General features: G+C 38.9%; 4 protein-coding genes across 9 annotated transcripts in view; 2 read left to right on the top strand and 2 right to left on the bottom strand.

The window, feature by feature from the left end:
* Positions 1 to 58,219, bottom strand: part of rnf111 (ring finger protein 111) — a 148,975-nt gene extending 90,756 nt beyond the window's left edge. For all 4 annotated transcript variants that reach the window (XM_028823841.2, XM_028823843.2, XM_028823842.2 and 1 more), the window contains exons 1-2: positions 57,670 to 58,219; positions 15,873 to 16,779 (exon numbers count right to left, since the gene is read on the bottom strand). In XM_028823841.2, coding sequence (XP_028679674.1) covers positions 15,873 to 16,707 — 835 coding nt within the window. In that variant the 5' untranslated portion in view covers positions 16,708 to 16,779; positions 57,670 to 58,219. The remainder of the gene's footprint in view (positions 1 to 15,872; positions 16,780 to 57,669) is intronic.
* Positions 58,220 to 71,411: 13,192 nt separating this feature from the next.
* On the top strand, positions 71,412 to 120,935 carry sltm (SAFB-like, transcription modulator). The gene is given in 22 exon segments (XM_051920276.1): positions 71,412 to 71,578; positions 79,256 to 79,343; positions 82,645 to 82,706; positions 89,047 to 89,211; positions 89,290 to 89,352; positions 94,181 to 94,208; positions 95,382 to 95,411; positions 95,414 to 95,849; positions 96,495 to 96,538; positions 101,140 to 101,270; positions 102,517 to 102,666; positions 102,760 to 102,863; positions 102,946 to 103,103; positions 106,186 to 106,283; positions 107,070 to 107,123; positions 107,514 to 107,671; positions 109,198 to 109,378; positions 109,461 to 109,585; positions 109,935 to 110,105; positions 114,513 to 114,839; positions 114,943 to 115,120; positions 120,670 to 120,935. Coding segments are annotated over 22 exon segments (3,051 nt in total). The 5' UTR covers positions 71,412 to 71,443; the 3' UTR covers positions 120,835 to 120,935.
* Positions 120,936 to 125,630: 4,695 nt separating this feature from the next.
* On the bottom strand, positions 125,631 to 189,051 carry mindy2 (MINDY lysine 48 deubiquitinase 2). Of its 3 annotated transcripts, none has more exons than XM_051920366.1 (9): positions 188,085 to 189,051; positions 168,356 to 168,413; positions 159,553 to 159,617; positions 155,681 to 155,839; positions 152,621 to 152,723; positions 148,476 to 148,618; positions 136,026 to 136,199; positions 133,913 to 134,062; positions 125,632 to 127,656 (listed from the first exon to the last, which is right to left on the bottom strand). In XM_051920366.1, exons 1-9 carry the CDS (start codon positions 188,856 to 188,858, stop codon positions 127,507 to 127,509), a joined length of 1,776 nt encoding a protein of 591 aa, XP_051776326.1. In that variant the 5' UTR covers positions 188,859 to 189,051; the 3' UTR covers positions 125,632 to 127,506. The 3 variants fall into 3 exon arrangements, with proteins under 3 accessions (XP_051776327.1, XP_051776326.1, XP_028678832.1); XM_028822999.2 differs by having other exon boundaries at positions 125,633 to 127,656; positions 133,913 to 134,089; XM_051920367.1 differs by lacking the exon at positions 133,913 to 134,062 and having other exon boundaries at positions 125,631 to 127,656.
* A 93,350-nt stretch (positions 189,052 to 282,401) lies between these two features.
* Positions 282,402 to 288,358, top strand: part of adam10a (ADAM metallopeptidase domain 10a) — a 126,534-nt gene continuing 120,577 nt past the window's right edge. Inside the window, exon 1 of the mRNA XM_028823876.2 lies at positions 282,402 to 282,579. Coding sequence (XP_028679709.1) covers positions 282,519 to 282,579 — 61 coding nt within the window. The 5' untranslated portion in view covers positions 282,402 to 282,518. The remainder of the gene's footprint in view (positions 282,580 to 288,358) is intronic.

Below are 288,358 nucleotides of genomic sequence, written 5' to 3'. Positions count from 1 at the left end.
ATATGTGCAGGATTGTGAGAATGGTTACAGACAACCCACAGATCACCTCCAAAGACCTGCAAGAACTTCTTGCTGCAGATGGTGTATCTGTACATCGTTCTAAAATTCAGCGCAATTTGCACAAAGAACATCTGTATGGCAGGATGATAAGAAAGAAGCCCTTTCTGCACTCACGCCACAAGCAGAGTCGCTTGTTGTATGCAAATGCTCATTTAGACAAGCCAGATTCATTTTGGAACAAAGTGCTTTGGACTGATGAGACAAAAATTGAGTTATTTGGTCTTAACAAAAAGTGTTTTGCATGGCAGAAGAAGAACACCACATTCCAAGAAAAACACCTGCTACCTACTGTCAAATTTGGTGGAGGTTCCATCATGCTGTGGGGCTGTGTGGCTAGTTCAGGGACTGGGGCCCTTGTTAAAGTCAAGGGTCAGATGAATTCAACCCAATATCAACAAATTCTTCAGGATAATGTTCAAGCATCAGTCACAAAGATACGCAGGGGTTGGATATTCCAACAAGACAATGACCCAAAACACAGTTCAAAATGTACAAAGGCATTCATGCAGAGGGAGAAGTACAATGTTCTGGAATGGCCATCACAGTCCCCTGACTTGAATATCATCGAAAATCTATGGGATGATTTGAAGCAGACTGTCCGTGCTCGGCAGCCATCAAATTGAACTGAACTGGAGAGATTCTGTATGGAACAATGGTCAAAAATACCTCCTTCCAGAATCCAGACACTCATCAAAGGCTATAGGAGGCGTCTAGAGGCTGTTATATTTGCAAATGGAGGCTCAACTAACTATTGATGTAATATCTCTGTTGGGGTGCCCAAATTTATGCACCCGTCTAATTTTGTTATGATGCATATTGCATATTTTCTGTTAATCCAATAAACTTAATGTCACTGCTGAAATACTACTGTTTCCATAAGGCATGTCATTTATTAAAAGGAAGTTGCTACTTTGAAAGCTCAGCCAACGATAAACAATTAAGAGGGGTTCCCAAACTTTTTCATATGACTGTGTATTAAAAAATAAGTTTTCTGATAAGTTTAAAGTTACCTATTTAAATTAACTTTTAAAATTTCTTATATTTTTTAGGTACACCTAGAAAGAGAGTGAGTTAGTGTTCACCCTGCAGTGGACTGAGGCCCAACGCAGGCGTTGTTCCTGCCTTGCACCCTATGCTTAATAGGATAGGCTCCAACTTCCACATGATCCTCCCATTGATAAGTGGGTTAAGAAAATGAACGAACGAATGGATGGATGGATCTGCAGAAGTAAATTTTAATAGCATTTTTAATAGAAATTTATATTTCTAATACACTCAATTCTACCCGATGCTAGTATAACTTCTAGTGGCATGGTAGCAGAGGTTCAGTGCCTCAAGAATCCAGTGTTCTGAATTTCCATGGTCTGGTACTGCCTTTGTACAGTTTCCACATTCTCCCTTTATCTACGTGGGTTCTCAATGTTTCCATTCACTTTGTAAAGTTTAACCCATGGCTCTAAAATGTTCTCAACATGAGTGAGTGCAAGTTATATATAAAAGTGGGTGCTGTAATGGACTGGTGCTTTACCCAGCGTAATAGTGCTGTCACACGTACAGAGTAGTGTGAAATTCTGACAAATATGCAACAAGCCAAAAATGCTGTTGGGATAGGGTCTTTCATCCCTGCAATCCTGAATTCAAAATATTTTTTCATTAGCTAAGTGGCAGGAGATAAAAACCACCTATATAAATGCATGAAAAGGATAATCGTTGAGAAAAAATTATGTATAAACAGTCTATTCAGTGAAATTGCATTACTGACGTGTAAAAAGACTTCTCACAGCTAGCCTGGTGTTAAATATAATCAGAAACAACACAAACCTGTATTGTAATCGATCCTTCTCTTTAAATAGGATGTTCCAAGCTTCTTTGGCTTTGGTTTCCTCAATTTCCTCACAATGCCTGTTGCAAAAGGTTAAAAAACTCAACTGTCCTATTAACAGCATTCATGTAAATAATGAGCTGAGGGCACCTCCGGTTATTATGAAACTGCTACTGGGTCAAGATGCAGAGAAGGTCACTCTCCCTTCAGATCACCATACTCAAAGCACACCTTACCAAGGGTGCAATGTAGGCACAAATGTCTAAATGGCTTATAAAAATGCCCCACTAGATGAGGACATCTGTAGGATAAAGACGTCACACTTCTACCTAAATGTCCCCTTCATCAGCTGAGTCAGGAAGGTAAGGGCAACCTCCCTCAGCGCAGAAAGTGAGGGGATCACGGATAAATAGAAGCAAATTCCAAAAAACTTCAAAATGCTCAAATCCCACTGCATTTTTTTCCCGCCTGCGTTCCAGACACAAGGGCTGCTTTTCCTAAATGTGTCATTTGACTGTCCTGTCACTGCAGCCTCACATTTCCTTTTTCTGCCAATTAGCTGGTCACCTGTATTAAAAGGTGAAAATGAATGAATTTAGTGGGAACATATAGCATTTTAGATTCACTGAACTTAACTCTTGAATTCACTGCTTTGGTTGTGTAATGTTAGTAAAGCAAACCGAACAGAAAGGACCGCATGAAATAAAAATATGAAAGGATAGATATAATGTATATAGCTGGTACAGTAGTCTTTACTGCCAACTTAATGATTTAACTTTCTGGGTTCAAATCTTGCACCAGGTTATGGTCTCTGTGGAGTTTACAAGCTCTATCCATGGGTTGCCTGCAAACAACCCCAAATATATGCAGGTTAGATAAACTGGTGACTCTAGGTTGCCTCAGTCTGAATTTTTTCACAAGTAGGTGGATGTCCCACCTTGCACCTGATGGTGGCAAGGAATGTTCCACTCACTACAATTCTTGACTGGATTAATTAGGCATGTTACTGCTTAAGATTGGCAGTGTTGGCAGGAAACAAGGGCCCTTGGGATCTTGGCTAACGGTGGGGGCCAATATTAGGCAGAGTGACAACTGTTTGGTTGCATCATGGCATCATCAAATGGAAACTTATTCCAAGGAGCTAGGGCATACTCCTTAGATGGTGTGGGTTGCCCTCTCCCTAGCAGTGTGAACAGTATGCGAGGGCTACACACCCAAGGAAGGAGCAGGCTAAAGAAGCTAGTCCACCAGCATCAACAATGACAACAAAAACTCTAATTAACCACCATCAGCATTGGAAGACTCACTAGCCGAAGCTGAGAGCTAGTAAGCATCTTGGACAACCAATATGTCGAACTTGCATGCATACAAGAAACAAAGTGGAAAGGCAAGAGACTTTGGCAATGGCTACAAGCCATTCTACACTGGCCAAATCACAAACTGAAATGGAGACACGATTGCCGTCAGTAAAAAGTGGCAAGACCAAGTGATGGAAATCAATTGAATTTCCGACTGTCTCATGTCAATCAAGATTAACGCTGAATCAACAACCCTGTGCAATGCCTTTTGTTACGCAGATTGCCCCAGATACATACATTTTCATTGGTGGAGATCTGAATGGGCATGTAGGGCAGGAGAGGGATGGTTACAAGTAAGTACACAGTTTTCAAGGCCTGGGCAATCTTAACAATGACAGGTGCAACATCCTGGACTGTGCAGTGGCACACGATTTTGTCGTCCCCAATTTGTTTTGCAAAAAACCACCAATGCACCTTGCCACCTACACCATAAGCGAATGATTCCCACAAATTGACTACTGGTTACTAGAGCAGCATGACCTGAAGTCCCCAATTTGTTTTGCAAAAAACCACCAATGCACCTTGCCACCTACACCATAAGCAAATGATTCCCACAAATTGACTACTGGTTACTAGAGCAGCATGACCTGAAGTGAGTATCAAAAAGCAAAGGTGATCCCATTCACGAAGATCACCCCACAATACCACCTTCTTGTCCTGGATCTTCAACTCAACTTTGCCAAAATTGCAAAAGACCAAAGTAAAAAGAATAGAGTGGCGGAAGCTTCCTGAACACAAAGACCAAATGGCACAAGCCTTAGGTACCCTCAGCATCGATCTTGAACAGCCGGCAGAAGCCCTTTGGAATACCACCTCTGGGAACATCTGTGATGCTCCCTCCAAGATCCTTGGGCAAGCCCAGCAAGCCCCTTGTTGAAAAGGAAATGTTACAGTGTAATGATTTAGTGAAAGCCACAGTCAAGGAGAAGCGGATGGCACAAACACTTCAAAGACAACCATCGGTGATTCAAGACTGCCAAGGCAGCAGCAAAGACACCAGTAACCACAACAAAGGCCTAACATTATCAAGAACTTAATGACCAACTAGACATGCCTGAAGGTATGAACAAGATCTACCACATCACCAAATCTCAACAACTCGCAAGCTAAGACATTGATCGTATGATGAACATCAAAGACGGGAACCAGCAAGTCCTGAGGGACTCATCGGCCATTCTGAAGCAATGGAGTGAACACTTCTCAAAGATCTCAAACAAGGAACACCCGCCCATACCAGCTGCAGAGCCTGTTCACGGAGTACTCCCTTTGATGAAGACATTAGAGGTTAAGGCAGCAATCCAGCAAATGAAAAATGGTAAGACAAGGGGACTCAACAACTTCCCAGCCAAGGCCTGGAAGATGCTGGGATGCGAAGGAGCCAAACTTCTTGTGGCATTATTTAACTGAATCACAGAAGATGGCACAGTACCTCAATCATGGTTGAGCAGTATCAACGTGCCAATCTGGAAATGCAAAGGCAACATCACTGATACTTTGCCACACAATGAAGATCTTTGAGAACATGTGCTTGAGATACGGTGTGATGCCCAACCAATGCGGCTTCATCAAAGACTGTGGAAAAACAGATGCCACTCATGTGACACACCTGTTGCTGGAAAAGCATCAGGAAAAAAAACATGGCACTGCACATGGTGCTCCTGGATCCAGAGAAAGCCTTTGACCGAGTCCCCCATGAGATGATTTGACATGCTCTCCAATTGCATGGCATCCCAGAAGTTTCCGTGCAGTGGGTCCAACCCCTTTATAAGAATCTCACCAGTGTCATGGGCTGCCCAGTCGGAACCTCGTCGCCCTTTGACATCAGCGTTGCCGTCCACCAAGAATCAACCCTATCTCCACTACTATTCATCCTCTATGTGAACACCACCACTGCAGACATCCAAACGGAGATTCCACGGACGCTCCTCTACACTGACGGTATCTTATTAGCAGAGGGGACGCACCAAGGACTGGAAGAGTTCACACAGTGATTGAAAGACCGTCTGAAAGAAAACGGACTTCAGCTCAACATTAAAAAAAAAAAAAAAAAAAAAAAAAAAAAAAGAATACATGGAAAATGACCCACAGATGCCTGGTACCATACATGTTGATGGACAAGACATCAACAAAGTCACCAACTTCAAATTACTCGGCTCTCATCAGACAGCAAGTCCAAGTTGCCCAAGCGAGGGTCAATGCAGCCTGGGTGAAATGGTTCCAGGTCACTGGTATCCTTTGCCATCGTAGAATGCCCAAATAACTCAAGGAGAATATATACAAGTCTGTCGTCCAACCATTTGCCTTTTACAGTACATAGTGATGACCAGCGACAACCAGGCATGACCAAGCACTACATATCTTGGAGATACAGATGCTACACTGGAGCCTAGGCTTGACCCAGTTGGATTGTGTAATGAGCAAAGACTAGGCTTGACCCAGTTGGATTGTGTAATGAGCAAAGAGTGATGGGAATGGTGCCATTCACAGCGAAGATGCGAGAAGCACGCATGTGGTGGTACAGTCACATGAGAAACAACCAGATGGTGGCCAAGAAAGCCCTTCACTTCAACGCTTGTGGCAAAAGACCATGCAGAAGAGCGAAGAAGTAATGGCTGGATCGGCTGAACAATGATATGAAACAAGTCGACACCTCACCTGAAGACCCCTTGAACAGGAAGAAGTAGAGAATGAAATGCCGAAAAGCTGCAACAACACAAGACACAACGCTAGGGACAAGAGTAACTGCTTAAGAGTCACAACATGGTACAGCAATGGCCAATGCCCTCTACAGCTTGGTGGTAGATGTTAAAGAACAGTATTAGTGGCTATAAGAAAACAAAATTTTGAAATCCAGATTCATGGGGGGGTTGCAACAGTGGTCTCCAGTCCATTGTAGAACAACTATATATATATATTTATGCACTCAAACAAGGGGAAAACTTCTAGTATTCTGACTACAACTCTTCCAGCAGTGGGAGAATACATGCACTGACTGGAACAATATGCTGAGCACTAGCAATTTGTAATGGCTGCAGTAAATCCCATACTTCTCCCACTTTCCTTTGCCACCCCCAATATTCTGTAACTCTTTACAAGTGGCTGCTGTTCAACTATTATCTTTTTTTTTTCATGCTGATACTACAACCCTCACTGTATTTTGTTGTTTGTTTTATACCACCTACGTGTTTCCCATGGCTCATGAACAAGTTTCACTGTGCCAAATGCCTTCCCCCAGAGCTAGAAGCAATGCAGTAAATCGACGTCCATGAAAAGAAAACCTAATTTAAAAGGGCCAGTGTGTCATGACCAACCAAAAAAGCCTTTGTTCCTTGGTCCAGTCCCAATCATAGCACAGTAATCTGCCTGAAGTTGCCTGCTCAAGCATATCAGGGAGCCCATGAACATACAGTATATATCACACATATATACACACATACATAAATAGAGTGGTTTCAGAAAGCACAAAGACCCCTTCACTTTTTCAAATTTATGTGGCAGCCCAATTCTAAAATCATTTAACCATTTGTTCCCTCATCAAGCAATACTCAATACCCCCAAAAAAGGCAAAGCAAAAACAGGATTTTATAAATGATTGTAACTTACTTAAAAATAAACAAATGTCATATTGACAAAAGTATTCAGTCCTTTTACACGGTACTTATTTGAACTAACTACTTTGGCAACGATTCCAGTCTGGAGTCTTCTTGGGTATGATGTGACAAGCTTCTCACACCTGGATTTGGGGATTTTCTACCATCGTTCTCTGCATATCCTCTCATGCTCTGCCAGGTTAGATGGAGACCTTCAGGACTCTCCAGAGACGTTCAACTGGGTTCAAGTCGCTGGGCAACTCAAAGACAGAATTGTTCCATTGTCGTCGTATTGCGTTTAGCACCATTGTCCTGCTGAAAGGTGAACCTTCAGCCCAATCCAATGTCCTGAGCACTCTGTTGCAGGTTTTCATTAAGGATATCTCTGTACTTTGCTTTGTTCACACTTCCCTCAAACCTTAGTAGTCTGTAAAACAACACCAAAGTATAATGCTGTCACCACCATGCTCTACTGATGGCATGGTATTATATGGGCGATGAGCAGTGCCTTGTTTTCTCCATACGTGACACTAATCTTGGTTTCATCAGACCAGAGACAATCCGAGTGTCCTTTAAGTGGGACAAGTGGGTTTCAAAGCATCTTTTACCGAGAAGAGACTTTGTCTGGCCACTCTGTTATAAAGCTGCGATCAGTGGAGTGTTGCAGTGATAGTTGTCTATCTCAAAGATTATCTGATCTCCTCACAGGTTCTCTTGATCTAAGCCAGCATGACCATTGGGTTCCTGGTCACCTCTCTTACCAAGGCTCTTCTTCCAAGATTGTTCAGTTTGGCAAGGTGGCCAACTCGTCGTCATTGATCCAAACTTGTTCCATTTAAAATTTATGGAGGCCACTGTGGTTTTGGGAACCTCCAAATGCTTCAGTATTTTTTGTATTGTTCCACAGATCTGTGCCTCAACACAATCCTGTCCCTAAGCTCTGCAAGAAATTCCTTCAACATCACGGCTTGTTTTTTTTGCTCTGTCATGTTCAAACAACTGAATTGACCACAGATGGATTACAATCAAACAAAGTGTAGAAACATCTCAGTGTTTATTAAAAGAATGGTTGAAAACCCTTTGCTAGCAATGACAGCCTGAAGTCTTGAACTCATGGACATCACCAGATGCTGGGTTTCCTCCTTTTTAATGCTCTGCCAGGCCTTTACTGCAGTGGCTTTCAGTTGCTGTTTGTTTGTGGGCCTTTCTGTCTGAAGTTTAGTCTTCAACAAGTGAAATGCATGCTCAATTGATCGGGTGACTGACTTGGCCATTCAAGAATTTTCCACTTCTTTGCTTTAATAAACTCCTGGGTTGCTTTGGCTGTATATTTTGGGTCACTGTCCATCTGTATCATGAAACACAAATGAATGTTTTTCCAGAACTGTGCTGGCTTTTTTAGATGTTCTTTAGCAAAGTCCAATCTAGCCTTTCTATTCTTGAGGCTTATGAGTGGCTTGCACCTTGCAGTGCATCCTCTGTATTTACTTTCATGCAGTCTTCTCTTTATGGTAGACTTGGATATCGATATGCCTACCCCCTGGACAGTGTTGTTCACTTGGTTGGCTGTTGTGAAGGGGTTTCTCTTCACCATGGAAATGATTCTGCGATCATCCACCACTGTTGTCTTCCATGGACGTCCAGGTCTTTTTGCATTGCTGAGTTCACCAGTGCTTGCTTTCTTTCTCAGGATGTACCAAACTGTAGATTTTGTCACTCGTAATATTGGAGCAATTTCTCGGATGGGTTTTTTCTGTTTTCACAGCTTAAGGATGGCTTCTTTCACCTGACATGGAGAGCTCCTTTGACCGCATGTTGTCTGTTCACAGCAAAATCTTCCACATGCAAGCACCACACCTCAAATCAACTCCAGGCCTTTTATCTGCTTAATTGATAATGACAGAATGACGGACTTGCCCACACCTGCCCATGAAATAGCCTTTGAGTCAACTGTCCAATTACTTTTGAGCCCCTGAAATGTTTTGTGTTAAAAAAAATGTTTTAGTTGCCTCACATTTTTATGCAATCGTTTTGTTCACCCCACTGAATTAAAGCTGAAAGTCTGCACTTCAACTGCATCTGAGTTGTTTCATTTAAAATTCATTGTGGAAATATACAGAATCAAAATTAGAAAAAAGTTGTCTCTGTCCAAATATTTATGGACCTAACTGTATATGCATGTATTATTTATACATATGCACAATACATATATACATAAACCTAAATACTGGATTATTGAGACAAAGGATTTATAACATCTGATTGATTACTGAAACATAAAAGTTGACAGCCCAATATGGTTGAAAATCCCACTTACTTATACATCATTCCTTAACAGGAATCACATTAGTTCCTTAATGGAATTAAATGAAATGTACAATTTTCAGAACTTTGTTACTCATTTACTAAGATTCATACTCCAAACACCACAATCCCACTTGTCATTGTTCATCCCACATAAACCTTCATGACATTCAGGGATCTCAAGATACACATCTTTTCACTGTTCTAAACCCAAACACAGAACTCTGCCACCCCTCAGTCATCTATGACAGGGGTCGCCAACTCCAATCCTGGAGGACCACTGTGGCTTCAGGTTTTCATTCTAACCCTTTTCCTAATGAGTGACCTGTTTTTGCTTCTAATTAACTTCTTTTGAACTAATTTTAATCGACTTGCTCCTGAAGACTCAGACCCCCTTAATTGTTTCTTTTTCCTTAAATTAGAGCCAGACAATAATGACATACAAATTGAGCCAAAACAACTGGTGTCCATCATAAAATATCTGAAAATAAAGGAAGACGAAGGTCTCAGGAATGTTGATCTGCTCAGGTCCCCAAAAGATTTTACCAGTGCTCTTAATTTCAGAAATGTCTGTTAAGGCACCACAAGAGCAGCAACAAGCCACGGAATTAAAGAGCACGTTTAATTAACAAGACTCAGCACCTAATTAAGCAACGGGTTGGAGTGAAATTGATTGGAGTTTGAGGCCCTGACTTAATTGGTCTTCTGTTGGCTCACTCACTTCACATTTCATTTCTGTGTGGGTGCCATTTAAGAAAAGAAAATAAAGCAATTCAGTGGAACAATGAAGAAATTCAGGGGAACAAATCTTAGAAAAGCAATTCAATTAAAACTGAAAGTTAATTAGCAGCACAAATTGGGCACTTGTTAAAAAAAGGGCTAGAATGAAAACCTGCAGCCACTGTGGTCCTCCAGGACTGGAGTTGGCACCCCCTGATCTATGAGGCTCCCTAGTCAGGACCTTCAAATTTATATTGAAACTCTATACCCCTCCTATCTACCATATTTGCTCTTTTATGACTGCATTTAAATTATAACTGACCCTATTCTCCCATACCATTCTGAATCTGCTCTGTTGTCATCAATCACCTCTTATAAAAGGCAGATTCCCTTCTACTTATATGCAGAGTCTGTCAAATGAGAGGCACTATATTTTTTCATTCTGCTACAAAAGCATGAGCACAGTGATTTATACTCTGGAATCACTGGTGTTTAATTTCAGGCTGGAAGGAAGTTTCATGCTCTCCTCATAATGGGGTATCGTGAAGTTATTCTAGTTTTCATCACAATCATACAGAACTCTTTACTTTTTGACTCTTAACTGGCCCAGTATAAGTAACTGTAGGTGCATGCAGTGTAATGTACTGATGCCCTGTTCTAACATGATGACAGGCGACAGCTAAGAATGCCCCTGAAATGGACTAAGAAGGCCTGATAATGGATAGATGGATGGATGACGGCTGGGTATTTTCAAGCTCCACCAAGATGGATGTGCTCTGTATTTAAACCATGTTTTGTTCCACATGATCATCTTTATGTGTTCAAAGTGTACTCTTGTGCATTTTCTAAAACTACTTGTGATGTTACACTACAGAACATAAAAATGCAGCAGCTGTGAAAAGTACTGGTAAAGGCACTATAAAACATGGCAGAAGTAAGAACACAAAGACTAAAGCCATGGCAATGCACCTCACGTGTACACACAAATATCTGAGCGGCAGTTTTATGACTAGAAAAGGATAACCAATTTCACAGCCCAGGGGCAGTCAACATGGCGCAGTACGACTACTGCCAATGGCCAATGCAATCTGACCTGTTAGTAATTGGTGTCATACTCCTCACCTCTTCCTTCTTGAGTCTAGCTTTATTTATTTACAACTTGCCAGTCTGGACACCCAAAGCCAAAAACATATTTTTACTATTTACAGCATACTATTAAATTAAAAAATAAATCACTCCTGAGGGCAAGTATAAAAAGGCAGAATAAAATGTAACACTTTATGTATTATAAACCGACATCATGGACACACTAGAAATAGTCAAGTCAGCATAATGAAAATCAGTGAGATAATTGTCATTGGCCACTTTAACCCACAGTGCACAGATACCAGAAATGGCCTATACCAAGTTTTTGTCAGTTTTCATGTAGCACAATGAAGAGATCAATTTAATTAATACTATGCTACAATAGATTCAAAAGGCTTGGGGAGGCAGGCCTGGCCATTAACACAAATACAGTATTAGACTGGCATGTCCACTTCTGATGCCCACAGCAGAAAGCTTGTGTTACTCAGCAACTTTACGGAAAAGTATTTTTAACTTAACTATTTTCTATTTTGATGTCAGCCAAAGGACTCGACTGGTACAGTCTGCACTTTATTATATGTAATCTTTTTTTTTTTTTTTTTTTTTTTTTTAATATCTTAACTGGCACATTTATGCTAAAACTTAAGAGTTGTATGAAAAATGTACAATCCGTAGCTTTTGTATGACAGAACTTGAAGATTAATCTCTTTAACATTGCAGGACTATAGACCCAAGAACATAGGAGGAGTACTGATTGGGGATAAAGATTCAAAAATACATTTGACTCGGAAATTTTTCCTGGAAAGATTTTTTTTTAATGACATGTTTTATCTGTCAGTTAAGTGAGCGCTTGGTGCTACACATTTAACTACTTAGGCATACACAGCTGATAATCACATATAAGCTTTGAATCTGAGTGAAATGTATTAACAGCATAAGAGGTTTTAGGAGTCAAGAAAAGTATGTACAATCGATCAGATTCATGCTGAAAGGGAAGATTTGTAACAGGAAAGCCAAGATGAGGTTGTTTCATAATTCTTAACCACTTAACCAGCCACTAGGCTCAGGTAGCATGACTCAAAACCACTACAGTGAGTGACAAAAGAAAGGCGGCAACTTGGAAGAGAAAGGACAACAGCCACGTGCAAAATCCCCTCCAGATCATGCTTGCAGCCAGAACATGCTGCACAGTGCTGAATCAACATGATACTTTATGCATAAACTACTGAGTCAGAAATAGGGGAGGTGGAGGTGGGAAATAAAAACAGAACAAAAACAACCAAACGCACCAGCTTCCTGTTTTTGAGCAAAAGCAGATCAGAGACCTGGCGAACCAGGGCCAGAGCTCAAATGTCTGCTATTACGTTTTAGAGAGTTTCAAACGGAAACTGCAATGAGTAATAATCACTATAAAAAAAGTGTGGTACCATAAGCATAGGTGCTCCGATACACATTGAAAAATTAATCTTCTGTACTCACTTGTTCATTCATTTCTTTTTCACACTGTCTTACTTAATACAGGATTGTGGAGGGCTGGAGCTCATCAGGAATGAACACACTCAGCAGATCAAATATAAGTAGTGTTCAAAGTTCTTTGTTTATTTTTCTATGGCATAATAACATAAGATACAGGCTTATTTCTTCAGAAGGTTTAATAAGCTTATTATATAGTGCCCTTCATACTTCATATACGTTGTACTAAAGAATACAGATGGGCCAGTGAATAGTGTGCTTTGGTGGGGGATACTCACCATGACCTCACAGGGCAAAGACATAATGAGCAGCTGTAATGAAAATTACCAGGCATACAATGTCATAGAGCATAGTATATACGGTATTAGAGGTTGCCATTTCCTAAAAATATCACATGATCTGAGAACCTCTTTCCTGTTTGTGTCTTCAAAGGTCTAAACAGTGTTGAAAAGTCACTACATTCACTACATTTCAATGCTTATTTGATGTTAAACTTTATTTACAGACGTCTAATGCTACATCCAATGTGCAATTCATCTCTATTAGTTTTTCATAATCTGTTATGGAGCAGCACAGTGGTGCAGTGGATAGTGCTGATGTCTGCAAATCCAGTGTTCTCATCTGAATGCTATGCCCAGTCATTATATGCATGTGCTCTCCGTTACCAATGTTTCTCAATCTTTATGGACCAGTTACCCATTGTTGCCATTTAAACTCATGGACAACCCACTGGCAGCAATTGCAAACCATTCCATTAGTGAAATGAGCACAAACAGTAGAGATGCGTGGGGGTACCTCTTGGTGAAATGGGTGCGAACTGGGTGGAGGGATCCCCCATAGAAAAACAAGCTCACTTGGAAACAAGAAAACATATCATACAGTGCTGATGAACACTAAGTGACCCACTGGCAAACTTACAACAGTAATCTGCAATCCACCGGCAGTAAACCACAAATGAACCCAGTGGTTGAGAAACACTGCCTTCAATGTGGACGCCAAGACTCAAAAGATCAGTATGTGTTACTCCATAGCAGCAGTTAAAGTATGTGTGCCAGTGACCTGCACCAAACCCACAGGCCCTCAACTGCAATGACCTGTACACTTTGACCAACATATGGCCAATTTCATATATGGCTGAATGGCCAATACCAAAATGAAGCTGCAAGTTGGCACATGGCTATATTAATTTTTCCTTTATTCTAATTTTATAGTTCTGTATGACTATCCAAATTTGATTTAATTTGAACAGTATTAAAAAAAATATTGTTTGCACTATTTCCCAAAATAAACTGATATAAAAATGAAGAAAAATATAACTGCCAAATAATTCCAGGGTAGTGGTCATCAAGTGAATAAATGATTAGACCAGAAACAATGATCATCTGGCAGGGGGCACAATGGCAGAGAGAGGGTTACTGCTTTATTGATCCAGCATTTATTCACCCATTTTCTTAACCTGAATATACAGGGCAGGGATGCAGGGCAGCAGGAACCTGACCCAGGATTAAGCAGTTGCAAGGTAGGAACAACACCGGGACAGGGGATGGATCCTGTATCCTGGGTTCAATTCCTGCAATGGGAGTCATTCTCTCACATCCCAAAGAACTGTGTGCGGTGTTAACTGACGCTTCTCAAGTGACCCTGAGTGAATGTGGTGCGTATGTGAGTGAGTGAGCAAGCCCTGAGTTGGGCTGGCATCCTATCCAGGGCATCCTGGCCTTGTACCTCAGAAAACAGGGCTGGGCCTCTTGCCCTCTGTGATGAAGAACTGAATTAAGTGGGTTTTTGACTGAGAGTGCTATGCGTTTATTACTGTGCTGAATATCAAGAGCACTATCTATTAAGATATTGTTAATTGTGCATTAGCCTAACAACAATCCTTGATAAAATGTGATATGCTGTATGTAAGGCACTATATAAAGCAAGAAGTGAACAGATGAGATTTTGTGATTGTTTCTTATGATGTACTGTATAAAAAATATAAATTGAAGTAACTGTCAGCAGTCAGTGAATGATAAACTGTTCTTTTAGTTTCTTCCTGTGGTTTTTGATAACTGCCCATAGTGACACAATGGTTACAACTACAGCCTCACAGCTCCAGCAACGTCAATTCAAATCCATCCAGTCACTTTGGAGTTTTTGCACATTTTCTGTGTCTGCACGAGTTTAACATCAACTACTCCCATTTCCCTAACACACTACAAAGACATTAATGTTAAGGTTAAATGGAGATAGTGTATGGGCGAGTATGGGTGTTTGTGCAAGTGTGTCCTTGTGATGGACTGCCGATACTTGTATGGTTGGTTTCTGTCTTACTCCACTCCAGTTCTCCATGACCCTGAACTGGCACATGTGTTTAAATGATGTTGTTAAGATAAAAAAAAGTTTAGTTTCTTTACCATAATTATATATAGAAGAAGACAGAAATGTAACTGTCAGTCAGTCAGTCATTGTCCAACCCGCTATAACCTAACACAGGGTTACAGGGGTCTGCTGGAGCCAATCCCAGCCAGCACAGGGCACAAGGCATGAACAAATCCCAGGCAGGGCGCCAGCCCACCACAGGACGTACACACACACACACACACACACACACACACACACACACACACACAAACACAAACACAAACACAAACACAAACACAAACACAAACACACACAAAGGGACAATTTAGGATCGCCAATGCACCTAACCTGCATGTCTTTGGACTGTGGGAGGAAACCTGAGCACCCAGAGGAAACCCACACAGACACGGGAAGAACATGCAAACTCCACACAGGGAGGACCCGGGAAGCGAACCCAGGTCTCCTTACTGCAAGGTAGAAGTGCTACCACTGCACCACCCGAAATGTAATTGTCCCTGAGGGAAATCTGACTTTTTACAGAAGCTCTTCAAAAAAATAAAAAGATATAGAAAACAAGTTCAGAAACAAAAAGAAAAACACTGAAGTCTGAAAAATCAGAGTATTTGATAGTGATAATGGAATGCCCAACCATCTGTATGCTCACAGATCATTCTCCTTTTCCACTGAAACATGGTTTTCAGTGGGACTAAATGTCAAGCAAGGACCAAAACTATATACAATACATTACATACTGTAAAAGGGTACATTTTGTTTTGAATTAAATAAACTATACAAACAAACAAAGACATTATGTCAAAAAAATACTACTAATTTCTATCCATCAGTATATTGTTCCACTGGTTTCGTTGCATGAATGGTTCTGTATGAAACTTGCATTGTTTATTAAATTCACTTTCTTATCTCTATTACCAAGAAATATATTATAGAATACAGGACTAACTCCTTCTCCAAAATTACATTTTAACATGTCACCTGTTCAGTTCATATAGCGCCTCAGACTCAAGTAGACCCTTGCCTAGATTACTATGAAAAGTACGGGTGACTAACTGATGAGACAGTAAGTATCAACAGAGTGAACATATTGACCTGTACCTGTGGTAACAGCGGTGATGCTCGGCTGGCTACTGCTGCTCACATCCACATACATCTCCTCTTCACCTTCACTTGAGGACGTGGATGAAGAATCACTGGTGAGTTCATTCTCACTTGAACTGCTTGTGCTTTGCAGCAGTGCATACTTCCGTCTGGCGAACACCTCCCGTTTCTTACGCTGCAGCATCAGCCGCTCCTTTTGTTTTTGAGTCCGCTGAGTGGAGCCTGCAGCTTTTCGAAAACACTTGCGATTTAGAGATTGCCGGTCATGAAGGCAAGGACGCTTCATCAAAACAGCGTCAGTGTCCAGCCGGGGCCACTTGTGTGGCCTGCTTCCTTGTGTCCGCCCTGTGCTGCCCAATTTGGGAGGCACAACAGCAGCCTTGTCCGAATCCTCCTCCTCCTCAGAGGAAATGGTCTCAGAGTCCCCAAAGTGATGGCTGGAAGAGGGGGATGAAATGCAATCACTAAGGGATGACTCATTATCCTCCTCACTCTGTCCATCAAGTCCACTTCTGTCACGAGGCGCAAAGGCTCCATTCTGAATGTCCTTCAGGCTGCACGACTGAGTTTCTGAAGGGCCAGCCTGCTGGCTCTTGCGTTTCTTTCGTGCAGAAATGGCTTTGTCCTGCTCCCGACGACCGCCATTGACGTCCCGTATCTGGCGTTGGCCAGTTTCTGCACACAGAGGTGAAAACTCGCTTCCCACTTTGGTGCCAATCATTTCCACTTCGGCTGGGAAATTCTTGGCTGCCTCCATGGGATCGGGGTTTGCCAGAGCTCCCTTCAGGGTCTCATGTCTACGGGACGCATCAGACGAGATCTCACTCTTCATAGCGGCTCCTGCAGGGTTCAGGGAATTCGTCTACATTCAGAAATCCATTAAGGGCTGGGCTTTGTCTGGATTCTAGAAAGAAAAGAGAACAGATTATATTTTTTAATAAACATTAATATTATAAAACCTGATTAATTCAACTTAAGGAGGCAGATGGCAGGAACCTATCCTAACAAAAGACAAGTAAGCCCGCGATTCGCTAGCGAATCGGAACTCCAAGAATGGCAATCAGTTTCTGTTTCGTCCGATATTTGGATGGATGACATATCATGGAGGGTGGGTGCGTCTGGGGAAATGTCATTTAATTCAATAAGCATATCTGTACTAAAGCGGTTTCGTTTTGTGGAGACGTGATTCTGTTGCCTTTGCTGACACCGACTGCTAGCAGAGTAGAGCACAGCACGTGTAGTTTACAGGTTGTGGTGTTCGTGTGCCAGTCACTGAGTCGGGGAAGCCGCTGGATTTGAGTCTGTGACCGTTATGTGATCTATATTACTGGCACAGTGGATTAGAGCAAGTGTGTTGAACAGGTTGCGTTGTTTGGGTGCCACCTACTGACTATGGGAAGCCACTGCGTTTGACTCTGGGGTGGGCGCTGCTGCGTTTGACACTAGACTCTGGGCCGGGCGCCAAGGCCGCAGTGCGCATGCGCCTTGGTGCGTCCGCCGTGCATAAATTAACTGTGGTTTAGTAAGATAGATTCCATGCAAAACAGCTCTAGAATCAGACAGCAGGCTTATGGTGGCCTCCTACAAACTCTGTGAAGACAGTTAGTGGGCCATACATGTCCTTACATTTTAATCTAGGCCAATGTGACATAAATATCAAATTCAAATTAGCACAATTTAGCTTTCAGAACATTCCATTTCCTTAACATGGTTATACATTAAAAAAAGTCAACTGTGAGCTGCTAGTAAGTAATTTAGTTTCACTTTCCCATCCAATACTCAAGCTGCCCTTTCTCCAGTATTCCTCCTCTTGCATTTTCAATAAACCAATGAAAAACATGTTATATATTTGAATAAATACACCCCTTTCAGGAGTGTTGTGTGTCATATTTTTTGCTTCACTACAATAAACACAACGTCACAGAGCCAGACATACAATAGTCATAAGAGCCGGGCGAAAAATGAAAAACACCACGGAAGTAGTAGATGGAGAAGGATATGAAGTGCACTATGTTAAATGAACAGAGAAAGACAGAGAGGAGCACTATACGAGCAACACAGCACATCCTCAAGTCTGCTTAACCCAATGTTGGGCTGCAGGGGGATGAAGACTATCCTGGTAATACTGAGCATTAGAAAAGAACCAGCCTTAGATTAGATGTCACACAGCTGCAAGACCCTCTTAAACATCCTAAACATTTCTTAAGATGTCAGAGAAAAATCAGAGAACCCCAAAGCTATGTATATGAGATATCCGGTACAAAGAAAAAAAGAATCCCCCCACCCCCCCAATCAGAAGTGAGAGAGGTGGCACTGTCCGCTCATGGTTCAAGTGCTTTCAATGACAGGTTTACATGTCCTCTTCACATTCAAATATGTTTGTTACCACATTCCAAACAAATGTTGCCATGTTGATCAGTGACATTAAACTGCACCAGGTATGTTTGCATGTGAATGGGCTCAATGATCTCACCTAGTGTTGTTCCTTCTGTCAAACCCTGTCTCCATTCTGCGAGAAGCTGGTTCAGAATATGAATGGATGTTCACATAAGATGTATTGTTTCCCTTCTCGGTATCCTCATGTGGTACTTAGTGCCACTACGCGACTGCCAAGTTGTATGCCTACCTATGGAAAAGTCACCTCAGATAACTGACCAATGGGTATAAGGGTTCTTTCATCAGATTGGCCAGCCCAGCATTGACTCAGCTGTACAATGGCCAATAGGGGGGAGGCAGTGAGTTGGCCGCAGTCTCCAGGGTACTCATGTATACCATGCATAGAATTCATACTAAAACATGGCGTACGAAAAAGTGGAAATGTGTGTATGCACAAAAAAATCCAGATGCATTAAACTGTGCATATGCCAAGATCCATGCACTTCCCCTTTGGCCAACTGGGGGGTGGCAGTGAGTAGGCAACGGTCTCCAGGAGCCTCATTGATAACTACATGCATAGAATTCACACTAAAACATGGCGTACAGACAAAAGTGGAAATGTGCGTACGCACAAAAAAAATCCAGATGCATAAATCTGTGCATACGCCAAGTTCCACGCACATCCCCTTTACAAATCCCAATGAACGTAAAATTTAACGCACATGCGCACACACCTACAGCCCAATCCCGACTCCTCTCAGAATTTTGCATATTTAAATTTGCAAATCAACATAAATAACACCTTCCATTCATTGTTTGCTTAAAAAACAATGGAAAAGGCACATGAGTAAAAGAACAATTTCAGCAAATGCGAAGTGGAGGCAAGGAAAAACATACTATTTTTTGGCTTACGCAGTGGTATAAGCAACAAAAGTGTGGTGGAGACACTTGAAAGTTCAAGTTCAGAAAGTCACACAGTGCCAAAAAAGAAAGGTCAGATATCACAGTCGACATGAAAAGACGAGTTGCAGCCCACTGTCTGTTTATTCCGCTTCAGACAATATTACAACAGCTGACCCAGTTGCAATGTTCAGGAAGTGATGATGCTCCTGTGCCCAGCACATCTTTGAGGCGCTGGCTACACAGACAGCTCTGCCTTGGAAACCGCTGGAAAACCATCTGGTTGTGTGCTGACAGACGCTGTTCTGAAGTCACAAAATGCAATAGTGGATGCTGTAAGAGATGTGGCCAATGAACTAAGGAATACAACGGCTGTACTATGTGATATTGATGGCATGAACTAGTTAAAAAATAAATGTTGCATCTGATTACCTGTTTTTACATTCTTCTAATTACATTCAAAGAAAGCCTTAACGCTGTCCGACTTGACTGATCATTTGGTGGGTAAGGGTCGGGTTCATCATAGCGCATCTCTACCGATACATGCTTGCAAACTGTGACACACTTTCTGTGCACTATTGAGCAGACATGAATAGAGTGGAAATGCCTTCTATTTACATAAGCAAATTCATTTTCTGAAGGTGCCTTTATAATGTAGCAATGGCACCGAACACCACAGTGGATTGATTCTCTGCTCTTTATTTTAATGTGACTCGCTACCCTTAAAAATGACTGTTTGCCTTTTGCTGCACTAGTTGGAAAACGTACCAGCAACTGTGCAGAGCTGACATTTTTTATAGGTTTTCTAGCTATATATGATGTAATGCCAGCTCATTTTTTTGGAGATTCATTTCTGGCTGATGTAACTTGTCCAGCACCGTTGCAATACCAATGAACATGCAGTTGACAGCTCCGATTACATTTGGAAAACTGGACATTGCTGAGAATTGTGCTTTTATATTTTCCAGTTCAACCATAATTTAAGAAAACCTTTGTAAAGCTGGTACCATTTCAGCATACAGCTCCAAGAGGATAGCGCTTGGAAATCAAAATCGACTTAGAAGCCAGTAGTCATCATCTGTAAATACATGCTCTCTTGTAAGGCTGGTTTATACTTCATGCCACGCCACGCAACACAAGCATCTGTGGACGCTACTGCTATGCAAGCATTTTATGGTTTATACTTGCGCACGTCTTTTACATAAATCTGGAAGAATCCATCAGGTGGCAGTACGAGATATCATCACAGTGAGAATATGTTCGGCTTCGTTGTGATGTGAATTGCCTGAAACATCCATTAAATTCCGAAGACACCTTGCCACAATATCTCTGAAAAGGATGTTTAATGATTACATCCATCAATCCAGGGATGCGCCCATTCCACCAAGCATCGGACATGAGGCAGAATCAATCCCTGGGCGGAGCATCAGCTCATCGCAAGGTGAACATAAGCACACACATACACTAGCGTCATTTTAGCATCACCAAATCCCCAGACCTTCATGTCTTTGGAAGGAAACCGAAGCACAACGTGGAAACCCATCAGGAAAACATGCAAACTCCAAGCAGGGAACACAAGGGACAGGACTCCCTGCGAGGCAGTAGCGCTACCGCTCTACCATCACAAAGTGTCATTATTATCAGTATTCATTATTTAAATTAAGTCAACAACTTATCTGTAAAATGTAACATATACTTTAACATCATGAAAGTGATATCAAGCATAAATCTAAGGATTCTAAATGTGCAGAGAACTGGAATATCATAAATGTAATGTGTTCTGTGTGGCGACTGCTGCTGTCAGTTCAGGAGGAAGCCCCAGAAGCATGTAGCAATTAACAACTGGGTCGGTTTTAAGATGACGTTTTACGACAGTCTACTTCAATAATGAAATAAACTATGGGATTAAAGTGGATATTTCAGGACTTGAGCCAAAATTTCCACTTTAATCACAAAACACACCTTTTCACTGTGTCCCTAACTTTTTTTTTTCCTCTGTGGCTCAAATACGCTGCCATACATTCTGATGCTGTTGCGAAGGTGCAAAAAAAATAAAAATAAAAACAGCACAGAAGATGGTATGTGAGACTTTTAAAATCTAATCTATCATGCCATTACAATTGGAAATATTCAATGCTTGAATATAAAACCACCATGAATGCATATGTCAGCATTTTGCTTTACCACATCGAACCATTCATCAAACATCAAAGCACGCACATCGATCCCATTATATCCACAAGGCAGATTTCTGTCACATGTAGATAGTAAACAGAGACTCTGATGTCACATTCAGACTTTATCACACTGCACCCCTAGGACTTTTTGCTGGTACTGCAACTCGTACACGCATCGCGTTAATTTCTGAGGACATGCTCAGAGGACACGTCAAACGCTGGTAGTACGTGGCAGCCATGATGCGTGCACGTATACATTCTGAGAGTGAAGTATACACCAGCCCTAATTCTTCCACTTGCAATGTCTTCAAACAACATTAAAGCAGCTATAGTAGCTGGTATAGTTTGGCCATTCCGTGTACCATTATATTATTACAGAATGATTATAATCAAGTGAATTACATTTGTAAACAATATGCAATTTATTGTGGTACTGTGGTATAGCGGGTCCACAGCTCAGATCGAAAAGGCCAGTTTTTAAATAGATAATCGCCGCACTCGCGGCATAAAGAGGGGACAAGGTAGTGTGGCCGGAGCAGTTCCTGGACGCTGCGTGAGGCAGGCGTTTCCTTGCTTATGTGCACAGGTGAGGAATCGTCCGCTAATCATTACACCTGAGCCACGTCCTCATAATATATAGGAGAAGCACGAGGAAGGAGAAAAAAAAAGTGAACAGAGGTCAAGGGAGAAGACGGCAGGAAGCAGAAAGCCGGTGCGTGAGTAAGCATAGGCACGCTCACTGTCGAGAGCAAAAGGCAGCTGGGCAGTGAGCCCTAGCGGGGTGTTTGGCTGGCACCCGGGGGCAGTCAGTAATGGTCGTTCCCGCTGAGCGTTAGTGAAGATCGTGAGTGACTGGAAGGACGATGGCTTGCTGCTTATGGCTGTGGGAGTCTGGGACTTGGGAAGTGAAAGCCCCAGCATGCGCGCTTTGGTCGCTGGGGAGCCCAAGTCATGATCTGGTGGACTGCACCAGAGCCAGGGATTGGAAAGGCAAACAGACCAGCAGAAGGCAGAGAAGGTCAGCTGCAGGTAGGGTGACTCCCCTGGTGCATAGCCTGGATGGGAGAAGCAGGGGAGTCAAACGGGCTTTGTTTGTAAGAGGACTGCTTCCAGCCATTGTTTTAACCCTGTTTTTAACTGGATTTATTTATTGGATTTTAACCTCCACATTTTTCACTTGGTTTTAATGGATTATGTATTCATTGAACTTTATGCACTGCACTTGTTTTTGAACACTTTGTTTTTGGTTTGGATTTAAATAAAAGTACTCTTACACTTTTTTGCACCATCCCCTTGCTCGTTGTTGATGTCTTCACTGTCCAGCTCATCTGGTTACATTACCGACAGTGTCGGGTTCAAGAGCTCCGAAACTGGAGATGGGAACCTGGAGCAGAACCCGCATCGTCACAAGTACATTTGAAAAAAAACACAAATCATAGACGTGAACCTAAAAAAGAAAAGCTGACCACAGAAACAGTAGCACTGCTTGACGCTGGGTGCCGCCAGTTTGTAAAACCGAGCAAAATTGTGCGTACGCAAGGGGGAACCCTGCCGCGAAAATGTGCATGGCTTTACTCCAAGTTTAGTTTTTATACATCTCGAAGTGAGCGTGGAAATGAGCGTATGCAACATTTTTGGGTGTATGTACCATTCAAACATGAGGCCCCAGGACTCAGACTGAGTCTGACTTGTCTGACTTCTTTTCTATAATCTGGTTCTACAATTATCTGTTAGACAGATATAGTATTGTTTTTGATTTATGTTAATAATTTCTACTTTGTTTTTGATGTATTTTAACAAATATATATCCTTATATGTGATAGTGCCGTAATTTAGTGAATTGTATAATCTATTCTTCCATTTTGCCTTGAAAGTTGTCTTGGTGCACTGCACCTGCATTGATAAGGAACACTGTGCAAGAACAAAGCAGTTTGTAGTATTGTATTAAGTGGCCACGATAGATTGGCCATCTAGCTCTGTGAAGATTACTTGTATTCTGTTTTGTGTGTTGTATTTAGTCCACTTCTCTAACACCCAAACATATCCACAACCTCCAACCTACCTAGAATGGGGTCTTTCTCAGAATTGCCTTTCCCAAGATTTGTTCCGTTTTTTTTTTCCTAGTTGTTAAAGTCCATGGAGGTATTCCTTGTGCAAGTTAGGGCTAAACAAGAAATAAATTACTGTTGTTGCTGATAAACTAGTAGGTAATTAAACAGAACCCCTAAATGAAATGCTAATTCAGATCTGCAGATCTTCCCCCTTAGTCATAATCAGCTTTGAGCACTCTGTTCACACTGAAATGTTCATCTACCTCTGACAATTACAGTACTTCCAAACCCCTTTTGGTCATAATCTCAACCGTTAATATTCCTTCATTCCTACTTTTCAGATTGAGGGCAATATATGTGATTATATGATTATATGTGAACTTGCCATTCCTGTTCAAAACTATGACTATTCAACTTTGTCAATAGAGGTTAGGTAAAAATTAACATGATAGAGTCATGCAATATGTTTCATAGCGATATGCAGTCAAAACAGTTGACAGAAGAGCTTTAGAATTTGCAATCATATTTAATCAAACAGAAAGATCTGACCCAGGAACCTCAGCTGAAATTTCACCTCATATTCAGTTTCCCTTAGACTCTTCTTTGCCTCTATCTTGACTGGCTAATGTTCATCTCCACCTGAGCTGCAACAAATCTCTGTGAGGAAAGGCAAAGAAGGCTAATGATTTTAAATTAAGTAAGAGAATGTAAGGCACCATGGGATTCTCCCCATGATTAATTAACAAGGAATTTTCTATTGATATATCACACAAGCTCAAAACATTTGAGCTACGTATGAAAGTTTAATCAATTATTGAGAAAACAGCAGTTAATGGTCTACATGTACCTCAAGGTAATATATATGCGTAACCCAATAAATACTAAAGGCACATCTGTACATATTCAAGCAATATTTTAAATGTGAAACATAGTAATGCTGGACATTGGTTAAATTTAAGTCAAGGGACGGTATGCTCAAACCTTAAAATGCACTATTGAGACCACATCTGGAATATTGTGTGCAGTTCTGGTCAACACGATATAAGAAAGACATAGCAGCACTTGAAGCTGTGCAGAAGTGAGCAACCACATACGAGGGGGGACCCAAAAATAACCGGAAATATTTTTAAAATGTGTTTAATTTAATTTTCTGTACAAACCACAATTAGTCTCCTTCAAAGTACTCTCCATTGGCTGAAATACACTTATCTAACCGTTTGTTCCATTGTTCGAAACATTTTTTAAATTCATCTGAAGTAATGCCCATTAATGCTCTGGTCGTTTCTTGTTTTACCTCTTCAACGTCAGCAAAACGCCTTCCTTTCAAGTCTTTTTTCATCCGAGGGAACAAAAAGAAATCACACAGAGCTAAATCCAGTGAGTAGGGTGGTTGGTTCAGGGTTGTCATACAGTTTCTTGCCAAAAATTGGCAAATGCTGAGAGCAGCATGAGATGGAGAGTTGTCATGATGAAAGAACCAATCGCTCGACTCCCACAAATCAGGGCGTTTCCTTCTCACACTGTTGCGCAACCTACTTTTACAAAAAAATTCACTGAACACAAGCACAACCTTCCAGACTGATGGCACTTGGCAGACTGACTTGTGAGGAGTGTAACTAGATCGCCCTAGCGGCCCAACCACGTACTACAAGTACCAACCTAACAACAACAAAATTCCAGTTATTTTTGGGTCCCCCCTCGTACATCCCATGACTTAAGGACATGTCCTATTCTGACAGACTCACAAGAATTAAAACAGCTTAGTCTCGAGCAGAGGAGAGAGACTGTGGAGACTGTGTGGGGACCTCATCCAGATATTTAAAAACCTCAAAGGCATTAGATCCAGAAACATTCTATTCGGCTTAAGGGTGAATCATGTACTCGAGGACATCAGTGGAAATTAAGGGGTAGTGGCATTTAAAAGTAAAGCCAGAAAGCACTTGCTATGCAAAGAGTTTTGGTACTCCAGAATACATTACCAAGATAAGTAGTTGAAGAAACCTTGACAACCTTTAAGAAGAATATGGATGGCATAGTGGGACAGCTTAGCTATTAGCAAAATAAACGGACTTGATGGACTGAATGGTCGCCTCTCGTTTTTCAGATTTCTTATGTTCTTATGACAGCTTTACTACATATATAACAGCACATCACACAGCTCAAGCATAAGGGGCAGATTATGTGCCAATATACGCGTTATGGACTGTAACTCAATATTCTCAATCTTTATGTGGTGTGGGCCGAGTCACTTGAAGTCAACATCCACTATTAAAAATAGTGAGATGGATTAACCTCCTCAGCATTAGTCCCAAGCAATGTTCCCTCTAAGGAGTAGCATATAGTGAGCAAAAAACATTGTTTATGAGCGACATTTTGTTTAAGCCAAAAATTTATGAGCACCAACTCCGATGGTCGGAGTGAGCGATCGTGCGAGAAGTACGAGCGACGCCGTCGGAATGAGCGATCGTGCGGGAAGTATGAGCGACGCTCTGAATTCGTGTGAGCGATCGCTCACGCGCTCAGCTTAGAGGGAACATTGGTCCCAAGTGTCACTCAGGCAACAGTATAGACACGTCTCACGCAAGACCTGCCTGAGGTTTACTCGGGGTGTAAAAGTGCCAACAGCATTAGTGCCAAGCATTACTCATGCCATAATATAAGCATGTCTTGTGCAAGCATCTGGCCCAAGTGTTACCTGGGAAAAGGTGTAGATGTGTCTTGTCCTAGCCTTATAATGGTGTCTCGTAAGAAACGCCTCTCATCAGCAGTGAAGATGAGGTGAATCTGTCTTCAGGCAGTGAAATTGAAACAGTCAGTTAAACCGAAAGGGATTCCGGGATTCTGAAAGTGACTTTCACGTCACTCATACATATGCAGTGTGCTGTTCTTCTTATTGTTATTATACATTATAATTATTTGTATCATTACTATACTTTCTACACTTCTGACTTCATATGTTTACTGTTTTGCATGATTTACAGCAGAAAGATGAGATTTAATAAAAAATGAATTTTTCAAGCCAAAAAATGCAATCCTTTTTACATGTACTTTTGAGAAAAAATGTAGTGCTACAGAGGCTATGTTGAAGGTTTCTCTGATTTGATTTAACAGATATAGTTATGGTGTTTACTGTAAAAGACATTATGTTAAATAAAAATTGACTTAATGACTGATTGACAAACAGATCGATTAAACCACACTGATTTTTACCTGCTGTTGGAAACGCCTTTGGCATTTCTGTGGTGACATCGGGGGCTGCTGCTAAAAACCTATGAAGATAGACTATATTCGAGTATTGTCTCATACACCAAATTCCATTATATCAAACCACTTGCTCTCTAAGCTAGAGCTTAATGACATCAAGACCATGTGCTTAATGTAAATTAATAACTGGCTACAAAAATTGTCATGAACTCTCTGAAATGGTTAAATGGAAAAATCAAAAAAAAAATTTATAAAAATACTTCCACTGCTCTATCGTTATTCTAAGAAATTGAAAAAAGCCTTTTTCTACTGCAAAGGCAAAGGGTGGCTAAAAAACACACCTTTTCCTGAAAACACTGGTTTCCTGCATATAAAAGTTTGATTTCCTGTCACTTAGTGTTGTAAAGATAATAAAGACTGCTAAACTGTCAAAAATGCATCATAAACTGGTTTAACTGATGCACATGTTATGACTTTCAATTAAATTTAAGTGTATACAGAAAGAGAACTTTATCAGTGAGTGTTATATAGAATCTTTCACAGATTATACTTAGCAGTTTGTATTATATATAAATCAGACTTCATTTTACAAACTGACTTTCTGGTGAATAGCAATAGAAAGTGAACTGTAGAGGCTAAAACACTAGGGTAGAAACCCCCAAGGTCGCAAGATCCATCCTTGCCTTCTAGATTCTTTGTGTTTAGAAATGTAAACATCTTGTAAGTTTCTTGGGATGGTGGTTGCACAATGGCTATAGCTACGGTGACATAGCTCTAGGGTCTTGCATTCAAACAATGGTCTAAGTTTGTTCATCATGTGTGGATTTACTCCAAATGGCCCAAAGATGTGCATGTTCAGTTAGATGGCGATTCTAAAATGACTGTGTATGTGTGAGTGGATCCTATGATGAATAGGTGCCCCATCAAGAGTTGGATCCTGCCTAAGCAGCTTTGCTGTATGGTTAAAGTTGTAATATTTGCTGCACATATGCAACTTGTATACATTTTTCTAATGAAATAAAGCGTTTTTCAACTTTTTGTAAAGCTTATAAATTGTATTAGAGATTAGCTACAAATCAACAGATTGGCCAAGATATAATATTTATTTACATACATTTCCATGTAAAGTTATGTGGCATATTATCACAGTGGTTAGTGGCGCTGACCTCCCTGCAAATATGAATTAAAATTTGGCAAACATGTTACTAGCTGTGTGTGTATGTGTGTGTGTGTGTGTGTGTGTGTGTATGTGTGTGTGTTCAGCCTATCTAAGATGGGCTGAAATCTAAGTGATCAACATAGACCTCAGTGTTAATGTTTGTAGTGCTCCATAGAGTGCAAATGTCTGTGTTTGTGCCACTTGGTATGGGATTCGTAAAAGCAGTGTTAATGTTTGGATGCTCCATCTAATGGAATGACAAATGCAATGCATTTTATTACAAAATAATGTTTGTGATGCGACATTGTTTGGAATAATAGAGAGCTAGCAACTGGACAGACAAAGAGACACTTTATCCTTTTACTAAGATGGATTATGATTTTAAGTACTAAGGATACATGAAAGCCACTGCTTGAGACCCACAAGGCATCATAACTAAGAAATACATTTGAAATCAATAGACACAATACACGCACCTTTACATAAGCTGAAACTGGTTAAGAGAAGGGGCTTCAAAGAACTGTCCGGCCTGATCAGTTTTCTCTTAACTGAAAGTATGACCTTTTACTTTTAACTGCTAACAACTATCCTCTTTCTGTCAGGCTTAGAAGACTGCTCTAAAGTCAAGACAAAGGGATGCTATCTGATCACATCAATGATGCAATTTTTAATTTCATCCCAGATGTTCACTCACTTCAAAATGGATGCACCTTAAGCCTCATGAATTATGAATGCCGCCATCTGTTAGTGTGATTGTCTTTTCACTCATCCTTAAATCAGTTGAATTAGCAGGGACTCCTCAGGCACTTCATCCACAATGAAATGTTTTGTTAGAGCAGTGCAATGCTTGCATGTGGCCCCCAGAATATCATATTTCTAGGTTTCAGAGCACCCATTTAGCTGTGTCTTTTAGCAGCTGGCTAACATTGAGACACCAACATTATCTGATTTCTCCTCTCCCTGCTCACCAATGAGACTGAGGCATATATGATGGTACTCATTTTGAATGGTTGCTCTTATAGTTGAAGATACCACGGTAACAGTCCTGTGCTTCTAACACATTACCCTGGAAACTGAAACCTGGGTATTGTTTGCATTTCTAGAAGGTTCTTGTGAGATCTGACAGTGGGTAGGAGTACTGGCATGTGTCCAGAGTACAATGAAATTCTTACATCCGTATTTGAATGCTGCCTATCATAAGAATGTAGTGAATTAAAGATTACCACACACACTATGAGTCTATCAGTTTCATAAGGCAATATTCACCATAAGCACAATCAATATATTTTTTTAAATTATACAACCTGAAATGGGATACAAGCTTTAAAAAAAAAAAAAAAAAAAAAAAAAAAGATGATGAATGGTTTTCATAAAAGTCCTACTGGATCTATCAATGTTGCACATCACCCATCTCTGTTCAGAAATTCAATCAGAGAAACACCTCTCCTCAGCTTATCCACCCGGAGACAGGCATAGCAGGGCTCAAACTCAAGACCTCTGGATTAAGGAGCAGCCTCTATGCTACTGTACAAAAAATGATTTTACTTTAGTGCCACTGGATAAGGGATTACAGGTTTGCAGCCAACCTCTCCATGTGAGGAAGTGAGAGAGTCGGGTTGATCATTTTCTTGCCAGTGACAGCACGGACTAGGACCAAATGGGCTAAGGAGCTGGGCTGTAAAGCAGAAGGGCACAGGTTCAATCGACACTTTAAATGAATCATTATAGTAATTAAATATATGTGTAATAGTAAGCTTGAGTTCTGAACATATGGGGATGATGTTTGCTCTAGAAGAGCAGTACAATAATATCCATCCATCCATCATCAAATCCACCTAATCCACTTAAAAGTAACTTGTCCCAAAACTTACAATGGCATGAACAGACAGAAGACAGGGAGCAATTTCAACACAGGGTACACTCATGCAAACAAGCACAATCAGTTTGGAGCCACCAAATAACCAAATAGGAATGTCTTTGAAATGAGTAAGGAAAGATAACCTAGAACAAAAACCAACATTGACAGATGGAGAATATAGGGTCATTGTTGTTATGTGCACCAAGTAAAGCATGTGCTAATCAACATGCAACATGCTGCTACTCTCCAGCCTCATGGAGAATATGCAATTTCAAAACTTAATGTGTACATTTTATACAGGAGGAGCATGACCTCGGACCCGAAACCATAACTCTGTGCACTGCGAGTCTAATCTCAGTACCATCATATTATGTTATTACATCTCTCTATTATAAAAAAAAAAAAAAAACTTGGAAGGGAGACTAGACGTGATCTTCACGGGAGACAATTTGATGTCCCGCGAGACAAGGCAGTGAGACAACATTTAAAACAAGTTCACGGACATCTAAAAGACCTCAGTATGTGCGTCTCTGGAACTGCAGGTCTGACATTGTGGTCAGCAGCACAGAAGCGCCGCAGGGGTCTGTGCTTTCTCCGGTCCTGTTCAGCCTATATACATCGGACTAACAATACAACTCGGAGTCCTGCCACGTGCAAAAGTTCGCTGAAGACACTGCTATCGTGGGCTGCATCAGGAGTGGGCAGGAGGAGGAGTATAGGAACCTAATCAAGGACTTTGTTAAATGGTGCGACTCAAACCACCTACAACGGAACACCAGTAAAACCAAAGAGCTGGTGTTGGATTTTAGGAGGCCCAGGCCCCACACGGGCCCGTGATTATCAGAGGTGACTGTGTGCAGAGAGTGCAGACCTATAAATACCTGGGAGTGCAACTGGATGATAAATTGGACTGGACTGCCAATATTGATGCTCTGTGCAGGAGAGGACAGGGCCGACTATACTTCCTTAGAAGGCTGGCATCTTTCAACATCTGCAATAAGATGCTGCAGATGTTCTATCAGACGGTTGTGGCGAGCACCCTCTTCTACATGGTGGAGTGCTGGGGAGGCAGCATAAAGAACAGGGACGCCTCACGCCTGGACAAACTGGTGAGGAAGGAAGGCTCTATTGTAGGCACGGAGCTGGACAGTTTGACATCTGTGGCGGAACGACGGGAACTGAGCAGGCTCCTGTCAATCATGGAGAATCCATTGCATCCACTGAACAATATCATCTGTAGACAGAGAAGCAGCTTCAGCGACAGACTGCTGTCACTGTCCTGCTCCACTGACAGAATGAGATAATTCCTGCCCCACACTATGCAACTCTTCAATTCCACCAGTTGGTATGGTAAATGGTAAAATTATACAAAGTTATTGACTGTTATACCTGCCTCACACTCTCCACCTTGCAATTTTTAACTTGCACTGTGTTTTTATCACTCTTTAATTTATATTGTTTTTATCAGTATGCTGCTGCTGGAGTATGTGAATTTCCCCTTGGGGATTAATAAAGTCTCTATCTATCTATCTATCTATCTAACCTAGCAGTTGTTGGAATTCTTTTGGCAGACACGCTTCATGTGCTCCCACCTCTTAAAACAACGACAAGCAACAAGCAGAACACACAGCTCGCCAGCAACAGCAAGCCAGCACATGATCCGCCTGCTACTCCTTAGCATTCGTTTAGCCAAACCCCAAACCCCTTCATGACGTGAGTGGCAGAGACGCAAAGTGGCAAAAGGACAGCTGCTGTACAGGCTTTTAAATGATCGACGTGCATCTTGACAAGCAGAATACGCAGTTCAGCAGCAGCAACAAGCCAGCAGATGATCCAACCGCTTCTCCTTAGCATGCGTTCAGTCGCCCCCCTTCACAACACGAGCAGCGTTATACGTCCTGCGAGAAAGAGATTTAACCATGCCCGGGGCCAGAAATAAAGGACAAGTACAGTATTGTTTTTACAAAAGTTTTAAAGTAAAAGTGAAAACAATGCATATGTAACAATTCCCATGAAAATAATCTCTTTAAATTATATATCCGGTAAACCAAACCCGATGGGTGGGCAAGCGATGAGAGCAGGGGGTGGAGCCCCCTAGTAACATAAAAGTAAAGAGTAACCTACTTTAGTTTGCAGAGCATTGTAGATGGTGCAAATGAGTGTAAATTGCAGTCACAGAAATCCTGAAATCTATACTAATAAAAGGCAAAGCCCTCACTGACTGACTCACTCACTCACTCATCACTAATTCTCCAACTTCCCGTGTAGGTAGAAGGCTGAAATTTGGCAGGCTCATTCCTTACAGCTTACTTACAAAAATTAGGCAGGTTTCATTTCAAAATTCTACGCGTAATGGTCATAACTGGAACCTGTTTTTTGTCCATATACTCTAATGGAGGAGGCGGAGTCACGTATCGCGTCATCACGCCTCCTACGTAATCACGTGAACTAAAAACAAGGAAGAGATTTACAGCACGAGTCAAACGCGGGAACGAAGGTAAATGACGTTCATTTTTGAGTGTCTTTTAATACTGTGTAAGCATACATATTAACACATGTGCAATTAAACGTGTGCATTTACGGGGTGATTTCTCAGGCTTAAAAGTTCGCCTTTTATCAAACGCGGGAACAAAGGTAAATAACATTAATTGTTGAGTGTCTTTTAATACTGTGTAAGTATACATATTAACACATGTGCAATTAAACGTGTGCATTTACGGGGTGATTTCTCAGGCTTAAAAGCTTGCCTTTTATTAAAGAGGTAAATGCAAACTGTTTTCATTCTGAAGGGCACAAACCACATTAGATTTCATGCTCATGAGTAAACTCAGCACACAGCTTGGTCATATTACAACCGGTTCATTTTCCTCAGTTTAAAAAGGTTTACTTTTCTTCTTAATAAAATTTTTAAAGCAGTACTTCTCCGCTGCGAAGCGCGGGTATTTTTCTAGTTCTACAGTATAAAAACTAAAAGCACAGCTTCTGCTAGTGTTTTGTTAACTCAGGCAATGTCTTGTTCACTATAACTTCTCCAATATTAAAAGCAGTTTAACTTTCCAAAAATGTTTAGAGCTACTAGAAGTGAAGAATGCTTTAAGATTTTGATAGACATAAGAAAGAACAAAAACAGTACTAATTTAATTTGGCCACATCATTCAGTATTTTGCAAAACAGTCTCAGTCTCTTTAAGCATTACAACAATCTAGACGAGAATATGCCATTCAACCCAACAAAGCTTCCGGTCCAATCCACTTAATTCTACCAAAATAACATCAAGTTTAGTTTTGAAAGTCCCCAAAGCTCTACCGTCTACCACACTACTTGGTGACTTATTCCATGTGTCTATGATTCTGTGTACGAGGATCAAACCTCCTAACGTTTGTGTGTAATTTATCCTTAACAAGTTTCCAACTGTGTCCCCATGTTCATGATGCGCTCATTTTAAATTAACAGTCTAAATTCCCTTTATAGTTTTAAACACTTCATTCATGTCTCCTCTTAATCTCCTTTTGCTTAAATTGTAAAGGCTTGGCTCTTTTTAATCTTTCCTCATAACTCATCTCCTGTAGCTCTGAAATCAGCCTAGTCACTCTCCTCTGGACGTTTTCTAGCACTGCTATGTCATTTTTGTAGCCTGGAGACCAAAACTATACTCCAGATGAGGCCTCACCAGTGCGTTATAAAGTTTCAGCATAACCACCTTGGACTTGTACTCCACACATCAAGGCACTATATAACCTGACATTCTGTTAACCTTCTTAATGGTTTCTGAACACCATCTGGCAGTTGATAGTGTCAAGTCCACTACAGCATCTAAATCCTTCTCATAAGGATTACTTTCGATTTTCAGACCTCCCATTGTGAATTCAAGCCTAACATTTTTACTTCCTATATGTAACACTTTACATTTACTTAGATTAAATTTTATCTGCCACAAATCTGCCCAAGCCTGTATGCTGTCCAAGTCCACCTGTAAAAATTCAGACTTAACCAGCTTGTTATTTATATTCCTATTGAACTCTTTTATATATATACTAGTCAATTAGCCCGTTACAATAACGGGCGCTAGAACAGTAGTGCATAAACATTAGTAGGAACAGTCTATATTAAATGGCAAGGGACTTTGACCTAATTCTTTTTGTTGGTCGTATTTTTCTTTCTTTCAGCCTTTCTTTTGTTGATGTTTACTTGCTGAGCTGACCGTTCTTCGTGGGCTGCCGCCGTGTATTGTGTGTCTTTTCTGTGACAGTAATACTGTCTTGTACGGCTCTATTCAATAAGGGCGCGTAGATAATTTAGTTCAAATGGCTCTGGAATATGTGAAGAGCAACAGGTGCAGATCTTTATTTACGCGCGCCTTTATTCGCTGCGCCCAATTGAGGTCATTCTTTTGAGGCTCGCCTTTTTGTGCGCGCCCTTATTGAAGGATACCTGTGCGCGCCCTTATTGAAGGATACCGTCTTGTACGTCCACTGACTTGTACGTCCATAATATACGTCCGTAATATACCTTTAATTTTCTCTGGCGGTAATATAGGCGTGTGCGTCGGTAATATGCCTTTAATCTCCTCTGACAGTAATACTGGCTTGTATGTGGCTGTAATATGCGACACTGTATTGTGTACCTTTAATTTCCTCTCGCAGTAATACTGGTTTGTATTTCCGTAAAACGCCTCTAACTTTCTCCGACAGTAATATCGCACATAGCACCGTGCCCCACGCATGCGCACTTCACCAGAAGACACCTATCCTGTGTTTCAGCCATATTCTGCACCCATCTACACACCCTGAACTTCCACTTCTTTGACTTTGGTGTCCAACCTCTCATGTGGCCACCTTATTAAATTACAGTCAAGATAAATAATATAATATGCACTATTGTGGTCATACCCTTTTCGTACTTCCTAATAGAATTCCAGCATGCTGGTAAAACACAACCCACCTTCATCTATACCCATGCTGACTGTTCAGTTAAACTGCTGTTCTAATCATATGTTGCTCAATCTTTCTTTAATAATTCCTTACATTAATTTACTCATGATGCATGCTAAGCTTACTGGCCTATAGTTTCCTGGATCTGCCTGGTCACCCTTTTTGATATAATGGGATAATATTTGCCATTTCCCAATCCTTCAGAATGTCCCCAGTGTGCAGTAACTCCTTAAAAATGTATCTGAAAGATGTTATATACATACTCGCTAACCTCCTCAAGAACTTGAGCCAAATGCCTGACCCAGTTTTGCACACATCTACACACAACACCCTCTTCGTTTTGGGCTCTTCAGTAGTCAATAAGTGGCCTACATATAATCGTGCACTTTGGGGTAGTACTCATTAGAGAAAGGCACCATATAAAACTAAATTACGACCAATTCAGTTCTCACCACTGATCCCAAGAGGGCTGCTTTCTTTATTAATATGCAATACATAACCTACTTTTGGTAGATTCACTGGTATGGCTGTCAAGGGCTACGATAATCATGATGACCATCTAGTGCACTAACCCTTTGTCTTTTTCCTTGTCTATTTCCTGCACTAGTATATGAACCTTGTAATGAACCGTCAAAGTGTATGGTGGTACTCTAAGGAGTATCACTGGGTTCCCATCACAACCACTGACATTCAACAGAATGCCACCGACACTGAAGAGGAGAAAGAAAAAAAAAATCGCTAAGGGCCTCAACACTTTCCATGTTGCATCCTCACATGGAGAGGTTGGCCACATAACTGCATCCTCCGAGTCAGTTAACAGCAGTTTATCCAGTTGAACTAGAAGAGAACTCCCCTCATCCAAGTGAGAAAGCAGGCTTCAGAGTACCACTGCCAACTGCAGGGATATCATATGATGTGGCAGGCTCGCTCCCTCTCTCCTTTCAGCCCCATTAAGACATTTACCTCTCCAAGATGAGCCCCCTCAGAATCTCCAAGTCATTTACAACCCTGCTTGCTTGTGTCAGAAGATGAATTCGCTTTGTTCTGCAACTGTGTAAGTTTTTGCTTACCGGCTCTAATGATCCAAGTGTGCAGCCTGCCTCTCTTTGGGAGGACTTGAAACAGAAAAGCCTAGGGCCTTGAGCAGCTTCTCATCAGTGACAACAGCACAGAATGCACAGCCAGACTATGTTTTAACTTTTTCCCAAAGGGTTAGGGTAACCCAAGTTTACTTTTTGGGATCTGTCAAAAACAGCTTATTATTTTCCTCTCTTCCATGCCATTTAGTCATACATTTTGCCTGTGATAACTGATAGTGGAGTTACCAGAGACTCATTTCCTCCTGAAATGTTGTTAAAGGAATACCCAACCCAAAAATGATAATTGTTTTATGACAGAAAAAAATGTATCATGCAATAGAATGTAACAGTGACCCATGTTATACAATGACAATGTGAAAAGTGTCCATGGAATTACACATATGTCTATTATCCAGTTGTATGCTCAAAATGTTAACAGTGTCACACAAGCATGTTTAGAGACCCACCAAAGAGCACAAGTAACCCGAACAATCCCACTGCTGAACAGAGGGGGGCACTGCCGCTACCTGTATCTCTGGTTTCCTTCACAGTGTCAACTTGTCACCAGGAGATGACTCCTAGTCATGCCTTCTCTGGGCACTACAAACCGTGCCCCTTCTGCAGCCAGAGGAATATAAGCGGGTGCCTGACTAAGGAGGTCGTCCTTTGACTTGCCGCAGATCACAGAGACGGAGAGCTCATATCCAACATCAATTCGATATTTGAAGAACATGTTAAGGTTTATTGAGTTAATAGCTTATGTGTCCTCTGGGACTGATTTTTTCTTTGAATTTTATATTTTGCCATTAAAAGCATACAAAAGATTTACGAAGCTACACCATTCTTCGCTTTACAACAGTTACTTCTGGAAAAAGCAGCATACCTCGTGCACGGAAAAGGGCATTACCATAATGCTATACCTTTGAAACGAACATCTCCCCCTCACTCAGTGGTCAAGAGTTCTGTCTCGGCCATCACTATAAACTACATATAAAAAATTATTTTATTTTTGGGAAGAGTATTCCTTTAGGGATTTTTTCCTTCCTCTCATGACCCAGCCATATATTATTAGAAATGGAAATTTTTATTAGCACTGTTTTGTCACCCTGAGTTCAAATCCCATCCGTGTTAATCATCTGTGTGGAGTTTGCACATTCTCCCATTGTCTATGTGAAATCTTCCCCAAGTACTGCAGGTTACCTCACATATCTGAAACACATGTACATCTGGGTTACTGTCGATTCCAATTAGCCATGTGTGAGCACAAGCCCCAATTTCCAAACTCAATATTAATGGAGATGTGCCAATATTTTTTTGCATCAACTTGTGAGGGAAAAAAATAACAAGACTTTACAGACAGTAAACCAACAACAATGCATACATATAACTGATATGTAGTTGAAGGTTTGCAAGCACCTCCATCTATAATAAAGATGGAGAGGTTGCTAATACCTTCCAAACTGCCCAGCACCAAATGTATTAGACAAACATTACAATAATTTTGGCAAGAATGGGTCATTCAGCCCAGTAAACTTGCCTTCACCATTCACCTTTTGTTTTTTTCAAAATACCATTGAAGGTCCTCAATGTACTACCTTAACAAACCCCATCACACATGAAGACACTATTTATGATGCATTTTTCAATTTTGCATTTAGAATTTCAAGCATATATCATACATCAATTAATGGTTTATTGATATAATTTATGGTTAGTATTGGAAATTAAATGTGTATACATTTCAAGTGCTTGTTCGCATTTGAGCACACTTCATTTACAGAAGCATTTTCTGGAGATGGTTTACTTAACAATATTTCAGTAAAAACACGTGTTTGGACCATTATGAGCATACAACTGGACAACTTGACACGAGGATTCTGCAGCATGACTAATGAGAGGTTTTTTTTTTGTTTTTTTTTAAAAAGGACTTTTTGATACAGTTTGCTGACATCCAGCTTTGGACAACATAGATGCCTATTATATCAAAATTTGTTATCTTAGTTCTGCATAAAAACACAAAATTAATTTTCCTCTCAGCCATCACCACAAACCAGATGGGGTAAGTAATAATTTATAAAATATAACTTTTGGGTGGCAAATTCCTTTAAGTTTGGAGCAATATGGCACCACAGATGTTACAACTGGCATTTCACAGATCCAGACTCCAAGAATAGAATAGTGGCCCAATCGTTGTCTGCTTGGAGTGAACACGGTCTTTCCATATGTGCATGGGATTTTCCCTACCTTATTCAATTATCCCCGATACCCTGTAGACATTTGTGTTAGGTTTAATAATAACTCTAAGCTAGTCATGTATGAAATTGTCAGGTGTCACTAGGCCTTTTGAAATGCAGCTGCCTTGTCCAGGGTTGAAGTCTACTTTAATCCTTATGCTGATGGGACAGGCTTTCACCCCTGCCACTGTGAACTAGGATTAACTGGTTTGATAATAGGTGGCAGGCTGGTACTTTTCTCTTCCACTTCATTCACTTTTGTTGTACTAAGTTCACATAGGAAAGGGGCAAAAAAAAAAAAAAAAGTAGGACAGCTCAGCATTATCCCACAGCTGGGGATGCCTTAGAATCACCAAGAAAGTACAGATGGTGACAATTCTCATTACCAAGATGGATTTGCCTTACTGTAACTCATCTGTCTTCTCAACTTCTTCATCTTTGCATACATCCACTAAGTGAACCTCCAAATAAACTTCCAAATGAAGTCTAAAATGAGCTCAAAAGATTAATAATGCAAATTACATGGACCACAAAAGTTACTCACACCCCCTTTTCTCTTTATTAACAAAGTGCATCAAGATTCTACGTTGCAGACTTCCTTGAGTCTTCCAGTTTCTCCATTACAGTGTCATGGGGGCCTAAACTCATTCTTGCAGTACTGGTAACCCAAGCTGGATGGAAAGTGAATCCATCAAAAGGCATACATACTCATACTGACCCATGTGAGACCATTCCATACAGACACAAGGAGAACATACAAACTCCACACAAAAATTGAAAGTGCAAGAAACCAGTGATTTTTAAATCAACTTATAAACCGTTTATTCCATCTCACAGGGAGCTGAAGTATCAGGCAACAACATGTACTCACAGTCATATTGGGCAAACGTAGAAAGGCTAATCAAATTTATGTGAATGTGTGAAGGAATTGGAGAACGCCCACACAGACAGGAGGTGAGTAGACCTTAATTGAAACAACTCGAGCTCAACTTCATGCACAAAACAAACTACTGTGCCACTGTCCCACCCACCATTTTTAAATCTGTCCGTAAAATGCTATTAAATGCGCAGCAGCACAACAAATATTTAAACTGCTTTTATGCTGTGAAAGTAAAATTAAATTATAATTTCAAAAGATCCTGTGAAAATGTGAAAACAAATGTACACAAAAACAGGCCCTACAAAAGATTGCAATCCCATCGGTACCCGACTAGTCCCCAGTGCTGCCCCAATAGGCTTCAGCACCCTACAACCCTGACTTGAAATAATTGGGTTTAAAAATCTTAACATTATTCTCATTTGCACCATATAATTTGTGGATGGATCCAGTCCAGTGTGCACTGCAAGATTTAAAAAAAAAAAAAACAAAAAAAAAAAACTCTTAAATAGATGGACACTTCAAAATGACTACCAAAAGTGCACCATAGTAATGCCAACCAATTTGGCAAATTATCTCAGCCATTGCGAGCATAGTTGGATAGCACAGAATGGCGACTTCATCCACATGGAGGAGGAGGAGGATGGGAGCAACTTGAACAAGACAAAAAGTGACTGCATCTACGTCAGATTACACTTTAAGTACACATGAGCAAAGCCTCACTTAAATATGTACGACCCTGACAAATGCATGACTAAAGCTGAATTATGACTGGATAAACATTGAACTGGCTGCAATACGCTTGACAAGAAACTCCAATGTTTGTGCAATGTTGTGAAAAGGAACTCCCCTCCTGACAAGCCTCAAGATACACCAGTCAAGAGGTGTCCAGCAGAAGCAGTGTAGATCAGTGTTTCTCAAATGGACGGCTCGCAACAAAAAAATTTTATTTGAAAATTCTAGGAGCTGAAAGTGATGAGTCTTGAAGGATATGGAGTTTATCCCAGCTAGTATAAGACACAAGAAAGAAACAAACCTGAAAGGGTGCCAGTCCATCACAGGAACACACACACTAGGGCCAATTTACCTAACCTGCATGTCTTTGGACAGTGGGTGGAAACCCATGCAGACATTGTGAGAACATGCGAGTTAATACCATGTCAAATCATCACCCTTTTAGACCTCACCATCACAGATTTTAACAAAACTTGGTATGCTGATTTGGTCTTACGAGTAGCCCAAAAAACTGAATTTGCATGTGTCTTGGATCAATATTAAGGGAAATTTAGGCTAACAGAGTTGAACTTATTTTATTATGACTTTGACAAGCTTTACCTCCCTAAATAAAAGTTGCACAGAAATGGTTCCCATATTGTTTTAAAGTTCATTTCCTATACTCTATATTTTGTGTGAACAATATGCTATCCCCAAAATTAAAAAAATTACCACGTTATGAGTGCTTATAATATTAAAAATTGAATAACGAAAAAACCTGTATTTTTTTTTTTTTTTTTTTTTTTTTTTTTTAACTACAGCTAGCTTATAATGTCATGAACATCTCCAGAAAATTGGGTCACTGGTTTTTGAGTCGTTGCTGAGATAACATTACTTATCTGAAGTGTGCATCAAAACCACAATTCCTTACAATGTTGTTGAATTGCAGTTAGTGATCTATGAATGGTACAGGGTTATTAGGGGTCATGACAACTAAAACTAAAGCCAGAACTTGCAGTGAAAATATAATTTTAATTGAAACAAAAATAAAAATTACAGTTAAAAATGAATAAGAAAATAATGCCTTGAGCATGGGAAATATACTATATAAATAAATTGTTTATTATTAAAGTAACTAAAAACAAAATAGAATTACAGTAATCCCTCCTCCATCGCGGGGGTTGCGTTCCAGAGCCACCCGCGAAATAGGAAAATCCGCGAAGTAGAAACCATATGTTTATATGGTTATTTTTAGAATGTCATGCTTGGGTCACAGATTTGCGCAGAAACACAGGAGGTTGTAGAGAGACAGGAACGTTATTCAAACACTGCAAACAAACATTTGTCTCTTTTTCAAAAGTTTAAACTGTGCTCCATGACAAGACAGAGATGACAGTTCTGTCTCACAATTAAAAGAATGCAAATATATCTTCCTTTTCAAAGGAGTGCAAAGCAAGCAGTCAAAAAAAAAATCAATACGGCTTTTTGGCTTTTAAGTATGCGAAGCACCGCCGGTACAAAGCTGTTGAAGGCGGCAGCTCACACCCCCTCTGTCAGGAGCAGAGAGAGAGAGAGAGAGAGAGATAGAGAGAGATAGAGAGAGACAGATAAAAAAAATCAATACGTGCCCTTTGAGCTTTTAAGTATGCGAAGCTCCGTGCAGCATGGCCTTCAGGAAGCAGCTGCACACAGCCCCCCTGCTCACACCCCCCTACGTCAGCGCAAGAGAGAGAGAGAGAGAAAGTAAGCTGGATAGCTTCTCAGCCATCTGCCAATAGCGTCCCTTGTATGAAATCAACTGGGCAAACCAACTGAGGAAGCATGTACCAGAAATTAAAAGACCTATTGTCCGCAGAAACCCGCGAAGCAGCGAAAAATCCGCGATATATATTTAAATATGCTTACATATAAAATCCGCGATGGAGTGAAGCCGCGAAAGGCGAAGCGCGATATAGCGAGGGATCACTGTAATGGTAAAATCTGGTTAGTTTTAGTGTTTCTCTTCAGTTCACACTTAAGACTTCTTGAGAGACACTGGTCCACTAAAAAGGCCCTTGTATTAAATAAATCTATTTGAGATCATGCACTCCTTCATTGTATGTTTTCAGAAAATATAGATCAGGCCTTTCCTCATAAACCTGAAAAATTAACAAAAAAATTAAACTGAAACGAGATGGGCCCTAAGAGCACTAGTGTATTGCTGACATTTCACCTATTGCACGGCTGCGCTCAGGTCCTAAATTGGGATCCTGAGGCGGTTTGTCGTGTGGTGGGTGCGGCAAAAAAATTCAACTTCTGATTAATGCAGGGCAGAGTACTCCTCATTGGAATAGGCCTTTTTCACTGCAGCCATTTTGACATGAAATAGTATGGCAAGCACTGGTGTCACTAATGACATTAATGAAGCTTCTGTTCAATTTCAGTGTAGCATAATTGAAACCTTAGTTAATGTCATTACTTACACCTGTCCTTGCCATACTATTTCATATGAAAACAGCTGCTACAAAAAAGGTCCATTAGTGATATGAAATTATGTGACGCCACCTATAAGTAATGATAGCTCAGCAACAACTCAAATCACAAAGACCAAGTTTTCTGGAGATCTGACATGATATTAAACACTAGCTTTAGTAATAAAAAAACTGACCAATTTTAAAATAGCTTTTTTCACTATTCAATTTCTAATATTATAATCACTCACAACATAGTAATTTTTCATTTCGAGGATAGCACAGTATTTAAGCAAAATAGAGAATTGGTAAAGAGCTTTAAAACAATATGAGAACCATTTCTGTGAAAGTTAGATTTAGGGAGATACAGCCAGTCAAAGTCATAAAGGGAAAAATTCAAACTTTGTTACCTTAAGTTTGACTTAATATTGATCCAAGACACATGCAATTTCAGTTCTGTGGGTTACGGATATGACCAGATTAGCATGTGAAGTTTTATAAAAACTGCGACGATGAGGTGCCAAAGTGTGATGATTTCACATGGAATTACCGATGCAAACTCCATACAGGGATGACCTGGGACATGAATGCTGGTAATCCTAACTGTGAGGCAGCAACCCTACCACTGCTGCACCATGCCACCCTCCTTCCCAAGTCAGTTGGCAGAATTGTGGCTTCTCTCCATTTCCATTTCCTTAGATTCTGATATCATAAACACATTCATTTATACGTTTTCCAAGATTATGCAAAGCACTAGCTTGATAGCTTTAACACACTAGCATATAGACGATATTTTTTTAATGATACTTCACAAATTTTGTGTATGTATACTGGATGCATTATGTCTACATTCCTGGGTTTTTGCACTTACTGTATGTAACAGTTTGCACAAGGACATTATTTCCTATGTTACTGCTGAGGCAAGCAACTTTCCCCTTGGGGATTAATACAGAGCCATCTATCTAGGAGTATAGAATATTTACTGTGCCTACCATCTGATGTGACTGTTCACCAATCAAATTATGCATGAAAGATATTATACTATTAGATCTATTATGTGCTGCGTCACTGATGTTTAAGAAAGCACCTTGAGATGTGGGACACCAGGAGCTGCCTCCCTGTGCTGCACTCAGATTCCTCACTGTGCAGGGCTGACTGCTCCAGGCCATGTTGTGAAAAATCTCACCTGCTCTGCCCCCTTGGGATCAGGACTAGAGTTTCACAAACTGCGAGTCCCTTGAGTTTGTTCTGCCAAAGATCTGCCAGAGATAGAGACCCACAGAGACTCTTCTGGGGGAAGAAGAAAAAAAAAAAAAAAGGAACCTCTGCACCACTGAAAAGGCAGTGATGACAGACAGTGGTAAAAGGGCTTTATTAATGAGAATCCACAGCAAGAAGTGACACCTCCCCCAATTCTCTCACACACACACACACACACCTCTGAGACACATGGGGATAAGCACACATAAGCACACCTCAATAAAACTGTCACAAGCGGAAGGAAAAAAATAAATAAATAAACCAACATTGACCTGTAAGAGATAAGCACTTTGCACAGGAAGGACTTCTGCCCTAGAAGAATGGAAATGAGCTGCAATGAAAGACCGAAACTAAAGTTTGCCTTTGGTGATCTTGTGCAAAGTCTCATCTGGGGCAAAAATGACACTCCAGTCTTCAGCAATGCAACTTAAGAAAAGCATACCTCCAAGAGTATTATGGGAACAACCTTCAAAGTCACACTAACGTCACCAGATGACACACAGATTGCAAAACTGGTCAGTGTAAAAAAAAAAAAAAAAAAAAAAACGTAGTCACAAGGACTGAAGTTGAGAAAACGTCTTTTCCAATCTTGACGAATATTGCCCAGGTCTATCAATCATTTGACACCACAACCTTCCGCTACCTTCAACATTTCCAACATCACTTCAGTTAGGCCTGCTGCTTAACCTGTCTTTATCTGCTTAAGAGCTTTTGCAACCTCCACTTTTGAAAATGTACAGTTCGGTCCTTTCATTTCCTTAAAATGAACATCATTACCCTAATCATTCTACTCATTTAGAGACTTCTTTCAAATAATCCTTAACTCTGTTACTATCAATCATGATGTTCCCTTCGGTATTTTTCAAGCAGTTCACACCTACTACTTCCTGCATTTCTTTCACCATCTGCTTCACAATCCTAAACACATTTCTCTTTCCTTCCTCATTCTACAGCTCACTTGCATACTGCCGTCTCTTATACTTTCGCACTCCTAAATGTTTTCTACCATTTTGCTTTCTTATACTTCTTTTATCTTCTTTCATACTTGCATCTCCATCTCCACAGCCTCATGTCCTGGTGGTCCCTTTGTCCAACCACAGAGTTCTTCAGTTGTTTTTAGTCTGACACCCTTTATTGCTTCCCACTCCCCCATGATGATTCTGACACAAGACTCATTCTTGCTACCAGTCAGTCAGTCAGTCATTTTCCAACCCGCTATATCCTAACACTGGGTCACAGGGGTCTGCTGGAGCCAGTCCCAGCCAACACATTGCACAAGGCAGGAACAAACCCCAGGCAGGGCGCCAGCTCACTACAGGGTCTTGCTACCAGAAATTTTAGCAAATTCACTTCTCACACACTCCTTGTTCAACTATATTGATTTATGTATTTTTACAATATGAGCACAACTGGGTGACTCACTCTGGCTCAAGCATTAAATCATTCATGGGGATTAAACATATTATTATAGTTGTATATGGTCTTTCTATCCATTTTCTCATCCTGCTTAATCCAAAGCAGTATCATGGGGAAGGTGGAGCTTATTCCAGCAAGCATGGGACAAAATGCAGGAGCATGGGGGGGCAACATTCAAACCCCAGATGCGGAAGACCCAGGATGTGAACCATGGTACTTGTTGCAAGACATCAGTGCTACTACTGCACCATTGTGCTGCCCTCATTTTTTATATGGTGTCTCTGCCAACTGTATTCCACCCCAGGTGTTCTACAGGTATTAGAAAAGTCATTTCCATTTTGCTACCTTCTAAAAATTGGCAGTTAAAATGGCTCCATAAGGGTCACAAAATGTTTGAAACTGAACATTAAATTTTGTAGTTTATAGTCTACACATTAAAACGGTCACACGTGTTAAACTAGTGTAGTAAATGACACTTGAACAGATGACGTACTAACACATGCAAGTTGTGCAAGTTTTAATGGCTCTGTAGTGAATGTGAACTTTGTTATTAAATTTTCCAAGCATTCTTTATTTTTCCCGCCAACTGAATCAATATCCATCCATCCATTTTCCAACCCGCTGAATCCGCTGTATCAATATAAAACAATGTATTTTGATATTCATTTAATCAAGGTCATTTGTTCATTTTTCAACCACACATGCCAAAATATTCCCATGTCACCATCAAAGTGGGTACATTCACAGGCCCCATAATGTACTTTTCACAAATGAAAAAATGTTGAACCCTAACTCTCTCGCTCATATTCTGCTTTACTGTATATAAGGGTACCTTCAAAGCCTCCTCAAAAATGCCAAAAAAGACTACTTCATGCAGCAAAAAATAATACAGTGGTGTGAAAAACTATTTGCCCCCTTCCTGATTTCTTATTCTTTTGCATGTTTGTCACACAAAATGTTTCTGATCATCAAACACATTTAACCATTAGTCAAATATAACACAAGTAAACACAAAATGCAGTTTGTAAATGGTGGTTTTTATTATTTAGGGAGAAAAAAAAATCCAAACCTACATGGCCCTGTGTGAAAAAGTAATTGCCCCCTTGTTAAAAAAATAACCTAACTGTGGTGTATCACACCTGAGTTCAATTTCCGTAGCCACCCCCAGGCCTGATTACTGCCACACCTGTTTCAATCAAGAAATCACTTAAATAGGAGCTGCCTGACACAGAGAAGTAGACCAAAAGCACCTCAAAAGCTAGACATCATGCCAAGATCCAAAGAAATTCAGGAACAAATGAGAACAGAAGTAATTGAGATCTATCAGTCTGGTAAAGGTTATAAAGCCATTTCTAAAGCTTTGGGACTCCAGCGAACCACAGTGAGAGCCATTATCCACAAATGGCAAAAACATGGAACAGTGGTGAACCTTCCCAGGAGTGGCCGGCCGACCAAAATTACCCCAAGAGCGCAGAGATGACTCATCCGAGAGGTCACAAAAGACCCCAGGACAACGTCTAAAGAACTGCAGGCCTCACTTGCCTCAATTAAGGTCAGTGTTCACGACTCCACCATAAGAAAGAGACTGGGCAAAAACGGCCTGCATGGCAGTTTTCCAAGACGCAAACCACTGTTAAGCAAAAAGAACATTAGGGCTCATCTCAATTTTGCTAAGAAACATCTCAATGATTGCCAAGACTTTTGGGAAAATACCTTGTGGACTGATGAGTCAAAAGTTGAACTTTTTGGAAGGCAAATGTCCCGTTACATCTGGCGTAAAAGGAACACAGCATTTCAGAAAAAGAACATCATACCAACAGTAAAATATGGTGGTGGTAGTGTGATGGTCTGGGGTTGTTTTGCTGCTTCAGGACCTGGAACGCTTGCTGTGATAGATGGAACCATGAATTCTACTGTCTATCAAAAAATCCTGAAGGAGAATGTCCGGCCATCTGTTCGTCAACTCAAGCTGAAGCGATCTTGGATGCTGCAACAGGACAATGACCCAAAACACACCAGCAAATCCACCTCTGAATGGCTGAAGAAAAACAAAATGAAGACTTTGGAGTGGCCTAGTCAAAATCCTGACCTGAATCCAATTGAGATGCTATGGCATGACCTTAAAAAGGCAGTTCATGCTAGAAAACCCTCAAATAAAGCTGAATTACAACAATTTTGCAAAGATGAGTGGGCCAAAATTCCTCCAGAGCGCTGTAATAGACTCATTGCAAGTTATCGCAAACGCTTGATTGCAGTTATTGCTGCTAAGGGTGGCCCAACCAGTTATTAGGTTCAGGGGGCAATTACTTTTTCACACAGGGCCATGTAGGTTTGGATTTTTTTTTTCTCCCTAAATAATAAAAACCACCATTTACAAACTGCATTTTGTGTTTACTTGTGTTATATTTGACTAATGGTTAAATGTGTTTGATGATCAGAAACATTTTGTGTGACAAACATGCAAAAGAATAAGAAATCAGGAAGGGGGCAAATAGTTTTTCACACCACTGTAATTTAGAAAAATACCATGATATAGAATTTTGTTCATACCGCCCAGCACTACTATCTATATCTATCTATATATACACCTATATATATCTATATCTATATGTATACTAGCCAACGGCGTATGCTACGGCGGTGTAAGAATAGGAACGGAAAATGGTGAGAAACGAATTAAGAAATCAAGAATAAAGAAATATTTCTTGAAAGATACAGTGTGCATGTAGAATTTCCAGCCAAGCAGGATTACATGTGAAAGTGATAAATAAATCAGGCGTTCTGAATTTACGTACTATGGTCACGGCATCCTGATAGTTTTGTTGCATGTATCTAGGACTTCCTAGAAATGTGGACGGTAATATGATCATTTTGCCTACACGTACGTTGTTATTTTCAGCATTTGCTTGCAATGCGTCTAATAGTTCCATGTGCAGATCTTGTTGATATAATCCGAGATAGCTGAGACGCGCGCCCTCTGTTTTAACATACGCATCTATGACGTACTGTTGGAATAGTTTGCCGCTGGAGTGCAAAATACTAAATGTATTCCTCATTGCTAATCTGTACGTGTAAAATTGGCATTGAGTAGGCCTTATTCGCTTGGCTGTTCTTTTATCGGGAACATGTTGTAAATCTTTGTGCTAGCCAATGTCTCCGTAAGGGAATAAAAGTGGGTAAACCATAGGATCGCAATTCATATTGAGTGTGGAAATCTGTTTACAGGAGTTGCCTATGGGATAGATGCAAATGTCCCTTTCGGCAGGCGTTTCGCCATCTTCTCCGACGAAAATCGCTGCAACATCGGTGTGACATGTCGGGGCATTGTATCGTTGTAAATCCTGCCTGGGGTTTTCCTTGAAAACCATTCGTACAGATGCTGTTGGATTGGACTGAGCGATTTAATGCATGTGTTTGTACAATTTAGCAAAGCAGTTGATGGTTCTGAGCATGAAATCTAGCTGGAGAAGTACATTTTCGCTGCATGCAGAGTTTGCTTTATTTTGTAAGCGTACTTCAGTAACGATACTTTTTAGCTTCTGATGTTTGCTGTGTAAGAAGCTGTTGTAAAGACACAGGTGGCTCCCGCAAAGGTGGTAAAGCTACTTTACCGTTGTGGCAGCACCTTGAGTACTTGTTGGATGTATTACGCTCAGCAGGCCAGTATAGTACATGACATGGAAGAGGATAAATAGGAATCGAGAAATGCCGTGTCGGCTGCGTGTGGGAAGGACTGGTTTTGAAGAGGAGTTGCAGGTATCGTGGGGAAGGTTTTGGATGAGGACGAATAGGAATCGAGAAATGCCGTGTATAGAAATATATATCTCCATTATAAAAAAAAATCCTGGAGAGAAACAGTAAGGCGTCAAGACGTGATCTTCACGTTAAGATCACGGAAGACAGTTAAAAGACCCGCGAGGACCTTAAACATGAGACATTGTGCCCAGAGATTGACCCAGGACCGTCTTGTGATGACGTAGAACATGAGATTCTTGCAAGACACGCCTTACTTACAACCAATATCAAATAAGACAACGGGGCAGCAAAACATTCAGTTTTGTGAAGGATTTGAGCACACACAGATCCAGGGTCTCGGTGCATGTAAAGCATAAGAACAATACGTTATAAATGAAACGTCGACGACTAAGCGAAGAAGAAAGCAGCGTGGAGAAAAGAGAGCAAAAAAGAGAAAATAATCTAGGTGCAAATTCAGAAAATAAGGAGCAAGCCCGTAACAAATGGAATTGAAACAAAGCACGTCCAGTCAGGCTCAGAATTAAAAGACAGAGTAAAAGACAAAGTAGAACTATATAAACACGTTCACAAACGGCACTATACACATGCAGAGCAGATTATGAAAGCAGTGGATTTCGAAAGGCTCAAATGTGGAGAAAGTTAAAGAATATGAAAGTAGGAAAATTAGAAAGTATAAAAAAAGAAAGTAAAGATTGCAGTAGCGAAAACACGAAAATTACTCAAAAAAGGGAAAATAATTACCACGGACTAGGTGTCACTGAAAAAAAAAAAAAGCAGGACAAAGCGAGGTCAGAAATAAAAGACAGTAGAAAACAAAGTAAAACGTCACAAAGAGGTTACAAAACAAATGGGCCAAACACATGCAGAGCAGGTTAGAGATAATGAAAACTGGAATTCAAAAGACTCAAAAAAAAACACAGGCGCGAAACACATGCAAAGCAAGATACAGAATATGAAAGCAGAAAAAAATGACTGTCAAAAAAAGAAAGTAAACATTGCATTAGCACAAAAAAAGAGAAATTATTCCTCGGAGAAATAACTAAAAGGCGAATAGAGATCGAATATATGGACATAGGTGATATGTCAGAAGTATGCAAATATTGTAAGGCTTTGAAGTTTAAGTCAGAGAATTTCAAAAACGTGTTTTACCTCACATGAATTTATTGGTTACTTTGCAAAAAAAATTACTAACTGCTGATGATGTGGATCGCTTTGTCTGTGCTGAAATTCCAAACAGAGAAACCTATCCTGAATTATGGTACAAAGTCATTAAACACACTTCTCACTGACCTCATTTAAAAGATTCACCATATTGGGACTCGAAAGATTCCAAATATTGTTTTTACATAAGTTCTGAAATAAAAGTGAAACTAATGACATAGCAACAATTCAAAGAAAAAAAAAATCTTAAAAGTGTGTATCCGGAAAACCAAACATGGGGGTTGGTGAGCAAAGCTTATATCTTATATTTTGTCTCACTAGACCAAAATATCTTTTTCTCATGTCCTCCAAGCAGACTGTCATATGCCTCTTACTCAAGAGTGGTCTCCATCTAACTATTACACCATAAATGCTTCATTAATGGAGAACTGTCAAGATGGCCATTCTTCTGAAAGGTTCTTCAATCTCAACAGAGGACATCTGAAGCTCTGCTAAAGTGACTATTTGGTTTACATTCCTAACCAAGGCTCTTCTTGCCCAGTTACTCAGTTTGGCCAGAGAGCCAACTCTAGGAAGAGTTGCAAAATTGTTTCATTTCACAAGTATTGAGGCCACTGTGCTCCTGGGAACACTCAAATCAATAAGCTTTTAAACCCTTGTCCTGATCTACATCTCTACAGTGTGATTGTTTAGGTCTACAGAGAGTTTCTTGGACTTCATGTACAGTTTTGTGTCTTGACATGCAAAGTGAATTGTGGGACCTTATAGAAACAATTGTATGCCTTTCTAAATGACTTCCAGTCAATTGAATTTGCCACATGAGGACTCCAATCAAGTTCTAGACACATCTCTTATATAATTAAAGCAAACAGGATACACCTGAGCACAATTTAGAGTGCCACAGCAAATGGACAGAATGCTTACAGAAATGAGATTTGTAAGAAATCTGCAAACCTTCTGAAAACAAGTTTTCACTTTGTCATCATGGATCATTCAGTGTAGATTAATGGCAAAAATGGCAAATTTATCCATATAAAATTAAATCTACAACACAATAAAGTGTTCAAAAAGTGAAGGGGTTTGGATACTTTCCAAAATGAACTGCATATATACACATACCACATATAGACACACACATATATACTGTAGATATCTACTGTAAATGACATATTAGGACACCCTTGCTATGAATCAAATGAATGTGATGGGGCTGTAACTTGTTCCTTTGTGTTCACTATCTTGGCAAGATGACAAAGAAGGCCATTCCCCCAATATCTTCCACTATGCTAATTTCTACACCCCACCTGAAAACAATCTTTAATTGCTATAAATTATCAGAAACTTCTATTCATCAATAAATCCAATTAATCCTGTTCACAGTTAAAGCCTAGCCTATCCCATAATCGGCAGGTACAAATCATTAAAACAGTAAGCAAAAAAATGAAAAATACAAAACTAAAAGGTAACTATAGTGCCTAGTAGGGCCAAAGGACATTTCCAGGTGTAGAGTGTGCACCATCACCTATTTGCATCTATCTTCAGCAAATGAAAACATGCTGGACTGAAGCTCAATTACTGTTCCATACTGTAATTCTCATATTTTTTTCTGTATTATTTCAATTACTAGGGGGCTTTGCCCCCTGCTCACTTCACTCACCAACCCCCTGGCCAGCGCTAAGGGCTAGCCTCTTTGCAGTTCTGCTGCTCGCACATGGGGATGTGAATGTACAATTTAAACAGATTTTAAATTTCATGTGAAGTGTACATTTGCATCTACGTGACGTATAACTGCCAGTGATTGCATTTTGTTTCTTTATCTCTATTAAATAAAAACTTTTTAGAATGTTTGGCTCGGAGATTTGTTATTTATCTTTGCAAAAGCTATTCTAACTGGGAAACTTAATGTTTTAATACGAATGGCAAATCAAGATCTCCTTTGGAGTCTAATGTTATCCGCGGGAGATGTACTACATTACCTTTCTTGGATACATCCCACAGTAATTTGTGCAGTGGAAGACCAGATGGATGTTAACGTTTGTAGATGTTCTTCAGGATATTGTAAATTGTTGTTTTCATCTTCCGCATGATCACTACCAACTGTTTCAGCATAGTCTATTGATACGTGTTTAACCATTTTGCGGTGTTACCAATCGACATTTTTGGCATAAATTAGTTTGACTTCCTCGTTTCTTCTGTTGATAACACTCTATGACGAAATTCTTCAAAAAGATTTGGACATAATACGTCTTCTTTAATTGGGAAATTAAAGTGAGGAAAACGTTAAAATTTATAAGAGCCGAGAGCGCAGGAAGTGTGTCTGACAAAAGCATTCACAAGACTGAGGGGCGATAGGACTATTGTCTTGTTTGAAAATGGTTGTAAGTAGGGCATGACTTGAAAGAATCTAATGGCAAACGTCACCGTCTCACTTCATTCCAAAAAGTCTCTTCAAAAAAAAAAAAAAAATCACATCTCGTTGCAGGATAGAAAGTTTTGTCTCCTAAGATTTTTTAATTATACATTTGCAGTGGTACCAGCCCCTAATTTTTTGAGATAAAGTCAATCAAATGAATGTATATTTTTTATGATACTCTACACTGAGCATACAGTGATGTAACATACCCACAACTTTAACAAAAATTAAAAAATGAGCAAAGATTAAAATACAAAAATGGGTGAAATTCAGAGGAAAAACACAGCAATTTCCAATCGAACTGCTTCAAATATCCCATTTACCTTGAACATTATCAACCCACTTACTCATATATTTAGGGAATTGCTAGTAAATTTCTGTGTCAAGGATTTCAGTGAAAAAAGGTAGACATCTGATATCTCATAAAACCTGACCAAGAGTCGGTATGACACTACATTCACATGCTACATGAGTTTTGGGACTTGTCATGTCACATCCAACCACTTTGCTCTGTTCACGTGTCATTTACAGGATTTGCTACACAATTTGTAGAAACATCAATTAAGGATTTCCTCAGTTTATGAAAATAAAAAGTAAAGGAAATTAATGAAGCAAGTATTATGTCATTCCAAATACAAGATGACTGCCAAACTTCATGTAATGAAGTTATTTCCAAATTTGCTCAATAACGTTTACATGAACTAGTGTTCACATTAAAATTCCAACTGGAATTTCATTCCCCATGGGAATGCATGATTTCTAGGATTGTATTGCCTCTGCTTACATATGAGTAATGGTTGACAACTGCTAAGTCAAGAACATAAATCATTTTGACAACCTTCTTAAGGTGTACTGATGTCAATGCATGTGAAGAAAACTGAGGAAACCCAGGGAAGAAGTACATAATCTTAAAACAAGCTTATTAATTTTAACAAATAAAAGTAATTTTTGCTTTGTGTCCAACCCCACCATAACCTATTGTCTATGGGGGAGGAGCAAAAGCATTAGATTCATCAAAAATTTCAATCTCCGGTTTTCTACAGATCTCGACATTTTAGGATATCCTAATACCGAAAACAACGATATCTTGATGATGATGTGTGTGTCACAGTTTTGTGAGGACGGTCTAAAGCTAAAACGGATGGAAGGAAAAATGTCAAACTCAAAACTTAAGCGTGTTCATAGATGACGGTGTGCTAATTAGTTTTTGAGCCAAATTGTGCAAGAGAAGGAGGCTCTCTAGAGGAACCCTTAAATATCGTAATTCTACAAGTAATTATTAATTCTTCTCATAAAGTACTATTGTAATGACCTATTTTATGATCAGAAAGATCAGCATCACAATGGTAAATAATTGCTGAAATTTTTATAGAACAGTTTGGGTAATTTGGTTCCTATGCAAGGCCTATTGACGCTCATGTCTGAATTTGTTTCTTTTGTTTTGCAAGGGTAGCTATTAGAAAAATTAATGTCACTCCAATCTGTGCAAAAAAAGCAATCTGAAAAAAATCATTTAAATGGTCAAACTAGGAATTTTAAGAGTTCTGTTAATAAAGGCAATGTACATTAAAACAACTTTTGGAAATTTTGGTGAGAACAGGCCATTTAACCCAATAAGCTTCAATTTTTTTTTTAATCAAAGTAATAACAAAACATATGATGGCTCCCAAGGTTCTGCTCTCTACTGCACCACTTAGTCCGTGTGTCTGTAGTTTTTACACTGAAGAAAGGCTTTGTAACTTATGGTGAAATTTGCCCTTAACAAGTTTCCATCTGTGTTCTTATAGAAAAATGTATTTTTAAGTAACAGTTGGGATCCAACCTACTAATTCCCTTTGTAACTTTAAACACTTCAGTCATTACACCTCTCAGATCTCCATTTGCTTAAGCTGAAAAGGTTCCACTCCTTCAATCTTACATCATAGCTCATACCCCTTAGTCTCAGAACCAACATAGCTGCTCTTCTCTGGACTTGCGCTGCTATGTCTTTTTGTAATATGGATACCAAAACTGAACACAGTACTCCAGATGAGGCCTCACTATAACGTTCAATTGAACCTCTCTTGACTTGTATATTGGGGGTGCTACGTAACCTAACAACCCATTAGCTTCCTTAATCACTTCTGTACACTGAATTATAGACAGGAACAATTCAACATCTCTTAACTTGTCTTGTAAGGAATACTTTCAAATTCAGTTTCAAATGTTTCATTTTGTATTCAAATATAACATTTTTACTTCCTATACACTAGGGTGTTGTACTGTGCTAGCCATTATGGACTTACTGAGATTCAAGAAGGGGCCCGAGTTGCTTTGAAAGCTTGCATATTGTAATCTTTTTAGTTAGCCAATAAAAGGCATCATTTTGCTTGACTTCCCATATGTAATATTTTACATTTATTCACACTAATCCTCATCCTTCTCAAATCTGTCCACACCTTTATTCTACCCAGGTCCTTCTGTAATGATTCAGTTTATTCTATAATATTTGCCATTCTAACTAGTTTGACATCATCTGCAAACTTAACCAGTTATATACACACACATACACATACACACACATTTAGTAGAGATTTGGTCCCAGCCCTAGTCCCCAAGGCTAACCATTGTTAATGTCATCCATTTCTAAAAAAATTTCTCTTACCATAAGTACTTGTTTCCAGCATTTGTACCCATCTTCAAAATGGTACTTGAATCTCCACTTCTCTTAGTATGGTCTCTAGCCTCTCATGTGGGACCTTACGAAATGTTTTCTGAAAATCAAACTACCATGTGCACCTCTCAGATTGCATGCTTTTGGTGCTTCCACATAGAATTCCATTACATTACTCAAATGCAACCTTTCGGTCTAAACCAATGTTAAACTGATCATGATATATAATGCACAATCATTTTCATAGCAATTACTTCCATTACTTTACTGATGATGCCTGGTGGACTTATTGGATTCTTGGTACTTGGATTAGCCCAATCTCCCTTTTTATATAATAGAATAAAATTTGCTTGCTTCCAGTCCTTAGTAATCTCTTCAGTGTGCAGCGATTTCCACAAAAGTATGCATTGAGGATTTAAATACCATATGTAGACACTAAGGCCAAAGCGCAAGGATAAATGTGATCTGGGCGCAGCAACTTGTTAGACTGCAGCCTGTTCATTCGAAGTAGCAATTCTTCATCAACAATTTTCTAAATTACTATGAACCTTCTTGACAGTCTTTGTTACTTTACAGAGGTCGTCTACTTTACTCACACGTGCAAAGATGCAGCACTGGTACATGATAGTGAAAGTTCAGAAAAGGGAGCTTACTCTGAACATTGCCATGTTATGTGATTTAAAGATCATCACCCTGGACACTGTTGACCTTTCACCATGAGCACATTCAATGTTTTTTTAAATTGTACATCCTGAAATGGAAAATGAGCTTTCAAAAAAAATTACAAATGGATTTAACTACAAAGCCTATTGATCTGCCAATGTCATATAGCACCCTTCATCATAAGGATAACCAACGCACTCCTCCACACTTGACAAACATGGTTCAGAAAACTGTCTGATGGGATCCATTGCTAACAGTATGGTTGCACAATTGGCAAGCACTGATCCAGTGTCCCTGCCTGTCATTGTCTATATAGAATTTCCATGTTCTCCCTATGTTTGTAATGAGATTTTTCCTCCAACATCCCCAAAGACATGCATTAAAGTTTGAGTGGTGATTCTCTATTGCTCCACGAAAGTGTGTTTATCTTGAGACCAGTGCTGTCACAATAGGCCTCTTGGCACAACTAAATTATTTAAGTAGGTTTAAGAATGTTATATTCCTGTCATTCTGTATAATTTAGATGGGGATCATCACAGTGATCACTGCTGAACCACTCATTTCATAGAACACCATTCTCCAAAAGAACAGTATGACCCCATAATGGAAAAAGCTGTTTTATAAATAGAGCTGGATCTAGTTTACTGTGAACAGTATCAAAATATTTATTTCATGCAAGTCTTGGACAGATCTCTCATTGTTAGTGTGACGTTTCACATGGCACCCTTCACCGTGAGCACAGTCAATGTATTAAATATATTACCTGTACTAGAAAAACAACAAGTATAGAAATTGAGCAGATTTAACTACCAACATTATCAGTTAATATATTTTAATTCTCATGCCAAGAACGACTAGCCTCTCCATTTCACACTGCTCCTTTCACTCCTACCATAATTCAGGCCCTAATGGGGCTACAACCTTGATATTGGTTGTAATTAAAAGCATATGACCACATATGTTTTGGAAATTAAAATTTTTGATAATAAAACACAAATTTAGTTTGTATTTTATATAAGAACTTTAGGTTTGCATGTTTCAGCAGTAGAATCAAAAAATTGATTTACACTGGCCACTTTGACAAGCCCTGTATAAAGCAAACAGAATGCTTGTATTAAAATGTGTTACTTGCATATTGCAAATGTACCAAAGAACAGTCAGTACATTTTAAAAGATGATGTTCCAGGTCCAAAAAGGCACTTACAGAAAATGGAAAGATAAGAAAAAGTTAGTACCCACTGCAAAATCCGTTATTTTACTTAGAACTTGGCACCATAAGCAATATTGATCTATCGGTTTCATATAGTATGTTTCACTATGTCCATAATTAATTTATTTCATGGTATACAGCATTACTACTGGGAAAAAATACATAAAAACAATAGATGGATGGTTTTAACCACCAATACTGTTGAATAATATAGATTATACAGGGAAAATCACACTAAGCCTCACTGATCCACCTCTTTCATGTAGCATCTTTCACTGGGGATACACCATGTACAAGAAAATAAAAATCAAGAAAATTGATTTTACCGCAAGCCCCAACAATTGACTTATTTTATATATGGCTTATCGCAGGACTGCAATCAATTTCATATACAATATTTCCTATAAAGACAATTATGTACATTATCATTATAGCACCTGTACAGTTTCAAAGATGGACGGATAGATATTTACCACCAGTAATAAGTAGCGATCAGAAAGTGACTTAAACTGATGGCTTTCCACCTGCCCGATATGAAGGTGGCCAACTAAAATAGCGAAGATTCCTCTAATATGTGGTACTGACTTATTTCCTGTTAAATACATATATAACTACAATAATTTTTTTACTACGAAAAAGGTTTACTTTGCAAAAACAGACGGCGTAATGAAGTTAGGAGGCCCATGTCAAAAAAGGTTGGCTGCTAATCTGGAGGGCTGGCCGAGCAGGATTGCATTTATACACGCGGTTCGTGTTTTTTGTTTTTTTGACGCAGCCCACAGTTATTCACGGAGACTTATTCACCGGACAGACTTAGATGCTCACTATTGAATAGACACATACCCGAAAACAAACGTTCGATCCGGCCCTTGGAGAGCTAATCCAGCCAAGACCCGGAATGGGTTGTCATCGGCCGGGTGGGGTGGATGTGACCTACGTACTTTTTGATAAAATTGACTAAAGGGAACCCAGAGCAGCGAGCAGGCCTGCTTGTTTAGTTGGTGCTTAGCAGTTGGCCTATTGCACCGTCGACACGCCACCATTCTGCCGCACAAACACACAATACTCCGGCGGCCCGGCCCCCCCCGCCTTCCCGACTCTTTCCCCAGTCCCTCCTGTTTCCCGTAATTCCAACGCACTGATCGGCACTTGTGCGCTGATCTGCGCGAACACACAACGATCAGCCCCGGTAAACAGGCCGGCCTCCTAAAAATGAGGTGAGGCCGGACCGCCATAAAAACGGTGCACTTACCTCCACTATAAACTGGCGAGGGGGCCTCCTGAGCACAGCGCTGCCTTGATCGTCCAGCTGAACCGTGCCGACTGGAAGGTTACGGTGAAACGAGGGCTAATCACTGGAAGTAATCTCACAAAAAGGCAGTAAGAAGGTAGGATCGGACATCAGCGGCACCAGGGTCTTTTTAAGTGTTAACCCCGGCCCAGCGATCCCGAAACCCTCCAGGAACGGGAGTCGCGAAAAGATCCCGTGTAGAGAGGTGGATCGGATGGCTGGTGACTGGGGAACAGACTTGCGAAATCCACCGCCCGCCCCCTCCACTAAATAAACCTCCCGGGCGCTGCTGGCGGAGGGGGAGGGAAAGGCTTTCAATTTTAGTGGCGTTATTCCGATTAAGAGGCCCGATGTTGTCCGCTCCGCCTAGAGCGAAGCCGATCACTGTTGTTTACGCGGCCTGTTTGCGTCTTCTTGTCCGACCTGCAAGCTCCGCGACTCTCCGGGAGACTAGCTCTGTTTAGAAGAGGGCTTTTTTTCAGCACGACACTTTCCCACATCGACGGAGGGGGTTGGCGGCTTCGGCTGTACAGCGGTAATTAAGAGAGCGCGGAGTTAGAGTGACCACTAGCGACCGTGGGATTGAAGTGCACGTTTTCATTTCGGCCGTTTCCGTAAAGTCGCTCATGAAGAGTTTCGACAAAATGAAACCCAATCACCGCCGACTTCAGGCTCGCGGCCTCGGAGTGCAGCTCAGTGTTTCTTTATAATAAGTAGACGGTACTTCTGACTCCACGGATTAATCTCGCCTCCTGTGATCGATCGGAGTCCGGTCCACGTTTGTATCCTGTAATATATCGAAGTTACATTTAAAGTTATTTGTGTTTTACAAACCACCCTTATTCTAGACGTCTTACGCAAAATTATAATAATAATTATTATTTGTAGCAGATTTCATACACTGTAACTCAGAATATCCAATGCAATTAACAAAAGAAAATAAAGATAAAGCCAAGTACTTGAAACAAATAGGTAACAACAAGAATGCATACATAAATAGAAAGAGGAACATAAGTGAAATAATATTTGAAGTAATTTAAAATTTGTTAAACCCATTAACGATTCATTCTATACAAGTTGTTTCATTATGCACATAACACAGTAATCTATTTGTTAGTTTACAATGTGTCATAGCCATTATTTTTTATTTTAAAATAGTTATGGCCGAATGGTATCAGATGAGAGGTAAAGTAAAAATAGAGAAAAGTCATGTATTATACAGAAATACATTTGACTGTTAGAAAGTATGATGTTAGTAAGCAATCAAGAGCAGAATTTAAAGGAGGGCACAAAAAATGTTCTATTACAATTAGCCCCAAGGCTCAATAAAAACCAGAATTCAAGCAAAACCAAAGTTACTTGATACTGCAGGTGATCCCCAAAAATGGTTTCACAAAGCCTCAGCAGTATCAATAGTGTCTACTTCAAGAGATACCTGAATATCTGGTGTCAGATATGAAAGGCACTATACTAGACAGGTAGTTCCACATGCTCTTTGATCTATCAGAGTGCTGTCCACATCTGTTCCCTTTAATATGCCGAATGTGCATTGAAAGGTAGTATTATCTAACAAGACACCCTTATTCTAGACAACTTACACAAAATAATGTTACTAATTACTATTTATAGAATATTACACACATTGAATGTAGCTCAGGATATACAGTATAATTTACAATAAGAAGAATATACAGATAACCAGACACTGTTAGCATATTAGTAACAACAATAATACATACATAAATAGTAAAAAAAATTAATTCAGGTTTAGAGTAATTTAAAATTTCTTAAAACCATTACCGATTTATTCTGTAAATCGTGTTATATCAAGCATCACAGTCATACTTACTTTTTTATTTTAAAACAGCAATGCTCAGATGGTAACAGATGAAAAAACAAATGAGAAAAAACCTGTATTAACCATAAATAAATTTGATTTGTTAGAAAGTATAGCATTAATAAGCAATCAAGAGCAAAGTTTAAAGTAGAGCACCAGAGGTGTTCTCTTACAGTTAGGCCCAAGGCTGAATGAGAACCAGAATTTAAATAAAACCAAAGTTACTTGACATTATAGAAGATCCGCAAAAAGAAACTGCATTTGCAAAGCCTCAGCAGCACCAAAAATGTGTCAATACCTCAACATCTGCAGTCAGATATGAAAGGCACTCTAGGTAGATGGGTCTTTGCGTTAAATTGTCTATTGCTTGTTATGTGCTGTATTTTATAATTTTATACTATAGCTCACCTGGATTTGTACAGATCCTCTTTGCAACTTCTCTGTAAAATCTGTCAATTATACTTCTAAGATGTGTAATTGAAACTGCTTTGTGTTCATATCTAAAATTGTACTTTTTAGTTGTTCAGATTTGATGCTGTGTTGCAATGTTGTCAGCCAATTAAAGCCTGATATTGTTGAATACTGTGAATGGTGTTACATGAAATAAAGCTATTTACACATGTCTCATCTCATTCTTAAACCTGTTTAATCTACTTTAGGGTCTTGGGGGGTGAGGGAGCATTAGAACATTACAACACAAGTGCAGTTTTGACAGGAAGGTTTTTCTTCATGCAAACTACCATAGACACATGGAGTAGATTACTAAGTTGTGTGGTGGAAAGTAGAGCTTTAGGAGCCTTCATACTGCATGTTGACTTGATGTTATTCTGGACAATCTAGATAAACAGGATGGACAGGCTCATTGGACTGAATGGCCTGTTCTCATCATAACTTTTCAAATATTCTTGATTGCTTCTGTGTACTTTCTGGATCACATAATCTATTCTGACAGCACTTTGCACAAGTCTGGAAATAGCCCTTAAGACGATGCCATTGAAGGATGTACACCCCCACATACAAACAGACCCACTATGGAATCATCAATAATCCTAACTGCACATCTTTGAAAATGTGGAACATGGAGAGAACATGCAAACTCCACATAAACAACATGCAGGCATGCACAAAAAAGTCACAAAATCCAAAAAGAAACATGAAAACATAATTCACAATGTACATACAAACATACACACACATCAACACATTTTAAATTAGCTTCATAAACCACCTAAAAAAGTTGAGTATATTACAGAAAAGACAGCTGACAACCATGAAAAACAAATAAGCTTCTAATCTCTAGAGATTTCATCTGCTCTTGACCAGCTAGTCATCAATCATAAAATGTACTATGGTGCAGCCTACTGATACTAAGCAGATCTTAGGTAAATTAATAATATTAATAATAATAATAATAATGCATTTTATTTATATAGCACTTTTCCTGTGCTCAAGGTGCTTCACAGAGTCTCAGAAAGATTAGCAGGGTATCTGTAACATTGGCTACAAATATTTTCTGCATAGAACACTAAAACAAATAAATACAGGATATACAAAGCATTAGACAGAATGAAAGACAATAAAGCAGAGTAAAATACTAAATTCAATACCAAAAGAAAAGCCTGAATAAATAACAATTTGTGATATAACACACTGAGAGTTATCCTGAGCAACCGGGCAGAATGGTAAAGTGAAAGAAGGGGCGGAGTGTTAGGTTAAGTTAAAAGCCTTTCTGAACAGATGAGTCATAAGTTGTTTTTTTAAAACAATGAACCAAGTCTGTTGGTCTAATTAATTTCAGGAGGTTATTCCAAACTCTGGGCACTATAGTGCTGGAGGCACTGTCACCCACAGAGTGCAGATATAAAATGCTTTTTATAGATAGATAAATAAAGATAGATAAATAGATAAATGGCTGAAAGTGAAAACCATTTTACACTGTATATAACAGAGAGATAGACATGTAGTAGGTACTAATTAGCTCATGTTAGACTAATGTTTATTACCTAAAGATTTCCAGAAGCAAAAAGCCCAGCTTTGATGTTTGAAGTTTGTTCTACTATTGGCTGAAAGTTGCTAGGTGTGTCTGAAATTAAAAGTAAACATTCCTGTGTTATTAAAGGGCAGCTTAAGGGAATGAATCAGTTGTTCATCAGGTTTGTCTTTAGCTTTAGCCTCAGTGATTATATGAAGCTCTTCTAAGCCCCATTTTGTACTACTCAAGCTAAAACTGAGCTACAACTGCTGTGTGGAGGTCTGGTAAGATTTTTTTTCTGTTATTGTTTTAAGAAGTGAGATATCATATTAGAGGCATGCATACATCATTTTTTATTTGTGACCCTTTAAACATGATCCAAACTATAAATACCTGGGGTCCTCCTGAACAGTAGAATGGGGCTAGACTAGACCTGCTCTAAATAAAGACAGAGCAGATTGTTTTTTCTGAGGAGAGTGGAGTGTCAGTTTTAGTGTTTGTGACTAGTTTACGTTTTCTAGTAATAGTGAATAGTGTTGTTTTCTATGTTGTTGTCTTTTTAAAGTACTTAAGATTATGCTAGTTGTTGTTATATGTACGTTTGTGCTCTGTCTGCTGCTGTTACCCTTTAATTTCCTTTGGGATTAATAACAGACAGAGCAGATTGTTTTTTCTGAGGAGAGTGGAGTGTCAGTTTTAGTGTTTGTGACTAGTTTATGTTTTCTAGTAATAGTGAATAGTGTTGTTTTCTATGTTGTTGTCTTTTTAAAGTACTTAAGATTATGCTAGTTGTTATATGTACGTTTGTGCTCTGTCTGCTGCTGTTACCCTTTAATTTCCTTCGGGATTAATAACGTCTCTACTATCTATCTATAATACATTTATTTATTTATATAGCACATTTCCCATGTCTATCTATCTATCTATCTATCTATCTATCTATCTATCTATCTATCTATCTATCTATCTATCTATCTATCTATCTATCTATAGCATCTTTCATATCCATCTATCAAATCACAAGTGTCAATCCTTTCTTTGTGATGCGTGAATGAGTGTGAATGATTCCATTAAATTGAACAAATATGGAAACTGTTGTACTATTCAATTGTAATTTGTAAAAAAAAAACAGAAAAGGATACATGTACATTATTCATTCAGAGCACTAGCTACTCTTGGATAGCTTGTGAGCTTTAGGCCTGAAAAGGCATTATAAATATTTTGTTCACCTGTTCTTTGCAGTCTTCGTACTCCCCGAGTAGCCCACTGAGAATGAATTCCACAGGAAATGCACACTATGTAGAAATGTAAAAAGAACTGAACTGCATCTGTATTTACAATGGAGGGGTTCAAGATATAATTAATGAATAGTGACTGACAAGCCATGTCTGTCAAAATAATCATATGGTCTTATACAGTATTGTGTTTACTTGTGCAGGCTCCAACACTCCTGTGTGTATGTAGCATCAAGCGAATCACATTAGTCCTCCAATGGTACAGTTGTAGAAGTATAGATGTAAATGCTCTGAAAGTGAAATGTACCTTGTAGGGTGCATTCACAATGTGAAGGTGCCATAAGATATAGCATTTGTTTTCCCTTCACTCCATAACACACTCTGAGAAAGTTATTCCTTCTACCCATTGCTCATTATAGAAACAATGCAACAAGTACACTGAACTTTTAAAGTGGTGTTTACAATGGAAAAAAATTATATGAAAAATGGATGTTTGCTTAATTAATTAACTTTGGTGTTACACACAACATAGGCCAAACAGCATATAGCATACAGTTAATAACATGATAACAACAGAACCCTTAAGTAATGAGTTACTTTTATTTCTACAAGCTTCAGTTATAGAAAACAAGGGGGCTCCGCCCCCTGCTCGCTTCGCTCGCCTACCCCCGGCGTTGGGTATCCTGAAATACATTAGTTGAGCTCGTTCGTTTTGGAGCCGTGCCCGCTTTGCCCGCGGCATTTCAGACGCGCATTGTAGGCGCCTGCGTTCATTGAGTTTATCCAGGCGGGCTCGTGTTTGTATATCCGTCAGTCGAGCTCGTTCGTTTTGAACCCGTGCCTGCTTTGCCTCCGCGGTTTCAGATGCGCGTTGTAGGCGCCTGCGTTCATTGATCTTATCCAGGTGGGCTCGTGTTTGTATCGTTGAGCTGTATTGTGTTTGAATTTGGTGTAAAGCGTTCAGCGGTTTGTACAATCCCAAGCATGTGATGCCTGCGCCTTCACTCCGCAGTAGTGCCACACACAATATGGTGCTGACGCCTGCGCCTTCCGTACTATGTCGGGTTTCACTATGCTGTGTAGGCGCCTTTGCCTTTCGTACTTTCCTGCGCCTTCCGACACGTGATGTAGGCGCCTGCATCCTCCGTACTATGTCGGGTTTGCCTCTGCTGTGTGGTGTGGACGTTTAGGGTTCCTTATTCTCTGGGCTTGTTGTTTTATTTCTTATTTCTGTTAGTTGAGCTCTTTCGGTGTTGGCGGTGTATAGCGCGTTGTAGGGGCCTGTGCTTTCCGTACCATCTCGGGTTTGATTATGCTGTGTGTTGTGGACTTTTGTGGACTCTGTAGTGTCGTTACCGCTTTCCGTACTATCTCGGGTTTGATTTGTGAGCCTTTGTGGACTCCGTAGTCTGTCCCGTTTCACTCTGGGGCGGGGCGCTGACTCCTCTTGTTTGTGTGGCTGTGTCGTTCATAGTCTCTCCCATTTCACTCTGGGGCGGGGGGCTAATTCCTCGTTTTTGTGTACCTGCGTCCATATCCGGTTTACCATTCTCGGTTAGGAATATGGATCACACAAGATCTATGTCATGGGCTTCTCTGGAGCTCTGGTAGTGTTCCACCTCCCCATATTCCTTTGTCAACTGTAAAAGCTCTGATGAGGCTGCAGGGCAAAGATCAAAGGGCACTCAAAAATACAAAAATAGCATTTTTTTCTTAATCCAGAGAATTATTGTCTTTTATTGATCACTATGGATAACTTGTATTTGCCTGATTTAGCAGTGAGAAGCATTGCCCAACCAATGAACAGAAAACACACACTGCAATAAGGTAAAGAAAGAAAGGGTGCCAGTGTATTAGTGTGTGAGAGACTGTGGGCGTACTTGACAGAGACTTTGTACATGCATGTTAAGAATTTCCAGCCTAAACTCAACAATACCTTCAGGGTTTGTTCTAAATAGTCGCCACTTGTGCTAAATGGTGTTTCAAGACCAAGTATGTTAGGTGGGAGTAGCATGAGGCTGAACCCAAATATATTAACAACATTCCTTGAATTACAGGTCCTCTACAATTGCCAATGTAGGAAGCTATGGCCCATTAAGGGCTAGTAAATTTTATCAGTGTATAGGCTACACTAGAAAGGGAAATTTTCATTGAGGGAGAGGTTTGAATAGGCCAGGTGGAACCAGTAATATTCCCACCAGAAAAGTCAGCACATCTGACATGGTCTACTGGGGAAAGATGGAGTTTTATGACCTGTAAATGAAACCAGTGTGTCCAACAAGTAAAACTGGGATCAGAGTACAAAGGTCTCAGGGATAGTAGGAGTGAACTATTATTCTGATATAGCCTAGGTTAGATTTAGCAAACACTGCCTGCTTTTAGCATACAGAATTAAGTGGTGTGCAGGGGGGAAGACTTACTAACAGGAAGACTGGCCATAGGTGGAAATGATGACAGAGAGATAGATGAGTGATGAGAGAATGCTGTGTAGTGTCTGGGAAACCCTTTGAACAGTTATGGCATATCATTGGCAAGTCAGGTCCAGGAGACCTGTAGGTTTTTGTTGGACCTGTTTCACCTCAGTTCTATGTTTCACTCCGAAAACAATGCACTTTTAGAGATGGATATCTCAATTCAGATTGTCGAATGGGTCATAGCCTGTCCTGGCAGCATCAAATGTAAGGCAGGAACCAACCCTGAATGGTATACATTCATACTTCTTCATACCGGGCAAGTTCAGAGTTGCCCATTGACCTAATCAAGCTATTGTTAACATATGCAACATGCAAGCACCGTACTAATATTGGTTATCCAGGGATGGGAACCCTATATTCTAGTTGTGGGAGGTTACAGACTAACTACTGCACCACCCAAAACTAATTTTCACAAATATCAAAATATTACAGATTCTTGGAAAATTAAACCAGGAAATGACATAAAATTGTGGCATCTTTCCTATATGATGCTCTGATTTTATAAAGAAGAATAGCCTCACCAATGAAGCATAGCACTATGTTATCAAAAAGTGCCAGAAAAAATAAATAAATAGAAAAGATGACAGACAGGCAAGGATTCTAGAAAATATAACACAGCATTAGAGTCTTCGGAGTAGCAGGAATCAGTTTCAGCTCACTTACTGTAGACTTGCACAAGAAAAACTATATTTAGAAAAAGGAATACATGTTTTGTTTCATATAACAACTTAATCTTGACCAAGTCACTCAACCTACCTGGACTCACACTGTAAAAAAAGGAAAAACTGCTAACAGTTTTATTAAATCTCAATGACCCTACATGTTTTAGGGTGATGTTTCATTATAGAAAGGCACCAATGTTTTTAACAATTAGGGCACAAGAAGGCTAACTTACTTGGTTATTGTTATGCAATGACTCGGAGGTGACTTCAGTGCCTTAGCCACTCATCCACATCAGATGGTTGGATGCTGGATATGACAACCGTCAAACACAAGGCTGCTCTTGGCAGGCTTGTCTGCCTGATGGGGTATTTTTCTACTCATTTAATTAAGATTAATAAAACTACCAATCTAGATAAATTTGGCACCAATCTATTGCTTGTTTGTTGTCTGTGAATGTCTTGTTACAAGGGACAGTGATAGCTGTGCTTGGCATGTTTAAAAAAAATCTAAGAGTAGAGCTCGGCAAGTCAGAAACATGCAGAGACATGGTTACACAAGAGGAATGTGTGTAGTTTAGAAGGGTCAAAGCAGGAATGGAGGTCATTAAATTAGGGCAAGGAGTCAAAGCATAAGGGAAAGTAAAACCATGGACAAGTAGAGAAAAACACAAGAAGAAAAATATGATTGGAGAGATCAGAAACTGAGAAATTCTTATAACTGGGAACTTAGGAACCAACCTATCAACGTGACCAAGCTTAATAGTGGAGAGGCTGTATGTCAATGATCCATATACGCCATCACCATGCAACAGGAGGAGGCACTGCCTGCAAAAAATGGCCAGAGGCAGCATGGAGATCCACTTCAGTTCAGTTCAATCTATTAACTATGTACCTTAGAGTAAAGTAAAAACATTTATTGCTAATCCTACTGTCTTGGAAACATGCAACGATCATGCAACTGATGATTGAATAAAAACTCAGACACAAGTTACTAAATAGATACATTTATAATTATGATAAACTATATAAAAAAGCCAAAGTACCCAGCATTACCAGTATGAATAAAAGGGGAAAAACTTACTTTTGAAAATTCAGCATTGCAAAACACAATCCATGATGACAATAAAAGACATTAGACAAACACTGCAATCTAGCAAGGCAACAACATTTTTATTTCTAAAGCATTTTTTCATACAATAAATGTAGCTCAAAGTGCCTTACAGAATATAAAAGAAGAATTAGAAGAGAAAAACAAAACAGCAAGTTAGAAATGGAAATTTATATATAACTGAATAAATAGTATATAAAAATAATTTATAAAGAATCAAATGTGCAAGTAGTAGAATCCTAATTTGAAAATAGTTTTTTTAAGTCCATTAAGGTAGGTCTGATACTATGATAGGATGGCCAGGGAGGACAAAAAAATACAAAACAAAACAAAAAAACTCCATGGGTGAGATACTGGAGAAAAAAATAAATAAATTGGGGATTCCAGGCCAAAAGACCACCCAGCCCCCACTGGGGATTCTACCTAACATAAAAGTGCTAAAGTCAGTCTTATTTTTTAGTCATCATATTAGTCAGTTCGATGCAGTTGGTCTTGTAGACAGAATATCCACTTTCATTCCATCACAAGTAGCTGGATAGTACAGTGATCAGGTGGTGGTAGCATAAAACGCCACCACAGGGAAACTGGAAAAGAAAACAGAGAAAAGTAGGGATTAATGATGATAGCACATCCATGAAGTATATGATATTGCAATGCATATACAATCTATTAGAAGTAGAATAGAAATTCATTTTAAAAAGAGCCATTCTGAAAAAGTGGGTTAATAGTTTTTTAAATTGATCAATAGTATTAGCCTGGTGTATCTCTATCAGTAAAGTATTCCAAATTTTAGGTGCATAATAGCAAAAGGCCTACTAACCACTTTTTTGTGCTTAGTTCTCAGTATAATAAGCAAACAAATGTTAGAGAATCTGAGGTTACGACTGGGAATGTAAGTGGACAGGCACTCCAAAATATACAAGGGAGCAAGATTATTCAGAACTTTATATACCATTAGCAGTATTTTAAAATCTATTCTAAAGGACACAGGTAACCAATGTAATGATGCACAGATTTTCTTTTGCTGGTTAAGATTCTAGCTGCTGCATTTTGAACTAACTGCAACTGAGTGATGCCTTTCTTAGGCAGTCCTGTTAGGAGAGCATTAAAGTAATCGAATTGACTAAAAACAAAAGCATTCATAATTTATCAGTGTCTTGCGGTGTTATAAGAGGTCTTTTGCAATATTTCTTAAATGAAAAAATGTAGTTGTAGTAATATTGTTAATGTGTTATTTAAAGTTTAGATCACAGTCCATGATCACACCTACGTTCCAATACTTCCTCCTTGACCTTCAGTGCCAAGAGGTCAAGTTTATTTCTATGATCTTCACTATTTACATTTTTCCCCACAACTAAAATTTCTGACTTTTGACAATGAAACTGTTATCCAGATTAGCTGAGAAGAAAACAGTGTATGCATCTGTGGCATTTGAGATTGCTCTTTGGTCAATGCATATGTGTATAGATAGATAGAATTCTACAGACAACACCCCATAATGACAACGTGAAAAAAGTTTACTTGAGATTTTTGCAAATTTATCTATACTAATAAAAGGCAAAGCCCTCACTGACTCACTCATCACTAAATCTCAACTTCCCGTGTAGGTAGAAGGCTGAAATTTGGCAGGCTAATTCCTTACAGCTTACTTACAAATGTTAAGCAGGTTTCATTTCGAAATTCTACGCATAACGGTTGACAACGTCCGCCATGTTAAACTTTCTTATTTATGGCCCCATCTTCACGAAATTTGGTAGGCGGCTTCCCTGCGCTAACCAAAGCCGATGTACATACTTATTTCGGTGGTATGATGCCACTGTTGGCCGCCATATTGAACTTTCCAACGGTCTTTGTTACTTATGGGCCCATCTTCAAGAAATTTGATACGCTGGTTCCCAATGCTAACTGAATTCTACTTACGTACATATATACGTCCATAGCCTGCAGCTCAGTCGCCGTGTGAGGTGGCATTGGGTCCCCCATCCCCACGCCTCCCACATAGTTGGCTGCCTGCCTATATAAGGCCGTCCGTCGCTCCGGTCTCTTCATTCCCTTCCTTGCTTCGCCACAGTATTGACGTCTCCCTGCTGATAACTGCAGCCTTTTTATTTAATCCAAGGCTTCTCCACTGTTTTATTGTTCGTTTATTATGATTATAGTTATTGTGTAGGTATTTTAGACTTAGTTTACATTGTTCAGGTACCCATTTCCTTTATCGTTCCAACTGTACCCCCATTAACATGTCTATCGATGTGATCACCATCGATCAAAGAACTGTCACTTACTGAGTGGTTTCCATGCCCGGAGATGGCGACTGCCTTTTCCATTCTCTGTGTTACATATTGCACGGCCATATCAGGCTCACTCTTGATATCCGGAGGAACATTGTGTCTTATGTATTGAATGACTGGGCAGGTTTCAAGGTGTGGACTGATGAACTGATGACTGTACAGGAGATAATTATACTACACAGGAGCACTATTTTTCACTTTTTCTGAAATGCTGTGTTCCTTTTACGCCAGATGTAACAGGACATTTGCCTTCCAAAAAGTTCAACTTTTGTCTCATCAGTCCACAAGGTATTTTCCCAAAAGTCTTGGCAATCATTGAGATGTTTCTTAGCAAAATTGAGACGAGCCCTAATGTTCTTTTTGCTTAACAGTGGTTTGCGTCTTGGAAATCTGCCATGCAGGCCGTTTTTGCCCAGTCTCTTTCTTATGGTGGAGTCGTGAACACTGACCTTAATTGAGGCAAGTGAGGCCTGCAGTTCTTTAGACGTTGTCCTGGGGTCTTTTGTGACCTCTCGGATGAGTCGTCTCTGCGCTCTTGGGGTAATTTTGGTCGGCCGGCCACTCCTGGGAAGGTTCACCACTGTTCCATGTTTTTGCCATTTGTGGATAATGGCTCTCACTGTGGTTCGCTGGAGTCCCAAAGCTTTAGAAACGGCTTTATAACCTTTACCAGACTGATAGATCTCAATTACTTCTGTTCTCATTTGTTCCTGAATTTCTTTGGATCTTGGCATGATGTCTAGCTTTTGAGGTGCTTTTGGTCTACTTCTCTGTGTCAGGCAGCTCCTATTTAAGTGATTTCTTGATTGAAACAGGTGTGGCAGTAATCAGGCCTGGGGGGTGGCTACGGAAATTGAACTCAGGTGTGATACACCACAGTTAGGTTATTTTTTAACAAGGGGGCAATTACTTTTTCACACAGGGCCATGTAGGTTTGGATTTTTTTTCTCCCTAAATAATAAACACCATCATTTAAAAACTGCATTTTGTGTTTACTTGTGTTATATTTGACTAATGGTTAAATGTGTTTGATGATCAGAAACATTTTGTGTGACAAACATGCAAAAGAATAAGAAATCAGGAAGGGGGCAAATAGTTTTTCACACCACTGTATGTACATGCGATTTCTGTTTTTTTATTTTTAATAAATTTGCAAAAACCTCAAGTAAACTTTGGAATAAGGCTGTAACATAACAAAATGTGGAAAAAGTGATGCGTTCTAGCTTACATTCTAATTTTATTTTAATGTTAGAATAACAATATCTATCCATTCTTCTATTTTCTGAAACTGCTTTATCAGGGCATGTTCACGAGACAGCTGGGGACAATAATCGGGCAAAAACAATGCCTGGACAGAATTCGAAAATATAGCAAAATAATATTGTACAATGCAAGAATGGAATAGTGTTTTTTTAGCAAGACACTATGACAAATATAGGATTTTTTGTATTCAAGGGCTTAAAAATTCGTCGTAAATTGTCAGTGTTCATCAATTAACCATCAGGACCTTCAGTGTTTCGTGAAAACATTTCTTTTTCAAGTGTAGGTATTATTGAAGAGTATTACCTTGAAAATTTGTTTAAATTTTAAAATAGAAGCAATAAATCTGGGCATCGTGTTTAAATGCCGTCTCTGCCAAAAATGCGTCATTTAAATGACTGATGACCCTGAACTGGATTAAACGTGTTCTGTTATGGAAGAATTAATTAATACCAATATCCTTCTCAGAACCTCGCAATTGCTATACTGGGATTCATAACGGTTTCAAATTAATGCTGTAATAATTTTAAAAAGGCAGAAGAATTATTCACGGTAGTCTGAAAATCTTTACAACAGATATAAACGGTCTGAATAGTCCGAATGATTTTATTAATGTAATCTTAAAGTCTACTTCTCAATTTTTGAGAAACGGTCGTGTAAAATAATGGACCATAAATTATAATTATTTTATTTCAAAATAAGACTCTCGGTGAGTTAGCGGCAGGAGAGAGAGTAGAGACATTGACGTACAAACGTTTTGGGCGTGGCCAGCTAGAAAAGTGATTGACGTACTCCTGCACGGTGACGTCAAATTCTCGTGCGCGTCTCTGCATCCGGGAACCTCTGTAGTTCCATTAATACAACCAGCTTGGGAGCTGATCGCCTCTCATTGGAAAATGGCGTCGGCGGCTGTTGTTACTGAGACCAAGAAGATAACTGACTTACGCGTTATTGACCTGAAAACTGAGTTGAAACGGCGCAATCTCGATGTTAATGGGGTCAAGAATGTTTTAATTACAAGGCTAAAGCAGGTACTGGTATATCTAGGATTCCACCTTGGAAATTCATACAGCAGCAAACATTTTTTTAAGGGGGAGGGGAAGAGGCCTTTTCAGTTATGTACATCCAGGTGTTTTATTTTGTGTTTGTGGTCACATTCTTTGCTAATTAATTGTTTAGCTTATTGATGTGCTTTGTAAGACTATGATACCGAGAGTCCAGTTGAGGCTGAAAAAGAAATGTTAAGATGCGAGGTTGACCCAGTTTACCTGCGCATTGTTGGCAGTACCAGGGGGCGGGGATATTTGAGGCTGCTTTGGTTGTGGAGCTTTTTCGTGCTCCAAGCTTGCCCATTTCTCTGTTTTCTTTGGGTATGTGAAGCACTTTAATATAAATTCTTTTAATCTAACAATTATTTGACTTTCTTGATGGGCGGATGAGTGGGAATTGGAAATGTTACTTCGCAGTTTCAATTCAGAGATGTGATCGTTTCTTTTTCAGTTTCTTTTTTAAGTCATCTAAAAGTTGCGACGCACTTGTATAAGCGGTATGCATTGATATTAACACAAGTAATTAAGTATTCTGCATCTGGTGGCGTGATCTCGAGAGATTTGCCCATTGCGAGTCCATTCAATAGTTTTTTACGTCAGACTTCATGCTTTATGCAACGCTGTGAGGGAGAGTGTCGTACAACTGTTTCTCTGGCGTGGATTTTCACGTAGTTGTATGTCAGAAATTGACAGATGAACATAGAACACCGTGGGAACAGCTTTGATCCCAAACGTGTAAGAAAGGGTGACCAGTTAAAATTTTGAAGACGGCTCGCAGTCTAAAAGAAGAGCGGGCACGTATTATAAATTAAGAAATGAAAGTAACCAATGTTAATACAAAATGGGTTATTGACCTTGAAGTTTTTAATTCAAGCACTTTCAAAGTTGAGAAAGTTATGACCAAATTCTGTGAGTCATATTTTTCTCGCTACGGTCGTACAAGGTGTCCGTTTGCTTAAGAACTGTACCCGTACTGGGTGGGGTGTCAGTTTGTTTTAGGACAAGAGTTCACAAGGCTATCTTATGGCATGTCAAATCAACTTGCTAACATGTTTTAGACATGGGGGGATACACAGATTATCCTCGGAAGTTCCACAAGTGCTCTCTCCACACTAAAGCAACCCAACCAGCAATTGAAACCAGAGTCCGCCACAGAGCAGAGAAATAGTACTAACTTGCTCAAAAATCTGTGATTCAGTTTGGTCCTAAAAGCATTCATCAGTTTTCGCAAATTTGGGAACGTTCTTTTGCAGTAACTTCACCATGATTTAGGAAGGTCCGTGAGCTGTCCTAACTCGCTAGTAGTTACCAGAATATGGTATTTAGACAGAGATCAGCACGGTCATCCCGGGAAGATTGGTATTTTTTGACAACGCTGGACAACAAGTTCTTTAAAAGATTTTGATTTGACAGTGATGGAGAATAAATACGTCACAAATTTTGTACAATACGTTATCACTCCTTGTACATGGAGAAGCTATGTTCTGTCTGTCGAAATGAAAGTGTAACTTGTAAAGTACAGCTTTGCAATAGCAATAATTTGTGTATAGGAAAGCTGAGCATTTCAAGAATTTTGTACGAAGCTTTAAATGCCCTTACAAAGCGTGAGGTAATACAATACAATGTATATAATTTTCCACTACTACACGAGGTATTTTTAAATCAAGCTTGATTAATGAAAATTGCAATATGCATTAAGATAGTTGCCTTAATTGTGGAAGGATACACATTTGTGGATCACATCTTGTATTACAGTATTGTCCCATATGTGGTTGTGGGTACAAAGTATATTGTAGTAACCCACATTATTACCCTAAAGATAAGCAGGGCTGAATGGATGATTGATATCAAAATGTCACACAGGCACCCAGCGCTTTGCATTATGTGAACCCCTGGAATATTCCTGTTAGGTTTTTAAAAGCATGGGAAGGTTCAAGTAGGCATGCAGAGACTCTAGGGGGTATTGCATAAATCAAGCCTTGCAGAAGATAAGGGTGGAATTGCGGAGAGCGGCATGGCACTTTGAAAGTAAATTAGGAAGCTGCAAGGGTGGCTTCAGAAACTGCACAATGATAACTGTGGCTAGTTTCAGTAAAATCGTTTCTTTACCAGGTGTTTTTTCTTGGCATTGCAGCGGGAAGGAGATCCATCCATCTATTTTGTAAACCTGCTTTTTCCCGAGCAGCATGATGGAAGCTGGAGACTATACCAACAAGCATTGAGTGCAAGGAAGTAACAATCCCTGGAGCACTTAATGTTAAATGTGCCTGTTTTTGGGCTTTAACTTGGTGCGTGTTTCTCTTGTCTTTTACAATATTATTCACAATGTTCAAAAGAGGCAACAATATCATGCATCTAGGCACAGCGTCCTACATTACTGGTTTTTCTCCTATTTTATCTTTGTGGTGTAGCCTCCATGTTGGTTTCAGAAAAGTACAAAACATCTCCAGTATTCATGTATGGCAAGGAGATTCATGAAGTCACAAAGTCCTTCATTCTCAGATGTGGCCTCCAATTTCTCACTGAGACTGTCCGTAGGATGCTTCATAAATACTTAACCTACTGTGGGGAGGACGACTTCTTATCCTAGTGTGACTTTTAGTGCAGTTCCTTGGAGTATGTGAGATTCTTGATAAATATAGGCCCAGGTCTAATTGCTGATATGATATATCTAGCAGTTTGCTGTAGCACCCCTCTCTTGGACTGCCAGAGTCTTTAGAAACTGGCAGTGTTAAAGATTACACGAGTCTGCAGCACATGTGTAAGACTGAGTATATGGGAACAAATGTTGAATATGACCTTTCAAAAGATGTAGCCTAAAAAGTAATGTATATAAAATGGCTTTTGAACAAATTTAAATATTTTGCTTACATGCATTCACTGCAGTATATTGGGAGTAAATCTTGAATTTTGTGGTAGTGGGTTGAAAACAGTCAAAGCTGAATGAATTTCCTAAGACTAGTATGTTGCATTTGAAATGTGGGCATTGCATAGTCGGTTCCACTACTACTTCAACTAATGGCTGCAAGAAGTTTATACCGACTAACTCTGTAGATGCTAAAATGGAATATCTTGTTAGAACTTTTACTCTGAAAGAAGATCATTACAACATGCTCTTTAAACAGTACACCAATTTCACATTTTAAAAATGTTTTAAGTGAAGCTAACATTTTGTTTTTTCTTGGACAATTGCCACATGTGCTTTCTCAGGGGAAGCTTGTTTTGAATTTTTGCTGCAGACTTGTGTGAATTGTTATGATAGAACTTATTTATATTGTCTTAAACTAGGATGGCTCTATAGTTTATTGGTGTAGTGTTGGTTCTGTGTTGAGGTTGGGCATAGATTGAGTTATTAGTTGTGATGGTCACTGTATGGATTTGTTGTTCCCCTGTTTCCATCCTCCCTTTCTGAGTTTTGTTCGTGCTCTAAGTTGACCTTCCATTGTCCAAAGATGTACAACTAAGCTAAGTGTATTGAGTTGTCTTCCGTGTGTATCCCGTATATGTCCAGAGATGGAATGGCATCTAGTTTCTTTTTCCTCCCTCCCACAAAATGAAATTCAGTAAGATCCAACTGCATTGAGTTGCATGTTTTATTTGATGCAGCTATGTAGTATAATGTTATGTCTCCTTTTGGCTTTCGTAACAATATGAATTTGTCTGGGCATGGATTCTTCAAGATACTGACGTGTTTAGGAATGTTTTGCCATGTGGAAACAATTGGAGTGGCTTTAAATTGGCCATCTGCATAATCTTGCTGTGAACAGCCCTTTCTATCTCATACCAAAGGTAAATGATATGGATAAGGTCTGAGAACTAAAGCACTGAATACTCTCAGTCCTGTTCTTGGAACCATTTTGTGACAATATACGCCTTGGACATTGATACTTGGTGCATTATAATGCTGCATCAGTGTGTGGATAGATTATAGCCATGTAAGGATGAATTTAGTTAGAAGTGATAATCTGAATGGCAAGTCCTATCTAGCATTTTTTTAGTGGGAGCCCTAATGTGTATTTTATACCATCACTTTGCTGCCACTGGCCTGTACTGCTGACACCAAACAAAATGTCTCCATTTATTCATGTAACGTGCACATTCCCAGGGCTTGAAATGTGTATTGGATATGTACAAATCTGCACCAAAGTTAGTAATTTTCGCGAATTCTAATTTTTATTGCATACATTTTCTACGTACGTGTTTGGTAACACTTCCTTAATTGTTGCAAGTATAGTCAATATCTCTTCGTAAAATCACTCTTGCATTCTTATGCCAAATATATTACTTACAAATTGATTTATTCTTGCCTTAAGTTTTGTTAAGGGTTTGTGTGTATATTTAGCAATTGGCTGTTTAGAGGAGTTGCAAAAGTGTGCAGGTGGAGTTGAGCACACTGGACTTGTGGTGCTTTTTGTATAAATTTCCCTTTATAATTTGAACCATCTGACTGGATTAGTTTTACACCTTGAGGTCGGGTAAAGTAATTATTACTGGAGAACCTCTAACTTTAGTCTTGGTCAAATCACTCGCATAACAGATTGTGATCTGTCAATTTACACAGGACTAATTTATTCTAAGGTTATCTTGTGTAAAAAGTCCCTTAAAGTCTCCATAATTTTTACTGAGACATGAACGCACAGTCCTTGAAAGTTACTGACATGATCATTTTAAATTGGAGTAAAAAGTACAGGGGTCCTTTGGTACCTCACCCCCACCTCCTGGTGTACCACTAATTCCATCCCAAATAGGGTTACAACTAGGATGAGTGATATGTAAAATTATGTGGTTGATCATTGTTCCCTTAAACATCAATTGATGATGGTATTGGGAGAAGGGGCTATCATTTTTGAGGCTGAAAAAACATTTTCACTGAAAAGGCCCAAATTAGCTTTTATTGCAGTTGTTGACTTTTTTTCTTCTGTTCAACTAAATTAGCTATTTTTAAGTAGCTGGCTAGTGAAGGCAAGTTCTGAGGCATTGTGTTCATCTTGCCTATATATTCAAGTGTTCATGCTCAAGCAAATATTTGCTCATTGTCTCAAAGCAAAATTGTGGGTCAAGGAAACTAGGCTTGTTTTCACCCACAGAGTCGCTTGTCACTGGTAGTTTTTGCTTTTTGCACCATTCTCTGCAAAGCCACAAAAGAGTGGTATGTGAAAATCACATAACTGCCCTGTTTCAGAAGTGCTTGAACCAAAGCAGTGTTCGCTATCCTGCTACATTCAGTGTCACAAAGATAACAAATTTTGCTCATTCCGTAACTTTATAAAACGCCAACTGATGCTAGTAATGCTGGTCTGGCAAATTTATACCACACATGATGAAGGTGGTATTGTACCTAATAAACTAGCAACTTGGCATATGTTTTACCTGGAAAATTTTATCCACTCATGAATGTGTGTTAAGGATTGTAATGTAATAACATACTTAAGTGAGTTCTGAATAAGACCAATGCAAGTCTAATCCAAATTTCATTTATCAGAACTCAAATACTGGTTTGTCTTTAAGACAATTCAGTGCTTTTCAATGAACACTAATGGTTCATATATTTTATAATATATAATTATAAAAAAAAAAATAAGACTGGTGCATTTATGTACAAGAAAGGCAGCACCATGCTACCAAGTTGCAAGCCATGCTTTGCATTCGGTGTGATATTTAACTGTGCCTCTATATAGCCATATTAACAAGTCTGATGTTTCCTAAAGTGTTTTGTTAGTTTTGATGGAAAGTAATCGCATAGGTCATAAAATACTATAAAGCTGACCTCTTATTCATACATACATACATATGTATGATGGCTTTGAGATTATATGTTATGATTGCACTGCTATGTTGTTTGATTTTGATTGGGCGTTTCATGTGTATTTCCTCTCCAAACATTTAAACCCCTTAAAGTGGTGGCAGATTTTTTTCTCTTTCCACCATTTGGCTTTTCTTATAGGTATGTACATTTAAGCACACTTTTTAGCTATGTCTTGGTTTTGTGTAAAACTAATGTTCTGCCATGACAAAGAAACCTTTTTTTAAATTAAGGCAGACCATAAAAAATGGGAAGTATTCCCAAAATAGGATTGTTGAATAATTTTTGGTGCTACATATACTTTACATCATACTAAAATAAAATGTACAACAGCAAAAGGATGGCACTAACTTTTTTTTTTTTTTTTCTGAATAACTTATTGAATATTATTCGGTGCCAGTAATTAAAGGCTTGCACTGCATTTTCTTATGGTGGGTGTATTTAGACACACCTGATGTGATGATCAGAAAGTATTCATCTTGATCTATTAAAAGAGCAGTAAAATTTACTTCTGTGTAATCTCAACGAGTGCTCATACACTTAAGTTCACAAAGTTTTTCTTATGCAACCATTTTTGTAGAGGGTTTATGTCTTCTTTGCTGGCTTAGTATGTCTCATGCAGTAGGCACTCGGATAGGGGTACCCATCAGAATGGGTGGGTGAGGTGTTTAATCCACACCTTTGCAAAGCAGACTTTTTAATCTATGCATTATACATTTTGGTTGATGGTATTCTGTCTTGCTTTTCCCTAAATGATCAGACCCACGTCACACCAACACAGTACGGATCAGGTATGTGGATATGGTCATTCCTGTGGACTTGATATGTATAATGCCTGTTTTGCAATGAATCACTTGATCTTTTCAAAAGAACCCAGGAATATTAGAATTCTGTATTTTCATTTAAAATCTGCACACACACTGTTGTATATTTTTAATGTTGCATGTAATTTTAAACCATGCCTTGTAATTCTTAAAATATGAAAGTTCATACCCATCGTTCTAGCTTGTTGGAGACTTGTTCACACTGTAAACTTTTAATATGTATAAATAAAAACATACTCAATATTGTCTCTGCAATACATATGTGCATTTTCTTTTTTTGTCATTTTTTTTTTTCTCCTAACACTGCACAACAGGAAATTAAATATTAAGCTTAAATCTTAGACCAGACAGGAAAATGGTACCCTGTAAGAAAATTTATGAACTGCAGTGTTCACAATAAAATTTAGGACTGAAAATTCAAAGTAATATCAAAAATTAAAATAGTTTCTATAGGGTCACAAACAGAGCTTACAATATAAAGAGGGGGTATTGAAATTTGTTGCTGACCTAGCCAGAATTGTGTTTTAGTGATCAAACCCTACTTTATCAGGTTAACATTATAGAAATGAAGATGAACGGAAAATGTTCAGAGAGTCCCAAATTATTGGTAATTAATCCAAACTTCGGCTGCTTAAAGATGCAACACCAAGGGATTTTCAGGTTGTATTTTTAAAACCCCTTGCTTGATGAAAACCAGTAGGTACACATTCTGTCAATTATACAGTCTTGTCTCACAGCCTGATTGGGCATGCCGTAGCGGACTTTCACAAGGCCACTTAAATTTGGAATCCCATACTAATACAACTCTTGGGATAAACACAGGACAGTGTGCTGCTTGATAATTATAACCTTGTTTTATGATTTTTGGATTTTTGCAGCTGTGATTATTGGATATTTGAATAGTTTCGTTTTTTTTTTTTCTCTAAACTAGGTTGTTTTATGAATGAATGTTAAATCTGTAATTTCTACTGGAGGCATCTTTAGTCTTGTTCTCGTCGTACTTTTAATAGGAAAAAAAATTCTGTGTTTTAGGCGATTGAAGAGGAAGGTGGTGATGCTGAAAACATAGAAATTACAGTATCTGCAGAGACTCCAACCAAGAAAGTTCTCAAATCTAAAGGTAAATGTGAAGTTTTTTTTTTTTTTTTTTTTCAGGCTGTTTAAACAAAAGCATTGTTTTAAGTTCTCTCTATATATAAAAGAAAATCCTGGAATGGAAAGCAAATGCAAGGCTACGATACGTGACAATCTCGAAAGACATTTTAAAGACCCGCGAGATCAAGGAGACTTGCCACAGTGTGTCTCGGGGGGGGGGGGGACCGTAAATATGAGACATGGTGCCAAGAGATTGTCCCAGGGCCATAGCAAAAAGGACAGCGGCTGTACAGGCTTTAAAAAGATCGAAGGGCAGCGCAACAGCAGCTACCCCAAACGAACGCGAGCAGCGTTATACATCCTGCAAGAAAGAATTCAACCACGCCTGGGGCCAGAAATAAGACGGGTATTGCTTTTACAACGTCATGCGAGACCAGGCAGTGAGCCATCATTTAAAACCAGTCAGCAGACTTCCAAGCTAGCAGTTGTTGGATTGCTTTTGGCAGGCAAGCATCATGTGCTCCGAGCTCTTAAAACGACATGCGACAGGCAGAAGAGGCAGCAAAAAGACCGCAAATGATCCAAAGTCATATCCTTAGCGTACGTTCAGCCGCAACACGTAACCACGCGTGGGGCAGGAAATAAAGAAACAAGTATTGTTTTTACAAAAGTTTTTTTTTTTTTTAAAGTAAAAGTGAAAATAATGCATATGTAACAATTCACAAGAAAATAACAATCTCTTTTAAATTGTAGATTGCCTGCCTAAGGTAAAGTCATCCCCGATGAATGGGGACATGGGAATGAGGGGGTCCTTTCATCGGATTAGTGCTATTTCAGATGTGGAATGGCAAAATGGGGGAGGCAGCTTGTTGAATGAGGTCTCCAGGACTTGAAACAAATCCAAATCATATTATGTGATATCATCTAATGTGAAATTCTACTCTGTACTTCTAGAATTTTTATTTTTATACTGTATTGATTTATTCTGTTCTATGTATTGTACTGTATTGTATTGACCCCCTTCATTTTGACACCCATTGCACACCCAACCTACCTGGAAGAGGGTCTCTTTGAACTGCCTTTCCCTAGGTTTCTTCCATTTTTTCCCTGCAAGGTGTTGTTTTTTTTTGGGGGGGGGGGGGGGGGGGGGTTTTTTCTGCTCTTCTTTCAGGGTCAAGGCTGGGTGGCTGTCAAGAGGCAGGGCCTGTTAAAGACCATTGCGGCACTTGTGTGATTTTGGGCTATACAAAAAATAAATTCTATTATATATCTGGTAAACCAAACACGGGTTGGCGAGCGAAGCGAGCAGGGGGCGGAGCCCCCTAGTCTTTATCAAAATCTGGATTCAGTAAAGGGATTTCTGAGGTTTCTTGTGGTCCTGCTGTAATAAAACAGCAATAAGGCATCTCTTACTGAGCATCCCCATTTAAATTTAACAGTGGCAACCAGTGTAGTGTTTTGGTTTTGGTTTTTTTAAACTTGATGCGTGTAAATGCCCTGCCAAAAGTATAAACTTGTCTATGACTGAATTTGCTTTTCAAACCATTAGTATGGTAACAAAATATATTCTCTCGATATATATCTATAATTTTAAAAAAATTGTCTGCCTGTTTTAGCATCTCATGAAAACCACCACACTTCTTTCGACCGAATTTTAAAATTTGTTTAAATAGGTAGAAAAATGAACTGAGATCTTCAGTTAGAAAAAAAAAAAAAAAAAAACTCTTTCAAAATAAGTAATAGTTGATTTATGACAAAGGTAGCATTCAATTTTTGTCAAGTGCAAGTGACCCTTTTGTATGGAAATCCCATAATTTAGCTGGAGTAACGTCTTTTCAGATCGGAGTGGTAGTGGACAGACGCTTCAGAGGCAACTGCCAGGATTGTTGCTCATGGAGGAGGAAGTTTTTTTTTTTTTTGTTTGTTTTTCAGCAATCGTATAATATGTCAAGACAGTGCTGCTTTCGTCAATAACATTTCAGTAGTATTGAACAATGATTGTTACTGTACTATGAATTGTTCCTTGCTGCAGAATTGTTTCTCTAAATCTTAATTTTACAGTAAAAATTGGCAAGCTTTGAGGTTAGAATCCCTCGGTACTAAGTAAGACAGAAAAAGTACATGTCTTTGATTTTACACATTTACCCTGCATTTTGTCACTCTTTTGGGCAAAACTGGGTGGAGCACCTAGTTATGTAATCTATTTGTAATAATCCCTTTTGCTAATGCAGATGTTTCTATGGGAATCAATTGAAAATTGCAGGCTAACTGCCGAGTTTGTTTCAATGACTGTTTCTTTATACAGTAATCCCTCACCTATCGCGGTGGTTACGTTCCAGAGCCCCCCCGCGATAGGTGAAAATCCGCGAAGTAGCAACCTATATTTTATTATTTATACATATTTTAATGCTTTATAAACCCTTCCCACACTTATAAACCTTTCTCACTCTCTTGTGAACCTTTCCCACGCTCTTATAAACGCTTCCTATGCTCTTAAACACTTTCTACATTCTTAAACACCTCAGACCAACACTGCACGCAGCGATCAGACGTCAATGTGTCTGCACTCGCTTTGTGAAGGGGGGCAGCTGAACTCACGCTGAGCAGAAATGGACTTTGTGCTGCTTCTGCCAAAATGCCTGCTTGTCGCTCGTGTGGGTGTGTGAGAGCTGAACGCACCTTTGCTTCAGTCCCCGGAAGCGCCGTACGCTCCTGCCACTTCGCATTGTCAAGGGGGTGGGGAGCTGAATGAACGCTAAGGAGAAGTGGACTTTGTGCTGGCTTTGTGCTGCTTGTCGCTCTGCGTGTCAATAATTTAAAAGCCTCTACATCACCAATTTTCCTGTCTCACTGTCTTGCGTGAAGTTAAAATGTTTTATAATAGTGAGATGTTACTCATATCCGTAGCCCGACATCCACATATATGTGTTAACAAAGTGTGTTTTATAAGTTTACATGTGTTTAAAGCATGTGGGATGGGTATTTTAAGGCTTAAACTATAAAAATGTTTATTTATATGGTCTTTCTATATTGCGGATTTTCTTCTGTTGCTGATGGCTCTGGAACATAACTTCCGCGATAGGCGGGCAATCACTTGTATTTAAAAACCCGCGAAGTCGTGAATCCGCGAAAGTGAACCGCGAAGTAGCGAGGGATTACTGTTTTTTTTTTTTAATTTTGAATCCTGCACTGTCCGCATGGCAGTGGATCATAACATTTTAAAGTACATTTTAGATTGCTTTGCTTAGCTTTACCACAAGAAAGCTGGACACTGTAGGAATTGACTTTGAGGACAATTGGGCTAATTTGTATAAACTGTTTTATAGGTAGGAAATCTGATGCTGCTGATGATGGCGATGCAACAATGGAGGAAGAATCCTCAAGCAAGGTAGGCATGTTGAAAGTGTGGTGTGTTAAGGATTGACTTTTATGCTATAGTGTACGTGCCGTCCTTTGTACACTTTGATTAACAAAAATTGGGAATAGTGTGTGTATGTATTTTTGAAAAAAATTGCTGAAATGTACTAACTCCAGTTTTAGTATATGCTTCTTAGCCTAGCTTTCATATTAGAAGTTACTATTCTGAAATAATTGGTAATTATAGTATTGAAAATAGCATGTGTATCCACTGAATGAGGGTGCTAGCTTATCCAAATATGTTAGAGGTATATCAGGGCGGAATCCTGTGAGATCCATCATTTAAAGTTGGGGCATGGGATTTTATTTAATTTTCTTGTGGCAAAACTGCAGTCTTTGAGAAATGTGAAAACGTTGTCTGTAGTGTGCAGTAAATTTAAACTTCATATACTGGGTTTAAAAAAAAAAAAAAAAAAAAGCACTCCGTTTCATGATGCTGGCTTTATGGTTACTTGAGTCTGTAGAGTTTGAGTTTCATTATATGCTGCTTGAAGCACACTTTGAACTATCATTAAATTTTTGCAGGTGTTTTTCCCTCCTCCAGGCCAACTACAATTCCTTTGATTCCAATGCTTACTTTGCTGCTCCATTTATTTTTCTAAACTAAATGGGTTAAGGTACAATCCAGTTGAAGGGTTAACACCTAGGGGTTTTGGGCTAAACTAAGCCAAAAAAAAAATCATGTTACTGTCTGCAACCCCTGCCTACCCCCCGGTGTTCCTACACCAGCACTGAATATCTGTGGTATTTGCACCTGAGCTGAGATTGCACAGAAGCTATTCACTTCTGAGCCCACCTTTTGAATTTTCAGTGAGCAAAGTAGAAGAGAAAAGGTCAATCAGCTTTTTTTGTTTAGAACATGCACGGAAGATGACAATACTTTTCAATGGATGACAGCACAATTTTTGTGCAAAAAACCCATAGCATCACAATTTCTCTAAGAATTTCTTTGGCTATAGACTGTTTGAGGCTGCCTAACAATAAAACAAATACAAACTGTTGGTGATTAATAAAATCACATGTTAACAATTCTCACCTAGCTGGGTGTACACGCAGGAATATCAATCTTATTATTAAAAATTAAAGTGAGTCACATTTTTGTCACTACGACAATGCCCTCTAATGCGTTAAATGCATATTAAATTGGCATTGATATTCCAAGTGGAGTGAGGTGCACATGTTTAGAGTGATTACATTAGCTAATTTGCACACTGAATCGGGGGTGACACACCACACCATTTTTACGGTGATCATGAATATAAATGACACTCATCTGCAAGTTATGCAAAGCTGAAACAGTTTGTTCAAAATGAAACAATGTCATCAGTGTCACAGTTCTCTAGACCCATATAAGTTGTTTGTGCCAACATCGTTAACTTTATGGTCTTTTGATAAATGTGTAGTTTATGTTCTGTGCATCCTTCTGCTGTGCCATCTTCCGAAATTAAGATAGAAATAAAAACTAATTATGCCTCAGCCTGCATTAATTTTTTGTTATGGTCACAGTAGGCATTCTCTGTATGGCATTGCCACCACCCACAATGAATGAGACCAGTTACAACATATTCACAATTTGAATAAAGCTCCATGTGGATGTAATGCCCTTGCGCTCTGCAGCAAATTGGTAGTATTAGACAAGGTGTTTGTTGGAAAGTCATGGTTTAATGTTTGTGTTCTTGTTGCATTTGCCAGGAACAAGTTTGCAGTTATTTTAAGCTTAAGACTCATTTTATGTGTTCACAGGTGAAGCTTGAGACCTTGCTAGGTTTAGATGTGCTTACTAATTTAATTGGCTACTCAGTTAATACACTGTGGTTATGTTCTGGTATGTGATGTGATAGTCTGGGGTCTGAGTAGGGTTTGCTCCGCATGAACTGTTGAAAAATTGGATTAATAAGGAAACGAGTTAAAAGGCAATGTTTCAATGTCATTTAATTTAGGTGCCTTTTTAGTAAGCATCAAGCATAATAGCGTGTTTATACAGCAAAACAAAGTTCACTGACAGTTTTGAAATCAAATCTGGGTCATTAATGGTACCCATATCCTGTGCAGTTTGATAATGCTAACAATTTGCGATATAGAACTTCTAAAATGACTACAGTGTATTAGGAAAATCTGTTAAAATGTAGAACAGAGCAGCAAAATCAGTGTAAATCTTGACACCTCCTAGTTTGTGGATGAGATTTAATGGTCATAATGAACTATTTAGTTTACATTCTAAATGTATCAAGGACAGATTTTTTTCATCGTCCCCATAAACCGTTGCATCAGTATGATCTGGAATGCAGACTTGGATGTGGAAACACTCTTGTGCATGTTTTCCTTTTCTCATTGTATGCTGTGCATCAATTTTTTTGGAGATGTATCTCATCATTTTTTTTTTTGTCAACACTATTAGTGGAAAGTTGGTTATGAGCAGATCAGCAGGCAGTTTCAGAAGAGGAAAATGATTGTAAGCTGGGCATTATAACCTGGGAAGGTCAGAGTACAGTTATTTTATAGTCAAAATGGAACATTTTGAGAGCTTCCAAAAACGTGTTTGGGTTTGTAGTATTAAGTGTTACTGCACAGCTGTAGAATGGAAGGGACATCTGTTGAACAATCTTAAAGTACCATATTCGGTTTCCCCACTCACGTGCCACCAGAAATCTACTTGGAAGTATTGTTTTTATTCTAGAGTAAGTGGTATTGGACCTACTCCCACCAAAAGTACATCTTTATGTAATGTTTAATTCATCTTTGTGGTCCCCTTGACAGTTAGCATCTTGCCTGTTGGGTAATTACCTCATGATACCACCTTTAACAGAATACTCAATCTCATGATTCTTAAACCCTTTCATAGTTTTAAAAAACAGATTGACTGTCTGTTTTGAACATAGTGACTTTTTTAATTCCTCCACCGTATGTGACGATGTGGGTTCTGCTCCCGTCTCCGTTTTGGGAGCTCTTGACCCCAACACCATCGGTAATGTAACCGGATGAGCTGGACAGTGAAGACATCATGAAGCAAGGGGTTTGTGCAAAAAGCTGCAAAGTGCTTTTATTAAAACAATCCAACAAGACAGTGTCCAAATAAATAGTGCAGTGCAATCCAAATGTCATTAAATAAATAAATCCAAATAAAAAGCTAAAAATCCCAGCCATTTAAAACAAGGCTAAAACGAGATTAAAATCTTGCTGACAACATTGGAGTCACACCAGCCATAGTCTGCTCCTTCCCAGTCTCTCCAGCTCACCCAAAGTATATTCAGCAGGAAAGACTTCAGCCACCGCGGTCCTCATTCTACCGACCCCAGTCATGGCTGCCTCCACTGGCGTCTGCCTGATTGCTCAGGGTCGGTTGTCCTCCCGCTGTCGTCCTTGTCGTCCCTTGGATCCCTAGGGTGGACTTTTCCGATTGTAATCCTGTCCCACAAGTGTTGGTCACTCGCTCCATCTGGGACCCCTGACCACGCTGACTTCTCTTTCATAGCAGGCTGGCTCGTCTACTCTTTTCCCAATACTGCGCTCACTCTCTGCCTCTTCCTTTTCTTTTACCATTTTTCCACTACCGCCTCACACTTCACGTATTTATGATAGGTACGTGGCTCAGGTGTGCCTAATAGCATCTCCCGGATTAAATTACGGATGCAGACAATTCCTCATCTGTACACATAAGCGAGGAAACGCCCGCCTCGTGTAGCGTCCAGGAACCGCTCTGGACACACTACCATGCCCCTTCTTTAAGCCATGAGTGCTGTGATTATTTATGTAAAAACTGGGCTTTTCTTCAGAGCCATGGACCCGCTATACCACACCATACAGTACAAAAAAAGCTGTCACTATTTACAAAGTAGTGTATAACTTCAATCCAGATATGGGTCTTGTTAAGGGATGTGGCTATAGTGTTTGTGGGCAACTTTTTAATTTGCACCCTTTTACTTTGGAAAAACAAGATTTTATCATTTCATAGTTTAATTTTCTTAAACAATCCATCTGCTACACCATTCAAATGACGCTTTACTATTTTTTAATATGAGAAGCTATTCATGATTAAGTAATACAGAGGAGCTTTGTGTGCTGCATTCTGTACGAAACAAACTGCAATTTCCTATAACATACTCTAAATTTATGTTTAAGTGGCACATTTGATGATCACTATATTGAAGCAATGAAAAGGCTAAATTTGATGCATATTAATTGCAATAATTGTTAAATTTAAATCAAATGTGGTGCACTCAAGCCTGGTTGATTCACTGCGAGCATGAAATCTTATTTCAAATTGCTTATCACTTTGAGCTGTGCTGTTCTCAAGCTCCAGTTTTTTCTGATTATTAATAGCCAAAGTTCATCTCCACCGGATGTGCCTCTTCAGTGTGCAGTAACTGTATGTGAACGTGCCTCAAACCTCTCCCAGTTTCCACACTGAAACAGTCATATGGCGGTTGCTAATCAACCTTGTGCATATGCATTACTGATGCTGCAGCTCTTCATCCAGCCATCATGTTTGGATGAGCAAGTCCTCTGCTGATACTACTTTGCCCCATAGTAAACTAATCCTAGGTTAACCTACCAAGCTACAACAATTGTCCATCTCATCTTGGCCTCTCAGATGGCTTGTACAATATGGAATGTCTCTGCTTAAGGTTAACAGAAGAAACTTCATTCTTGCTAGGTGCGTTTTTAATTCAGTGTGAGTGCAATCGGTTCCTCCAATTACATTAGGAAAATATTAACACTGTTGCAAATTGCCTTTTTATTTTGGCCTGTGTGTTCTTACCATCCAGAACCTGAGTATAGTGCTTCATCAGTTGCTTTATGGCTTCCAGCACAGTAGGCATGACTGAGCTGGAGCATGGGTGAGATACTGACATGTTGGCCAGTTCATTTGGTAAGTGCCTTTTACCTGATAACTGTTTTTGAAACCTGGATAGGAACAGTTATAGCCCAATTTTACAGTCTGCTTTTAATGCTGTGCCCAACTCAGCAAATTGTTCTTACAAATGGCTGTTGGTGCCTCAAATTTTATAAGTCAGTCATCATGGTCAAATAAAATCCTGCTGGTCCATAAAAGCTTTTTCCCTTTGTTTGACTATTTGCAGCCTTCAAGCAGTGCCAGGCAAGCCATGTTGTTTCAAATCATTGGGTAATACATGTGCTAACAATTTTCAGTATGCAGGGAGTGAATCACACCTGTGTTTCTACTGCATTTTGATCTAATCCTGAGAAGTGACAACAGGTAGGCAATATAGGCAAATATGCAGTATTGGTCCCCTTAAAAATGAACTAAAATTCTATAGATATTCATTTTTGATTCACGTTTAAACACATTAAAATAAGTAAAATTAATTTTTTAATTTTATGTTGGACTTCTCACTCTTGGTCATTAAGTTTCTAATACAATCTAATGTATTGCATGTTAATCTACATGTACCTTATGGCAATGGATTTTTTGAAGAGCACAGTAAAGGTGTTTTAAAGATGGAGCCTTCTAATCTCGCATGCTGAATGACCACTCTAATACAAACAAGCTACTCACAGATAACCTGCATTTAAATATAGCTCAGTATGAGCCCATCGGAGATGTGTACCATGACTTGCTGTTCCCAGTCTTCCTGTCAGGATTGCTAAGAAATGTAACTCCTCTCCACTTTTTTTTTTTAAGAGGTTTATTCCCTCTCTGGCTGTAATAGATTAGATGTTCATATAAAATTATATGCCTATAGACGATTTAAACTTTTGTCAAACAAAACTGGATGTAATTAGTGGAGAACTAAATCTTAATTTTTTTAAATCTTACAAAAGTATTCATTTTTAATAATCTTAATACATAATTCGCCTGCCTCCTCACTCACTCACGTCCGTCCGAAGCTGAATGCGCAGTCGCCTTCTGCGCAGCTGCCCGAAAAACCTTGAGACTGACATCCAACCCCAACAACGGCCGCAAAAATTCAAAGAGAAAGGCGACTTCGATTTAAATCTCTAGAGGCCTGAAAGGCGATTTCGACTACAGCTTGAGGTCAAATTACGCATTCATTCAATACATATCAGTTTTGTGGCGCTTATACTTATTACTATTCCATATTGTACTGGAACATTCATCATTCAATATTATACTATAGGCCTGGAAAATTCATCAACTAACAGTACAAGCCTGTACAGTAATGAGTAAAGCGGACTACAATCATTACAAAACAACTTCTTCGTTACTTATTTGTTCTTCATACACTGCTGACACAAACTCATGCCCGTTTCATCTTGCGTTGTTGAAACGGGCTTTGTCTAGTGAACCAGATAAAATGCCCAAATTTTCTTTTCATTTGTGTAAGCAGGAAGCTGAAAGTCTAGATCAGGATGATAGTGAGGATGCAAAAGACATAGAAGATGAAAGAGACAGTGAAGAGGAAAATGTTAATTCTTCAAATGAGCTACTTGAAACAGAAATGGATGCTGAAGCTTCTAGATCGGCCACAGAGATGGAAGATTTTGTAGTTCAGGTACATTTTCAATCTTCATTTTATCGTGTAACCCATTTAAACACATCTGTTTTGAAAGTTATTTTAATTCTCATTTAGGAAGTGGATAAAGAAGAGTCTAAGCAAATTCATCTGGATGAAGAAGACGTCTTCATTAGAGATGTAAGTTAATGATTTTGGTTAAAAAAAACTCGAGCAATTTTCAAGCCAGATATTTTGCCAAACATTTGTTTGACCTAAACTCTTACCTGCCATTAGAATTCTCTGCTATTTTGTTGTTTTTTTCTTTGCTTAGAGCAATGTGGTTTCAGTCTTGATGTTTGGGTGAGACCTTGGGAGTGAAAAATGGGCAGTATTCGCATTAGCCAATGCAAACCATTAAACTACTATAAATGCATGTAGATACCCATGAAGTTATCACTTTTTTTTTACAAAGTTTATTTTTTTTTATTAAACAAATTTCTTAAAGAATTGTGCTTCGTATGGTGCAAATTTTTTTGGAATTTGGCCTTACTAAACACTAAGGGCTTGCTCTCCATCTTAAAATATTAGATTGACACAACCATTTAACACTGATCATTTCCATGCTTTTAAGTTTGTATTTTGCAATAAGCAAAACCCATTTCAATTAGAAATACAGTTGGCTTAATATTAGCAAAAATAACAAGCATTGTCATTAACATTTAACACTCCACCCCTTATCCAGTTCAAAGATCTTTGTATACAAAAGTTCATTAAAAGATAGAGCAGGGCAATTAATCAAAACAGACATTCAGAACCTCTAATCAGCATTTTATATATATAAAATATTATAAACTCTCTTCGAGTTGGGCAGCTGATTGCTACTACACAACATGTTCAACAATACGATCAGCTGGGGACCAATCTGCTGATGTGGATACATCACTTTCATTTTTCGATCTCCAGATTACTTGCATCAAAATCGGAGTGTGATAAGTCCGTCTGATTCAGCAATAATAGGCAAAATGTTGTGTCTGGAGTATTTTGCTTTGCACATTCACTTCACTCTCTCCCAAGATCCGCCTTTAGCTTTGGTGGTAGCCGCCAAAAAAAATATTCAGCCCTGACACAACTAAATTGTGTTAATACTTACCCAGTGTGTGTTTCATGTACTGTCCCCTTAAAAACGTACTACCACGTTTTATCACGTGACTCCACCCCATCCAGTGACAGGGAAGCAACATTGAGGAGGACTTCAACACCAAGCAACTCTTATCAAAGAAAAATATGGTGTCCATCATTTGGACACATTTTGGTTTCAGTGTAGATGGCAAAGTTCAAAAACGATAAATATAAACACTGCAGAAAACGGATTCAGCGATCTAAGGTAAGTGTTTTTGAGCATGACATTTTACATACTTCCTTACAAGAATGGCAAATCATTATTTTCTTTTGGTTTTATTTGAAACAATGTTTGTTTACAAGAGATTCAAGTTATTTTATACTTTTCACGTGGCAATGTTTAAAATATAATTTGTTTGCAAGAAATGCAGTCTGTGCATTCTACTTTTTGGGGAACTTGCTTTTTACATTAAAACTAAAAAGTGACCTTTTTCATAAGACGTTTCAAGTGATGTGTGCTTTGCTTTCAATTCTTCAAAATATTCAGTAATTAACCATCAATCGATGTGTTTCCTTCATTTTAAAAATCGCAAATGTGCATTTTTTTTTATTTTTTTATTTTTTTTTAAATATAGTTGAGCATATTTACAGTTCAAGCTTTGTCAGTGAAATGAGGGCAAAAACAATCAAACATCAAAAAAATTGTTCATTAATTGTAATCAAGATAAAATGTTCAATCAATCATGATATTAGAGCTCATTGTCCAGCCCTATCACAAGTGAGCTTCTCTTGTATACTACAGCCTCAAAAGAAAACGTCTCAAGACTGATTCCTTTTTTAAACATTTTTAGAATAACAATGAGTAATTGCCAAATTATGAGAATCTTTTCAGCTTTCTTTGTATTTTTTCTACTCTTAAATCAAGACCTTACTTTTTTGATTAAGTTAGAGGGTTAAGAATTGAGCAAGATAAGTTACTGTTGCCACAAACTATGTATTCTTCATGCCTCTCATTTATGTAAAATTTGGGCATTGTTAGTCTTTGTGTTTAATAAATAGTGCAGATCATTTAAACTGTCTTAAAGCAGTGATTGTCTTCTGTTAGATGCTTGGCACCTTTTTTTTTAAAGAAAAAGGGAAAATGTCCAGCAATTATGAGAATAACTGTATACACACTAAACACTTAAAATAAAAACCCTCTCCAAGCAGAGGTAAATTTATTATTTTTTTTATTATTAAACTTTCTTCATGCTAGTTTAGTTGATTTGTCTTCAAATTGCATTAGTTCATTTGGTGACCAGTGTTCTTATTCCTAACTAAATGAACTTTTGAACCGTGTTTTATTTTCGTTGATTCAACCTCCCATTTCTTATCAAATTAGATTTGTCTTCCACACTCTTAAGCATTCTTGTTTTACTCCACCTTATGCTATAACTCAAGATTCCTTTGTTTCTACTTTTAGTTATACTTCCTACAAAGGTAGTTTAAACTCCTTATTGTACCGAAGCTATTTCCGAATGGTAGTTACTTTGTGATCCTAAATTGTGATTAAACAGACTTAACAATCCTCAATTCACAACAGCATTCACAACAGCAAGCTGATTTATAATTACTGATGGAATTTTGCCAGTGGACAGTTATGTACGAACAAAAATGCATTTTATTTGTTCCTTAACTCATTTTTCCCCCAATTCCAAAAAAGCGCACACAGCAATGGTTTTTCACACAGAAATCAATATAAAACTTAGTTGCTGTGGCTGCCAGTTTGTCAGGAATTTGCATTAGGCTGGCTGCTAGGCTGTCTTCACGTGATGGGGTCGGCAGCAGCATTCACAATGCGTTGCAATCTGGTTTGTACCTCTTGTCATTGTAAGTTGTGGTCTTTGCCGTAGGTGTGTCAGCACAACTCTCCAGCACCACAATCTGCTTGGGACTGGTCAGTTGATGCAGGTACCTCACATTAGTTTTCGATCACTTGTATCAAAATCGGAGTCCAATAAGTCGGTCCAATTCAGTGATAATATGCTGAACGTCATCCTCGGAATATTTTGCTTTACACATTTGCTTTGATCTCTTGCCAGCTGTCGCTGCCATTTTTGACGGTGTTTGCTCCTCGCTACTCATACAAGCCAATAAAGCTAACTTTTTACTTGCAAAGAGTCCAACTAAAACTTAATAATGGAATTTGTTACTGTTTACAGTTGATTACTTCTGTCATCCCTTCCTTTTGAGAAAAGTAGACAGCTGTCCGGAAAGTGTTAAAGAATCGGGACAAAAAAAAAAAAACATTTTGCTGGTAGTCTTTGAGAACTCAACGCATTCAACCAACACTTCAGCAATGTTGGAAGAGTGAATTTTACAGGTTTGATAGTCTCATGTACTTGTTGCAGTGAACAAAATTGATACGTAAGGTACTGCCCAGCGCTAATTAGCCAGCACTAGTTAAATTTGATGAATAGACCTAGTAATTTCAGTTCAGGTGTGCATGTACCTGCTTGAACTCGTATTGTTGTATGGTACCTATTCTGAAAGTGTATTGATTCATCTCCTGGTCTGTTTTGTCCTTTTAATGTTTGTTAAAAATGTTGATCCATAATTACATATGCTGATAAAAGGAGAAATTGCGTTTTGCACACTGCTTCATGGGGTGGGGGGGAACGGGGACTTATAGATGAAGCCTAATATTTGCTTTGAAATGCAACAGGACAGAACAGTGATCACTAAAAGTGTATGATTTAATGATTTATCCTTGAACATGACACCTTGTACTCAATAACTTGTAATCTCAGTTCAGAGTTGCCCTTACACTCCATTTCCATAAACATGCAGTTTGTGAAGTGCTTAATATTCAACATTTCGCAGCATGTTACTTGAATATTTTAAGTGTCTTCAGGTGGCATTTTAGTCATTAAAAATGACCATTCCAGCTTGTGTGTCTCGTTGTTGAGAAGGTTGTGTATTTTTGGGAAGGTTTAAGGTGCGAGCTCAATGTCACTTACCTGTGGATTGCTCACTAACACACGGTGACGTTTGAGAAGTATATAGAAATAGGCCCACTTTGCTGGCAAGTGGGGGCATTGAAGTATTTGTACATTCGGAGTGGATAAGAAGATTTGAATAGTTAAGTGTAGATCGATCCCCTTTTTGGGTGTGGGTGGTTTTTGTGGTGATGCATGATTGTTTTTCTTATGGGGACTTATGGTGGCTGTTGCCCTTTTGTGGCTGGGTTCTGCATTTGTCTTCTGTGCTACCAGGATCGGCTCTGCTCCAAAGTGATCCTGAATTAGGTCAAGTGGGTTTAAAAATGTTTGTCTTTTTAGTAGTTTATAATTTAGCCATTTAAGAAACTCCATATACAATGAATGAAGGTTTTTTTGAGGACAAGTTTACATATTATACCTGTAAAAATGTATACCTTGATTCAAACCTTATATTCTTCCAAATACATTCCTTGTCTTGTCTGACATGGTACCCAAAAGCATGTAATGCACAATAACAATAGTCTGTGTCATGTACCTATCTTTTGAAATGTGTTTAATTTTGTTTGACATAATTATCTTCAATTTGCACTGGACAGAATGCAGCCTTGTAATTGTATACATCAGTTTAATTGCTTTATTTTGTTTTCATACTGACTATCTGCTAGGTTTTTTTTTTTTTTTTTTTTATATTCTTTGTAAGGTTAATATCTGTTCTGGTATTACACTTAAACAATATACCATGCATAAAATGACTTTCAGTGAAGAATTAAAGGCTGTTGTGGCTGTGGTTTGCTGAGATTAAGGTTTCAAGTGTATCTAAACATGGCTAATGGCAAAACTATATGCTGTTGTAACAATCTAGATTGTAAATTGATAAATTAGATGACCAATTTAAAAAATTTTTTTTTGGTTTTCATGTTCTTTAGGAAGCAGAGGATGAAGACAATGAAAAAGGTATGTTTTCATGTCTGCATTTTTCTCCTCCCACAACTATACATTTTCCAGGTAATTGGAATGCAAGTTGGACATCCATAAATTAACTAGTCTTTATTTAATGTTAAATTTCTATGCCCCAGTCCTTCCCCTTCCCTTTTCAGTTTTTTGTTCTGTAAACCTTTATCACTAAGGTTACATATGAGCAATATGCTGGAACCTACAGAAACCTTTCGTCTTGGGAAACCAGGAATAAAAATGGTCTTATTTCACTGCATAATTTTCAAGTTGAAGACTGAGGTGTGTTTGACCCTGTGGAATCAACACAATCAGGATTGACTGCTGTGGCTTACACACCCTGAAAACTGGATGACTGACACTGAAACTCCACTGAGTTTGTTGCTTCAGACTCTACTGAATTGCCTGAGGAAATATATTGGAGCATGCTTTACTGGAATGGGAAGAATTTTGCCAGAAAGGATAAACCTCACCAGCGATATCTTTATCTGAGGCAACTACTTGTGACTGCTGGGATTATGGATTTAATGAAACTTTGAATGGATTTCCAGACAATGGAGTGGAATAATTACTACAATTCTCTTCAAAGCTGGACTCAATTGGGGACACTAACTATTTTTGTGTGGTTGGTAATCTGGTATTTGGTACCTGACCTGAAGATTTTTTTTTGATTTTTTTTTTTCCCTGTGAAATTTTTTTTTTGGTAGAAAACTGAGTGAGACTGATACTGAAAGAAGAGAAGGTTTCTCGGCTCTGATTCCACATTGTTGTAATGTGATTGTGGACAGATGCAGTCTTGGATGCAGGCTCTGAAGAATTAACAGAATGTCACCCATCAGGGTTATTTTTCAGCTTTACTGGAGGCGACCTCCTGCTTTTGGAGTTGGACTGTCCATGATGGCAGAACTTGGAGCTGCGTGTGCCCTTGAGTTTGAGTGGTTACAGATGATGGAAAGTGTATATGTATGTTAAAGAAATACCATGAAGATTGTATTGCATCCTACCCGTTCAATGAGGATTGTGTGTTTTTGTATTGTTCACCTTTTGGTTTTCTAACCTTCAATGAGAGCTGATACTAAACCTGCTTTCTATTCTACTTTCTCTAGGTTCACTTAGCTCATAACTGTAATGTTAAACCTGTGTTTTGCCATGTTTTATCCTTGTTAAATCCCTCAGATGTAACAGATACTGATGAAGGTACTCGTGAAATTCTAAACATCTCGCTTCAGAGGAAAGCCTTGCAGAGGCTGAACAAGCTGCTCAGGATGACAGAGAAATTGCAGTTTCAGCAAAAGAAGCAGAGGATGATAACATATCCATCACAATCCAGGCAGAAGATGCCATCACTTTGGAATTTGATGGTGATGACCTCCTGGATACAGGTAAAAATGTGAAACTTCCAGATTCGGAGGCAAGGAAGTCCCATGATGAACCAGAGGCCTCCTCCCAGATGTGCCAGGACAAAGGCAAGGATATAGATGTGAAAGAGAACCATAAAGATGGTAAGAAGGAAGACGGAATGAAGGCTGAGCCTGCCAAGAAGGAAACCAGAGAGAGCTCAAAGAAAGCTGAAACGGGAGATAAAGAAAAGGATTCTGTGAAGAAAGGCCCCTCCTCTAGTGGGGCATCAGGTCAAGCAAAGAGGTTTGTTTTTCTATGTCAGTTGTTTACGATACAGAGTTCCAGCATTCGTGGGTAGCATCAAGACTTTTTTTTTTTTTTTTTTTTTTTCTTTTTTAATTGTTCCTAACAATCCTGCATTTGTTTAATCCTGGCTTTTATTTTTATTTTTTTATTTTTGGTTGAACGTCCTAAAAGTAATTTAAGGCATAAACAACAACCACAGACCAGCCTTGATTTACTGTCAAGTTGTGATCACTTATTGCCTGCCTTATTTTTTTATTTTTTTTTTTTTTGCCCCTACTGTCCCCCCCCCTCCCCCCCCCCAATATTTAATAAGATTTTTAAAATACATACAAGAAACATGCACTGAATGGCATAAACGTATGAAAATGAAGTCCCACTCCTGAATGCTGGAGAAGATTGCCCTATAACCACAGAATAGAATTGGCAGAAAATCAGTCTTCAGTCGTCCTCGGGGGAAAAGAGATGAAACAAAACCATATGGACCACTATTGTTCAAATTCAAGCCATGCCTGCCATTAATTTTGTACAGTACTGAAACACATTTTAATGAGTATTTTATTTATACTAACTAGCTACTGTTTCTAAATGGGTGCATTCCTCCTTTTCATTTCTTTCCTTTTGCAATTTTTTTGCATTTTCTAGTTCTTCAAAAGATAAAGATGGAAAAACCTCTAAGGATGAAAAAGGTATGCTAGTGAATGTTTGGATTAAAAATGTATTGTCAAATGTGAAGCTTTTTAAATCCATCTCAACACATTTTCCTGTTTAGAAAATCAAACACCTAAGACTCCACTCAAAGTGGAGCTTAAGCACATTTTTTGGCAGTTAATGTAAAAAGCTATGTGTGTGCGTCCCAAAAGTCTCTAAATTCCCAGACAAGCATAATGTAAAACACTAGCTGTGTAAGCCTGTGCTTTAAAAGGCCCGGGCATTCTAAAAAACATAATTGTCGGGGGTGGGGGGGGAAGAAAAATTGAAATGCGGAGTCAGCGGTTTTGTTTAGCAGATTCTTTCTTTTTCCTCCTCCTCTTCGGAGGTTTCATTTTGCCGATGTGCTCACCTCGCTTGTATGTTTGTCTTTCGTCGGCGGTTTCACTTCAGCAACATAGTCGCTTTCTTTCAGTTTCATGCTATAGCCGCGTACTTTTTTTTCCTTCAGACTACTTGGTGCCCTTTGCCGGCTCTTTGAGCTTCATGCTGTAGCCTCCCACTTCTGGCCAGACAGTGATTTTATTAATGTGCTCATTTGTAAATAAAAGGTCAAGATAATCTTTTTTTTTTTTTTTTTTTTTTTTTTTTTTTTTTTTTAAACCCTGTTTATTTTAATCGCATTATCAAATGGCTGTAGTATGAGAAAGTGTCCAAGACTGTACCCACCCACAAACTTTATAATGTAGTTAGTACAGTATATTTACTTTTGATACTGCAACTAATGGTGTATGCAATTTCTAGTTAATCCTTCTACATAATGAAGGTGTCCTTGTAATGCATTATAATTAACTGGAAAGTCCTATACAGTGAACAGAACAGTGGTGTAGGCACAGAGAATAGTATTACCTTACTGGGTTTGACCTCCCTATAGGATACTTCCTCTGTGCTGTTAATATTTTTTCAGTGCTCCACTGAATTTCTTCTGGGGGTTAGGATTGTGCTGATGTAGAGTTGTGTCCAAATGTATGTGCTCTTCCCTGACCTGGCAGCCTGAGCAATGTCGACTCACTTGATAGTGTGAGGAAAAACCAAGATACCCAGAGAGAAGTACCTCCTTGTATCCACCCTTCATGTAGTGTCCAGGCTGGTATTTGGACCCAAGACTCACTTGCATGATAATTGAGCACTCTTTAGATTACCAGCTCTGTGTGTTGTCCTGTAATTGCAAATATAAAAGTGTGTATATAAAATCGCACATAAAGGACAAAATATGCAAAAGATTTAATAGCAATTTTTTTTATTATTTTTATTGTAATCATTCCATACAAATAGATCAATTTATAACAAAACAAAATTGAAGACCAGTCAAACCCCACCCCTGAGAAGGAGAGCTTAGCCAAAGGAGAATTGCTTAGGGCTTTTTAATAAGGCAACAATAAACAAAAGAAAGGGAGAAATATATATAAGTAAATAAGAAATGGAGAAGGGAATTAAATGCGGTAATAGTTATTTCTCTTATTCTAAAATATTGATCCTGCCAGGTTTTGAAAAAATTTGTACAGATCCTCTGAGAATTTGATTTTTTCCAATTTCAAATAATATAAAACATCGGTTTCCCACTGACTTATCAGAGGAGAGTTAGGATTCTTCCAATTTAACAGAATAAGTCTGCGTGCCAAAAGTGTAGTGAATGCAATCACCGTTTGCTTGTCCTTCTCCACTTCAAGTCCGTCTGGAAAAACACCGAACACAGCTGTTAATAGGTTAGGAGGAATTGTGATACCAAGGCTGTCCGAGAGGCACTTAAAAATTTTTGGTCCAAAATGATGTTAATTTGGTGCAGGTCCAGAACATGTGACCCAGTGAGGCAGGAGCTTGGTTGCAGGATTTGCAGGTTGGATTTTGCCCTGGAAACATTTTGGACAGTTTTAAGTGAGACAGATGAGCTCGATTTATATAATTTTTAGTTGAATGATTCTATGCTTTGTGCATATGGAGCTCGAGTGAATTCTCTGCTTTGCTACCTTCCACTCCTTTTCTGATATATTGATCAAGAGATCTTCTTCCCAATGCCCTCTTGGATCTTTGAAAGGTAGGGATTCTAGTAGGATTTTATATAATATGGAAATGTTGTTTAATTCCTCGAAATTGAGCAGTATTTTTTTCCAGCATTGTGGAGGGTACAAGGTGAGGAAAATCGGGCAGTTTCTGTTTAACAAAATTTCTAATTTGAAGATAGTGAAAGAAATGTGTAGCTGGGAGGTTGAATTTTGAACGTAATTGTTCAAAAGATGCAAATATGTTGTCTATATAAAGATCTCTGAGCATTTTAATCCCAAAACTTTTCCAGGTATTAAAAACGGTTTGCAAGGGTTGAAACAGGTGGTTCTCTTGCAGAGGTGCCGCGGATAAAAGATTTTCCATCTTAAAATGCTTTCTAAGTTGGTTCCATATTCTGAGTGAGTAAAGCACAATTGGGTTATTGGTATATTTGTGATAACTTGCATTTATTGGAGAGCATAGCAGGGAGTATAAAGAAGTACTACACGATTTTACTTCTATTGCGGACCAAGCCTGTGTATGTTCATATATTTGTGTCCAGGTTTTTATGGCTTGTATGTTTGCTGCCCAGTAATAAAACTGAAAATTTTAAGGTAGTAAAAATAAAAAAACAAATCCTACTTTAATTACTTCCACACTCACGTCTATAACTATAATTAAGACAAACATATAATGTCCAAGTAAAGAAAAGGATGTATAATTATAATACCAGTCTCTTTAAAAGTGGATCCGAAAGCAGATGATAGGTCCTTCCCATGCCTTGACAGAATACGGCTCCTTATTAACTTTCAAAAGAGTGTTGGAAACAGCTTCTTTTAGTTCCTTTTCAGCTTCTTCCTCGCTTGATAAAATATAATATTGATCTTGAGCTTCCACTGTCAGTTTGGCGGGATACAAGAGGCTGTATTTGATATTGGCTTTCTGTAGCAACTTTTTTAATGTTAAAGTAGGTTGCGCGTTTTGCAGCTGTTAATGGTGAGAAGTCGGGGAAAATACGAGTAAGATTATTTTCAAATATAATCTCTTGCTTGTGTCTGAGAAGTGCCATCACATCAAGCTTACATCGTAGTCGCTCGAAGCGGACAATAAAAGACCTAGGTTTAAAGGTGCTTGATCTGTATGTGTGATAAGCAGCTGCTATCTCAATGTCGAGTTTAAAGTCGCCTCCAATTATTTGAAATTCACTGGGTTTGAGCTTTCTCGTTTCTCGGGTATGCCCTCAATTCTTATATTGTTTCTTCTGTACCCATCTTCCAGGGCTGCAAGTCTGTCTCAGAGGTTTTTGCATTCGGAATTCACAGCTGTAGCTTTTTCATCGGCGTTAGACGCCAATTGTTCCGCTGTTTCAACTCGAGCCGTGAATGCCTGCTTACCGTCATCCAGCTGGTCTGTAACGTCATTAATCTGGTCGGCAAGCATTTTCGGTTTGGATCTATTTTCTTTGTGTTCCTCGAATTTCTCCAACATGCCTTTTAAAGTTCACGTCAAAACGTTTAAATAGATGCGTTTCCCGGTCTTTGCCTTGGCGGCAGCCAGTGTAGGAATAATCTTTCAGTTTGGACAGTTCACTTCGGATTTCGTGCTCCGCGAGTGGAAATGCAGCTCCTGTTACAGCAGGTGCTGTGGGCTTGCGATGAGTAGATGAGAGCACATCCTGCAGGGCCTTTTCTAGTCTCTGATAATCCTCAGAAATCGGCGATCCATCAGGACCTGTATCACTTGCACCTTCGCTCCCATTTTCACTCTCGACTGGAGATGATACAATGGAGCGGGGTCCTAGGAAATCTGCGCATTTGTCTGCCTGTTCCAGGTCAGTCTCAGAGAGGTCATACCTTGCACTCGGGCCGGATGTCTGTCCAGACTTTGAAGCAGCTTTGTTTCTTTTCTGGTTCTTTCTGACTTCTTGTTACTCATGCTTGTATATTGTAGTGGAAGTTCCTTGGTCGGGTTAAATACAGAATACCTCTAAATCTGAAATACGTGGGAAAATAAAGCCGCTGCTAGCGGAGCTCTGCTTCAGATGTCCGTCTCCTATAGCAATTTTTAAAGGTGAAACCTGTATGAAACAATATTGCCTCATCTTGCCTTTGAGGATATCCGATTACACAACAAAGAATTGCTTGGGATGGCTGATTACGCATCTACTTCATGACATGAAGTTGAATGATCATACTTTGTAGCTCTTGTTATAATTCTTGTTGTTTTGTCAATTACCTGTAGCGCAGCATGTGCATGATTCAAGCAACCTTAAATCATCAAACTAGCCATATCTGCCTGACACACATATAATTTGACGTTTTGTGCATCCTAATGATATGCCTTAATTATGCAATATTTCTTACCCAGAGAGAGCAGGCTTTAACAAAGCTTATAAATATGACAAGTTAGTTTAGTTTGGTTACATGTGTCATCTCAGATTTTAAAAAAATATTTTAAATTATTTAGTAGTATTGGAAGCTCTAGATTGGTGACTTAGTGTGTTTTTTCAACAAGTACTAATTTAGGTATGACTTTGTGAATATATTATGTGTAACTTTCTCAATTTCCTGTCTCCCAATGTTTACGCCTTGTTTAGGTGGTAGTGCCAGTGGCACTGGAGGAAGCAGCAGTGGTTTCAGTAGCTCATCTCGCAACTTGTGGGTGAGTGGGCTTTCCTCCAATACCAAAGCGGCAGATTTAAAAAATCTCTTTGGAAAATATGGTAAGGTAAGTGTGTTGCAGTTATAGCTTCATTCATTACAAACTCCTATTAAAAATTCATGACCCCATCTTCATGTATGCAGCAGCAGTTATTCTAGCTAATGTACTTCAATGACCTTGATATTTAATGCCTAACTATACTGGTAAATGTGACACTTGCAGTTGTGGTTTTCTCATGTACTTGATCTCAACTAAGTTCACACATGAATGTACTTTAATGTTTTAAGTTGTGATTAGGTTTGGTGCATAAAACAATCGGACAAGGCTGCATACATTTCATCAAGAATGATGCCCTTATTGGTGTCCTATTTTCGAGAGAGGCATACTACAAGAAGTGTAGTTCATTTAGAGTTTTTTCAAAAACATTGTTACATGCTGTGTGTGTGGTGTGGGTTTTTTTTGTGTTTGTTTTTTTTGTTTGTTTTTTTTTTTTAATTCATATATTATCCTGTTATGTAATCCTGGCCTCACAAAGCATCATAGGTGTTTTTTTTCAGCACCCTAAACTTGGCCAAGGAGAATTTCCATGAAATTAGATGAACAGGGTCAATGGCAGACCTGACACATTTGCTGCAAAAAAAATGCTTTGGCAAATTTGTCCAATCACACTATTTGTACCCTATAGGTACTTATTTGAAATTAAAACATTTTCTTCAATTTCTGAAAACTTATTAAATTGGTTCTCATCTTTTCACTAGAATCTATGCAAATAGTTTCAAAAACTGAGCATTTTCTCAAGTATTTTCATAAAACATTGTATTAGTTTTAGGCTACTTTGGTATACAATCTAGATTTTCCTAGTTTCTGGTTTTAATATTGTATATTGATCAAAAACAATGTTTTGGTGACTCAGATCTTCAGCTCAGAGTGGTGTACATTCTAAGCTTAGCAAGTTTTCATCTGCCTTCCTGCTTAAAATGAAATGCTCTTGGCCACCTGTTGACATGGAATACATCATTTTAAAGGGAATCCTAAAGGAACTACTATGCACTGTTTTTAGCCGCCAGTGTGCAAGTCTGCCAAGACTTAGTTTCTGCATTTCTGTTTCTGGGGAAATAAAAATACCTTTTAAATCCATTGGCAACAATTTACATCCTATCATAATAGAAATGATTGATTTCTACAGCCATACTCCTTTCTGATCTTGGGTCAGTTTCTTTAACACAGGTTTTAGATCGAGAACCCTTTGTTCATTTTGTTTTGATTTGATTTGTGAGGAAAAATACCAAGAGTAATGTGTGTTTATTTCTAGGTCCTTAGTGCTAAAGTTGTGACGAATGCACGGAGCCCTGGTGCAAAGTGCTATGGTATTGTTACTGTTTCTTCAAGCACAGAAGCGTCCCGGTGCATTTCTCACATTCATCGTACCGAACTGCATGGTCAGCAGATTTCAGTAGAAAAGGTAATAGATGTAAAGTGTTTTATTGTGTAAAAATAATTAAAACCCTGTAATCTGAAAAGTTTAACAACCTGCTTTAAACTTACTATTTTGTAGGTTAAAAGTGATCCATTTAAAAAAGATTCCACTAAAAAGGATGGAGAGGAGAAAAGTTCTAGCAAATCTGAAAAGAGGCAGTCTACAAGTGGAAAAACAGGAAAGTATGTAGTTCAGATGATATTAATATTTTTCAGTTACTGCCTATAAATGAACTTTAAAAAAATAATAAATTTTTTTTTAAAGGACCCAGGGGTCTAAGAAAGAGGAGAAAAAATCTGATAAATCTGGTGATAAAGAGAGCAAAGAAGGTGGCAAAAAACAGGATGTAAAGGATGAAAAAGCAGAAAACACTTCTGGTTCTGCTCTAGAAACCTCCAAGAAAGAGGATAAAAAGCGTGGTAGTTGTGTTTTGTAATTTTTAATTTTTTTTTTTTTTAATTTGTGATTTATGCATGTCTTTTAAAAAAAAAAAAAACAAAAAACTAAGCAATGACTAATTTCAGCTATTGCATAATTTTTCATGTAATTTAAATAACATTGTTTTTATATTTCCACACACATTAATCAAAAGAGAATTGATCTTTAAAAGTGGTAATGTAACTAGAAATCAGAATTTTAAGTTCTTGCACTACAGAATAAATTCACTATCTACATTGTTTAAATTTAAGAAAAATGCAACAAAAATGCATTATCCTAGGATCAGAGCATCCTGTCTTGAAATAAAGCCAAAATTTAAAAGCAAGACATTGCCTGTCTTGATGCTAATTCCAGGCTAGTGAATGTCATCATTTAGACTGAAACAACTATTACGCAGGTATATAAGTGCCTACCATGCCTTTCTCAGAAAAGGAAATATTTTGTATGTCATGTATGTGTGGCTTTATAGTGAAAAAAATAGTTATACTAGCACCTTGTGTTTTAACACTAGAATTACCAGAGTCGTAGATCCAGCCCACCTTAAAACCGTTCTCACCTCTCCGGCAGCGTCTTTTTTTTGTCTTCTAACTGTGCCGATTTTTAAGAGCAGCAAGCAGCCGGCTATTCCATCCCCCACCGTCGCAGAACGTTCAAGTTTTCCCAGCTCATGCCTCGTTTATCTGGGAGTGACTGAACTGCTGGAGTTTTAGAGTAGAAATAATAGATCGTTATTTGGAACACATGCATTTCATGTGTGTTCCGTTTCTACAGTAATCTGTGCAAACACATTGTTAAAACCAGAAACTTTTTCATATTTTAGTAATAAATGTTGCAAAATGTAGGCATAAACTATAGAATGTGTGAAGCCTGAAGTCCAAAGATCAAAAACGCTTTCACAAAAGGTTCAAGAACCATACAACACCTTCCGTGGTGTAACGTTAAGATTTGGTGACTCTGAGCGCAGCAACCCTACCGTGCCTCAGCAGGTTCGATTCCCAGCAAGGGAGAAAGTGTGTTTTCTTTTTAACCTCAAACGGACAAAATTTATAAATTGTTATGCACTGTAAATCGTTAAGTTTAAAATGTTGATTGCAGTTATTTCTGTTGATTAATTCATGCTTTTTACTTAGTCAGAACAGGAGCTTATTCAGCTCCTGATCTGACTCTAACAGTGGCAGTATAAATTCACACCTGATAAGATGCTGTACGTTTACAAAATAATAATGCAGAATAGCACGTCTTTATGTGAAAACAGCAGTGTCGGATGGGGAGTGTCTGATTTCATATAGCGCTGAAGTTACTGCTCTTTACTATGCTTTTCTCTGCATGTCCTGGAGTACAGAAGAAACAGCGGTAGTATGTATTGTGATACACTGCAGAGCTATAGCGCGTCTTTGTGTGAAAACAGCGGTGTCGGATGGGGAGGGGAAGGGTCCTGAACGTGACTGAGAGAATGAAGTTTAAAAAAAAATAAAAATAAAAAAAGACAAAGCTAACCTTTACAACTATCATAAATTACACCAGCTGTTTGACTGAAATCAAGCGCATGTTTTTATTCTAAAATAGTAAGAATAAGTGCAGTTCACTTCTCAAAAGGAAGTCGTTCAGGATTGCACTCGTAATCTTCTGATTCCCAGTCAGCAGCTGATACTGTTGCGCCACCGCGGCAGTCATAATGTGTCAATGTCGCATGCTAAGGCAACTTTTTTCCCTGCAGTTATATTTTTGAATAAAAGCGCATTTGTTCTGTTTGTACCTTTTGTGAAAGCGTTTTTTATATTTGGACTTCAGGCTTCATACATTATATAGTTTATGCCTACATTTTGTCATTTACTACTAGAATATGAAAAACATTTGTTTTAAAAATGTGTTTACACAGATTACTGTAGAAATGGAACACGCATGAAATGTGTGTGTTCCAAATAACGATCTATTTCCACTCTAAAACTCCACTTCAATCCCAGATAGTCAAGGCATGAGAAAGCTGGGAGAAGTTCGTGCACGTTTGAAGTCGGTGGGAGGATGGAATAGCCGGCTGCTTGCAGCTTGTCTTTATCTGCATATTTAGAAGACAAAAGACACTGGCAGTGAGCCACGAATGGATTTAAGGTGGAACGGATCTACGAGTTTTTTCGTAGGCTCTGGCAATTCTAGTGTTAAGGCCACATTTGTCAGACAAAAGTATGGAATTTTGGTTTTGTCTTTTTACCATTGAGAATTTTTCACTTAAATTTTTACCTCCGAGATGATGATTAAAGAACTGGCTTCTCATTTTTATAGCTTGTTTGTGTACAAAAAGACTTCAAAATGTGTGCATTTAACTTTCCATGCAAATGTCTATATGTATAAAACAAAAGTTGACCTGGGAACATGTACATACGCATAGGTCAGTGTTGCCATAAATTGCAATTTCAGAGAAACTGGGAAGTGTTGATTCCCTTAATTTGGGAAATGCAGCCAAACCAGGAAAATGACGACTAATGCATAATTGATATCACTGGGCCATTATGTGCATTCACATGACAAACGCTACACCTCAAAAGTGCTAAATGACTTAGACTATTTTAGTTGCTCTTCAGACAGGGCCAATGCTGTACATAAAGCACTTTTGTGTTTCACCAGTTTATATTGAATACCTGTGATCACGTCTCTGGGGAATGTCGGGCTATCCCAGCCCAGTTCATCTCCATCGTGCCTGCTGTCCTGGAAGCAGTTAACCATCCAGTGACACTACATCAAGTTTTCGATTGGTGTGGGTGTACATACATAAAATGTTTTGCTAACTTAAAGGCAGTTGGCAGGTGTGTCCAGTTCTAATGTATCGGAGCAATCGACTGCCTTCATGTTTCAATAAGGGCATCTAGTGAGAGTGAAGCCACTTTTGTTAACTGTGCAGTTTCATTCCATTAATGCACAAGTCATCTGTGATGCCAAGATGTGAGAAACGGGCATATAAAATTTTTTGGCATATACATTTTCCTGTGTGTGTGTGTGGTTTTGGCTTTTGCCTGGATGTTTTTTCCACACACATCCATGAAAGCCTAAATGAACTGCATATTTTTACAGGTGCTAAGAGCCCTATCAAAATGACAAGTAGTCAAAGTAAAGGAGACCCTGCTTTTAATAAAATGAAGCCAATGTTGAGAAAAGGGAGACTTGATAAGGTAAGTTGTTTGTTTATATATTTAACAATATTACATCATGGCTGCTTGAGTAATAAAGCTTAGATGTTCTAGAGTGCCAGTGGTTTTTTTTTTTTTTTTCCCGTTAGTAAACCTTTTCAAAGGTTTGCTGATGCACAATTTAGTGGTGACACATTTTAATTTTAGAAATTGATAAGTTGGTTTAGTTCTTAATGAAACATGGTCCTTCATTGCGGCTAACTTTTTAGCTTAGAAATTGAAGCGTATTTCGATATTTGCACTATAATCAAACAATGTGACAGAGCAGCCAAGAGGTAAATCTACTTAGTGCCCAGGTATTGCTCCTAGAAGTAGGCAGCATGTGGGTTCATTAGTACGTTGTTGCATTCCATAGGTAAACATTAGGATTTTTTTTTTTTTATAAAAACTCCCAACTATTTGTCTGCTGGGATGGATTGTATTATATAATATCTATATCTCTCACTTTCACTACACCTCAAATCACTTAGTTGGAATTTTAAATGCAAACCTTGGAGACCTTTGTTAATGTTGTCTTCCTCACAAGGGCTATTCCTTGAGGGAAATCTCGATCTAAAATTTTAAATTGAGTATACTTTGTATATATATGACTAAGCATTAGTGGTTAGCCCAGTTATCTACTATGGTCTGTTGGTCAGTTTGGTATGTTTTAAAATATTTTGCATGATCTAATTTGGTTTATCACTGTTTCCATTTGATTTTTAGATGTTTATTGACAGTGTATTTAATGTGTTTTTATAGCGGAGTGTTTCCTTGCACTTTTTTTAGGTTTTCTCCTATGCTATGGCTCGGCGTCCCAGAGGATTTCTTCCACCTGAGGAGGTTGGTTGGATATTCTTTCTCTTACAGGACCTTAGGCTTTGACAGACATCCTAAATTGAAACCTGCTGTTCATAGCTTTAACCACCCCATACTATTATTAAACATTAGTTTTTTTTCACCTTTCATTTTTTTATATAGGTTACTTTGAAGAATAATGCAAGTTGCATAACAATTACTAAAATGTTAACATAAATAGAACTTAGCTTTTGTAATTGAATCGTTAGAAAGTTTACCAGGGCTGGCATCAGAAATCTAAAACCGTTAACCAAATAATTATTAAAATATGATTAATTTATTTTCTTATGAGAGAAACAAGGTTTAATTTTTATGTAAGCCCTTTTCTGGTTTAAATGAAGCACATTTTCAATTTTCCTTCAAAACGTTTTCCAGATTAACGCCCTAAGAAGCAAAGGTAAATTCTTCCCAAACAAGGATAACTTTAGGCCTGGAAGAAGAGACATTGTATCATTTGAAAAAATGAAGGAACAAAGAATGCGAGAGAGACTAATTCGCCTGGAAAGAATTCGTCGGGCCATGGAATTGCGACGGTAAACAAAAAACAAAAATTGGGCTGAATAACCTCTAAAAGCATATTTAATGTTTTTGATACATTGGGAGTTGTCTGGTACAAGTGTTTTCTTTATAGGTTTGGCCTTCATAGGCAACTGTTTATTTGCCACCACAATCCTCCGCTGTTGAACAAAGGACCCCTGAATCAGCAGTTTTTTGCCACCGGTAACTCTAGCAGTGCTACATTACTTCAATCTTGGTTATCCCTATAAATATTCGTGAAACATTGAGAACGTAGGGCTGCAGTTGTGCATGTATAGTGTTATCTTTGTTCACAAATGAGATTTATTTTCCTGGGGAATACATTAATATAATCTGCATACTGATGAGATCTGTTGAAGCTGTTAGGGCAAATTTAGCTGCATTGCACAAATATGGTTGGTTTGTCTTTGAGAACAAAGAATGACAGAAGCCTATAGAATATAAAGAAGGAACCTATAGAACTGTTTAAATATACAAGTGGTCATGATCCACATCTGCTTTTAATAAGTAAACTGCAAATGTTTTAAATGAGATGACTTCACAGGAATTTTATTTAATTGTAGAGGAAGGAAGGGAATTGTCTCTTTATTTTTATATCCGTTACATTAGTCAGCTTGGCCCTGACAGTTAGAAAAAGCATTTTGATTAGGTGCTTCAAAAACAAACCTTAATCCCATCTGTGGAATTCTTTCTCCTTGTATGTTATCGAATTGTCCAATAAGAAATGTCCAACCACACTTTTTGTATTGTTAAACTGGTATAGTTCAAGTACTGATCCCCATCCGTGTATAATCCTGTTGTAGGGTCTGGGTTAACCAAGTGTTTTTTTCCCCAGGAAATGTTGAATAGAACTAGCCTTGACAGCCAGTATGGAAGTAGCATTAAGACTAATATAAATTACACATTAATCATTTAACTGGATTAAGTTTACCAATGTCACACCAAATTGGAGCAATTATTGAAGAGAATATATTGAGTGAACTGATGGGTCACACTTAAATGTACAGATTTATGTTTTTGTCTCTCTCATACACTGTAGTGGTCCCAAGTGCTAAAACATGGCAGTCTCAAGTATTCTGCCAGAGCACTAATTGTTTTCTGTATCACTGCTGGCTTAGTGAGAAACCTTTTTAGAGACCGTTTTTAATGTCACAGATCATTTATCAGGATTTGAGGATACGTTCCTCCAGGTTTTAGTCCTGGTTCCTAAAACAGATTTCCCATCCCCCTTAAATATACTTTCCACAAACAGATTGACCCTGCCCCTTTGCCACCAACCATCTTGGTCTTTCCTGTATTTACTGACTGGCTTTTTTTTTTTTTGTGTGTGTGTAATGTTACTGAACCCTTTTATGTACAGTATATTCATTGATAAAATATTTTAAGTATTTAAAATTGCATACTACCATTTTGCCCATTTACCTGCAGATTTTTGAAGTTTTGTTTAAATGGATGCCTCAGTTAAACTAAACTTTGCACTGTGCTTGAGGAGTAAGTTTTAGGCCTTTATTTTTCTTTCCAGTCGACGTGAAATAGCAGAAAGAGAACGCAGAGAAAGGGAGAAGATCCGCCTTCTCCGGGAAAGGGAAGAAAGGGAACGACTGCAGCGAGAACGGGAGAGGCTGGAGATTGAAAGACAGAAGTTGGAAAGGGAGCGACTCGAGCGTGAGAGGCTGGAACGTGAAAGGATACGAATTGAACAGGTATCGTGTATAATTAGACTGAGTGCTAGAGTTCTTACCTCCGAAGCAACAATGTACTAGACAGTCTTTCATCCGATCTTAGGAGCGTCGTAAAGAAGCAGAGCGTATAGCTCGAGAGCGTGAAGAATTGAGACGTCAACAAGAACAACTTCGTTATGAACAGGAGAAGAGAAGTTCTCTGAAAAGAACTCGTGATGTAGACCACAGGTGTGTTGACTCAAGTGTGGAAATTTGTTTAATCTGTGGTACAGGATTATGATTCAAATCAATTCAGGTGCAGTGTCCTTCTATGATATTGTTAAATTCTGTAATTTTACAATAGTCATAGAACATGCTGATTGGCAGTCTTGCATTCTGTCTTATCCTTCTGAGCCATTTATTAGTTTAGCTGTCATCTGTGTCCACTTGACACAGTTACACTCTCAGTATTACAAGAAATAGTTCATGGTTTAAGTTAAATCTTGAAAGTGTGTTTCTTTTGGAGGCTGTCAATGTGTTTTGAAAGCAACCCCACCCCCCCCAGCCAAAGAAATGAGTGTGTGTTTTGAATTTTTAGGAGGGATGACTCTTACTGGAATGGAAACAAAAAAATTCAAACTGACACAGATTCCCGTTTGGGTCATGGTTCTGATTTTAATCGACAGCAAAACCGGTTCAATGATTTCAATCACAGAGAGAGAAGCAGATATCCTGAGAACTCCTCAGTGCAGCCATCTACTTTTGAGAGGTAGGTTCAGTGTTTAATGTTAACCTGTGTGCCTTTTAAACGTGTGTTTTTTTTTTTGGTTTTTTTTTTATTTGGCCAAGCAAAAACTTTTTTTTATCCAAGGCAACTTGCTTAATCAAGTAAATATAATCTGAGCTGTAAAGTGCTACAGAACAGGGTAACAAACCGGATTATTGCAAGCGAAGATAATACAAGCTAGTTACAGTTTGTAACTAGTATCAATTAGGCAGAAAATCGCCAGAAAGTGTTCAAATGCTTCTTAAATGCATTGAGGGAGTCAGACGTTTGAATGGAGGTGAGCAGCTCATTCCACCAGCCAACTACACATGAGTCGTGAATGAAATATGGCATCAGCAGTCATATGTGATAGAGAAATATCATAGGACCTCATGAGTGTCTCCATGTATATATTTGTAGTTGACCTGTTCACTATTCTGTAAGCATGGATTTGAACTTAATACATTCCTTTACAGGGAGCCAGTGTAGCCAAGACTTGACATGCAATTAATAGGTCTTTTTAAAATAAATTTATTAACTGGCAGTGGAACAAATGTAAAATGAGCCAAGATGGGGACCTCCAAATCTAACCAATTTCTTAATTAGAATTCAGTTCATGCTAGTGAAACCAGTTTAATTCTATAGTTTGATGGTGCTTGTGTTCTGTCACACCAGACATATTTTAAAAACTTTTTTGAGGGTACAATCAAAGTGTGTTGGAAACAAAATAGATATTTCTCGGGCTTTCACCTAATGGATATACAGGGGCAAATCATGACAAGCTAGCTTGTCATATTGCTTCACTTTGCACATCCTTTTTTTGTTTTATTGCTACTTAAGTAAAAAAAAAAACAATTGAGTTAATTCTTAAGTCAATTAAAATTAAATTGTGTTCAGTATTAATAGTAATTGGCTAGTAATTAAAATATCCAAACAAAAACCTATGTCCACTGTGGCCTTCCAGAGTCTTGTTTGACACCCCTGCTTTAAGTGGCCCTATCCACTTGGTGGAGCAATGTACGATTGGTGTGAGAATTTTAATTTTCCCCTTCAGTATTGCTAATTGACAATGTTGGCATGAGACATCAACATTTTTCTTTTAATTTAAAATTTGATCACTGGGTATCTTAATAGCCATGCACTTCAAAGGTATGAAAGTACTTCATTTTTATATACAAAACTACAGTTATGGCTATAAGAAGAAATCACCCTTGTCAGTTTGACTATTTTTATGAGGTTAAATATTTTGCTTTATTATGCTAAGTTATTTGTCAACTAAATAAAGTAGTAAAACTTGCATAGTCACTTGCATGTAGGCATGGACTTTAATTATTTTGACTCCATGTGATGCTTGATATTTGTCTGTTCTCAAAACATCTTAATGTATATACATGCCTATATTACTGATCTTCAATCTTTCAGTCTAAATCCTGGTATTTTTTTTTCCCCATATGAAATTTCAGCAAAAGAAACAGCTTGGATGGGAGGGCATGTTTTCTCTGGAGAAAACCAAAGCATTTGCAAAAACCCTGTATGTTCTAAACACTTCCTCTTTTGCTGTGTTTTTTTTTTTATAAAAATGCTTTGCTAGAGGTCCATTTGAGGCTAGATTTCAGTAAAGAATCAATGTTTGTAATCTGTTACTTTGAAATAGTTTAAAACAATACCCTACATGGTTGTTTGGAATTTCTCATTTTAAACCTTCTGCGAATGGCTGTGTTATGACCACCAGTTAAAATATTCATTCATGTTGAGCAATGTTGAAATTGCATAAAGTAGCACTCCGTGCACCTATTTTACTGATCACCATTTTTTTCCTTTATGAAAAGGAGTAACTTTGACCCCTTGTATCTCGTTGGGAGGTGAACTCCTTAGGTCCGTTGATGCGCCATGCACAACTTGCAGTTTCTTCAGATTGCTTCTGGTGAAGACACGGCTTATCATAAGTGTAATCTTTTTTGCACAAAAAATGGTCTGAAAGTGACTCTTAAAGTTTTTAGGTTTAGAGGGCCACAAATAGGGGGAATCCCCAAAAAGCGTAACATCTTGCATAACTGGACACCAAGAAGTGTCTAAATGATACATTTGCTGGGGTTTTCCTCATACAGCTGAGTTGGGATGTGCCGGAGAAAAAAAAATGAAGTGATTTCAAGCAGTCCTAAGTATTTGTTACTAACGCACAAATTTAGACCATGCATATGGAGAATGGACAACTAGTTGTGCTCATTGAACAATCATTCAATGGTCACTGAGCCCTTGTGTTGGTTCTGTTCCGTTTTAAAATAAATAAAATAAATGCATAAAGCTGGCAAAAATCTGGCACACCCACCGCATTGAACCCCCCATGTCAGAAGTTGCAAGATTGCTACTTTACGGTTTGTATGTCTGATAAAAACTTGTGTTTTCGTAGCCAATCTGTATACATTCAGGATACAAGTGCTTAATATAAACCTGATACTTGCATCATTGATCATTTGAAGCATGTGACTAAACATATCGTATGTCGCAGATTATGGATATTGTCAATTGAAACAACAACAACATTTATTTATATAGCACATTTTCATACAAAAAGTAGCTCAAAGTGCTTTACATAATGAAGAGAAGAAAAAATAAAAGACAAATAAGAAATTAAAATAAGACAACATTAGTTAACATAGAAAGGAGTAAGGTCCGATGGCCAGGGTGGACAGAAAAAACAAAAAAAAAAAAAAAACTCCAGAAGGCTGGAGAGAAAACTAAAATCTGTAGGGGTTCCAGGCCACGAGACCGCCCAGTCCCCTCTGGGCATTCTACCTAACATAAATGAAATAGTCCTCTTTGTAGTTCGGGTTTTTCACGGAGTCGCTTGATGCTGATGGTCATACAGACTTCTGGCTTTTAAATCCATCCATCATTGTTGGAACATCATGGTGCTTTGGGTAGATGGTGGTGGCGCACGCACCCACCAACAGGACACCGGAAAAGGGAAACAGAAGAGAGAGTAGGGGTTAGTACAGATTTTGAATGAATAGTTATTGTAATGAATTGGATATACAGAGTATCAGGATTAAATTACAGTGAAGTTATGAGAAGGCCATGTTAAAATAATGTGTGTTCAGCAGTTTTTTAAAGTGCTCCACTGTATTAGCCTGGCAAATTCCTACTGGCAGGCTATTCCAGATTTTAGGTGCATAACGGCAGAAGGCCGCCTCACCACTTTAAGTTTTGCTCTTGGAATTCTAAGGAGACACTCAGTTGAGGATCTGAGGTTACGATTTGGAATATAAGGTGTCAGACATTCTGATATATAAGCCGGGGCGAGATTATTTAAAGCTTTATAAACCATAAGCAGAATTTTAAAGTCAATTCTGATGACACAGGTAACCAGTGCAATGACATCAAAACTGGAGAAATGTGTTCGGATTTTCTTTTCTGGTAAGGATTCTAGCAGCTGCATTCTGCACTAGTTGCAAACGATTGATGTCTTTTTTGGGTAGTCCTGAGAGGAGTGCGTTACAGTAATCTAGCCGACTGAAAACAAATGCATGAACTAATTTCTCTGCATCTTTCGATGATATGAGGTCTAACTTTTGCTATGTTTCTTAGGTGAAAAAATGCTGTCCTAGTGATCTGATTAATATACGATTTAAAATTCAGATTACAATCAACGGTTACCCCTAAGCTTTTTACCTCCGATTTGACTTTTAATCCTAATGCATCCAGTTTATTTCTAATAGCCTCATTGTATCCATTATTGCCAATCACTAAGATTTCGTTTTTTTCTTTATTTAATTTGAGAAAGTTACTATTCATCCATTCTGAGATACAGGTTAGACATTGTGTTAGTGAATCAAGAGATTTGGGGTCATCAGGTGCTATTGATAAATACAGCTGTGTGTCATCAGCATAGCTGTGGTAGCTCACGTTGTGCCCTGAGATAATCTGACCTAATGGAAGCATGTAGATAGAGAAGAGCAGCGGACGCAGGATAGAGCCTTGTGGAACACCATATAGAATATCACGTGTCTTTGAGTTATAATTACCACAACTAACAAAGAATTTTCTCCCTGCCAGGTAGGATTCAAACCAATTTAAGACACTGCCAGAGAGGCCCACCCATTGACCTAAGGCAATTCTTAAGAATATTATGATCAATGGTGTCAAATGCGGCACTCAGATCTAAGAGGATGAGAACAGACAAAGCTCCCTATCCACTTTTTAGCATGTTGTAGTTGAGGTGCTGTTGGAAACTAATTTCAGCCAAACATCCTCAACACCCTTGAATATCCCGGAGTTCTTTTTGCATTCTAAATGGGTTGGCTAAATGTTAATGAGAATGAAGGCATGACTCAATCCATTGGGAGAATTCATTTAAGTTTAACTTACTTTAAATATTACCCTAAGTACTGTGAAATGCATTTGTTACAGGCGGGATCGTTTTGAAAATGAGGCGGATTCAAAGAAGACTCGGCCAGCGCGAAGAGAAGGTTCTGGATTTGAAAGATACCCAAAAAATTACGACAATACCAGGAGAGCTGAGCAGCCACACACAGAGCTGAGAGATAATGAACGCAGAGAGATGAGAGACCGGGATGAAAGGAGAGCAGTACCCATACCAGAGAGACCATCGGGCAACCGAGGTCATCCTACAGAAAGGGGGCGTGTGGATGAGATGCCTCATAGTAGACCCAGTAGAGATTCTGGTCCAGGAGGCTGGAAAAATGAAACTGGAATTGGCAGTGACAAAGACCTTAGGTAAGTTGGTGGTGGTTTTTTTTTTTTTTTTTCCTCCATGATTACATTTAAGCCCAAAAATGATACGGTCATTACAATATATAACTTGTTTATGCGTTTTTAGAGGTGCTGTTCGGATGCGCCCAGAAAGGTCAGGAAGAGATGGTCCTGGATCTAGTATAAGAACAGTGCCTCCATCTAGCCGGGGAAGGTCCAGCTATGGTAGCCGTGAAGATGGAAGAGCCATGATGATGGAGAGAGTAAACAGTGGAGCTTCGTCTTTTAGGCACCCTCATCAAAAGGTAAATGGGCTGATTTGCTTTTACGGTTTACCTCAATACATTTTTTTTTTTTTTTAACATCTGCATAATCAAATTTCAAAAGTGAAATAATGAAATGGCTTTCTAAAAACGTAGTGGCAAATTGACAGAATGTAGAGTTTTACCCTTTAAATGAGTAGAGCTGTGGCATGGGATGTATACAACCCTAACTTTAACAGCTTCTTCCCAAATCTTTTTTGCTTTGTATTCATTAGTAAGGTTTATTTTTGAGATGTTGAAGCCCAATTACTGAAATATTATGCTAGTTTGTGCAGAGAAGGATTGATTTTTTTTTTTTTTTAATTCAAACTGCAAATGGATTTTATAAAGGAAGTTTTTGTTCTTTACAAACCCCTTAAAATATCTGCACAGAGCTCGGAAACCTGAAAATGGTGTGGGGCTAGTGTTGGTTCAGTACCAATATTTGGACTTTGGTACTGATGTCAGCTGCACCGTTACCAGAATGATACCAAAGCAAATATTAGATAATTCCCTACCAGTCCACACATGTGCCACTCTGCTCTGCTGCTTTCCGCGTGTCAGCATGAGGAACGAGGGGCAGAGGGTGTTAATCAGTGTGTTAATATAAACCTAAAATACTTTAAAGAATGGGGGTGTGGGAGTCCCCCTCAATGTAATATTCTGCATCAGAAATCAGAGTTGTGGGGGTGTAAAGGGGGAGGGGGGTAGAGAATGTCCATCCCTTAGAGTTCTGATTACACTGATAAACGACATGGTGCCTGTAAGTAACCATTTACTTCTGGTACTGCACTTGACTTTTAATGCTGATATACAGTTAGGTCCATAAATATTTGGACATTGACATTTTTTCTAATTTTGGTTCTGTACATTACCACAATGAATTTTAAATGAAACAACTCAGATGCAGTTGAAGTGCAGACTTTCAGCTTTAATTCAGTGGGGTGAACAAAACGATTGTATAAAAATGTGAGGCAACTAAAGCATTTTTAACACAATCCCTTCATTTCAGGGGCTCAAAAGTAATTGGACAAATTAAATAACTGAAAATCAAATGTTCATTTCTAATACTTGGTTGAAAACTCTTTGCTGGCAATGACAGCCTGAAGTCTTGAACTCATGGACATCACCAGATGCTGGGTTTCCTCCTTTTTAATGCTCTGCCAGGCCTTTACTGCAGCGGCTTTCAGTGTTTGTTTGTGGGCCTTTCTGTCTGAAGTTTAGTCTTCAACAAGTGAAATGCCTGCTCAATTGGGTTAAGATCAGGTGACTGACTTGGCCATTCAAGAATTTTCCACTTCTTTGTGGAATCTTTCTTTAATAAACTCCTGGGTTGCTTTGGCTGTATGTTTTGGGTCATTGTCCATCTGTATCATGAAACGCCGCCCAATCAATTTGACTGCATTTAGCTGGATTTGAACAGACAGTATGTCTCTGAACACCTCAGAATTCATTCGGCTGCTTCTGTCCTGTGTCACATCATCAATAAACATTGTCCCAGTGCCACTGGCAGCCATGCACGCCCAAGCCATCACACTGCTTCCACCGTGTTTTACAGATGATGTGGTATGCTTTGGATAATGAGCTGTTCCACGCCTTCTCCATACTTTTTTCTTGCCATCATTCTGGTAGAGGTTGATCTTGGTTTCATCTGTCCAAAGAATGTTTTTCCAGAACTGTGCTGGCTTTTTTAGATGTTCTTTAGCAAAGTCTAATCTAGCCTTTCTATTGTTGAGGCTTATGAGTGGCTTGCACCTTGCAGTGCACCCTCTGTATTTACTTTCATGCAGTCTTCTCTTTATGGTAGACTTGGATATCGATACGCCGACCCCCTGGAGAGTGTTGTTCACTTGCTTGGCCGTTGTGAAGGGGTTTCTCTTCACCATGGAAATGATTCTGCGATCATCCACCACTGTTGTCTTCCATGGACGTCCAGGTCTTTTTGCGTTGCTGAGTTCACCAGTGCTTGCTTTCTTTCTTGGGATGTACCAAACTGTAGATTTTGCCACTCGTAATGTAGCAATTTCTCGGATGGTTTTTTCTGTTTTTGCAGCATAAGGATGGCTTCTTTCACCTGCATGGAGAGCTCCTTTGACCACATGTTGTCTGTTCACAGAAAAATCTTCCACATGCAAGCACCACACCTCAAATCAACTCCAGGCCTTTTATCTGCGTAATTGATAATGACATAACGACAGACTTGACCACACCTGCCCATGAAATAGTCTTTGAGTCAATTGTCCAATTATTTTTGAGCCTCTGAAATGAAGGGATTGTGTTCAATAAATGCTTTAGTTGCCTCACATTTTTATGCAATTGTTTTGTTCACCCCACTGAATTAAAGCTGAAAGTCTGCACTTCAACTGCATCTGAGTTGTTTCATTTAAAATGTATTGTGGTAAAGTACAGAACCAAAATTAGAAACGTTGTCTGTCCAGATATTTATGGACCTAACTGTGGTATTGTTTTTTGGTACCTTTTTCAGTGAACCACATAGAATATCATATATAATATCCTCTTTAGTAAAACCCCTGTGTGCGTCTTCTGGTGAAGTGCGCATGTGCGGGGCACGGTGCGATGCTTCAGTACAGATGCTTCAAAGGCCACCTGATGCGTGTCACAAGACAGAGTGCGGGACCTATAAAATATCGTGCGGTCGATCCAGTCGGATTTCGGTAAATGAGGTAAAACATAAAACACGAAAAATCCAATCGGGTACTGAGACGCGGAGACCAGCTTCCCCAAAGAGGAGATTAGTGTTTGTTTGTGCAAGTGTTCACTCTGAGGATGTCAGATTTGCGTTTAAGAAGCTTGGCCCGGTAAAGTGTAAAGTGTCAGTCGTTGAAGGGGTTTTCCTAAATATACGAATTTTCATGATATTACAATACGATGACTTTTAAAAGTGGATTTTTCGCGCACATTACATCATTTGCTGGGAGAATCTGCTGATTGCCCACTGTTGTGACAGAAAATTAAATGCATATTACAGACAGCAAAGCCAGTATTACTGTCAGTGAAAATTACAGGCATTTTACGGAAAAAATCTAATGAGGTAAAAGGTCTCTTGCCACTTTATAAACATTAGTAGGAACAGTCTATATTATTGATTACTGTTCTAGCGCCCGTTATTGTAACGGGCTTAATGTCTAGTATAATGGAGAGAGAGAGAGAGAGAGAGACCTCCACAATTATTGGCGCCCCTGTTTAAGATGTGTTCTTAGGCTTCTAATGAATTTTTTTTTTCCCAAAAAATATATAGGCTCACAACACAAAAAAGAAAAATCCAGTTTTTAATTGAAGTTCATTACTTCATTGGTGGAAAAAAATCTGACATTAAGAAATGAATTTACATGAAACCATGTATGACACAATTATTGGCACCCCTAATAAATCCTATAAAATAAATGTAATTGAAGCATTTTTGTAATTTCTATTTTAGTTTTTAAAGTTGTAAAATCAGAGTAAATTGGAACTTTTAATTAGTAATTAATGACTTCCTGTGTCCCTGGGGTATAAATATGATGCGACAGAGTCCTGTTGCTCTTAGCTACTCGTCAACATGGGAAAGACAAGAGAACGTGGTGTTCAAGTAAGGCAGATGTGAATGGCTACAAGAAAACGGCTACTCGCCTAAAGCTGCCCGTATTTACAGTCGGAGGAATGAAGTGTAAAACGACAGGAACAGTGACAAACAAGGCTGGATGAGGACCACCACGCAGAGCGAGGAGGATGGTAAGAGAAGTAAAACATTCTCCAAAGCTCACTGTTAGAGAGCTGCACCAAAGAGTGGTATCTTGGGGGTCCCAAAGTCTCCATGACAACCACAAGATGCGATCTCCATGCCAACAAGCTGTTTGGGAGACATGTAAGGAAAAAGCCTTTTCTCGCCTACAATCAAACGTAAACTGGAGTTTGCTAAGCGGTACTGGAGCTTCAACTGGGACCGTGTACTTTGGTCAGATGAGACTAAAATTGAGCTTTTTGGCAACAAACATTCTAAGTGGGTCTAGCGTGAATCCAAGAATGAGTATGTGGAAAAGTACCTCATGCCCACTGTAAAGTATGGTGAAGGGTCTGTGGTGCTGTGGGGCTGTTTCTCTTCCAAAGACCCTGGGAACCTTGTTAGGGTGTATGGCATCATGAACTCCTTGAGATATCAGGACATTTTAAATCAAAGTCTGGTGGCTTCTGCCAGAAAGCTGAAGAGGGTCGTCATTGGGTCTTCCAGCAGGAGAACAACCCTAAACATCTGGCAAAATCTACACAAAAATGGCTCAGCAGACACAAAATCCAGCTTATCCCATGGCCATCTCAGTCCCCCGACCTCAACCCCATTGAAAACCTGAGGGGTGAGCTGAAGAGGAGAGTGCATAAGAGAGGACCCAGGACTCGAGAAAGATTGTGCAAAGAGGAATGGTCAAAAATCCCTGTCTCTGTATTCTCCAACCTTGTGAAATGTTACAGGAGAAGATTAAGTGCTGTCTTGTTGGCAAAAAGGGGGTTGTACAAAATAAACAGCAGGGCTGCCAATAATTGTGGAGGGGCATTTTGAATGTTGTAAGGATACAGGTATTTGGGATGAAGTCCTAATATGACCACCTTAAACCATGGGGTAACGAGGGCCAGAGCCTGTCCTGGCGGCACTGACCACAGGTGGAAATACGTCCCGAGTGCCAGTCCATTGCAAGTCGTTCTCGTTCACTGCCACGTGTGTACTTAATAATAATAATAATAATTACATTTTATTTATATAGCGCCTTTCCCATGCTCAAGGCACTTACAGAATATAATAAAGAACGGCAGTGTATACAGTATATAGCATTGTACAAACCAGATAAATATATAAAGAAGATTAAGACAGTGAATTCTGAAAAAAAAGAAACAGACAACACAATTGACGGTCTCGCGCACACACACACACACACACACACACAGGGCACATGAGCATCTTGACAGAGAAGTAAACTGAGAGAAGGGTAATAAAGTCAAATAGAGATAAGAGCCTTCCTGAACAGATGAGTTTTGAGTTGTTTTTTAAAAGAATTCATGGAGTCAGCTGACCTGATTAATTTCGGTAGATCATTCCAGAGTCTGGGCGCTATACAGCTGAAGGCCCTGTCACCCATGGAGTGTAGATTAGTGAGGGGTACAACAAGATTGCCAGAATCAGAGGACCTTAGTGGGTGGACGGGCACATAGTGATGGAGAAGGTCACTGATGTAGTTTGACGTGAGGTTATTTAAGGCTTTGTAAGTTATAAGTAGGATTTTATGTTCTTACACAGTCATGTTTGAGGAAGACCCTTCCAATCTCCCCCCACAGGATTAAAACCTAGGATTATTGGCTTTATGAGGAAGTTGCCACCATAGTGTGGATTTAATGAACGGGTTTAATGTTTCTGCTTATGAAGAGTCACTTGATAATTGATGGGATGACTGCCTGCACTGATGCTGTCTGTTAAAAATACAGTGGTGTTTGAATTGTCACTAATGAGTTTACTTCCCATCTCTCTCTCATGCTTCTTGATGGACTCCACTATTTGTTTAATAAAGAATTTTACTGAAGGTAGGCAAGTTATAGTTGAACGCCACAGTCGTGATCAAGCTCCAAGGAAGGATTGGCACGGGCCGTCGTCTCAAGGGAGCAGCTATCATGACTCGAGGAGGATCAGTGATGGTCGAGGCAACATGATGTCCCAGCAGCATTCAAGGTACTAGAGCTACGAAGAGTGGGATTTCAAACATTTGGACTTGTATACTTGGCACAGGTGTGTGTTTTGTTTCGATGTAAAAAAGTTTTTTTTTTTTTTTGTTTTTTTTTAATACAAAAATTTTCAGCATTTTTCCCAAGATGCCAGTTACTTGGAATTGGTATCGGCAGTAAATTATACTTTTTTTTTTTTTTTTTTTTTTCCCTCCCAATCATTTGAAGCTCGGATAAGTTAAGAGTTGTTTTTTAAATACTTGAGCATTGTTTTTGCTCCAGTTCTTCTTTAAAGGACTCGGGTCCACAGTAGACATGTTTTCTATTGTATATGAATCATGTTACTTGGATACTTGGACTTTTTTTGTGGTATCCTCACATTAAAAAAGTTGTTTTAAACCTGCTTTGAATATTTGTGGAGCGTGTCCTCTTTATTCACATTCTTTGCCGTGCCTGTTTTTGTTGCCAGATCGGCTGCAGGGGGCTCCATTGTAGCCATGCACATGGAAACTGGTACCCCTTTCTTTGTGCTGCACGGTCTGTGCTGTCTAATGTACAGTATGTCTGCTTACAGTATGGGTTAGATTAAAATAATGTAAACCTAATGAGGATGCTGTTCCTTTCTTATGCCATTGTTTTCTTGCTTTTGTATTCACTTGTATACTTTGACACAGTGTACATAGTGTAGTGCTCTTTTTTTATTTCTATATTGAGAAGAAACAATACTGGAACAACAATATGGGTTATTATTGTTAATGTGTTCGAGGTGAAAATATGAATGTGAGGTGAATTACAGATCAGTATTTGCTTTAATTTCTGTCCTAGTTAATTCCCTAGTTTTTCATCTTGTATTGTGGTTTTTCTTTTGATGCCAACTCCAGTGACTTCAACCAACCCTGCAACTCAGAGCTTTTGTGCGTGTGTTACAGAAACATCTGAGCAGTTCGAATCATCGGAGTTATTTACCCAAGTAATCCTGCTCAACTAAACACAACAAATGTCATTGGGAGATGTAAAAACTGATGTATAAATGGGGAAACCAAGGGTTGGTTTAAAAGCTAAACTTTGTCCATAGCTTCCTCAGAATCGACAATTCAAAGTTGGTAGCCCCCTTCTTCTGTACATTGGAGTAGCATACAGTAGTAAATGTTAGTGACAACAACGATATGAACTGTAGCACTAAACTGGGTGCTCACCTGTATGTAGTAAAGCTCTTCCAAACTTAAATAAAGCTCCGAGCTGCACCCATTGGCTTTGAGATGGCTTCTCTTATCTGGCCACTTTTTCTTTTCTAGAAAATGTTATTTTTTTCGGAGTTCACGAATCCACGAATGTTCTGGCTTGGATTAATTTTACATTGCAAATGTGGTAAGCAAGCCTGCCTTCCATGCCAGTTTGGACTGATCTTTGCATTGGCTGGCATAGAACACCCTCTGGATGAAACTGTGACTGGGATAGCATCATGGAGAGTTGGTGTGTTGTGGTCAGACTGGTCTTGAGGTGTTACTAGTCTGTTGGATCGATTGCCCCACCAAGACTGATTCTGTAGTCCTCCAGTGCACAGTAATTTAGAAGAAAGTGTGTTTTATCAATAACAGTAATTACCCTGTTAAAGCCCACTGGCCACATGTGAACCACATGGTCACTTTCACTTCTGCCTGTTGGACGAGTAACTGCAGAATACCAACACCTCTCTCATACTTTAGCTTTTTAAGAATCCTCCATCTGCTGGTTGCAGTTCAAGTCCACCTCATGTGGTTTGTACTGCATGGCCGTAGGACATCCTGTGATCTGTTGAACTTTTAACCACCTCACCAGCTTGATGAAGTCAAAAGCATGAAGGAGTGTTCCATATGTGCAGACTTCACAAACTTCCCACACCTCCCCTCTTTGAAGTTCATGTAATCCAAGTGGGAGGTTTGGCTCCCATGATTCGTGAGAACATTCAATGTATGAATGGTGGAAGAAAATGAGCTGCGTGTAGTCTTGTTATACTTTTGCCTTGAGTTCCACAGTGCTTTACACATTAAAGTGAATGAAAACGGACTAATCCTGGAAAAACTAAAACAGGCCTCTGGACCCCAAAGCTTAACCTACAAATGAAACGCCAGGCCCACTGTGTTGCAGTAATATTTATTTATTTTTTATTGTACAAAATTAGGTTCTACAAAGGCTGGAAAAACGGGACTGCAGAACGTGACAATGCCTAAATGAGTTTTCTGAAATGGATGACACAAATACACAACTGAAAGAACAGATGTAGACATTTTAGTCAGTTTTTAACTTTTCTAAGGCTTAACAGTGCAGTGCATTAAGAGTGCCATTCAGGTCCAACTGTGGCCAGGAGGAAGCTGCTGCTTCAAACCCACTGCATTGCAGTCTCTACCAGAGGCACAGTTTTATTATTCAGAACAAAGTCTTTAACAACAGGAGAGGCTTTGGAATGTGAACACTAAAAATGAGAGCCCAGAAAGCAGTTGTGGTGGCGGTCAGGAGTGCTCCTGCATTTCACCCTGCACCCCATAAACAACTCCAGCACTAAAGCAAACTGAACAGAACCCTGTGACCTGACAGTGCGATGGTGGCGTATTGCTCGCTAGGCACACGGCACTCGTCTACAGTGCAATTCAATCACAGGCCCTACTTAAGCTGCTTATGGTTTTGTATTTTATTTTTTTGCTTTTTCCATCACTTCAGTTTCCAGCACTCACTTCTTCCCCAGAGGCCTATGAGTGGCAGTTTTAAAAGTACAGATTGTCATGGGCTGATGATGATGATGTTGATTAAAGATCAGCAATTAAGGTTTATCATAAACCGATGGCAACAAGTGCATAATGAATAAGAAGTTTTAGGATACATAAATGAATTGCATCATCTTGGCATTACTGAGCAGATCAAGGAGCCTTACACTGACACCCTTACAAACACAAACTGTAGTTAAAATAAATCTGCTCACTTTATCACTGGAGAGAGGATCAGAAAAGGCCCTTCTGATTTAATGATCCAGTGTGCAGACTCGCTACTGAACTAAGAACAAGGTAGCAGTGCCCAGGTTAGTTAATGATATCTATAACCTGCACTTTGTCCTACAAACGTGGTATTTCATACAAAAAAAAAAACAAACTGCTGAACACGTTTTAAGAAATTTTAATTTGGAGCAATGAAAACCTGAAAAAGAACCAACTGCTTTACTCCAAGTGCATTAGAGAGGTATGTCCATGGTGTCCTGCTCAGTGGGGAAAAAGGCCTTTTCCAAAGCCCACCGTGTCATCCGGTCTTAACTAAGAGCCCAAAGCCAGCCTATGCCCGTTTACCCATTCTTGTGTCTACATGTTGTGGGGCAGTCTTGGTTTGTACCTGCTGTGAGATTTCCTAGACTGGTAAGTAATCTCTTACTTCACCTATTTGTTAAAATGCCCCCAGTGTTTTGGGTCTCAAAAATAAGAAAAGCAGCCACCAGTGGCCTAACCAAAACGGCATATCTGGTGGTATGAGAACACAATACCAGAGCCATCCTATGTACACCAAAATCAAAATATATACGCAAGTAAATGAGCACCACACTGGGCACTTTAAGGCTGGAGTCCCATTCCACGACTCCTACTTAGAGAGCAAGTCACACTTGATGACTGCAGTTGCTGATCCCATCACCCGAGTACGTCATGACATACTTGATTAGAGATTGTGAGGGATTACAAATTAGACAACTCTCTCAAGTTTATGGCACAGTATCGTACTTCCCAAGTACTGCGAGTTACCTCAGCTGGTGCTGTACAAAAAGCTTTCTACGGCACAGTCGGCCACAATCTCAAGCCTTTTTCCATTCTGTTGTGGAGCATCAGACAGACGAGCCTCACTTCTGAGCCGCATCATAGATGGTGTACTTCAGGACGAGCGTTCACTAGTTGTCAGCTCTCACATACACACAAGCCTGTCCACATGATCTGGGGGCAAGTCGGAGACTGGTTGGACTAAGCCAATGGGGATAGCAGAATACAGGACTGTCTTTGTTGCACTAAAATTATATAAAGTCTGTGACTAAAAATCAGGTAATGTGACTTGGCCTTAAGAAGCAAAATCGGCAACGAGTCAACATCCACCCGACGTGTGCTGCTCAAGGCTGACTTGTGACCATGCTATAAAGACGAGCTTTAGCACTCCCAGTCAGTGACTCCCAGACTCGCTCCTGGGGACCCCCTGTGGCTGCAGGTTTTTTTCCAATCAGATTCCTAATCGGTGACAACACCTGATAACGCTGAGCTCATTTAATTCGCTGTTTTTTGTTTTTTTTCTCTCATTTTATCTTTCCAAAAAGTACAGCAGCATGATTTTTACATTTGTAAGACATTTAGAAATATTTTTGCTTTTGCTATAGATTTAAATGCTCAACTCCCTTTTGTTGATTTCATTCTATTTTGCCCTTTCTCTGTCCATTTTTTCCTCCTTCATTGTCATTAATAAGATATAATTACAAATGAGCAGAGCAGACACGCTGGCACACAACACGCAATAATCAAAGGCTGCAACTACTTTAGCATCAGCCCCACTCCGTAGTAAATAATGGATTCATTAAACAATTAGAATATCTGGAAAAGTAGAATGAAAATCAAGATGAAAAAACTGCTTCGTACATTTTAAAATAGTTTTTTTACCAAACTTAGTTTTCTAATTTCTATATTGTTCCCAAAACACAGAACATGGGGGGAATAACAGTTCACCTAATGAGCCCAGGAGTTCAATAAAAAAGACACTGATTGGAACAAAAACCTGCAGCCACAGGGGGTCCCCCAGGCCCGAGTTTGGGAAGCACGGCTCCAAGTGATGTAAATTTGTGTTTTGCTCAAACCTACAAAGCACTCCCTGAATGCGGTCTCCTCACCCTTGTAAGTGGGTAGACCAGCTAAGGCAGCCTGCTATTGTCCTCAGGATACTAACAGCACACCAGGTTGTGTGAATTTTGGAGCAAAATGTCTAAACAGCCAAACCACCCTAACCCTGGGACAAGGCCCATGGCCACTTTGCAGCTCAACATAGAATTGGGATGTTAATACAACTATGCACACAGGTAAAGAAGCTCCAAGTTAATGCTTGGATAGCTCATTGGAGCAAAGATGACAATCGATGAATGGGTAGCAGAGTTGTGAGGAGGGCGATGGGATTTTAAAGGATGATGCTACAGTCTTGCAATGCTGGTTGTTGGTCCTCAGAATTCAATGCATTAGTGAACAGGAGTTGTGTACAAACCGAATGAAAGAACCACGACTACATTAATGGCAAAAGTGGGCAGTGCTGTCGCCTCAAAGGCCAACCAAGTTAAGCTTTGAAATTTGGAAATGTAACATCTGTTAAATGAAACCCAAAAAGATGTTTTGAGTGTGTCACCTCACGAGAGCTGCAGCAGACAACTGTAGGTGAGACCAACACAAGCCAGAGAAGGGCACTTGGCCACTCACTTGGGAACTGACATCTTAAGCTGTTCTTCTACACTGTTCAAGGCAGAGCTGACACCAAAATCATTCACGGCCAAGAAACTTCACACAACAGGTCCTGCTTTGCCTGTGTCTTGTACTAAATACACACTACAGTAACAGCAACGGGGAGCTGAGGGGGCCTGACAAGGGATGGCTATTGTTGAAGCTGCATTGGGACTTGACACAAAAAGCATGTTGGTAATGTGCGTTACATACATTTATTCTGTGCTGGGATGGCTGGATGCTACCTCAGTAACAAAACTTCCATCATTCTTCAGTCAGTCATCTGATTAAGTCGGCACACAAAGACACGACTACAGGCATACCCGGCGTCTGCCCTAAGAGAGATGCAATCCGAGCCAATTAGTGCTCAGCCAGTTTCCAATATGGGCTTTGCTTTTTGTCAGCAACAAGTGTGCAAATCTGAAACCTCTTTTATCCTAAAGAGTGTTAAAAAGGCTTTCAGATTCATGTCATTTTATTAAAACAAAACAAGACCCAAAAAAAATGGTAGCTTCTCAGGTTAAGCTTTCCACATCTTGTAAACCTTAAATATAGAACAGCATGTAAACCAGTTCTCTAAATAATACATGATGCACCGCCACACCGCAGAAAGGGTGCTATGTCAAAGGTGCAACACCATCACATCACAGAAGGGGGCACCGTGTCACAAATATAGCACCCTCACTTGGTGTTGAAGGGGGTGTCACTCTTCATGTGATGGGACTCTTCTGTAGGTGCATGGCTCCCACCACTAGTTCTCGAAACGAATGGCCCCTTAAACGAAATGTGTCAGTATGGTAGTGTTGATTTTCTTTTATAATGCTGCAAAATTAAAAAGAAGGCATTTCTACATGTAAATACATATCTCTATATATAAAACAGCTTAATAACTGAATAAAAAAGACCTGTTTTTTTCTTAAGTAACAATGTTGCTATTACAAGGTGCAAACCCTTTTGAATTTCATTTTTTTTGCTACAAAATACAATAACAGCTCTATGTACCCTAGAATGTTCATCACAAATATAATGCACTGTGCAAACATGTAACAAGGTTTGGCCGACTGCATCAAAATTGTTACCCTTTATGTCCATCAGAGTAAATTAAATTAAAAAAGAAAAGTAGAAACCAAAATGCTTGGGAAATCAGGCACAGACGGCATGTTTCAGTTGTTTTCATTTTCCAGAGATGCGTCAAACAAAACCTGTCCACTTTTACAAAAGGACACATCGCTCTTTTTCCTTCTCTTTTGCCTCCTTCTTCGGTTTACGTTCACTGCTTCCTGATGGCTTCCCTGGACTGTTGGCTGCAGTGGCACTTGGAGCTACTGTGCCTCCTGGTGCTGGCTGCTGTCCCTGTTGCATCTACAGGGGGAAATTAGAGGAAATCATAGTTTGTACAAAGTGTGATCATAATCCACGTTATTAAAGGCATCTGGGGTGAAGAATTAAAAATTTCTCCAATAAACTGCATCATAGAGGCAGATGGAAAAACACATCAATGTCTCAAAGAGACTGAGCAAGGCCTCTGGCGTCAGCATTTCAAATTTCAGTTAAGCACAAAGTGTTATACATGTTTGAATAAATTGTATGCTTAAGCTACACAAGACACTGTGTAATAAAACTCTGTGCTGAAACCAACAACATTGTGATGATCATGGAATAATGGCCAAAAATCATGCACAGGGTAATGTTAGTTTTCTTGTGAGGGACTCCTTGGGAGGAAACTGGTGCCACTTTGACAAAGACCACCTTAAAGATCTGCAAGGCTACTGAATGGACAGTGTGGTGTCACACTTGGGTCACAGAACTGCGCAGAAACACAGGAGATTGTAGAGACAGGAACTTTATTCAAATACTTCAAACAAACATGTCTGTCTCAGAAGTAAAACAAGCTCAGTATGTAGTTCTCGATTAAAGAATAGACAAACATCATAGGGGAGCACAACGGGAGCGGGACCTGCAACAGGAGCAGAGGATGCCTGGGGGAGACAGAAACAAAGCAATCAGCCAAAAGGACAGGTGGTGTTCAGGCTCTTAAGTACAGTAATCCCTCGCTATATTGCACTTCCAACTTTCACGGCTTCACTCTATCGCGGATTTTATATGTGAGCATATTTAAATATCGCAGATTTTTCGGTGGTTCGTGGGTTTCAGTGGACAATGGGTCTTTTAATTTCTGGTACATGCTTCCTCAGTTGGTTTGCCCAGTTGATTTCATACAAGGGACGCTATTGGCAGATGGCTGAGAAGCTACCCAACCACAGCGCGTATTGCGTATTAAATAAAACTCCTCAAATATATTGTGAGCACGGGGGCTGTTCGTACCCCTAGAGGATACGGCCGCTCCTCAAAAAATGCTGAAAGACTACCTTCACATTGCTCCCATCCTTGCTGGGCTTACTTGTGGCTGCTTTGTCAAGTGATATGCTTCCCGCATGGTGCTTCGCATGCTTAAAAGCCCAAACAGCACCTATTGATTTTTGATTGTTTGCTTTTCTCTGTCTCTCTCTTGCTCTGACGTTCTCTGCTCCTGACGGAGGGGGTGTGAGCAGGGTGGCTGTTCGCACCCCTAGAGGATACGGACGCTCGTCTAAAAAAATGCTGAAAAACTACCTTCACATTGCTCCCTTCCTTGCAGCTGCTTTGTCAAGTGACATACTTCCCGCACGGTGCTTCGCATACTTAAAAGCTCGAACGGCACGTATCGGTTTTTGATTGTTTGCTTTTTTCTATCTCTCTCTCTCTGTGATGTTCTCTGCTCCTGACGCGCACTCCTTTGAAGCAGAAGATATGTTTGCATTCTTTTAATTGTGAGACGGAACTGTCATCTCTGTCTTGTCATGGAGCACAGTTTAAACTTTTGAAAAAGAGACAAATGTTTGTTTGCAGTGTTTGAATAAAGTTCCTGTCTCTCTACAACCTCCTGTGTTTCTGTGCAAATCTGTGACCCAAGCATGACAATATAAAAATAACCATATAAACATATGGTTTCTACTTCGCAGATTTTCACCTTTCGCCGGGGGTTCTGGAACGCAACCCCCGCGATTCAGGAGGGATTACTGTAAACAGAGCTGCCGCAAGTAAGGGAGCAACATGAAGGTAGTCTATCAGCGTTTTTAAGAGGTTTTTTTTTTTTAGGAGCATCCGCGTCTTCTAGGGGTGCAATCAGCTGCTCACAGTGGATAAAGGAGATGCAAATGAAACTTTGAATTAAAAAATAATAATCATTATATATGCTTGAGGAAACAAAATGGATGCCCACACTCCATAGGGAAAATTATGGAGAGGATATCTCTTCCCAATTTCATGGTAGTGCCAGTTATGGGGATTATGGCGATAATCCCTTGTACAGAAAAAATCTTCATCAGAATACTGTGAAATTACTCTGTGCTTTGGAATGGGCAAGTCAAAATCCTGATCCTAACCCAGCTGAAATGTTATGGAAGTACTTGCAACAAGTGATCATGAAAATATCGAATACTTGAAGCAGGTCTATTAACAAAAAACAAAAAAAAAATGTAGTCTCTAGCCTGACATGTGGGACTGTTCAAAAGAACCTGAAATATTTTGTTGAAGTCAGTGCTGCAAAACAAAAGGTTTTGCCTGTTATGAATCCAGTCAGTCTTTTTAATAATGCCAGTGAATATTAGATATTGTATGATCGCACCATGAAAACAAAAAAAAAAAAAGTATGTGTTGTTTAATTAATCTTTTTTCTATTAGGACACAGATGAAGGTCATACCACACATTTAGCTAAGTTCCGTTTAATAGCCTATGATGGTGTGATAAAAGGGTCCTTGGCACTGGGAGCAAATAAATAAAATAAAATAAAATAAAAATGGTGCGGCTCAGGCTCCATGGGTGTAGGAGCTGATCATACTTGCATGAGAGCACTGTTGGTTACAGTTGTCTCAATGACTTTCCACGGGACAGGATTAGAATGCCACACCCAGGGAGGTACGGGTGAGAGAGCCTGAGCAAGGAAAGAGATAGAAGAAAGAAATTTGTGAAAGGAGTAGAAAATAAGACAGAATTAGGGACAGCACAATGGTTCGCAGGCATCTGGCCATTAGTGACCCAGTGAGGAAGTATGTAATTGGCATTTCAGGGATGGATCATGCGATGCCAATCAGTTTGGAGGTAGCAGGGCAAATCGGGAAGTTCCTCCGATGGATCCGACAGATGCCAGGAAAGTGTGGAAGAAAACTGGAGGGCTGGCAGGACATGTTACAGTCGACGCTGGAGGAGTCAGTTGGTAAAAGAGCTGGATGGTGTCTCTGCTGGGGGAGATGGAGAGTGGAAGACGTGCTGGGCATGGGGGGTGGGTGGGGGGAGAGAAAAAATGGAACCCAATATCTTCATGGCTTTATTTTTTTTTTTATTCATGGATTTATTTATTAATTGATTCTTAATTAAAATGAATGAGCACTTGTATTTTATGTATTTATTAGATTACTAGCTAATACCTGCGGCTTTGCTCACAAAGATCTCTTTTAATAAATTGGAGGATATAAAAATATGGACACAATTTTATTTCGGTTTTTGATAATGTACCAAGTGTGCACTGTATACAAAAAATACACAAAAGATGTGAATATGCTGAGCAAAGAACTACAGTACTTCTCTGTATACAGTTAGGTCCATAAATATTTGGACAGAGACAACTTTTTTCTAATTTTGGTTCTGTACATTACCACAATGAATTTTAAATGAAACAACTCCGATGCAGTTGAAGTGCAGACTTTCAGCTTTAATTCAGTGGGGTGAACAAAACGATTGCATAAAAATGTGAGGCAACTAAAGTATTTTTAACACAATCCCTTCATTTCAGGGGCTCAAAAGTAATTGGACAATTGACTCCAAGGCTATTTCATGGGCAGGTGTGGGCAAGTCCGTCGTTATGTCATTATCAATTAAGCAGATAAAAGGCCTGGAGTTGATTTGAGGTGTGGTGCTTGCATGAGGAAGATTTTGCTGTGAACAGACAACATGCGGTCAAAGGAGCTCTCCATGCAGGTGAAAGAAGCCATCCTTAAGCTGCGAAAACAGAAAAAAACATCCGAGAAATTGCTACAATATTACGAGTGGCAAAATCTACAGTATGGTACATCCTGAGAAAGAAAGCAAGCACTGGTGAACTCAGCAACGCAAAAAGACCTGGACGTCCACGGAAGACAACAGTGGTGGATGATCGCAGAATCATTTCCATGGTGAAGAGAAACACCTTCACAATAGCCAACCAAGTGAACAACACTCTCCAGGGGGTCGGCATATCGATATCCAAGTCTACCATAAAGAGAAGACTGCATGAAAGTAAATACAGAGGGTGCACTGCAAGGTGCAAGCCACTCATAAGCCTCAAGAATAGAAAGGCTAGATTGGACTTTGCTAAAGAACATCTAAAAAAGCCAGCACAGTTCTGGAAAAACATTCTTTGGACAGATGAAACCAAGATCAACCTCTACCAGAATAATGGCAAGAAAAAAAGTATGGAGAAGGCGTGGAACAGCTCATTATGCAAAGCATACCACATCATCTGTAAAACACGGTGGAGGCAGTGTGATGGCTTGGGCGTGCATGGCTGCCAGTGGCACTGGGACACTAGTGTTTATTGATGATGTGACACAGGACAGAAGCAGCAGAATGAATTCTGAGGTGTTCAGAGACATACTGTCTGCTCAAATCCAGCTAAATGCAGTCAAATTGATTCATGATACAGATGGACAACGACCCAAAACATATAGCCAAAGCAACCCAGGAGTTTATTAAAGCAAAGAAGTGGAAAATTCTTGAATGGCCAAGTCAGTCACCTGATCTTAACCCAATTGAGCAGGCATTTCACTTGTTGAAGACTAAACTTCAGACAGAAAGGCCCACAAGCAACTGAAAGCTGCTGCAGTAAAGGCCTGGCAGAGCATTAAAAAGGAGGAAACCCAGCATCTGGTGATGTCCATGAGTTCAAGACTTCAGGCTGTCATTGCCAGCAAAGGGTTTTCAACCAAGTATTAGAAATGAACATTTTATTTCCAGTTATCTAATCTGTCCAATTACTTTTGAGCCCCTGAAATGAAGGGATTGTTTTAAAAAAAATGCTTTAGTTGCCTCACATTTTTATGCAATCGTTTTGTTCACCCCACTGAATTAAAGCTGAAAGTCTGCACTTCAACTGCATCGGAGTTGTTTCATTTAAAATTCATTGTGGTAATGTACAGAACTAAAATTAGAAAAAAGTTGTCTCTGTCCAAATATTTATGGACCTAACTGTACAACATTAGATGTAACACCTCTAGGTTTCAGAATGAATGAGGAACAAGGTGAGCTCACTCTTGAGCACCCCACATAAAATTGGCCATGAGAAAAACAATCATCCCTCAAATCCACTCCCACCTCATTTAGAGACTGACCTTGGGATTTATTGATAGTCATTGCAAAATACACTTTAATTGGAAATTGCAGGTGTTTGAATTGAAAAAGAAAGTCAGATAGTGTAAGAGGAATATGCGGTACAAAGACCCTGACCAGAGCTAGTAAAGATACATGCTTCAATAACATTTTTGTGTAAAGCTTTTATTTGCAGTCTTTTGCTACTGCACAGTTTAGGAGGATTAAAATTTCTCAAAAGCGTAACTGTTGCTCCCATCTTCAAAATAAGTTTGTGCAGAGGAATGCCTGGAGGATAGAGAAAGAACTCTGCTGGATAGTCCAGAGCCTCGTCAACCTCTAATACTGAGTCACTTGAGTCATGTCTTCTCATGTGTATTTAGCTTTGCTAAAAGACAGTTATTGACTGTAGCTTTGTCATTTTTAAGCGTTAATATAGCTTATTCCCTTAGCCGACATACAGGTTTAGAAAATACGTTTTCTATACCAGGATAGACCTTGTCCATTAATATCTGTATCGTCTATTATAGTACATAAATTGTCCGTGATCTTTATTTTTCCTTCTTTCTCCTCTATTCTGCTGTCTCCTAATTTCAATAATAGATGTAAAAACTCTTATGCTTTCAAGTCACCCATCAAATGCACTCTCATATTATACATATATATATATATATATATATATATATATATATATATATATATATATATATATATATATATATATATATATATATACACATATATATATATACATATATATATATACATATATATATATATTTTAAGTCCCTGTATTTTTAGCTACATATAGGACAGGTAGTTTCACCCCTTCTAGGTAAGAGTTTCACAAAATCTGTTCTCTCACCTAGACCCTAAAACAAACCTCCATGCCAAATGTAAAAATTCTAGGACTTGGGGTTTAGAAGATCTAGTGATGAATCAGTCAGTGAGTTTTCGCTTTTATATACCGTATATATTTATTGAAGCACTGAACTTTTTGCATTTTAGGAGTTTTTTTTTTTTTTATAAATAAAAATACAACCCACTTTGCACCATACTCTTGGTTAGCTACGGGTCCTCACTGCACTGGCTCATCCCGGTCACGACTATCAGTGGTCATGGGTTCAAGTGTGACAAGAATGCTAGAAGCAACTTTGATCATCAAATGGCTCCTAAAGCTGTAGTTCATGTTGATACAGAGGACCTATAGAAGAGTTAAAAGCATCAGTATCTGACCTGTGCTTGTGCCGCAGCTGCTTGCTCCTGCTCCTGGTAGAACTGAGAAGCTCGCCGGTCTTCTTCTTCTTGCAGTTTCTTAGCCAATTCCAAGTCACTAATTCCTTCTGGAATCTGTTCCCAATTAAGTTCCTGGCTCTGCTGCTCTTGCTGGAGTGAAAGAGCAATCAAATAGTCCTTTGCAAGGACAAAACAAAGAAAAATAAAAGTTATGGATGATTAAAAAAAAAAAAAAAAAAAGACCATTCAGAGGTTTTAGGTAAAATGTTCCAGAAATTGGGCATAATTAGTAAATGGTACCTTAAATAGGTGTTTTCCCCCTCTTCAAACCCTATGAAAGAAAGGGAGTCTGAAAAATAGGCAGTAGAAAGCTGCCGTAATGGACGGAGTGGAAAATGTATTTAAAAAAGGGCTTTCTCTGGCTCATAATTAAATACCTGGGCTACTCTTCAGAACAGGAAGGTAATGTCATCTATCAAAGTACATGCCTTTTGATGGCTATGAACTGATAAAAAGGGGGATAACTGAATGTCAGAACCAATTTGCTGGAGGAGAACACAAAATTAAATGTTCTAATGATTCTGTTCAGCATGCTAATTAATGTTCCCTTACTTACATGAATGCTTATGTAATCGTAGATAATGTGGATGCTTTATTTTAACAGTATTTTGATTTGAAACAATCCACTTTATGCAAGTACATGCATTATTTGACTTCTCAACATGAAAATAGAATCAACCCTTTATCCCATATATAAAAATCTTCATTTTCAAGAACATGCTCATAATAATTCAATCTGTTGTGAACTTAAATCTACTGAAAAACAGCACTATAACTTTAGAAAGAGGAGTTCTGAGCATCACATTGTAAAACTTCAGGTAGGCAGGGTGATATGCTAAGGTGTTGGAAACTAGAGCGCTGGATAGACAGATACATATATTTAACTTTTTACAGAAGCTCAAGAAATATCTTTGAAGAATATGTACGATTGTATCTTCCACTCCCATGTTTGTGTAACAGGCAAAATGCAGTGGGTCCAAGAGGTCTTTCAAAAGAGGACTAGTATAGGAACTGGAACAATACAAGATGTTGTCCAGAACTGCGCGACTTACTGGAGCTTTGGTGAAGGACTGAGCAGGTATCAGAGAATACCATAAAGTTGGTCAGGTCAGCACAGGTCTTGAGTACTCAAGGTCTAAATCCACCCAGTCTTGCAGCTTTTCTTGTATGTAGTCTTATTACTGTCTCCTCACTTGGTCATCAGTTAGGGAGACAGCTTATGCGGATGGTCAGAGCTGAACTCATCACTGGCCATAGCAGTTGAAAGGTAAGAGTAAAATATACGCACAGGAAGATGGTGCAGTAAAGCTAGTGTGGGGGAAATGGCCATAAAAAAATCTGTTCAGGGCATTAGCTTTTTCCACATTTCCTTCTAGCACCAGCTAAGCTGTGGATTGCTCGGGCCCAGTAATTCCATCCAGTCCATTCCAAACATCTTTCATGTTATTCTTAGTGAGTGTGTTTTCTATTTTAGCCCTGTAAATTCCTTCCTTTTACTCAGCTTTTTCCTCAGCACCCTGTATGCCCTTCAGAGTGTCTTTGTCACCAGATATGGGTTTGTTCATTCTCTACCAGCAACTCCTTGAGAAACCTTGAACAAGGTACTTCACCTACATGTCAGCAATTACTGGAAATATGTAAGCAATGCTAATGAAGGCTTGGACTTAAATTCCAATACAGTGCAAAATATGCATTTGTTATACACTCCAGCTTGAATAAATCTAATATTCAAGTTCAAAGCTAATGTTACTGTATTTTATATATCATTACTACTTGAATTTGCTCAAATGCAATTTGTTCATTTGGAAATAACTGTCAAAGTATCTGGTTAAAATATCATTTGACAGCAAGCTATGTTAACCTGTGCAGTAGATTAAGTCACAAATGTCAAATGTGAACAAGACATTTGGATGGGAAAATACAGTACAATTGTATGTTATTAGGAAATGAATATACCCATTTTACAAATATAACCTAGTCACACACTGAGGAATCTTGATGTAAAATGACACATGTTAACTTTATAAAGGAATAAACGAGACAAATCTCATACCTGATCTATCTGGTCTTGTTGACCTTTGTACACTGTCTCAGGATCTGATGGTGGACGCAAGTGAAATTCAGAGTCACAAAAGTTCCCATCTCCATCCACATTGTGTAAACTCTCCCAAACTACTTTTTCCTCTGTCAAAAACCCCTGGTCGGTGACCAGCAGATAAAGCTGTCCCTTAAATAAAAGAAGTGAAAAGGACACTAAGCGTCGTTCTGAGGGATGATTCCCAATTATTCACCATTAAAATCTGTCACTCTACCCACCAGGGCCATGCAAGAGGAAAGAGACCTCTAAAGATGTATGCATATTTTACAACAGTAACCAGTCCAGAGCACACCTGGTTCCTCAAACAATTAAGACAGCTGTAATTAATACAATTCACTGCCCCTTACAATAAATAAGCAAATCAATCAGTTATAATGGCTCTGCTAATTTTATTGAGATTGTACACAATTATAATATAAAGATTTTAGTAGGACTGCACCAGTACCATTTTTGACAGACCATACAAATGCCAAAAAGTTAACAATACAAACCAATACAGAGTAACAATAATTTTATTAAAAAGTAAATAATGAAGGACAATTTCTAACAGAAATAAGAAAATAACTTCTAAAATCTGTGTTTATTTAATTACTTAAGAATGAATATGTTAACTAAAATGTATTAATTAACAGTAACTCATGTAAATCTGGGCTTAAATTTAATATTTGATGGAGGTGACAAGATTCCCTTCCATGTTACAACAACAAGTTATGGGACCATAAATTACATAGTGTGGATTTTTAGGAAGAATGATATAGGATTATAACAGAACACTTAATTTATCTTAACATTTGCATCCACTAAATGTATTTATTGACACTTTCTTTAAAAGTAAATTATGCTTAATCAATGGTATGAAATTAGAATCTAAACATAATATAAATGCCACATAAACCTGTAAGCACAAAACAATATTCAGAAGGCTTTCATTCACAAAAGCTCTTTAAATCTACATAATGTATCATGATTTTTAAAATCAAATTTGCCAAGATGCATCTTCAACAGGAACCTAAGATTCACTGTTGAGAGATTATGGTTGCTTTTCTAATTTCCAGTAACAGTTAATAACATTTACTGAAGAGTAACATTTCATGAAAATTGGCCTCTGCCCAATTCCGGTGAACTCTGACATTGTTGTTTTACACCCAAGTCAATTCACATACATTAGGTGATCAGACATTTTCCTACTGCTCATGTTTTCAAACTCATCCAGAATTAACAACAACACATGACTGACTTAAATTGTTTTGCCACCTCATCCACCAATATATACTCAAGAAACTAGTTATAGTTGCTGATTTTCTCAAAATGTTGTTAATTTGTTTTAGTCCTTTGACCAACATACAGCTTCAACAATGAGGCAATAAAATCTACCAAGCAAACAAAAATTTCTTGGATGCACTTTAACTCAACAAGGTCAAAGTGGAACGAGGCCTAACCAGGTCATCTTTAAAAAGAGTAATTCAATTCAAAACCTATGTCATAGCAAGGCCACATTCATTAGCCTTTTTATGTGCATTCAAAATGCCTTAAATGTCACCAGAGCAGGTATGTCATGCACCAGTATTGCCTGACTGTATGAATTAAGCTGCTCCACTGTATCCTCAGGTTTCAGCAGACCAACAGGATAAAGGACTATCCATGAGTTAATTGCTCTCAAGTGACGACACCAGAGTAAAACTGACATATCAGACTGGCTCAGATATTAATTTAATATTATTAAAATATATGCTTATGTGATTGTCCTGCTTGAATTGTATTTTGGTTGTAGTCTACTCTCATTATAAACTCAATTAGTTTGTCAGTTTATTTTTAAGAGTAAGGTTGGGTGTGAGGCTAAGTTACTGCTAATGCACCAGAAACCAACAGACCAATGGACCAATCTGCCCTAGCTTTTCATTTCAAAGCTAAGCCAATTGTGTGCCTTATCATTAGGTTGGGTTTGAAGCATTAGGATTGTAGTACTAGGGTGCTGTACCATGTTAGCCATTATGAATGTAGAGAAAAGCCAAGCAAAATGACACCTTTTATTGGATAACTAAAAAGATTACAATTGCCTGAAAAAGGGGCCTGAGTTGCTTCGAAAGCTTGCATATTGTAATCTTTTTAAGTTAGCCAATAAAAGGTGTCATTTTGCTTGGCTTTTCTCTACAAGCATTAGGATTGAAATTTTATTTTATAATTTGTGTCAGCACTTCAAACAAGACATATGTAGAACTGTCACTTGGCTTGAAATGCGACTTGATTTTAGTTGCTATACTTGTAAACACATTACATTCAGAGGATGAATATGAAATCTGTTTTCTTATTTTGGTTCGAAGTTTAAGAGCGAAATAGAGGACACCTCAATCATTTGTGAGTGGGTGAGTCATTAAAGCATGCTGAAAAGACTGGAAAAAACTTGAAACTAAGTACAGAGATTTGAATCTTGTAATATAATTTTGAATATTCAAACATGATCTGGTTGTAATAGCAGCCGCAGGAAATAAGAATCCTTTAATAAACCAATCAAACTAGTATTTAGGCTGTTAGTGTGTAACAAGCTGGCACAAGCTTCCTGTGCTGCCAGTGAAAACCAATTGCCTTTGTAGTCATCAATTAAGTCTTTCCAACAATCAGCACTTTTTCCTCATTATTGTACTTCCATCTAGTCCTTCCATACTTAATGATAAACCTGTTAGCTACCTCAAATGCTGCCATATTTATATTTCATAATATACTATGCTAATATCACATAACAATTTATTATTATTATTTTTTTAAGCATTTGAACTTAGGGATTGATTACTCATTTTGAATGGATTATTTTCCTAATACAAGTACTGCACGGTAGTATTAGTGTTCCTCTAATTTGGTCTGATTTTTAAATAAATATATAGAGCCTGACTAATGATTGTACTGTACCATTTACCATTAATGTCATGCCAGATAGAAAAGGCAAACAGTTTTGAATATCCATCCATCCATTTTCCAACCCGCTGAATCCGAACACAGGGTCACGGGGGTCTGCTGGAGCCAATCCCAGCCAACACAGGGCACAAGGCAGGGCACCAATCCCAGGCAGGGTGCCAACCCACCGCAGGACACACACAAACACACCCACACACCAAGCACACACTAGGGCCAATTTAGAATCGCCAATCCACCTAACCTGCATGTCTTTGGACCGTGGGAGGAAACCGGAGCGCCCGGAGGAAACCCACGCAGACACGGGGAGAACATGCAAACTCCACGCAGGGAGGACCTGGGAAGCGAGTTTCATTGCATACTGGTATAATGCATTTCTAAATGCTTTTCAGACGTAAGATAATTTTTATTTATTTTTTTTTAAACAAAAAACAAATGTCTTACTGATTAAATTAATTAACACAGATGCAAATCTTATCCATCAAAATGCTTGCCAAAGATACGCTATTTAAATACGTTTGACTGCAGATGTTCACCAACAAAGTTCAGCTTTGTTCTTTTAAAGTGGTTGGCTCACTTAGTACTCACAGTTCATATACAAGTCCATACATAAGACACTAATACACCAACACAAAGTCACATTGATCATTTCCTGTTGCATGCAAGTTGTGTGTTTTATATTTAAATGTGTATGGTATGTTCTTAGCATGCTAAAAGAACTGTTTTCTCAAAATCCATACCAGAAGAGTAATTTAATTCGGCATGCCAGATCAACTAGAATATCTCCCACTAGCAGCGCCAGAAACAGAGGCAACCTAACTTGAATTAATATTCTATTACAATCAACATAGAATTCAAAATAAAGAGGCTACTAAAATGTTAAGAATCAATTATAAAAGTTTAATTCATTTTAAACTTTAATTTTAAATACTGTAAATGTTGATAAGAATTTGAAACATCTTAAAAAGTGATAAAAGTTTAGATGTTGGGAGTTTTAAGAAGAAACGGGGTAAAAATATGTATTCAGCTAATACAGTAAGAAGTACAGTAGATGGCATATTAATACACCATACTGTACTTAAACCTGAGTAAATTTAAGACTGCCAGTTAACGTAACCAAGTATTGTTCTGCAAACTGTTTATATTAAGTTTTAATAATTTTGCTCAAACGAACCAGGATTAACTGAATTTATGGGAATTTCAGGCATTGCAGCATCCTTTTGTATTGTACTAGAAATTTATGCATTTGTTCCCAGCTTGTCTTCAATTACTTTATTACCTAAACACATATTACAGAACCTGTTTGGATTAATTTATAACCTGCAAACAGATGGATGCCATAGAACTAGGAATTACCAAATTAGTTTACAGCTTTGGAAAGGAAGGAACGCAGAGGAACTTAAAGGATCAACCACTTTGATCAGAGTCATTTGTCTTCAGAAAAGGATGGCCAATCAAATTCATTATGTGCAATGCCACATGTCGTGAAACCTCGTGTGCATTTTAACATAAATATTGCTCATCTGATGAACCAAAGAAGAGGGGAAAAAGAGGAGAACAGAAAAGGAAGAAAACCAATGACAGAAGGGTGATGTCTGATCAAGACAGGCAAGATCATATGATTTAGATGAATCGTAATTATGAATAACGCTTATCGCTAAACCAAAAGCCTCCCAGAATATAAACTCCTTGCAATGCCTGATCTTCAGTAAGCTTTTCTAAGACTGCTTTAGGTCCAGACTTTGCTATCTACTATGTTTTATATTATATGTAGTTTTATTTGATATCGTTATACATTAATAAATATCATATTGCTTTTAATACTTTTTCTTTTATCTAGAGTGATCGAAATAATAAATGGGTATCAAGTGTGATTTTGATGCTCTTCTTATTCACAGGGTTTATCAAGGCTATTGAAGTCACTCCTCAATAATTAGAACAACTGTGGTAAAAGCAAGACATAGTCGTGTTAATAAGTAGCATATAACCAAAATAGTTGAGCTTTTCTATGTGTTACGATGACACCTGCATGTTTGTTAGAGCTGGCTATAGAAAATTCCTATATCAAGAATCTTATGCAGAATATTGCAGAGTGACTGGCAATTGGCACAACTCGAGACTTTGCCTGGATAGGATTGCTTTGTGTGTGCGTCTGTGTGTGTGCTTGTAAATCTTCAAGAGCAAGAGTAGGTGAATCCAATAAACGTTCCTGGTAAGTCTCATATATTTTACAATGATCCAAGTATACTTTGGTAATGTATGAGGAAAACCCAGATGACATTGACAGAATGTTACAGATGCCATACACACTACTACCGGGTGCAAGATATGAAACTAGGATGCCATATCCATGAAGAAACAGCGCTATCCTCTAGATATGTAAAAATCAAAAACAGCAAATGCCTTGAAAGATGGAAAAAGGTCTGGTGTGTCTTCTACTTTTTCCAAACATTTCTTATTCAGCTCTGTCAAGAAAAAGATGCTATGGTTTGGAAAGTATGCTGAGATATTGACTTGAAAGAGAGGATGGTTAGCTACACATAATGAGATTAAGTGATGGAGATTTTCATTGTTTTCAAAAGTGTTTTAACGGGGGTTTATTAATGACTAGTCAGTACCATAAAATGCCACAGAATCCTCACCCTGAAATTTCCAAAGGGTTTTTGGTTTGTGTCCCTATTTTGAAATCTGAGCTTTTTCGTGACCCCAACTATTTGAAATATTGACATTCGTTTCCTATTCAGCACATTTTTAAATGGATATTTACGGTATTATATTACAGAACATTTAACTTGCATCAAAATATATTATGTTGGCACGAAAAAACCATGTAAAATACTTAAAATGTCTGTTAAACACAGGAGGTATAGCTGAGAGAACACACCTCATCTTATCAGTTACATCTAGCCTGGACCTGTACTTTGATTTCAGGCAAACCAGAGCACTAAATCCAGCTTCGCAGAAATATGTGCTTGAAAAGGGAAGAAGACGTTTTAAAGCACACAGTGAAACTTCAGGGTAATCTGCTTTAGTTCCAAACCAGAATTCCTCCACTAAAAGACACAAGAATGCAGTACAGTGGAACTTAGGGTAACAAACATCTCAGACCACGTGCAGATCATGTTACGACCAAAATGTTTGCCAAACTTTTGCATCTGCTCACGAACACAAACTCAGGCGACGAACAAGCCAGTTTCCCTTCCGGTTCGTACGTGACAATGACTTCCACACGTGTTCAGTCTCTCCCTGCGCAGCGAGCGAGAGCGAGAGCGAGAGCGAGAGCGAGAGAGAGAGAGAGAGAGAGAGAGAGAGAGAGAGAGAGAGAGAGAGAGAGAGAGAGAGAGAGGGAGCAAGCGTGAGACAGAGAGGGCTGGCCTTGTAAGGCCGAGAAGGCAGTTAAAGAATGCACCGGGCTTGTTTTTAAAGAGACTGATTCCAGCATTGTTGTAACCTCGTTGTATTTAATGAAGACTTTTTTTCTATTGGATTTTAACCTCCATTTCACTTCTGTTTACAGCGATCGGTTCGTAGCGTGCATTGTTGCAATGTTACTTTTCTTGGTTGTTTATTAAATTATGGATTTTTCAAATGTTCATGTTTTTCCCTGTGCTTAAAACTCATTAAAAAAAAAGTGTTTACAGCGAGCGGTTCGTAAGGCTATAGCGTGAATTCTTACAATGTTTCTTTTCTCTGTTAAAGGTTTTCTCAGTGTTATTCAATGTTTTTACATTTAGTTTACTATTACACTGTGCATTCTATGGTATAATTAACTACTTTTGTGCTTAAAAATCTTTAAAAAAATATATTTGCATACAGTTCGTATGGTCTGGAACGGATTAATTGTATTTACATACAATCCTATGGGGGAAATTACTTCGGGTCACGACCAAATTGGGTTACGACCAGAGTTTTGGAACGAATTACGGTCGTGACCTGAGGTTCCATTGTATATGCAAGTATTTGCAAGACAGCTCAATCAGCTGTTCGATGACACTGTCTGGAAGATCCACAGAGCTTGGGTTGCAGTGAAATGGGTCAGTTAGTCAAACTTTAACATGTCCAGTCTTTGAAAGTAAGTTGTGAAGTGCTCCTCCAGGCATTGTAGATGAGACACTGATGAGCCAAACTGTTGTCCGTCAAAAACTTGTACAGCTGTGGAAAAGAGGCATAATTTCCTTTGCAAACATTCTGTCTCCGGAACGCTAGTTTCCTGCATCTGCATGACATGTTTGTTTTGCCCTTGCATACTTATGTTAAGTTTATTAAGATTTTCAAATATGTGTGTTACATATGCAAGAAGGGACATTTTGTTCTGGTCACACAAAAAAGGAACAAATTCGGGGGTTTTTTTTTTACATCTATGAAAAATGCAAATAGTTCATGTCTGAGTTCAAAAAATCTTTGTAGCATTCATCCTCTTGACAACCACAGTGATAATGTGTAAAAGAGCAAATTGGAAAAGTGTGCGTACAGTGGATGTGGTTTGATATAATTGACCATTGCAGCTACCTGGTGTTAAACATCCGCAAGAGACCCTGCTTAGTTCCTTTGGTACAAGTTGCTTAGAGTGGATCATGAATTGCATCCATATTGCAAAAGGGGCCACACGTCCATGATTAGTGAACACAGTATCCCACCATCCTATCCCATGGAATTCCTTGATCCTGAAAAATAAAAGCTTTTAAGACAGCAAAAATATCCTGTGCCGTCTCATGCTCAGGAAGTTGAATACACTATAAAATATCCTCACAAAATGCAATGTTGTGCATGTAATGAACAAAAGTCAAAATGTCAGTGTTTTTTTCCCTCTGTATTAACGTTCATTTGTAAACCATAGGCTGTGTTCTCATGATTCTTTGCTACTGTCTCAATTCTTCATTTCACTGTATTATTAGACAGGGGTATATTCTTTAATTTTTGTGCTTCATTCTCACCACATCAATTGCCACTGGTAAAGTCAAAGTCTTAGCGATGCTGTGAGGTTTCATAGCCTTAGCTATGTGATAGCTCATTTTAAATGATACTCAGAGATTTCTCACCTGTAGTCATTGCTTTTCTGAATTGCATCCGCTGACTGGCGAACTGGTAGTATTCTCTTTCAAAATATGATTTTGGCATTCCCTAGTTTTCTTTGTGTATAGCTTCAAAGCTCCTTTTAAGTTTATTTAGCTTCATACTTTCCATAGACAGCATGTTATCGCACAACAGGCATTTAGGCCTTTCCTCTTTTTTCTCAATCTATATTGAAAAAAATAAGTCATCATATTTTCATAATCATTTTGAAGCCTGATGTTCAGGATTTGGCAAGCCTAAACTTGATGTGGACAGAGCACCACAGTCAAGAAATCTCTCCATTTTGCTTACTTATTTAACAATCTGGGTAACGCTACAAAATTTACACATAAAAAGATAAGATGGTTCTTATAATATTCGTGTGACACAATGCAAACACCATAGTTTTTAACATTTTAAAGTTTTTAAAGTATATTAAATTTAACATTAATAATGAAGTAACATTAACTAAATTTTATTACATATGCATTTTTAATGTTTTTTTTCTCTAGTTTTAAATATTTTCTCACAACCACATTAGTATATTAGGTGACCCCAAGGTTGGGAAACGCTGCCTTACCCTGTTTCGGCAAAAGTGAAATAATAGCCAATATTTATACTGGTATTAAAATAGGATATGGGGATTAGTACACTGAAGCATCTGAAATAACATGGAACAAGCTAACCCCAGAATACCAAGCAGAACTTGGGAATGAGTTCACCCAGAACCAGCAGCTTTTCAGAGCTCATATATACTAAATAGTTAGAAAAGTATTACTGGTAAGTCCAGTCAAGCAGCACAAGATTATATATATGAGTATATACCGTATATCTTGACAGAAAAATTGTCTATACCTGGTCAGTGATAGAAGTTACAGATTCTACAAATTTATAGAAAAAAAAGAACAAAGTTAAAAAAAAACCAAAAAAAAAACCATGACAATCATTATTAATTGTCTTGTTATCAGTTATCGCAAAATGATACTGTTTGGACGCAGTGTGAGTATGAAAGAAATAGATTCACTTCTATAGCATCTCAGTGCCAAAGGCCTACAACATGACTTTAAATGATAAGTAGGTTCTGACCTCACTGCAGTAATTTTCAATTAATAGCTGTTAGCAAAAGTAGAAGAACATGTTTCCTCAAAGCTTTGTAGTTTATAACCAAAATGCAGTTTCTTTATTTTATAAAAAGCTTGGTGGAACAAGAATGCCATTATAAAACATGATGAAACCATTATTGGTCTCCCATGGAAATGTTGGATCACTCGAACTGTGAGAATTAAATGGCATGAACTCCTTTATTTTTTCCTGACAGTACTAGTTAGCAACTAAGCATTATCTAATTTGGATACGACAGGACCTTTAACTTTAATTAGCTGTATTTATGATTTGAAATCAAAAAAAGGAAATGAAGCTAACATTTATTATATCACAAGAAAGTACAGATGAGGTAAAAATAATCATTTTCTATGAATGCATCCATTTCCAACCTTCTGAAAAGTATAAGAAACACAAACATCAACCTCATCTTAAAGGCAAACACATAATCATTTAAAAACAAATACCTACCTGCTCTCAGTCACCAGCTCTCACAGTAAGAAACAAACAATGATAAACAGTCCTTATATGCTTGTCCACAGAAACATGAACTAAATTCTAACAAATCAGAAAAAACACTGAAACACTAGAAGGAGGAACACAAGTATAGTCATCTAACACCATGAATGAAATGGCAGATAAAAAAAAGCCTTAAACTAACAAAACTCTCTCTACCACACTCTGACAAACCTTATAGTAAACTTAATGCACCACAAAATCAAAATGAACAAAACAAATCTTGTCACAAAATATTTTAAAGGCAACCTCACTATTAACAATAGTGCAGAGGACAAACGAGTGCTACTAAAAATCACTCAGTCAGTATAGTGCTTCAAATGGGGGGAAAAAAAGATTGCTGGTGAATCAAAGAGATAGTGGGGGGCATTACCCAGATGTAGCTTTATCACAAAAGGATGAGCAGAAAAGGACAGAAAGTTCATATTCTCTTGTAGTTTCAATTTTTTTTAAAAATTGGGGACATTAACTTGCTAAAGTCTGGGAAGAGCTTAATTCAGGCTCCTTCATTGAGAATAATACCTCAGGCATCGCATCATAGGCCTCAGTCAGAACTCTCTGTCTAACTGCCCATGTTAAAAGGCAAATAATATGCAGGGTCTTCATGAAACATCCCTGCTTAAAGATTCTATGAGGCCATTTAATTTCTAATTTTGTAACACTTTGCGCTAGAAACCAATATGCCCAAACCTTGGCCTGAACAGAAATCAAGTTACCTTTCTCACTGCCTTTAGCTTGCAGAATTTCTTTATTTTTCTATTAGCCTAAATCATTCTCATCAACCAAGTTTATTTTGAGCACAGTGATGGATTGGTTCAAGGCTCCAATCTGATTTCGGTATTAAGAGATGGAGATGTTAGACTGCAAAAAAGTATTGTTTTGATGTAATACTCGTTATCATTGCCCTAAAATAAGAAAAACAATACCTAAAACATTCACATGTATATACAGTATGAATGTATATTGGTTAAGGTATTTGTGATTTACTACTGGGCCGTAAATACTAATAGTGATGCAAATGACAAAACAGTGTGAACAGACAAACTAAAATCGTTCTGCCTTCAGCTGATATTTAAACATTAAAAAAAACATTGAATTTTAGGAGGTGATAAAACACAACATTTTACATCTTTAATTACTGATATATAGCAGGAGCTATTGATGTATTAATGTATCTTAAACCAAAGAGGACTGTTATTTAGAAACTAAATGAAACAGCTGCCAAACATATAGTCTGTACTTTATAAACTATAAATAATAAATGATTTATTTAATTCATTATTAATTTAGAAATGAATAAAGAACAAAAACAATACCACTAATAAAAAACATATATACGTGAAGGAGTATTAAATAAAAAAATAAACCATATAGGATTTGATTTCAAACGCATACAAACTTTGTTAATCTCTTACCAAAATTAAATACAAAAATCACTCGACAGCTTTTATCAGAAAATACTAAAGAGAGCCTCTGCTACTCACCTTCACTCTCTCTCACTCACTCACTCCCCTGCCTTGTCTGTGCTCAGTTTTTGTTGCTGTACCATTGATATTCTCAGTGCAGAATTACTTTTTGTTTTTACACTGACACAACTGGGCAGCATGGTGGTTTGTTGCATCATTGTTCCTGGAAACTAGGTTAAAATTCCATTCTGGTCACTGTGGAATCTGAGCATTCTTCATTTGTATGTGTGGAGTTTTCACCAAGCATTCTACTTTGACTTCTGCCTCCCAGACTTGTGCATGTTAGGCTAAATGGTGATTCTAAACTGGCCTTGTGTAGGTTGAGTGTAGATATATGTGAGAGCAGATGTATGTCATGTCATGGACTGCCCACCATCTCTGTGGTTAGTTGGGTCTGTTTGGGAAATAACAGATTAATTTGCTTAGATTTTATTCCTAATAGAATTTAGTTGCAGTTACACGTTTAGAAATGAAAAATATTAATTACGCTTTGCAAACAAACCCACATAGCTTTTCCGTAGCTCTGTTTTTTGATAGTTTCATAAGCACTGTAGACATGTAGACTAATAGACATATATCTTAACAATCATTTTCTGCTTTTAACTCAGATTTGAAAGTGCTCTTTCCAAAAATGTGTAGCAACTCGTTTGTGGTGTAGTTTTCTTAGGAGCAGCATAAAGATTCTAGGCTTTACAGGAGTGTTCCTTAGAAATACCATGATTTCTAAAATTGTTCTTGTGAGGTTTGCTTTTGTTGTTGGGTTTGTGATTTTTAATGATTTGCCAGGATCAAAGAACATTCTATTCCCAAGAATAACACGGATGCCTGATTACCATAATAAGGTGTCACTCAAGATAGTTTATGTGCTACTGGAAGATCAAAAAATATTAATATTATGCTAGTTTATTTATTGTCTTTGTGTCTTCAGTGTTCCTAAACCTTCAGTACTTATACTAGAAATAATGTGTTCTTTACAAATCCTACTGGTATATGGAAGCCATGGATAAGTGGACATTTGACTTGATGAGGTGGCTGAAACATAATTACTGAATTGGAAAAATGCAAATATTTAAGAAAATAAACAACAAACTGAAAATGGCAATACACAAGTTCTGAAGGGACTAATAAATACAAAGCTACAAATGACTGATTCCTATGGTTTCCAAAGCCATCTATGCTGGATGAGGAGACTGCTCTGCTCTGTATCTGTATTCATTGTGAGCCAACATCTCTTATAACATTTCCCAAGCAAGTGTGACAAGCATCCAGAATTTCTCTTGCATGGCTTATTCTGTTCATATTCCTTTACTGGGCCAGCCATTTTTAAATTGTTTACTGTTCTTTTAACCAAGAACTGCCCTACCTTGTGTTTGGTCATGGTACTGAAGTGGTTGTTTCTGAAGAAGACACAAAGCTCTCCCTCCTGGACAGTAGATGTCAGCTCACAAAGGCCGTGGTATGTAAGCTGGGTGGCGGTATTACTCAGGAACTGCTCGGCCACAAAGCCTGCAGGTCAGAGGGGAAAGATATGCTTATTACTTAATTGTGGACAGCAGGGAAAAGATTCAACTGCGCTGCGCTGTTACAATGTTCTTCTGCTCCATCTATGTACAATGGTACTCATAAAACACAAGAGTAAATAAAAATAAACCATATGTATACTACACCCTTTGATTTATTTAGTGGCCAATCAATGAACCAGGAAAATTTTATTTTTAAATAAATGATACTTTTTATTGTATGAGAGAAACAAAGTGTAGAAGACAAACTAAAAGTTGAGCACTTACAGGATCTTTACCTAATTGTTTTTTGTTTTTTTTTTAGCTTTATACAATCCACTCAAAGGACCCGTTTATGGAAATTTAATCCTACCTTGTATCAGTGCAGTCAAACATACTATATATACTGAAAAAGAAGCCAAATGACAAGTTCTCAATTTTCTTCATTATAGGAGTGATATGAGCTTTTCAGTTGCTAACACGGTATAGGAACCAATCATTTCCTGGTGATAAAGGTGTTGATTCTCATGAAATTTTCTCTATAATCACTAATGTAATATTTACAATAAAAATACCTTTCAGTACTGTTCAGAAAAAGGACAGATCAGAAAAATACTGCCTGTCATTTACAACAAGTCTGTAAAAAGTAATCTGTGTGCTTCAACAGGGGAGGTACATAGGCCCGTTTATACACATATCAGCAAGAGGGTACCTACTCAAGTGCAGAGGGGTGATTCCTGTCAGAAATCAGTGACTGGTGCCAATAGAAAATTATTCATAAAAAGACAAGTGTTTCTTCAGAGCTCTACTTACCAAACTGTGATAGTTAATTTTTTCTTGCAAGATTCAAAACTTTGCCCACAAATGTTAAGCTGTCAGTAGGCACCTGAATAGTATAATGCTTATGTCTGCTACTACAGGTCAGGTTAATTATGTATCAAATGGGTCCTTTACATTTATTTTATTAATATGTGTAAAATGATTTGTCTTTCTCTATTTTTGTTGAAAATGATATATACAGCATTCAACTGCTTAATTTTGACATATGTCAAGGCCAAAGTTTACATCTGTGTTTTTTATTAAGCAATTTTTTATCTGCTGTGAATTGTGGAAGTTTTTAAATAGAATGTCTGTGCCATTTCAGGCAAACACAGCGGGATCATGCCAAAACTTGTTGGACAGCACCAACAGTAGTTGTTAATTATTCATTGGGATAGTCTTGAATAGTGGCATAATTATTGATAGAGAAGGAACACTTAACCAGTCCACAGCCAGAAATAAAAAGATTAATAGCTTATTCACAGACCTAGCAAATAGGCACGTTGTCACACTGTGTTATATTGGAATGTGTGCTGTTACACTTTTATTTAATAAATTTCCCTTCAGGGGATCTTTAAAATACTGCAGAAAACAGGTGCAGCGAATCTGAAGCAAGAATAATTTTGATTTGCATACAGTTCTGAACCGTCCTTGCAAAGGAAAGATGCTGAAAATGTTTAAAACAAACTAAAATCTCTGAATTTTCCACGTCTGAAGATAAGCAAAACATATAAGCACGGGTTCTAACTAAGTGGTCATTCATTGTGTTGTGAAGAGGACCCTGAGCAGATGTACGCAAATTTTATTACAAGCAGATTAAGTCACTTAAAATGTAGTGAACAGCAGCATGTAAAAATGTTCCAACCAGAAGCTAATATTTTAATGAACTAATCAAACAAGTTATTTAAAGTTTTCCATGACAGAAGAAGCATTCCATAAGGCTAGGGTCCACAAAGACAAAGAATAAAATTCTTTCTACTAAGAATGGACTCGGAGAGTCAAAGTATGTGTTGTGTTGTGATGCTTGGTACAAGCAGACTAAGAGAAACAATTACAAAAATGTAGCAGTGTTCCTCATAGCTCCAGACAATCTAATCCAGTTTCTTCCAGGAATGAACAGCTGCAAGGAAGCAGAAGAGTAACAGCTGCTTCAGGATGTGCGGCCCAGAACTATTCTGCGTGTTTTTTCACAAGAGAAAATTCAAAACCCTAGCTTTCACAATCCATTAGGAAATAATATTCCAGAGCAACAAACAACTGGGTAATCTCACTGAATGATGGTCTCGCTAGGCCATCTGGTAGATGAATTAATACAAATGGAGAACCAAATAAAACTGATAAATGCTACAGGGCAAATTACCTTATGTTTTGCGATTAATACTCAAAAAGTAAATTATTTTGTTATTTCAGAATTTTGTGCCCCTCCGTTCCATATACACATAGAACAATAGTTTTTAACAATAGTTTTAAATGAAAATCCCACATCTCTTAAACCTCATTACAGGTTTCTCATTTAGGAAAAAACTATTACACAGCAATAGGTAAAACAAGCAACATGGCATGCATTCTGTACATATGCATGTACTATTTTTCACCAGCTGTTTTAAACTATACACTGCATTACAAAAAAAAATAAATAAATAAAATAAATAAAAATGCACTAGTGATCAAAATACATAGTAGATTTTCTTCAATACAGCTGAACCAAAGATATTTTTTGTGGTTTGCATTTGTGTTTTAACCCAGCCACAGTGGATGCACAAACCAGTGTGTTTTTTCATGCCAGTCCCAAGCCCGGATAAATGGGGAGGGTTACGTTAGGAAGGGCATCCGATGTAAAATTTTGCCAAATCAATATGCGGACAACAATTTTTTAGATGATCCGCTGTGGCAACCCCTAACTGAAGCAGCCAAAAAAAGAAGAATTTGTGTTTTTATCATTCTATTTTTATCCATAAATCATTATCCAATATGTCTAATCTAAATTGCAAAGAACCAGATCTGGCCAAGGTTCACTCTTATGCAAGTATTCACTAATAACAGGCTAATTCAAAGGTATAATTGCACCTATGCAGCCAAGAAGAGAGTGTGCAAACTCAACACAGATATTATGAATGTGTGGGGGGTTTGAAGCAAGTCTCCTGGCACTGAGAGGCAGAAGTACTGGTCACTGTATCACCATGATTATCTTTTTTAATACACGAATGATTGGAACTTTCTTTTTTTCAATCAAAGCTGCCACCCTCTTTTAGTTGTGCTGGAGCACGCCATTTAAGGATACATTCACATTTATAGGTAATACATTTACTTTTCTGCACTACGTTAGGTACAATTTCTGTAACTACATCCAGTGAGTGAAATAAATGAGGAAATGTACTTTTGGGAAGCAGCGGTAATATACCTTTCTTGCATTCTTTTTAACACTTTCTCATACAGTATATACAGTATTTTGATTTGTTTTACTTGCATGTATTTTCACATAGTAATAACAAAGTACAACAACTAATAATAGAAATGTTAAATATTAAAGCTTAATTACAGATTTAATTTATGACAAATCAGTATCAACTATTTTTACAGAGAACTTACTTAAACATCTTCACAACTATAGGTAAACGATAATTGATTTCCTTTTTTCATTTTTATATGTCTCGCCTTGTTTCTTTAAATCAATCCTCACAATTACTATGTAAATATATTGAGTGGCCTGGCTTTAAAGAGTGACTTATAAATAAGTACAAGTAAAAATGCTATTTGAGTATTCCACATAAAGAATTACTTCCTATATAAATATTCCATTCAAAACACAAATAACGGTTTAGAAATAATGTCAGAAATGCTGTCATAATTTCAGAGGTTAGATTGACTCTGTAGGCCAACCTCAAAGCATTTAGACTCTAGTTTGACGTCTGGCTAAGGTTTGTTCTTTGTGAAGTTTGCATGATTCCAGACTGAAAGAAAAGATATATAAAAAGGAAATACAGTAGTGCAGTTTCACTAGTGTGAAGGAAACAATTGTAAGAGAAGCAGTATGTACACTGTTATCATCAAACTGAAAACAATGTGAATTAGAACTTTCAGTATTAAAGAAACATTATACTGTCAAATTAACTTTGCCTAAGATTAATGTCCATCTCTAAGGGAAAATCTATCTCAAATGAGAATCCTAAAGTTAAAACAGAATACCTACCTTCCCCCACAAGTTCACTGCTATCAGACTGCTTGCAGAAGATTATCTTTTCCACCAGCTGGTTGTAACTGCAGCTCCCTACTGCCTTCACAATATCATCTGTCTATTTAAAAAAAAAAAAAAAAAAAAAAATCAGTGAAGCATATTCACATTTAAATTTGGACTCCAGTCAGGTGGTATTGCTTGGAACCACTCCCACCTTGATACTGTACTTTCAATTGAAGCAACGTGAACCAGACATTTTTGCAAAATACTTTCATATCTTTTAAAGTCACCATTTTAAATTTTAACTTATTTGTTTTTGCTATAATATGAGTTAAATGACTTGAAACAAAGAATAAACGGTTCATTGGCATGGTTACTTGCTGCAAGGGAAGCAAAGTTCTTGTCCAGTTTACCTATGATTATAATAAATCAGCCAGCTGAAGTCAAGATTCACATTTAATGTCAAGTGTACACTGTACACTGAAATTCAATTTGCATATTTACCAAAGACAATATATATAAAAAGGCAACATAAGATGATATATACAAGAATCACTTATGTTGCTGTTGCTATGAGTGGGGGTGTAGAGAGGCCTTATGGACAGTAGATTAATGCAGCCCCTCTTGTATGTGCTTATGATCCTGTAATGTTTGCAGGAATAAATGAGGATAAAACATGACTGTGCAGAAAGGCCAAGGTACAGTTTTAATACTTTCTGTAATAAAACTTCTAGTAATTTGCCTTCTTTAGATAGCTGTGTGCCATTAGTGCCAACTTCTCCATCCGCTATAGTACTTCACAATAATTTGCTTCTTAGGCAGCATATGTTGTATATGTCTTTAACAGAAGGCAGCTGTAATATTCTGTGCCAAATTCAACAGCCTCTGTAGTGCTTTGCTGTTTACTGAGCAGGTGCCATACAAGAACACAGCCAGCGAGTACAAGCTCTATAGTACATATATGAAAGTTTGTGAGAACAGATGAAGACATGGATTTTCCTCAGACATCTGACAAAAGTCAAATCATTGGTAAACCTAGCCAATATGTTTGTTCTGTGTTCAGCTTTATTTTTTTTTATAGCTACCATTACTGACATCATAAAGTGTTGATTTTCTCTACAGCATGCCTGCCTATGTAGATGGGAATACAGTCTGCATCCTGCTTGCTGACTTCAATGACCAGTTCCTTGGTTTTGCTGACATTAATGTTGATCTTGAATTGATCACACCACTGTTTCAGAAGGCAAGTATTTTCTCTGTAAGCTGCCTTATTATTGTTGATGAATAGGCCTATGATGTTGGAAGTGACAAATTTATTATATAGTTGGAGCCGTGTCTGGTCACAAAATCATAGGAAAACAGGAAGCACAGCATGGGACACAAAACACTACCTACTAGGGTATCTATGTTAACTGTCAGTATGGAGGAAATGATGCTGTGCATGCTGAGGTATAAAAATTAGAAAGTCAAAATTCCAGTTGTGGAGAGTGGCAAAGTCCCACATTCAGGAGGATGGTGAGCATCTTTGATGGTTAGGCACTGTTAAATGCTAAGCTGCAGCCTAAAACCAGTGTATGGCATACCAGTTACCACTTTTTATTATCAGGGAGATCGGGACAGTATAAAGTGCAAGGAATATGGCATTCTCTGTGGACAATAACTGAAAGTAGTCCAGTCTATGTTTAATATTATTTTAATGTGCTCCAACACTAGGCTCTCAAAGCATTTCATCACAATGGAAGTAATTTAATCTGGTCAATGATCACTGAGACAGTCCACTTGGGCTTTCTTTAGCAAAGAGATAACTGGTGTCTTTTTGAAGTGGTGATGACTAGTGGTGAAGTGGTGATTCTTTCAAGGAACCAATAAATGTTTGAGTGAAATGGTGCCGACTGGTGCACTACTACCTTTTAAAAGTCATTCTGAAATTGAACTGTGATCTCAGCTATGGTGAGGCTGAAAAATATTCATGTTTTACAGATAGAAGAGAAAAGATTTCAACACTACTATCAGAATGGAATCAAGTTAAATTCACTAAAACAACTACAATGGAGCTCGCCAACCAACTGCTATGTCATTTGATAAAGACGAGTAATACCACTCTGCCGTTTCAACAGCAGAAACAATGAACAATGCTGCACATCCTCAACTTGACACACTACCACTGAGTATCTTCAGCTAACGAATCATTCAGCAGAAGTGTGTCAAGAAACGCTGCTAGGGCTCTTTTATACCAACAGTAATGCACCTGCATAATGCCTCACTATGACTATGACAGCCAAGGTTCTTTTTAGTTATTCTACTGTACAGTAGTGTGTGTTCAGATCATAGTGTGAGTGTATATTTATTTATTTGTTTGTTTATCTACCTATTTATATATTTGTTTATTTAAAGAGCTTCTGTAAAAAGCCAAATTCCCCAGAAACCCTGTCTAAAAAAATTCCATTTTTACATAAAGTGTATAATGTTTACAGTCCTGCAGTAAACTTTAAGTCTTGCTCTAGCCTACTGACTATATTGTAATCTGTTCTGCAAGAAATTTTTAAAATTTTATAGCAGTATTAGAGTTACTGTATTGAAAACCCTAAAATGCTGTATACTCTGCTTCATGCGCTACTTCTTTTAGAAATTCAGTTTTATGCTGTGATTTCTTGCTTCCCTACACAAAACTCTGAAACAACTACTGCCAGTAATTAATCAATATTTTATGTAGTAACTTTCACACTGCAAATTACAAAAGGCACTTTACAGCAAACCTATTTGATCATTGCTAAAATGAAAAGGGTTATAGTTTAATGTTTATGTATCTATCTTAACAGATTAATCTTTTGAAACCATATATGGCCAAAAAGAATACAACAAACAAAATGTGCAGTCAATCCACTGCACTTTGCTTCATCTGTTTCATTGGGGTGGGATTTTCCAGACATTTTAAAAAATAAGAACATCCTTTCAGTCTTTATTAGCTATGCTACCTATCATTACATATTTCCAAACAAGCAAATGATGACAAAAAAAGCTCTACCTAGCAATTACATGTGTCATTTTATTTAATGTGAGTGGAGTTATTCTTACCTGTGGATCAACAAGCCAGCCATGATAAAGAGGTATATCCAGGAGATCAAATACAATGCACTCGGGAGTATACTCAAACACACGCACTCCTGTGAATCTGACATTGACATCCAGCCCTGTTTGCAGCTTGTGAAGGACTGCCATTGCATCACTCATGTTCTAAAACAAGAAAAAAAGGAAGGAAAATAAAACTAATACAAATTAAATCAATACACTGAAATAGTAATGATTCGTAAAATGCTGTGCATCTGAAGCATCCAAAGCAGTTGCATAAAGTCTGTCCCATGTTATTTTTCAAAAAACAGAAATTCTTGACAATACACATGAAATAGATTAAACATTGATAAGAGTAGTATAACAAATGGCAGTATTGTATCAACTCAACATTGTAGTGCCAAAATACAATGTCTTCCCTATAGCTAGAGTTAAGGACAAACTTACCACTGTATTTTTGTTTTATTCTTCCTTTGAGTTGATGGAACGTAAGTATGAAGACCAGGCGGCTTCAGTACTTCGTTTGGTTGTTTTGGTATGCTCTGGGCTTATATTTGAGCTCTGAATTGATGCAGATGTGTACAGATGCAGATGTGTATTTGAGTACAGAAAAAGAGATCTTTGTACATGTACATCAACTCAACTGAAAACAGACTGATGTAAAAAAAAAATTTTTTTGTAATAAGAAGCATACTACCGGCAGTTTAAATATAGTATTTCAGGGTTGACTCAACCAATAACTTGGATTAAATTATTTCATATAAGAATATGTATCCATTAAAAGACTTTCATTAAACATTTTTTTGGGATAAACATACAGCCTTTAGGAAAAATAAGTACACCTTCCTTTAGTTCTGTAGTTTTTACATATCAGAACAAACAAAATATAAAAGATTTTATTTTTACATTATTTATTCAGCATAAAGCAAGCCACTGAAAATACATGTGTACATCCACTAGATGGGTGCTGCGAAACAAGTGCACTTGATTATTTGAAGATGAGAAAATATGCCCACCCATTGCAGTTTCACCCCAAAAAAGAAAGCAAAATATTAAGTCTTTACAAAGTAGTCTGCAATATTGCTTCTGGATGTGTGTGAACACTGCTACTCCCCAACATGTGATAACAAGCACTGATGACACCAAAAATATAATGAAAACAAATGGGTTTACTATAGCAAAAAGGTAATAATATACAGTACAAGGGTACAATGCCTTTTAGGTAAAGTACAAAATAAGAAACAATTTTTTATAACTGAAAACAACTCGGAGTTCAACTGGCATATGGTCAATAAGCCCTTTAAGTCCCTGCCTGGAAATATTTCCAGGGGAAGCCCAGGAACCACTTCTTGATCAAGAAAGGGCTAGGGAAACTCTGGGGCTATTCTGACAGAACTCACCCTAGGAACCCAAGTGTCATTGCACTCCTGTACCTCAGGCATCCAGTATAGGGCAGGGCAATGCCCACAGATTTTTGTCCATTATACTGGGGTGCGGGGTAATTAAAAAATCTCATTAATGAAAAGGGGAGGATGAAGAAAAAAAAAATTATAAGACCAGTCTAATTAACCATGCTTAATAGCATTGCTGTAGGGCTTTATACACAATATGGGAACATACTGCCTCCTATAGTCACTGGCAGTGACAATTTTCACAATGCAAAAACTGGGCATCTTATATGCCCGATTCAGGTCCTGCACTATATCAGTTTCATTTCAACTGTGCCGGAATTGCTTTTACACCGTAATTAAAATGTAGTTTCGTATTGATTGTTAACTGTTTACTTTCCTGCTAATCTCTTCAATACATTTTATAAGAAGTTTTAGATAAAAAATAAGCCAAATAATAAAAAAATAAGGAATCATTCACCGATCTTTCCAAAATTTAATTAAAACTGCATCAAACAACTGTTTCGGTAGTGCATTAAACAATCAAATCACTAAATTGAAAATCAGATTTTAAAATGCCCCAAATCAAATGTGTATCAAGTTTTATTCAAAACATGAAAAATGGCAGTTTTATAACTCATCTTCCACTATGCTCACTTTAAACAAAAAGTAATTTAAAAACTTCAAAAGGTGTATGAAAAAAGTTTTGACCAAGTTTGTTGAGAAGATCAGCAAAAATTATGCTTAGAAATTTCAAATATTTCTAGAGCAGTTTACCTTGGAGCAAGTGACAAGTGATTTACCTACAAAGATACTAATTTATTATCCTGAAAGCTATATTTCTGTAAACAATGATCTAACAACATACTACATGGATACAGCCAACTTAGATCTGTCAACTTTGTTCCATTCAAAAAGGTCAAACATTTTTTAAAAAGGAACACATTTAACAATAGCCAGAACTACCATAGATGCAATGTGCCAAGCAAAATTTACCTGCAGTTTGAGTCACAGGTGATCAACTCACCTGGTTACACAGGAACCCTATTATAATATTATAAAGAGATGGGATCATGTGCCACTTTTGACAGTTTATTTTTATATGGTAATTGAGTTGGGTAGTGTAAAACTCACCTGAAATTTAGGATTGAGCACTTCTTTTAAGTGATACAGTAAGAGTAATGATGCAAATCATCATAAAGCTTTAAAAGCATACTTACTTTACAATCAACAAATTATGTGAATGAATAGTTATTTTCAACATTGTAACACTGAGGATGGGTGAAACTTGATTTGGCAGAAAGTCTGCTCACCTAGTCTTCAAGTACACATTGAATGGTTGTAATTTTACATAAGAGGCAAACACTAAACAAAAACCGAATGAGCCACAGAACAGGTTTAACCTGAATATAAATAACACTGGACCCAAAGGTTTTTAAGAAATGCTGCTGGTAGGCTGAGGTCTGATTCTACACACAATGTTACAGAACCCAAGACAATCTATGTGAAATAAGAAACCATACAGCTGTGACCTAATTTATCCAAAAACCTAACCCATTTATAACCATTGGCCTAATATCAGGCATGCCTGTTCCTACAAAGTAAACAATACTTTTCTGTTCATTGTTTTCAGTTTATTTGATGATAGTGAACTAACCTCAAGAGAGCATGCTGCCAACCAAACTACTAGGGTGTTTTCTTTTCATATGCTCTTTCAAGCAAGTGGTGCTGGTGTGAAAAGACAACTCACCTTTGCATATTATGCACTGTACAGTATTTTCATTCCATACTTTTTAAAATAAAAACATACTTAAAAATATTTCTTTTGTTCTCCGAAGTAGGTCTCTGCCACCATCCTTTCCACACAGTTTATTGTGTTTTGTATTGAGTCTGTTCTTATCAGTGTTCTCACCATAAAATAGCTTCACATGCTGTGCTTGCTGTTTCTGTAGTGCCATAACAATAATTCAGTAATAAAACTACAATTACTTTTGAAATTACCTAATATTTGTTGCAGAGCTAATGGGGTGGCAACATCACATTTGTCCTGATGTGAGAATATACTCAGCACCTGACTGATGCCCCCTACTGGGCAAGTTACAACCTTCAACTTATTGCTAACAGAATACACTGACTCCTATGACCTTTCTCTGCCCCAAACTGTTATACAGAATAGAATGTTTTCCTGGTCTTCATTGCAAAAATAAATAAAATGGACTTATATACATTCAAGCCCAATACCAAGGATGTGTCATCTAGACCCAAAATTCCCTGTGTCATCTTGGGTGAAGGTATCAGCCAAATAAATAAACAAATACATTTTGTTACATTAGAAACAAAATTGTTTAAGTGTATCATATAAAACAATTTTGTTTACAGCATGCACTAAGCATTCTTGTGTGTTTGCCACTCTGATATGGAGTTCTTTATCCAGTATGTTTGATTCTAAATCTAAATAACATACAACATACACGAAACTAAGATATGTACCTGTTCATAATTTAATCTCTGAGCTTCCGAAATTTCTTTTGGTTTAGCATCCAGAATATAGTCTCCTGCAAGGAAAAACCAGATGTATAAATTATAAAAATATTTTGTGAGTAGAGCATTGAACATGACAATCATATTTCTAAGACAAAAGTCCTTCATTTGCCTTAAAATAACTAATTTCTAATCTACCATTCTTAGAAAAAAATGAAAAAATTAAACAATTATTGAGATATAACCCGTTTCCTCAGTTATCACACCACTTCAGTATTAAAATACCTGTACACCAAATCTGTACCAAATTTGTAATGGTAAGGGCAACTATTATCCAAGGTGAGCAAACCCTGTCCATGAGAAGCACCGTCTTAAACACTAACCTTCTAGGCAACACAGTTCACCTTACAAATACTGCTCCAGGTTTTTTAGCCAGCACTTCCATCAGTTTATTACTGCAATTGTTTAAACAATAATTTGTGGAAAAAATAAATAAATAAAAAGCTTTTACTGTTTAAAGAAAGACACCAGTATGAGTGACTGTGGGTGTGTAACACACCAGTATGAGTGACTGTGGGTGTGTTTGAGTTTGTGCACAGTGATGGACTGAATACCTTTTACATTGCACATAACAGAGCTGAGAGTGGCTGGGGCTCTGCTTGACCCTGAACTGGATAAGGCCAAAACTGTCTTAGTAAAGAGTTTCTACAAGTATCTGGAGCCATATTGCTGAAAAAGAGAAACCATTCCTGAATGAAAAAATTACATAATTTTGTGCATGCTGATGAATGCCATCTTGGTGCTACTCCTGGATCACCCATTAGTACTCATTTGGGATGAGATTTAAAGTCTAGTAAAATAAAATTATATAGTTTACACTGTCATACATTTCAAACCATATACAGTATTAAACATCTGGGTACTGTGGGGGTATTGTTAGGCTGCATATGATCACCTAGATCTGTATTGTATTTAATAGTACTAGAATCCTGAACCAAGCTAAGGAAATGTACCAAACATCGTAACAGATGCTATCACTGCAGGAACATATTACTGAGGCCTGTAAACTTCTTCTTGTGTGCATAACACAAGTACAGTAATCCCTCGCTACTTTGCGGTTCACTTTTCGCAGATTCACGACTTCGCGGATTTTATATGTAAGCATATCTAAATATATAACGCGGATTTTTCGCTGCTTCGCGGGTTTCTGCGGACAATGGGTCTTTTTACTTCTGGTACTTGCTTCCTCAGTTGGTTTGCCCAATTGATTTCATACAAGAGATGCTATTGGCGGATAGCTGAGAAGCTACCCAATCAGAGCACGCAGTTAAGTTCCTGTGTGCTGCTGAATGGCTCAGCGACGGAGTGTTGCATTAACCAGGAAGTCTCATCTCACTCATTCACCATTAATGTGCTACTGCTTCAGGGGCCGTGTCCAAGCACCAACAGAAGATGCAAATGATTGCAGAAAAGGTAAAAGTTTTGGATATGTTGAAGGAAGGGAACAACTACACCGCTGCAGGCATCAATGAGTCCACAATTCTTTTTATTTAAAAAGGAGGAAAAGCATATAAGATCTACGGCCGCAGTGTCCTTTAACCAGGGCGCAAAACGAGTTGCAAGTAGACGTGATAAGGCAGTAGTCTGGATGGAATCTGCTTTAGGAATCTTTGCAACAAGGTCGACGATGTCATGACCGCCTACAAGCTGCTACGTGTACTTCACTATACAGTTAATGTAAACTTATCTACCGATTTCATATTGCTTAGCAGTTGTCCCTGTTATTAACAGAGTAAAGGGTGGGTGGTAAACAATACAGGGAGGGTTTAAAAACGTCCAAATACACGTTAAATAATTAAATAAATATGGTGGCCCTACTTCGCGGAAATTCAGTTATCGCGGTCGGCCTTGGAACCTATCTACTGCGATAAGTGAGGGATTACTGTACTCATATATTAGAACAACTGAAGAATGACTTATCTCACCAGAGATTTTTACCACTTTACTTGGAAAAGTGCATAAATATGTACAAAAAGGTGTTTAAGCATTATAACTAGTGTTGCAACAACTAATAGATGTCACTGGTAATAATCAGTGACAAAAACAGCTGCCAATAATTGTGTTTATCAAATAGTTGCCTTGTCACATACAAAATTTAAATGCCCACAAGTTACATTAATCAGATTTTGAGATATGGCAATATGCCCAAGAAAAATATCAGCATTTTGTGATTACAGGCATTCTGCTTAAAAACACAATGACCAGTTATTTACTACAAATTGACTAATATTGAACTGTGAACCTTTTTGTACGAAGACAAACTTTTACTGATGGATGTTTCATAAATAGTGAAATGGCCATGGGAGTCTGCTTTATATTTTGGTTTATAATTCTATGTACGGTATTTTGTTGAAGTTTATACATATTTTCATTTTTTCACAAGTCACATTATAATTTTAGGTTATGATGACCAGTTAGTGAGTAAATCAGAGGTCTGGTGGGATGTACAGTATCTATCCCTAAGGAAACTAGAAATAGTACAGACAAACACTCTTCACAGGTGATAAGGTGTCTTTTTTTCATGTTTAAAGCTTTAAAGCCAAGCTATCGATCATTAGAATTGTTAGCTAATTACCAGTGAATCACATAATGCAGTAAAAAAATCCCACATGGGGACAATGGTAGAGAGAGAGAGAGAGAGAGAGAGAGAGAGAGACTCCATCCAGCTGGCCCTGAGAGACACCATCCACGAGTCAATTGACTTTACAACAAGCTGCCCTCAAATGCATATTCTCTCTCATTGAGACGCATCATTGTACACTTCTCTTCAGTCATCATAAGAACATTTTAGTCTAACTGGTGTGCTTTTTTCATTTTTGAACAAAACTATTTTTATTAGGGCTTTTTATCCAGAATTTGCTATTTTTCATTTTTGCTGCTTTTAATAATTTTCATAATAAATGATGCTATGTTTTAAATATCTATACTTTGCCTGTATATCTTGAGTGTCTGAGCTAATGTAGGCATCTGGTGAGGGTAGATTGTCACTTCTTTCCCACAAGGTGAACAGATGAGAATGGATGCCTTCAATAGTGAGCAGTAAGGAAGGAGTAGTGCTCCATTGATATGTGGCCAAAAATAAAGTGCATCAGCCTCTTCAGCTGGTCTGCTCAAGCCAAACCTAATGAGTCCCTGTCTGAGGAGAGATAGGCTGTGCAGGCTAAGTGTTTGTAAGAGCCGGTACTGTGTTAAGCTTTAGGTGCAAAAGTGTAGACTAACCCATATAGCCTCGCTTATCCTACAGTAAAACGCATGTAGTTAGAGGATGTAAATGCAATGTATGGTTGTAGACCAAAAACATCAAAAGTGAGAAATCAGATGTAAGAAATTTGTGAGTCTTGCAAGATCTGTAAATATGAGCTTCCTCATTATGGGAACTAAACTGATGTGGGAGCACCTTAAAGAAATACTCCACCTAAAAATTATATTTTATATATATATTACTTACCTAGTGTGGTTTGTAGTGATCTCATTTTTCATGCAGCACAAGAGAAAAATGTTCATGACATAATAAACCATAATGGCGACCCAATTCTACACAGTGACAAACAATGCAAAAAATGTTCATAGAAAAAAGAAAACAAGTTCTTGTGTTACCCATGCTGCATAATCCACATCTTTTATCCTGTCATGTGATCCAAATGTGCAAAAAGAAAGCATTATTTACTAATATATGAAGTCACTTCTGGAAAAAACATTGTTCACAATATACAGTACAGGAAAGGCATACTCCCATAATTCTGTACTTCTGAATTGAAGACTGTAGCTGTCGCAAAATATGTGTGTGTGTATATATATGTAAATTTGATGTTTGAATTTGTAAAATATCTTTTGTAAATTATATTGTATATCATATAGTTGTGGTGCAATCTTATTGTTGATAATAATTGCTTTTCTAATTGTAATTTTATTTATTTTATAATCTCCATGTATTTGTACATAAGTTTGCAAAGTTGGTCTGAACGGAAGGGTGCAGTGGTCACATGATAAGGTTCATTGGTGGAGCGGAAATGCATATAGTGACACGCTTAATGGACGCTGAGCTGTTTAGCTTTAATAAGATAGTAAGAAGTGAAGTATCAGAGAGACTGTAATAGAGACTCCTGAATTTCTGGTCAGAAGGCGCACACGGTATGTTTTAATTTGTTATCCTTACACCTGTGTAATTCATTAATTGTTTAATTTACTAGCTTTATTTTATTTTAGTTTTTCATGGTGTTTGAGAGCTGTAAAAAGAGAGAGAGCAAATAAATACTCTTCAAACATTAGTTGGATCGTGGTCTCTTCTGTACCAGGAGAAAACGTTCGGGAGCAGCTACAAAGACTTTTGACCAATGAATGAGGTGAAGAGTCAGAAAACATGATAGCTTTTTTCCCATGTTCATTTTTCACATCTCTTGACATTGTGCAGCATGGGTTAAGTGTTAGGGTTTATTATCATATATGGTTTTCTCTTGTTCTGTAAGAAAACATGCAATTATTTTTTTTTCTCCACCATCACTACAAACTACACAGGATAAGTAACACATTAAAAATACCATTTCTGGGTGTACTACTCCTTTAAAAGAAAATGTATTCGAATAATGGTGATCCTTCTTTCACTCACACTAGGAGATAATCCAGGAGGATTCTCAATGTCACTTTCTTCTATTTCTTCTGGCAGCTTAAAATCCTTCTCTGACAGGTCAAAATCCAAGTCATCAACAATATGCAAAACATCTTTTGCAGGGTTTTTTGATGATTACAACGGTAGTGTTTGATGCCGTACTGTAAAGAAAAAGGAGGCTTTGAAACTCTTGTTTATCTTGTGATCTTTGCTGCCATCTAGCATATATAATCAAACAATATAGACTAGGCAATTTTTGTCCACAGTTAATAATGGTGTTTGCCCTATAATTCCTTGATGTTGACATTGGCGTCAGCAATGTTAAGCTAGCCTTAATAGAAATTTGTTGCTATGTACTTTTTTTGACCAATGTAACTTTAGAACATACTTTACTATGATTATTAAAAGGCAGCATTGTGCCAGGAATAAAACTCTTTTCATTTTAAACAAAATACTTTTTGTACAAATGCTATAATTTTTAAATAACCAGACTAAGTGATTAATCAAAACAAGTTCAAACAACTAACTGAATGGCTTTGTCAAATGCTATATTATATCTATATATATAAAATCCCTACGTGCGTCCAGGTGTCCGTGTGTGGGTGTCTTCTGGTGAAGTGCGCATGCGCAGGGCACGGTGCTATGCGCAATATTACTGTCAGAGAAAGTTAGAGGCGTTTTACGGAAATACAAACCAGTATTACTGCGAGAGGAAATTAAAGGTACACAATACAGTGACGCATATTACAGCCACATTCAAGCCAGTATTACTGTCAGAGGAGATTAAAGGCATATTACCGACGCGCACACCTGTATTACCGCCAGAGAAAATTAAAGGTATATTACGGACGTACGGACGTATATTATGGACGAACAAGCCAGCGGACGTACAAGACGGTATCCTTCAATAAGGGCGTGCACAGGCATCCTTCAATAAGGGCGCGCACAAAAAGGCGAGCCTCAAAAGGACGACCTCAATTGGGCGCAGCGAATAAAGGCGCACGTAAATAAAGATCTGCACCTGTTGCTCTTCACATATTCCAGAGCCATTTGAACTAAATTATCTACGCGCCCTTATTGAATAGAGCCGTACAAGACAGTATTACTGTCACAGAAAATTAAAGACACACAATACACGGCGGCAGCCCACGAAGAACGGTCAGCTCAGCAAGTAAACATCAACAAAAGAAAGGCTGAAAGAAAGAAAAATACGACCAACAAAAAGAATGAGGTCAAAGTCCCTTGCCATTTAATATAGACTGTTCCTACTAATGTTTATGCACTACTGTTCTAGCGCCTGTTATTGTAATGGGCTAAATGACTAGTATATATATATATATATATATATATATATATATATAGATATATATATATATATGCAGTTGGAGATCCACGAAGGGAGAAAGAACGAATCACGTATCATAAACTATTTTATGATACGTGATTCGTTCTTTCTCCCTTCGTGGATCCCCAACTGCAAATATGCAAACCGTATCACAGACCTTCTCTTCCATATATATATTTCCGTAACTTAAACATTTTTATTATGTTATTTCACAAACATATTGCCTACTGCTGCCTGTATCATAATGCTTTAGAGCACTCAGATCTGCATGGAGTATGCACATTCTCACCATGCATTAATGGATAGACTGGTATCAGTGTAGGCTTGTTTACTGACTCAAAAACATTATTCTTAGTTCTGTTATTACCATATCCTCAAGAAAAATGACTCTGAACATGCTATTAAATTTGGTAAACGGTTTGTGGTGCCTCTATTATTATTATTATTGGTTTAATCATGGTTTGACTCTATTACACATAATACCTTTTTCAAGTTCTTACTTATTTTTTATCATGTTTGCACACAAAATCCCAGGGGAGGTAATACTGAGTGTTGACTGACCCAGTGAATTTACCTAAAGATTGGACTGACGCACAGCTGGCTTGAATTTTTGAAAGATCTAAGGCTTTTATTAAAAAATGCAATGCAGCATAAACAGCTTAGTTCAAATTTATTGTTATTTGTACAAAATACAATGAAACTCTTATAAGTGTTCTTCACCACCATGTTACCATTCAGCATGACTCTTGCTCTGTACACTATATAAAATAACAATACAGAATGTATTAGGCAAAAAGTGGGCACCATTCTGGAAAAAATAATCATACATATGATTTGAATGTGTTTCTTTCTGCTGTTATAAGCCATGGCAAAACATAACTGCTGAACAGACAGAATTACAGAGACACAACTAGCTTAATAAGCAGCTTGAAGCCTTTGAAATTTGGCTAAGGGGATGTGGAAATTTCACCCACAAAGCCAACTGTGAGCACACAAGTGAGCAAAAATATATCCTAACTAGTAGGAATAAAAAATCAGTACCAAGAAAATGTGATAAAATGTTATGACAACAAAAAGTATGCCTCTGAAACATGGAAGACATGTCTTAATTCAAAACATTTGCTGCATCAAAGTAGATATATTTAGCAAATTTAAATGTGTTTGTTTTTATGTTGCACCCTGGTGTCCTTTACCTCTACTATAAAGCACAAGAACAGGCTAGGCGTTTAACATTCGAATTGCATTTAGAATGCAATTTCATGTGGAAAATTAATATATAACCATGACTATGAAGAAATAAGTAACTTTACATAGGAAGCAAAAAGCCTTTAAATAAAAATGCCGTAAAGATCAAAGGTTAGTCTTGGAAGGAAAAGAGCATTCCCTTCTATATGCTTTGATTTGTGCTCAGGTAATGAATAATTATTGTCAAATTTGCTAGTAACCTGGTTGTGCAGCACACTCTCAAAATATGGAATCAATGTAAATGAGTTGACCAGAGTTGTTGTGCTATGCAGCTTCACTTCAGGATATATACAGTATACATCACGACCCTTCTTAACTCTTACAGTATTTAATTTATGGAAGTCATTAGGTATCCAGATCTTCAAGATCTTTAAGTTGACAATGAGTTTGCACCTTTGATCAAATGTCTTAAATATAGAATTCCTTCAACACACTTTCCATTTATATGTCAGAAACATTGTTAAAAGGAACCTACTTAATTTCCCTAATCAACATTCACAGTCAAATATATATATATATATATATATATATATATATATATATATATATATATATATATATATATATAAGCTAGAAATGAGGAGAATATGACAATATTTAACATTTTTTTTAATTTATATTTATATATTTAAATATTTGACAGTAATTATTGTCTGTTTTACCTGCATTTTTATCACTCTTTAATTTAAAATTGTTTTTGATCTGTATGCTGCTGCTGGAGTATGTGAATTTCCCCTTGGGATTAATACTAAAGTATCTATCTCTAGACTATTAATGCACAATGTGCACCTGTAGACGATCTTAGGAAATGCTGAGAAAGGGACGTCTTCATTAATATCTCAGACAGGGAACAGGGCTCTAATTCTACAAAAAATATGCTCTTGCTTATATCAGATAATATTGGATCTTACATTAATCATCTAACAGAATTGCTCAGGAAAATATTAGATGGAACTAGTCAATGTAGAAATAAACACAGTGATTTTCTTAAAGCCCTTTGTTAAGCAACAACTGATTTTGCTTAACTGAGTTGTGGAAAGTGCATTATGATTCTTCCAAAGAGAAAGTGATGTCTTATGTTAACTAAAACAAAAACAAATCAAATTTTCCATGCATGGAGCAGTGCACCGTTTTTTAGAGTTTGGTAATTTACTAATTTACTAATGTTATTTTAAATTAAGTCTGACGGCCTCCTGTTTTTTTCTGTTTAGACCTTTTCTTTGAAATAGCTCTCCAAACTTGAAAAAGATTTTTTTTAAGCATGCAACATATTTTGACATTCTCTTTTAAATGTGTCAGAAAAGAAAAACACAGACAAAAGCACTATATAACTATATACTATAGCACTATATAAGTTAAAACGTATACTACATCTTACAACTATTCTCTTGTTTTCTTGCAGTTAAAAAGCAGATTTTTAAAAAATGGCATTAAGTTCAACTAAAATTGAAAGTTCAATGAGATAATGAATTAATTTGATTTGCAGTCCATTCTCATATTATACCTAAAAGTAGCAACCACAATATAAGCACTGTTATCTTTTAAAGACCACTAACCTAGATATTCCATCAATTGCTCTGCTGTTATAATTTCCATCATTGGGGGCATCTTTACCTAGAAAACAAAAATGTAATAATAAGTCATTATGAAATGTTTGAGATAGTCAGCTTACACTCCAAATAATAACTTACTTCTTTAAATATGAAAATGTATTATAGTCACTTTATAAATAATATTGCTGCCTACATAAAATTTGTAGGAAAGATACATATCGAGCACAATAAATGAGAAATTCACTCATGGATATATGAATAATATGTAAACACATACATTATTTAGTAGACAGCTAAGAGTTTCTGTTTGTGATTTAGGAACTGTTATCCACTGTTGCAGGACTCTTACTGTACAAAAATATTGCTATTCTTACATGAGATGCTTTGTACATTTCAGTACCTAAGTTTTGCAATAAGGTTGTAGGAAAGATATTCTGACAACTTTTGCCTATAATAATTTTGCGCATATAACACTGTGTTTTGGACTGCTTGTTCAGTTTCAGTATAGCCGTTCTGCAGATCTGTTGCAGCGATAAATGCCATCTGCTTGTACATGTTATAAGCAGCTGTATCAGAGATTTTTCTGGGTCTTCCACATCTTGCTGTGACTTAAACGGTTCCCCTTAAGTTACATTACTGAATAATGTTTCTGATAATGGAAACATCAAGTTGAATGTGTCTGTGCGTGTTTTTAAGCATATCCCTGCTCTATACAAGTCAAATCTTTATTTTCCAGTCAGTAAGCTGCTTACAGGGTCAATGGCTATTGAAAATGCATGCAAAATCTGGAGAGCACCAGAGCATTTCATTTGCTTTGGAACAGTCTTCACATCTAATGAGTCAATCACATTTTGATACCTTACAGTGAGAAAGATTGTTACTGCAACTTTTGCATATGTCACACCCCGATTTCACTTTTTCTGCATTCTGTTAAGTTCAGAAAATGATTAATGCGCACTAAAAAGCAGAAAGGTGTCATGTTTAAATACGTACCTTGCAGAGATTAAATAAACATTCTTTCACTTAAAAAAATAAATAAGAAAAGCTTGTATGTTATATGACAAACCTGTTTATTTTATACTCTTTGGATAGACCTTTTTTCAAAAATAAGACTTATCAAATAAGAATACATTTTCATTTAATACCTCTCAATTGGACTTGAGCAGGCCTTAGTAACATCACCGCCTCAAGAACATCAACACTTCTCAGCAAAAGCACTGCTTGCTAGCAGATAGCATTTCAAGCTTAAATTAACATGACATTATAGCAGCCAGAGTGCAAAAATGCCTTATGTTTATATCTATCCATACATCCAATGTATTGTTCTCCATTCCAGGTCTTTCACAGAGGATACACTTTTATTGTTATAACCAGTAACAGCATACACTTGACTTGACCATACTCCGCGCCCATACGCATCCATCGCACGGCTGCCCTGCTGCCCACTGCTGAGGGTTGATTCTACAATAAGATAAAATAAAAATAAAAAGAATAATAATTCTAAAACTCTTGCTTTTAATATAAAGTTGTAGTACAGAGTTTCAGTGTAGTATGTGTACCAAATTTAAGGCTACAGGTTATTTGATTTTTGATCTTGACCTTCCTGAGGTGATCTTTGACCTTGGAGGTCAATCATCACCCCGAAAGCAGACAGTAGAGATCATATAGTATATGTGTACCAAATTCAACGTCAATAGGTCAAACGGTTTGCGAGCTACAGGTTATTTAAAATCCTGGACAGACAAATGGACAGCCACGGTACCGTATTATATAAGAAGATAATTAAAATGCAAAACATGTTCATTTCTGTGTATATGCATTTTAAGCAATTAAATAATACAGCGATGCACATTTTTCTCTGCTGCCTCTCCTTCACTCTTCTGAAGGTAGTGTTTAACCGCACTTTGTAGTTTGAGAGGAACCATTAACTGAAACATAATAAATAACACTTAACATAAATTGCATCACTAAAGCCAAGCAATATTTCAACCATTAGGCCAATTTTTAGTTTCAACCAAAAGAAACTTGACAGTATGTACTTTAGAAGTATTGGTTATGTTTTGTTGAGTTTATTGCAATAGTGAATGAGACTCTGGCATGCTAAACAAATTTTTTTAATCAAGAAGCCAGCCAAGGAGAGAACTACTACAGGATTCTGAGCAAACAGATCTATGACTTCCTTAGATTTGAGACTGAACTGCATCATATGAGCTGGTACTTGTAACAGATTTTACAATGTAAGTACATCTAATAAAAGAACAATTCTCAATAAGAACAGAGCACATCTGTCAGAACTGAATGGGGTATTTATTTGCTAGTTTCGGATATGGGTTAAAGATCATAGATTAGGCAAGCATAAAACTGCTGCTTTCAAACCTGGAAGTCTCCTTGCGTGTAAATTATATAAACTCAGACTTCTTTTAATGTAAGAAAGTGTACTTGACATACAACATAACCATTACCATTCATACCTGTAAAGATGTTAGGGGCACTTGGAGGGAAACTACAGAAGACTTCCATATCTGCCGATATGTGTTACTCTCTATTTTTATTGTAGACAATTCACTTCCACATATGCTACAAATAAGATTTTGAAGTTCAACACAGATGCAAGTAAATTTCTACTGTTTCCCGAGAATGTTAGTGTTTATCTTTCTAAATGTGAAGAGATTGTTATTACTGTGTCTCTTAGATGTATACAAGGAGGCTCCGCCCCCTGCTCGCTTCGCTCACCTACCCCCGGTGTTGGGTAACCCGAAATACATTGATGAATGTATGAGATATATTGGATGTAAAGGTGTAGATGACGAACAAAGGAAGTATATTCATTAATCCTAATGAATGTTCACTAATAGTGGACTCATTACAGAATGCGTTGTCAGCTAATTGTTTAGCGGCCGTCTGTCCTTCCTTTCTTTGCCGTTTATCTATTGACTCTGCTGTTTGAGAGGCGCGTTGTAGGTGCCCAAGTTCATTAATTGTATTCTGGCGGGCTCGCTTCTGTATGTCCGTTAGTTGAGATGTTTCGTTTTGGAGCCGTGACTCCTTTGGTTGCGTTGTTTGAGAAGCGTGTTGTAGGCGCCTGCGTTCATTTGTTTTATCCAGGCTGGTTCGTTTTTGTAGCCCCGTTAGTCGAGCTCTTTTTTTTTGGAGCCGTGCCTGCTTTGCTTGCGGCATTTCAGACGCGCACTGTAGGCGCCTGCGTTAATTGATTTTATCCAGGCAGGCTTGTTTCTGTATCTCCGTCAGTTGTGGTCTTTCATTTTGAACCTGTGCCTGCTTTGCTTCCGCAGTTTCTGACGCGCATTGTAGGCGTCTATGTACATTGTATTTGTCCATGCGGAGCTGTTTGGTTTTGGAGCCGAGACAGTTTTGCTTCCGCGGTCTCAGACGCGCGTTGTAGGTGCCTACGTCTATTGTTTTTATCCATTCGGGCTCGCTTTTGTAGCTCCGTTAGTTGAGCTGGATCGTTTTGGAGCCGTGACCGTGACTCCATTAGTTATCCGTTGTCTACCGTTAGTAATATGGATAATTGCACTTACTGTTAATATGGAGCGTTTTCTGTGGTTGTACCGTTAATAATGCATCACTGTAATGTGATTCACATATGCTATATGGTTTGGACGTGTGAGGATGCCGTACGTTTAATATGGAGATTTCGTTTATTCTCATTACCTGGACCATGCTGTGTAGTGTGGACGTTTAGTTCAGAAGCGCGTTGTAGGCGCCTGCGCCTTTCGTACTCTTTGTGGACACCGTAGTGTCTTACGTTTGACTCTGGGGTGCAGTGCAGAATCCTCTTTTCTGTGTGGCTGTGTCATTAGTTGTTAGCTATGGGCGCGTTGTTGCTTCATGTCCTATTTACGTTAGTTGAGCTCTTTCGTTTTTGAGCCGTAACTCCTTTGTTCGCGCTGGATCAGACTTCGCTTGCGGTTTATGAGACGCGCGCTGTAGGCACCTGCGCACTATGTCTCCTAGGTCCATCGCCGTGTACCTGCGTCCATGCCTTCCGGTTTACCAAGACCTGCGTCTGTGCCTTCCGGTTTACCTTTCTCGGTTAGTAATATGGATACTTGGAAGCTATAATTAAACATAGCTATATAACAGGGGTAGGCAATGTCGGTCCTGGTGAGCCGCAGTGGCTACAGGTTTTCATTCCAACCCAATTGCTTAATTAGAAACCAATCATTGCCAATCTCAGACCTTATTTAATTTTATGGCTTGTTAGTCTGTGCAATGTAAGGCTCTTATATCGTAGATTTTTTTCCTTTCCAAGGATATCATCCAAATGATTTGAAGCCTAAAACAGATCATTTTCAGTCTGTCACATTTTTCTATTAAGTGTTTTATTAAATCAAACTGCATGATGAACACACACAGATGTAATTGGAAAAAAGCTAGCTGGAGAACTGCTGGCTGCTTTTTCTTTTACATCTTATTGCTAATAAGGAGCAATTAAAACACTGAATGCAGCAGTTTAAGATTGAAATAAGCAATTAAGGTTGGAGAACCTTAACAAGCGAGACCACTAAAAGCATCAAAATGTCACTTAAGCAATATGTGCTTCATCAGCAATAATTGAGTTCTCGTTAAGGAACAAAAACCTGCACATACTGCGGCTCTCCAGGACAAACATTGCCCACCCCTGCTATATAACATACTGAAACAAAGGTATATTTCACTCCTCCCACCTCATTTATAAAACTTTGTGTAGATATGAGTGTGAAAATATGTGCTCACCAAAAAAAAAAAATAAAAAACAGGAAAATACATATGACAAAAACACAAAAAACAAAAACAAAATCAGATTAATAAAACACAGCATACACACTTTTTTACATAATTTACAGTTTATACACATACTGTATTTACAAGGCAGTTGCATTGTATGTGAACACACTTTGAACGCAGCCCTGAAACTTCCACATATGGAGCATGTTAATCAACCTCATACATATGCAATCACTATGCTGCAGAACTTCATTGGCTAATTATGTGCTTGGTGTACAATGAGAAGAATCTGATTCTGAGAAAAAACATTTAAAAATAAATAAGGGGATTTTTTTAACAAGTAGAAGTGGTAATGAGTTACTAAATACTAGATATCCACCTGAATTCCTTGTTAGAATAAATATTTCATTTACTTTGCAGTTTTAGTCTATATTATTAATGCATTCCTGTTTCCTCTCTGGTCATGAATGCACTTTGGGCTGTGGATTGAAGTAATGCATGTTGAGTCAATATCACTACCACACCAACTAACAGCATGTATTTGATGTCAGTTGTAATGCCATAAACCAAAATAAAGCCTGACCTACAATTATTTTCTGACCTTCTGTTATTATTGGTTATTGTTCACAGTGAATTTGGTTATAGAAGTAGGATTATAGTAATATATCGAACAATCTGTGGTGGGGACAGGAACAGGAATTCATTTTTATGTGCTTATTTCATTTGTTTGGTATGCAAAGTAATTAAACAAGTAATCGTCAGGTGTGAAATCAACTCAAAACTATAATTAAAGACAAATGTTTCAATATTTTGGTTAACAATCAGACCTTATTGGACAAAGGCATTTGTTAAAATAATAATGTTACTGATGAATCACTCGCTGATTATTACCATATGACATTTGCAGTGCCTTAGTTTAAATGAGAAACTGTGATATGAAGTGTTGTAGGCACTTGAAGAAGAGTATATGGCATAGAGTAACAAAGACAGATTAACACAACTGTCTGATGTGTTTGACCAATCATTGTCAATTTCACTGCTTTTTTTTTTTTTTTTTTTTTTAACCTTGCACAAAATTCTTACTGTTAAAAAGTATGTGACAAGTCAGACTGAGATGATTAGTGCTTTCCCTTTAACTATATCAGTTAATGTAATCTTTAAGTTCTCCCACTCGGAGAGTAAAACAGCAATGCAATAGCCAGCTGCTATTGTTGAAAGAGAGAGTGAAGCTAAATCATAACTAAACTAAAAAGAACTGACTAAACTAAACTGAAGCTAAATCATAACTAAACTAAAAGAAAAGACTGCTTATACTAATGGAGCATAAGGATGTCTGCCCCATTACTGAAAGCAAAGGATACCCATCAAAAACATAAATAGACTTTTCATGCAAGTACTATAATGTGCAAATACAAGATGGTGATCTAAATAAATTCCATTATTTTGCATAAGGGTACACAAAGTTTTAGAATTGGATACATTAGTGTCATTTTAAGCAAGCCATGGTCTTTTAAATGCTATTATCAGGTTTAATACATTTTGAATATATCTGACAAGTAAAATTAAATCTGATCATAGTATTCTGTAAACATGTAGCTATCACCCTAAAACTCACAGCATACCCATTTAGTATAGTATTCCCAAGTAAACTTTAGTAATATAATTGAATGTCATTTTAACATTACTTGCTATATTTTCAATGTTTGAAAGAAGAGAGAGAGAGAGAGAGAGAGAGAGAGAGAGAGAGAGAGAGAGAGAGAGAGAGAGAGAGAGAGAACATTAAACGATTATATATTTCTCTACTGAGCAAGGAAAGCAAATTTGAGAATATAATTGCTCATGACATGTCTCAGTTCAAAACAGCTTAGTAAAATTCAATGGAAAACATTCAACTGTACATTAAAGATGTGCTTCTGAATGCGACTGAAGTCAATTAGCAATACATAAATCTAGTTACAGATACCACACCCAAGGAAAACAGCACTTGTGACCAAGTTTGATCATTAGTGTGCATACAATATTAAAGTAATTTCTACCCAACAGCTTTTTAAATTATTAATTGCTTCACTCAAAGCAAAAGCAGTGATTCACTATTTTTTGAGGAGAGGGTGGTTTAGAAGCCTACTCCAGGGGAGCTGTCTATTATTATATCCCACTGTCACACAAACATTTCCGAATGTTAACTATTGTGGTACCCAGCGGGGGTTCATGCCCGGCCGGGATGCCCAGGAGGACCGGAGGAGGGCTTGTGCCTCTTCCAGAACATGAGGGGGCATCCTCCCTGGTTGCTGTGGGGGCCACAGGTACACAGCTTGGGAGATAAACCCTGTAGGGGCCCGTGGTCACCGCCAGGGGGCACCCCGATGCCTTGGGAGCCCTGGACCTCAGTACTTCCGCCACACCCGGAAGTGCTGGGGGGGGGGGGGGGAGAGTATTGGGGACACCCGGAGGACTTCCGGATACACCGACAGAGCTTCCGCCACAGGGGTGTGGCTACAGAAGCCCTTTGGATGCACCTGGAGTCCCTCCAGTCAGGGGCAAGAGTTGGGTGGTAAAGGACGAAGCTTGGTGAAGAGGAGTGGAGGCGGACCAGAGACTTGGAGAAGGCATTGTGTTGTGGCCAGGACTTAAGGGGTGATTGGTGCTGCGGCACTGGGTATTGTGCACTACGATGTATGTAAATAATGTAAATAAACGTGTGTTGGGTGATAACATCTTGTCTACCTGTCTGTGTCCGGGCTGTTCCCCACACTATCTACAATATTGATCACACATTCACCTAAGAATTAAACTACTCTGTACATGTGGTAATATGACTACTACATTACTTTGGGAAAAATCATGCATCCAAGACTGCAAAACCACAAAGATACATAGTAGCAGCTGTGGATTAAATGCGGAGGTTCACACAATGAGTCAAGCATGTTTAAGCAAGAGTAAGAACATGAATAAGGAGCATAAGAACATAGGAGTTTAACATAAAAAAAAAAGAGTTATTTTCAACAGTACATTAGGGGAAGGATCATGAAGGTCACTGAGGGTACAAAAAAGAGAGAGAGATGCATCTTCAAATTAGTAAATGCAAGGCTAAATCTATATAACAAAGCAGCCAACATTCACTGGATAATACTACTAATGGTTCTTGCCAAAACACTGCAAAAATGCACTTATGAATCTTGAACAGGACATGAAGAAATAGAGGTGTCTATTGCCTATATTACAAGAATGAAAATTTAATAAATTTAAGGAAGGAGAACTTGAATGTGCGGCACGTTGGTGCAGTGGGTAGCGCTGCTGCCTCGCAGTTGGGAGACCTGGGATCACTTCCCAGGTCCTCCCTGCGTGGAGTTTGCATGTTCTCCCCGTGTCTGCGTGGGTTTCCTCCGGGTGCTCCGGTTTCCTCCCACAGTCCAAAGACATGCAGGTTAAGTGGATTGGCGATTCTAAATTGGCCCTAGTGTGTGGGTGTGTTTGTGTGTGTCCTGCGGTGGGTTGGCACCCTGCCCGGGATTGGTTCCTGCCTTGTGCCCTGTGTTGGCTGGGTTTGGCTCCAGCAGACCCCCGTGACCCTGTGTTCGGATTCAGCGGGTTGGAAAATGGATGGATGGATGAACTTGAATGTGTGTAGTCTGCAAACAGTAAGTAAGCTACACTGATTAAACAGAAATTTTATATAAAAATAAATATTCATGTGCTTTACTGATGAGGCTTGCACACTATTTTAAAAAGGCAGTTCATAAGCATTACATAAATATTACTTTTTGATTAAGAGGTACCACAAAAGGCCAAAAGTAATGAAGTAATGGTGTGAGCACATCTAAATGCAGCATTTTTGTCAAACACATCTGACTTCAATTGGAGCACTAGGTTAAGTGCACAAACTAAACAGTAGCACAATGGCTTTTTTTTTTGCTTTTATTTGAGAAAAACAAATATCATATGTGCTGAAAAGTATGCTATATTACAAAGCACACAGAAATATTTACTATATGGATGGCACTATAAAAAAAAGTAAGTTGGACATGCAGCTGTAAAGAGTTCAAAACTATGGGTAGTACAGCATTATAACTTATGTTTTAATTTTGGAAACTCTTTGTTGATGCTTGATACAAACATAACATTAGGAACATGATGCTTTGATAAAAGGAATAAATAAAAAGGAACAAAAACAGAAACTTGCTATTAAATAAAACAGTCATTCATGTCCCATTATGCTCTACATACAGCACTCTTTCTCCACCTTGTCAAAATTAAAATTACTGCATACAAAAATCATTTAATAATGCCTGTCACTACTACCTGCTATTTGTGTCCTTTATTTATGAAAGCATTTCAATTAAATATTTTCTCATTCAGTGCATTTACATAAACTTTAATAAAGCAGTTATTCAAAGAAACCCAGTCTCAGAAATGCTATGTAAACCCTGTGCATGTCTGCTGCATTCTTTTCACCTGCTTAGCTCGATACATGCATTCAGCAGCTACGGGTAGGAGTGTATACAAAGATCAATTTCCTGTGGCAAATGCTTGCGTGATCTCATTCTCCAGGTTGAAGTATTCTGTCTCAATATTTCTAAAAACTGCTAAATGTATGTTGATGAGCTTAACATACTGTGCTAAAATCAGCAGCACACTCTCAGAAGAAAAGAATGTAGGGTAACATGTTAAAAGTGCATTAAGTAGTCCAATTATTTTTTAAAGTAACAACCTAACAGAACACTTAATTTGTTACTTAAGGTATTATTATCCCAGCAGCACTGGGTGTAAGGCAAGAAGCAAATGTAACAGTATACCGTACTTTTTCATTGCTCAGTTGCACAGTCAAGCAGAAAAGAATGTGCTATGTGTAATTCAGTAACAGAAACATACAAATAAAGCATTGGTTTAATTTTAATCCAGTTCTTTCCTATAGATATGTTAAAAACAGAGTGATCAGGTGACATGGCTGCCAGTATTTATATCGTTGGTGCCTAAAGTTGACAAAGTAAAATGGGGATGGATGTTATTTACTGCGCATGAAGGACTAAGTGAATTTAGAAGATACAAGATTATCATCAATGGCTCATGCTTATTTTCGGATTGACAGCAGCAAACGTTTACCTTTTAATTTATTTTTTTGCACTTTTTATTGATGATGAAGCGTTTTCCCCAAAGGAGAACTCCAGAAGCATACTTGAAACAGAGGTTATTAAGAAGCCAGTTTTCTTCCTTAACCTAGTTACTCACCTTATTCTGGTTTTATGTGTACATGTTAACATACACATTTAATACATATGCCTTAAAAGAACAAGGGCTTGTGCTTTAAAATGTAAGTTAAAGAGGAATGACCTCTGTGGTTATGACTTGTTCTGGCATAATTTGTTCATTAAAATTTTCAAAGCATACTGCACAGCACCAAGCAAGCTACATTGGATTTGGAAATTTATTGTCAGGGGGCTTATATCTGTATTGAGAGCATTACATTAACCTGAAGTATATCAGGTTTACCAGGCAAACACCAAAACAATTCATGCAAGAGGAAATCTCCACATATACTGTAATAGAAACATTTTACATTCTTAAAAAACACTTATAATGGATCAAATTAAGCAGCTTTCTCTAGTTTCTGCTGGTGCCGTTCATAAAGAGACAGTAGATTACTACAAACAGAAAATGTGCATAAAAAAAAAAAAAAAAAAAAAAAAAAAAAAAAAAAAAAAAGAGTATCTCTGGTAATTAAACATTTTAACATCCGATGATTAAAGCTGACCCAGTTAAAAGGTAGATAAAATCACTCCCATATTTTTGTCATTAAATGCTTCACTTTCATAATTGCCCTAAGATTCCCAAAATCAAAGAACAATTTTCACTCAGCACTCAAGAACATATTTTAAGATCACTGCCCCAGGTGTTCGCTGAATAGCAACACATTGTACTCTTAATATTATTTATAAAAAATGATTACAATACACATATATAAAGTGTTAAAATTAAACAGAGATTCTTTCAATATTTTAAAACCTATGAAAACTATAGAATCAGTCAAGTGTAACATAAGATGCGAGACAAAAATAGAAACCTTCATTTTGTGCATTTTACTGCTGCAATTATCTACACACATAATGCAGTAAACAAAACTAAATTCTACATTAAAACTCTGGTTAATAAAAACTTTGCCAAACAGCTACTTTTGTCTTATAGTTTTGCTTCACAAAGCCAAATCTAACTTAAGATCAGCATTTTGTTTTAATTCATGTAAAGTGCACAACAGTGTAAAAAATAACTTTCTATAGTAGTTTTGAATTAAAACTACAAAATAAAACAAGAAAAAGGAGAGATTACAATGACAAAAAAATGAAATTAAAAAACAAAGGAAAAAAGTAAAAGATTAGATTACTCCAAGCTCAGATTTAAAGTTGAAGATTTTAGCTTTCTTCACATGTTGTCAATCAGTCAAGGGGGCTCCTGCACCACTTTACATTTAAGTACAACTGTTGATTTTCAAAGCCAACTGTGTTCAACTGAGCTTCACAAAATGTACTTTCAGAAGTGTACAGTGACAATGGACTGACATGTTCTCCATTGATATTACACTGTTGTTCCTAAGGCATTAATGCATTATAAGATACTTTAAGGACAGGTGTTATGAGATTGGTCTTGGCAGAAAACTGACGCTGCAGGTTTTCTCTGTGATTAATCATTTTTTCAGTTCTGTTAACTTCTAATTGACTATTTTCTATGTGTTTCAGAGGAGTTTAAAAACTATTCATCTGGGTTTCTTTTACAATATTAAAGTAAACAACATCCATCCATTCCCGGAACCCACTCAGTCCAATTCAAAGTCATACAGCCTGTCTAAGGCTCTGCCTAAACTGGATCAATGTGATCAACTTTCCCAGCAAATGATTAATTAGGAGGCATATTAATTACAAATGACTTGCATGTAAATAAGTTAATTCAATAAATAAATAACAAAACATAAGATTTTCAAACCTGCTTAATAGTGCTGGGCGGTATACCGGTTCATACCGAAAACCGTTTTTTATTTTTTTTATGATATGGATTTTTCTTATACTGCAACACCGGTTTAAATTGCCTAAACGACGTTCGGAACGTGGCGCAGCGGGAAACTGTTCAAGTGGGGACCTTTTTCACTGCTACACCGCTAAACACAGATTTGTTGCACTAGGGCTCTTTTTCACTGCTACACCACCAAATAGGTAGCATTCCGAAACTGAAGCCGACGATAAAGTTGAACATGATGAACAGAAGAACTTTTGCCGAAAAAAAGGAGTCACATCCGTCGCCTGGAGATACTTTAGTTTTAAAAGGTCAGATGTGTAAATACTGTTTCTATACTACTGGATAATACTGCAAGCCAAGTTGTACTTGTTTTATTTGTTTTCAATACAGTGTAATGTACCTGGGTACTGTGTAATAGTGTGACGACACGTTGACTTTATTCTTCTCGACATTTCCACTTTAATCCTGACGCTTATGACGAGAATAAAGTCGACATGTAATGCACCTGGGCTTGACGTCTTGAAGTAATAGTGCAACTATCAGTAATAATACTATTATTTATTTTATTGTTATTATTTGTTAGTTTAAATATTATGCAGTTTAATGATGATAAAGTTGTTTAAAAAGTCACTTTAACGTGTCAGTGGACAGAGATTGTTAACATTAACAGAAAGTGTAGTTGGTTTACAAAAAATATTTACTATTTATTCCTTTTCTAAGATATATTCGGTGCAATACAATTTTTGACAAGCACTTCTGGATATTTTACTAAGTCTAAATGCCTCTTTGTATGGTTGAAAATATGTTGTCAAAATTATAGTTTGTTTTTGCAAAATTTGTTCAATAAAAAGGTTCTATATTTTGACTGCATCTGTCATGCAATGTGATACCTTCTCCATTAGTGCCACACCCTTGAAAACTATCACTTTATGGGGCAATGCAAAACTGTATTAATACTTGTGTGCATATTAAAATGCTTTTTTTGTACAATGTACAATACTCTTGACAGTGGAATAGGTTATTCTTAGCCAGTAATTGCAGTGGAAAATGTGGTTAACATCCACTCATGCATGGGGAAAAAAATACCGTCGAATACTGTGAAACCGGGATAATTTAGAAAAATACCGTGATATAGAATTTTGGTCATACCGCCCACCCCTACTGCTTAATTTGATTCAGGGTTGAGGGGCCAGAGCTGATTTTGGCACCACTGGGTACGAGGTAGGAATCAACCCTAGACAGGGCATCATTCAGTCATAGGGCCCATTCTTGCACCCACCACACCCACACTGATTTTCACAAAGGGCAAATCTGGAATTGCCAGTTAATCCAACCCAGTCCTTAACCCAGCATACATGCAAGGATAAAACTAGATGTACCTAGAGGAAAACCCATGCAGACACAGATAGCATGTGCAAGCTCCACTCAAACAACAACCTGGGTTTAAGCCTAGGGTGCTGGATCCATTCTAGGTCAGTACTAAACAAGTAAGCTATGTAGCAAATGATTACATGTACATACCAAATATGTAGCAAGAATAATAAACCTATTTTAAAACATTATACTATGGAATAATTCTGCATCCAAGTAGGGACCCAGAATCAACCAAAGGCTTGTAAATGAAAATCTGCAGCCACTTCAAGATGGAAAATAACAGATCCTCAATAAGAATTAAACTGAGAAACTGGTTTTATGATCTAAAAAAGGCTGTACTTGATGCATAAAGTAATCATGACAGTTTATGTATTAGAAGATACAATAAACTGAAATATCCACTAACACAGCAGAAAAAGCCACTAATTTTTAGAAAACACAATAAACTGTCATACTGTAATCTTCACTTATGTTTTTAAAAGTATTTCAATTTACAAATTAAAATACAAATTTTCAAGTTTACCAATGAGAAAAAGGGTAACCCATTCAATATTTCATTCATAGCACTTTTAGCAAAAGCAGTAAGGGCTAAACACGTCATTCCAGTTAACTGCTGCAGAAAGGTTGAACATCCAGCTATATTCTCTTAGGAATAATGGATGAAATGATGTTGATGTTAAGCTTTTCAAAATGGGTTATTGTTACATAATTAATAAAGACATTTGAGGGAGCAAAAAAGTCTCATGTGATTGTGATAAAAGTTAAACATTTTACTGTTTTAAACATACATACTGTATAATGTAAAACTGCAGTACAAGGTAAGACAGTTATTTACTTAAAAAATACACTAAGTTCAACTGATGGTAGAAAAGAATAAATTTTTTTCATTCAGAACATAAGTAACAGTAGTTCAGGGCAGCATAACAACTGCTGACCTCCCAAAACCAGCAATACAATGTACATACATGGAGGGAAAAAAAACTCAATAAAATGGAAAGACCCAAGGAACTGAGCCATCCTTCATAGCATTTTGTTAATGCTACCCATAAAATATGTATAGCTTTGAATTTAGCCTTTAGTGGTCATAATGGCTTATATTTCCATTACCTACTATGTTATTTCCGTTTTCAATGTCTACAATTATTAAAATATTCTTCAATACTAAAAATAAATAAATTTTAAACAAATGTTGCCATATAATGTGGTACCATTTAAAAAATTTAATTGAGTAATCAAAAGTAATAAAGGTTGACAATTCACTTTAAAAACTTTCACATTTAACATCATTCATTATTTGTTAAGTGTCTTTTGTTGTTTAAGCTCTAAAACTCAATTAACATTATGGCATCTAGCCAGCCAGCCATTTTCCAACCCGCTGAATCCGAACACAGGGTCACGGGGGTCTGCTGGAGCCAATCCCAGCCAACACAGGACACACCAAGCACAAATGATGAGAAAATACCGCTCCTGAATACTTTTATATATGGACAGTGGAAAATGAATTGATATTGCAAAGGTTACCAGTTCTGTTTGATTTATAAAAACTATTAATGCATAGCACGCTTTCAATAAACAACTCCAGCACTCTACTTCATAAAAAAAATGTACAACTTTTCCTATTATACAAATTACAGTTTATTTGCTGTATATGTTTCTTGTATAATGCTGACCAAAATAACCACAGGAAATAAAGGTTGCAAAATCGCTCAGCAGAAATAATTTCTCGACTTTGAATTTTCATTCCAGAATTTTTTTTGGAATAAAAAGCCAGTTTCTATAATTCATTAAGTGTTAAGTTTTGTTTTACTACTTCATAGTACAATGTGTTTTACAATTGCCAAAAAAAAAAAAAAAAAAATCACTGCTTATAAACAACTATCGGTGATAACAAAGATAGTGAAAGTAAGCTTTTACAAAATGGCATTTTGTGGGACAAGAATACAGACTGCAACAATGATGAATTTCAAAACTATACAAACAAAAAAGATCTGCAGTGACTGGAACTGCATAACCAACGTTTTGCTTTAAATTAAGAAATGGTTTCCTGGGACCAATATTACACGATATAAGCAAGGCCTAATAAATTGCTGAACTTGAGGCTTTGTGTAAATATGACATTTTCACCACTATGTCATTCATTCAAAAAGTAATCTGTAGTCTCACAAATAATCTGAGCAAGATCACCAGACAATTTATTGACTTCTCCTAATTATTTTCTGAGTTTTCCAACCAAGCTCCAGCAGAAATTGGTTATTTTTTTTTTTTCAAAAATGCCCCTTCCCAAGCTTCTCTAAGAATGAAGCCTCTATGCTAGATGCCCCTATTAAACTAAACTAACTTGAGAAAGATTCTAGACTTCATGAACTCTGAGAAGTTCCCACTTCATAGAACAGTCACCAGACCAATGAATGCCATTGCCGAGGTAAGTAAACCTCAAGGTCGACACTCTCTCCGCAGACTGACACACTGCTGATGGCTATGCCCAAGAGGTCATTAAAGACCTGGATCTTGGTTTCTATCCAGGCCACTCACAAGCCCAGACACTCGTTCAAGAGACATGATCAGAGCCTCCATTAATTCTGAGAAGATTACAGAATCGTTGGCAAAGTCAAGATCAGTGAATCTTTCTTCACAAACAGATGCCTTACAGACGCTACACCCCACGACTCTGCCCAACACCCAGACCATGAAAGCATTGAATAGAGTAGGAGCAAAGACACACCCCTGACAAACCCCAAAATCAACTGGGAAAAATGCAGAGGTTCGCCTCCACTCTGCACAGCACTCACAGTACCAGTGTACAGACTGGTCATGATATCCAGCAACCTTGGGGGGATTCCACAAAGTCTCAGGATGTCCCAAAGGGCAACTCGATCAACTGAATTGACCAAGGCTGCAAAGTAACTCTGATGATATTTGCTTTTGCACTCCATGAGAACCCACAGTGCCAGGATGCAGTCCTTAGGCTTAAAACCAGACTGCTCCGGTCACTGGTAGGTGAGCAAATGATGATGGATACTATTGAGGATGACCCTCCCTAGCAAGAACCTTACCCAGTACCCAGAGCAGTGTTATCACTGTGTAGTTGCCATAATCCAGTCGATTACCCATCCTTTTCCATATGGGGATGACAAATCCTGTTTTCCAGTCAGTTGGGATGACTCCAGTCTCCCAAATGGAAGCAAAGATTGCTTGCAATTACAAATTAAAACAGGCGCAGTTCACAGCTAACTGTTCATATCACTGTACTCTGTAAGCATGCACGAATCATGTATTTGTTTATTTCTGAGCTCACACCATCTTAGAATAAAACTAAACCTAAATTAAACTTTTTTACTTGTCTTATTAGTGCACAGGGGTTCTCATGTTTATAAGTTAAACCATGCAGAACTGTTAAATAAGAGGCATAATTCCCTTAATCCAATTTTGAAATTCATGCCCTTTTAAAATACATGTTTTATCAACCAACAAATTACTTCCTGAAGAAACCTAAAATGAGACCCATTCACAATTTAGACCTGCATGGAATATAAAAAAAAAACAAAAAAAAAACACAGTATTATATAAAAAGTACATTACTGAAAAAAGGACATGTACTATAATCTAAGAAGCAAAATCTAAGAATAATCAATTATTCAAATTGAGGATCCAGCAATGATAAGTACCATACTAAATACCACAACAAAGGCCCTGGACCAACACAAAACATTTTTAAGAAGCCACAAAATAAATTTCTTTATTCCCAAAACTGCTATTTTATACCAATGTTCGCAAGGGAAAACACGAAAACGTATAATCTACTGCCGAAAATTATGCAGCAAACATAAAATAGTAATGCAACATTTTAATAGGTTTAACTTAAGATGATCCATTTCCCACCTCACTACATACACAACAACAAAAAAGAGATGGCCATATCACAGGCAAGAACATCATACCTCAAAACTAAACTGACAATAAAAAAACGATACAGAAAGTCTAAAACACTGACATGGTATGGTCATAATACAACCTTTAATAAGGCAAAGCATGTTCTTCCTTAAAAATATTGTTTTTAAAATTGTTTTATAACCATATTAGAAACATAAAAAATACATAAACACTATCTTGCTCAGTATCTTACTTAAGTGTGCCACTGCTCCCTAACAAACCCTAAACTTGGATTAGAGTACATTTATTACTCCCATGGGGAAATTCAAATTCACACATCAGAAGAAACATAAAAACAAGGATACAGACTCACAGCCAAGCACTCAATAAAAAAATAAACACAAATAAAAAAAATAAACTTAACAAGTACATTGGGTGAAAGCACTGAATCGCCCGATAGCAGTGGGCAGAAAAGACACCCAGAAGCACTTCTTAGCACACCGTAGTGGAAGGAGCCTGTGGCTAAAAGTGCTTCAAGATAGTGCTTCCTCAAGGGGATTTTTCATGACAGCGTCCACTTTTTACACCATCCTCTTTTCCACAACAGTTTCCAGTATGTCCAGGTAGGCTTTCCTGGTAAATTTGTTTGGGCATTGTGCCTCTTATGTGCTTAGGCTGCAACCCCAGGATACTGCAGCGTAGAACACCACACTGGCTACTATGGGCTGGTAGAACACACATCAAAAGACCCAAGTCTCCTTAGCAAGTACAGTCTACTCTGGCATGTACTAGGTATGTTTATGGATGGGAACAAAACTGGATTTTATTTACATTTCTTAAGAAGAAAGAGATGTTACAATTAGGGAATCTAACAGACAAGTGTTTTCAAGCCAATGTTTATTTTAAATCATATAAACAATTTCCATAGAAAGTTACTACAAAAATAATAAATTCCAGTTATCAGCAGAAATCCTAGATACAGCTCTCCACAATTAAGTGTACTTGGACAAAAAATCTTAGAAAGAATTAAAAGTTAAATTGTAAATATGTATACACTATCAGTAAGTCAAATATAAGATGATAGGATATCAAGTTATATCCTAAGTTATCCTGATGCTACAAAAATAATTCAAACTAGTAAAAAATTGAAAACTAAATGTTAGTTCAACAAGGATTCAGGACTCCGATTTCAAAAAAGAACCTTTTTAAGCAGAAATGTGTGGTGACGCATAGCGTGAATTACCTATATTTATCAGTGTGTTTATTGACTGACTGACAGACTGACTTACTTGCTAATAATAAAAAAAAAAAAAACATTGAGTTAAAAAGCTGACATTTTTATCTTTTAAAAGTTATGGTAACCAATACCCAAAATCTCAAAAAAACATTAGCTGGTTTGATTGAAATATGATTGCATCACAGAAAAAAAATTAGCAGAACAGCATTTTTAATTTTTCGATATCTACCTTATAAAAAGGACAAGTGTCTGTGCATCTGTGTGTTTGACTGGTTGCTATGCCACACCAAATGGTTTGTAAAAGAGACAGCAACTGGATGGACAACTGCACTGCAAAAGTTAACGCTGACGTCTACATTAATTACTTATATTTCAACCAGTCTCAAGAGTGAACAACATAAAGAAGTGAAAATTTTAAACATCTAATGAGGTTACTAATATACACTCAAATTTCACATTATTCTTTCTAATTACCCATTTCAATTCAAAAGAAAAGTTTTCTGTTTTTTATGTTTCGCAATGTCACTAGGAAAAGCAGAAACTAATCTAATGCAGAAATGTTTTACTCATGGACAATTGCATAAAGTATGTTCAAGAGTAAGCCACTCCAATAACCTAATATTATTATTTTATTATGTCTGACACCTTTATCCAAGGCAAATTACAAAATTTGAGATACAATTGGTTACATTTGTTTTGATTTTCCAGTTAGAATATAGGCAGGTGAAGTGACTTGCTCATGATCACACAGTGTCAGTATAAGGATTTCAACCCATAACCTTTAGGTCCAAAGCCTTAACTACTACAGTATATCACACTGTCTGCCAATAATATTAGCCTCAGATTAAAAAAAAAAAAAACTACAGATATTGTACAGAGAAAAGTACTTCTGCTACATCCCATTAACCAAAGGAACTATACTTGAGACCCATTATCTTACGAAAAAACAATTTCCCCTTCAGTATTTAACAAATCAAATCAAAGAATTTCCTCGACACAGTTAATACAGCTAGCTTCCTCTAGTGGAAAACAGCACCTTGGAGACTTCCAAATGAAAACTTCGCTTTATTTTTGAATATGTTTAGGTGAATAATAATACCCGAGCTTTGTCAAGTAACTGATTGATTCAGACCAAAATTGTTCGAGTTCTCTTGAAACTGATTACGTGGTGTTGTACTCCATGAACTGATGAAGGAAATCGCAACATTCATTCCTAATCTATAGCACATCTCTCTAACATATGTCTCCTGAGGCTGCAGAACAATTATGCATACACAAACATCAACTTTCCCTACTATGATAAACACTGCTAGATCTGGTGTGTGCAGAGTGAACAACATTAAGCTCAACGGAATTGAATCCAAGGAGATGCATCTAGGGAAATAATTGTATTATTTCTTGCTCAGCGTAAGAAATACAAGCCCGAAAAGCTGATTTGTAGCCTGCAAATAATGGCGATCTTCCATACGCATACAGATGAAATGCTCAGTCGCTATCAAGTATAATCAATTTATTTACCTTCCAAGACAGCAACAGGACGTTCATGATGGCAAGTAGTGGGCAGGGTCCATTCTCATTCTGGGTAATAATCGGTGTATTCTCGTCCTTCCACTTGATCCACTTGATATGATAGACAGATTGGCCAGTAAAGCGATCCCTGCCTGGGGCGGCCGCAGCGGATTTTGCCTCGTCGTATTCGTCGTTCTGCAGAGCCAAAGCCAGCACCCTGTCCTCCGCTCCTTCGCTCGTCAAGTCCGAGCTTGGACACGAGTTCAAATTGGAAAAAGATTCCAGGGAGTCTATGCTTTGCGATTCCACCGGTGGGCTGCGGTCACTTCCAGTTGGCGTCATCCCTTCGGCCTGGATGTCACTGCCCCCACCATCCGCCGCCGCTCGTAACTTCCCGGACTCGATTATTGACTCCTGCTCGCCCGCATCTGTAGAAGCAGCTGGAAGATGTACTGGAGAGTCTGTGTCTCTAATGAGCGTCGCCTCCGTCGTGTTTACTCGGAACTGGGCACTGTTCACGTCTTTACGCCCCGTCCCACAGCTCCCTTCGCGCAGCTGTCCGGCAAAGCACACCGCTCGGTCTTCAGCGGGCGTTGACTGGCAGGGTGCCGAGCTACTGTCCACCGTCTGGACGCGAGCTGCACCGCTATCTATAACGGCGGCCGCAGCCCTGGTAGTAGCGCCGGCACCGAGATTCACCGAGTCTTCGTTTGCCTTCTCTGGCCGGCACGGTGAAAGACTTGTCCCTGCTGGATTCTGCTGCAAATCCACATTACTCGCCATGTCGGTCCTTCCCCAAGACGCTCAGCTTCTATCTGGGTTGCAGCTCCAGCTCTGGATGCACAGACGCCATGACATGTCTACCTATGTGACGTCACGCTCGGAGAGACGCCTCTTCAGGTCGAAGAAAGGGCACTGGAAGCGGCGGGTGCATCCAAGGGAGCCGGGAAACAGAGGCCTCGCACAAGCAGCAGTGAAACCGCCGCAGGGAGCGAGAAAACTTCCTGTTAGACATCCCTTAACGGGGCTACGAAGCCTTGCGAACACATGGTATAACGGAATCCACGCGAAGATCCACACTTGACGCAGTGGAGCCAAAGAGCCAGAAACGCTTCCAAAAGTGCGCTCACTTTTTTGCAGGAAGTACTTCTGAGCCACCAGACATGCGCAGTAACGCTATGCCGCCCAAATGAGAAGGGATAAGAGAGCGGGAAACGCGACATCGACGATACTTTTATAGTATTGAATTTGATACCCATAACGTGCTGGGTGCACCTTTGAAAAATCGATTTACGGACATTAAAGTGTGGCACCGGGCAAGAATTGGACCCAACAAGGCCTTAACTGAGAAAGGGATGAATGCGTTGGCAGTAACTACCGTCGACCGCGGTAATTAGGCAGTGGAAAAAGAACGAGACGACTGCAGGGGCGTTAATGCCGCCTTTACGCGCTACGGGGATTTGCAGCCTTCATTAACAACGTTCACGTGAATTTGTTGTCGCGTTTTAAGTAACTTTAATCTCAAAAACAAAATGTATTCATATTGCAAACTTTTGTACAGTCTAGCTACACTTGCTTTACGATTGATAAATTACAAAGGAAAGAAAAACGTTTGTTATGCCAAAAGGCGTAGACCGCTCTGAACAAATGGCCAAGAAGAAGAGGAAAAATAAAACTTCAGCCGGCACGGATACTGGAGAAAATAAACATCTAGGGTCAAGTCTTAGTTGCAGCATCCTTTTCACAACTGAGGGTGACAGCAGAGTACCTTGGCCCAAATGAGGGAAGACTGCAGGTGAGGACTGGTGACCTGGGGCTAAAAAACAAATAAAAATGAGCCTTCTGTATTCATTTATTAAAACATACAACTTATGTGAGTTGTATTTGTTATCATTACCTCATTAAGTTTTTTTATATGAAAAGTGAACTATTAGTAGATTACTTTAGAGAGATTTATTTGTCCCAGAGGGGAAATTAAAACTTTACAGAATCTCAAGAAGGAATATATATATACTGTATATATATATATATATATATATATATATATACTGCTCAAAAAATTAAAGGGACACTTTTTATTCAGAGTATAGAATCAAGTCAATGAAACTTTGGGGATATTGATCTTCTCATTTAAGTAGCAGAGGGGGTTGTTAATCAGTTTCAGCTGCTTTGGTGTTAATGAAATTAACAACAGGGGTCCTAGAGGGGCAACAATGAGACAGCCGCCAAAACAGAAATGGTTTAACAGGAGGAGGCCACTGACATTTTTCCCTCCGCATCTTTTCTGAATGTTTTTTCACTAGTTTTGCATTTGGCTATGATCAGTGTCACTACTGGTAGCATGAGGTGATACCTGGACCCTACAGAGGTTGCACAGGTAGTCCAACTTCTCCAGAATAGCACATTAATACATGCCATTGGCAGAAGGTTTTCTGTGTCTCACAGCACAGTCTCAAGGGCATAGAGGAGATTCCAGGAGACAGGCAGTTACTCTAGGAGAGCTGAACAGGGCTCTAGAAGGTCCTTAAACCATCAGCAGGACCGGTATCTGCTGCTTTGGTCAAGGAGGAACAGGATGAACACTGCCAGAGCCATACAAAATTACCTCTAACAGGCCACTTGTGTGAATGTTTCTGACCAAACAATCAGAAACAGACTTCATGAGGGTGGCCTGAGGGTCCAGCTTCCTCTACTGGGCCATGTGCTCACTGCCTGGCGCTGTGGAACTCGATTGGCATTTGCCGTAGAATACCAGAATTGTCAGGTCCACCACTGGCACCCTGTGCTTTTCACAGATGAGAGCAGGTACACCTTGAGCACATGTGACAGACGTGAAAGGGTCTGAAGAAGCAATGGAGAACCTTATGCTGCCTGTAACATCATTCGGCATATCCGGTTTGGTGGTGGGTCAGTGATGGTCTGGAGAGGCATATCCATGGAGGGACGCACAGACTTCTACAGGCTAGACAATGGCACCTTGACTGTCATTAGGTATCGGGATGAAATCCTTGGACCCATTGTCAGACCCTATGTTGGTGCAATGGGTCCTGAGTTCCTCCTGGTGCACGACAATGCCCGGCCTCATGTGCTGAGAGTATGGAGGCAGTTCCTGGAGGATGAAGGAATTGATACCACTGACTGGACCCCACGCTCACCTGACCTAAATCCAATAGAACATCTCTGGGACATTATGTCTTGGGTCATCCGACGCTGAAAGGTTGGACCTCAGGCTGTCCAGGAGCTCAGTGATGCCCTGGTCCAGATCTGGGAGAAGATCCCCAGGACACCATCCGTTGTCTCATTAGGAACATGCCCCGACATTGTCAGGCTTGCATACAAGCACGTGGGGGCCAAACAAAATTCTGAGTATGATTTTGAGTTGCTGCAATGAAATTTCAGCAAAATGGATTAGCCTGCTGCATCATTTTTTCACTTTGATTTTCAGCCCTCTGTAGGTTGATAATTTAATTTCAATCAAACAATGTGGCAGCCTTTCGTTCCTAACACATTACCCAGTCCATATCAGTATAGATATCCAGCAGGATTTTTTTCCCATTGAGACCTGATATGTTTTCAAAGTGTTCCTTTAATTTTTTTGAGAAGTTTGTATACATTATATATATATATATATAATACATCTGGTTTTGATACTGGAAAGCTGCCTCCGTCAATAACAGGGCTGTAAGTGGTATTTAGATGGTCAGACCTGTCCAAATGTACATTTGAAGGAAGGAATTATCATTTGAATGCAGCAGGCCCAGCTTGTTATGTCCACAAAAAAGGAACATGCCATTAGACATTTGTTTAGAATGAATCACTGCTAGAGTCTTGATATCAAAGTGAATCATTTCTGTTGCCAGATTTAAAAATAAACATCAACAGGATGATGCAAACCCTCCAAGTCAATAATGTGGATGAATTCAGACTCCTATTTCAATTGTAATGTGCTCACTTCTTATATTTCTCATTCACGTAAATCTCCAGAGCCTCTCCTACTTTTTCCATCTTTTTTGATCATATCAGATTAAACCCATCCACCATTAAATGTCATCTGAAATAGGAGGTTTAAGCCAGTTTGTCACAGTAACAAAAATGCCACAGCACCTATCTCACCATAACTCCCCATCAGATGTGAAAGTTCTTTCAATTTAAAAAGTGATTGAACATCACTATATGGAGATTGACTAGTTTTGAATCCTTTCTACCTTATTTTTGCCCTTGCTTTAAATCTTTGCCTCTTCTATTCTTGCACAAGCTGTTCCTCCGATTCAGTGTGAAATAGTTCCTTTGGATGTAGTGAGCGCACTAGTATTAGCGGAGTATGGGAATACTTAATGTATCCCAGATTACATTCCTCAGAGTCTCTTACATTCTTGGATGTTATAGATGTAACGTACCCTTAGATTTACCTTGCTCACTCTGTGCCCATCTTTCAAATTCACAGCTTGTCTGAAAAGGAAGTTAAGATGGGATGAAGCTTGGGTCTGTAATGACAGCAGCATGTCTTCAATTTAATTTAAAAATACATTTTAAAAAAATGAGTAATTTAGGATAATAAGTAACAAGCCAGAGACAAAAATTTAAAATTATAAATTAATAATATTAAAAGTTTAGTAAATTTAAAGAAAGTTTATCCAGAAAAAAGAAAGAAGTTCTGTAGATAGCCTGTCACATGACACATATTTGAAATGCAAAAATGTCTCTAACATTTCATTTTTGTAGAAAATGAATGTAAGAAAATCTAGGATGCCAAAGACTTTAAATAGTACTATAAGTATATATGTAATGTATATACTGACCGAAGTACCTATCATTGAATGAGTAGGTAGATAAAACCTTATTAGTAAGAACTTTATTGACCCCCTGGGGAAATATGGCTTTTTACATATGCTCTTTAAATAAATAAATGTACACACACTTTGGTCTTAACACATACCAGAATGACTATAAAGCAAGAAAACGAAAGAACAGTTCTGACTAGGCTGTCACATTGAGGCAATATGCAGGTGTATTGCTGTTGATATAAAGGAGACACAGCATTTCTTGACACACTTCTGCTGAATAATTCATCGGCTGAAAGAAAGTCCTCAGTGTAGTGTGTCAAGAGAGAGGATGTGTAGCATTATTCATAATGGCACTCAGTTTTGTTTTAACTCCCTCCTTTGCTACTACCTCCAGGAGGTCCAGAGTGTGTCCTATAACTGAGCTTGTCCTTTTAATTAATTTGTTGATGTGGTGAATCTCTCTTGAGGTGATGTTACCAGCCCAGCACATCACAGTACTCAAAATCAAAGCAGCCATCACAGTGTTATAGAAGATGTGAAGGATGTCACTTCCCACGTTAAAGGAATGCACTCTCCTACGGAAAAAGAGCCTGCTTTGCCCTTTCTTGTATAGTTTCTCTGTGTTCTGAGACCGGGCCAACCTGTCATTGATGTGGACCCCTAACTACTTGTAGGAGTGAACCACCACTACATCCATTCCTTGAATAGTGACCGGACATGGAGGCTCTTTAGTGTGGTGAAAGTCATTAACCAGTTCTTTGGTTTTGCTAACATTAAGTTGCAGACAATTCTCTTTGCACCAAGAAACAAAGTTCTCCACCTGACTCCTCTGTGTCATCCCCTTTGCAGAATAATCTCAGAATTTCTGCAAGTGACATGACCTGGGGCCTCATGTATAAATGGTGTGTACGCACAAAAATATTGTGTTCTCCCGTTTCCATGCTCAAATTGTGATATATAAAATCTAAACTTGGCATAAAACCACATACATTTTCACGCTAACTAAAAACCTGGCGTACACAAGTTCTCCGCTCGGTTTTGCAAGCTGGTCGCACCCAATGTCAAAGCAGTGCTACTGTTCCAGTGTGGTTTCCCTTTCTTTTTTAGATCCACATCCCTGATGTGGCTTTATAAATACATTGAAATTAACCGCATATTTTTTTTTAGTTTAATGCATCAGATTGTAATTAACCTGTAACAATATAATGGTCCACAGAAAGGTCAAACTATTCTAAATACCATAGCTGCTTTAGCGTTGTTACTTTCACTGCACCTTCTTCTTCTTCTTTCAGCTGCTCCCATTAGGGGTTGCCACAGGAGATCATCTTTTTCCGTATTACTCTCACTGCACCACTCGGAGTATTTATATCACTGTATCTGAGTGGGGAATCACAGCTGTACAGCAGCTGATTGGAAAAAGAATTATCGGTATACAGCATCAGGCACACGCTGCCTCAGCCATGCAGTCTATTGAACTGCTCTCATATGGCAAACGTTTCAGAGGCTTTCCTTGCAGTTCAGAAACAATTTCATCCCAAGAACTCTAAATGCACTCAATCAGTCCATCAAGTGCTCCTTGTAGAACGCTTTGTACTTGTAAGTACAATTACCTCACTGTAAACTTGCGATACAGTTACAATATTGCACAACCGGAGCCACTTTATAAAGCGCGTATTTACATATGATGATGATGTCATTTTTAAGATGAAATGCAGCAAAATATGCTTATTATACAGATAAAACTTTAACTTAATTTAAATAATCAATATTGTTAATAAACATGTGAGGACACGGTGCCGCAGCGCTAGCGAGGAGCTGGCGCTCTGTTCACGGATTGTTCCTGCCTCACGCTGTATTCCTGCTGGGGCTAGCGTGACACTGGAAGGATAGAGTGTTCCTTAAAAGTCTTGAAGAATCAGCGTTCTAAGCTTACAGAGCTTATTGTGTGGCGATTGGGTATTTGGAGAAAGAAAAGTAAGGACAGGAATTGGGGGTTAGTACGTTTGAAAGAGACAGTACCGCTGCAATAAATTATTTTATCGAAGATCACGCACAGCGCAGCAAGCATCTTGCGTGAGGCATGAACAATCACTGCGCCACCGTTTTCCCATGTTTAATAACATGCTTTAACTCCTATCATCATGAAAATGATATCAAGTATACATCTCAGTATTTTAATTATTCAGAGAGCTGTAATATTACGAATGTAATGGATTCTGTGTCCTGTCGGAGGAAGAGAAAGCCCGTTTAAGAAGCACGTAGTGATTCACACACATAGAGCACATAGAAGATCAAATACAAAACAAAGCATTTAACGTGCTACTTTAATTACGATGGGATTTGAGAAACTAGTAAATTAAACAGTTTTAAGATGAAGTTTATGATGTTCTACTTTAATGACAAAGTAAACTACGTGATTAAAGTGTAAATTTCGAGAGTAAAGTTGACATTTCATGCTTTTTTCCTACTGTGTGCCTATTTTTTTTCTCTGTACCCTAATAAGCTTTCATATGACACTCAGACGGTGGGCTACGACTTGACTTTTTACTGCGACTTTGATATGCGACAACTTCTTTTTTATTTCGGGCACACTGCGACTTTGTGAACTTGAGCTTTCGAGTTTCTCTGATACTCTATGTCACTCGATCAACTTCCTTTTGTTGTTTATACCACTGTTAAAACCAACAAATAGTATGTTTTTCCTTGCCTCCACTTGGTATTCGCTGAAATTCTTCTATTTCTCCCCGTGCTTTTGCCATTGCCTTTTCACAGAACGCTGAGCTTAAGGGCTATTTTTATTGATTTGCATATTCAAAGAGGCTTAGTTCTGGGGGGAGTTTGGGGAGTGTCAGCAGGTGCGTGCACATGCGTTACTTTTCACACTGACCGGGATTTATTGAGCGGAAGAATGTGGAAGTTGGCAAACGCACAGATTTATGCATCTGGATTTTTTTGTGTGTACGAACATTTCCACTTTTGTCCTTACGTCATGTTAGTGTGAATTCTATGCATGCTGTTATGCATGAGGCCCCTGGTCTTTTATTTATAGTCGGAGGTGTACAGAGTGAAGAGAAAAGAAGAAAGGACTGTTCCTTGTGGTGCTAAAGTGTTGCTCACTTTTGGATCAGAAACACTATCCTTGAGTCTCACAAATTGCAGTCTGCCCGACAGGTAGTCCATTATCCAGGACACCATAGGCTCATCCAGCTGCATATCTTTTGGGTTTACCATTTAACATGGATTGCTGGATGGTATTGAAGGCACTGGAAAAATAAAAAAATAATAATTCTCATAGTACTGCTAGCTTTGTCCAGGTGAGATTAAGCATTGTGGAGCAAACAGATAATTGCATCCTCCACTCCAATCTTTGTCTGATAGGCAAACTTCAATGCATACAGTTGGTCTGCCATAAGAGGACTAGTATAGTCCAGGACCAGTTTTTCAGATATTATATTTACTCTATATATATAAAATTCTAAGCCTAAAAGTGAAACGATTTTGTGCAACAATTTTATGTGTCATTTTTATGTCACATTTTTTGTCACACTTTAAATCAGGCTTATTTTAAAACCTACATATATATGTTTGGTATCATTCTTTTCAGAATTTATCAAACTTTAATGTGATGTTGTTAGGTTTTCAGATTGTTATTCCGTTTTTAAATTATAAACTAAGAAATATCAAGAACTCACATCCCACAAGATGAGACTTTGTGCCAAGAGATTTAACTACACCCTGGGCCGGAAATAAAAGCCAAAGAGTAGGACAGCTGCTGTACAGGCTTTTAAATGTTTGAAGTGCTGCGTGAGATTCAGATCACGTGGCACAGCAGCAGCTGCAGCAGCAAGCCAGCGGCTGATCGAGCAAAGAGGAGGTAAAACAAAAAAACTATTTGTTTTACATTGTATCCCCGTTTAAGAGGGGGTTTCGGAGGAGCGACCACGCCTCCTTGTAGTGCGTTCAGCCCCCCTCTTCACAACACAAGCGGCAGAGGCGCAAAGTGGCTGGTGTGGAAGTAACCCCCGTCAATCAATCAGTCTTTATTCAGTCACAGATGAGTACGTGGATTCATGCTTTGCAAAGCAGAAGAGCAAAATTTCCTGGTTTCAATCGGCTTTTAATATTCATTTTCCTCCCTCCCCCTTGCTTATGAAACAGCATCTAAGCTCCTCAAATCAGCCAGCCATTTGTTTTTTGTGTAGGTGTCAAGAGGGGCCCCAAAGAAGGAAAGGTCATCTTTCCTGTGTCTAACGGACGTGTTCCTAAAAGTAAGTTACCCAAGTTCAGCTTACTTCACCTTATCTTATGACAGACGCCTTTATGAATAACCTGCCGTTATAATAAAACAGCTTTTAACCCTTAGTAGCTTGCAAGCAGTTAAATTTTCTTTCACATTGGCGTGTAGCGCAGGCTGGCGGGGTTGACGAGCGAAGCGAGCAGGGGGTAAACCCCCTAGTATTTGTATACTTGGTTAAGAAAAGGAAGCAAATATGTATATATATTTTTAAATGTTGACCCTTTTGTAATTGCTGGCCGCAATGCTACCATTGCATCCATTACCTACACTATCTCCCTGATAACTATCAATTCCTCTGCTGTTATGAGTTGAGAATTTGCTCTTTTAATGCATGATTGAATTCCAAAATTGTGGTAGCACCTTGCCAGGTTGGAGCCATGAATGAAACTTCTTTGTATTTCCTGGTTTAATGTGGTTTCTTTTCACAAATAAATGTCTAATCCCACATGAATAACCTGGATGGCTTGTTGACTAATTGAATGCATGTACCATGGAAGGCACCTACAATGGGGTACAGACAACTCTGCATGTCTTCATATTATTTCTGAAGATGGCACCATTGACAGTATTCAATAATGCTATAAAGATAATTCAAAGTTGATTCATTTAACCTTGATTTAAAATTTCTGTAAATCACTATTCTGTACTGATGTCAAATTTATTATAAATCAAAAACTGAAATCTTTCATTCATATAAATTTTCAGTTAATTGAGTACTTTGTAAAAACCCGTTTCAGCAATTCCAGCTTTTTCTTGGTTAAGTCTCCTGCATTTGGGTAGTTTATCCCATTCTAACTGGTAGATCCTCTCAAGCTCTGTTAAACTGTATGGGAAGCATCTGTAAACTGCCATCTTCAGGTTTCTCCAGAGATGGTCTATGAGGTTTAAGTCGGGCTTTGCTTTGGCTGGGCCACTTAAGGGCAGACAGAGACTTGTTATTTAGTTTATTTTAGTGTCTTCAAATTACAATAACTATGATCTGTAGTAATTAAATAGGTTAAAAAATCAGTTGAAAGAAGTTGATGAAGAGTGCCTTAAGTTCAGACCCTTGTGTAAGGCCTTATCTCTTTCTCTCTCTTACCATATTTCCATCATGTGTTCTCTTCTATATGCTCCTCCAACTACCTTTTTGTCTCTACAGATGATTCCCAATGTAACTAATACCAAGTAAGCAGTCTGTTAACACAATCACACTCAGATGAGAGTGTTAGTCCATGTCAAGGGTTTATTAATTTATGTTTAACCAATGCATTTTCACTTAAATAGTGCAGCACAGTGGTAAATCAGGTTGTGTATCTACCACACAGTGTTATATTTCAGCCAGGGTTCCTCCCTTCGCTGGGTTTCAAATCCTTCTTTTATATCCTTTTTGTAAACTTTGTTAACAATGTATTTATGATAATGTTTCTTTTGTTTATTATCTGCTTTGTGTACTATTCCTTGATTACGTTCCGAATGTTTTGAAGGTGGTCCCTCAAAAGGCCACCTGCCAATTACTGCCAGGAACTGCCCTCCACCCTATAAGTCCAGAGGGTCTCCCATAGTTTCTGGTGGTTGATTGTGAATGCACTCTGGGAGTTTGGTGATTTCTTGTACTTTGGAACTTTTTGGGATTTTTTTATTTGTTTGGGATTTATTTGATATTTTGACCTTTTGCTTTTTTTGACCATTCTTTGAATTTCTGTTTTGGGCCTTTCTTGTTATAGGCAATTTCATTTTGCTTTTGTACTCCATGGATCATCATTGATATTGAAATACAGTACTGTTTTGTGAGGAATAACTATTTTGTTTCATAAAGATTCTATGAGGCCTGTTTGTATGTACAAGGTGTGTTCAATAATTTATCTCCCTGAGTATGACAGAAAGTAGCAATCATGTTGAAGTCTGGGTATGTTGTGACGTGTCTCAAGGTTATGTATGCATAGTTGTGGCTCAGTGCGAGTGTAACATTCCAAGAGACAGGATGTCAGGAGAGTCCTCGTGCGAATCAAGTAAGAAAATGCTAGATTTGGAGCAACATTCTGTTATAAAATTTCTCACAAAAGAAGGGAAAAAGACAAAGGAGATCCATTAACGCATGACTGCAGTTTATGGTGAGTCATCATCCTACCAAGTAAAATTTTGGAGCAAGCAGTTTAAGTGGGGTAGAGAGTCCACTGACGATGACCCTCACATGGAAGGGCCTGTGAAAGCAACTTCTACAGGAATGTGCAAGAAAGCTGAGGATTTAATTTTGTCAGACAGATGAATTAAGTTTGGTGAATAGCTGAAGAAATGGGCATCTCAGCAGGTACAGTTTGAAAAATAATTAATTAAAACTTGGGCATGTCAAAGGTTAGCGCAAGATGGGTTTCAAGAATGCTGATGCCATGTCAGAAGGAAACGAGGCTCCAGTGCTGTCAGAAGAACTTGGAGATGGTCTGTGAAGACCAAGTAAATTTTTTTCATTGTTTGGTGACTGGAGATGAGACTTGGGTCTATCACAGAGATTCTGAGTCCATAATGAAATCAGTGCAGTATAAGCACAAGTAATCCCCCACCCCAAAAACGTTGAAGACAGAAATATCTGCAGGCAAAGTCATGGCAACTGTCTTCTGGGATATTGAAGGACTTTTGCTTATGGAGTTCATGCCATACAAGACAACCATAACCGGAGAGAGTTACTCAAATGCAATGATCGCTTTTCAGGAGTTCTTCTTCTTCTTCTTCTTTCGGCTGCTCCTGTTAGGGGTTGCCACAGCAGATCATCATCTTCCATATCTTTCTATCCTCTGCATCTTGTTCTGTTACACCCATCACCTGCATGTGCTCTCTCACCACATCCATAAACATTCTCTTAGGCCTTCCTCTTTTTCTCTTCCCTGGTAGCTCTATCCTTAGCACCCTTCTTCCAATATACCCAGCATCTCTTCTCTGCACATGTCCAAACCAACAATCTCGCCTCTCTGACTTTGTCTCCCAACTGCCCAACCTGATCTTACCCTCTAATGTACTCATTTCTAATCCTATCTATCCTCGTCACACCCAATGCAAATCTTAGCATCTTTAACTCTGCTACCTCCAGCTCTGTCTCCTGCTTTCTGGTCAGTGCCACCATCTCCAACCCATATAACATAGCTGGTCTCACTACCGTCCTGTAGGCCTTCCCTTTTACTCTTGCTGATACCCGTCGGTCACAGATTACTCCTGACACTCTTCTCCACCCATTCCACCCTGCCTGCACTCTCTTTTTCACCTCACTTCCACAATCCCCATTACTCTGTACTGTTGATCCAAAGTATTTACACTCATCCACCTTCACCAACTCTACTTCTTGCATCCTCAGCATTCCACTGACCTCCCCATCATTTACACACATGTATTCTGTCTTGTTCCTACTGACCTTTATTCCTCTCCTCTCCACCTCTCCAACCTGCTCCCTACTATCGCTACAGATCATGATGTCATCAGCAAACAACGTCATCAGGAGTTAATCAAGGAGAAAAGACAAGGAAAACTCACAGCAGGCATGATACTTCTTCACAACAATGCACTCATTCACATCTCACGTCAATCACAGGCTGCCATCCGAGAAAGTGAGTTCCAGCAACTGAACCATCCAGTTTTGAAGTTTTGAAGAACTCTCTCTGTGGACAGTTGTGATGAAAATGTCAAGGCAGCTGTGATGTCTTGGTTTGAAGGTCAAACAGAAGAGTTTTTTTCAAAGGGGTTAAAGTAATTGCAGGAAAAGTGGATGAAGTGTATGGAACTATCAGGGGACTATATTGAAAAATAAAACGAAAATTTTTTGAAAATTCTTTTATTTCCTACTGAGGTAGATAAATTATTGAACACCCCTCTTAGCTGGGGATTTTGATTAATGATGTTTCCCTCCAGTGGGCATTATTGGAAGTGCTTTTGGAACCTTTGGGCTTTACATGCTTTGGAAATCCTAAATTCACAACACACAAAGTTTGGACTCTATTTTCATTGCTTGCCATGGTGACTTCCTTGTGGAGTTATATCTTCTTGCCTGTATCCATCAGGGACTTTGGTATCCTGTTTACAGTCGAAAGATATGGTGATTGCTTACTCAAAATGTATAATGCATAAGTCTGTGATGGACACGTCTCAGTCAGGGATTTTCTTTGCTTTCAGCACATTTTTCCACTTTCCTGTATTGGAAACCTGATTGCTAATCATTTGGAGAAGAAGTATTAATGCAGTTCCAGAAAGTGAATGTTTATTTTTTGAACCATACCATTCACTGTTTTAGAGGAGTTTGTAGTCTTTTCAGGGGTTCCCCTCCCATGTTACATAAATGAGCATATTAGGGTAACTGTCAACTTTAAATTTGTACGGTGTGAGTGACTCTGGGTGTGCACAACATGGGTGTGTTCAGAAAGGGATGGTCAGTAGTTCACAGCTGGGTTCCTGAAATTTACCTGATGCTGATTGGATAGGCTAGGACCTTTGCAATCCTAACTTGGATCAAATGGGTTCAATAAAGGATGGATGGAGGATGCCAGGAATGTTGTATTTTCTGAGGATAGATAGATAGATAGATAGATAGATAGATAGATAGATAGATAGATAGATAGATAGATAGATAGATAGATAGATAGATAGATAGATAGATAGATAGATATTGGTGCTTGGTTGTCGCTGACCCGACACAGACTGACACCAGAGGCACAGGCAAAATAAACAAAAAGATTTATTTTTTCTTCACCTGTGGGGCACGTCTTCCCTGTGAACCCCACAGGCACAACACATTCCCAAAATACAAAGAAAATCACCCCAAATCACACTCTGGCACCCAGAGTAGTGGCTGCAGGCTTCTCTTATAGCCCACCTGGAAGTGCTGCAGGTGCTCATTGACCTGCTTCTGGCTGCACTTCCGAGTGTGGCTGCGCTCCCGCCCAGACGGGCTCGTTAAGCTGTGCAGCTCTATGCAGCTCCCCTGGTGGAGGCCACGGAGCCCAACCAAGATGAGCTCCATTGTTCCGTGAAAGTGGCCCCGACGCAACCCAGGGGGGCTGCCAACAAAGGTTCCAAGGGACGTAGCATGGCTCCCATGGCTGCTCCCCCGGATCTAGTGACAAAGGGGCGTCCCGGCCAGGCATGGGCCCCAGCCATCTGCCACAATAGATAGACAGATAGATAGCAATACACCAGGGAATCTGGGAGGAATTTTATATCAGTTATTAAGATTCAGCACAGTATAATTTAATTTGATGAGATGCAGAAAAATGAAAGGAAGAATTAGTTCTCTGCATAATGCAATGTTGCATATTTTGCTTATTTCAGATATCTCCTGACAGATCAGTTAATTGTATGGTTTAATTGTGGTACTGAAAGATCGTTTTGATTCCATCTCTGATGTCTTTTGATATGAGTCTCCAAGTTGTCTTGGTATGATTTAAGTGTGGGTGTGGCCATGAGTGTTTACTGTGATTGAATGGCATGCATTCCATGGTTGTTTCTCACTGTGAGTCTGATGCCGCTGGGATGGATGCATGCATAAAAAATAAAAACGTTTTCTGTTTGACTTACAAATCTTATGCACCAAAGCACCCGGCAAATCGGAGAGCGAAAACTGCTCAGGCAGTTGTTATATTACTAATCCATCTGTTCTGTTGTTGTAGGTCAACCCTGCTCCCTAAAATGTGAACATCAGTTTAGTTGCAGATTAATTACTCAGTGTATCCCTGTTTTCCAAACCTGGAGAGTAGAATAGAAAAAAATGAAAATTATCTTTTCTTTTTTAACTTTTTAACTTTCAGAGAAAAGCTAAGGAGATGTAATTTAATTGCCTGATATTTCACCAGCCTTGCCGATACAAATTTAATGAGCCAATTAAAGTTGAATGTCTCCATGTAATAATAATTTCTTTTCTGAAATACTGCTAATGATAGTATCTATTCATAGCCCCATTTATAGATAATGTTACTCAAATCCTGAAGCCAGTTAAACACTTTTAAGTTAATAGGCTTCATATGCAAATGAACACAGACACCAAAATTCTTTCAAATACTATTCACACCAGGTTGGAAGTGCAGAAACTATAACCTGGATGAAGGGCTCTGCTAAAAATAGCCGCATCACACCAGTAAGAACTAATTCATCCACCACATATTAGGTACCGCATGTGCTATTTCCCATCTATCCGTTAGTCCATTTTCTAATTCTCTTCCCTGACACTGCAAAGGACTAGTGCCTGTTCCTAATAGCATTAGTTGCAAGTCAAGAAACAACTCTCATCATAAAGAACACTTAACATTCAAGACACTCTCAACTCTCGTTCATAAGGGTCCAGTTTAGGGTTGTCAGCTAACCAACCATGCACATGTTTGGGATTTGGAAAGAAAACCAGACTACTTGAGAGTAAAGTCCACACTACAAACAGGCATCTTAGAATTCAAGCCCAGAACTGTGGTTATCCAAGCTGCTTTCTAACCACTGTGCCACCATGCCAAAATAATAAGCTGCATCTTTGGCAGAGCCTTCAGCTCTATGATTATCCCCTGGACTTATTTTTATTTGCCGCTGGACTGTTGAGCTCTTGATAGAGGTCTGCACAGTTGGTCTTTGAGGGCAGTAGTTGCTGTAGGTTTTTGTTCCAATCCAGTTTCTTAGTTAGTAGTCAATTATTGCTGTTGACACACATATAGCTCAAGCAATATACAGTATGATTCTAATGAGCAGGGCCCCGAGTTATGATGTATTACAGTCTTAATAATGAAGCAATCCAAACGAAATAAAGATCACAGTATATCTGTTTGAACGATTTGACTTATTTGTGAATGAACCGGATGACTGTGAGATCAGTGAAGGTTATTTTCAGCAAGATGGGGCAACCTGTCACACGTCAACTTGCACCATGGCACAAATTGAATAATTTTTTGGCAATCGGGTCATTTCAAAGAGACTATAGCCACCTTGTTCCCTGGACCTGTAACCTCCGGATTTCTTCCTTTGGGGAGCGCTGAAAGGAAGAGTGAACAAGAACAAGCCTTGTACACTGGAACAATTACAGCAAAACATTGAACAGGAAATTGCTGCCATCACCCCTACAATGCTTGCGGATACCTTTGCCAATATTGAGCACCATGTCGATCTGTGTTTGCAAGAAGAAGGCGACCATTTCCAACACCGAATGCTATTGGTTCGTTTACACATCTATCAAGGTATGCACTATTTATTTTGTTTCCTTCACTTCATTATTAAGTGAGTAACACGTCATAACTCTGGGCCGTGCCCATTAGAATCTCTCTATATTTATGTTTAATTTTAACTGTCTCACCTGTTATGATCCTCCTCTCTTAATTGCTAATTTAAGTCTTAAACATCTGCACTCACTGTTTTTGCTCCTTATTATGATTCAAATGACAACAAAACCAGCAGTTCTCCATCTACTGTAACTTGTTTCCCTTTACACCTATGTTTATTCATCAACTCTCTGGTTTAATAAAACATTTGGAAGCAAAAAAGAGGAGAAAAAGTGAAGGACTGAGAATAACTAATACATTTCAGGCTACAAATAACCTGTATAATACTCTTAGAAAGAAACAAATATATAAGAATAACATGACATAGCAGAATGAAAACACTAACTTTGACCCGGGTATAACTTTTTGTACTTTGGCAATTGCTGAAAACACTAGTGAATCAACTTTAGCAAACATTCTCCATTATCCTGTTGTTAACCCCTAAAGAAAGACTTCAGTTGTTTTCTGCCTCATTATTAACTACATTTCTGATGACACATCATACATTCTATTTGAAAGCACAATACTGAAAAAATAAATTGATGCTGCCAACACTTGGCCAGACATAGTGAGAAAAATTTCCAAAGACCTCATGACTCCTAGTGAACAAGACTATTGCATAGTACTACATACTGCACAGTCCAGACTGTCGACCAATTTATTCCACATATTTATGAGTCTTTGCATTAAGAAAAACTTTCTAACACATGTACAAAATCTGTCCTTACTGCGAAACTGCAATATATTTGAAAGTGTGGCAAATAAGGAAGTTTGATGATCTGATGCTCCTGGTGGTTCCCAGACTTGGTCCTGGGGATTTACTTTAGCTGCAGGTTTTTGTTCAAACCAGATTCACAATCAGTGATAATAATCGATAACAACTGATCTTATTTAATTAGCTGGTCATTTTTCCTCTTCTCTTATTCTGCATTTGGAAAAGCGCAACAGTATGGTGTTTACGTTTATAAGAAATTTAGAAAAATTTCAGTTTTCTTTTTCCAGAGCTATAATGCTTAACTCTCTTTTGCTGTTTTCCTGTTATTTTCCTCTTTTCCTGTGTAGTTTGCTTTCTTCATCTAACCCTAATAGTGACAATTAGCAACAAGCAAAGCAGACACCCAGGATGATGAAAGCCGCAACTACTTCAGGGTCAAACCCACTAATTAGTAAATAATCAATTAAATAACCAGAACACATGGAATAGCAGAATGAAAATTTGAATGAAAACAACTTAAAAAAAACTAACTACATATTCCCCATATCACTGCTTAGAACATTTTAATAAAAATATAAAAAACACAGTTTTGTAATTTCTACTTTGACTCCAAAACACAGAAGCTCGGAAATAATCCATCCATCCATCCATTTTCCAACCCACTGAATCCGAACACAGGGTCATGGGGGTCTGCTGGAGCCAATCCCAGCCAACATAGGGCGCAAGGCAGGAGCCAATCCTGGGCAGGGCACCAACCCACCGCAGGGCACACACACACACACATACACCCATCAAGCACACACTAGGGCCAATTTAGAATCGCCACTCCACCTAACCTGCATGTCTTTGGACTGTAGGAGGAAACCCACACAGACACGGGGAGAACATGCAAGGCAGCTACCACTGTGCCACCGTGCCGCCCGCTGGGAAATGATGACTCACTTAATTAGGCTAGGAGTCCAATGAAAAATAGAAGTTTGTTGGAAAAAAACACCTGTAGCCACAGGGTGTCCCCAGGACAGAGTTTGGGAACCACTGTCATAGTTTTATATGTATGAACAGTAGGTATGTTTAAGTTTTAAAAGAGTGTAAGTGTATGGACTAACTTATCCGAGCAATTTAAATATCATTCATCCATTTCAAACCAACTTATCCTGAGCAGGGACTGAAGCTTCTGAGCTGAAGCCTCTCCCAGTAAATGTCAGGTGCAAGGCAGGAAATATACCTGGACAGGACACCAGTCTAATTTAGCAATGCCAGTTTACCTAACCTACATGTCTTTGGACTGTGGGAGGAAACTAGAGCTTCTTCTTCTTCTTCTTTTGGCTGCTCCCGTTAGGGGTTGCCACAGCGGATCATCTTCTTCCATATCTTTCTGTCCTCTGCATCTTGTTCTGTTACACCCATCACCTGCATGTCCTCTCTCACCACATCCATAAACCTCCTCTTAGCCCTACCTCTTTTCCTCTTACCTGGCAGCTCTATCCTTAACCTTAAGGAAAACCACACAAACATGAGGAGAACATGCAAGGAGCAGCCAGGATGTTTATTCCAGTCTCCTTGTTGCAAGGAGCACTGCCACTGCTGCACTGTGCTTTCCTGATTTAAATATCATGTTATTCAGATACTGTTATTGTCTTCTTGCAGACCATTGCCTCTTACAGAACACAGATGGCCCAAGTAACCACTGATCAAGAAACAGCCTAAACTAAAGATCCTACAGTACTTTGCTAACAGCAGTACTGGATTCCAAACAGGTGTCTCTTCACAGCACACATATTTTCAGGAGCAATGAAATATGCATGTGTATTTTCACAACACTTTTTGGTTTTAATCTAGGCTTTTAGAAACATTTTGATTTCAAGAGATACTGTAACCTATTGTTTTTTTTCTATAAGTAAGAAAAATGTAATACTATTTTGCACTTTATTAGACAGTTGGCATGTTTCATTTAAAAAAAAGGTTTGTACACTTGCTGTTATATCTGGAAGTATGTTGAAATTACCATTGACCTGGCATGAACTTTCTGATCTTCATTGTATTTTCAACCAAGAGTGTCATGTGCAGAATTTGTTTAAAGGGTAGACACAGGCTAACAAATGTGCTGCATGATTATGTACTTACAGGCTGCAGTCTAGGGCCTCTTGGAAAAATACCAAAACTGATGAGAAAGTAAATTGTGCTTTCAGTGAGCTGATTGGGATGCTTTAAGAAAATTATATTTCAGAGAAATAGTAAGAAAAAAAGAAGAAAAATCACAAACAGCTTCTAGTTAGCAGTGATTAAAGCATGTTGACAGAATGTAAGGCAAGATGTCTCTTTCTGCTAAAAGTCAGTGTTGGCATCTGTCCAGGAATACTAGTGTGAGCTGCAAAAAGCTTCTGAACTTGAAAAAAGTAGATCATGCAGCATGTTTTGTTTAAAAGACTAGGTTATTTATAGAAGAGCATCATATTTCTCTCATTTCAGATAGCAACATAGCTTATAAAATTCACAAAATAACTATTAAAAGTTAAAACTGCCTTCATCTTCTTCTTCTTCTTCTTTTGGCTGCTCCTGTTAGGGGTTGCCACAGCAGATCATCTTTTTCCATATCTTCCTGTCCTCTGCATCTTGTTCTGTTAAACCCATCAAAATTAAAACTGCCTTAACAGACATTATTGTGGTATAGTGGGTCCATGGCTAGAAGATCAGTAGTCTGTTTTTAAATAAATAATCGTGCCCCAAGAAAGTGCAGGCGCCAATCGGGCACTCGTGTGTGCAAGTGTGTTTTGCTTCGCAGTTTATTCAGGTTTTGGCTGACTGTGCTACATACACATATGGAGATGGTTGGATTAGTCAGGTGTCTCAATGAGGCTGCGGATGGAGCAGCTCATTGCATCCATGCCCAGTTAGGCAGCTTAATATTTAAGGAGACTGCACAGAACAGAAAGGGGAAGGACTGAAAGAAAGAAAGAAAGAAAGAAAGAAAGAAAGAAAGAAAGAAAGAAAGAAAGAAAGAAAGAAGGAACAGGGGTTAAAAGGCAGGAGAGAAGAAGGCAGGTGGCGGAGAGAGCCTGTCTAAGAGTGAGCAAGCGAGAAGTCAAGCAGTCTTGAGGAGAGCCCCTCAGGGAAGCATGAGGTAGACACTCAGGGGCTGAAGGGGGGCCATTCCAACTGAGTGACTCTTGGAGGTGGAGTGACTCGGTGCTTGCTCCCGTGTAAGTCTTGGGAAGGCAGCGGGAGCTAGATAGAGCAAGGTGAGGCTTAGATTGGGAGCCCTATTGAGAGCCATGGACATTAGGGACCCAGACCTGGATTCAGACTGGGTGCCCTGCTGGAAGCCATGGACAGCAGGGACCCAGACCGGCGCAAGAAGGTGTCACCTCGCCTGCAAGGTCCCGTTTGAGGGTATGCTGAGGAGACGTCCATTTTAAAGGGAAGCACCGAGAACTTGATTTTAAGTTTTAAGTTGAATTTAAAGAAAAGTTCCTTGCCTTGGAATTTTTAAAGTAATTTTTAATGGATTATTTATTTGCCTGATTTTAATCTCCACAGTCACTGTTTTATTGGATTACTTATTTATTGAACTTGCACACTGCACTTTAATTTGGACATTGTTTTGTTTATAATAAAAGCACCGTTCACTTTTACACACTTACTCCTTGATATGTCAGTGTCCTCATTTGCCTAGCTCATGCCTTGGTTACGTTACAGGCGGTGCGGGATTGAGAGGCTCACAGAAGGAATTAGTAGCATGGAGTCAACTCACATCGCCACAGTTATCTAAGTGTATCTCAGAATCGATGAACACACTCTCTGGGACTGACATAATATAACGTGATATTCTCAGTCTCTCTTAATCCAGTTCATTATTGCAGGAGTCGGTGCATAGGCAAGCAGCATTTGGCATGAGGAAGGTCTTCAGAGACTATTCAAGCACATACCCACAGTTACTTTAGACCAATTAACCTAATCAGTATATCTTTAAGGATATAGGAGGATTTGTTGGAGTGAGTGGAATTGAATTTTGCCTCCTACATCTGTATGTTTGTCTACAGTGTTTCCTGTTTCTCTCCATATGTCCATATTCTGAGCCACAGGAAGGTGGATCAAATTCTTGACCCATCATTTGCAAGAAACCAGCAATTTTTACAAGTCATTATAATTTAATCAGTGCTTTTGGCTAGCAAAAAGAACCAGTGGACTTAACAGCCAGCAGTTTACTGTAATAATTTTCAACCCTTATTATCTTTTAGGCACTGTTTGCTGCATGCAGAATTAAATGATTTGGGAACTTTGTACTTATATAAAAAAAGTTTTTGTAGATGGTGATTCTCCTTTAATTTTGTAAAAACCTTCTGTTTACCAAAATAATGTTTAGTAATGGAACAGAGGGTTGGGTCCAATCTGACAGTGTTGGGCACAAGGCAGTAACTAATACCAGCCAGTCCTTTGCAGAGCCCACTCATTTATGCACCAACCAACTGACTTGTCAATCTTTGGAAATATCGCAAACAGACACAACATGCACACTGCACATGGACATACACTGGGCTGCAAAGGGACCAGACTTGAACTTCAACGACTTTTGAGCTGGGAGATAGCTGCCACTCTTACCGTGCCAGTTTAAAATCTGTTTCCTAAATTCACTTTGTCTGTAAAAGAATAAGAGGGAACTATCCAGCCAGGTTTAGGTAGTAATTCAATAATTTCTTAATGAACTAGCTCATACAGAACCAATTTAGAGCTGTTAATCAACCTATGATTTGGTATGACTTTGGGTCCTCAAACATCAGCATTTTTTAATTCTGTCATTAGGTCTGCTTCTAGTGTTGCTAGAGGTATGAACTCTGAGGTAGTGAACTATGCATAATTGCCACAACAGGATAAAAAGATGACTATGACTTCAAATTCTTATCCAATTTGCAGATACCCAAACTCTATAGAACTCAAAGTTTATAATTGTGCTCTTTGCTCACGTGTACTTTTGGTTTTGACCCTCTTGTTCTCTCAGCCAGTTAGTGGTGAGAAAAGGTGGTATACACTTGACACCCTTTAATACACTGAAAAAAGAATAACATTGATGTTGTTCATTCAACATAAATTTTCTCTTTCAAGCAACTTAAGATTAGTCATTTAGTGCTGTAACTTGAAATATTTCGTTTCAGATCACAATCAAAGTAAAAAAAATTGTTTGTACCAAAGTAAGTTATGATGGAGGGAATAAACGTAAAAATTCTATTTCAGTTAACCTAATATTTTAGGTTGTTCGTGTGCTGTGTGGGAGGGGCCATTTGTATATTCTTCCAGTCGAACTTTCCAGCATGATGGCTTTCCAACTGCCAAAAAAGAAGAACACTTTCCCGAGTGGAGTGGACGTGGCTATACCTGTCTGGTCATTTTCAGCAGCAGACGTTTATAATGGAGGATTTCTGGTAAATAACCCTGTTTCTCAACTGTTAATTTTAAGTATAAGAACTCATAATAAAACATACTTTCAAGAAAGCTGTAGAAATGTTTAATAATTTTTTGTTGTATATTTAAGATTTACACTGCAAAATACTTGTGTATTTGCACTAGATTTTTAAGTAAATGTAAAAAGTACAGCATTGGAATGTGTTATGTTCATAATATTTCTAATAGCATAAAAACAGGTTACGACCAATAAACCATTTTAAATTGTATCAACTTAGAAAATAGATTTACTTCAGTATAAAACAAGTGAATTACACCCAATCACTCTAAATGATTTGCCTCTACTTAAAAATTGTGGGATCAGTAAGCTAAAAAGAATTATATTGGTTCAGATTGAAAATATTAAGTGTGAATCATTACCTTAATTATTTTAAGTTGAATGGAGGTTATACTTTTTTCAGTGTAAGATTGATACTCTGAGCAATATATCATTAAATGGTCTAATTTCAAACACTTTCATTTGCTCTGTCTGCAGCCCCAAGGGAGTCATTTTACCTCCCTGGGCTAAATGTATTGTAACAAAGGCGCTATATAGGCGCCCGACCCGACACAGATGGACACAGAGGCAATCTTTGTCTTTCTTCACCCGTGGGCGCACGTCTTCCCCGTGACCCACAGGCAATACACAGTCCATAAAGCACTTGTCACACACACCAACAGTTTCTCCCTTTTACCACCACTCCTCCTCCTCAAGCTTCGTCTCCTTCCTCCCAACTCTGGTTTCTCGAGTGGTGGTGGCTGGCCCTTTTTATATCCCACCCGGAAGCGTTCCAGGTGCTTGACCACCTGGTCCTAATTGCCCTTCCGGGTGGGGCTGAAAATACGTCCAGCTGGGCTGCTGACTCCCTGCAGCTCCCCCTAGCGGCCATCCAAGCCCCCAACCAGGCTGTGGAGGACTCCATCTCCCATGGAGCCATGCGCTAGGTTGGGGAATCATCGTCCGCCAGGGAGGCTGCCACCAAGCATCCCCGGGGAGGTATTGAACTGTCCATAGCTGCTCCCCCGGAACAGATGTAGCACAGGTGTCCCTGCCGGGCATGGGACCTGGCTGTCCATTACAGTATATAAATGCATTTACAACATTTTAGAATGGTGTTCACGTTGAAAAGTTCTATATAAAAATATTGTGCTGACAGTATGATGTCATAGATGCATGGTGAGTTCGACTGTAATCCCTAAAGGCACAGGTTCAGTTTTTCAAAACTATCATAATTTGTGACCTTGGGTGAATCACTTCCAGACCTCACCCTCCAGAAATATAGAAACTATTCAAATTCTAAGGGGATGCACAGTTGACAAGATTAATTCAGAGGCAATGACAACAGCACCTTCTCTGTACTCACTCTGCTTTCTCTCTCCTTCTCTGTTGAGTTTCAACATTCTATATGTAGTCATTATGGATTTTTATTTTTTTTCTTTGATGTTTGAAAGATGTGGATGTCGGGTTGATTGTGCCAGTCTTGATGCCTATGCAGTTTGATGGAGTGGCACCTTTTCCTGAGTTAGTTCCTGCCTTGTACCCAGTGCTGCCTGGATTGGCTTTAGAAAAATGAATACATGAATATTATATTTTCTGTAGCTCAGGGCACCATAATACAAGTAAAGCACCTGCTTCCATATCAAATTTAAATAGGATGCCATATCTAAACTACATGTAGACTCCTTGTTCACTAAGCAGAGCTTGAAACTCTTGTTAATTTCTCTCCGTTTTAATTTTAATACCACCTCACATACTGAATTGTTTGCACTAAATGACAAAACCAAATGATAATAATTAACCTTTAACAATTGCGAGTACATTAGTTAAGTTATAAAATGAATAGCCTGCAGAAAAAGCTGTGTTATTTCCTAAGTGGGCTTAACATTCTGTGGCCACCAGGGGTCTCTACTGTGCCATTATGTTTGATATGGCTTTAAAATGCTGAGGAAAACATGCTTAGAACATATTATAAAATTGTTAGACATGCTTAATCTAATTCTCGGTCATGGAGGCCTGAGCATATTCCAGCAACATTAGGTGAAAGGCAGGCCAACCCCAGGACAGGTCACCAGTCCATCATAGGCCCTACTCATAAGGAATCAATTTTGGAACCACAAAGTAATCTAACAGTAAATATTTGATGGGTATGGTAAGAAAACCTCTCATTCTTTCCCCTAAAGGACAAACTGCTTGATCCTAACCAGTCAGGCTTAAAGAGGGGCTATTCCAAAGAGACGGCTCTACTTAGTGTTGTTGGAATTTTATAGCTGAATAGAGCTACCAAAATGTCATCTGTCCTGCTAAGTCTCTCCTCTGCCTTTGACACAGTCAACTACCTGATCTCCCTTGCCACCTACTCTAACCTTGGCATTATTGGGATTGGCCTCAGTTGATTTAAATTCTGCCCCTATGGAAAATCCAAACCTTGTCCAGCAAGGAAAAATGTCAAGGGGTTCACCAGGCAAGCATGGGTGTGCCTCAAGGATTGGTGCTGGGCCCTCTCCTCTTTTCCATCTATACCTCCTCACTAAATCCATCATACTGTACTATGATTTTTCATATTTGTGCTGTGCTGATGATACTCTGCTGTACCTGTCATTCTTTCCAGAAGACCACACGGTATCAGCTAGAATCCCTGTCTCACTGATATTGCAACCTGGATAAAAGATCACCATCTCCAGCTCAATCAGGCAAAGATGAACCTTCTTGTTATCTCACCTTATTCATCTTTTCAGCACCACATCACTGTTCAGCTTGGCCAATTATTGCTAACACCTGCCACATCTGTTTGCAACCCTGGGGTGGAGATCGATGACCAGCTGTCCTTCAATGATCATGTTGCAACAGTCTCTCTGTCTTGCATATTCACACTATACAACACTCACAAGATCAGACTTTATCTAGCAGATAATGTAACAGAACTCCTGGTCCAGACTTTGTCTTGTCACACCTGGACTGTTGCAACTCTCTGCTGGCAGGACTACCAGTGTGTGTCACCAAGCCACTTCAGATGATTAAAAATGCAGTGGCACATCTTATGTTCAACCAGCCAAGGTGGGCACATGTCACTACTTTTTTAAGATCATTACATTGACTCCCTCTAGTGGCACATACAGTATTAAGTTCAAATCCTTAGTACTTGCCTATTCACATATTTATACACACCTGTAAGATCATATGCTCCTTCTCAGCCACTCGGGTCTGCTTATGAACTGCATCTAGTGATGCCACCACTGTGTTGCATTAATAATCAATCCAGACTCTTTTCATGTGTAATTCCTAGTTAGCGGAATAAGCAGTGTTCCTTGTATTTCTAATTCTGACATTCACAATGTATTTAAGCATTTTAAGATGCTTGATTGGTGAGTTTCTGTGTAACTGATATTGGCTGTTAGGTTTTCGCAACCTAGAAATTGTAACTCACTTTGTATTTTGTTCTAAACACTTCACTTGTGATGATCAATTTTGTAACCTTGTCCTGTAACGCTTGCTTCTAAATAGTCCCCAGACTGATGTTTACCCAATTATGTTGACCTTCTTTGTAAGGAATGAACAGCAGAGCCTGGGGACTCTGAGGTGGGCCCTCCCATCTCTGGGACTGAGGTCACCGAGGTGGTCAAAAAACTCCTTGGTGGTAGGGTGCCCGGGGGTAGATGAGATACGCCTAGAGTTCCTCAAGGCTCTGGATGTTGTAGGACTGTCTTGGTTGACACGCCTCTGCAACATCACATGGACATCAGGGACAGTGCCTCTGGATTGGCAGACCGGGGTGGTGGTCCCCCTCTTTAAGAAGAGAACTCCTCCATTTGGAGGAGTGACTAACCCTAACCCTCTTTAAGAAGGGGGACCGGAGGGTGTGTTCCAACTACAGAGGGATCACAAACCTCAGCCTCCCTGGAAAAATCTATTCGGGGGTCCCAGAGAGGAGGGTTCGTCAGATAGTTGAACCTCGGATTCAGGAGGAACAGTGTGGTTTTCGTCCTAGTCTTGGAACAGTGGACCAGCTCTACACCCTTGGCAGGGTCCTGGAGGGTGCATGAGAGTTTGCCCAACCAGTCTACATGTGTTTTGTGGACTTGGAAAAGGCATTCGACCGTGTCCCTCGGGGAGTCCTGTGGGGGGTGCTCCGAGGGTATGGGGTACCGGACCCCTTGATAAGGGCTGTTCGGTCTCTGTACAACTGGTGTCAGGGCTTGGTCCGCATTGCCAGCAGTAAGTCAAACCCGTTTCCCGTGAGAGTTGGACTCCGCCAGGGCTGCCCTTTGTCACTGATTTTGTTCATAACTTTTATGGACAGAATTTCTAGGCATAGCCAGGGCGTTGAGGGGGTCCGGTTTGGTGGGTTCAGGATTAGGTCACTGCTTTTTGCAGATGATGTTGTCCTGTTTGCTTTGTTAGGCCGTGATCTTCAGCTCTCTCTGGATTGGTTCGCAGCTGAGTGTGAAGCGGTTGGGATGGGAATCAGCACCTCCAAATCTGAGACCATGGTCCTCAGTCGGAAAAGGGTGGAGTGTCCTCTCAGGGTTGGGAGCGAGATCCTGCCCCAAGTGGAGGAGTTCAAGTATCTCAGGGTCTTGTTCACGAGTGAGGGAAGAATGGAGCGGGAGATCGACAGGCGGATTGGTGCGGCGTCCACAGTGATGCAGGCTCTGCATTAGTCTGTCGTGGCGAGAAAGGAGCTGAGCCGTAAGGCAAAACTCTCAATTTACTGGTCGATCTACGTTCCTGCCCTCACCTATAGTCATAAGCTGTGGGTAGTGACTGAAAGAACGAGATTGCGAATACAAGCAGCTGAAATGAGTTTCCTCCGCAGGGTGTCTGGGCTTTCCCTTAAAGATAGGTGAGAAGCTCGGTCATCCGGGGGGAGCTCAGAGTAGAGCCACTGCTCCTCCGCATCGAGAGGAGTCAGATGAGGTGGCTCAGGCATCTGATCAGGATGCCTCCTGGACGCCTCCCTGGTGAGGTGTTCCAGGTACGTCTAACCGGGAGGAGGCCCAGGGAAGACCCAGGACATGCTGGAGGAACTATGTCTTTCAGCTGGCCTGGGAACACCTCAGATTTCCCCCGGAAGAGCTAGTAGAAGTGGCCAGGGAGAGGGAAGTCTGGGCATCTCTGCTCAAGCTGCTGCCCCCGCGACCCAATCTCGGATAAGCGGAAGAGGATGGATCATTTGTAAGTCATTTTGGATAAAAGCATCTGCTAAGCAAATAAATGCAAGGTTGGAAAGAAAATGGCAACAGAGACATTGATGGGGCACAGTATTTAAACTCGGGAGCCTTGAGTTTAGAAATGCTAAATATTTCAGCACCACACGCTGCTCAAATACAACACATTGTATCAAAAAGAGTTGCACCCAGAAGCGAGGGTCCATTTGTATGCCAGCTAGCACAGAGAGTTCTGTGAATGATTAAGTTTGAGTGTGAGTTATATGCACAGATGACACACATGAGTATCTTCATTAAAAAGTATATGCATTGGCACTACAGCACACAAAGAACATCTTGACAAACTTTCCATTGGTCATACCAACGTTTGAGTAAGCTTGTTAGTGGATGTGATGAATCATTGGTGTTTATGAGGTGAGCTGATGAGTTTAGCATGTCTTCATAAATAGGGCCTACTAGGCATGAGGTAGTGCTGTGGGCCAGTGGTTATGAGAATACCTTTACTCCTGTGGGGATGGACATGGAAGTTTAACAACCCCACAGGGGTCATGTTCCAGCCAAAATTATGTCCCTGGTTGGGGTTGAGGTCCTTGTTTTATGTCTTTTTTGTCCATTTTTGATTCTTTTGATAACATTAATATTGTCTTTGTTTATTATTTGTAGTCTTTTTGTATTTTGTCTATTTATCAATCTCTTGGTTATGTTCCATGTATTTTGTGGCTGGTCTCCCAAGAGGCAGAGCCACCTGTTAGTCACCTACAGGAACTACCCACCTGATCATAAATCTGGAAGGTCTCCCAGAGCTTTTTATGGTTCGTTTCAATGTTCTTGAGAGTTTTGCTGAGTTTCTGTATTGTTGCTGTGCTTTTTAATATTTCTGGATGTTTAACCTTATGTGTTGTGTTTTGACCTGGCTTTAGTTTTGTGATTTTTGGGACTGTGTTTGCTTGGAATTTGTCTTATTGTTTAGGCAATTCCTTTATGCCTTTTTTTTGCTCTACAGAGCGTAAGTGTTTGACAGAGCATTTTTGTGGAAATAAAAGCTGTTTATTTTTTATAACGTTCGGTGTTTGGCCTTGCTACTAGCCATGTTCCATGGTTTTCACCTCTAGTGAGCATTGGGACTTAAGTGCTTTGGAACTCCTGAGTCAAAACAGCAGGAGGACCAATAGACCTTGTGATAAAGCACCACAATGCCAAAGTCATTACTTTACATGCTTTTCATGAGTGCTGGGTAATCCTCAGGCCAAATACCAACAGTTAGATGATGTAGTGTATCCATTTGTGCTTTTTTAAAAATAAAACTTTCGATTGTGTCTAAATTGGTGTTGGGATTCAACTATCCTGTAGGGTTCTGCCTTTAACCTGCACCCATACATGACAGCATCTGGACTGGTGTCATGCTTGAACTGACAGCTTGGATGGTAAGTTGCATGCCTCATCTACTGTATAAATGTTGTTTGCGCCTGGTCCCTTGTCTTTTGCCTTTGTTACCTGGTAACATCTGTCTGCAGTCATGTAATAGTTAGGACAGGGTAAGTACAAACAGAGCACTGACTTTCACGTCTCATGTTGACCTTTGCAAAAGCTTCTTGCTTACTTTAATAAAGCGGTTTGTAGTTAATTTAATATTTTGACCTTTTGTTTACATTTTGGATGTTTCCTTATTTAGTGCACTGGATTATTTCTCCGGTGCTTTGCTCGGTATAAGTTATGAATCCTACCTAATTTTACTATATAATTTCAGGAAAATGTGTTATGTTTTATCTGTTTTCCAATGTTTTTCCACTTCCAACAGCTGTGCATGTGAAGTTAAGTGGAAATTCTCATCATGTGAGTGGGTGCATAATTGCGTCCTGTGATAGACTGCCATTTTGAATGACTGAATACTTTGATCTCCATGGCTTCTCTGTTAATTCTGATCTTCACCACCAATTCAGCTTATGCTGCTGGGGGTTCACACTGAGCAGATGACCACACAAGCAGCCAGTATTGCTTTTATTGGGACTACTATTGACTCTGACCTGAACTCCATCCGGTTTACCATTCTCGTTTAGTAATATGGATCAGATTACTAGGACAGCATTTTTTCACTTAAGAAATACAGAAAAAGTTAGATCTCTTATAACATTGCAAGATGCTGAGAAATTAGTTCACGCTGTTGTTTTCAGTCGGCTAGATTACTGTAACGCATTCCTTTCAGGACCACCCAAAAAGACATCAATTGATTGCAACGAGTGCAGAATGCAGCTGCTAGAATCTTAACTAGGAAAAGAAAATCCGAGCGCATCTCTGCAGTTCTGATGCCACTACATTGGTTACCTGTGTCATTTAGAATTGACTTTAAAATACTGCTTATAGTTTACAAAGCCTTAAATAATCTCGCTCCATCCTATATTTCAGAGTGTCTTTCACCTTACACTCCAAATCGTAACCTTAGATCTTCAAACAAGTGTCTGCTTAGAATTCGAAGAGCTAAACTTAAAAGCAGTGGTAAGGCAGCCTTCAGCTGTTATGCACCTAAAATCTGGAATAGTTTACCGATAGAAATTCTCCAGGCTAATACAGTGGAGCACTTTAAAAAACTGATAAAAACTCATTAATTTAACATGGCTTTCTCATAGCTTCATTTTAGTTTAATCCTGATACTCTGTATATGCATTTAATTATCAATATCATTCCTGGTGGCTCCATAATCCATACTCACCCCTACTTTCTCTTCTGTTCTTTTTCCGGTTTTCTGTGTTGGCGATCTGCGCCCCCACCACCTGATCAGGGCACCGTGATGTCCCTACATTGATGGATTAAAGGTCAGAGGTCCACATGACGATCATCGTCAAGTTCTTCCATGTGAACCCTGAATACCATGAGGACTGATTGAGGTAATTTATGTTAGGTAGAATGCCTAGAGGGGGCTGGGTGGTCTCGTGGCCTCAGAACCCCGCAGTGGTAGTGCTTCTGCTTTGCAGTAAGGAGACTGTGGAAGATTGTGGGTTCGCTTCCCAGTTCCTCCCTGTGTGGATAGCGCTTTGAGTACAGAGAAAAGCGCTATATAAATGTAATGAATGAATTATTAGATTTTATTTTTTTCTTCTGCCGTCTGGAGTTTTTTTTGTTTTTTCTGTTATCCCTAGCCATTGGACTTTACTTTTATTCTATGTTAATTAGTGTTCCCTAATTCTGTTCTCTAATTTATTTTGTCTTTTTTCTCCTTCTTCATTATGTAAAGCACTTTGTGCTACATCATTTGTATGAAAATGTGCTATATAAATAAATGTTGTTGTTGTTGTTTAGGATCCCATTTCTTCCTCAGTTTGAACATATAGATGAGATGACATGTACAGTGGCAAGAAAAAATATGTGAACCCTTTGGAAATCAACATATGTATATATAACTCTTTCTTAAAATATGGTCTGATCTTCATCTAAGTTACAATAATGAACAAACACAGTCTAGTTTAAGTAATAAGTATCTGAACCCCTAGGCTAATACCTTTAATAAAAGCTACCTGTAGGCAAAGCTGGAGTCCAGCCAATGAGACAAGACTGGAGGTGTGGTTTAGAGCTACTTTGACCTATAAAAAAGACTGAACATTTTGAGTTTACTATTCACAAGAAGCATTTGCTGATGTGAAGCGTTCCTTGCAAAAAAGAGATCCACAAGAATTGTTGATTTGTATAAAGTTGGAAAAAGTTACAAATTAATTTGAAAGAGTTTACGTACTTGTCAGTTCAGAGTTAGACAAACCATGTTTAAATGGAAACAGTTTAGTACTGCGGTTGCTCTCCTTAGAAGTGGGTGCTCAGCTAAGATGACTCGAAAGGCATAATCCAAAATGCTCAGTGAGGATAAAAAAAACCCAGAGTAACAGATAAAGGCTTGAATATTTCGTTGGTTGAAGTTAACATTTTTATTCATATACAAAACATTGAACAGACATAGTGTCCATGGCAGGACACCGAGGATGAAGCTGCTGCACTGCAAAAACAAGTTTGCCAAAGACCACCTTGATACTGGAAAAAAATTTTGTGGACTGATGAAACTAATGTTGAATTGTCCAGGAAGAATATGCAGCAATATGTTATCACTCAAAAAGGGCACAGCATACCAACATGAAAGCATCATCTCAATGAAGAAATATGGTAGAGAGAGAATTACAATTTGGGACTGCTTTCCTGTCTCTGGGCCTGTATAGCTTGCCATCGTCAAGGGTCAAATGAATTCCCAAATTTATCAAGGTAGTCTTCAGTAAAATGTCAGGGTGGCTGTCTATCATTTTTATATTATTATTTTTATATATTATATATTATATATTATTATATTATATTATATAATATTATATTATTATATATTATTTTATTTTTTATCATATTTTTGAATTTCCCCTTGGGATTAATAAAGTATCTATCTATCTATCTATCTATCTATCTATCTATCTATCTATCTATCTATCTATCTATCTATCTATCTATCAGTTGAAGCCTAGTAGAAATTGGGTGATGCAGCAGGACAATAACCCTAAACATTAAAGTATGATCAAATAGAATGGCTTAAAAATACCTTCTAGACTGGCCCCGTCAGAATGCATTCCTTAACACATAGATGCTATGGAAGGACCTCAAGAGAGCCATTCACACCAGACATCTTAACATTATGGGTGAGCTGAAGCAGTTCTGTAATGAAGAATGATCTAGAATTCCTTCTAAACATTGTGCAGGTCTAGTCCACAACAACTGGAAATGCTTGTTTGAGGTGATTGCTGCCATAGGAGGTTTGACCAGTTATTAAATCCAAGTGTTCACTTATTTTTTTCACAGCACACCGTGATTGTTTGATGGATGTGTTCAATAAAAACATGAGACATGAGAAATGTGTTTGTCTATACTTATCTCTCTATTATAAAAAAAATCTTTGGGAAGGAGACTAGTAAGACAAGACGTGATCTTCTTGGAAGACAATTTGAAGTCCAGCAAGAGACACTTTATCTTGCTCCCAGCTCTTAAAACAATGATAAGCGACAAGCAAAACACGCAGCTCGCCAGCAGCAGAAACCCAGCAGATGACCCGACCGCTTCTCCTTGCTTGCATTGAGCCACCATAACACCCCCCTCCCCCCCCCCTTCACAACGCGAGTGGCAGAGACGCGAAGTGGCAAAAGAACAGCTGCTGTACAGGCTTGAAAATAATCAACAGGCAGCGCGACAGCAGCAACAGCAGCAGAAAGATAGCAGATGATCTAACAGCATCTCCTTAGCATGCATTCAGCCACCCCCCCTTCCCCCCTTGACAACGTGAGCAGCATTATACGTCCTGCGAGAAAGAGATTTAACCATACCTGGGGCCGGAAATAAAGGACAGGTATTGTTTTTACAACGTCACACGAGACAAGGCAGTGAGACATCATTTAAAACAAGCCCACGGACATCTAACCTAGCAATTGTTGGATTGCTCTTGGCAGACATGCTTCATGTGCTCCCAGCTCTTAAAACAACGACAAGCGACAAGCAAAACACGCAGCTTGCCAGCAGCAGAAAGCCAGCAGATGATCCAACCGCTTCTCCTTAGCGTGCGTTCAGCCGCACCCCCTTCACAACACGAGCAATGTTATACGTCCTGCGAGAAAGAGATGTAACCATGCCCGGGGCTGGAAATAAAGAACAAGTATTGTTTTTACAAAAGTTTTAAAGTAAAAGTGAAAATAATGCATATGTAACAATTCCCATTAAACTAACAATCTCTTTAAATTGTATATCCAGTAAACCAAACCCGGGGGTGGGTGAGCGAAGCAAGCAGGCCTAGTGACTTAGTTGAAGATCCAGAGCAGTTAATACAGAAAGTCAGGTAACTCCTTGCCACTGTGGAATGGTGAATTTAGGAAGACATTTTTGAATGGTACCCTACCTAAAAACCAGGTGAAGTGGTGCAAGGCTCCCCTAACACTTAATGTTTACTCTTTTATGAAAGCTGTAAGCTAACTTACTTAAAAAGGCCATACAGTCACACCTCTTTCACTTAGAAATTGTGTGCCGAATCTTCTCTTGATAGTAACATCTGTCCTACAGCCACAGTTAAAGTGCCAACATGGTTCCATTCTTAGATCAAGAAAATATCCTGTCCTTTTTTTAGCCCTGAAGGTTTAGGGATTCCAGGCACCTGCTGGGTTGCCTGTCCTCTAGTGTTCTCAGATCACCTTACATCTTTCATCTTAGATTTCATTTCACTATCTTTCAGTGAGCTCTGCACATTCTGCCCTCCTTTCTAATTGCACGCTCGTCAAGACATGGTTTTCTTCTTCCTCTCCCTCTTTCTCATTCTTTGTCTCTCCTCTCTCTCAGGGGTTTTCTAGACCATGTCCATGTTTTGTTTTTTTTTCTGCCTGGCAACCCCTTACAATCAAGTCATACAACAAGGAGTTTCCTGTCTGGTGTACATTGGTGGCATTTCTGAGCTGGCTAACATTTCTTTATTCATTAAAACTGACGTGGGCAAACTCAGCTGCCGTCAGACTTAGTCAGAGGCCATTTCGTTTCTCTTGGAGTTCTCCATCACTGTCTTTCACAACCTGAACTGTAATGCCTCTGGCCTTTCAGATGTGACCATCAATGAAGGTTCATTTACTGGTGCTGAAGAACTAATAGCTCTGCTGTCATGGAAACAGAACAGTACGAATATTTCATATTGTCTAATAACTCATAAGTATTAATCGTATTATTTCTATGCATACTTTAGATGGAATGTATGTCATTTTTTAAAGTGGAATTAACAGAGCGCTAGTGTTCATCAGCATAGCAGGAGACCTCAGTTTAAAGCAGTTACAGTATAGACTCTAATAAAAATGTCTCTTGTTATGTAATCCTGCACTGTTGTATTGTGTTCTCGCCAAAATTGCATATTGGTGCTTGAAGTTCTGCTTTGTATTGTAACCACAACTGGGTTTGCCCAATGGCTGGCTTCGAGCCTTGGACATTCTGCACACAGCCCACTGTGAACCAGACACACAAATTACCAAACTGGAAAAACGTTTCAAGCAAAGCTCTCTGGCATAGATGTTATCAGTAGCTTGTTATGAATGCCCTAGAGACTGCTCATATTCAAAAAATATAACTGGGAAATGTTAAAGAGGGGTGAGACAGTATCTTAGTGAGAAAAGGAAATGCAAAGATCTGACGTTCTCAAAAACGTGCACCAAAACACAAAGTCAACATCAAAAAAGTCAAAATCAAAAAAAGAGAAGAAATTGCTTAGTGGTGAAACGAATGACAAATTTTGACTTGGGCTTACAGTTTATCTATGCCTGGTGAGCCAGAGTTCCTTCTGTGTACTGAAAAAAAAAAACTTTAAGATTAATGTCACCTTTGGTATTCCCATTATACAATAAATAAGCTCATTTGCAAGTGCATACTGTAGTTATTTGGATAATTTTCATTATTTATTATTATTTTTACTAATATTAATATTTAAACAGAAAAATTAGTACAGTTGCTTTTCTCAGTTCATGGAGTAGTATTCTTTGTTATTTTATGCTATCATTAATCATTTTGCATTTATAGCTAATTAATTACTAGACAGATACTGTTGGTTTCCATTTATTTTAATCAGTTTCTACTTTGTTTTCTGTGTGCTTAAACAAAACTGTATCTATCTAAGTAATAATTCCATAGTTAGTATTAGTGATGAGCGAATCCCACTGAGTTTGCTTCGCAGTTAGTTCAGTGAAATCTCTGAAATGTTTTGGTGCTTATCTGAACTCCGTGAAATCTATTGAAGTCAATGAAGAAGGAAGAACTTAAGTAGCTTTGAGTGGATTATAATGGTGCAGTGTTCTTTGTATGTGTTCCAGACAGCTAGGGAAGGATCTGGCATCCTTACTGAATCCATTATTGTAGCCAAAAATGTGCTTTTTGCTGTGGGGCAGTGGTGTTAACCACTACGCCACTAAGCTTAAAACAACAAAAGACACAGATGGAACAATAACCACTAACAAAATGCAAGTACATATTAGTTACTGTTAGTTATTGGTTATTGTTATACTATATACTATATTGTTATAATATATACTATATACTATATATATATATATATACACAGTGCATCCAGAAAGTATTCACAGCGCATCACTTTTTCCACCTTTTGTTATGTTACAGCCTTATTCCAAAATGGATTAAATTCATTTTTTTCCTCAGAATTCTGCACACAACACCCCATAATGACAATGTGAAAAAAGTTTACTTGAGGTTTTTGCAAATTTATTAAAAATAAAAAAACTGAGAAATCACATGTACATAAGTATTCACAGCCTTTGCTCAATACTTTGTCGATGCACCTTCGGCAGCAATTACAGCCTCAAGTCTTGTTGAATATGATGCCACAAGCTTGGCACACCTATCCTTGGCCAGTTTCGCCCATTCCTCTTTGCAGCACCTCTCAAGCTCCATCAGGTTGGATGGGAAGCGTCGGTGCACAGCCATTTTAAGATCTCTCCAGAGATGTTCAATGGGATTCAAGTCTGGGCTCTGGCTGGGCCACTCAAGGACATTCACAGAGTTGTCTTGAAGCCACTCCTTTGATATCTTGGCTGTGTGCTTAGGGTCGTTGTCCTGCTGAAAGATGAACCGTCACCCCAGTTTGAGGTCAAGAGCGCTCTAGAGCAGGTTTTCATCCAGGATGTCTCTGTACATTGCTGCAGTCATCTTTCCCTTTATCCTGACTAGTCTCCCAGTTCCTGCCGCTGAAAAACATCCCCACAGCATGATGCTGCCACCACCATGCTTCACTGTAGGGATGGTGCCAGGTTTCCTCCAAACGTGACGCCTGGCATTCACACCAAAGAGTTCAATCTTTGTCTCATCAGACCAGAGAACTTTCTTTCTCATGGTCTGAGAGTCCTTCAGGTACCTTTTGGCAAACTCCAGGCGGGCTGCCATGTGCCTTTTACTAAGGAGTGGCTTCCGTCTGGCCACTGTACCATACAGGCCTGATTGGTGGATTGCTGCAGAGATGGTTGTCCTTCTGGAAGGTTCTCCTCTCTCCACAGAGGACCTCTGGAGCTCTGACAGAGTGACCATCGGGTTCTTGGTCTCCTCCCTGACTAAGGCCCTTCTCCCCCGATCGCTCAGTTTAGATGGCCGGCCAGCTCTAGGAAGAGTCCTGGTGGTTTTGAACTTCTTCCACTTACGGATGATGGAGGCCAGTCTGAGGTCCTTAGCACTCTGGAGAAGGTTTTTGTCCAGGATATCCCTGTACTTGGCCGCATTCATCTTTCCCTCGATTGCAACCAGTCGTCCTGTCCCTGCAGCTGAAAAACACCCCCACAGCATGATGCTGCCACCGCCATGCTTCACTGTGGGGACTGTATTGGACAAGTGATGAGCAGTGCCTGGTTGTCTCCACACATACCGCTTAGAATTAAGGCCAAAAAGTTCTATCTTGGTCTCATCAGACCAGAGAATCTTATTTCTCACCATCTCAGAGTCCTTCAGGTGTCTTTTAGCAAACTCCATGCGGGCTGTCGTGTCTTGCACTGAGGAGAGGCTTCCTACAGGCCACTCTGCCATAAAGCCCTGACTGGTGGAGGGCTGCAGTGATGGTTGACTTTCTACAACTTTCTCCCATCTCCTGACTGCATCTCTGGAGCTCAGCCAAAGTGATCTTTGGGTTCTGCTTTAACTCTCTCACCAAGGCTCTTCTCCCCCGGTAGCTCAGCTTGGCCGGACGGCCAGCTCTAGGAAGGGTTCTGGTCGTCCCAAACGTCTTCCATTTAAGGATTATGGAGGCCACTGTGCTCTTGGGAACCTTAAGTGCAGCAGAAATTTTTTTGTAACCTTGGCCAGATCTGTGCCACAATTCTGTCTCTGAGCTCTTCAGGCAGTTCCTTTGACCTCATGATTCTCATTTGCTCTGACATGCATTGTGAGCTGTAAGGTCTTATATAGACAGGTGTGTGGCTTTCCTAATCAAGTCCAATCAGTATAATCAAACACAGCTGGACTCAAATGAAGGTGATCTCAAGGATGATCAGAAGAAATGGAAAGCACCTGAGTTAAATATATGAGTGTCACAGCAAAGGGTCTGAATACTTGGGACCATGTGATATTTCAGTTTTGCAACAATTTCAAAAATTCTTTTTTTTGTCTGTCAATATGGGGTGCTGTGTGTACATTAATGAGGAAAAAAATTAATTTAAATGATTTTAGCAAATGGCTGCAATATAACAAAGAGTGAAAAATTGAAGGGGGTCTGAATACTTTCCGTACCCACTGTATGTATGTATATATATATATATATATATATATATATATATATATATATATATATATATATACTGTATATATATATATATATATACACTGTATATATAATATATATATATATATATATATATATATATATATATATAGTCACACGTGAACATGGGAGGCCGCTAAAGGGTTCGATTAAATGTAATTACACACTGGAGCAGAGGATGGCAGTGTTCTTTAACTCTTTCTCCATTTCCTCTGCAGACCTGCTGAAGGAAATCCTGCCTGAGCCTAAAGCCATCACTTCCGGTGCCGCTGACATTACTTCCAGTTCTTCCCAGTTTGATGTCCCTTTCGACTCCATCAATTCTGATGTCATTTCCTCCAGTCTGCCTATACAACCGCCATGTTCATTGTTATCCGCGGTTCTGTTTTGGACTCCTGTCTGTAAAGGTGTTTTTTTTTCATCACTTGTTCCAAGTATATAGGGGGGGCTACCCCAAATCTTTTTCTGCCTTTGCCTGCTCTTTATATCTCCACTATATATCCAGTATATATATAATTATATATATACTGTATATATACTGTATAATTATTATATATATACAGTATAATTGTGGTCACAGAATTTCAAACTTAGAGCACACAATGCAAATACAATGCAAACGTTATATCCAGTTTACTAATTCAGTGAAGTGGTGTTGGCACATGAATGAATAACCTGAATACACACAAGCCACAGAAAGGGCTTCCACAAAAAGCCATGCCAAAAAGTTCAACTCTGTGCCCAATAATGGGATTACAGGTACTCTGGAGTGAGTTTTAGATGTTTATGTCACCATCAAGGTTTAGCTGGGAATATGTGGTGCTTTGTGCAAAGGATATGCTGCCATTAAGAAAGCCCTGTATAACCACAAGGTGTTTAGCATTATGTTGTGCCTCTTTCACAACTCTGCGCTAGCAAATCTAACAGATACTGTACGTTTGAGAGTCACTCTGCAGAGGTCATTGGAGAGCTGCAAATGCATCCAGAACCTACAGTTCTATTTGTGGCGCAATGCCCAACTGACTCATTTAGACAGAAAGCTCCATTGTGGATTTTGCTGACTTCAGTCTAGGTACTTAAAAGAGGAATTTGTAAAGAACAATGAGAAAAAAAACAAACCCTCTGTACAGATTTGCCTTCAATGGAAGCTAAAGAGGGCTGTTATACCGAGTTTAATGCTGAATCTGTACATTAGGCCATTTTCAACAGGTGTGCATGGCTCAGGTAGACAGCACAGCACATTGTCTTTATGTACTGTAGAATTCAACAACATGGTCATTGTGCAACAGAGGAGGTCATCTTGGTTTTTAGTGCAGGCTTTAGGGGTGGGAGATTGGCATGCTTCATTTGCATATCAGTGGGCTTTGCACCTGCTGATGGGCCTTTAACAAGCTGTAGCCCTGAAGCCCCTATCATACTGGTGTTCTACTTATATGATCAACTGCTTTGTGTTTTATATCTGTAGTTAATTTACACCACTTTGCAGAGATCTGACTCTGTTCTGTTTCTGTTGATCAATGTTAAAAAAAGGCCAAATTAAATCCATACTGATTTGATGTAGTATAATAAGAAAATGTGAAAACTTCCAAGGCTGGTGAATATTTTATAGGCACCATAAAACACATAACCTACGTAAAAGGTCCATTTCCTAATATGATTACTGTAACCTTTTTAATTGCATTCCTTTGTTTTTTATTATAGTTACTGTATAGTTGCAATTAGCCAAAGGTCTCAAGTGTACTATGTAATTACTTGGAAAACAATGGCATTTATCCATCCATCCATTATCCAACCCGCTATAGCCTAACTACAGGGTCACGGGGGTCTGCTGGAGCCAATCCCAGCCAACACAGGGCGCAAGGCAGGAAACAAACCCCAGACAGGGCAGCAGCCCACCACAGGGCACACACACACACCCAGCACACACTAGGGACAATTTAGGATCGCCAATGCATCTAACCTGCATGTCTTTGGACTGTGGGAGAAATCCCACGCAGACACGAGGAGAACATGCAAACTCCACGCAGGAAGGACCCAGGAAGCGAACCCAGGTCTCCTAACTACGAGGCAGCAGCGCTACCCACTGTGCCACCGTGCCGCATGCCATTTATTGTTTAATTAATTTAGCACAGAGAACTTCAGATATGACCCATCTTGGTTCAAAAGTTCATCTAAAGTATACCCTACAAAAGAGGAACCTAACTCTGTGGTTTTACAGACTTTGTCCAGACTGTGAGTTACAGTTTTTTCCAGCTCAGATGTCTTACTTGATTTCTAAATTGTCTAACTGAACTGTCAAAAGTTAAACATAAGAAAAAACTTGACAAAGAACAGGAGACTATTTAGTCCATCAAGCCTGTTTGTTTAGTTAATAGCTAAGCTATCCCAATATCTCATCCAGATCCTTCTTAAAAGTTGTCAAGGTTTCTGCTTCAACTCCATGTCTCCGTAGTTTGTTGTAGATAGCCACAAATCTTTATGTAAACATGTGCTTCCTGGCTTCAGTGCTAAGTGCACTTACCCTTAATTTACACTGATGTCCCTGAGTACTTAATTCACCCTTAAATTGAAAAGATTCTTCTGGATCTACTTTATTAATGCCTTTGAAAGCTTTAAAGATCTGGAGTAGGTCCCTAGGCAATCTCCTTTGCTTGAGACTAAACAGGTTTTATTCTCTGAGTATGCCAGATTAGGATATGTCCTTACATTTTGAGATGCACTTGCTTGCTTTCCTAATCACAGCTTCAAGTGCTACTATGTCTTTCTTGTACTGTTGTGACTAGAGCTGACCACAATATACCAGATTAGGTCTCACTGGTGATTATATAGTCTGATCATAACCTCTCTCAGTTTATATTCAACAGTTTTATGATATCACTTGTGAGATAATCAGCCCGGACACAAACAGACTGACACCGGCAGTTCTTAAAACACACACGTTTAATAAAGACCAAGTCCCCCAAGACACAAGTCCCCCACACACACAGTGCTTCTAGCACCAAACACCCTTACTCGGGCCTTTCCCTGTCCGTGGGCCGCCTCTCTTTCGTCCACTGGAGCTTCGTCCTACTCCAGCCCCCGACTCTAGCTCCTCGACTATAGGAAGGCGGCCCCTTTTATATTCCCCTGGATATACTCCAAGTGCTTGTTACTGACCTTCCGGCGGCACTTACTGGTGTGGCGGAAATGGCGCACTAGCACCCAGAAGCACTCCGGGCGTCCCTGGAAGGTCCTTCCTCCACCTGCCCAGAAGTGGCAGAAGTGCAGATCTTCCAGGCTCCACGATGCTCAGGGCGCCCCCTAGCGGCGGCCACAGGCCCCACTGGGTTTGAGCCTCCTCGCTCTGTCCCCGTGGTCCCCTTCTTATCCAGGGCAGTTGCCACCTCACGGCCCGGGGGATGTACAAACTGCCTCCCGGTCCTTCCAGGCGTCCCGGCTGGGTCTGGCCCCCAGCCTCCTGCCACACACCTAACACTTTATTTACTTTTTCTAATCAGATCTGCACATTGCTTAGATTTTGGAAACATGTCAGAATAAACCCCTAAATCCTTTTCAGAGGTTACTCCCTATAGAACAGTGTCTCCTATCTTGTATTTATAATTAACGCTCCTGTTTCCCATGTGTAGCACTTTACACTTTTCTATGTTAAACTGCATTTTCCAAGTGTTCGCCTAGTTATGAAGCTTGTTCAATTCTTCTTAAATTGGTTTTGCTGCCCTTTCAGTCTCTGCCATTCGTTCAATTTCAGTATCATCCACAAATTTCACAAGTTTACTAACTATACCAAAATCTACGTCATTGATAGAAATCAGAAAAAGTAATGGTCACAGGACAGACCCATGAGAGAATCCACTGTTGATCTAACTCCTCGTGAAGCATTCTCCTCTTATCTGAACTCTTTGTCTTCTGCTGGATAACCAACTCGAGATTCTCTGATGCTTACAGCTCCTACTTTCTAATTTCAGTTGTTATATTCAGCTTTATTTTTTAGCTTTGAGTATCACCAGCCCTTTACTAACCTGAATTAGTTGTTAGAGAGAGCTTTTGTTAGTAGGCCAAGGTGCCTTGTTTTCATGACACTAGAACTACAAATGAGTTACAGGCCTGTCTATATGTGGACAAGGAGCAGCAGGCAAGAGCACCACGTTTTGGCTCCAAATATTTTTATAGTCCTATATCAATTACGGGCCTTAAAGGTATGGGACGTCATCTCAACCTGTTAACTGTCACCTTTTGAAGACTAGCACAGTCCTCTATGAAAACATCCAATACTATTTGTGTTTCAAGGGATTGTTACATTTTTCATGTCAGGTTACTCCTTCCACTGAGATATCAAGGTGCCCATATGTTGGAAATGTCTGAGCCCCCCTGCTGATATAAAAGGTACCTCGGGTTTTGCACCAGTAATGCAACTCATGTAACTGTTGTCAGGAAATGACTCTTTTGAATGTGCTGTTTGTACACGGTAGTGCTGACATACTTCTGTTGAAACCTCAGCCAACTTAGTCACTTCCATTGTCCATACTGCAGTTGTGATTTTTGTTCAGTGGTGAAAATGTCCGAGAAAATGAAGTTTAAACTTCAGCATACAGATAGCTGTACAGCTGAACATTGTTGTGTACTTTTAATGTCAAGCTTCCAGTAAATACAACAAGGTACTTAGTTTTCATACATTTCCCTCAAATGTAAAAACCCGATTTAAATGGATCATCGCTATCTGGAGAGAAAAATTTATGGTTAGTCCCCATACTCGAGTTTGTAGCCGGCATTTTAAAAAAGAGGATTTTCATAAACCAGGGCCTGAGACTGTTGTTTGAGTGCAACAATTTCTCTGTTCCACGTACAAGACCAGGGATTTGGGAGAGGAGAAAGCGACCGACGGATGTTGACACACTGGGTAAGGAGGAGAATGACAAAATCTTCAAGGACCATGACTATGCTTCAGCTCTGGATCCAGCAATTGTTGCCATGCTGCTTGATGAAAACGTCTCTCAGAGAGGAGATCCTCCAGCTGAGGAAACAAATTGAGATCCTTACAATGAAGCAGCAGTGTGGCATTCACTGTTTTGCTAGCTCAGACAGAGACATTTGGTTTTTTACAAGGTAAGATGTCCAGCGGACTCATGTTATTATGTATTAAGCTTACATACATATTCACCTATCCATGAATAATGTTTAATGACTAATTATTGAAATTCTGTTTTTTTAAGAAGCCTAATGTAATCACATATTTATCCCATATACGTTCATAGTAGACACAAGTTTTAAATTATAACATCTGTAGCACTGAGCCCTAATGGTAACCTGAATCCTTGTTGGAAACTGAGATTGACAAAGATGTTAGGAAAACTGTAAGAGTGATTGACACAGACACATAACATTAGACGTATCCCTACGTAAGCCTTGGCTAGTACACAAACATGTTAATATAGTTTGAAACCCTTCTCCTTTTTAGCTTCTGACATTTGGTACAATATTTGAATAATGCAACTTATGTCGTGTACTGTAAGTCTGGGCACGTCTTGAAGTGATCTTGTGAAAAGGCCATAGCTAATCTGTTTTGATAGTAAAGCAGCTGGTTGACGCAAGATCTGGAAGAGCGTGTGCATATAGCCTATTGAATAGCCCTGTCTGTGTTTTGCAGCACCATTGTCACCTGCTGTTCCACCTCTCCCCTGTCACCCCTTTATAATATTACTGTATATAAACAGTTATAGTAAATGCCTGTGATGTCCTGATCCCAGCTAGCTTACCACCCTATGCCTTGCTGGTTTCCTCTTGTTCACCACTATGGCACCTGCACTTTCTTATTGCTGTGTCTGTTAGTCATCTTTCATCCTAATACTCAACTCTTAGCTCAAGATCCACCCCGCACCTTTAGTACATTCTGAAAGTGAAACTCCATTATAAATTGTTTCATCTTGTTATGTAATGTGAACTGCATTGAGTTGGGAAAGGTGCTCTATGAAGATTAACCAAAGCCAACAGACCCTCAAATTTTCTATCATAAGGACTGCAAAAAGGGCTAACTAGACAAAAGAATGATGTCATGAAATTTGTGAAAGCAGTGAAACAGAGAATAGGTTAACTTAAAGAATGGCTCAAACTGCCTCACACTGAGACATTTCTTTAATCATTTCAAGGCTTGTGTGCCTTCCCTCTCCTGACCAAGTCTGTCAATGGAAACATCAAAGTCACTATATTGAGCTAAACTAGAATGGAGTGGGAGGAGGGCATGCAGTTGGTGGCCTTGTCTTTTTTCCTTTTTGTTTTCTTGATTATGACAATCCTGTGCTACTTAATTGTCACATTCAACCCATACGAAGCAGATTCATTTTGCCAACAGTCTCTCTTGCCGCCTTTCTTTAGCTTGTGGTTGAATTGGCACGGGTGTAGCACTGTAATTCTGTTTTCCATCACCTCAGGCATATTCATCTCAGAAGATCAGCGTGTTTTTATTGAGGCACATTCTAATTTCAAATAGAAATTAGCTATGAATTTTAATATCAGTTTACTTGTGTAACAATGCATGCAAGTGGAGTGGCGCCAGATTGTGATACAGTATTTATGATAAATAAAATGAACCTTTAGAGGAATGTTAAAACACTCCCGGAGATAGCACTGCATAAGCATCAACTGAAATCAAGTTAGTCCTTTAAATGATGACATACCTGTAACATATCTGTTATGGTGGCACAGTGGTTAACACTACTTCTTCACAACTTCTGGGACACAGGTTTGATTTCAATCCTCGTCATGGTCTGTGTGTAGTTTGTCCATTCTCTCTTTATCTGCAAGGACTTCTTCTTGTTAAACGAGTTACCTTTGCATCCAAAACATAAGCAGGCTGACTTTAAACTAGCACATACTGGGTTCATGTAGGTGGTTATGATTATGCCATGTGATGGACTAGCATCCTGTACTGGTATTTATCTATGGAAAAAAAAAACTGGATTGTTGAAAATCAACAACAGGCCCCTTCTGCTTTTGAAAAATATTGAAATAACTTCTAATTCACATATTAACTATTGTTATAATGAAGAATACAACAAAGCCTTACAGTAATATATAGTAATGTGATTAGAGCACATGCATAAGCCCCATCAGTTTTGAGCAGATATTCTTTATATCTTAAAACATGTTTAAAGGCATTGTTTAATAACTTCCTGTTTGTTTTGAGATATCTCATCTGTTACTTATAAGATCTGAAGATCACTTCCTGTCCATTGTAAGAATTCATACCAGACAGGAAGTCATATTGAGACAAAGAGACTGTTTTCACAGGAAGTATTCTTTAGAAAGTCACTAGTGAGATATCTCACTATCTGCATCAGATTTCTATTTATGTATTTGTGTATCTAACATTTTTATCCAAAGCAGATTACAAATCCATCCAACCATTTTCTGATATATTGAATCCATTTTGGGGAATGGACCTGGAGCAGAACTTTACAGTGTAGAAATAAAGAGTTATAACCAGTAGGGGTAGCCACTGAACCCCCAAACTGCACACACAATGTCACCCAACACAATCCTGAGTTCAAATAAAGGATTTTTATTTGTCACCAACGTTCCCAAGTGAACACAGCCAATAAATACACAATCACAATGTTCTACTCCTTCCGCCCTCCTGGTGAATGACTCTCTCTTCTTTTACACCGGACCCGGGAATGCATCCACTATCACAGCAGTGGTCATCTGGAGCATTTCCTTGTCATACGGAAACCAGGGCACTCTTCCCCTGACAGTGCCCTCTTGCAGCACCCAAGGACCCCGACAGGGCTGCTCTTCTACACCCCAACTCCCATGCAGTCCTATGGGAGTCCTAACTGGGACCAGCCTGGATGGATACCTATTGTGAGCAGAAATTAGACGGCTCTGGCATCCATGTTTGCCCAGTCCGTCCAATGTCTTTTTTCCCCAACTGAGATATGGATGGCTTCCCATCCCGGCTGGGTTACAGTTCCTTTCATGCTGTCTTTCCATTACAGCCTCCTGGCTAGGTAAGGAACCATTCTTCATCCCAGTTGGGATTCCAGTCCATTCAGATTTAATTCTGCAAATCTGCCTAAGCACACTGTTCACTATGAAAAGGCACTATATAAAATATGGCTGTTTCTAAGCAAAGTACCATATAATAGAGATCAGTATGAAATGACTAGGGCACTGGACTTGAAACTGCAAGGCCGCTGGTTCAACTCCCACCTTTGATGCACTGTGTGGCCTTGACCTTGTGATTTAAAAACCATGTCAAATTACGTGACTTTTCCAATGATCTTCAGTCATAACTCTCTTTTACATAATCTTAGTGAGTCAACAGCAGTTGCCTGTACGTCGTGTAATGTGACATACCCAGCAACTCACTCCCACTAGTTTATGACTCGCACTGAGAAAATCTTAATGATAGGTTTGGGCTCTGTGTGCATGAGAGCTGACAACCAATGAATGCTCATCCAGAAGTACAATCCATAAAATGCAGAGATGACGAATAAGTGTTGGTGTTTTGGACCTCACAAGCAGAAGAAAAGCTAGTTTGTGTGATGTGTCGTGCTTTATGTACGGTGACAGAATGGGGAAAAAGGACTGAGATAGTGGCTTGCTGTGGTTTTTAACTCTACATACAGCACCAGGTCCATCAGGCAGTATTGTGTTAGCTGTTACAGTACCACTGTGCTGGATGGTCGGCATACAGTTAGTAAATGTGACATGCCTTGCAAATTTTTGTCATTTAAATTGACATGTTCACAAACTGCATTCAGTAAGTTATACATAACCAACAACTAAAAGTCACACAATGTGATATCCAGTGACTCACTCCATCTTGTCCACGACTCGTTCTGACAAAATCAAAGAGATCTGGTTTTTGTCTTTAAGTCATAGGGATGGGATTTTTTTGCATTAGAGCTGACAACCAATGAATGCTCATCTGGAAATACAATGCATATAATGCAGGGACAAGGAATGAGAAATGTGGGTGTTTTGTACCTCATAAACAGAAGAGAAGCTAGTCAATGTAATGTTTCGTGTTTTATGTACCATGACAGAATGGAAAAAATAGGACTGAGCTTGTGGTTCACCTCACCATGCCTTTTATCACTTTGTATTGCGCCGACTCCATCAGGCAGCATGTCATTGACTTCCACAAAAAGGGGCAAGCACAGATGTGCTGGAAGGACAACACACAATAAATGTGACATGGTCAGTGACCATGTGACATGGTCAGTGATTTTCAGTCATGTAAAAATGACATGGTCCAGCCAAGAAATCAGCAACTGTGGTCAGCAAATCTGACATACCCCATGACCAGAAGCCACATGCTAAGCTGGTATTGATTTACTTATAACTTTGTCCTACTGCTGTCAAGTCAATTTACTACACACTGACTTGTTTGTTTGCACTGTATGTTGTTTTGGCTCTAAATGGTGTGCATTGTCTTGTTGCATTATATGTGTTATATTTGCACCGTGGTTTTGAAGACACACAATTTCATCTCAATCTGCACAATGTACTTGGATGGGATGACAATAAAGAAACTTAAACATAATGTGACATTGGCTGCATGAGCTCTAAATGCATAAAAAAGTAACCAGTCACGCTATCTGAACCTGTAAAGAGCTTAAATCTGGAAAAAGGTACTCTATAAATAAAATACATTTTTGTTATTAAGACATAATAATAATTCTTTACATTTATATAGAGCTTTTCTCACTACTCAAAGCGCTCTCCATACAGAATTGCTTTGTAATAATGCGCATTTTGATAAATAAATAAATAAAATTGCTTGCTTTTCAAACAGCTTTGTTAGTATGGACTATAAAAGGTATACTGTAAAATACAGATTATTAGCTTTCCACAGCATAACAACAGGTCACATGCTTAATTCTCATTATTGACCAAATTGTTTCACATTCCTGTGCTTATATTGTGGAAATACCAATTGTTCTAAAGCTTCTTGGGTTGGTGTAAATAAAATAAAGTGTGCTTGTAAATGTGTAAAGTAATACTGCTTACAATGAATTACTGTACATACTTGGCATTCTGAAGCTTGCATAATCTAATTCAGGGTTGTGGGTGGCTGGAGCCTGTTGCAGAAGCACTAGGTGTAGTGCAAAAAACAACCCTGGGCATGGTGCCAGGTCACTCACATACACTCTGATTAACCTAAGGTTCACATCTTTGAAATGTAAAAGGCAAACTGGAGTGTCTGGCGAAAAAGAGCAAAGTGTACTGATTAAACAGTGACTTATTGCAGGATTCAAACCCAGGACGTGGAATCTGTTTGTTAAGAGTACTAAACCCTCTGCTGCCCTGCAATGAGATATCCTGTCTAAAACAGACCGATTCATTTTAAAAGTGCTGGCAAGAGTTATTTTGATATGTTCTATATCTGTTAATGATAAAATGTTTTTCAACAGCTTTTAAACAGTGAAAGGCATAATACAGCGGATATCAAAAACCTCCACGTTCACATTGAAATTTCAGCTAATGTTGATATAAAGTCACATTGTATTAAACCTTTTTTGAACTTTAGTAAGAGTTTATAACCAGCAATGTTCAAGTGAAAAGCAAATGGACTATGTGTATGGAAGATGAGTAAAACTAAATCAATATGAACAGAAAAAGGTAAAAATTTCAAATTTCCGATTCAAATTTCCTTGCAAAATGGGGATGGGATGTGACACTATCAGACCTGTTGTTAGGAGACAGACAGTATGGCAAAATAGAATTCCCACAGGAATTCTTATTATTTGATGTAGCGCTGCCACTAAGCTAGTAAAGTGGGGGGGGGGAATAGAAAAATAAAGAAATGCAGTTTTGTTCCATAGTTCCAAGCATACTGAGAGTATTAAGTTTAACTGACAGTATGGATATGCAATTATTTCCCCAGATTACAGGTGCCACAAGTCTGAGTGGCTAGACAACAAACATTCCAGGGAAACATCCAGCTTCAAATGACAGCATTAAGGACTACAAACACCACCCAGGGAGATGTCTTTGTTTGAAGGGGAATTGATGATTACATTTAATATCTATTTATCTATTATATAGTGACTTACATAGTGACTACCATGTCTACCTATTTTATTGTGTTCATATCTACTGTATCTATCTAAGATATATTGTGTAACGTATAATGTCTCACTGTGACTGTGACTATCAAGTCAGACGTTTTCCTTTTCTTCCTCTTAAACCTTTTCTTCCTTTTTAAGTCGTTCTGGTGAGTATTCAGACCATAATGTATGTATATACACTACTGGTCAAAAGTTTTAGAACAACTTCATCTCTGCTTTAAGACAGACAGAGGGTTTTTAAGTAACTAACTGAATTTGGGAAACCGGTGCAAATTGTTTGCTTCAACTTACAAGGCTTAATTTGCTTTAATTGCTGCAGAACATCTATAGGCTGTAACCTATTAGTTGTTCCCTGAAGAAGGCCCATTTGTTTGTCCATCCATCCATCCATCCATCCATCCTCTTCCGCTTATCCGAGATTGGGTCACAGGGGCAGCAGCTTGATCAGAGATGCCCAGACTTCCCTCTCCCCGGCCACTTCTACTAGCTCTTCCGGGGGAATCCCGAGGCATTTCCAGGCCAGCCGAGAGACATAGTCCTTCCAGTGTGTCCTGGGTCTTCCCCAAGGCCTCCTCCCGGTTAGACGTGCCTGGAACACCTCACCAGGGAGGTGTCCAGGAGGCATCCTAATCAGATGCCCGAGCCACCTCATCTGACTCCTCTCGATGCAGAGGAGCAGTGGCTCTACTCTGAGCTCCTCCCAAATGACAGAGCTTCTCACCCTATCTTTAAGGGAAGGCCCATTTGTAATATTCTGAAATGTTGTTTTTTCCTGAGTTATTGCTAACATAAACTTTAAATTTAAACCTCTGGCAGTTTACTGCTTACCTTTTCACCATCTATCTGTACACCTTTTTATTTTATTGGGTGTCACATGCACACCCGAGGGTCATTTTCCAGGCTCACCTAAGGTATGTGGTATCACCCCGAGACAAGAGAAGGAACTATTGCTAATGGTCTTATTTCCTTTTTCGCTCACAATCTCGAGAAACCCCGGTTGAGGGCAATGAAGCCAAGGAAGCCCCGTCCCTTCTTATCTGCTCAGTATAGCTTTAGAAAATATTAGAGAGTCTTAAAGAGCACTCATTCAAGAGAATTATCCCAAGAAGAGAGTGCTGCAAGTGTGTGTTTTAGTTACAGTTTTATTTTTTTGTTGAAATTAACCCAGCCACAGGGGATGCACAAACCAATGTGTTTCTTCATGCCGGTCCCAATAAATGGGGAGGGTTACATCAGGAAGGGCTTCTGAAGTTAAATTTTGCCAAATCAATATGTGGACAACAATACAAATGCAGGTGGTGGGTGTAACAGAACAAGATTCAGAGGACAGAAAAATATGGAGAAAGATGATCTGCTGTGGCAACCCCTAGCAGGAGCAGCCAAAAGAAGTATAACAAAATTTTTTTGTTGAAATTGAATGGGGTTTTGCCCAGTTGGGATCCCAAGTATTTGACTTTTGCCCTGCATCATCATTCGCCCAGCTTCAAGGGCTTGTCAAATCTACCCACTGATCACTTAACTTTATACAGTATCATTCATTTAAATAGTTAGATAAATAAGTGATACTTTATATTTCCCCAATGACATACATACACATATACTGTATATTTACATATATATAAATATCTGTCTATTATAATAAAAAAATCCTGGGACGAGACAAGACTTTTTAGCCTGGGATGAGATGTGACTTTTTCAGAGAGATACTTTCATGTCCCACGAGACGAGACTTTGTGCCAAGAGATATAACCACACCTGGGGCTGGAAATAAAAGACAAAGCACAGATGACAAAGTAGAACGTTATAAAGAATTCAAAAACGTTGCCGCGATACACATGCAGAGCAGATTAGAGATAATGAAAGTACTAAAATTCGAAAGTCTCAAAAAAATGATAGTAAAGATCGCATTAGTGGAAACAAATGGAAATTATTACTCGGTAAAATAACGGAACAGCGAAAAGAGATTGAGTATACAGTATTGTTTGGATTTAACCTTTAAGTCTGAGACTTGTAGATTGAGATTGTCTAATTCGTGTTGCCATCAGGGGAAAGTAATGTTTCTTCCCAATGAAGAGACGTATTTGCGAGAATTAAAAGATTTGTTGTTTGGTGAAAGTGAACTCCACATATGCAAGCGGCAGAAATGCGAAGTGGCAGGCGCATCGCGTAGGCCGGGGGGGGGTTTGTTGGTAAGCGAAGCCCCCTAGTTATAATAAAAAAGACAACACCCCAAACAGTCATAAGAACTTCTGGCTTGCGCAACAGAGAGATGCTGCTGTCAATAACAGGGTTGTAGGTGGCAGTAAGATGGACAGTCCTGCTCAGATTGTACCACAGGTTTATTTTTAAAGTCATTAACATTTGAATAGAGCAAGTCCAGCTTGTAGTGTCCTCAAATGGAACATGCTAATAATGTTTGTTTGCTTGTTTGAAGTCACCAGCACTCATATTTATATGCAGTACATTTGTTACTACTGTTGTTAACATACTGTAAACCGGGCTGGCCATTTTACCCCAAATTCCTCTTGTCCATCAACTTCTATTATGCGTATCAGCAGCTGTAAGCTGGATTTTCTTCATATCTCTTCTCACCTTATCAATCCAACATTTCTTCGGCCTACCTCCAGACCTCTTACCATCCACCGATAGAGAAAGACTTTGTTTCACCCAGTCATCATCATCCTTTTGCATCACATGGTCATACCACCAGAAGGTTTCTCTGCAAGATGATGCTTATAGGTTCAACATTCACTCTCCTGCACAGATCTACATTCTTCAGTCTTTCATTCAGTGACAAATCACACAACCATCTTAACTGTCTACATCTCAGCTCTCTCTGACTTTGGAATTTAAAGCCCAGGTAGGCACACACACACAGGTGGAATAAATTCTACCTTTCATTGTCAGAGAAGTTGCCATTTACTTTAGTAATGGTAGTACCTCTCAAAACATTTGCCAACCACACCTCAATTTGATGGTCACTACTACATCTGCACTACCAAATGAGCCTAACATGTTACCAAGATAACGAAATAAGATAAAAATAGCAAATCTACACAGTTATGATTTTATATAGCGTCTTTCCACTGGAGGTCAGATTCAGGGAAATTAACCAGATTTCTGCTTTGTATTCCAGGTTTTTATGGATCTAGATGTTTTTGCATAAGTGATTAATTAGATCTGTTTCTTAGTATATGTGTAGTGCATAAATGTTTTAATTCATGCCATAATTCTTGTGAAATTATTATTTCAGCTCTTTTCCTCTGAAACTTGGCGCTTGGTGGGTCACAGTGCCATATCATTGAGATCACCCATGACAAAAGGTGAATATTCATTTCTGTTTACTTCACATTGATTTACCCAGCTTTCACTGAAGGTGATGTTTCCTTTCCTCTTTTTAATCGCTTCATTTTTCAGGCAATTTATTACAGGGTGTTACTGAGCTCAAACAAGATTTGTGCCATGTTAGACAAGGGAGTGGGAGCTAATTGATTTTTCAGTCAATGTTGCCTTTTAGAACTTGCAGCATTGCACAGAAGATCTATATTTCATTGCAGAACAGGAGATTTTCTCACAAGCTAATCTAATACTTATTATTGTTTATTCTTAAACTACTATTTTTGATTAAGTAGATCAGACATGTTATTTACATTATATTATTTGTTTAGCTGACACTTTTATCTAAGGTGACATACCCATCACAAAGCTACAACTATTTATGTATTTCTGTGGTCAGAGAGCTTTTTAATTTTCAGGCCTGTCTTCAGACCTGCTTCTCTAGAATCTTTCTCAGTTCCCATTTCAACGTGTCCTATTATTCTGATATGGCCTGTCTTAGACATAAGAGTCAGCATGCGGCGTCTAGCCCCTAGTTAGGTAGGATTTGGGATTTATCATTCAGTGTCTACCACTGACTGATTTACTCTGCATGAGTTACAGTGCATCCGGAAAGTATTCACAGTGCATCACTTTTTCCACATTTTGTTATATTACAGCCTTATTCCAAAATGAATTAATTTCATTTTTTTCTTCAGAATTCTACACACAACACCTCATAATGACAATGTGAAAAAGTTTACTTGAGGTTTTTGCAAATTTATTAAAAATAAACAAATTGAGAAAGCACATGTACATAAGTATTCACAGCCTTTGCCATGAAACTCAAAATTGAGCTCAGGTGCATCCTGTTTCCCCTGATCATCCTTGAGATGTTTCTGCAGCTTAATTGGAGTCCACCTGTGGTAAATTCAGTTGATTGGACATGATTTGGAAAGGCACACACCTGTCTATATAAGGTCCCACAGTTGACAGTTCATGTCAGAGCACAAACCAAGCATGAAATCAAACGAATTGTCTGTAGGCCTCCGAGACAGGATTGTCTCGAGGTACAAATCTGGGGAAGGTTACAGAAAAATTTCTGCTGCTTTGAAGGTCCCAATGAGCACAGTGGCTTCCATCATCCATAAGTGGAAGAACTTCGAAACCACCAGGACTCTTCCTAGAGCTGGCCGGCCATCTAAACTGAGCGATCGGGGGAGAAGGGCCCTAGTCAGGGAGGTGACCAAGAACCCGATGGTCACTCTGTCAGAGCTCCAGAGGTCCTCTGTGGAGAGAGAAGAACCTTCCAGAAGGATAATCATCTCTGCAGCAATCCACCAATCAGGCCTGTATGGTAGAGTGGCCAGACGGAAGCCACTCCTTAGTAAAATGCACGTGGTAGCCCGCCTGGAGTTTGCTGTGGGGATGTTTTTCAGCAGCAGGAACTGGGAGACTAGTCAGGATAAAGGGAAAGATGACTGCAGCAATGTACAGAGACATCCTGTATGAAAACCTGCTCCAGAGCGCTCTTGACCTCAGACTGGGGCGACGGTTCATCTTTCAGCAGGACAACGACCCTAAGCACACAGCCAAGATATCAAAGGAGTGGCTTCAGGACAACTCTGTGAATGTCCTTGAGTGGCCCAGCCAGAGCCCAGACTTGAATCCGATTGAACATCTCTGGAGAGATCTTAAAATGGCTGTGCACCGACGCTTCCCATCCAACCTGATGGAGCTTGAGAGGTGCTGCAAAGAGGAATGGGCGAAACTGGCCAAGGATAGGTGTGCCAAGCTTGTGGCATCATATTCAAAAAGACTTGAGGCTGTAATTGCTGCCAAAGGTGCATCGACAAAGTATTGAGCAAAGGCTGTGAATACTTATGTGCATGTGATTTCTCAGTTTTTTTATTTTTAATAAATTAGCAAAAACCTCAAGTAAACTTTTTTCACATTGTCATTATGGGGTGTTGTGTGTAGAATGAATTTAATCCATTTTGGAATAAGGCTGTAACATAATAAAATGTGGAAAAAGTGATGCGCTGTGAATACTTTCCAGATGCACTGTATTTTACCTGAAAGTATTTTGATTATTTATGTTTCTTATTTAGCAGACACCAGTAGAAATTTAGTTTTACATAAGTACACTGTTGCCTCTGGAAGACTAAGACATATCACAGGAGGAGTCAGTAATGGAAATTGAACCAGCAGTCTTGTGCTTTACATTCTTTTGATTTAGCCAGTCAGACGCAGGGCTAAAGTATATAAAGTAATGAATTGTATTAATAAAGATCCCTGAGGAATTCTCACTAGATAAAGAAAGATTATCTCAAATTCCTGGAGCCCTCAATGTAGCATGTTACAATTTTTAGTGAGTAAAATAAAGGTAATAAAATATGCCAAAAACTAAAACATAACTGCAAATAGACTAAATGTTTTTTCATGTTGTTCCAATGCACATAAAGGAAATAAACATGTGTATACCAAAACGTTTGTAATTGCAACAATTTTCTGGGAGAAATGGTGCATTTTCTGGGAAAATTCCAGGGGTGCCGATAATTTCGCCCATGACTGTACATGTGAATCGGCCTAGCTGAATCATCTCGGATCTGCATATGCTTGTTCATATCTGAGTGCATTCCACTTTCATTTACAAGAGTGTTTTCAGGAAGGGGTTTATTTAACAATATTTTAGTAAAAATATGCGTGTTTGGGACTTGTGAGCATATGACTGAATGACCTTTTGTGTGCATTACATGACAACAGTAACATGAGATTTTTTTCATGACTTTGATACTGTTTGCTGTTGTCCAGTGTTGGTCACCGTAGACAACTGTTATATCAGAAACTTTGTTATTTCTGCTTTGAAAACGTGAGATTACATTTTTTCTCAGTCATCAGTACAAACTACATGGGGTATGCAATATATTTAAAAATATAATTTGTGGCTTGAGTATTCCTTTAAGATGTAAACTTCTGACTATAAACAAACTGCACTTCTATTTTAATAGCAGCAACCACATAATTCCATACACATAGTATCCAAACAGGTGACAAGAAATGACCTTTGTTGCCAAACAACAACATGGTACCCACCAAAATGACACACAAAATTTGGGGCAATGACAAGGAATAAATAAGCACAAAATGTTGCTGTGTGTAAAAATTAGTAAAATCATTTCCATATAATTTCTAACAACACTTATTTTTTCTCCATTGTAAAATTTCTCCATTCAATTATTTTTACACTTGTTTAGCATCATCACATTTTATTTCCTGCTAAAAGCTTTGATTACATGTTTATTTAATTCTGTTATTTAAAAGCAATATGTGAAAAGGTGTGAAAATTTAATTACCAGAATAAACCAATGGAAAAAATTGTGTGCTTATCTGTTGTGATAAGAAAAGACGTGGGATACTCAAAAATATTTGGGGAATGACCCCGTGTAATGTCCGCCGGACAAAGTTGATCAGAAAAACAGTCAAAAATGAATCAAAATAAATCACATTAGACAATGACAGTTTGGTTCAATGCATTTTTATACAAAATGGCCACCGGAAATGACATTGAGGAAATTACGTCATCAGGGTTGGCCGAAAGTGGCGTTGTAAAGAAGTGCCGGAAGTGATGTCATCTGTGACGCTGATGTCATTGTGCGGGAACCGGAAGTGGCGTCACAGAAGTGCCGTGTTTTGTTGTGGAAGCCATTTTGTGAGTTTGTGAAATAAGGTAAGACTGTTCTTGATTTCTTCTTTATTTCTATTGGCAAAGAGAAAGAGATATCAGCGCACATAACTAACCCTTCACCTCGTGAAGTATCATTCACCTTTGGACTTGATGGCTGCTTCCTAATTGCATGTGTGTGACACTGTGTACTGTCACCTTTGAAGTAAGTCCCTCCTGCAGTTATGCATTGAGTTAGATGATGTTACCGTTGTTAGAAACAAGCCTGGAACTCTGTGTCTAGAACACTCTTGAGTTCATCTCGGCTGTTCCAGGATTAAATCATGACACTGTACAGTAAAGTGTGTAAACCAGATTAATCTTGTTTTTTCATAAGATTTATTTATAATATTGATACATTTAATTTATATTTATTATATTTCCTTATTTTACATTTATAATATGAAAATACACACTAATACAAAGATAAAATGATGTTAGAAATAATAAATCTGGCCTATTTAATTTTTCTAAGATAATGCATAATGTTTTCCGCAGGACAATCTTAAGCCTTTTGTAATCAAACAGTATACCTATTTGGGGGCTGAAGTGATTAAATACTATTGTCCATTACCATAGCTACTGCAAGATGACTGTACCCTCATTGGCTGGCTGCATAAAGCCTAGTTTGCCCATGAAGTTTCCTGTTTCCTGACAGCCTGCAATTGGCATAGTTTCTGCAGGGCAACTTCTCATTCAGCATGACTACAATGGGATTACTGCACCCTGCATTCAGTCCAACTATAGTGCACAGAGTAGAGCGTAGTGACTCCCCCATGTTCACACAGGGGTTTTCTCCTCTCATCGGGATGGCACAATATTGTATGACCATTCATCCCTCCAGGCCCACCTCAGCTGGCTAGACATTCTGTAAAATTAAAGACATTCTGAAGAAAAGTACTCTTATTGGCAGAATCCCTGCTAGTAATTATCTCAGAAGATTTATCACTGCTTCCCTCCCCAGTATTCAATATGCTTTTCAAATGCAAAACCACTTTATAATACAATTTAGCCTGCTGACATAAAGATTATATCCTGTACTTACTGTACAGACAGCAAGTGACAGGACAGAAAATGAAAAACACCGACTGAAGCACTTGCGCATTCTCATTGGCCAGCATTTTCCTTAATCGCCTTTTATTGTGTTTATATAGGATTTATGTCTTTCTTTTAACAATGTATGGATCTTTATTACAGGAATGTTTCCAGATGCATATGAAAGTGTGATTTGTGAATCCTGGGGAAAGTCCAGTGCAGCACTAAATTGCTTCTCTTCATAAATGTATCAGTGAGTATCCGTGCGTGCAAGAGAACATCAATCTGCTGTCACTTAAATGATGCAAAGCCAGAGATTAATGTCACCGACTTTATTATGTTGGCCAAGGCAGGGGTGGGGAGGGAGGGTACATGCATCAAGAAGAATTGATCATATTCAAACAAGAAAAAAAACTTGCCTTCAATTTCTTGGCTAAGAGGAGTAACTGAAACTAAAACAATTTCTATTACCGAAAACAAGGATTTTGTTTACATGGAACATATTGTAAACTAAGATCATAAAATGAGCATTTTCTGTATATGATTACAGTTCCACTTCTGCTGGTAAGCACAAGGCTGTGAATAAATGGCACATGCAGGACACATTATCTTATGTTAATACTACACTTGAACTAATCTATAATGTGCTTTGTCATCGTGTACTGCATTTTGTTGTACTCTGATTTTCTTTCTAATGTGTCTTATGATAAAGTTAAGTATAAAAGGCACTGCAAAAAATAAACTTTGTGGATAATTCTGTTGATGTCTATAGGTTTTACCCTGGGTAATCTTACCTTCCTCTCATATGTATTAGCTTGTATTGAAGAATCTTTGAGCATATAAATCTATAATCAGCCTTTGCCTGGAGATCACTGAAAAAATTGACAGAGATGAACACAGCATTTAGATGAGGCGCTGTCAGTGTTCCAGTTCATTATCTTCTCCAGGTGCTGTTGCAGAGTGCAGAAGTGTGGACGGTGGAAGGCTTAGGTAGGCCACAATTCAAAGGTCCCAGATTCGAACAGGTCAGCAGTTGTGGAATCTCCAGTGTGTCCAGAAGCTGTGGGGTCTCAGAATGTCAGGGTGTAGTAACAATTTTCATTATTTTAAGGTAATGTTGTTTTGGTACAACAGACCAATCAGAGACTAAGTAGGTGTTTTACCAACTCTACTCTAGAAGTCTCTACAAAAAAAAGAACATTTTTGACTTTTTCTCTTGGAAGAGCCCAAGAAATGCTGTCTTAAGTCAATGTAACATGACTTCTACTCGGAAGGGATATCAAACTCGATGCCTTCAGTTCCTGATCTTGTTACCCGATGTAGGGTCACATTATCATATAGGGGTAATATATTTATTGTACACAAAGTGTTTTGGTATGCTCTCCATATTAAAAACTAGGGGGCTTTGCCCCCTGCTCGCTGTGCCTGCCCACCCCCTCGGGCGCGCTACGCTCCAGCCACTTCGCGTCTCTGCCGCTCGCGTTGTCAAGAGGGGGGCTGAATGCTGTGTCCGCATGCTGTGAAAATGCAGTCTGATCAGTTGCTGTCTTTCTGCTCCTGCTGCCTTGCTGCGTGTTCTGCTTGTCGCCCTGCACATTGATCATTTAAAAGCCTGTACAACAACTGTCCATTTGTCTCACTGCCTTGTCTCGCGTGACGTTAAAGTGTCTCTTGCGGAACGTCAAATAGTCTTCCGAGAAGATCACGTATTGTCTCCTTCCAAGCCTTCCAAGATTTTTTTTTATAATAGAGAGATATAGGATCTATCTAAGAAGTACTATAAAGGGTTAATAAGTATAGTCTAAGCATATTGGGAAACAAGATGAAGGACAATGGGCTGACCATTTAGAAAGATTTCTATTAAAAGTCTAGAGCAAGTCTGCAAAACTACAGGGATACGCTCCTCTTTTATGAGTTGTAGCTTAAGTAAAGATTAAATAAAATAATAAAGATTAAGTTCTCTGCCACCTCTAAATAGGTTGGGTGTTTGGTGGTATATGTGAGTGCTTTCTGTGATGGACTTGGGCCCTCTCCAGATTTGGTTCCAATTAGGATAGGCCCTGTGATGGATGGCCGGGGCCCATGCCCGGCCGGGATACCCCTTTGTCTCTGAATCCGGGGAAGCTGCCATGGGAGGCTCATTACGTTCCCCGGAACACTTGGTGGCAGCCCCCCTGGGCGGTATTGGGGCCACAATCATGGAACACCGGAGCGCATGCCTTTTGGGCTCCGTGGCCACTGCCAGGGGGAGCTGAACAACTTAATGAGCCCGTCTGGGCTGTGATGCAGCCACACCCGGAAGTGCAGCCTAATTAGGCTAATTACCACCTGAAGCACTTCCGGGTGGGCTATAAGAGGAGCCTGCAGCCACCACTCAAGGAGCCAGAGTCGGGAGGAGGGAGACGAAGCTGCTGAGAGGAGTGGAGGAAAGGAAGAGTGTTTTTGTGGTGGTGTCTTTTGGCACTGTGTTGTGTCTGTGGGACACGGGGAAGATGTGCCCCACAGGTGAAGAAAGTAAAAAGTTTATTTATTTTACGTGTGCCTCACGATGTTAGTCTGTGTTGGGTCGGCGCCCATATAGCACCTTTTCACAGCCCTCACCCCCTAAGAACTTGAACCCAACTAAGCAAATTTTATAAAAAAAATGATTAGGTATTTTCAATATTTGTTATTTTTTAGATAAATGAAAAAATTACATTAACTGAAGAAATGAGGAATACAGATAATATTGAAAGTGCAGATGTGGTTATTGAGATAATGAATAATTCACATGCAAGCATGTCAGGAGCCATATATAAAATACTGGGCAGATGCAGTTACTCACTTTTTTTGCTACCATGGCCTTAATGACTTTGGGCAAGTTGATGAGGTAGAAATTAAATTGGAAATATATGTAAGAAATAAATGTGTCCTTTACGAGGACCTTCTTTGAGTCAGAAACCACTCAGGAGGAAACTTGTTCATTCATGTTTAATTCCTCTGAAGAGAAATTCCTGTTACAGCAATGCTTAATTAATGCTTACATGTCACTTGGCTTACTCTTATTGGTTTGTTGGTTTACATACCCCAATAAAAGTATAATTTCTACTATGTTCTTGTTCTACTCCGGCATTTGTTAAATTCATTCTGTATCTTCCTTTTATGAAGTTTTCTGTATGCATGACAACCGGCAAGTCTTACTGTGCACATGACACTTAGTCACTTCTTAAACCCCCTAGGGCATTTTATCTTGTCTACCCAACCATTGCATTAGTCTCTTCATGCTTTTTGAAAAGAAAGCATACCAAAAACTATGTTACCCCTAAATAACTTTATTACCTACCCCTTGATTGTTCTCTTTATTCTCTTACACTAGGGGCACACGTGTCAGTGATGAGGTCTCTTCAGAACAATAATATTTCATGAAGAATGGTGCCCAGTAGGATATGACATGGAAGTCAGTTGGAAAGTCATCATCAGCTAGAGGCGTTAGTGGATCAAAAGACAGAAATACAAACTCCTTGACCATGATAGCCGTGCACTGACTCATGACACATGTCAAAATATGACGCATGTCAAAATAGTTCACAATTTTGTATCATTTGCTTGCAAATTACAAACAAATGTGGAAGCATTATATTTAACTTCACAGAGAGGAATACTAAGGTCATGTTGCTGTGTATAAATCCTTTATTTACCTAAAAATGCATTTTTTGGGGGAAGCTTGGAGGTGTTTAGGAGAGATGGCAGTGGAGTTTTTAACCAGATTGTTGAATGGAATCTTGGAAAGTGAGAGGATGCCTGAGGAGTGGAGAAGAAGTGTACTGGTGCCGATATTTAAGAATAAGGGGGGATATGCAGGACTTCAGTAACTACAGGGGAATTGAATTGATGAGCCACATCATGAAGTTATGGGAAAGAGTAGTGGAAGCTAGGTTAAGAAGTGAGGTGATGATTAGTGAGCAGCAGTATGGCTTCAGGCCAAGAAAGAGCACCACAGATGCAATGTTTGTTCTGAGGATGTTGACGGAGAAGTTTAGAGAAGGCCAGAAGGAGTTGCATTGCGTCTTTGTGGACCTGGAGAAGCATATGACAGGTTGCCTCGAGAGGAGCTGTGGTATTGTATGAGGAAGTCGGGAGTGGCAGAGAAATACGTAAGAGTTGTACAGGATATGTACGAGGGAAGTGTGACAGTGGTGAGGTCTGCGGTAGGAGTGACGGATTCATTGAAGTTGGAGGTGGGATTACATCAGGGATCGGCTCTGAGTCCTTTCTTATATGCAATGGTGATGGACAGGTTGACAGACGAGATTAGAGAAGAGTCCCCGTGGACTATGATGTTTGCTTATGACATTGTGATCTGTAGCGATAGTAGGGAACAGGTTGAGAAAACCCTGGAGAGGTAAAGATATGCTCTGGAGAGGAGAGGAATGAAGGTCAGTAGGAACAAGACAGAATACATGTGTGTAAATGAGAGGGAAGTCAGTGGAATGGTGAGGATGCAGGGAGTAGAGTTGGCGAAGGTGGATGAGTTTAAATACTTGGGATCAACAGTACAGAGTAATGGGGATTATGGAAGAGAGATGAAGAAGAGAGTGCAGGCAGGGTGGAGTGAGTGGAGAAAAGTGTCAGGAGTGATTTGTGGCAGGCAGATATCAGCAAGAGTGAAAGGAAGGTCTACAGAACAGTAGTGAGACCAGCTATGTTATATGGGTTGGAGATGGTGGCACTGACCAGAAAGCAGGAGACAGAGCTGGAGGTGGCAGAGTGGCAGTGCTAAAATTTGCAATGGGTGTGACGAGGATGGATAGGATTAGAAATGAGGACATTAGAGGGTCAGCTCAAGTTGGACAGTTGGGAGACAAAGTCAGGGAGGCGAGATTGTGTTGGTTTGGACATGTGCAGAGGAGAGATGCTGAGTATATTGAGAGAAGGGTACTAAGGATAGAGCTGCCAGGGAAGAGGAAAAGAGGAAGGCCTAAGTGAAGGTTTATGGATGTGGTGAGAGAGGACATGCAAGTGATGGGTGTAACAGAACAAGATGCAGAGGACAGAAAGATATGGAAGAAGATGACCCGCTGTGGCAACCCCTAACGGGAACAGCTGAAAGAAGAAGAAGAAGAAGAAAGCTGTACAGATATTGCAAGCAGTAGTCCAAGGGAACAATGAGGAATAGTATCAGGTCAGAAAAGTCATCATTTAATTGTTCTCAACAAGTGGACCAGTCCATGTGTTTAACACACCAACAAATGCAGGCCTGAAAGCTGTTTTTGTCCTTTTAATATGGTTTAGTCTCAGTGTTTGCCTCAAAGCCAAAGGAAACAACAAGTACAAATAAATTATAAGTGGTCATGTATTAATACTACACTGTGTCGAGAAAACAAGCAAATTTGCCCAGACTCAGGTTAGAAATGGGTTGGTGAAACTCAAAGTCTAAAAAGCAAAGTTAACAAATGACCTTATACTGTAACAGACTGATTAGATAATCTGCAAATTAAGAAATGGGCTGACCATTTAGAAAGATCTCTGTTAAAGTCTAGAGCAAGTCTGTAAAACTGCAGGGATACACTCCTCTTTTGTGAGTTGTAGCTTAAGTAAATATTGTGTTACAGCCGAAGCTCACTGCTGTGAATTATTTAATTAAACAATAAATATGTATTTTTTTTCAAATAATCATATAGTAAGGTTGTGGATACTCTGTATGTAAAACTAGGATACAGAATTATGTAAATCATATAAGCAAATGTAGTTTGTATGTAATTTTTATGTTTTGCATATCAAAATTACAATTTTAGATAAAGAAAAGTACTGAAGATAACTAAAAGTTCATTTCAGAACAGAATGTCCTTTTAATGTCAAAGGTAATGTCATGTACTAGATGTCCCAAAGCACCTAAGTTCCAAAAGCACTTGCAAAAATGCCCACTAGAGGGGGATATCACCCTCAAACCCCAGCTAGTAATAACGTCAATCAGTAAATCTTTTTAAAATAAAAAGCTTATCTTCACAAAATGCTCTTCAATAACCATGAAGCTCAATGGAGCACAAGAGGCCAAGGAAGTACTCAAAAGCTCTAAGGCAATCCAATGCAAACAAATCCCAAAATAATAATCCAGAAACACAGTCAAAAACAGAGCAATACATTTCAAAAATCCAGAAATCCAATAAATCAAAGAAACATAAGTTTACTCACCAACCCCCTAGCAAGTTTGAAATGAACTGCCAGGAACTCAGGAGTGGCCAATGACGGTCCTGGTGGGCCACAGTGGCTGCAGTCCTTGCCAGTCTCAGGCCTTATTTAATTTTATGGCTTGTCTGGTGGACTACTGAGGCACAGAAGGACTGGGAGAAAGGGCTTATTCCGGATACTGTCTACCCTGGACCGACAGAGGGCAACCCCCTTGGCTTACAGCGAGCCCACAGTTTTGGAGCATGGAACCTCAACCCTTTTGGGGCCTGTGACCACCGCCAAGGGTTACCTGGATGTTTACTGGGCCCTGTTTGGAAACACTTCCGCCACACCAGGAAGTGCTGCCAAAATAAGGTCGGTGGGCACCTGGAGTCCTTTCGGGTGTCCCATAAAAGGGGGCCAGTCGCCACTACTCAATGGCCAGAGTCGGGAGGAAGAAGGACAAAGCCTGTGAGGAGGAGTGGAGGCGAAAAGGATTGGAGAACTGTGCTGTAAAGGTGGGAGGCAGGGGGAAGCTGTTCCCACATGGAAAAATAAAGGTGTGTTGCACCTGCTGTTGGGTCTTTGCCTGTCTGTGTCTGGTAGGGTGGTTGGTACGCCCCCTGGTGGTCCACACTTGTTAGTCTGCAATGTTAGGTTCTTATATCATAGATTTTTTCCTTTCCAAGGATATCATCGAAATGATTTGAAGCCTAAAATTGATCATTTTCAGTCTGTCACATTGTTTTATTAAACCAAATAGTGCATGATGGATGCACACAGGTGGAAATGTAAACAAGTCAGACGGAGAACTGCTGGCTGTTTTGTCATTTGCATCTTATTGCTAGTAAGGAGCCATTAAAAACAGTGAATGCAGCTGTTTAGGACTGAAATAAGCAATTAAGGATGGTCAACCTTAACATGCGAGACCACTAAAATGAAACAGCAAAATGTCACTTGAGCACTAAGTGCTTCATCAGCAACAATTGACTTCTCCTTAAAAAACTGGATTGGAACAAAAACCTGCAGCCACTGTGGCCCTCCTGGACTGACACTGCCCATCCCTCCACTGAATATATAGGGTGGTGGGCAGTTGGTAGGCAGCCCCAACTCTTGGGGGACCACACACAAAACACACAGAACATAGCAAAGGCAACTGATATACATCAACAAAGCCAAAAATAAAGAATGATGTACATAATCAACATAAATAAAAGAATTAAAAAAACGAACGAAAGAGACACAAAACTTGAATTTGAAACATAACATGACAGTTACTGCGGTGGGTTGGCACCCTGCCCGGGATTGGTTCCTGCCTTGTGCCCTGTGTTGGCTGGGATTGGCTCCAGCAGACCCCCGTGACCCTGTGTTCGGATTCAGCGGGTTGGAAAATGGATGGATGGACATGACAGTTAGTTAGAACCAAGAGGGTGCTTTTCAACATACCATTCAGCATAAATACAGAGTAGAGTTGACTGAGGGAGGAATTGCATTTTGTAAGACAGAATAGAAGGGCAAAATCAGTGTCACTGAACTCTTGTAAGGCCATTCTTTTTTTTGTTACTTTTATTTTATGTATATCATATAGACAAAACGTTGGTAGGCAATGGGTTAGCATATTATATTATGTACCAGTAACGGCGTACTGCACAATAAGATGCAGTGAATACACTTGACTTGAGCATTATTAGTTTTCATCCTCTTTCTCTGCACGTTTACCATTTGGTTGCCCAGAGGTTGACGTGCTTGCTGCTTCCTGAGCAGCTCTTCTTTTCTCCACCCTAGCGGCCCGCTGCTTCTCTTCTTTCGTCTGCATCTTTTTGCGTTAAAACTGATTAAGTTAGTTTTTGTGTTAGAATTACTTAGTACGTTTTCTTTAATGTTTCACTTAAGCTGACACTTAAGTCTTCAATTTGCCTCAAGAATGATTAAAGATATGAAGAGGTAGGGGAGGTGACAGCGAAGGTGGTAGGGAATGAGAACTATGCATGTACGTATGCGATGCACAGCCGCCCTGTGGTGCGCTGCCGACAGTTGATTCTACAATAAAATAAAATAAAAATTAAAAGAGGAATAAAAATCATCACCCAGAAAGCGGATAGTAGACGTCATGTAGTATATGCGTACCAAATTTCAGGTCAATAGGTGAAACGGTTTGCGAGGTACAGGTGATTTCAAATCCTGGACAGACAAATGGAAAGCCACTGTAGCATATTATATGTAAAGACCAGTAACGGCGCACTGCACGGAATACACTTGACTTGAGCATTCATAGTTTTCATCCTCTTTCTTTCTCTGTACGTTTAGCATTCGTTTGCTCAGAGGTTGACGCGCTTGCTGTTTCCTGAGCGGCTCTTCTTTTCTCCACCCTAGCGGCCCGCTGCTTCTCTTCTTTTGTCTGCATCCTTTCACGTTAAAACTGATTAAGTTAGTTTTTGTGTTGCAATTACTTAGTACGTTTTTCTTAATGTCTCACTTAAGCTGGCACTTAAGTCTTCAATCTGCCTCAAGAATGATTTAAGATATGAAGAGGTAGGGGAAGTGACGGCAAAGGTGGTAGGGAATGAGAATAGTGCACTGTACGCATGCACAGCACGGCCGCCCTGCTGTGCGCTGGCAAGAGTTGATTCTACAATAAAATAAAATAAAAATAAAAAGAGTAATAAAAATCATCACCCTGAAAGCGGATAGTAGACGTCACATAGTATCTGTGTACAAAATTTCAGGTCAATAGGTGAAACGGTTTGCGAGCTATAGGTGATTTAAAATCCTGGACAGACAAACGAACAGCCATGGTAGCGTATTATATAGAAAGATTACTCTCATTGAATCTCTTGATTTTGAAATTTGCTTTGTGCTTTAATAATTAACAAATTTTTCTGATATTATTTTGGCCCAGGTTTTGTATTTTTCTGTTCTCAGAGATTCAGATGATGGAGACAGTTAAGCAAGGTTTTAAGGCCATGTCACATTAGACGACTTTTCCGGGGAGTTTCAGTCGTAGTCTTCATTTACACCTTCTTAGTGAGTCAGAAGCAGTCGGAGGCGCAATCCTGTGAATGCTGTCCGTTGTCACAAACTCGACTCAGAGTCATAGAAAGGTTTGGGGCAGCCACCTATATAATTGATTTCCTGGCTGCAAAGTCGTTTCAAGTGAATACAGCACTGATGTGCACAAAACCGAGTCCAAAACAGAACTGAGGGAATAGGGAAAAGGTGGAGGCTTTTAAAGGGGAAGACAGGAAGTGAGGTCAAAGGGGTCGGGCTCATGAATGTCTTCAGCTATTGGTTCAATCCCGGATGTGACATCACAGGGGCCGGAGCCAGCAAGGTCTTCTTCCATAGGCTCGGACCCGGAAGTGACGTCAAGAGGGCCAGGTGGGATATCCCGTGAATGGTCTACAGGAAAGGGAGAAAAAGAGTCAGTGCACTCTGCCACATACCGGTATGACTCGGAATTGCCCTTACTCAAGCCCATTAGCTGCCTTCCATGCGCACGTGTGTGACACCGTCTAGTAAGAAATACCCAGTGACTCACTCCAACTAGTCCACAATCAATTCAGACACGGCTTTAGACACATGAAGTCTTCATTTTCTGAATGTAGGGGATTTTTCTAGGATCACAACCCTTATTTACATAGCACAAGTGATTAATAAATTCTTGGAGGAACATGATGACAATTTAAAACACATAAAATGGTTACCCCAGTCGTCAGATCTCAATCAAACTAAGCTTTTCGAGGAGATTCTGGAGTAGGACCACCATGTACCAACACCTCCATAATTCCAAATGAGAGAATTTCTTATTGTAGGAAAGGAACCACATGACTGTAGTACATTTTCAGTTACATGTAGAATTTGTGCAAATGTGCACTAAAGTGGCTGTGGTAGGTTATGATGTGCATGAGTCCTGTTAAGGTAGTTTATCTGATGTATCTTTCATTTTGTCAGTTAACCATTTCTCATCATCTTGTGTTACACTGTACTGTGATTTTCCTTTGAAAAAGAACAGTGCAACATGTCTTCTGTAAAAGACATTACTTAAAATAAAGACTGATTATTTGTAATTAATGGATCGTGCTACTGCATAGAGCCTTTAACCTACAAACCTATCCTGTTGTCTCAACTGACATTTGTTCCCCTATCCTGTTATTTTGAACCTAATATTTCAGTTACATGGTCATGTAGAGACCTGAGACGAAGACTGGACTCCTTTGGTACTGTGTCTCTCCAGAAAACCCTTGGGTACCGTTGGTTTGACTTTGTGTTGCTCATGGAGTCCCGAATCAGGCACATTACCTGCATTGTGAGGGAGCGTCAGTTATGGCACTATGGCCATGTGACGTGTTTCCCCGAGGGTGATCCAGCTCATAAGATCCTCATTGTTGGGGACCCGAGTGGCTGGACAGACCAAGGGGTCGTCCATGTAATACCTGGCTGCGCCAGATAGAGGGTCATTTCCGGAGGGTGGGACTGGACCTTGTGTCTGCCTGGGGGGTTGCAAACCGGGATCCCGAGTTGTTTTGTCATGTAGTGGGTGCAGCAACACATGATACCAGTGCATGCTCCCCAACTTGACTTGACTTGTTATGTAGAGCCAGCAACAACCACATAAAGCTGAGCTCAGGTTAACAACAAACTAAAGGGATAACACAGTCAGTCAGTACAGAGTCTCCAGGTCAGTTAATGTGCATGTCACTGGCATGGGCGAATACCTCATAGTCACAGGGAGAACATGTTGTGACCATAAGGGGGCCCAATCTCCAGACACAATTTTACCCAACATAATTCCAGGTTCAAATAAATGGTTTTTATTTGACACCAACACTTTTCTAATGAAACGCCAGGAAATATACTCAAAACCTCTTTCTCCTTCTGCCTCCAGCTGAGCGTCACCCACTGCCTCTCCCATTTCTGAGTCTCTGAGTTGAGGCTGAGGAGTTATTTTAAATTGGACCCGGGACACCTTCCTGTATCCTGGGATTGGTCATCTGGAGCACTTCTGGGTCAAATGGAAACCCTGGTAGTCCTCCCCTGTCAGCACCCCCTTGCAGCACCCAAAGACCCCGTCAGGGCTGTACTTCTAGAATCCAAGTTCCATGCCACCTTATGGGTGTCTCAACTGGGTTTTACACCGCCACCTGCCATGTGGGGGAATAAACTGCCCCCCTGTGCTCAAATTTGCCCAGCCCACTTATCGCCATTTTCTCCATGCTGGGATGAAGAATATAAAGCGTTCTGGCCAGGTTGAGTCTCAGCTCCTGCAGTCCTTCCACTATGGCCTCCGGTCTGGACAAGAAATCATCCTTCATGGCGGTTGGGATGCCCATCCTTCCTCGTGGGCACTTACAATGTAAAATTCTCAAAGGTTTGTGTTAAAGAAACATTTTGAAATTTACTGTTTATAATAGCTTGCATTGTATTTTGACTGCTTTGTACACTTCTTTGCAATATCACTCATGATGAAAGACATTGATTTTGCAAATAATTGTATATAAATGTGAATAATTTACTAAGGCTGCTGAGTGGTCATGGTGTTCCATCATGCATACAGAGTATGGCATTCTGTAGTGTATCCACCACAGGCAGGCGCCTGTGGCTTTGAGTTTTTTCTTCAATCAATTCCTTCCTTATAGGCAAATTTCTGCCTTCATTCTCAGCAGGTCACATAGAGCATGTAGCTTTTACTATGAGAGAGTTTTTCTGTTGCCAACTCATAAATTCTCTATTGAGCTGTGAATGGGGTTCAGGGAGAAAGGCCATCTCCCCTGGCATTAGCATATCGAACTGTTCTCATTTCCTCGTTTTTTCCTATACATAGACATTTTGTTGTATCAGTTCAGTAATATATTACTTTTTTATAAAATGGTTCAAATGAAGATTTAATAACACCCGCAAATATTTTATTGGGACGGCTTAGCAATTAGTTAAACATACGGGCTTGAGGGACTAAATGGTCTCCTCTTGCTTGTCAGATTTCTTATGTTCTTATGTCACTGGTAGGAAGAAATTCAAAGACCTTACAAGGACCCCACTGCACAAGTGGTAAAGCTCTCTGTGGTAATAAAGGTGGGCAGCATGTCCTTCGAAATTGGCTTATAGGATTCTATAGAGTAAGGGTGCTGCGCTTGCTTCCTAACCCTTTAAAATATTTATTGGGTAAAAGGTTTAGTATCGGCTGGAGCCTCCAGAAGGAGTTACTTTATAACAGCCTCAAGCACTATCTGATTGTCACCCATCTTAGTGATGCATTCACTCATCTGATGCTTGAGAAGTAAGCAGACCAGACGTTGGCACTTCACTTTGAGTTGCAAACAACACAATATTTCATCTTGTTATTTCTTATGGAAGATAATTGGAATTTACAGTACGTTCAGGCCATTCACCTGCTGTTTCTCACATTCTTCTCATAGGCTAATGGTGCTCCCTGCTCTTTAAGAACACCACTACTGGAAACACATTGGCATTGGTGGGTATCATTACCTGCATCAGTGACATCCAGATTAGGAAGTCTGGTAAAGTATTACAACTAAATTCTAAAGTGGAACTTTTTTTTTTGAGGACTGTGGCACAACTCACAAATTGTCATTTTTCCTTGATGAATCTTGAATCCTGCTATAGTCTCCAGTAATTATCGATGGCTACACTAATGGCTTACAAGTAAATAAAAAAGAAATAAAAAGATGCTAGAAGATACAGAGGCCACCAACGGCAGGACCTTAGAAGTTAGACTTTAAAGCAATAAAATTGCAGCCATTAACTCTCCCCTTGTCTCTTTTAAGAGATGAATAAAGATTAAGATTGGAAGAATAAACTGAACAGTTTCTTTGCTTTTGAACACTCCTGTTTAACTGAGCTGTATTACTTTAAAGCAGGGGTGTCCAGCTCCGGTCCTGGTGGGCTGCAGTGGCTGCAGGTTTTCATTCTAACCCTTTTCCTAATCAACAAGCAGTTTTTACTGCTAATTAACTCCTTTTCCCATCATTTTAATAGCCCTCTTTTTAAGGATTCAGTCCTCTGAATTGAATAGTTTCTTCATTAAATGGCAGCCAAACAGAAATGAGATGTGAAACGAGCCAACAGATGAATTGGAATGTCAAACTCCAGCCAATTTCACTCCAACCAGTTTCTTAATGAGAAGCCAATTCTTGCTGTTAATTAAAGCCGTTATTGAATATCAGGACTTGTTGCTGCTCTCATTCTGCCACAGCAGACTGTTGGTTTTCTGTTTTTTCTAAGACCACCGTCAAGATGTTTTGGTGACCTGAGCAGACCAACATGACCAAGACCTTCACCTTTCTTTATTTTCAGGTTATCTGGTCATGTGGCTGCTTGTTTTGTGTCTTATTATTGTTTGGCTGCTCATTAAGGGAAGAAGAAACAACTAAGGGTTCTGAGTCAAGTTAAATTAAACTAAGACAAAACAAGTTAATCAGCAGCAAAAACGGCTCACTAATTAAGAAGATGGTTAGAATAAAAACCTGCAGCCACTGAGGCCCTCCAGGACTGGAGGTGGACACCCCTGATTTAAAGGAATAGTCCACCCAAAAATGATTTTTAAATGTCACTTATTTTACACAGTTTGTAGTGATGGCCAAGAAAAAAATTCAATTTCATGCTTTTATGCAGAGCTGAGTGTGGTCATCCGTGGGAAGGACAAACTCAAACGAGTAAATTTTGAGGTGCCAACCAGGCCGTCCCCGTTTATTTAATGTTAAGAAAAGAGAAAAACTACATGCAATGGTGTAAAAAGGAAATATAGACCGTGGTCACTAGAATAATGTGGCTAGTATTATAATGGCTATTTTGTCAGCCGTCAAAAGGTTAAGGAGCTGCTTTGCTCTGGTCCATCAGGAAAGAAATGACACCTCAAATCCAGGTGGTCATGTTTTTGTGTTTAAGGGACTAGAAGGGGTGGAGTCAGTTGCCCTCATTGGGCAGTTTCTTTGCACTGTGGAGGAAGAAAATGACAAGACAGTTAGCGGTAGTGCAAGTTTTTGGTCTGGGATGCTACCATATACTTGGGAAGAACTTGGATGGTGACCGTCTGATGCATATATGTGACAGGAGATAACAAAGCTTCTGATATGATAGGAGTTTATGGTGACCAACAGGAAGCAATAGCAAAAAGTCCATCAAAAATTCTCACATTACTCATCTCACATACTCCACATGTCAAATTGTCCTATTGTAAGCCCACAATGTCCACAAAACATATTAACTACTTCTGGAAAATGGGAAGCACTCAGATGTGCCTGAGCCTTTGAAATGAAGACACACCTGTGCGCCTCACTCATTGGTTAGGAGTCTAGCCCAGTGACAACTTATTCATTGGCTAATATTGTACATCATGTGATATCAACAAAAAGCATACACTAAGAGACATGTAAAACTAAAGATTAAAAATTAATGATAAGCGAATGAAAACATTATGAAAAGGAGAGTATGCCTTGCACTTGTGCACATCTGAGATGCTTCAATAAGCAGACAGTTTCCAAGACTGCCACTAAATAATCTTGCGGTACTCCAGTTGTGGATATGAAAATAAATGTGAAAATGGAAGGCAGGTCTTCAATTCAAATACATTTTGTTCACAAGAATGCTTTCCAGAGGTGATTTATTTAACAACAACATTTATTTCTATAGCACATTTTCATACAAATAATGTAGCTCAAAGTGCTTTACATAATGAAGAAAGAGAAAAAAGACAAAATAAATAAGAATTAAAATTAGGGAACACTAATTAACATAGAATAAAAGTAAGGTCTGATGGCCAGGAAGGACAGAAAAAACAAAAAAACTCCAGACAGCTGGAAATCTGCAGGGGTTCCGAGGCCACGAGACCACCCAGCCGCCTCTAGGCATTCTACCTAACATAAATGACCTCAATCAGTCCTCATGGTATTCAGGGTTCTCATGGAAGAACTTGATGATGACGGTCATGTGGACTTCTGGCCTTTAATCCATCAATGTAGGGACATAACGGTGGTGGTGGCGCAGATCGCCATCACAGAAAACCGGAAAATGAACAGAAGAGAAAGTAGGGGTTAGTACGAATTTTGGAGCCACCATGAATAATAATGATAATTAATTGAATATACAGAGCATCAGAAATAAACTAAGATGAAGCTATGAAAAAGCCATGTTAAAGTAATGTGTTTTTAGCAGTTTTTTAAAGTGCTCCACCGTTTTAGCCTGGCGAATTTCTATTGGTAAGCTATTCCAGATTTCAGGTGCATAACAGCAGAAGGCCACCTCACCACTTCTTTTAAGTTTAGCTCTTGGAATTCTAAGTAGACACTCATTTGAAGATCTAAGGCTACAATTTGGAGTGTAAGGTGTAAGACATTCTGAAATATAAGATGGAGCGAGATTATTTAAGGCTTTGTAAACCATTAGCAGTATTTTAAAGTCAATTCTAAATGACACAGGTAACCAATGTAGTGGCATCAGAACTGGAGAGATGTGCTCAGATTTTCTTTTCCTAGTTAAGATTCTAGAAGCTGCATTCTGCACTCGTTGCAGTCAATCAATGTCTTTTTTGGGTGGTCCTGAGAGGAGTGCATTACAGTAATCTAGTCGACTGAAAACAAAAGCATGAACTAATTTCTCAGCATCTTGCAATGTTATAAGAGGTCTAACAGTATTTTAGTAAAAATACATGTGTTTGGGGTGTTGTGAGCATACGACTGGATGATGTGACAGTTGGAATACACGAGACCAGGAACGTGAGATATTTTTCAAGGATGTTTTTGATATTACTGACTTTCGTTCAGTGTTAGTCACCACAGACCACTTTTATAAATATACAATGTTTGATCGCTTTTAAATATTTTGAATGAACTTTAATATGTTATGGAGAATCATGGACAGTTTCTTGCACTGTGGCATTTCTTTATTGATGAGAGCTAGCTTAAACATATTTTGGATGCTATTTAATGCGGGACAGTTTTCATCTGATATGATCAGAAAGAGTGGTAAAGGCTTGAGACTTATAAAGGATATGCAAGCACATTACAATTAAGGCTGGGTAAGTGTGATCCAGACTTTGAAAAAATGACTGAATATGTCCATGTTATTGCCTTAGAAGCAGTTGCCTCATCCTGTTGATCTTTATTTTTAAACTGATGAGTAATTCTGAACCAATGTCTATCAACGAGTTCCTTTTTCAGACACAACAAGCTGGGCCTGCTTTATTCAAATGTTAACGCCTTCAAAAGAAAATCTGGACAGGTCGGACCTTCTTACATCCACCTGTAGCCCTGCATTGATTGCAGCAGTTCTCCAGTATCCAAGCCAGAAGTTCGATGTGTGTTTAGGGGGTTGTTGTTTGTTTAATATTTATATTTCTCTTTTTTTTCCTCAAGCTTCTGTAAAGTTCTGGTTTCCCTTTGGGACAAGTAAAGTACATCTATCTATTTACAGCTATATTAGAAGCTTAGTTATCTCTCTGTTCTGCATGAAAACACGAGGTTAAAAGGTTCTTAACTGACCAAGAATGTACAAATGACTTTGGGCAAGTAACATATAAAAATATCACTTTTGGGCGGAGTATTCCTTTAAGGAGATTCCTTAGGTGGAAAGAATTTGAGGTCTGTCACCTGCTTGGGCTGCCCAAGCTCTGGCCTGATATTTCATGCTTCAGCTGTTTCACCAGTGATTTCTGGGACGGACGTTTACTTGTCATCATTTGTTAAGCTTTAGATGAGGAAGGTGCCCTGGATATGACATTGTGATCAGCATACATAGCTGAAATGTAGCACAGAGTTTGAAGATCATTATAAACAGAGGGTACCTTGTGATCCTGTCAGTTAGGCCAAGCCAGAGGTTACAGCTGAGAGCTGCACTGTTGAGAAGCTCCCACTAAGACATAGGGGGGAAGAATTTGGGATTTTTTGTGGAGGAGAAAGGAAAATACAGGTTGACATTCAAAAGAGGAGTGCTGGATTTTCGAAAATGTCAGATTTTGGATGGTTATATATACTGTATATATTTAACAGAAAATGACTACCTGTACAGTCCTTTAAAGAAAGAAAATTAAACACTAAATGAAAAGCACTGCGGTGGGCTGGCACCCTGCCCGGGGTTTGTTTCCTGCCTTGCACCCTGTATTGGCAGGAATTGGCTCCAGCAGACTCCCGTGACCCTGTAGTTAGGATATAGCGGGTTGCATAATGGATGGATGGATGAAAAGCTAATGAAATTTTAATGTTCACCAACTAAATAATAAATATCATACACTGTTGAAGAGCCAATGTCATATGTTTCACAAATGGTTTGCACAGACACGTCACTGTCACGTTTTTTTAGCACTTCCACTTTTTCTGCGACCGACAACGCACAATGTTTACGTTTTACGCCACCTCTTTTCTTTGCTGAATCCATAATGGGGCTATACAGCAGCAAATAAATGATAAAATGAGAAGAAATGAGCAGGAATGCCTGTTAGCAGGTGCAAGCAAGACCCAACAACTGATTATCGACTACAGCGCCACGAGTGGCGCGCCAACGCGGTAAATTTGAAAATGCACTCCGAAATCCATGACGGAAATCTGAAGGAACCGGATTATCAATGGCCGGATTTTTGAATGTCAACCTGTACTGTACCTGGTTATTTTTTGAAGAGGAAATCTGTAATAGCACAGATAAGAAATGTCTACCTTAATCTACTGAGACTCTATTTTTGAATATGTTTTGGGATGGTACCAACTATTGCCATACCATAGGTTGGTGTATTAGTCTCCATGCCATAAGTAGAGCAGCAATCTTATTGTTGTGTAGTATCATGATAGTTGGAGACCAACCTAGAGTCACACTACGCTTTTCAGGTTTCGTCCTCTCCAGTAGTCAAATATCATCTTCACTGAGAAGCTTTTTAAAAGTAGAAGGCTTAAGTCTTAGAAAAAGTAAGATAGTATTATATATCAGCATTTGGTAAGGCTTTCAACCTGAGCTTCCTACTTTCATGTGCTGAAAATGTTTAGAGTAGAATGGGGCTACCCCAAAACAACAAGGATTGTCTGATTAACTTTCTCAAGATTTATCATAGAGACTGCATCATCTGGTAGTTTTCCTTTGTACATTTTCAAACAAAATTTTGTTGGGAAAGAAACAGCCTGCGGCAAAAAAAAAAGAACCCGCATATGACCCAGAGCTCTATGTGCTAGGATTGTTAGCTTCTATAAATGCAAAGGCTTTCGTTTTGAATCAGACTGTTCAAAACATCAAAGCCTGACAATGATATTGATTTCTTCTGTATGAGTAAGTGTTCATGATGCACAGCTCATCTCAGCTGAAGTATTATTTTCTTTTACACGTATAAGACTGAAGATACAGTGCAAAAGTTCCTTGTTTAAAATGTCTCTTACTGTGAATAGTTAAGTGAGGAAAAGATCAATTGATCACCAAAAGGCATAAAGTTAAAGATGACACATTTGCTTTCAGCATGTTAGGCAAGATTAGTGTATTGATTTTGTTTTGTACAATTGTACAGTGAAAACAGGAAAGGAGCACCATACAACAGTTTGGGCATCCCAAGATATTGGAGGTCTCAGATAACTTTTCCCAAGGTGGTCTCAGACTTTCATGAGCTCTCTAGGCCTATGGCTTGTTCACAGTCCTTGTTAGGAAACTCCAGGTGATGCAAATGTCAAAACTGTAGAAATTCTTGGTCTCCTCAAACCTTCTCCTAACAATCAGAAGCCATGGGCTCCTCTAAGCAGCCACATAGCACTCTGAAAAATAAAAGAATTGACAAAGCAGGAAAAGGCTACAAGAACATAGCAAAGCGTTTGCATGCCTGATGCCTTTTGGAAACAAGTCCTGTGGCCTGATGAAGACAAAATAGAACTTTTTGGCCACAATGTTTAAAGCGATGTTTGGAGAAAATGATGGTGCAGAATTCCAGAAAAAGAACACGTCTCCATCTATTAAACATGGTGGTGAATTAATCAAGCCTTGGGCTTGTGTTGCAGCCAGTGACACAGGGAACATGTCATTGGTAGAGAGAAGAATGGGTTCAAATAAATACCAGCAAGTTCTGGAAGCAAACATCATATCATCTGTAAAGAAGTTGAAATTAAAAAGTGAATGAGTCTAACAACAAGATAATGACCCGAAACACACCTCAAAATCTGCAGTGGAATACTTCAGGAGGGGCTGGCTGAAGGTTTTGCCATGGCCATCACAGTCCCCCGACCTAATCATGATTTAAAATCTGTGGATATAGCTCAAAAGAGCAGTGTATGTGAATTAGAAGCCTTTTGCAAGGACGAATGGGCAAAAATTCAAATTAAAAGACTCTTAGCTGGCCTCAAAAAGCGTTTACAAGTTCTGATACTCGCCAAAGGTGGTCTTACTGAGTACTGACCATACTGGGTGCCCAAACTTTTGTTCTAGGCCCTTTTCATTTTTTGGTATTTTGTACATGTTAATAATGGAAATAAAAATGTAATCTTGCTTAAAATGTTAAAGAAATGTGTCATCTTTGACTTTATGCCTTTTGGTAATCAGTTTATCTTCTGCTCACTTAAATATTCATGGTAACAGACATTTTAAGCAAGGGTGTCCAAACTTTTTGCACCGTAATCCAATGAATGGCAGCAATGTTGGTTTGAAATTAATGCAACGCTGCTTATGGACAATTTTCCCACCACACCAAGTGAGTGACAAGTTCTGACTTACCCGAGTTGAAGAACTTCAGAGACGTTAACGTAAAACTGTCCCATTAAAGCCCAAAGGATGCATAATGGATTGTCTAGTATGGTTTAGATTCAAAGACAACTTAAGCCAACAGAACAGAAAATCAAAAAGGGCAATGAAAACAATCATAGCTGCGTCTTTCCCAGGTTCTAAAAATCGAGCAGCTACTTAGTTGGCAAGGCAGGATCCAGCATGAGTCAAATGCATAATAAAAGAAATTTCTCAGTCCAATAAATGTCATTTTAAAAGGTTTAATGAAAACTCAAAGCAAAACAGTTCACATAAGAATAGACAAAAAAGTTAATACACACGCAGAATAAAAGGCAAAAAAGGGAAGAATATTTCTTCTACAAACTTAAGCTTTTTCTTGTTAAACTTCAGTTACTTTCTGTAGTTAAAGGTTGTATTATTTCTGTATGGCAAACTTACATATCCATACTTAATACATTCAATATGGTCAATACGTTCAATACGATATGGTTTGAAAACTGTTTGCCCTCTATGCCTAACCAACCACAAGGCAGATCATAAACTAGAACTAATCTATTGTCAGAGGGACAAGAAATAATTAAAATATTCCATTTCAGTTTAGCTTGTGGGGGCTAAAATAGAATCTCCCAGGACTATGCATTAATACAAAGGCAAACAATTTAACATCATCTTCTTCTTCACAGCAGATCATCATCTTCCATATCTTTCTGTCCTCTGCATCTTGTTCTGTTATACCCATCACCTGCATGTCCTCACTCACCACATCCATAAACCTTCTCTTAGGCCTTCCTCTTTTCCTCTTGCCTGGCAGCTCTATCCTTAGCACCCTTCTCCCAGTATAGCCAGCATCTCTCCACTGCACATGTCCAAACCAACGCAATCTCGCCTCTCTGACTTTGCCTCCCAACCGTCCAACTTGAGCTGATCCTCTAATGTCCTCATTTCTAATCCTATCCATCCTCGTCGCACCCAATGCAAATCTTAGCATCTTTAACTCTGCTACTTCCAGCTCTGTCTCCTGCTTTCTGGTCAGTGCCACCATCTCCAACCCATATAACATAGCTGGTCTCACTACCGTCCTGTAGACCTTCCCTTTCACTCTTGCTGATACCCCTCTGTCACAAATCACTCCTGACACTCTTCTCCACCCATTCCACCCTGCCTGCACTCTCTTCTTCACCTCTCTTCCACAATCCCAATTACTCTGTACTGTTGATCCCAAGTATTTAAACTCATCCACCTTCGCCAACTCTACTCCTTGCATCCTCACCATTCCACTGGTCTCCCTCAATTTAACATACTGTAACCAAGAAAATACTTCTATCAATTTATCATAATCTTACTAAATAACAAATGACTCTTGCAACAACTCATTGCAAGATGTTTTAAGGAAAAACTGATGAATATGCATCTAATATAATAATATAATAATTGTATTGTGTATTGTGGAATATGACCCAGACACAGACAGGAAGACACGTTTAAATCGCCCCACACACATTTATTTTGGTGCTCCATAATACAATCAATCAGTACTCACAACCCCAGTACCCCTCAGTCCAGGCCAACACAATGCCTTCTCTCTCTTTTCTTCCAGACCGCCTCCTTCTCTCCTTCAGAAACCTTGTCCACTCTTCCACCTGACTCAAGTCCATCTCTGAAGGGAGGGGGCCCCTTTAAATAAGCACCCGGATGTGCTCCAGGTGTGTTCCCGGCAATCTCCCACCGACACGCCCCAGTGTGGCCGAAGTGCCGGCTGTCTCCCCGGAAGCACTCCGGGTGTCCCTGTGCCTCTTCCCCCCAGCACGTCCTGGTGTGGCGGAAGTGCTGTGGTCCAGGGTCCTCCAGGTATTGGGGTCCCCAGGGCGGTCGCCCCCTCGAGGTCTGGAGGAGGCACAAGCCCTCCTCCGATCTTCTCGGGCGTCCCGGCTGGGTACCACCCCCATCTGGGTACCACAGTATATAAAAAAAGAGTACAAAAAGTCACACTTTGGAGAAATAAGATAAAAACCAAAATCCAATAAATTGTTACATTACCATTCATTTCATTTTCACATAATGCTCTTCACATTGCTTCATGGTTCAGAAAACCAAAAAGAGCATCCAGTGCAAAACTTATCTGTAATACGTCAAACCAAGGGTACAAACATAAAACACATGTAAAATATATGTGCAGGAAATTTGACAAACACACAGGTGCAAAATACACAGAAATTCAAAAATGAACACATGAATACAGATATATATATATATAAAGTAAAAATAGTGAGCACATGCTTTTAAGTAGCAAACAAACATCACACATAAGTAAATTGCAAATATATAGAATGTGTATATGCAGATCAAGTTTCTTTTAGTGAAATGAAAATCATGAACAAAAATGATAAACGACAGTAAAGTACATATACCGGTAGTTAAGACAGCAGAACACTCAACTGGCACACCCAAGTTCCCACCCACGCCAGCCTCTTATGAACAGAGATAACCCTGAGGGAGAAGCCGCAATGATATCAACAGGAAGCGAGGGCCTAGAGAGAGATAGAAAGAAAAAACCTCAACACCACAATGCGGACACTGGACTACAGCTCAGACTAAGGACAGAGGACTGCCAATGTAAAATGCAAGAGCAGGACGAATCACTAATCCATGCTGCAAATAATTCTAACAATGTAAGATTAAAAAAGTGGCTTTCCAGAAATGTAAAGATAGCCAGCCAAATGAAGAATTTCCAGCAGGAAGCAAAGACCAAATTAAGAGCAATTGTGCCTAGAGTCTCTGTTAGAAAAAAAAATAGAGACAACAGAAAAGTTCAGAAGAACTAATACTTGAGGGGAGAAAGGGAATTTTTTAGGAAGAAAGAGATGAAAGAAACTTTTGAGACATTATCCCAGGAAAACCATAACAGTTTGGGCATTTCCAAAACAGGTGTAGGAAGGTACCTAAAAGAAAAAAATGAATAAAGGAGACATCTGAAAAACTTACAGCAGTTACAAAGTGTCTCTGGGGAGTTTAAATACAAGCAGTATTCAGATTTAAATAGATTATTTTGGTGATTGAGGATGCTTGTAATGAATTGTGCTTTTGTATTATGATACATATGACTTGTAATATATGGCGGCAAGGTGGCGCAGTGGGTAGCACTGCTGCCTCGCAGTTAGGAGACCCGGGTCCTCCCTGCGTGGAGTTTGCATGTTCTCTCTGTGTCTGCGTGGGTTTCCTCCAGGTACTCTGGTTTCCTCCCACAGTCCAAAGACATGCAGGTTAGGTGCATTGGCGATTCTAAATTGTCCCTAGTGTGTGTGTGTATGTGCCCTGCGGTGGGCTGGCGCCCTGCCCGGGGTTTATTTCCTGCCTTGTGCCCTGTGCTGGCCGGGATTGGCTAAAACAGACCCCCATGACCCTGTAGTTAGGATATAGTGGGTTGGATAACGGATGGATGGATGAACTTGTAATATATAATTTGTGAGCTTTATTTTAGTGTTTTTATTAGATAGAGATAATGAGATAATGGCTCTTAAACTATGTAGACTAAACTATTAGAGCTCATATAACATTCTGTAATCAAAATGCTCTATAGCTGAAATAGCCAGCATATGTAAATGAGCTTATTTGTACATTAATATTCATAAGGTAATTTAGCAGAGTGTTGAATTTTGGAAGTAGGTAAGATTCTGGGGTATATACAAAGGGAAAATAACTGGAAATTGTTAAAGAGTGTCATTTAAGTTTAGATAAAGTAATCAGTAGGTATATGCTTATAATAAATTAATATGGAGGCTTGGGACATTAAAATGAACATGTTTCATGTTTTGCCAAAAGTATCTTAATCAACAATCAACTAGACCATGGGAACTTATCGGTTGTCCCAAACGTTTGACTGATGCAATATCTTGCATAAGGCAGTCAGCAAGACACAATAAAAAAAGGTATGGTAGATGGCCGGTGTCCTTACCTGGCCAGGATGCTTTCATACAGGAAGGACTGGGGTAGAGAGCATACACAGGCCATTATCTCCCCCAGATCGTTAGATGGCAGCCGCTCTGGGTTACTACAGCACTGCGGATTCCCACAGGGTTCCGAGGGTGCTGCCAGGGGTTGCTGCCAGGGGGTGCTGCAGGGACTGGGGACTAGAGTGCTTCTGGACCATGTTAACGGGCCACCAGATGTACTACTGGGTGCTGAATAAAAGGAACCAGCTACTACAGCTCCAAGAGCAAGAGTTGGGTAGAAGAGGACAAAGCTGGCCAGAAGGAGTGGAGACAGAGAGAGCTGCTGAACAGAGAAAGAAGAAGAAACCAAAGTGCTATATTGTGCATGTACTGTGAATTGGTGGTGGGAAATGCTTGGGAGAAGAGTTTCCCACGAAATAAAACATTTGTGTGTAGCTGAACCTGTGGTGGTGTCTGTTTGTGTCGGGCTTGGGGAGCTGAAGTGCCCAATTCAGGCCACAATGGACTTTAATAAAGGGCACTAGGAGAGAGAGAGACATCATCATTGACTGGAAGAGACAACTTTTTGCTATCTACTGTCCCAACACTTACTAGCATCACAGCTGAAGAAGACAACAGACTATAAAAGCTAAAGCAGCTACCTGTTACAAAGCTTGCTGTGTAACTCTGATTTGAATCGTTCAGATTGTATGTCTTCATACCTAACATTTATGCCTGGGTTTTCTTCAAATAAAATATAAGTAATTATAAGAGTAAAGGTCTAGGTTTTGCTTCATTGAATTTTGTCTGGTTGTTTCCTGACACATTGCAATAACTGATGAAAGAAAGCTGTGTTTGTTCATGGTAAGTTCTTTCAGAAGTAGTGATTTGAGTGTGGCTTGCAGTGACTCAGCAAGGCAAGGCTTTCAAGCCTTTGTGGTTAACAATTTAGGCATTTCCAGTATTAACTTATCCACCAATAGAAAAAGAACCTCATAGGTTAAACTGCCTTTTGTGAACACTTTTTCACAATAAAACAATGTTAAAGTAATACTTTTTATAATCACATTCCAAACACAAATAGTGGAACAGGGAGATTTATGCTCCCAAACCAAATGAACTGATAGTGACTTAAAGAAACACTCCATTCAAAAATGATATTTTTTAATACGTAACCTTATCCCATGTAATTTGTAGGGGTGGCCGAGAAAATTTTTAAAGTCATGTTTTATTGTGAAAGGACATAACAAAGATTCAGATAGAATGGGACCCAACAGTGACCAATGCTGGACAACAGCAAATCTCACGTTACTCGTGTCGCATAATCCACATGTCAGTTATCCAGCTGTATGCTCAAAATGTGCAAAACTAATGCTTTTTTTCCTAAAATATTATTAAATAGTTGCTTCCTGGAATAAACAGCACCGATAATAAACAGGAAATTAAAGCATAATGGGAAAGACTTTTTGAATTGAAGACCCACCTCTTCTCCTCCTTTGTTGCCCAAGAGTAAGGCATCCAAGAACTTCTTCCATGCCCCGTATATAGAGGTGGGATGGGTTGGGTGAAACATCAAAGACAGGTGAGAAGAAGACTTTGATCTGCTACCTTTCCAGAGCTCAGGTATCCATTGTTGCCTCCCATCTCATCCATGCTCTTTGCTGTCTCATGGTGACCACCCTACCATCTGGACTCCTGCCCTCACCTCTTTCTGCACCAGCCAGCACTGGTCTTTGCCTTTAGCCTGCCCATACTGCACCACCATGACACTGCCAAAGCCAGTCCTCCCGTTAGCATCAACTATGACTAGTTCCTTTTGCTACAGATGTCTTTCAACCAGCTCCTCTGCTTCCTGCAATCTCCACTTCCTACCCATCCTCAACTTGATGCCAACATTGGAAACTTTACTGTCACTAGAATCTCTACACTGTAACACCTTCCTTGTTTGGGCCACCTTAAACTCCTCACACAGACTCCGGACGGTGAGGCTAAACTTGGTCATCAAGCCATTCAAAACAATGTTCCTAAGACTTTGTGGAAGACTCAGCCACCTATGGAGATAATGGCTTACCCTTCTCTCACAGCCATCCACAATGGAATCTCATATATCGGCAATGGCCAGAGGATTCAAACTTGGAACTTACAGTTCAAACCTGATCTGTCGACTACTGATAACCAGTATTCAAGTGCCTGATTGGTTGCCTGGGTGGAGGCTGCATCCTTAAGGCTTCAGATCTATGCTGGTGTACTGCAATGGCCGAGGACTGATGAAGAGTGTCTATTATATTTTCTTTCGTATGTCGTATACATTTTTTAATTAAGAATGTCTGAGTATTCTGAGTTAAACCATTCAAATCCGCTATGTTATGTCATGTGTAGGGAGATTAATATTCACATTACACAGCTAGATTTTACATATTTACATATCTGTGTTTGACTATGGCTCCTTTAAAGGCCATTTCAAAATATTGACTGGAGAATTTTACATAGTCAATGTCTAAAGAATGTTATGGTAATGTTTTGAAATTATATTGGTCAATAATGCACAGTCCGTCTACGGCATGAGTGGCCATAACAACCTAAGCTGCATGCGCGGCAGGACATGCAAACATCATGCACATTTTGACAGGACTGGAGTTTGAGCCCACAACTCTGTTCCTTATGTCAGCAGTTAGTAGTTTTTCTATTTCTGTTGCAACTTGTGAGACAGTGAATTCAATTAAGATTATTTTTCGATAGCTCTCTTTATGTTAGGCTACCTTGCAGTCTGCGTAGATCCTCTTTCTTTCATTTTCTAAACCCATTTATACCCAGAGAACCAGGGCCTTTCGTGGAAGAGAGAGGAACAAGGAAGTGAGCCAACTGTGTATTGATAGAGAACAGGGTACAATAATGTACACACCCATACAGTATGTACACACTGGAGGCTGATTAAATGTGACTAGTCAACATATGAATTTTTAAACTGCAGGGGAAGGTGGACAGATTCCCAGGGGATGAAAACATAAACACAGAGAGAAAACCTACAATCCTCACAAAAAGCGTCCCAGACAGAAATCATGCTAATGCCCATGGTAAGGTTGTCAGTTAGTCATTTCCTAACCCACTTATTCCTGAACAGAGTCACGAGAGGTGCTAGAGCCAATCCCAGCCAGCATTGGGCTCAAGGTAGGAACAAACTTTGGAAAGGGCGCCAGACCATCACAGGGTGAACACACACACCAGTCACACACTACGGCCAATTTAGAATCACCAATTTACCTAACCTGCATGCCTTTGGACTGTGGGAGGAAACCTACACAGACACTGGAAGAACATGCAAACTCCATGCAGGGAGGACCTGAGACATGCACCCTGGTCTGCTTACTGCGAGACAGCAGTGCTACCACCGTGCCACCATGCAGCCCCGTGGTAAGGTTGGTAGAGTGGCAATTTTACCTTCAATATTATTCATAGAGATGATCAAAATACACCAATGAAGAGCATATTTTCACGTGCAGTGGTTAACACTCATGTCTCAAAGCATCAGGAGGCTGAGTTCAAATAACAGCCTTGTCTCAGTCAGTGTGGAGTGTGCACGTCCTCCCCAGGTCTGTGTGGGTTCCTCATGAAGCAACTGGGGTTTCCTTCCACTTCAATAGATGTGTGTGTGATTGATTGACGCTGATTGCTGACTTTCAGTTAATCCTGTATGAGTGAGCCTAGTTTTGAACGAGAATTTACAAATTCTCTGAACTTTGTGTGTGATGACAGTAAACAGATGTATTAGCCTTTAGTGTTGTTTTATACTGTACAAATATTAGGTAACTAAACATATCTAGTATCACATCAAAAATGACTAAAAATTAAATTGGAAGTGTAATCTTCTTTCACTATCTATATAAGAAAATTTGATATCCTCTCTTTCTTTTGACTTTTTCAGCTTGTTGATGTTACTTAGTTTTGCACACTAAGGACCTCAGATCCCATCTTGTCTGTTTGTCTATTTGTTTATTCTCCAATCATGCAAAAATGATTGAACTATTTTTCACAAAATTTTGCATGCGTGTTTTACTTACAGACTATATGGTGTTTAAAAATGTTAAATGGTTTTGTAATGTGCGAAAACCCAAAATCTGAGCATTGTTCCAAAATGAGATTATGGATGTATACTAAATGCTACAAGCTGTTTCAGAAATATCATTATGAAGGGTGGTTATAATAGGGTGGGGCAAAACAAATATAAATAAAACGGCTGAGTCAAAGGTTGTGAAAATCTGCATGCATATTACTGTTGATACAACTTACAATTTCGATTTTAAGGCCTTTCAAAAGTTCCATCAAGAATGTGGGTTGTAATGGGGGGTGTGGTGCAAAACCAAAACCACGTTACCACAGCAAAAAGGTTCAATTAATAGCAATGAATGTGGCATATTTTAAGCTTGGCCCTACTTACAGTGAAGGCTCCATTTCATGTCAGTGTTTCAATGAAAATGACAGTGTTATGTGATGGGAGACCAAAACAAAAATCGTGCATCACTCAAAAACAGCGATGTCTACGTTCACTAAACTTTGTATTTAAATTATTGTTGAAGAAAATTTAAAATATAGGCTTCATAGAGTTTCAAGAATTTCATTGAGGAGTTGTAATGGGAGAGAAAACACTACAAAAACCATACATTACTTCAAAACTTCTGAATGGATATTGGATGTTTGTGAAATTTTACATGTATATTACAGTTAACCCAACTTAACATATTACGTTTATGGAGTTTCAAAAGTTTCATTATAAATAGGGAGTGCAGTAGAAAGAACCACACAAAAATGGTAAATTTGCCCTGCTTAAAAGCCATATCAATGATTCATTTATTCATGTGGGATTAAATTAAACCAGGATATACAAAGAAGTAGCATTCACGGTTCCAGACAAGCAAGGGGCTACTGCAATGATGGAATCCAAACATACACAAAAAGAACAAATTCATCACCCATGAGACCATTGAAATTGATAGTTATCAGAGATGTAGTGTAGATCAGTCGTTCTCAAGTTCAGTCCTGGAGACTCCCTACAGCTACAGGTTTTCATCCCAAACATTTTATTCTTTTAATTGGACTCCTAAATAAATCAATATCTTCCATTTTGTAATTTTTTTTTGTATCAATCCAGAAACTAAAATTATGCTTCACTGAACAAAGTAGACGGCACGGTGGCGCAGTGTGTAGCGCTGCTGTCTTGCAGTTAGGAGACCCGGGTTCGCTTCTCGGGTCCCCCTGCGTGGAGTTTGCATGTTCTCCCCGTGTCTGCGTGGGTTTCCTCCCACAGTCCAAAGACATGCAGGTCAGGTGCATTGGCGATTCTAAATTGTGCTTGATGTGTGTGTACGCATGCCCTGTGGTGGGCTGGTGCCCTGCCTGGGGTTTGTTTCCTGCCTTACACTCTGTGTTGGCTGGGATTGGCTCCAGCAGACCCCTGTGTTGGGATGTAGCGGGATGGATGAACAAAGTAAGAATCTGGGTGCATAAGAATTGTTTTTTTGCTTTTTGGTGTTTTGTTCTTTTTAGCTTTCTGATTAATTATACCATTGATTACTAATATGCACACATGTGGGTATCACTAAAATAACTGCCCTTTAGTAGTCATTGTTATTTGCCCTGATGTCATCAATGCTTTTCATTTATTGTTAGTATCAGGATACAATTAGGAGGACAAATTCCACAGGAAAGGTGAATTAAAAAGAAAATGACAAGAGTTAAGAATCTAATTTTTTCTTATAAAAGTAAATTTAACACTAATGGACTTTTCTGAATGCGAAATAAGAAAGAAGTAGTTAATTACACAATGAGATTATAATGAAAAGTAAAAACAAACTACCAATTGTCAAACTGGTTGGAACAAAAACCTGTGGTGACATGGGGCTCCCAGAACTGAACTTGAGAACCCCTGGTGTACATGACAAATGGGACACTTGCAATTCAGGCTGCAATGACAGCAGTGTCAACAATTAAAAAAGACAAACATTTGCTTTCTTGCCATAACCCATTATACAAATATACGCAGGCAATGCTGGGAACTTTGGCTAGTCTCATAAATCATTCAATCATGTTCAGGAACTGGTTTTTCAGTTCACATAAAAAATTGAATTACTAGAGATGAAGTAACCCATAAATATACCATACAGGTCATGTGACAAGCCAGATAACATTAGAGAGCAGGAAAACAAAAACAACGGTTAAAAACACAAGTAAAAAAAAAGTGAAGCCTCTTCTTTAACGAAAGACCAGCAGTAATAACAGTCTACTATTAGACACTTTTAAGAATGAAAAAGGCTACAGAATTGGAATAGGAAGGAGGATTGGCTAGTAAAAATCACTGCCTGATGCAGCGGCATCTTCCCAGTTCCATATTACCTTTATCTGTTACTGGAATTTTTAGAGCAGGTGTCTCCAACTCCAGTCTTGGAAGGCCAATGTGGCTACAGGTTTTCATTCTAACCATTTTCTCAATTAGTGACCAGTTTTGCTGCTAATTAACTATTTTTCCCTTCATTTCAATTGATTTGTTTTTTAAGATTCCATTCTCTGCATTGCTTCAATTATTACTTAAATGGCCAACACTGTTATCCCCAACAAACTGCAATCAATTTCACCTCACCAATTCTTGTTGTTAATTAAACCCATTATTAAACTCCATGGCTTGTTGGTGCTCTTATTCTGCCACTGCAGAGATTTCCAAAATTTTTGATTTTCTTTTTTCTAAGGACACTGTCCAAATGTTGTGTGGACCTGAGCAGATCAACATAATTGAGTCTTTCACCTTTCTTTATTTTCAGATATCGTATGATGGACGTATGATGGGGATAACAGTGCTCTCAGTGCCTGGTAAGGTCCTTGCTAGGGTCGTCCCCAATAGGATTCGTGATCACTTGATCACCTACCAGCGACCGGAGTAGTCTGGGTTTACACCTAAGGAGTCTACCATCCACTTCATCTTGGCAATGAAGGTTCTCATGGAGCGCAAACGCAAATATTGGCAGAGTTTCTTTGCAGCCTTTGTTGATTTCACAAAGCGTTTGACTCAGTTAATCGAGCCGCCCTGTGGGACATCCTGAGGGTTCTCGGGATCCCCTTGAGGTTGCTGGATATCATAGCCATCCTGTACACTGGTACTGTGAGTGCTGTGCAGAGTGGAGGCAGGACCTCTGTGTTTTTCCCAGTTGATTCTGGAGTTCATCAGGGGTGTGTTCTGCTCCTACTCTGTTCAATGCTTGTATGGACTGGGTGTATGGCAAGGTCATGGGGTCCAGCGGCTGTGGGGCATCTGTTGGTGAAGAAAGATTCACTGATCTTGACTTTGCTGACGATCCTGTGATCTTCGCGGAGTCAATGGAGGCTCTGATCGGGGCTCTCGAGAGACTGGGTGAGGAGTCTGAGTGTCTGGGCTTGCGAGTGTCCTGATAAAAACCAAGATCCAGGCCTTTAATGACCTCTTGGGTACAGCCACCAGCAGTGTGTCTGTTTGAGGAGAGAGTGTTGATGTTGTTGAGAGGTTTACTTACCTTGGCAGTGACATTCATGTCTCTGGTGACTCTTCCTATGAAGTCAGTAGACGGATTGGGAGAGCATGGGGGGTCATAAGGTCGCTGGAAAGGGGTGTATGGCGCTCCCGATATTTATGCAAAAGGACGAAGGTCCAAGTTTTTAGAGTCCTGGTGCTTACTGTCGTGCTATATGATTGTGAGACATGGACTCTATCCAGTGACCTGAGACGAAGACTGGACTTCTTTGGTACTGTGTCTCTTCGAAGAATCCTTGGGTACCGTTGGTTTGACTTTGTGTTGAATGAGCGGTTGCTCATGGAGTCCTGAATGAGCCACATTACCTGCATTGTGAGGGAGTGTCAGCTACAGCACTACGGCCATGTGGCGCGTTTCCCCGAGGGTGATCCAGCTCGTAAGATCCTCATTGTTGGGGACCCGAGTGGCTGGACCAGGCCAAGGGGTCGGCCACATAACACCTGGCTGCGACAGATAGAGGGTCATTTCTGGAGGGTGGGACTGGACCCCGTGTCTGCCTGGGGAGTTGCAAACTGGGATCCGAGTTGTTTTGTCGTGTAGTGGGTGTGGCAACGCACTGTACCAGTGCATGCTCCCCAACTTGACTTGACTTGTATGATGGACGCAGCTTAGCTGGTCATGTGTTGGCTCGTTTTGTATCTCATTACTGTTTGGCTGTTAATTAAGGAAAATAATTAAAGGGTCTGAGTCTTAATGAATAGCAAGTCAATTACAATGAAGGCAAAAGAGTTAATTAGCAGCAAAAACTGGACACTAATTAAGAAAAAAGTTAGAATGAAACCCTGCAGCCACCGTAGTGCTCCAGGACCAGAGTTGGAGACCAATGTTTTATCGTTTCTGTTTGTGATGTCTCAGTTTAGAAAGAACACAAGGTCATTATTGATTTACTACTCAATCCACAAACAAATAAATTAATGATTAGATCTCATTATTTATTTAAAAATTAAAAAAAAAAACTAAGTCTATTAAGTTTGTATCATATCACTCCAAATAAAATACAACCACAAAAACACCATTTCTGGCCGACCTGCTTATTACTTTTTATTTGATATTATTTTGAATGAGGTATGAGGTCAATGTTACATCACAACTCTACTAATTTAGGTGGCGTTGTTCTGTCCTACTGGGAGCCATTACTTCAAAGGGTGTTCATGTGAAGTTTCCCATAGGAAAACATACATGTCCCATTTGTCCTATTGCACATGAATGCAACATTGTTCTCGGTGTCAAAGGACCGTCTTTATTGCGACATAAACTCCGGCTCTTATTGAATACCATTCTTAAGCAGACTTCTAATTGACATGTTTATTTACTCAGGATGAGGGCTCTTAAAACACTTTTTCCAAAACATTTGATAAACCTCTGATACGTTTAACATTTTTGTTCTTTCTCATTAACGTTTCATAGAAGAACTCTCTGTCCCTATAATGGTTCTCAAAAGGTGTACAATTAGCTATTCACAGGTGCATGCAATGAGTCCTGCACATTTGCTCACACCTTAGCTGGGCCTTTGGAAATTGGATGAATTTTTAAAAGAGACACAAAATAGCAATAGTAAAGCAACAGCAAAATTAACACATTCCTTCTGCTCAGATGTTCTGGATCTATTCATCCATTTTCTGAATCTGCTCTTTCCATTACAGGCTCATGGATCACTAGAGCCAAGGCAGGAGTCAAACCAGAAAAAGATGTCAAACCATTATAGGGCACACAAACTCATACCAGGCTGATTTAGAAACATCGGCTAGCTTAAGGCACACATATTTGGGACATTAAAGGAAACTGAGGCACTTGGAGATGCAAATGCAGACACACGGATATTTAAATGTCATGACTTGAATTTTTCTGCATAGAATGTGTTTTGTATTTAACTATACCATAGTTATATGTGGCGGCACAGTGACGCAGTGGCAGTGCTGCTGCCTCGCAGTAAGGAGACCTGGGTTTGCCTCCCGGGTCCTCCCTGCATGGAGTTTGCATGTTCTCCCTGTGTCTGTGTGGGTTTCCTCCCACAGTCCAAGGACGTGCAGGTTAGGTGTATTGGCAATCCTAAATTGTCCCTAGTGTGTGCTTGGGGTGTGTGTATGTGTGTGCCCTGCGGTGGGCTGGCGCCCTGCCCAGGGATTTATTCCTGCCTTGCACCCTGTGTTGGCTGGGATTGGCTTCAGCAGACCCCCGTGACCCTGTGTTAGGATATAGCGGGTTGGAAAATGGATGGATAGATGGATGGATAGTGGCACTCTGACACAATGGTCACTGCTGATGCCTCATAGATCCAGTGTCATAGCATATAGAAAATACAATTGATGATTAGTATGTTAAGTGATTTATCTTTAAATTGATTATGTAAATATAGATTATTTTTGCCCTATTTCCATATTTTATGCATAGATGCACATTACTTTTATAAATTTAAGAAACTTTTAGATATTTTACTGAGAATATGAAACACTATATGAGCTTCAACACAAGGTCTTTTTAAAATGTAAACATCCAGAGAGAAATTAAGAAAAAGAAGATTACAGTTGCAGGTGTAGATTAGATAGAGTTTGAGAAAGAGGTGTACATTGAAGATGTGATAGATAGATAGATAGATAGATAGATAGATAGATAGATAGATAGATAGATAGATAGATAGATAGATAGATACTTTATTAATCCCAAGGGGAAATTCACATGTCCAAGTAGTAAAAAGTAGTAAAACATGTCCAGGGAACGAGTCCACATAAAAAAGAAAGTGGTAGGAGTGATCAGTGAAATAGATAAAAAGGTAGAAAGATAAAGTCGTACACGGAGCTGCTGGAAAGGCTGCCACTCGCGGCGGCGCCTGAGTCATGAATTGTCATGTACTTAACAAATGTTACTAATCATACTTGAATAAGATGATAAAGAGGCAATTTACTATACTGCATTCTGTTGCTGCTATCAGTTGTATCTACATGAATTAACATTTGAGTGCTCCTCTGTTGTACTTCATCACATCGTCTAGCCTTTGGACCTTTTCTAAAAGCCAAATCACCTGGGAAGAGCTGAAAAGACAAGACATTCATTGACAGACAAAACACTTAACTTGTTTTCTTCTTACCTTGCCTGAACTTACGTCAAACTTCAAGGCTAACCAAAAAGAAATCTCCAATGTTCACATGTTTTGACATCCAAGGCCTGTTCTGAGTGAGGCGTGTGTTGGTGTTTGAGCTAGCATTAGGCTTGAGATAGTTTTTCAGAAAATCTGTGTCCCCAGTAAAATACAAAAGTTCTGAATTCAAATTCTGTGCTTGGTTGTGTGGGGTTTGTGTGGAATTTCATACCCAAAAACAATTGTAACCCAAAGACTTAGTAACTTGTGTTTCATGGCAGAGTGACATTTATCCATGGATAGCCTGAGGAATACACACACCCTGTGACAAGATCCTCCTCAATTATCAGTTGCTGATACACTGAAGTGTAAGCTTTTCTTAGTAAACTAACCTGCTCAGTATCTTTTGGTGACATATCATTTATTAAGATCTGTTGGAGGTGGATGCTGAAGAAGGATCTCACACACATACTGTATATACAATACACTTCAGTTTATTTGTCCTATACAATTTTCTTTATTTCTCTTATACAGTTTCTTCAGAACTGAGATATAAATAGATATCAATTGAGAACTCACAACACCAGACCACATTATGCAAACAGTATAACATATTAAGGTCCATATTTGTACAATCATAACTTGGGGTTTGTTTTGCAGAATAATGTAATTAAATAAGATACTTAAATCTACAATCATCAAAATTACGGTTTCTTTCCTGAGATGATATATCTCAGGATATACACAGAATATATTTAGGGCTGAGTAGTGGCTCTCTGGCTAAAATTAATGTGCTGATAAGTGGGAAGTGGCTGGTTTGAATCCCAGCAATAGAATGTTACTCTGTTGGGCCCTTGACCTGAAACTGCTCCAGGGGCACTAGACAGTGTTTGTAATATTTTTATTTGTCTTGTTGGATTACTTTCAATCTCAGATCCTTTATGTCCATTACTATAATTGCATGCCTAGAGATCTTTACGTTTTTATCTAGATGCACAATCGTTCACTATACTGTTCACTATAAGAGGCACTACACAAGGGCAGAATTGTTTTAATGTATGACGTTTAAACTCCTTCTCTTAATTCAACCCTATAAAAAACGATTCTGAGATGGGGGGAAGGAATGTGGACCTTTGTAAGTACAAATAATTCTCTTTTTGGGCATAATAGCTACTAAACCATTAATTGCTTCCCATTAGTAAACCCCAGAATTAATCAGTCTAAGGGGCTTTAAAGATATATCTGCATTACATGACAGCAGGACTTCCACTGAATCGATCCAATACTGGGAGTCTGCAGCAATTCTAGTTACTGTAAATCATACAAACCCAGAAATTCATGATGAAGAATCTCACTATTGAAGTTTTACCCGAGCTGATCTCTAACCTTTTTTTTTCCTTCCACTGTTGTTTCATTCACCTAGAAAGTGATAGTGTAAGGAATAACAGTATTTGTTTCCAATTAAATAAAAAACAAAGAATCAAACAAACAAATAAATAAATAGTCTACATGAAAAGTGGAAGATGGGCGTATAATCCATAAAAGTTTGTACACATTCAGAAGTGGATTCAGGTCACCTAGTATTTGAAAAAGAAGAACAGAATCCATGTCTGACTTTGTACAAATCCTGTTACAGTGTTATAAGCCCATCTTCCATTCACAGAGCCTATACCTTTCTCTCTGTTTAATGGTTGTCTTAAAACACTTACTACGATATATGACTTAACAATTTGAAACCCACACGATTCCATTCATGGTTGTTGTTGGGGGGTGTCAGCGCTTATCTTGCAAAACTGGGTGTAGGCAGAAAACAGCCCTGTTCAGAGCACCAGTCCAGCATAAGACCCATTCGTGCATGTGTCCACACTCACACAGCCAATTCCATTTATAAACCCATGCTGTTAATAGCACTTAGGGGAGCTGCACCTTTCAAATTTCAAACACCGTTTAGATGCAGGTTGAAAAAGTTGGTTCTTTACAGTACTAACCTGCAAATAATATTAGTTCAGTCAATTCAGTTTTATTTAAATTTACATAAATAAGACATAATGTTCATAAACTATCTATCTATCTAAACAGTGAATTGATTACCTTATATTTTTTTCTCCAGTGTTGTACATGGAATGTTGCAAAATCCTTAGCCATGAACTAATAATGGATATTTGCATGGAAAATTCGTTAAGTCTTGGGTGGGGGTCGAACTTTGCTTTGATTTGTTAAATTTGTCGTGACTGTATGGAATGTCATTTGTTTCTAATTAAAATCAATGAAAATGTATAAAAAAAGACATTTCGTTAAGTTGGTGGTCAGTATAAAATGCTGCGCATAAAGTTGAGGTTTTCTGTCATGCTTTTTCTTTTAGATTTTTTTTTCAATTTTTTGTTATTCTGAATTCGATTATTATTTCAGAATAGTATATTTTTTGCTTTAATATTGTCGTTTTTCTCTAAATTTAAATTGAAAAGCAGCTGGTCAAATTATGTGATGACACTGATAACACCATTTTACATTTCCCACAGAAGACGCACCTTGTTCTCATTATGACTTGTCGCCTTCTTAGCGATGAGTCTCCAGGACTGTCTCTGAAACGCTAAACTATTAACGTTGAGGCTGTAATGGATCCTGAATGTCTGGAAACGTGAACATGTCGCTAGTTTCGCTTTTAAGAAAATAAAAAAAAATAACCAAGATTAAACTGTAAGATTCCAAACTACTGCAAATACAGAAGCGTGATAGGGTTAAGAAAGGCTATTGACACTCTCACGATACAAAAAAAAAAAAAAAACAGTGGCGGTAAGTGGGCGTGTCCGGGTGTCCGGCGGAGGAGGGCGGGATATACGTGTGATGTCATTCCGCTTGAGACGGCAGAGCTCCCGTGGAGCGCCGAGCGCTGCCATAAACCCAGAAAGGGAGCCGGAGAGCGGGTAACGGAAGAAAGACGACGACTGTGTTGTCAATGTTGTAACAATGGATTTATCTAGTATCGTGAAAATGTATATTTTCCTCTACTGCATATCCTATAGCGGAGGTAAGTGGGAACTAAGTCGTGTCGGAAGTGTTCGGTAGCAGAGGCGCGTCGCGTCGCGTCGTGTGCGAGCTCAGAGGCGTTTGGGGCAAAAACCTCCGTCTCTTGAGGAAGGAGCGGCGTCCTTTCGGGCTTTAATTGGTTGCATAGAGGCTTATGTGGAGTAGCGAATGGAACGGAAGGAACCCTCGAGTGAGTGGAAAGGACATAGGTGCGAATAAATTCGTGAAAATGGAGGTGGCGACTGTGACAGACTGCCACGGGCAGGGCGCTTTTCTGATTGTTCTTTCCTTCCTGATCAAAGTCTACTCGATTGAGCAGGTTGCCTGCTTGATTGTTTGTTTTTTTCCGACTTAAGGCGATTGTGGTTTATAAGCCAGTGATTCACGATCAATAAAAGTGGCTGAACGAATGAAATCAATCGCCAAGATTGTATTTGATTGGCTAGACGATTGTGTTTTTGTGCGTGTGTGTGCGCCCCCCCACCCCTTTTTTCCCTCCTAACATCTCTAATGTTGCGTTGCTCACTTCACGGCATAAACAGCTGGCGTGTGTGCACTTGTTCCCATGTCTGGCACGATGGACTTCATTGTCTATCCGCACGATGCGTGGTTTGAAGGCTGCTGTATGCTTCGCACTTGGCTATCCCGACAGGAGATTAGTGTTTATAAAGAGGGATTAAGCAGAATGTCACTCGGCAAGAAAGAGAAGGGCCGCTACTAATGAATCCTATATCCTCCCGTCTTCGAACCCACCTTTCCCAGAGAAGTGGAAACGGAAACCAGTAGATAATGACTTCTAGGCCCCTCAGGGCCAAACCTTTAGTTTGGAGCTGGAAGTCCATTTCATTGTCAAGTTCGGTTTCTGTTAATCAAACCGATGTAATAGTATACCAGCGATATAGAAGGCGAACTTGACATTTGAAAGTGAATACCGGGATTCAAGCTATCCCCAAAATCTAAATAATCTTTGTCTGGGATGTTTGTTTGGGTGTGTCGCACTTTTGCACTCTCCCGAGATCTGTAGGAGAGACCCCATCGTTATGAACCTTTATATAAACGCGAAAGGCCTGCTTTTTCACTCTTGCATTGTTTAACCGTTCACAACTTGAACTTTCCGAAATGAACTCACTTTTTGTAATATGCAGTACTGTAGTATAAAGTTTTAGTTGATTTCTCAGTTTACACATCTCACTGTGTCCTATCTTAGCTCCTCCTCCTGTCTATCAGTCTTGCGTTCTTGCCTGCACTTGTATAAAAGTTTTTTTTTTTTTGTTCTACGTACTTCTATTTTTTTCTTTTTGACGGTGGAAGTAATATTGGATTACAGTGTATCGATTACAAATTAACTTGTTAACGGTAACCGTCTTTTTATGATGATTTGTTCAGAACAAAGCAGACATCTTCAACCTATGTAATTTTAAGCAGCTCTTGTGTGTTATTTTTCTTTTGTTTTAAAGAAAGCAGCTGTACAGTGTTTGCTTTATTGTTGGGAATGCTAGAGCTTTCTAAAGGTCACTTTTCCTGTGTTTCAGGGACTCTGATTTTATGGTTGACCCTCTCTATTGTCGAGTCCACAGCATCACACTACACCTATCTCTGGGGAGTTCCCTAGTTAGCTGATTGAGAGAATTCGGGTGTGAATTATGCTGTGCTGTTAAGAATCCTCACCCCTGACCTTTTTGAGGCGTGGTTGGTAGCTTTGCATACTTCCTCATAAAAAAGTTAGTTAATTTGTAGTGCTAATCATCAAAAGTAGACCAAGATATACTTTTTCACTTGAGGGGTGCCATTTTGTGATAAGGCCATTGTTGCCAGAGCCTTGCCCTACAATACAGCCAAATGACTACTTAGCCTAACGGCAACGAGGCAAATATAGTCCAATTCTTTAACTTTTGAATTTTTTTAATTTGTTAAAAAGCAAATTTGAAAATGTTTTCAGGAGAGCTTATTTTGACAGCCCCACACTTGAATTTACATTTCACACCATGAGTATAATCCCTCCTGGGCCTACCTCTTTCCTAGGAGGCACTTAGTTAGTTTTCTCATGATATGCTTTAATACATGGTTTTTGATTTGAAGAAGCAATGAAACAAGCGGATCTGTACATCAGTCCTTTTCTCTTCCGTCCAGACTGAGGGCTTGTGATTATAGGTAAGCATGTAGATGTAGATTGACTGGTAACTCATAAAGTAGCAGTGCACTGTAGTCTAATGACTGCTTATAAGGTGCTGTGAGGTTTGATCACCTAATAGGGTGGCATATGGCACACTGATCTAAGGAGATAGGGATAGACAATGAAAAATCAAAATGTATTGGTGTTCCTGTCTTTTGAACAGAAAACCTTAGTTACATGGAAGTGCCATATGGGTATGCCACCTGGAAGGCAAATAGTGAGGGTCATATGTGATGCCTGATTTGTGCATAAATGTGGAAATTCCACAAATTCAGTAATCCCTCACTTATCGCGGGAGATAGGTTCCAAGGCCGACCGCGATAACTGAATTTCCGCGAAGTAGGGACACTATATTTATTTAATTATTTAACGTGTATTTGGACGTTTTTAAACCCTCCCTGTATTGTTTACAACCCACCATTTACTCTATTAAAAACAGGGACAACTGCTAAGCAATATGAAATCGGTAGATAAGTTTACACTTACTGTATAACGAAGTACACGTAGCAGCTTGTAGGCGGTCATGACGTCGTCGACCTTGTTGCAAAGATTCCTAAAGCAGATTCCATCCAGACTACTGCCTTATCACGTCCACTTGCAACTCATTTTGCACCCTGGTTAAAGGACACTGCGGCCGTAGATCTTATATGCTTTTCCTCCTTTTTAAATAAAAAGAATCGATGTCCTGCAGCGGTGTAGCTGTTCCCTTCCTTCAACATATCCAAAACTTTTACCTTTTCTGCAATCATTTGCATCTTCTGTTGGTGCTTGGACACGGCCCCTGAATCATTAGCACGTTAATGATGAATGAGTGTGATGAGACTTCCTGGTTAATGCAACACTCCGTCGCTGAGCCAATCAGCAGCACACAGGAACTTAACTGCGTGCTCTGATTGGGTAGCCTTTCAGCCAACCGCCAATAGCATCTCTTGTATGAAATCAACTGGGCAAACCAACTGAGGAAGCAAGTAAAAAGACCCATTGTCTGCAGAAACCCGCGAAGCAGCGAGAAATCCGCGTTGTGAATTTAGATATGCTTACATATAAAATCTGCAAAGTCATGAATCCGCGAAAAGTGAACCGCGAAGTAGCGAGGGATTACTGTATTGGAAATGTAGGAAAATTTAAAGTATACAAGCAGCATTACAGTGATCCTGCTCTCACGCACCTGTTGAGTTTGTTCAAATAAAATGATAATGCTGTGACTCCTTTTTTTGTGTATCAAAGGTTTATATGAGGTGAGAGGTTTTTGATGGTGTAAGTAGACTATAAGTAGTTGGGCTTGATGATGCATAATGTGATAACTGCATTTAACCCTAGTAAGTAACTGCATGTGTAGAACTAGTAGAACTCTTCACTTTGGAGAAAATTTTTAAAATAAGATGTAATATTTTTGTCTCCTTAAAACAAATAGGATGCCATTTTAGCATACCTGAGCAGCACTTAATATGAAAATGCATTTGTAGAATACAGTGGCTGTTCTTGTCACTTGCAGTGCCCATGAAAATGACTAACCACTCATTTCCAGAGTCTTCAAGTACAGCATACTGTATATAGTTTTATAATGCAGTTGGTTTATACCAGTTAGCACTGTAAAGGTAACTTTGGTTTCCTTCATTGTACATTTAAGAGTGTGTGTGTGTATGTATGTATGTATGTGTATACAGAGTCCCTGTACACATTGAGTGTTGTGTACTTTAGGAGTCTAAATTTAATTTCTAAGTTCCCATTAAGTTGCCAAAAATTTCATAATTGAAAAAAGAATTGTTACAGATTGACTAGACTTTAGAGAGATTTGTTATAGATTGACAAGACTTTAGGGAGTGTGGAGGATTTAATTTGAAGCTAGTGTTTACTTCTTAGTCACTGATGAATTGTTTTTTTTTTTTGTATATCAGTCATCAATGATGCTCAGAGCCTATACAAAGCTGCTAATGTGGCAATGAGGTGGCATTTTAATGTTGAGCTAGTTTTCATGAGTTAACGGATTATATCTATAAGTTTCTCTGTTTTCATGGTATGTGTCTGGTCGTAGCCCAGACTGAATCAAATATATATCCTGGAAGGGAAAGCATTATTATTAGTATGGTAGTTTTCTTGTATTCCTTTGCTGGTCCGTCAAGATCTAAAATGTACAACAGTAAAATGATCCATGTGTTTCTTGTTTTCTTAGTGTAAAATTGTAATCCTCAGTAATCTGAATTTTTACTGTACTTGCAATTAAGTCCCTTAATTATGACAGTTTGGTCTCTGTTTCCCTTCCTAGAGGACCAGTGTCTTTATTGTTTTTATGCTCCTTGTATTGCACTGCAAAATAGCACATTCTGCTTAAAATATCATGTATATTGAACATATTACCATCTCCACTACTGCAGTTGCCTGGCACTAAGATCACACTTTCTATTTAGTTTGATCCATCGTCTGTTGAGGTTGTATTTGTTTGTTTTTTTTTTTCCTGTGATATATAAAAAGAAGCAACAGTAATGTGTAGTGTGTAACGGATATTCTCACCGAGTTTTGATGTAATTGTTTTTAGACAGGCATATATTGTTTGGATGTGCAAAATAGTACTGCTGCTCTTGTTCAGATCAACTTTGTGGTGAGAGTAGAATTTCTAGAAATGCACCTTGTTCTCTTATTCGGTCTCTTCATGAATTCAACAATATTTTGCCCCCCTCATTTGCAATCCCTGCAAAGTAAAACATTTTATTTTTTCTTGGTTTTATTTCTCCCTAGTAATTGCCATGTGTGATGTGTGTAGTTCTGTTTCTAGAGGTAGAGGTGTTCTTGGGCTATGTGAGGCGGATTAAAGAGAGTAAGATGCACTTTTAGTTGGTGATCTTAGCATTCAGTGCTAAGCAAATTAAGTAATAAATATATACAATACACACACAGGCATACTCCATCTGAAGACAGTCTTATTATGATTTGGTGAATTGGTTATTTTTGCCCTGTTCACAAGTAGAAATTGGTTCTGACCAATTTCAAAGTACACAAAGAAAGAAAGTAATTTATCTTCACAATCCTTTGGACTTTTGTGGGTCTCCCGTTTTTGTTTTTTGGATGATATGACCAAGTTTTATCACAGAATATTCTTCCAAATTATTCAGTTTCTGGTGTGGACAAATTGTAAATGCATATGGTAGTCTGCTGGGCTACCAGTTTTGTAAACCTGGTAGCCCATCATTATATGGGGAATTGGGGGTTACCTGTGACTTTTTTCATTGCAGTGTTTTATCTGTTAAGTTTGAGGAATTTTAGGAAATTTTGTCTTGTGTCTTTTCTGTAACTGCATAAGACAGTGGCTGCTTGTAATGGAGTATATCCCTCTGACTTTTAAAGGCCATTTTCTAAGGCTGAAAATTTGTAACAAGCACATTGTTGAAACATTCAAACCATCACATGTGATTAACAAGCTGCTAAAATTTGTTTTTCATTTTCTAAGCTTTAGAAAGACTTGCCAGTTTGAAAGAGGTGGTTACCTGCTACATCATTAACATTTTTGTTTCCGTGTTGTACATTTCATGAAATGACTCAATACTGCACAAGCATTTGCTAGATCTTGCAGGGTGACAGGTATAGTAAACAGTTCAATATTACTGTGCAT

Source organism: Erpetoichthys calabaricus, chromosome 17 (genome assembly GCF_900747795.2).
Source record: "Erpetoichthys calabaricus chromosome 17, fErpCal1.3, whole genome shotgun sequence".
NCBI lineage: Eukaryota > Metazoa > Chordata > Cladistia > Polypteriformes > Polypteridae > Erpetoichthys > Erpetoichthys calabaricus.
This window is presented reverse-complemented; position numbering and strand designations above follow the sequence as displayed.

What these genes read in the sequence shown, in the direction of transcription:
- mindy2 (XM_028822999.2), bottom strand. Translation starts at nt 188,858, where the DNA reads ATGGCGAGTAATGTGGATTTGCAGCAGAATCCAGCAGGGACAAGTCTT. An exon ending in AGAGATTAAATTATGAACAG is followed by an intron (nt 155,840 to 159,552) that starts GTACATATCTTA and finishes TTCTTGTTTTAG; the next exon opens with AACATGAGTGATGCAATGGC. An exon ending in CAGTGAACTTGTGGGGGAAG is followed by an intron (nt 148,619 to 152,620) that starts GTAGGTATTCTG and finishes TCTGACCTGCAG; the next exon opens with GCTTTGTGGCCGAGCAGTTC.